The sequence below is a fragment of the Dermacentor silvarum genome, chromosome 2 (genome assembly GCF_013339745.2).
Source record: "Dermacentor silvarum isolate Dsil-2018 chromosome 2, BIME_Dsil_1.4, whole genome shotgun sequence".
NCBI lineage: Eukaryota > Metazoa > Arthropoda > Arachnida > Ixodida > Ixodidae > Dermacentor > Dermacentor silvarum.
Genome location: NC_051155.1, coordinates 213,598,656 through 213,816,736, shown reverse-complemented (window position 1 = coordinate 213,816,736; position 218,081 = coordinate 213,598,656). Strand labels below are relative to the sequence as shown.

At 46.7% G+C, this 218,081-nt stretch overlaps 2 protein-coding genes across 2 annotated transcripts; one reads left to right on the top strand and one right to left on the bottom strand.

Moving 5' to 3' along the window:
* Positions 1-41,310: 41,310 nt before the first annotated feature.
* LOC119442575 (S phase cyclin A-associated protein in the endoplasmic reticulum-like) lies at positions 41,311-209,704 on the bottom strand. Its single transcript, XM_037707499.2, has 28 exons — positions 209,434-209,704; positions 208,239-208,472; positions 206,186-206,286; positions 205,118-205,401; positions 201,655-201,933; positions 199,490-199,876; positions 190,254-190,825; positions 189,704-189,767; positions 188,815-188,944; positions 185,841-185,952; positions 182,064-182,204; positions 178,701-178,802; positions 177,208-177,261; positions 170,855-170,997; positions 161,828-161,909; positions 160,293-160,448; positions 157,792-157,893; positions 150,548-150,678; positions 149,592-149,657; positions 146,670-146,909; positions 140,657-140,780; positions 139,656-139,831; positions 137,747-137,887; positions 133,570-133,807; positions 127,535-127,684; positions 122,157-122,348; positions 63,387-63,423; positions 41,311-43,255 (listed from the first exon to the last, which is right to left on the bottom strand). The coding sequence occupies exons 2-28, from the start codon at positions 208,464-208,466 to the stop codon at positions 43,155-43,157; spliced, it is 4,533 nt and encodes a 1,510-aa protein (XP_037563427.1). The 5' UTR covers positions 208,467-208,472; positions 209,434-209,704; the 3' UTR covers positions 41,311-43,154.
* Positions 109,692-114,010, top strand: LOC125943294 (ena/VASP-like protein). Its single transcript, XM_049662243.1, has 2 exons — positions 109,692-110,668; positions 113,822-114,010. Exons 1-2 carry the CDS (start codon positions 110,026-110,028, stop codon positions 113,905-113,907), a joined length of 729 nt encoding a protein of 242 aa, XP_049518200.1. The 5' UTR covers positions 109,692-110,025; the 3' UTR covers positions 113,908-114,010.
* Positions 209,705-218,081: the final 8,377 nt, after the last annotated feature.

Sequence of the window (218,081 nt, the reverse complement as noted above, 5' to 3'; positions counted from 1 at the left end):
TTCTCGAGCCTTCAAAGCGTCGTAGCGAGACGCAACAGGTATCAAAATGTAGGTCACAACAAGTCTAGAATGAGAATTACTCTCAGAATAGGCAAAACTAATGCTACGTCCGAGCGCCAATGTAGTCCAAAATACACCACATTGCACCATACGCTCCAGCTTCTCCGAGAGTGGCCCATCTGGCCTCTTGGTCAAGAAAAGAAACGGTAAACGAAGCGTCGATGTTAAAGAAGACACAGTCAAGGTAATTACGATACCAATAGGGTACGAAATGAGCGATTAATGACCAAGAAAAAGAGATAGAAAGATACAGAATAGAGAGTTATAGCCAACATTTAATCACCGAAGCATTTGAACCATCATGTACTTCGATCTTGCCTTCTAAAGCAGCGACGCCTGGTTGGTTGTTTGTTTCTTTCTTTTTTTAACAGCGGAGCTGTTTAAGCCGGCCGTTAGTCCGTGATGCGTCGGAAAAAATGTGGGACGATCCTGGCGGTGTGAAGAAAGCATCCAAGCGCAATGGCACATACCCTGTGAACTAGCGAAGCTGAGCCTGGCTCAGTGTAGATAAGCTTGGTTGGGACAACTTAAGCTTAGTCAATCATCAGTAGCTAATCGATAGCCAATCAATAGCTAATCGATAATTTATCAATAATCAATAAATTCCGGGAAATGCTGGGGATGACTTGGTAGTGCTTAGCCTAGCCCAAATACGTGGTCAATAGCTTGCGATAGCCAATCGATAGCCAATCGATAGCTAATCGATCAATAATCAATAAATTACAGAAAATGCTGGGGATAACTTCGCAGTGCTTAGCCTAGCCCAAAAGCCAGGAATAGCTCGGATCCAATCAGCTCCGCTGTCTCTTTAGCATTGCGCCGCCAGTGCAAGCTACTCTATTTTCTTTCTTTCTTTCTTTCTTTTTTTTTTTTTGGGGGGGGGGGGGGGGGGGGGGGGGGGAGCTTCGTGAACTAGGATTTAGTTCCTGCATAGCAAAAATTTTCGCTTTCTTTTGAATTTGTAACATTGCAATTTACAAATTTTGTCCCTGGAGTTCGCAAGGCGGATCCACTTGGAACGAATTCTCAGGATGACGCCAGTTTCGAGATATTAATTCCCGAACTTTGGGGAGAAATGCATTGGCATTCCAGTTACCAAAACGTCGTTTTATGCATTGAAGCACGAAAGTAACTGGAACGCCAATGCATTTCTCCGCAAAGTTCGGGAGTTAATATCTCGAAACTGGTGTCATCCTGAGAATTCGTTCCAAGTGAATCCGCCTTGCGAACTCCTCGGTTAGAATTTGCAGGAAGGAAGGAAAACAAGAGCTGAAAGGCAAAGAGGTTGACCAGGCTAAGTGTCCGGTTGGCTACTCTGCACAGGGGGATGGGGTAAGGGCAGAAAAGAAAGAAAACAAGAAAAGATTTATAAAAAGGGACGCATCAGTTTGCTCATTCTATAGTTTTTCAATGAGTTCTGTTTCTGTTAAAAATCATACCAGCGCTTTTAACGCAGTTCGTGTCGAATTCGGCTGGGACCAGGGACCAAGAATTCTGGCTTCCGTAAGGGGACGGTTGTCAATCATGTCGAGCGTGGTGCTGAGGGCTTTCCTTTGTGCACTAAAACGACGACAATCACACAGAAGAGGTGCCATCGTCTGTTTGCACCCACAAACTTCACAATCTGGACTTGTGGCTATTCCGATAAGGTGGCAGTATATACGCGTTTCTAAAAGCTACTCGAAGCCATAGGCGACAAATGAGAGTTACCTCCCATCGTGGTAAGCTATGTGGAAGGCGGAGCTTCAGATCAGGATCCAGGGAACAAAGGTGCTGGTTTTTAGAGTCTGCGGAATTCCATTGGGCCAACGTAAGCTCGCGAGCAATCGCACGGAGCTTTCGCGCTGCGTCTGTTCTTGATATCGGGATAGCCACGCAATCGGCACTGGTATGTGAAGATCGATCTGCTGCGTCTGCCTGCTCGTTTCCAAGGACACCACAGTGACTTGGCAGCAATTAAAGTACGATGTCATTTGTCCACTGCCCGATGGTAAAATTCTCGTGTGTCCGCAACAAGTCGTTCGTGGGGTCCACGGCATAATGTAGAGAGCAAAATCTGGAGGGCGGCGTTGGAATCGCAGAAAATGGACCATCTCTGGGGCGTTTCCTGATCGATCAATTGAATTGCTGCACGCAGAGCTGCACGTTCGACAGCCGTCGTTGATTTCAAGTGCGATGTTCTGAATTTTATTACTGAAGATTTTGCTGGGACAAATACTGCAGCTGCTGAGCTGGAGTGCATGACCGACCCATCAGTATAAACATGTTAAGTGGTCACTGTGGACCTCATGTAGTAGCAATAATGTTGCCTGATTCAATGTTGCTGATGGCATTTGTGCCTTCTTCTTGATGCTTGGAATGGTAAGGCATACTCGAGGTGAATGCAGAGACCACAGTGGCAACGAAGGCCATGCTGCTGGGACGTAATTCGATGGTAGCGATTCTCCGTGAGTAGTCAGGAGACGGCTAAAACTCGTACGCGGCCTAGTTGTTGGAAGACAAGCAAAGTGATGAAAGGCTATCCTCGCGACATGTCGAATGTGCACTCTTAGAGCGTCGACTGGAATGTAATACGTTGATATAGGGTAGTCACGTGCTATGGCAATTGTGGCTGCTGTGAATGCACACTTAGGGAGGCCGAGGCACGTCCGTAGAACTTGGGCTTGTATACTCTGGAGTGTGCGAACGTTCGTTTTACTGGTGCTTCCCAGCACGGGCAGGCTATATCTTAGGACGCCCATAAATAATGCACGGAACAGCTGTTATAGCATCGATTGCACAGATGCACGCCAAGACTTACCGCCGACAAATTTGAATACATGGGCTATTGCAGTCAACCTCTTTTTCATATATGAAATATGTGGCGTCAAAGACAAATCACGGTCGATGATGACTCCAAGGAAACGGTGCTTTGTTTCGTAAGCAATTACTTGTCCATTTATGCGTATAACATATGCAGTCATTTTTTTGCGTGTAATTGCGACTAATCAGCACTTTCTTGAGGATAGTTCTAGGCATTTCATACGGAGGTAAGAAGAATACGTTTGTGTGACCGCCTTCTGCAGTCTCACTCGTATCTGCGGACGTGTCATGCCGGACACCCAGATGCATATATAATCTGCATAGATGGACACCGGATATCGGCGGCGGACACAATCGCGAACCGAAACGGCTATTGGAATGAGCCCATAACAGCTTATGCTGTAAAAAACAAAATACAAACAAACATAGTGAGCTTTCTTTCCTTTCTCCTCAGCCAGGTGACGTATCAGGTGTGCTGCAGAGCTACTACACCGACTGGAATTCATTTAGCAGAGATAGCTCAGTGACAAAGTGTCACAGACCCCGTGAACGAGGCGCAGACACCGGACCAAATTCCAAAGCCGATTTATCAGCTTCCGAAAATAATCCCACGAAAGCAAGGACAATTAAGAATGGGCCCTCTGGTGCGCCAGCGAACGCCGGTTGCTGTCCGAAGACCGAGTTGTCAAAACACAACAAAATATATTCTTCACACAAGGCAGTTACACACACACTTGCACACTTAGGCTAGACACAACACAATACAATTCAGATGGGTATTAACAAACACAAGAAAATAATTCACGACAAGCACTAAGAGTCCAACACGTAAATTACAAAATGAATAGGAACACTAAATGTCCAATCGTATTCGTCCGTGTTGGTCTTCAAGTCAGACGATCTCGACGTAACTCGGGGCAAATCTCGAAGAAGGAACTTCTTCCGGAAATACAGACGCTCGATGAACTCGTCGACTAGCTTGCCGGGGAATCCCCTTCTTCCGCAGACGCTCGGTCTTCACGTTACATCAATTCATCGGTGCGGACTGAACTCTACTGACGATTCTCGCACGGCGGTTATATAGCTTCCACAGGCGTTCTCGAACTTTCCTGTCGGAGTCGTGATCTCGTAGCATGGCCAAAGCTTGGGAATCTTCTCGTCTTTTCTCGTACCTTCGACCGCCGCCCTCGAAGCATTGTCGAGGGGGGGTGATGACTCATCCCGTTGGCGCACGCTCACGCTGTAGCAATCTCTCTTGACTCGCCGGGTGAGAAGGTGTCTCGGCGCGCGCGTGTGCTCTCTCTCCGGTTGACGTCGCTTCGTCGATGCTCTTCTAGACGTCTAGGCGCCGTTGTTCACGTTGCTGTTTGAGGCGTATGCGCTCTCCCCCTCTGTTGAAGTTGCCGCGGGGCCGGCGCGTTCCTTCGCTGGCTTGCGTGACACGCGGCGCAGGCTTGGATTACGCGCTCTTTTGTGACACAGAGACTTGGCAGGGCTTCTGGTAACAGTTGCTGAAGGTGCCTTAGTGGAGTAGTTATGTTGAAAATTGTGAGTTGTTGAATGAGAGATCGTCAAGAAGACTTTAAAAACGCCATACTTCGTTGGGCTTGTGCAGGCCCTAAAAAGGCTGACATTCATAAAATTCCTTACACGCAGAGCACTCCCGCATTGCTCGGTATCGGGCTCCCGGAACTCATGTGATAGCGATTGACGTGATAATGAGATGACCGCCACACCTTTAGTGGACCATCACTTAAGGAACTTACGGAGAAGAAGTTGTTGCACTCCAGACCCAGTTTACTTGTCATGCACGTCTTCGAGTTCATAATAGCCGGAGTTGAAACAAGAAACAGGTACCTGCAGCAAGCTAATTTTTGGAGTAAATAATACAAGTATGTTTGAGGTAAAATATTAGAGTAGATAATAGTAGAATATATATATATATATATATATATATATATATATATAATGACAAGCTCTACATGGACACGATGTGCTTCTCTCTGGTCTCAACAGCCTCGTAGTAACCTAACTAATGAAGGAGGTAAGCACGAATAGTATACTCCATTCGTAATATTACGTTGTATTGGAGTATTGGAGAAAACACCAAAATTTTCTTCATGCTTCGATATTTGGTCTTCGCTTCTCACTCTCTGTTGAATAAATAAATAAATAAATAAATAAATAAATAAATAAATAAATAAATAAATAAATAAATAAATAAATAAATAAATAAATAAATAAATAAATAAATTGACATTCATTGCTTTTATAGAATTTGCCAACATTTGAAACAAAAGGCGGCCAGGAGACAGCAGCAACAGATGGAAGCCAAAGCTGAATTTATTTTTATCCACGGTGCAACAGTGCTCCGGCGGAAAGAAACCTCCGGATAAGCCACCAGCTTTTGTTCATAAACGGGCTTCTCAGGACCTAGTTAATAAAGTTCTTGGTCTGTCTGTCTCTCAGGGATTAAGATTCGCGGAAAGGCATATGCAAGATGTCGCCGCGGCAGCGGCTGACGTCAGCACCAGAAGAAGAAAATTTTGCCACTGAAAGAAAGGTGATATGTGTAAGGAGCTCTCAGTCTGGGGTTCCACTGGCGGCTTTCACGAGGACGTTATCAGTGTGGGCCGCCACGTACTCTTCAGCATTCAGTATATAGTTTAGCGGTGACCAGCCACTCAGAGGAGGGTATGCCGACGTCAGAGAAACGACGCCAACAAGATAGCGTGCCTGAACGGGAAAAATATCATTAAGCCATCGCTGTCACTTTGTGCGATCTAGGACAAAAAGTAAGAGCAATGTTGTGGCCGGCTTACCTGTCCCATGTGCTTCCTGAATCTAAGCACTTCGAAAGGAAAGGAAGAAGGCGGTTAGCATTTCTTATCGACGAGTAGTGAACATGTAAAGAAATATTGCCTTGCCCTGCTAGTCTGCATTACACTATGCAGACTGAATTATGTAGCTTCCTGGTGAGCAGATGAGAAAGCGAAACAGCGTGGCTATATACGAGCCATTAGACGAGCCTTATACGAGCACATTAAATGACACCGGAGACCACCCGCTTTCCGCTTAGAACGGCTAACTATACTTAGTCGGTGACCTTGTTTACTGGTATCATATGCCTTTGCGCCGAACGACATCGGTTAAGTACAAAGTCTGCCACCCACAAGCAGAATCACGCGTGCACAAACACGCAGATTCCCACCGCCGCATACTCAAGGTATTCGAGTTAGTGTTTGAAAATTTGCTCGACTTTAAGCACGTCAATGTATACATGATCTCGCGTTTACCCGTACGATTACAAAAGAGTGCTTGCAAACGAACAATCATACACGTTGAAGAGCGCAGAAGGGCGCCGCATGCGGGGCATGCGGCGAGAGCGTCCAACGATATGGAAACAAAGCACTGTATGAGCGAAGGTCTGTCTGCGACGGCTGCTGTGAATCGCGCCCACGCTTCACCCACGCGCTGCCTGTCGTGATCTGCCGATTAGCGAGGCAGTCGTGTGACACTTCATTCCGTTTGCAACGTGCCGCACGAGAAAGATTGTCCGCGCCAGCCAATATACCTCGAAATGGAAACACGTATAAAGCTGCGCTTGAATTTCGCATTAAGGAGTATCGTAATCGTCGGTGATTTTTTTTTGTACTCCTTTTGCATTATTTAGTACGCTCGGTGGATTCCGTCCACTAACTTTGGATTTCCTATTTCTAAAACTGCCTATTATGCTCAGATATGGTGGCGTGAGAAAACCCTCCAGTGTCCTCCCCAAAAAGAAATGGCATACCTGGAAAATGCGGCGTGTAATGTTACCGTATATATAAATTTCTATAATTCTGCCCTTTTATAGTCTGATTTCCGTTATTGTTCTTTTTCTTCCCGCGTGTCTTGTAATTGGCGGTCACGTGTTCATTATTATTGTACGTGCATCTGCGAAACGGAAGGTAAACGTTTAGTTGGAAGTCAGCCTTGTGTTTGCCCACTGTTCGCCTTTGGTCGGTTTAAGCGCTATTGTTGCTTAGGGTTAAAAATATCCGAATGATTTCCTAGAGCATGTATATACGCATGCAACTCTAAAGTACGTGACAAAACATGAGCGTTTGTTGCATGTACGTCGCAAAACTTCGCCATTAGATTTTTCAGATATTCTTAACCCTCCGTTGGCGGATGTATAACTAGATTAAGTTCTGGCCCTTTCGGCCTGAAAGACAGGAAGAGAAACACATCGGACTATATTATAAGAGAGCATGTGGCATGAGCATGATGACGGTATATTTCTCCGCCGGGATGCACTGCGCCGCCTTTGCCAAACTTCGACGGGTGGACCGGTTCCCACAAGCAGTGAAATACAAAACAAAAGCAAAATACATCTCTAGTGCATATCTGCCAGCCAGCGCCTTCACAGACGGAAGCCACGTGCCCACTTTTTTGTAGCCGTCGGTAAACAAGGGGTCGGACGGGAGCTCCCGACCACGACGAGGTCCTCGCCTGCAGCTGCGCGCGCTCGCCACGTACACACGTCGATCCGAAGGACACTTCACGGACGCTGATGCTCTCACCCTTCCTTTCCTCTTCTTTCTCTTACTTTTTTTTTCTCTCACGTCTTCCTATACAAGCGTTTAGCGTAGATTGAGGAGTTCGTCCGGTACGGCTCACAGAAACTTTGGCTAGTTTGGCCGCTCAGCTGAAGCTCGCAGGAACTTCAACTTTTCCTGCTGTCCGGCTGGCGAAGCGCTCTTTACACGGCATTTCGCGACTTACACGGCCACGCCGAGGCCCCCCTGCGTGTCTCCGGTGCTGAGAAGACGCCGTCGGAGGAAGGGAAGTAGAGCACTTGAGTGAAGGAGACGCTTTCCAGATGCCGGCACATCCCGCAGAGCCATAAGCGCTTGATGCTGTGGCAGGAGCCGAACGCCATCCCGACTGGCCGCGCAGCGTGAGCCCAACAAACAGCGCACGGCAAGTTCGACGAAATAAGGCAGGGTCGCCAAAGTTCCCTGGGCGATCGAAAGCCTCGAGCATAGTCTCCGAGTCAAGTTTGCGAGCCCCAAAGGGCTGAGTGCGCGCTCTTCAGAAACATCCCTTTTTTTTTCTTTCATTTTTTCTTTTAAATCTTCATGCTACACAGAGAAAGGCAGCTGGTGGCGTGCGGCACTCGCAAGCCAACGTTGCTGTCTCTGCGAGAGTGTGCGGGAGCGTTACCGTCACATTGGTTGTGTGTACTGGAGCAAACACATTGTTCCTTGTTGTATCAAAGCCAGATGATTGCTTTATGAGTCGCAACAGTTCGACTAATGCGCAACTTGGCTTTCTCGCGCAATACGCTCGCGTAAACCAGCAGGAACACGCACGCGTGCCCGCACACATGTACGCACGCGCACAAATGCACATACATACAAACGCGCATGCTCGCGAGAGCGAAGAAAAGTCCTGATGGTAAAACTTGAAGCGAGCGCGTGCACCGGCGCGCCACTTTCAGAGACGTGTCAAGGGGCCGGAACACGGGACAGAGCCGGCTGTCACTCTCGGCGGCTGCCGCTTTGCTCAGCGCAGTGCCCGTCCCCGACGTCTTCGCGGAGAACCCGGCGGGAGACAAAAGGGCGTCCACGCAAGCTCTCTAAGGCGTTCGTCATCTGCTGCTTCTCCAAGAGAGCTCGAAAAAAAAAAAAAAAGAAGTGAACTGTTATATTCTTTCCTTTTACCCGCGGCGCATCAATTGACAGCTTCTGGCGTGCAAGCAGCCTGCCGCGACCAAGGAGCGGCGGCATTCCTGGCGTCAGGAAGAGCGGCGTTGCTGGGGCGACGCGCTTCCTGGAATCAACCGCCGCTGTGAAGCTTCTTCGCATTCGCCCGCGCGCCGAGAGCGTGCGAAAAAGAGCGAGGACAGATTCACCCGGCCGACGGACGTGTGGCACGCGGACGCTTCGCATATCTGCAGAGGCCGCGAGCAAGGTCGCGCGCCGGGCGGGGCATCGGCATATGAAGTAGACTACGAAAGCGCCGGAGAGACAGAAAATAAGCGAAGGAGTAGGACGACTGAAAGACAAGTATTCACGGTGGCGACGAGAAGGCCAAATGATTCGAAGCGTTTCAACGCTGCTTCCGGTACGCGATCTTGGGCACTGTGATAGAACGCCAGGCGTGCGCAAGAGAGGAAAAAAATTAAAGAAAAAACCACAAGAAAGTCCTGCAGTGGTAACAAAAGGATGCTGCGCATGAAACAAACGAGTCAGCAACTGCTAAATGGCACAGAAAGCACTAACTCATTGTTTTTCGTCGTAGTCTGTGTCTTCGTAGTCATCGTCGTTGTTGTTGTCGTTGTTGTTCACGTAAGTACTGCAATCATCGGCACAATACCAAAGCAACAAATATAATTTTTTTTACATCGTTAACGTTTGTACAACAATCTAACACAATTCTATCGTTTGCTAATGAAGCATATGATAGATATAACTCATGCCTAGGTGTTCTGAGCTTTTGCTCACTGGGACATAAGCAACATTTAGCACAATAAATGTAATTCTGTAAACGTCACGATTTCTTACAAGGCCTTTTCTTACAAGCTCTATTTTCTTGTTTTAGGCGGTAACTTTCAGTCTATAACTATACCATACATAGCTCAACAAGTACGTACATGGATGAGGTTCGCTGTTCACTTTCTGAAAGGTTCCTCAGGGTGATCCCCTAATTGTTTGCGAATGAATGAATGAATGAATGAATGAATGAATGAATGAATGAATGGGTGCCGCTCATATTAGAATCGCTTGGTTGGCCCGGTCTATCAAACACAGTCCCATAGGAGCAGTGCTTCACTTCAGCATTGCTGGCAGCGCGCGAGGGCCAGCGCCGCCTCGAATCGAATGCGCTGTACTGCCACTCCGATACAGCACGTAATAGTGCACCATTTCGTTTGGGCGCCGTATGGAACAGAAGAAGGGCGACGTGTTTTCGGGGGAAAAATGAAAGGAATACAGAGGCGGGATCACAAAAGCCGCACGGGAAAGGAAAGAAGCCAAGATCCTGAGCGCGCTGTCCCGGCTGTTCGGGCACCCGTGAGCCGCATCGCTCACCGTTGCTTCGATTGCACCTCAGGGCCTGCCGTCTCCTCCGCCCACGCTACTCGGCGTCACTGTCCGCCCCGCCATCAGCCGAAGCGGGCACGAGCTGCCCTCTGCTCTTCCGTGAAGCCACCGTCTGATGCTTTCCCTCTAGCGGCCTGCCTTTTGATGCCTTCCGTGACGCTGCAGTTCTATTCCCTCCCCTGTGCCGCATCGACTTTGACAGCCTAGCCCCTTTTGACGCTTAGATGATGAAAGCATCCTCCTGCCTGGGTTGTGTGTGTGCACAACTCCTGAGACACACTTTTGATGGCGTATGACTGGACTCGTAACATGCTCTGCTATGTGTCATGCGGCACACATAATGAACGAGAAGAAGGCGAACCGAGCGGTTATAATGAGAAGCATTCTTTGCCTCATTCTTGGCCCGTTGTGGTTGGTAGGGAGTTTCATGTCTCGCCTAACTTTAAGAAAATAAAATAGTGTATGACCAATTTGGGGATCGCGAACACGTCGGTCACAGCAGCCGGGTGCTCTAACCATTAGGCCACGATCACACGCAGGCTTCTAGTTCATTACATAGAGAGGGTCTCGTCTCCGGCAGCCTTCATGCCTATCAGGTAGCATACGGGGTTTATTCGCCAGTTGCCTACTTCTAAGTTCACGTAACACGCGACGCCATGCGGCAGACAGGATATTTTACATCCACCGCAAAGACCGTGAGTGGTGGCGCTGGCTAACACTCCCAGGGCCAACTCTAGCACGCATACCTAGATACCTAAGATAGTGGGCGGAAAAATGTTGCTGCGGTAGCCCAATAAGCAAGAGCATCGCACGCTATTGCAAACACCTAGGCTTGTATCCCACTAAACCAAGAGTGGGTGGGGAGGGGTTCCTCAGGACTCAATAAAGTTATTTCCTCCTCCTTCCCCCTATGCTTTCCGTGCTGTCAGTGTCTGTTGGCTTCATGTGGTTGTACATGGCGCACATAGTGGCCTAAGAGTACATTTCTCTATGGTGTGTCGCTTTCTACGATGAGATAGTATTACAATACAATACCGAAATCGTGCGAACATCACATCACAACCCACCCTACATTTTCACATTCTACAGTGCTACGCGACGCTGTTGCACAACGTAATGCTTTGCGGATGTATACCTGGCTTAGATGAGTAAAAAAAAATGACATCAATAGGCGTAAGACCAGCAACAGGTAAGTAACTATACCGTCAGTATAAATTAAAATACGAACAGAAAACCTTTTAAGCGTAATGGCGTGAAAAGGTAGTACATTTTGAAGCCTGAACCAAGCCACTATCATAAATGTGAGCGAATTCGAAAACGCTACAACGCATATTCTTCGTATTCCACTTGCTCTCGTTTAGATTTATGCCGACAGTACAAGGCAGTACCGACTGCCGAAAAAAAAAGAAAAAAAAGAAGACAATACAACGGAAGGGAAGACGAAGGCTTGCAACGGGCGAATATAGGACGTTTCCTAATTCATATGCCAACACAAGGCTAATGGGATTATTCAGAACCACTGGAGAAAACTCATTATGTTTAAGAATTTTAAGAAGACACGAAAGACTAGGATTCAGTGCCCGAAGAAGTGATCCGATCCTAAGATGCCCTCGATCTCAACTGACAGTCATCAACACACTCGAAACAAGCAGCCAAGGCATTTCGATTGCACACGTGCGGATTGCAAACGCTGCAGTATTACCATCACGAAACGAGCATACTGCAATACGAGCTCCTGTTTGAACGAGATCAGTAAATACGCGAGGCATGTCAGGTGCTGACACCTACAGTACGGAGGAAGCGATCTTAATGCACACCATGCACACTCCATCAAGCGGTCTCAACCAGTGATTTAACCGTGCCATCTTGAACAAAGGAAGCTCCAAGTTTGCTCTCCCGGAAAACTTGGCCGGTGTAGCATCAAGGGAGAGACGTAGCGGAAATTACGACAGCCATGCAGTAGACAGCTATAAAGAACAGAGTATAGACCAATGTGCTGCTCGTCAAGAGTACTCAGCTAGAGAGAGTAAGTTGCGAAGAAAGTTGCGTGGCGCACATTTCCATGCGTGGTGCCCGCTTCCTGGCGCAAACATGGGCCACCACACGGGTGCAGGCCGGAAGCAGCGCACCTCTCCGCTGGAAGCGGCAGCGGGGTACGCTTTGCATGAGAGCACACGGGCTACGGGGATCACGCGCACAAACTCTCCCCTTGTTTCCTGTATCAACAAGGGGTGAGCCGACGATTCGACTCGGTAACAGGAAATCAGAGAACGTGATTGACAGTTGCAGCCTGAGGTCGGATCTGCGGACTCCGGAGAAGATTGACAGGTGGTAGCGGGCTTTCATAAAAACTAAAGCACGCTGGCGATCTAGTTGGCTCGGAGTCGACTTGCTGTTGCTCTTTTTATCTACGCGCCAATATCGCGATGGTCAGCAATTGTCTCAGACCTTTACGCGCGGTCGCACTAACGCGGACTCGATTGCCAGTGGCACATTACGCGCAAAGTACGGAGTGGCAGAAGACCCAACTCTTCATGGCGAAACTCCGCGCAGTGAGTGAGTGAGTGATAGTGAGTGAGTAATAGTGAGTGAGTGATAATGAGTGATAGCGAGTGAGTAATAGTGAGTGAGTGATAGTAAGTGATAGCGAGTGAGTGATAGTGATTGATAGCGAGTGAGTGATAATGAGTGAATGATAACGAGTGAGTGATAGTGAGTGAGTGATAGCGAGTGCTAGCGAGTGAGTGATAGTGAGTGCGTGATAGTGAGTGATAGTGAGTGCGTGATAGTGAGTGAGCGAGTGAATTGAGAGAGTGAATTGAGTGAGTGAGTGAGTGAGTGAGTGAGTGAGCGAGCGACTGAGTGATAGTGAGTGAGTGATAGTGAGCGAGTGAGTGAGTGATAGTGAGTGAGTGAGTGAATTGAGTGAGTGAGCTAGTTAATTGAGTGAGTGAGTTATTCGGCCCTGTTGTGTTCGTTTACCAGCGCAGGATTAACATTGTTATCTGTGTTGCAAAGGAGTTAGGTGCTCACCTTCTGGGCTGAGTCACGCACAGAAGCGAGGAAAGAAAGAGTTGCAACAATCACGCGCAAGCATGCGTTCTCAGGACAATGAGAATTAATTTGCGTATGCTAGGTGCAGTGGTATGACGTCTACATGAAGAAAAACTGAAAGGCAGAAACAAACTCTTATATCGATGACCACCAAACCGAGTAATTAATTAATGTATGCGTACAGTCACAAACCTTACTTGACATGCGTTCCTTGGGAGTGTCGTTCACGGATAACGTTTCCTTAACGTTACCGTATTACGTTGCCGTATACGCACATACGCCATCTAGTATCTAGTACTTCGTCCTCAAGGTCGAACCGCGAGCACAAAGAGCGCCTGCGCTGGATTCTTAACCGCATCAGTAGATGAAGCGTGGGCGGTATACGTTACGCCCGAAACAATGACCTCGGTACGTACAGGCAGTAAGTAATTCCTGAAAATACGCGGGCAAAGGCTTCGCCTAAATACCGCAAGCTGATAGCTTCGGAAAGTGCCCAACATAATAAATGTAAGCACTACAGTGAAAAAAGAAAAAAAAAAATACACTGCAATTTCCGCTGAAGGCAAAAAAAAAAAAAAAATAAGGGAATTGCATATGAAATCAACTACAAAAGATGTAACTGGCAGATTTAAGCCAGCCATGGCGTGAACCCACCAAGGCTTACTTGAGGATTTGTTTTGCGTTTTGACGACACATTCGGGGAAAAAAAAATAAGCGGGGCAGATCTGTCAGGAGCAGCCGAACGGCGCTTGGCCACAGCGCTGGCATCGATGCAGGCACCCATCGAAGTGTCCAAACACCGAACCGGCAACGCGTGCCGCTATTACACGTCTCCAAACGCCGCCTGTCGGTACCAGGCACGCTTTGTCGACAGATCCTCACCACCGCTGCTTCCACCCGCAACGGCGACCCGCTTTCTATGCTCAACGCGCCTGTCACGCACGGAACGGCAAACGCGTGCCGTTCGTGAAATCCGCTAGAAGCCACGAAATCACCGCTTGCGAGCGACTGCATCGTTGGGCTGCGTCGACAAATAGCCGCTTGCGCGCGGACGTCGTTGCCGTCGCAAATGCACAGGCAAGCGCGGCAGGAACATTCGGAGCGCGCGATATTTCTGTTTGCGCCGTTGATGGCGTTGACAGTCGCCGGCTTGGCGTGTTCGCTAGAGAGACCGACGCAAGGCTGGAATAACGCGTGGGCGTTGAGGCACGTGGGGCCAGTTAAGTCGAGAAAGAAAAGAAAAAGGAAAATAGAGAGAGAAATCTTTGACAGCCAATGATTTTGGGAATGAACGCACGCGATCCCCCGGGGGACAAACACGCCGAGAAACAAGGCGGACGAGCCGAATAAACGTTTCGGGAAAAAAATACTGGTCGCGAGCAGCATACTCGTCTAAATCTGACATCGTAATATATAGTGAAATCGTGGAATTATCGTTAAGCCTGCGCCAACCAGGACTGACAGAAACGGTTTCGCACTAAGTTGACTATCATTTACGCGTGAAGCATGAGAAGAAAACGCATATAAGCTTTCGCGGGAGCACAGAGGCATCTTCGACGACTACGTCGGTAACATTGACAGGCCTGTCCCGCTTCGAGCGTATACAGCCAAATTTCAACGCTAGGTGTCCTCTCATCTGACAACGACGTCCCTGACTTCCGTATGATGACACAATACCAAACGTAAAGAACAATATAATTCGGCAATGTCTGCAGAAAAGCGTTCCTTTGTGGTCCTTTTCTTAATCAATATTGTACATTATTGTCTCACCAAACTTATTTGCATGCCTTTGAGCGTGGACCGAAGCAGTATGCAAGGACCACCCGCGCCACGTTGATTGCGAGAGAGAGAGTTTAGATTGAATTATTTAATGTTGTTTCGTAAAAAAATTTATGAGAGAAAACAAACGATTAAATTAAGCTATGAGAATGTGCCTTGCTTGGTGAGTCGGTTCATGATGCCTATAACGTGCCATGCTAACTCATAAATTGACGCCACAAGAACATTACTGTCCAAGCGGCATAGGAGTGGACATTGCAGCAAAAATACCGGGCATCTTTACTTTTGTGCTCCATGAGCTGCGTTGTTTCCTGCACTGGCTTATTTCTCCACGCTTTCGGCAGCGACACAGGCTTACACGTAGCCCACGCCGTCGACGAGGCCCTTTTGTGCGAAAACGGCGTCCTGGAGTGGTGCCGCGACTGTAAGTGGAAGCGGGTGGCGCTGCAGGGACGGTGTCATACGGGGTCATAGCTCACTTTAGGTATATGCATAAGCGAAACTCTTAGGCTTCTCAATGCATCACCAACGGTTGTGGCAGTGTCTCACACCAAGATAAACACAAATGGAACCGAAACTTTCAGTGACTATAGTCTATAGCGTTTGAAAGCTTAGCTTTCATAAACATTGCGTTATTTACCAGAAGTCATTGAAAGGGCTCCGTAACGGCTCTATCCCTCTAGCCTACTTTATTTCAAATGTTCGTTCGACGCAGTTGCGCCGCGGTTGCTGAACTCGAGAAATAAAAACGATGATTCGACGTTGAAGAGCTGCAAATAGCCCTGCGCTACACCAAAAAGGAGCGTCTCTTCGGGCAAACGACACGTCGGCAATGATCGCAAATGTCGCGCTGCGAGGTACTGTGCTGCTAGTTCGCGCTGGCTGCTTCCAAAGAACGCAAGAGGTGGTATACAGTGCGCACAGCGACGTCGAGCAACGGCGTGTCGAAGGGGGGGGGGGGGGGGGGCGATGAGTCAGAAGGGCTCGTCGGTGCGCCCAGTGGGGAGCGGCGTCGCGGCTACAGGAAAAGTGCATCAGTAGCTGCCCTCCCTTGCGGACCGAGCCCACCCACAGCACCGCCCAACTCGGCACAAGACACACAAGCACAAACGCAGTAGTCGAATCGGCAGCGCGGAGCATCCACGCGCTACGCTTGCGCACTTCTCGTTTTCTTCAGTGCAGAGTACACTCTTTTTTTTTCTTTCTTTCTCTTCCTGCTCGCGTCGTATCTTACTATAAATACCGTGCGCAGTCTACACCAGGAAGCCTTGGCTCTCCGAGAACGCCAAGTATCACAAAACATCCCGACACTGAACCGCGATGTTTGGTATAGTTTGATGGGCTAACCCCGATTTTAATATTTCATTCCGGGCGTCACAGAATATTTCTCTCTCTGTGCACACAGCCGCTAGCTCACAAGCACAGTATCGGGAAAACGAGCGAGCTCGCTGGTATAGCAGTTAATCTTATTTAATTTATACGACCAAAGCAATATCATGCCACAAGTAGACCGGCCTAATTCGGCTTAGCTGCAAAGGCTTCGGTCCATTTATTAAATGTACAGCAGCGCCTACTTAAACACTATATGAAGAGCAACCGCGCTGCATGGTCCAGAGTGTACCGTGACCGCCTACAAGCAAAACGCCTTAAGATAGAAAGAAAATGCTCCATGCCCAGTGCTCCCACATACCTTGTCCATCCCTATACTTTTAAGAAGCTTAATTTTGGGTGTCATTTCGGGTGTTAGTTCAAATTGAAGATCCCACTGATTCCGTTAGTATTATTTGCCTTTTTTGTGCCTGTATTGGTCTGCTTGTATGCCTGCGCGAGTATCGTAGTTCATGCTGAAGGCCTGCTCTCTAAAGTGTAACGGTGCCGCAATCAATTTTTTTTTTTTTTTGCTCAACGTTCGCGTAGGATCTGGATCGTATTTCTTCGTCTTCCTGAAAAAAGAAAAAAAAAGAAAAGAGGAGTAAGAAGATAAAATATTTCTTCTGTCTATCTGCCTATCTCCGTCTGTAGTCTACGCGTTCTTTCTGCCTCTATAGTCTTCACGTTCACTAGTTCAAAAGACCCAAGCTGCTGCAAGGAGGCTATATTCGAACCATTCGCTGCGTTGACTGAGGTTAAGATTATGTAACAGGAAAAACGGGAGTAATAAGCCTAAAAGTGCTTCATGTATTTAGAAAAAAAATGTTTCTAGAATATAACCCTTACGGTTGTCTGCAACTATTTCAAACTTGAGAAATCAAGGTCAAATTGTGTTCACGCATTTACGAATATATTCCGCATAAATCACACTCGTTACCGAAAGCTTGCTTCTCTGCAATGTGAAACACGTCGCGGAAAAGCCACCCCTCTTGGAGCGTCGGGCTGTGTTTGCGTGTAGCTAGCTGTTACACTTAGGCAATAAAAAGGTTAATGTTCCACTGAAGAAATGTGGTTCAGACTGAAGCTAGTGAGCAATTAATTCCCAATAAATTATTGGCGTAAAAAAAGACATTATATTAACAAACGACGTCAGCTCACAAATTTCAGTTATCACACGATTTGCCTAAGTGCAACGTAAACTGACATATTGCGCCACATGAAAAAAAAAAAGTTTAAATCAGAAATAACAAACATTACGTGAAATATGCGACATGTTTGCACAAGCCAAAAGAATTTTACGCAATAATCAGAACTTATAAACTGACTTCTTGAGAATAATATAGAAGTGTGCTATTGTATAACACTGGTGCTGCGTTCCCTTAGTAATGTGCAATTTTAACTCTATTCTTTGTCTTTGCTGTATCATATTAAGTGTTGTTCTTTGAACAAAGAGCTGTTTGCTATTTTAGCTTGAATTGATTTCTGCATTCATGTGTATCAAAATAAAAAACGGTTTTATTTAATCCAGTTAGCGCATAAAGGCAAAGTAATAGATTCCTTCAACATCAACTTTCGCACTTGGAGGCTTCCAGGATTGATTGATCACAAGATTTCCCCCCACAGACGGAAATAAAGTCGCATCACGTGCGTAACAGAGGAAAAAGTAAACAAATAAATAAAATAAAGTGCATGTTTAAGTTAGTAGGAAATAGTATTTCTTATACGGCGTCCGATTTCCTTTTGTGTATGTGAATGCGTAGCCGTGCATGCATGCGCACGTGTGTGCGTGTGTGCATACAAGAACTTCAAACGAGTTCAGTTCCCGCACTAAAGTAGGAGCATACTCGCACAAAACAGACTGATAGCTTATAAGACGAATAAAAGTGTGTGGATGTAAACAGCTAAACGTCTCTGCAGAACCTGAACTAATAGCGATGACTGAGACTTAACGCTAAAAATACCGCGACACTTGCTTCCATACCGAAAAAAATGACAAAAACGTCGCCGAAACAACGACGAAACAAGAAGAAGAAAGGGAAGCGTGGCGGATGAAGCAGGAGCCTGGCCCATTCAATCCAGGGTTGCCTTTCGCCTCCGAACATCAGAAGGCACGCATTTCACAGCAAGAAGACGGCTTCCTTGAAACAAAGCAACCCCAGAGCTTGAGTTAAGAGAACGCGGTGAGAGCGAGTGGAGTGGGCGGCACGGCAAGCGCCAGGCGCGCCCTTTGGAGCAGCGTCCCGCTCGATGCCGGCGTCTTTCACAAAGAACTGCGTTCTGGTTACCGCTGCGCCTTCCTCTTTGTTTGCGAATGCGCGCGTTAGCGAGAAACAGAATTCTGGCATCCCGCTTGCGGCCCGCTGCTGCGCCTCTCCGGGGCCAGCGTCACGGGTCTTGATTCGAAACAGGACTGGCGCGACCGGCCCGGAGCCAGACGAGCCTCGTCGGGCGGGTCGCACCCCGAAGCAGCAGATCCCACGCGAGCCACCGCGATGAAACCCAAACTTCCCGGCCGCGGATGTTAAAGAGAGAGAGAGAAAAAAAAGAAAGAAAAAGAAGGAATGAAGGAAGGAGACCCCCAAGGCGGAAGATGAGGCCACAGGGTAAGAGTAAGAGCGAAGAGGGGGCGATTGAGAGTAAGAAAGAAAGAGAAAGAGTTCGCTCATTACTAAAAGGCCCGATGGTATAACAGGAGCAGGAAATAAGGTCGATGGAAAGATAGCTGCAGAAATGAGCGAGCGGAGGCGCTACCCAATGGAAATGGGAAAGAAAGAAAGAAAAAACGTAAGAAAAAAGAAAAGACAAAGGGGGAGAGCCGAATAAGGAAGCTACCGCGAGGCGCGGAGTTGCCCCACGGCGTCGGAGCCACCTCCCTTCGGCCTCCTCGCTTCCCTCCTCGCCCGCAATCAGGCTAATGGGTGCGCGGCGGCAGCGTTCGCCACGACGACGACGACCACGGCCGCGCGGCGCTGGGGGGCGAGAGAGCGGCGACGGAGGCGACGGCGTGCAGTGACGACAGCGAAGAGCTTGAACGGCGGGTGCGCTTCTCTAGCTGCTGCTGCTTCATCCGCTGCGCCGGCTCGTTCTGGATGACTGGCCTCTTGCGCAAACTTTGGCCGAGGAACCGCGGATCGGGTGACAACGCCGGGGGTGGCCTTTCCTTATGATTTGGACGCTGCCTCCTCCTCACATGGCTGCTTCAGCGCTGCCCTTGCTGCGCCACCGCGTACACCCTTCTCCGATTGTCTGGGACACAGTGGCGCGTGTGTGCTCTTACATATACGTAATTTTTCTTTTGCTGCGGAACAAGGAAAGTGGAATTTGTTCAGGCGTGCACTCAGGCGCATTTCGTTTGGTTGGCGAGAACGAGCTGGTGGGCAAGAAACAGCCCGTCGAGTGATGTAGGAAAGTAACGCGAGAAGTTGCCAGGGGCTCAGTGGGAATAGGGTGTTCTCGCTAATTTGCGGAGAAAACGTGAACGTGCTGTTTCGTTCCGCCAGTTTAAACAGGATATCCGAGATAAATGCGAGAGATGAAACGATATACTGAAAAGGATAAACGTAAAATCAATCAACAAACACATACCTGTCATTCGAATTTTGAAGGAGCAAGAGACATGTGCTAACTTAAAGAAGGAAAACAAGAAAACTTCAAAACATGTGCTAACTTTTCAAAAGACATGTGCTAAGTTTGAAAAGGCATTTTCTGAATTTAAAAAGAACACGAACTTCCCCAAACTCACCCAGTCAAAGCCAAAAAAAAAACAAAACAAAAAAAACATTCGTTCTCCTGTTTTTTTTTTTTTTTTTTTTTTTTTGAAAGTATGGATGCATACCAACAGGACCACTTTCCAGTGACTTGTAAACACGCTTTTATTACTTTATTTCGGGCTGATGACATTTTCAGTGCCTCAAGTAATTCAGATCGTCTTAGTTGAGATAGTCATCCGCGATATTTCTACGGCGCATGTAAACCTAGAACTAAATTCACAAACATTGTCGTTCCTGTCGCCTGTATTAACAACAGGTGCATCAACGCGATCAGCTGGCATTTGTCTTACGACCACTTCTAGCGAAAGAAGTTTTTTTGAATACGGGCTAAGACTTTTCACAGCGTGCGTAAGCGTCATAGTATATGGCACTATTTACCTCAGTAAAAATGTGTAGCGTCGAAAGAAAAGAAATGGCGTGCAGTGAACATGAGTGACGCATATGGGCAATCACCAATGAGTCGCGTCTGTCACTTATTATGGCTTCTTTTTTTCCTTGTGCTCTCTGAATACTCATAAGATGCAATTTGCAACAAGTTAAAAAAAATCTTTTATTGCTGTAGGTTTACGCACATGCTTAGGTTTTCTTTTCGCAAACCGATTATTCAGCTCAACTATATTAAAGGGGAAGGTAAATGTGTCTTTCACTTTGCCGATGAAGACTAACTAGCGCTAATGAAAATTCACTTTACAGCACGTGATTTTTACCTACGTGTAGCTTTGGAACGCATTAATCGGGTGCAACCATTACCGAACAATATGTTGCTGTTACGAAATATTTTTGAGGTTCTGGTATGAAACATCGTACTGGGTGAGGTACTCAAACAAACATGTAGAGTTAAGAAGAAAACGAACACCTTATTAATGCCTAAAGCCATATTTGCCGTCCTCGGCTTGAGCCTGCATAGACAAAAGCGGCTATCGCAGTACAACATGCTTGACTAAACAAGTTTTACAAAAAGAACGCGCTATATAATACCGTAAAGAAAACTGATGATGGTTTCGTAAGTACGTGATCATCATATTCTAAATAAAAGAAAAGTGTTGATATGGAAAAAAATTCAGGAGGGAAGTACAAAGTGGGGGACAGCAACAGAGAATGAGAGGGACTTTTGTCTCTTCTGCAAACGGGCGTTTCGGATGATGACATCTCGGCGACAACCATCGAAACGCGAGCGCCTTTAAGACAATGTTACACACATCAACGGCGGCTGCACTTAGGGACACAGTGCGAGCCGGCGTCCGGGACACAGCGTGCGGAATGGAAGCAAAGTATATACGTAAAAAAAAAAAGGAAAGACAAAGCCAGCTCAGAAGCGAGCCTAGCCGAGACAAGTCGACGCTAGGCGAGACCGGCAGCAAGCAGCCCGGCGGCGGCGGCGGCGGCGGCGGCTCGAGCGCTGAGAGCTTGTCCAATCAATACGCGAATGCTTTTAGGGTGAGGGCGGCGGCTGTCCCGGGCTCTCCTCGTCCTCTTCCTCTTGCATCGCTTTCGCCGGTCTCCCGCTAGCGTGCTTTCCATCACAGCAACGGTGCCAGTGGGAGAAGAGCCCGAGCAGGCGGGAGAGAGTGGCCCCAACAGCCCCCGCCGGCTTCTGCTCGGCGCGCGCGCAGGCCCTGGAAGGGAGCGCCGTGCCAGACGCTCTTAAAGAAGCGCTTCCGACGGGGAGCAACTGTGCTTACGCCGATTGGCTGCCTGCCCGTCGCTGCGCCGCTAGCACTGCTGCACTTCGAGAAAGGAAAAAAAAAAAAAAAGAACGAGCGGTACCGTACTCTACTGAGGACCCGGGACGCGTCTACTAACTAACGGTCCCGTGGTAGGACCCTGCATGGAACATCTAGCCGGTCGTGGTCCCGAGGGATGAACGTAGAGAGGTCAAACTGGAAGACACTTAACGAACAACGTCTTGGACCTTGCATCGTTCACTGCAGCCGCAGTAGCTTCGGCTGCGTCGTCATTTTGCTCCATTTGCACCTATAGCAGTTATAGTTATGTCGGGGTCACGTTAGCAGTCTACCAAGTGATGTCGTTTTGCAGAGCCAAAGTATGACATGCAAGGGGAACGCGACACAATTTTTCCGGTACCTGCACGGGCCGGAAGGCGCTCCTTCTTTACTAATGATTGTGTCTTCTGAAACGAAAAACTGTACGGGGCTGACCTGGTCAAAAGCAGCGACCGTTTGTTTAACGACTATACCACCAGCGCCAAAAATATCGCAAAACGATTTCTTTTTAAATTGTAGTCCCCTTACCAGCGCCGCTCGTGTACGTTTGTTTCTCTGTTATTCTGAGGATTGTGTCACGATAACCATGTAAATTATGAATTGTCCGCAGCCTGAGTGTTCAGAGCATTTTAGAACCAGTATTGTTCCGGAACTTGCAGACTGCTCACGGAAGTGTAAGGTGTCGGCACACACAAAGTGTCAGAGCTGTTTATATGTTTATAGGTCGGCCAACTCACTCATGAGTCCATTCACTCGGGCTCAGATTGGCCCATGAGTACGAGCCTGCATGAGTGAGCCAGCTGAGGAGAAATTTGGTGAGTCTGAGTCAAAGTGGACCCGTCTGAGTAGAATTTTGGTGAGTCTAAGTCCAACTGAGCCCAGTTGAAGAGAATTTTGGAGAGCCCGAGTGAGCCCGACGCAGAAAATATATTTTGTGACTGAGTGTGAATCAGTTCCGCTTATTTTGCCGACCTATGGAGCTGTTATCTCATCACAGTTAAATGCATACTCATTCTCGGATTTAATTTTAGCTAGTTCTTTGTGCTTATTTCGCATTCTGGCGCTGCAAGTTATTTTCACTCTGGGATGAGAGAACATTTGCACGCTTCCGCGTGTATAATTGTCTAAGTTTTTAAAAAAATAGTTTCCGATTTGTCTTCAGCAGCAAGTCGCTTGTTTGACATTACCCCCTCCTCCCACCGCTATTTTATTTCTGAAATGTTACTACGCAAGCCCAATTCTTGTCTTCCAAAGACAATAATAAGGCAAGATCTCCGTTCGTACAGCAATATTGTAACCGGAAAATGCGATGTCCTAAGATTTTTCTTCGGCGATGGACCCCTGGCAGCCTAGCCCCGGGCACCAACAGCCATAAACATTGGACAAATAAAATTTATTCCTATCCTATCCTAAGGACGCCTTGAGAAGATGTAGTGATCCCTTGTAGGGCCCGCAGTAATCAGGAAGAGAGTGCTACCACTGTTGCTTGCCTTTCCTCGAGACACAGAATTGGGCAAAATTTGGTGACACACCTTTGCCAAAAACGTACGAGATGCTCAGGCGTAACAATTGCTGGCTAAGCATGCCAGAATAACCCCGCATGTTGCTACACCACCACGACGACCACATTAAACAACATCACACATGCAAAGGAAGTCACTGAATAGTACGCGAGGTTAAATCTAGCAACGCTGTAACCTCCATCAGAACGTGATAGAGTTTCCTTGCACCTTTACTCTCCCTCCGGCCGGTGATCGCACCAATCATAGTCGACGCTATATGCTTCATTCTACAGCAACAGTGTTTGCGGTGCTACTCAGTTTAAGTACATGATAGCGCAGCTACGGTAACGACAACAGCCGCACAAAGTATATCAATTCGCACAGATACCTATAGTGTCTCCTGGAGAACGACCGCTATTAGTAAACACCGTACATTTACAAGCACTTTACGCGTCATAAACAATAAATAACGCTCTAGCAATTGCAATGTACACATGCTCAAGACTCGTGCGATACACATGCACTTTAGTCGAACACCATGACTTGAGACTCGTGTGCAGAGCTTCGACCAAGCGTAAAAGAAAAAGTGAAAGGCAGGAGGCTCGTCCACGTGAGATGTGAGTAGGGATCTGGAAACATCCACTGTACAACGAGAATCGCTACGTTCTGCGCGTAGGGGTCGTGTGTTGCACATTCAGAGCCTGTATACGACGCCGGTATTCTAAACACTGCATGAGCGTGTAATCAAAGCAGGACAAAAAAAAAAAAAGGGGGGGGGGGGGGGGACACTCACATCGGCAGGTCGCTGTATTTGCCTGTCGTACGTCACAGAAATGGGCTGCGCAATTCCTTTTCACAGTCCTTTTGCGTTCTCCCAGGAGCCACCCGAGACAATAACGCATCAAAGCGAAGATGCTAGGTAAGGCAACCCCCGTCATACTCTCCCCTCCTGAAGGACCGAAAGCGTTTTCAAGATGGGCCCCGCGAGATTCCACCGTCCCCGCGGAATATCGTCGTCGCCGAAGCCGAAACAAATCCCCGGGATCCCCTGCGAAGTGCGATGGCTCAGAGGAGGCTGAGCTTTCAATGGGAGAGCCGGATCACAAAAATTGGCCCCGTCGCTGTTCCAAATGATGCCGCATCACCGGCGCGTCCTGAACACCCTCGACGGCCATACGGAGAGCACCAGTGCCGCAGGCTTAGCCCTCCCTATACAAGCTGCGCTAGATGCGCGAAAGTGCGTTTGCCACTGTTGTGTTTCAAGGGTCGCACAAATGTCGACTGTTCGAAAGTTGCAACATTCTTTCTGCCAACGTTTTTTTTTCTTCTTTTTTTTATTGCCAGTTTTGTTTTCAAGCTTGCGTAACTGCCCAACCCATAAAAAAAAAGTGTTTAGAAAGCGTGTTAGTTTTTTTCGGCACACGCATGTATGCCCAAACTGAAGTAAAACCCATTTGCGATGGTTCATGTTGCAAAATAATGCTCGAGTACATGCATATTGTTTTTCTATTTATGTAAGTAAACAGTGAGAATTCGGCACCTATATGAAGCACTTAATTTCCATCGACACGCAGAAAAAAAAAGTAATGCAGAAATGTTTATGAGATCAAATTCTAAGTACACGTAGAACTCATGCAACATGGTTTCCTACCAAAATGTAAAGCTACGCAAAGTGCAAACTACCTATGTCGTAGCCAATATTGCGCACCGCTGCTGCTTTGTGCGCAAGTTTTTTATAGTGAGTGACCGATGACAAGTACGTGCGGTGCCCGTCGAATGCTGAAGTACAGCTCAATTTTCCAGTACAATGTATTTACCATCACGCTAGAAAACATGCGCGTAAAAATTGCACGCGGAAATGTGCATTATTCTCCAACTGAGGATTTTGGACGGATCTTTCTGCCTGAATCTATAGCATTTTTTCGTACTAAAGTACGCATACATGCTTGTCAAATAATTGAATAATAGACTTAATCGCACAGTTCTGAGAGAGAGAAAGAGAGAGAGAGAGAGAGAGAGCAGTTTATTCGCACTGGTTCCTCGACTTAAAATGACTGTTTACGAACCAAATGGCAAATTTGCAAATTTCGAAGCGGAGGCGTCGACGGGCGGTCCGATTCTTCCCACTCTTCCATTGTATTTGTAAATCACTGGTGCTCGGTTTAACAGGCATCAAGTCATGCAAGCATTGTCAACTCCTCCGACACCTTGTATCCTTCTTTCACGGTGAATTTTGCCAAGCACGGAGACCTGCATTCTCCTTCACAACGCCCCGTTATATTTATTTATTTATTTATTTATTTATTTATTTATTTATTTATTTATTTATTTATTTATTTATTTATTTATTTATTTATTCAAAATACCTTACAGGCCCATTGAAGGGCATTGAGTAAGGGGGGCAACAGTAATTACAAGTTAAAAAAAGATAAAAAAAAAAAAAACAGAGGCAACATATACCGCAGTTATTCGAGTTTATCACGTATATTTGGTATTAACGTCTAGGGGAGTTCACTGTATTAGTGCTCTTATTAAAGCTGCGTTGTGAAAAACCAATTCAATTAATAGTAGACCAGTGGTAGCACCAAACAATTACTTCTGCTACGTTGTCATCGTTGCTCCAAAGGCATCGTTGCTAAGATGTTGCGTTTGCTGAACGAGGACATCAATCAGCAAATATATTTGTGAAGTAACTCACTGAGTATAGCTACGCAAGTGGTTTCTATAGTCGAGCGCCTGAGTATGGTAATTGCAAGATGGCTAAAATGCAATCCTTGAATGCGTGCACGTGAACGCCAGTGTACAAAATGAATACCTTAAAGCTGGCTTTTTCACAGAAAGAGCGTCTATGCGGCGGAGCCAATTTTGTGGTTTGATTCGGAAATAGCGCACAGTAAGGACATCTGGTGTTATCTGGTGTTTTACTACATTTAGTATTGTTTGAGTGCTAGATGCTGAAAGATTGTGAGTATTTCAGCGTCAAGTAGTGGCGTAGCGTTGTGAAATCTGTGGTGCACGGAAAAATTCGGCAGTTTCACCTGAAGGGCAATACATTGAGAGTGATAGCAAGATTTAGCTTTATCTTCTCAGTAAAGCACTGCACGGGCCAGTTTTTCTGGCCCGGGCTAGGTCCAAGCCTTAAGTGGTTTCGCTCCTGACCCATGCCCGCCCCGAGCCCCTAAGAATTGGGCCAGGCCCGGTTAGGCCCTGTTGGACCCGTAAGCCCTTGAGCCTAAACGAAGCATGGTCCCGTTCTCGGTTACTGTGAAGACACCAGCCACACAGGGATTATTTGCTAGGGACATATTTGACTGTGTCAGGTTTCCACTGGATTTGTGGGTGACAAATGAACAAGTAAAAAAAAAAAATACGCCCTCTGTTGATTATGCTCGCGCGTTGCTGTGTGATACGCATAGACGCCCATGCTACATTTGCCAGATAGTTGCACAGCAACGCATGGCGAAGGCATAGTTCATTACTCTTGTACACGCCGCATGCCATTTCATCTCGCTCTTGAATCTCGGTGAATTATTGCAACGCACAATGCTATATTGCTAGCAAATGAAATTGGCGGGAATGGAAATTTAAGTACGCCGTTCTAGAGAGCAATATTGCACAAGAGAAAGAGGCAACATGTCGCTATCTCTCTCTTCGTTGTTCTTTCAAGTTGACGCATCCACATGCTTAAAACCAGCTTCCTTACGCTCAGCTCAATCGGCTCTCCAGCGGAGCAAGGGAAAGCGCTCTCCCTTCCGCTGATGACGCGAGCGTTGTGGGAAAAATCACTAGCGTCCCTGCTTTGCGTGGTGCATACAGTGGCGTGTGCGGAATGCCTAACATCTGCCAGGGTGCTGTCTCTTCTGCGCAGCCGAGGTTTCCTCGCGTGCTGTCACGCCAACATAATGCCCTCAGGTATCCTTAGAATTAACACTGTTTGAGAAACTTTTCAAAAAGCACTATACCAAACCAAACCTTGGTATCGCTTTCAATGCCTCGCCCTTCGGTAGAAAGTGCACCCTTCCCCCTCCCCCCTCCCTTTTTTTTTGTGCAGAACAAACAACTACCCAACGACCCTGCTTAAAGCACGTACTCTGCTCCTCAAAAATGTAACCATCGGAACTGAAATTCATTTTACTGCTTTCGTTTGCGGCTGCTATGCGAAGAATGCTGTCGGCAATTGAAGAAAGTTTAGAAAATATTGTTAATTGAGCCTTACACAACTCAAACAGGCGTTTCATCTCTTCGAAGCCATCGCAATGAAACTATCAGCCTAACTCGCCATTTTGTTTCGACCGTGTGACGTCTCGCCACTCTTGGAAGTTCGTCCTTCGCTGCAACTTCCTACCCGACTTACGTCGCATCGGGAGTTGCGATTTTCCTTGTAGTCTGGCGGGGTCGCTGTCAATCGTTTCGCCACCTGCATTGGAACGTCGGTTCGTCTGTCAGGCATCTACGCGCGAAGCTCTGTTGAAGGAATTCGGGGTATTAATATCCTGCGAATAACGCTGTCCAGAGTTTCCCAGTGCCACAAAGACGAAAAATGTGGGGGCGTAGATGTGCGCGCGTGGACACTGGTACCATTTTGCCAGAGACCGAGGGGCGCAGCTAAAGTACACTAATCGGTGGAATGTATCGCTGCTGTGCCGTGGCTTGCCTGTCCCTGGTTCCTCAAAGACCGGTCAGCAGATACCACTTCACCAAAATTCTGTTAATGGCGGCACTTTTTATTGCCGACGCTCCTGCGAAGTTACAAATAGCATAATAGCAGGTCTCAATCCAGTTTTTAAGTATGTGATCTCGATACTTGCACACACACACACACACACACACACACACACACACACACACACACACACACACACACACATATATATATATATATATATATATATATATATATATATATATATATATAGCGTCACGTACTCGTGACACCTGCAGCAGAAATGATGTTGTTCCACATCCGCCACGTAGGTTTGTGAGTGGTGGCGCTGGCTAACACTCCCAGGGTTAGTTACAGTAGCCCAGAAAGTGGATGGGAAAACGGTTCCACCGTAGCTCAATGGTAAGGCATCGCACGCGTAATGCGAAGACGTGGGATAGTTTCCCACCTGCGGCCAGTTGTTTTTTCATATATATTCATTTCCATTAATTTATCATTTCTTTAATTCAATAAGTAAGCACAAGCAATTTCCCATATTTTGTCCTTGGTGTCATTGTTTGTTGGCTTCTTATGATTAATAAAAATCGGGCCCCTCGGTTAGCTTTCTTCTCGTTCACTATATATATATATATATATATATATATATATATATATATTTAACTCCTACCTAATTACTGTCATGAATAAAAGTGATTCCGATAACTGAGCCTAATATATAGGCCCGAGTGAAGACCACGCCTGACCCGAGCCAGAAGCTCATATAGGCAGTAGACCGGTCCAAGCCCGCGTTCAAGTTTGCTTACCTGGCCCAAGCCCGGCGCGCGGGCAGGTCCCGGGCTGATGGGTAATACCGTACACTGCTCTACTCCTCGGACGGTGTTCTAAAGACACGCTAATGCAACATGTTGGCGTGACACAGCAAGCAAGGAAACTACTGCTGGACAGAAATAACAGCGCTCTGGCAGCTTATAGGCGTTTCAGAACTCTGCCGCGGTGAGGAGCGTCGCCAATGGGCGTTGCAGACATCACCGACGGCAAACTGTCGGCGTTAGCCAGCGCCATGTGAAATATTAGATAAGATCAAGGGACGTATTCCGAAACGTTCCACTTCGGCGATATTTCGCTTTACGCCTTCAGGTGCGCGCTGATCGATTGGCTGGTTGAGCCCGACGTCATTCAATTTTGCTCAACCAACCAATCAGCGCGCATCTGAAGGCTAAAAGAGAAATATCGCCGAAGTGGAACGTTTCAGAATACGTCCCTAACTTGACGTTTACTTCCCGTTCCGCTCAGAATAGTGCATAAACACACATCGTATCATCAGGAACGCTATAGTGTGATCATAGTGTGCGTAAGCACAACGCTCACGCCAGCAACGGGAAGGAGAACGTTGCCTTAACTCAGCCACCGAGGCGGCTGAGCCAAGGAGGTTTTAAATAAGATGCTCGGTGGCAGCCCCCGCAGTTTCTTACAAGCAGAGGTGAAGCCACAATTTGCCTATACTTCTACTCTGAAAGAGGGCCGTAACAGCTGAAATCTGCGCACAGCTCACGTACTTTTAGTCTGTTATTGCAAAAGTTAGGCTCATTTGAAATTAAAAGCTCTAAGTTTCCGCTTAAAATGTTACACTTGGCTGCGCATTATTATAATGATATGCCATAAAATTTGAAAAGACATTAAGGCTTTCTTCTGAAACCAGTGGCAGATAGAAAGACGTCGAACGACATCTGCATGACCAAATTAACGATCTTCAAACAGCACGGAGTGGAAAAAAAAAACGCTTCGTGTATTCTGCGCTATTTCCTAACGTTATTGCTTGCCTATGGTAAGATGGAGGCGGTCCAATTTCTCTTTTGATACAGTGGCTAGAATGGCCACTGTACTTTTGAGACAGCAGCTCCACTCAAGAATTTTTTTTTCAAACCTCCTTGGACTGAGCGCAGCGTTGACGGTGCGTCCACGTCGCTCCGTCGTTTTTTGCAGCAAAATGCACTTCGCGTCTCTGGAGACCCTCTAACCCTCCGCGCGCGTGCTACGCATGCGCCGTGAATAGCTGAAAAGCTCGACGACGGCTCCGACGGCATGAATGTTCTTCGAACATCCGTATAATTGGTGTCGCAATAATACACTGCAGGTGGAAGCGAACGCATGTAAGGCAGCGAAGCGGCGAGTGTGAAGCTTACCAGAACGGCAGCAAAGAACCTTAACCGCACTGAACGCAATCTAAGTGGTGTGAGCATGAGACAGTCGGAGGCAAGCAGAAAGTTATACACTAGGTCGGAATGTACGCCGCGCAAGGATGCATAATGTTTTGAAAGGCTCTCTTGACTGTCGTCTCTCTATTCTGCCAATCGCATAATTTTTATTTCGGGCTTCCTGTGGCATAAATAGATACACGGATTTATGCAATGTCTTGATTCACTCATGAAGCCTCCCCCTTCCTATGTCCGCATCACATTTTTTTTCCTTTCAAGAATTCTTTAAATGTTTTGGGATTGTGCAACATCAAATGGCACATAATCAGGTGTGAAGGCGAAAGAGCGCGTCACATTGGTGATCCAAGTAAATTATCACCATTCGCAACAATGCACTTTTCCCGAGTAGTAAGACTCTATGTAATGAAGAACAAGAGTTCTTTTCTTACGTGCCAATTCCATAAAATAGCGGAAGTCCATAGCGTTTAACTTGCCGAGAAATTACAGAAGTTTCGTAGCAACTGGTTCATGCCGTTAGTTTTTCAAACAAGGTTCCCTTGGTTACAGTATCATGCCTGGCTGGTTTTTTAGAAGGTAGATACGTGTGTCACCGGCCGTAATTCAAATCGACAGCACTACACATGCCACACAGCTGGAGTACATTTCCCTAATTTTTTTTTTCGTTGTATTCTGTCTTTCCTGTTCTGTTTTCATCACCTTTAACTGCAAACAGATGTACAGCCATATTTTTTGTTTGATCTCCATTAGGCTTTAAATAAAGCCGCTCGTGGCCGCGTGTCCGTGCCTCAATCCGCTGCCTTTCAAGAACATCTCTCAGTTCCCCTTCGCAAGCTCGAACGCAGTTTCGGAAACAGGCCCGCCGCCGTCTGTTTCGACGACTAAGTACGTGACGGGGGCGAAACAAAGGCCGTCATAGCGCTCCAGAAGCCGTCGTCACGTTCCGATCGACGCCATCAACCGTCAAGAAACGCTGTACCTGCGAGCACTCGGGAATCACGTATGCGAAATGCCGGGCCTAGGGCAGCTAAGGATGATGCTTCAGGCTTCTTAAAGCAGAAGCCCGTCATCACCGGTAACAACACACGTCGACCCCCGGTCGTGCTACGTAGCGCATTCTTTCTCAGTGCCGGAGCTTCCGCAGAGTACCAAGAGCGCACGGCGCCCATTCGTTCGGCCGCGCGGGAAAGGAGAGGTGGCTAAGGCAACGAACATGACCTTTAGGGCCTCACGTCTGGCACCCCGAGCGCCGATTCTTGCTTCGCGGGCGGGAAAGAAAGGAGGCATCCAACAGCTTAGAAAATCGAAGCAAGCAAGCTGTTAAAAAAAAAAAGAAAGAAAAGAGAGAGAGAGGGAAAAAAAGAGACGGCGGAAGAACAAAGGACAGCCTGAAGTTAAGACTACGTGCGCTGCGTGATCCGAAACGAGGACAGAAGGAAAAAAATCGTCGGCCCTCCCACTCCGTGAAGATGGCTGAGAAGCGAAGCTTATCACCATCACAACAAATGGAGGGTATACGTACCCGTTCGCAGTGTTGAACACAGGCAGTTTCACCTTGATTAAAGATTCCTTAAACGTACCGCAAACTCTAAATTAATCAAGGTATTCTCCCCTAGTAGCCTAATGTGCATTCAACACTTCCAAGGCAGTGTGTCACTGTTCGTCGGAGTGGATCACACTGATGAGGTACAAATTGTTGTCGAACCACAAACGCTTGCGTTCGATATCTCGAGTTTGCTCGGTGGCGTGGTAAGCAGCATCCGCCCATCATTGCCGCTTGCGATTCTTCGAAATTAAATTGGTTCAAAATTAAATCTGTCCGTCACGTAAGACATTGAATGGCTCATACCTCATTAAGCAATGGCTCATACCCCCGTAAACGCGGCCTCCCCATTACGACGACAGAAGAGAAGTGGAATTTGAGCACGAGATCGCGGGATCGAATCCCGGCCGCGGCGGCCACATTTCGATGGAGGCGAAATGCAAAAACGCCCGCGTGCTTGCGTTGTAGTGCACGTTAAAGGACCCCAGGTGGTCAAAATTAATCCGGAGCCCTCCACTACGGCGTGTCTCATAATCAGAACACTGGTTTTGGCAAGTAAAACCCCAGAAAGAAAAAGAAGAAGAAGAAGTGAAATTCTACGCTGGAATGATGAGCGGCAACGGAGCCAGCTGTGGCAGACGACGACGACGACGAACGCGGTAGCAATGGCACGAGCGTTCGCGCGGTTGCACCGAGGGGCGCCAGCGTGCCCGCTGTGGACGAAGACGACGACGCTCGAGCCATTGCTGATGATGATAGTTTTCTGCACACAGGCGATTTCGCCTAGCCAGATACGATTTCGCCGAGACATATATTGGCTTGTGCAAAACTGTCACATAATTCACGTAATGTTTGTTATTTCCAGATTAGACTTTTTTAACACGAAAGTGTTTTATGCCGGGGTCCACCAAGACTTCACTGACGTATTTCCGTCACGGAAATACGTCAGCTTACAGTGTACACGAACATAATACAAAGAAACAAACCAGAAGAAAAAGTTCCACAAACATGCAAAATTTGGAAATCGAACCCACGACCTCTCGGTCCGCGACGATAGATCGCCGAGCGTTGAACCCATTGCGCCACAAACGCATTTGCAGAGAGCTACACAGACGCGCCTTATATATCTAACACTCCTCCGTGTACCCGCGCTCTTGCTCGGGGCGGTGCCGCCGCCTACGAGCAGAAAAGAGAAGTACTGCATTATGACACTAACGCGCACCGACAGTGAACGCTTCGGTGGTCTCAGCACTACGACGCCTCGATGCCAGCATTCGAAGGGACGCTGGCATCAAGAAGCACTACCAACGCCACCTAGGTGGCGTTCACCGTACTCAGCACAGCGGAGCGTGGCCTCCGCAATTAGCTCTGAAAATGTTTCTGAAGTTGATCGCGGAGGCTGCAATTACGACGCGCTGTACGCGCTGATTTGACTCGGTGACGATTCAGTTACGTGCGTTGTCTTGCGCGTTGTATTAGTGTGTCAGTTACGTGCTTCGTCTTTCGCGTTGTGCTAGCGTGTGCAGCGTAGTGCAGCTTCCATATGCACGACGGTTGCTCATGGTCATCGACGTTGGTAGTCGTGATGGAGGAGACGTGCCACCAGGCGTCAGCGTGGGTGCATCAACGCCTAAGGGCGCTTTAGCCACAAAACACCAATAGACATTATATATCAATGTGCAATAAACATTACACTACTTCTGTGAAGACACGTTTCACTTTCGTGTTCTATACCGATTCCTATATAAGAGGGATCAACCACATTTTTTGTAGTTAGTTTTCTCTTAATTTTTTATTTAGTTTATGTATAGGCCCTCTCAATATCTGTGTTAGGAGTTAGTTGCCAAAATCTTCATTTTGACTATTCGCCTTTACCCCTTTTGTACTTTGTTGGGTGTATGTTTTATTTTATCCAGTGTGGCCAATCCCCCTCGTGGGTACGAGCCTTGTTTTGAGGCAAGAACAACATCTTATGCTACGATGCATCTGCTCGTTGTCCCAAGCGCCCACGGTCGGCGCCAAACGCGCCTGCAGCCATGTGCTCAATTTCGCGTTTCAATCGCTGAGCGCTGTACGTACTGTACATTTTGAAATGTGCGCGAGCACCAGCGATTACGTTGAAATGTACGATGTGTGATTTGTAAATAGCCATTCGATCCGCAGATCAGATATCAACGACCGACGATTGTGCTCGCCGTTATCAATGTCATCCCGAGACCCGAACGCAACTAAGGAACATAATCACTCGTCAGGGTGGTTTTGAGTGTCTTCTGCTTTGTTACGAACTTGAAAAACAATTTTAACAGCGGAGCTGTTTGGGCTCATGGTTAGGCCGCGTAGTGCGAAAAAAAAAGTTGTCGCAGTTTCACCTGAAACGCGAAGCATCAATTGCGATAGCAAATTTGTAGAGAGCTATACGGAGTAATGATATTAGCTTTATCAGCTGTGTAAACTTTGGACATGCAGCAGCACCGGCAACACGCAGAACTGTTGTCGACGCCGTCGGCGTTTTGCCCGCGTTCGCTCAAAATGCGTGCGGCGTTGGTGACTGTTGCCTGAGCCTCTGATATAAATAGGCACTTGGTACCGCAGCTAAACGTCGACTCCCTTCCCTCCCCCTCCCACTTCCCCTCCCCCACGGCATCTCGCGCGTCGGAAGAAGGCGCGTTTGTTCTCCGCCGTGCGTTCACTCCACGTGAAAGCGCGCGCCCCTCGCGCCCTTTCACTCGCACATACAGCGTTCGGCGCGCGGCGACGATTTCATCTCCATTGACGTTATACGGAACCTCACGGCGACGGCGACGCCGACGGCAGAAATCTACTTTTGAGTGTCCATATAATTGCTATCGCAATAAAAAAAAACTGCGCCTGGCGATGACGTGCCCGCGCGTTGCCTAGCAACCGCCTCGCGGAGCGGCATGTGCTTCGCTTCCTCTCCGTGCGCACATGTTGCCTCGATATGGGACGTTAATGAGAGCGAAGGAAAGCATGCGCGCGGCACGCGCTATGCTCGGAAGAGAGAAAGAGAAAATGAGAGCGAGAGAAAGAAATTGTAGCAGCACCAACAAGGCAACGCGCAGAGCTGCTGCCGACGCCGTCCGCGTTTCCCCGAGTTCGCGGCGAACGCGCGCGGTGTCCGTGACTGCAGCAGGCACCTCGGGCGGCGGCTCAGCACGTTTCGACCAGCCACGCCCCGGCAAGTGTGGAGGCGCAGCTTGGCCATGACGTCAACGGGGAGATAAAACTCGGAGCCGCCGCGACGGCGGCAGAACTCTCGTTGACTCTGTGGCGAGTACATGTGGCCTTGACATGGGATGAAGAAGCCGCTCATCTTGAAGCGCGTTGCGCGGCCAAGCGAGAATCTGCGCGCCGGCGGCGAGCCGATTCAGAATCGGCTCGCGAGCAGCACTTAGCATTTCCTAGCAAAACTTAGCCAAGCCTAGTAAAACCTGGAAGAAAAGGTACGTCGATTATGAGCTCTGCTGTTTACTCCAGTCTTGCACCACTAGTGCAAGCTGCCCACATTTTTTAAAGTTTGTATGCCACGGTTAGATGCCAAAAGATCCGTCTCCATGTACGTGAAAAAAAAATAACTATATCCATCATCTCATCACGTTTGCCATGGTAAAAACTGAGTTTCATTGCTGATGTATCCTACGAGCTATACTTAAAAGTGCGTCTTCCGCTCTGCGCCCAATACCCTCTACCACATGGTATGGGAATGTGGGCAAAACCCATCGACACCACGCATCATCGGACCAACCGTCGAGCAGGGGGAGGCCCAGCTGACAAGCCCGAGCCCCGAAGACCAGCATCGCCTGGTGAGCAGGGCCAAGCTATCGGCTCAGGCCCATGGCATCCTGGACTAGGGACGCCACCCATCTCGGACGATTTAACCATCAGCTCATTTCTGTAAATAAAGTATATTCCTCCACGTCATTGCTTAAACGCAGAGATGAAGATGGAACTACGTGTAGTACATTGCCATGTTGCTGCCACGTCCGGCATGTTCACGCAATCGCAATGATTTCGAAACATACCTCAAGGTTGCTATCGGCCGTCTGGGACGACACAGAGGTCTAGATCAACTGAGTGTCAAAATTTTCGAAGGCGGATGACAAGAATATGACTAAACCACATCTTTACAGTTAAACAAGCACCGTACTTCATGCCCAGAATGAATATATTGCGTAATCAGTTCCGAGTGAATTTCGAAAAAATTCTGAATTTCGAACCGTCTGGTCCCTGGGCTGTGCAGGGACCAGACGGTTCCAACCTGGAAGCTACCCAGGAAGCTGCCCCCTACCCCCTTACTAGTCCAGATCCAGTCCGCTCTCTACGCAGATGACGTTACGATGTGGGCAACCCAGGGACCAGACGGTGCCACCCTGGAAGCTACCCGGGAAGATGCGTGTGTCGTACATAACTATGCAGCCGCACGCAGGTGGACTTACCTGGCAGCCGAAAAGTCATAATTGCTGCTCGTACACAGGCGGCGCCGCAGAACCTGCGAATCCCCTGATCTCTCTCTCTCTTTTTTTTTTACCCGGCAGCCCTTTAGGTCTCTTAGGCCTGATGATCTGAGAACTTCAGGCCTCCACATTCAGTCTGATGGCAAAGCCTCGCACATTACACACCTTCTGGATCAGCAGATAACACAAATTACACATATGATACATCCATCACTAATCGTAGGTGTTCGTGAGAACGACGTCCTCCGCGTAGTACAGACAATTATAGTCAGTCGGCTCACCCCCTTATATCTTCCCCTATCATAATATCAACCTTATTCAGAAGATGGACGTCCTTCTAAGGACGGCGGTGAAGGCGGTTCTCGGGTTGACTCCATGTTTCCGCACAACGCCTTCTTCGGCTAAGTGTCCTCAACACTATAGGCGAGCTTGTCGAGGCCCAGCGCAACGGCCAGCTCCAACGTCTTAGGCGCACCTGTCAGGGCTGCGCATCATCTCTTGTTTCGCCTACCCTGTCTCTGAGACAGCCGCACAGGTCCCACATCATCAGCTTGCTCCTGCTCTACGCGCTAACATTCAAACATGCGCACCGACAGACGACCCACCAGAATCCCTACACTCACCGCGACGCCCGAGTACTACCGACAGGACCACCATTCCTCCTCATCCCTTGCTTCGATGGGGCTGATGCCGTCGCATGGCGGCAACTACAGAACAATTCTTTTCCTGGTCTCTCCATGCTACATATAGCGATATATTTCATCCCACCCAATATCATTCCTACTGTCCCTACTGTGGGGACAAACCTACGGCGTGCCAATCTACGTGGGAATGCCATAATTCTTCGAGTGTTTCTTCTATCCCTAACCTTAGCAATTCCTCTTGGGAGATTGCGCTGCTCAGCTCAAGCCAGCAGGAACAGCAACGGCTGCTCTAGCGGACTCGCGAAGTCGCGCAAGGCAGAGACAGAGCACTGGACTGAGGGTGCCACTCATCAAGGACAAACTTCCTACAAGTTTTGCAATTAAATGTTTATTCTCTCTCTCTCCTACCCAAAGTGGATATTATCACCGATAAATACAAATTTCCACTACAAAGGCGCTTCTTATGCAATTAACTAAGTTAGTACTCACACACTAAGGCCGCTATCCGAGTGGCAAAGGAGGCGCCAAGACGATACATAGCGAGGGATACTTGAGAACTACGTGAACATTCTCGCCAAACCGCGGCACCATCAAGCTTCCAATTAAATTAAACAGGAGGCAGCAGCTAATCATGGTATCATAGTTCTTACTAGTGACAGAAAAAGCGAGAGAGAGAAAAAATGTGGTTGATCCCTCTTATATAGGAATCGGTATAGAACACGAAAGTGAAACGTGTCTTCACAGAAGTAGTGTAATGTTTATTGCACATTGATATATAATGTCTATTGGTGTTTTGTGGCTAAAGCGCCCTTAGGCGTTGATGCACCCACGCTGACGCCTGGTGGCACGTCTCCTCCATCACGACTACCAACGTCGATGACCATGAGCAACCGTCGTGCATATGGAAGCTGCACTACGCTGCACACGCTAGCACAACGCGAAAGACGAAGCACGTAACTGACACACTAATACAACGCGCAAGACAACGCACGTAACTGAATCGTCACCGAGTCAAATCAGCGCGTACAGCGCGTCGTAATTGCAGCCTCCGCGATCAACTTCAGAAACATTTTCAGAGCTAATTGCGGAGGCCACGCTCCGCTGTGCTGAGTACGGTGAACGCCACCTAGGTGGCGTTGGTAGTGCTTCTTGATGCCAGCGTCCCTTCGAATGCTGGCATCGAGGCGTCGTAGTGCTGAGACCACCGAAGCGTTCACTGTCGGTGCGCGTTAGTGTCATAATGCAGTACTTCTCTTTTCTGCTCGTAGGCGGCGGCACCGCCCCGAGCAAGAGCGCGGGTACACGGAGGAGTGTTAGATATATAAGGCGCGTCTGTGTAGCTCTCTGCAAATGCGTTTGTGGCGCAATGGGTTCAACGCTCGGCGATCTATCGTCGCGGACCGAGAGGTCGTGGGTTCGATTTCCAAATTTTGCATGTTTGTGGAACTTTTTCTTCTGGTTTCTTTCTTTGTATTATGTTCGTGTATGTTCGTGTGACGTATTTCCGTGACGGAAATACGTCAGTGAAGTCTTGGTGGACCCCGGCATAAAACACTTTCGTGTTAAAAAAAAGCAAGCCGAATCTTTGTGACATTAGCATCTCAGGAACGGGAGCCCACGGCGTTCGTGAATCAAGGATGACTACACAGAATAGAGCTGTTGTTTCAGAGGCGGAGGCAGCGGCGGCTTTGGACGCACAAAAGCGACGCTGCGGGCAAGGTTTACTCAGCGCCGACGACGTGGGATTAGCCGTTATAGGGTAAGGAGACGGTATCAGCCGCCCTGGGGTACGCTTTGCCTGACGCCGCGGTCCGCACCCCATCGGAACCGCACGCGCCGCGTACGGCAGAACCCTCCTCGGTGCGCACGCGCCCTTTCCTGTTTGCTCCGGCTTTTCGGAGGACTGTGTGCGTATGTGTAAGTGCGCCTATCTATTCTTGTGCTTGATACGTGTATGCACGCGTGTGCGTTGTGTGTGCGCGAGAGGCGATCCTCGGCGCGTTGTCGGGCGCCCCACTTGCGTAACGAGTGTCGCAGAATGTCAATCACAGTCTGCTTACTCTGCGGATCGTCCCGAGCAAACTGAGCCTGCCGGATAGGAGAAGAGGCTGCAGGGTGGAGGGAAGGTGTTTGGAGTGTACGCCAAGCTCGTGCCCGTCCTCTCGAAGCGAGGAGTGTCGCCGCCTTGTTGTTTTAAGACGAGCGCTGGTGGGAAAGAGGGGCAGGCAGTCACCACCCAGGCGCAGTCGCCGCGGCACACAATCTGTGGTTATGCTTTCCCAGTCGCATGACGTGTGTATACGAAGGCGTCAATCAGAACCTGCCGGCGGGCCAGTATATTGCGCCGTGTAGACTATTCTCGCTTCGGCCTTACTGGCACCACCATGGTGGGCTGTTGGAGCGAGCGGCACCTTGTTGCGCACAGCTTGGCCATTTTAACGGGACGTTAAAGAGAATGATTTAAACAGAAAACTAAATACGCATTTTTTTCTTAAAAAGCGCATCTTTCGCGGAAAACAGTAACAGATTCACTAATAGTGCAGGAAACAAAGGTCTAACTTTCATGCCTTTTGAGTCCTGTAGCCACATCTATTCATGAGGTATGTGTGGCGGCTCTGCGGGCTCACTGTACTTTCCCGTTTCTGGGTAATTTTCGCGCCGCAAAAGTTATCAAAATGCACGAAGTGCTTATGTTCGAATGCAATTGCATGCATCTCTATTAATAAGCGAGAAATAGGTAAAAGAAAGCAGTTCTACGTCTTAAGCAAAAAAAGTGGGCAGCTTACACTAGTGGTGCAAGGCTGGAGTAATTAGCGTAGGCGGTGATCGACCTAGCTTTTCTTCCAGGTTTTACTAGGCTTGGCTAAGTTTTGCTAGGAAATGCTGAGTGCTGCTAGGCACGGTATTCCGAATCGGCTCGCCGCCAACGCGCAGATTCTCGCTTGGCCACGCGACGCGCTTCATGATGAGCGGCTTCTTCTTCGGGTGTCCGGATCTTCTTTGATCGTCCCATGTCAAGGCTACATGTACTCGCCACAGAGTCAACGAGAGTTCTGCCGCCGTCGCGGCGGCTCCGAGTTTTATCTCCCCGTTGATGTCACGGCCAAGCTGCGCCTCCACACTTGCCGGGGCTAAAGTCCCTAGATTTTCTGCTTTTTTAAAGAAAGCAAAAAAAAAATATCCAGGGACTTTAGCCGGGGCGTGGCTGGTCGAAACCTGCAGAGCCGCCGCCAGAGGCGCCTGGTGCAGTCACGGACACCGCGTGCGTTCGGCGCGAACGCGGGGAAACGGGGAAACGCGGACGGCGTCGGCAGCACCTCTGCGCGTTGCCTCTTTGGTGCTGCTACAATTTCTTTCTCTCGCTCTCATTTTCTATTTCTCTCTCCCGAGCATAGCGCGCGCCGCGCGCATGCTCTCCTACCATCTCCTTAACGTGCCACATCAAGGCAACATGTGCACGGCACGGAGGGGAGGCGAAGCACACGCCGCTCCGCGAGGGGGTTGCTAGGCAACCCAGGTGACTCTTCGCTCAGCGATGTTTTTTGTTAACACCTTACGGACTGACGGCCGGCTTAAACAGCTCCGCTGTTAAAACAGGGTCGATCATTGTAGGATACGCAAAAAAAGGGTCGTACTGAATTAGTTCGTGTCACGAAAATCGCGCTCTTTATGCTCCTGCGTTTCACTTTCTGCAACAAAGCGACTATGTGTACAGAGATGATATTGATGAGATTAATGAAACTTGGCGAGCACACCCGATAACAGAGAGCTCTCAGAGAGAGTGACGCCAGGTGCAGTTACGTTTATTAAATTACGATGTACCTTGAATCACGCATATTTCTTGATTCACAGCCTCTTGCAAGTGCGCCTTAAACTTTCAGGTTGTTTGCAGTGTCAAAAGAATTTGCAGGCATAAGATGGGGTCAGCTAGCGCAAGAGAGGGATAATTGGAGATGGCTGGGAGAAGTCCTGCAGTGGATAAAAAAAAATGTCGCAGTTTCACCCGAAAGGCGAAGCATCAATTGCGATAGCAAATTAGTAGAGAGCTATACGGAGTAGGGATAGTAGTTTTATTGGATAAACAGGCAGACGATGAATGTCATGAAAGGTGAGACGCCACGCGTATGGTCACTCCGAATGTCAGCAGCCTGGGCCGGTATTTTGTAGCGATGCGTTATGCTTTATTCTATACTAGTCTTATCCACCGCTCACGGCCGGCTGATCCCGTTGATAACGTGAGCGGACCGTCGCTCTGACCACTGACCAAGCGCGAAAAGGCATTAGCATCGGAAAGGCATCGCTACAAAATACCGGCCCTGGCGTACTAACAACGCGGCTCAAAGAGCGCGCAGCTAGAGCTACTACGAGAAAAGGTCGGCAACAGCAGAACATCAGCATTAATGCACATTCGCTCATGCACGCACGCACGCACGCACACACACACACACGCATGCACACAGACACGAGCTCTTTAACCAGTATAGTCTGGCCGCCGAAAACACGTCGAGGTTCTACGAGTGGACAGAATGGGTGAACCCATTTATTGAACATCTAAGAACATGTGCGGTACACAAAACAAAACGCAGAACATCCCAACATAAAGAAAAAGGAACAGACGACGTGGCTAGAGGAATATTCATTTTATTGAATAAAGATAAGTTCACATGTTTTATAGTAATAGCTACCGTATGTGCGTTAAAAGGCAAAGGAGACAAGAGAAAGGAGGACCCATTGCGTGTGAACTGCCAAAAAATCAACTCCTTTCAAACAGTATGCGGTCTCACCACGCCTTCACAAATTTTGCGGGCACTCCCATTCGGCGTTCGGCTATGCCGCATTGCCACTGATACTGCAAGAAAGCCGATGCAAAAATGTGTGCACTTCGGTCCACTGACGCGGCAACAAGTATTTTCTTTTGTGCGTTGTGAGAGTTCATGTTTTCTAAACACGAGAAGCAAGACAACATCGGCTGTTACGCAACACCGCACTGCACACTAATTTATTCGTAACCCCAGCGGAATTTAAATCCTCATCTGTTACAAAAGTGCATAGTGGTGCACAGCCGTGAGCCACGTCAAAAAGGACATCAAACTTATTTTCAAGCAAAGATTAATATGCACCAAGGAGCCTTTAAGTTCAATGTTCAGTCTTGTGAAACGCTAAACCTTCACAGGTTCACGTTCAGCATAAATACAGAGCCACTATGGCCTCTTGAATGAAATTTGGGTGTTCGTTTCGACAACGCTCATAAGGGTACACAGTCAATAAGAAGACACCAGATGTTCAATATAACTTCATTTGAAAAACTACGAGACCGAGTGAAATTTTCAAAGACAGTGAAGTGTGCGCATGTGCAGGTTATTATCGAAAGTGCGCAGTAACAGCACCCAAGCGCAACTGTTCCCACTACAAGCGCCGAACTCCTGGATAGAGCCTCCTCAACCCAGGACCTTTCCAACCTTACTCCTAAAACATGCGCATGTGCAAGCACCAAACCGTTCGACCGGATTTCGTGTTTTCACATGATTTCTTTTCACCGATCATCTTAACCAAAAGACACGTTCACTTAAGATTACCTAGGATCAAAAAGCATAAACAACCAAATAAATAAATTATCTACACATGTGCAAGAACAATGCGATTGTGCTGTTAATATGGTGCGCAATCACGTTTCCCACACACGAAAGTAAACCGATAAAGAATTCAAACAACAACGTTACCAGCACTGCAAGCAATGTAACAATGGTAATTTAAAAACCGCAGTACAGCAATTTTGACAAACATACCACAAATCAATGAGATGAACGGGCCAGATACTTTTTATTTCTTTCGTTCTTTTTTTTTTCGTGTGTGTGCGTGTTCGTTGTCTCGATGCACTCTATAGAAAGCAAATGAAAAACTAGCATGTAGTACTGGCGGCACTTCACACTACGTGTGCAGTGCCATTGTGTCAATACTCCTGGACGACGTCACTATTCATTATGGTAGCAATGACAACAATGCCATTATTCCTGGACGGGACCACAGGGTGCTCTTATATGAGGTAACGAAGACGTCCTAAAACGTAGCCACTGGAATTCAAGCACACAACCAGTGTCCACGCGCAGCTCACGGAATAAACAAGCAGAGAAACGATTCGAGGGTTACAATTACCGGGAAAATTGCTATGTCACTACATTATTAACGAGGCAGAGTGGTGTAGGGCTGCCAATATACTTATTTTCAATATTCAGTGGTAGCCGAGTTTTCTAATCTCGCATTCGATTTTCTCACTGACATCACTTACATACTGCTAAAGAAACACAGACGGGCAATTTTGTCGGCATTCCAGCCGGCTTCTAACAGTACAAACTGTGAGTCTTTTACTTATATTTGTGCCAGAGCAGGGCCTAGACACACTAGCTTACATGCTAGACTGCATCGGTGAATTTTGTCTCCGCCGACAGAAAATTTTCACTCTCCCCACGGACTAAGAATTGGACGACTCCGGTTCCGAGAAGAACGCCTTCGCTGCCGTCCACTTGTTCTTCGGGAAGCGAGTCTCCAGGGACCACCATTCATCGCACTCTTCTGAAAATAGAAACAACAAGCCTCAGTCCATGCACGAATGCAGCGCTCCTGAATTCCGCAACTGCGCACCAAATACGTGCTTGAAATGAACCCCTGCGACAAAGAAAAGAAAAAAAAAATTGGCCGCCATCCCGCCCTGCGAATGTAAATGTCCAGCGAAGCTGTATCAAACACCACACATGGCAGATCACTGTATTCACGCTGTTCTTCTGGTGCCTTTAATTTGCGTGGTCTACCCATGGCAGTCATAGAATGAACTCAATGCGTTGCTAGAATATATATATATATATATATATATATATATATATATATATATATATATATATATGCTGTATGCCTGATTGCAAGGAAAGATGCCGTTTGCCTTCAATTGTTAATCTGGAGTTTTGTGTTTATGCCACAAAATTTTCCGACCAACAAGAGGTATGCAGCTTCGCTGTAATAAATACTCTAGCTTCAAAGAGCTCGAAAATCGCTTTAAATGTAAGCTGTGCTACTGACGGCAACGCTCGCGCCTACGAGCGCTGACGAGGAAGCCGAACTATGTGTCAGCTCAGTCACAAAGCAACTTCCGTCGAAACAGCGGTAGAGCATGCATCATCACTTTTAGCATAAAGTTGTCGGATGTATCTGTGTTAAGCTCTGCATGCACTGAGACGATCGCTGCACGCGAGAGGTAAACAAGTGCAGAGAAAGTAGGCCGCATTTCAGTTGCACGCCTCCGGGGTCTTCCCCAGGAACATGCCTGGCAGAGAAGCGGCTGTTCCAGGCCGCCATCTGCTCCCTAGCCGAATAAAAAACAATAAAAAATACGAAAAAAAAAAAAGAATGGCCGTAGTGATGGCCGGGCGCTCTCTCCGCCTACACCGCGGCTGCGCGATGAAGGGAAAGCAGCCCCGACCACGTGGAGGCAGATAACTCAGAGCGGCGCGGCACGCGGCGCTCATAGAGAGAGACGCAAGAGTACGTAGCGGCGTCCGGCCACAGGATCGGAGGAAGAGAAAAGGGGGAACACGGGAGGCCGGCGCACACGAAGCAGTTTGTGAGGGAGGCAAGCAGACAGAGGGAGAGAGAGGCCCTCAGGAAAAAAAAAAAAAAAAAAGCGTGCGACGACAACACGGAGGGCGCAGCTGGGGGTGTTGTCCGCCGCCAAACCAGAGCCCCGAGCGGCTTGAAGAGCGCGCGCCAGGGCCCGCTAGAGCGACGCGCGACGCCTAATGGCAGCGGCCGGATGAAAGGCGGCGTTAAAAAACCGGAGGTGGCGGTGGCGGTAGTAGTAGTATAGTAGTAGCAGCAGTGCGCGCAGCATACCGCCGCTGCGTTCCTCCCCACGCGTCGCCTAAGCCGGAGGGAGCGGCAGAGCAGAGTGCGTGCGTGTTTCTCGGTCCGCGTGCGAGCGCGGGCGCGCCCTAATTAGATTCATAACTCCACTGGGACGCGTGCGGAGGCGGAAAGCCAAAGTGCATTAGGCGGCGGCGGAGGCTGTGAAGGCCGCGCTCTGCTCTGCCGACCCCCCTTCCCATTCGCCGTGGCTGCCTCTGGCCCGAGTCCCGCGCGCGTAGTGCAAGCTACACAACGAACACGCTGCGCGGAAGAAGAGGGACCGGAGAGTGCACGCGGGAGGGCAGGAAAAAAAAATTGGGGAGAGCGGCCGGCCGCCTTCAATCCGTCACAGAAAACGCGGTGACCCCTGCGTGCGTTATACAGAAGACGACGCAACATGCGCGCGCGCGCGCCGCCGGGAGTAGCCCGCCCTGCCTTCCCACGGCATACGCGTGCGCCCCGTTAAATGCACTCCCGTTCCGCGACCACGGGGGATGCGGAACGCCGCGGGAGAGAACGTAAGCGCGAGACGGCGAGAGAAGAGCCCACGCGGTGTGCGCGTTTGAGCGCAGGCGCGTTCGGCCGAGAGTCGACTGCCACCGAGGTGCTGTGTAAGCGGTGCTACTCCTCCCCCGCTCCCTTTACATTTATGTCTCTGCGAAGTCGGGAGCCATTAGACTCAATCTAATGGAGAGGTGAGCGTTTTTTTTTTTTTTTTGTTTCCCGCAGAGGGACGTGTAAGGTCGCAGCGCGGCATTTGTCGAGAGACGAAACGGTTTACGCGCCGCGTGTTTCACCACATTAAAACGACAATGATGATGACAGTATAGACTGTGCTACGCATGTCTCACGATTTCATACAGCGCGAAGTTAGGCCTTGAAATTGCGAAACACTTCAGCAGCAGCACAAAAGCAAGTTGGAGTCCTACCATACGCGTGACTGAGAAACAGTGTGTCCCATCAGCGGAAGCTCTTATATCGCTGAGGAACGCCGAGATCACTCGCTGTGATTCTAAATGGCGCGTGACTATGGCGGCAATTGAATGAGCGGTGGCCGTGCCTAGAGGACGGGTACGGGGAAACGCGGGAAAATACTAGTACCAAGCACATAAAACTATATATACAGTAATAAAACTTTGACATGGGCGAGTTGGTTCATATTTGGGCAAATACGCAGCGCGACTGAGACAAGGACAAGAATATTTGTGTTTGTAGTGATTTGTGATGTAGCTTCGTGTTTCTTCTTGTCCTTGGCTCAGTCGCGCTGCGCTTATATCGAAATATATACGGAGGCGTGGCTCTGTGGCTGGGTTGTAGCCTCACAGTTACAGTTAAGCTTAACATTTCCTTGCTGGAGAACGTGCGCAAAGCTACAAAAACCACCTAGCAGCAAAGTAGTCCTTTCATTAAAGGTACACAACATAGCAACATGATAAATAAGTTTAAGCTGGTGATCAACGGTGGTTGAACACAAGGGATGGCGCTGGAACCAACGTTTCGAATGTTCTAAATGTTCAAACGTCATCACTACTCCAGTGGTTAAGGAATTCAATGAACACATTCATTTGCAAGGAGGTGACGAACGCTGGTTAGGGCTAACTTCACTTTGGGGACACCACGAACAAACACTGCTGATCACTTGAAGCCTCTATCTCCCTCTGGACTTCCGTCTTGTTTGAATTGTGACTGGTGAACTATTTTCATTCACTCGGCGGGAGAGCTCTGGCTGCTAGCGAGGAAAATGCAAATACAATGCTTCACTTTTTTGAACTTCGCGTCCGAAAGGCAGCGTCATATGGTGGTGTGAAGTCACAGGTTTACAGTTGTTCTCGCGTCTTTTTCCTGGGGAATGGGGAGGGGGGGGGGGGGCGCTTTTGTACAGAAATAGTTTTATAAACCTGTCAGGTTGAATATTTGGCTTCGTTAAGATCCAATTGTTAACCGCTAACCAGGTCCGAGAGAACGCTGTCAAAATCCAATACGTAACGAGAAGCTGGTGCGGGACTTTCAAAGTGGTATTGCCAGCAGTCTTTCGTTCTTGCGTCTTTTTCTGGCTTCCAATTAAGTCTTCCGCACATGGTTAATATAGACGAAAATGCAATAAATTATTGAGCAACACATCAGACAGCGGGGAAAAAAAGAATAAATCGTCACACCTACGTTGGCTATAAAGAGAGAAAGAAAGAAATGAACAGCTTACTGTTCATTACTACAAACAAACAAACGAACAAACAGCAAGCATCTGGAACAAACAAATAACGACGCAGCCGCTGCGCTGTCTCTTCCCTTCCGAGTAATATATGGTGTTTGTGTCGGGCAAACGGGCAAACACCAACTAAGTGACGATGCTGTTTAGGTTCATTTAAAGGTGAGATGTTGCAAGCGCTTGATGTTAATGAAGAAGAAGCTGCAAAACTTTGTAAAAAAATGGAGGACGCTTAAGCTTCGCCTTTAAGAGTGGAACCCGATAGCGTTATCGGGACCCGTTCGCATCGCATTTTTCCTTGAGTAGACTTCACTGCAACCCAGAACGTGGAAAAGCCAGCTTACAAAGACCAAGCTTATACCAATCCCCTTAAAGCCGGCTTCACTTTTAAACAGAAATACATTGCTGGGAAGAGATTTTTCCAGGGGCAATATAAGTCGTCTTAAATTAAAATGTGAAGACCCTAGGACCTTTTTTTATTATTTTATTAATTGTTTGCTTTGCACCGACGCGCGCGCGTGTCCAAAACGCATTAGGCAGGCCAAGTCCCAATTTGACCTGCCGAGGATGCGAGCACCATCTGGATAAGATTTTCGCAAGCAGCCTACCCGAGCGCGCCGCTGTTGGTATGGTATAAATACTGGCAAAATGGGTTTGTGTTGCAGTTTCCTCTTAACAGAATTATGTTTTCTCGTACATTCAAATAACAGTCCGACGCCAGCATGTCTGTAGGTTGTGGTTAGGTCGTACTTTACCATTTTTTCTGACGGATTTCACTGTGAGAAATTCAATTTTTGTTCACTAAAACATTGCACCACGCGGAGGGCCTGCGAGGTGCGTGTGGTTCGGAATGATTTTCTCCTGCACTAACACCTTGCGCCACGCGGAGGGCCCGCGCGGTCGGGGTGGTTCGGGATTATTTTCTCCGCCACGGATGCCGACATCCACGCCGACGCCGGATTTTCTGCGACACGGGGCCCCTCACGCTGTCGCGTTAAAACACATTACAGCAGGCGGCACGAACAGTTCAGACCACTAAATCGGTTGAGTGGATGCCACACAACAAAGGCCGCATGATGCACAACATTCACAGCCGTTCCCTGCCCGCGCGATCGAAGATGTATAGCTAACAAGAAAATATGACTGCGGAAACATTCAGCCCCGGAGAATGATCTCCAAGCCACGAGACAGCACTATAAATGTCGCCCAGGGGTTCGGCGTGCACGACAAAGGCGCCTGAAACGCGAGGGCGAAGCGTAGCTGACAAGAAATCCTCTCACGAGTGCGACCATCAGATACACGTAGGTTTGTTCGACGACCAAGAAGATTTAGACGCGAGACGTTGCGAGTCCGTGTACACATGGGCTTGCGAAACGGATATTATTCGACATGGGTAGGACCGTTCGAGGAAGACCAGCAAAAGTATACGCCAAGGCACGCGATAAAGCCTCAGGCGCGAAGAGAACATAAGCGCAAAACGACGAGTCGAACGTGAGCGCGAGCGCTGCAAGGCGCTCAGCGAGAGACAAGAGAGCGGACAAGCAAAGGTGAAGGGAAAAAAATAAAATTGCTGGAAAACGCAGTTGCAGAAAGAGTGGCTTTAGCAGGGACGCTTGCGGTGCCGCAAGAAAGAGAAGTCTGGGATAACCACGCAGCAGCAGCAGCAGCAACAACAGAACGAAGCAACAGCAACTTCAACCACGGCAGACGGGTGTTGGAGAAAGGGGGATAAGGAAAAAAAGAGGAGAATGGGCGGGCGGGAACCCGACATCGCTCGAGCGCAATCCTGGAGCGGAACCGTCGCGCCGGCGGCTGTGTCCCCCTTAAGGCACTCTCCACGCACCGGCAAGCACTCAGAGTGGTGACGTCATTTTTTGAAAAGGACACACTCGGCGCGGCCCATTAGCGGCGTTTTCTCCCCGACCCAGCGCCGCCGCCCCACACATGCTCGCACGCTTCGCACCACGTTCGCACCTTATGCCGCCACCGCCTTAAACAACGGGCCTCTCAAAAGGCGGTTACGTAGCCCAGAGCAAACCGAACCCACTCGTCCCGAAGAGGAGATACGAAGGCGGTGGGAGGGAGGCTGGGAACGGGGAGCTCTGCCTGCGCCTCCCTTTTCGTCGGGACGGTCGTCGCCGACGCGCCCAGAGTATAGCTGGCTGCTCTTTTTTTCCCTACGGCTCGCGCAAGCCGGTGCGAGTCTTCGAGTGCGGCGCTCTGGCGGGTCCGCCCAACTGTCCTCTCACGCTCGACTGCCTATAAGCTGCACCCGGAGTGCGCGGGATATTCCCCGAGAGCTCATCCGCGAGCGGAGCCCAATGCACTTGTGCTGCAACGTGGAGAGAGCCTTAACGGAGTTTGAATTATTATTTGCTGACAAACCCCTAGAAAGGAAACTTAACTCTCCAGCGACTGGCAATTAACAAGAAGAAACTACCCCCGTTTTATGTTAAGAGTCAAACGGCATGCGCTTTACCAGTTATTAACTTACATAGTACCGCTATAGAGGGAGAAACATTCCCTGTGTATCCTTACGCTTTCGGCGCAGCCTTATCGTTAGAAGAGTGATAACCACTAACAAACTCGTTCGTTTTGAAATAAAAGTTGAGTTTTAACTGTGTTGACGAACAAACATGCAATACAGGTAACGCGTTTAGCTTTAACGAGAAAATCAGCTCGAGCAAGTTTTGAAGCATTGCGGAACAAGGCTACAAAGTAAAATTCGTATATAGAGAGTGCTTACAGTATCCGCGACACGTTTTCTAATTTCTTCGCGGGGAAAAATGATTAAAACCAGCAGTTGGCGGCGGATCAGGGCTTTCGTCCGTGCTGCACCTACCATTTGGCTCCATGGTCAGCGACATGCAAATTCGACCTTTCACTTTATTATAGTGAGAAATGCCGATAAACGCTGTAAATGGATATAGCATGGCACTCTTCGTGTACGAAGCGCGTAGATGATGGCAATATAGGAACTCAGGAGAGGAGCGGACAGAGAGAGAGAGAGCGCAAGGAGAGGAAAGGCAGGGAGGTCAACTAGGCGAGCGTCCTGTTTGCTATCCTACACTGTGGGTAGCGCGCTCCACGCAGCGTTTATAAGTAGCAGGGTGGAACACGGTTCGCCATACCATAACCCGGCGACATGTTAACCGCATGAAAAATAAAAGAGACAATCAGTTTCGAAAGCTCAGAGCTTCAAAAACACCACAAGCTGCCACGGCTCTAACAACGTCCCTGGGGGGCGCCTTCTAAGTACGCGAACTGGTAAGAATGCGCCTGACTTATAAAACGTCACACGAAAACGAGAATTCCCGAAACAATGTCTAAACTATGATCAATGCAAAGCCAGTATAGTAAACATAATAGTTATTGATAATGTCAAGAATATGCGGCTAATTATGGCGACGTATAACAAAATAAGGTTAGAGCGATGTGCACTAAATCTCTGAATGAACACACAGAGAAATGGACGGAGAGGAATCAACCTGGATATGGTTCCAGTCGCGCACTGTTCTCGGCATTGAAAAACAGCTGGAACGAAAAGAAGGAAGCAGGCAGGCAGAAAAATAAAGGGAAAGAGGGGGGGGCGGGGAGACAGACTAAGTCGGGAAAATAGGGAAAAGGAGGAGGGTTTGAGACAGGGAGGAAGTGAAAGGGCGGAAGGAAGGGAAGATGACGCGGACCGCCATCGGAAGTATCGGGATGAACCGGAAGTGGGATAGCTGAAACCAAACCGGAAGGCTGCGGGGGAGGAAAAAATAAGGAGGCCACCCGCGGTGCTCGTGCGTGCATGAATGGGGGAAAAAAGAGGGAAAGAAAGTTTCCGGCCTGGCGGTCACCAAACCGCACAGTTCCTGCGACCATGGGCTGAACAAATTAGCCCAGGGAAATAGAATAAATGCAAAACAAAACAAAAAATAATGTGGGAGGAGGGATAGAGACAGGTCTGCAATGAAGAAGCCTCGTCAAAATGCACGGGGCTCGAGCGCTTTATGCGAACGCGTCTGTATATTAAGTAAAATGTAGGCTCGTCCCACCGGACTGCTCCTTCGAAATCCTAAGAAAAGCAAATAAAACCACCCATATTTCGCTGTTTATTTCTTTTCTCATTCTCCAGTACGGTTGAGCACAAATACATTTTTCGCGCTCTCACTTCTACACTATAGGAACATTAGTTAGAAGCAGGTCCAGGAATGGTGGGTTCCCGAATATTCTGAGAATATTATGAATATTATTCGGCTAAATGTGGCCGCTCAACCAAGGCATTTAAGCATGCGATCCTAGTTGGGGCAAAGGATCGTTGACGCGACGACGTCATTTCGGAATGCGGTACTTCGTAGTACTTCGAGCTGTACGGCAAACTGCTGACGCGAAGGGCGGCTAAACCGGTGCAGTAGTCGCAGGGCCACACTGCGGCTGTCTGACTGAAAGCTGAGCGCATTACTAGGCACTCGACAGGATAATAGGGAAAGGGAAGTTGAAGCGGTCGGCCCGAGTTCTCAGAACAGAGACAGCAGTTATCGACGGAGCGCTGGTGCAGGCAGCCAGAAGGATCGTGGATTGAAGGTCCCCAATATCGCCTCCTTTTACTTATTTCTCGCTCTCTCTGTTTTTAATTGCGAAAAACGTTTCGTATTACTATTACTAACAGACGAGGCTTATCCTGTATCGAATGTGGGCAAACGCAAAGTGATGGAGGAAAGAATAGCCGACGTGCATGGTAGCACGCGGTTATGGTGCGGCTTGCGACCACTATACACCGGGGCTGAGTGACGGGCACGTCAGCTTCTTACGATACCACGTGATCAAGGACACCACCACTACCTCCGAACTTGGGCGATATGTAACGAGGAGTCTTGTTCAACACCCCCTACGCACCTCAGTCGCGCTCCACCTGACAAGCGTTTTGAAAGCCGCATTTACGCCGCCCGGGGTCCGCGGACGTCGCGCGACCAAATTGGTCGCACATAGCCCCTTCGGACCATGTGCCGCAGAACCAAAGCCACTGAACAATTCAGCGACGCGTCGGAGCAGGACGTCGGAATATGCGGACTCTTTATTTTACGCGGCAGTGCGCTTGCCATTGGCGCTTTTTTCTTTCCCCTACACAGAATGGGCCGCACAAGGTTACCAGACGATAACAAAAGATGGCTCAGCGAGCGCGCAGCGAAGAGTGCCAGGCTCCGAATCAAAGTTTATTGAACAGCCTTTTATACGTGATGGAATCTAATTCGTGGTGTGTAACGTCGCAAAGCAACCACGAGCTTATAATAGATGCCGTAGCGGAGGGCTGCGGATTCATTTTGTCCACATTGGCTTCATTAATTAAGGTGGCCCTAAATCCAACTACACGAGCGTTCTTCGTTACACCTCTATCAAAATGCTGCAGCTGCCGCGGAGTGGCGACTGGCAGGTCGCGCTTGCCGGTGTGATCTATAGTCACGAGATGCGCCGTGGTCGTCGATCGCGGTCGGTCGCGCGGCGGCAACCTCTGTGAATTGGTGTGAATACATCTTAACAGGCGATAAAATAAATTTTGTTGAGCGTTCAAGTTACTGCGTGCCCATAACGTGATAAAAGCATCGGCAGCTATATAATAAAGCGAAAAAAAAAGCATGACAAAAATGTTTTCTTAGCACGTCTTAAAGAGACACTAAAGGCAAATATTAAGTCAAGCTAAAGTGACTTTAGTAAGCGAGAAATTGAGCTAAATGTAGGACACGATTTGAGACTATCGGCACATTCAAGTCTACTAACCCGATGGCATCGTTAACGCCTGATTATAATTGTGTCACTGTTACTCATCAAATAACAATAAAAATAGAATTGCAGTGCGCTACATAAGAGGCGGCGGGTCACAAGGTTTCGTTATCGCTTGACCCGGCGCCACCCACTCTCTCAAGTTTTGGTAGTTTCGATATCGCGAAATGCTGCGCTGGTTCTGCTGGATTGTGAAACTCATACTAACTGCAAGCAGAAGAAAATGCCGCGTCGATGTGATATCTTGGGATGCTGTCGGCTCTGTCTTGGCTCAATTTCGAGCCACGCTTACGCAAAAAAAAAAAAAAAAAAACATAGCGCCGGCTCTCAGGCGCCGTTTTGCTAATTTTACTTACCGACGGCAGTAAAAGGCAGCGATGAACTAAGTATGCAGCGTCACATCACCCCGTTAGTGGCGGGCGATATGATCAGCTTCCTATATAAAAGGCAACTTAGCTAATTCTGGCGGAGCTCTAAGCCTGTTTCACGCGCTCTTATACTTTTCCGCTACCTTCTCGCACGTCTTCGTTTCTCACCGGCACGGTGGCATATATTGTCCTAGCTATCATGTATTGCATTTGCAAAAAAAAGAAAAAAAAAATGAAAAAAGAAAAAAAAAAGACGGGTGATTCTACGCGACCTTAACCAAGTTGACCATAACCAAGCCTTACGATATACGTGCCTTATAAACTGCGCCCAACCATTCTTAGGAACACTCATCGACATGTTGGGCATGTCAGCGGGAGGAAGACATCACTCCTGTTACCACAATACTATTGACCGGATATAATAACCAATGTCACAAACTACATTCGACATTGTGACACATGCCATAAATGCAAGAAGATCAAAGCAATGAAGTACGGATCGCTTGAGTGATTGCCTACAGCTGAAGAACCTTTTGATCTCCTTGCAATGGACACCATTGGAGGATTTCCTGGGTAGGGTTCATCAAAAAGATTCATCCATTCGGTTATTGACCATGCCACTCGCTATATGTATGGGCGTTCGCACACAAAAATGAAAACTGCAACGCCTACAATTCATGCTTAAATTTTTTTTTTTACTGCCGCCAGACCACGGAAGTTACTTTCAGATCGTGGCACAGGGTTCTTCACAGCCGGAAAACTTAAGCAGTTCCTAAAGCATAACCGAATACACCAACTATTCACGTCGTCTGATCATCAAAAATGCAACGGTATCAACGAGTGGACAAATCATACCATAGTAACCAGATTTAATGAAAGATCAAATATGACCCACAGAAGTGTTGGACTAAGCTGCTTTCGGATGTCATCATCGAATACAATATAACTCATCACGAAGTTATTGGTTATGCCCCTTCCTACTTAATGTATGAAATTCCATATTTTCCGGCCATATTGAAGTAACGAGATGAAACTGCTGAGGAAGCACGGAAAATTGCGGTTAGGAACTCGCTCGACTACCACAATAAGAACAAACTTCCTATGGTAGGAAGTTTCTTCCGCTTGACCTTTAGGTCTGTGACTCAGTACTTTCCGAGACACCATGGCATCCAAACAACGACAAGTTGAGTTCCGACATGGAAGGCCCTTACAAGATTCTACGCAAGGTCTTGCCAGTGGACTATATATGATATCAACCAGTCGCCTTTAGGCAGAGGCAGCGACAACGTTCATGAAAGCAAATTGCGACGTTATTTTGCACCTTCTGAACTGAGACTTTCCGAGGGGAGGGGTAACGTGTGACGATTAAAGAACTTCGTGGCTGCAGAAACAAGCACCGAAGAAACGCGCGTGCTTTCGAATAAAAGTATACGGCCCGTCTCTTGCTTTTAACACACACACACACACACACACACACACACACACACACACACACACACACACACACACACACACACACACACACACACACACACACACACACACACACACACACACACACACACACACACACACACACACACACACACAAACGCGCGCGCGTATATATATATATATATATATATATATATATATATATATATATATTCGATATTCCGTTACTTCAGATTTCACACGCCACTCCCGTCGCCGAAACTCCCGCTTCTCTACTTTTCCGAAACTCAGCTTTGAAGCTACGTAACTCTTACAGAGCGTTTCTTCCAACTTCTGCGCCGCTTCTACTTCTCAGTCGGCGTCTCAGAATTCCTCGCGCTCCAGTTCTTTACCGCCTTCTCAGCAGAAAACGCAGGGAAGAACGAGGTTATGCGGTTCGCTAAGGTTTGTACGTTTGGGCGTGCGACTCAGCCAGAAGCAGTCCAGTTCATTTTTTTTTTTTAAAGCTCGCATTTCTTTATTTTTTCTTTCTCCCTCGCTTCTGAATACTGTATACCTGTACACGTACGGGCGCGCTTCGTTCTGTTTGTTTCTCAAAAAGTGGCTGGCGGCGGAGACCTCGGATCTACCAGGACACCGCGCCGGAGGGTGAGTTTGCTCGCTGCATATATGCATGACCGTCTCCGTGGTGCCCACGCCACCCACCACCTCCCTAGACTGCGCCGAAGCAGTATACGTATGCACAATGCAGGCGCGTCAGAGAGTAAAAGAAATATGACGCTCACGCTCTTCGGTATAAAGCAAACGAAAACAAGTCCACAACAAAGGGGAACCAAAAAGAAAAAGGAAAATCGGAACGCACACATATACGCCTAGGAGGAAACTTAGCTGGCAACCATCCAAGTTTTTACGTCCTATCCACTGCTTCCTTTTTCCCTTCTCTCGCCCTCTCTCTGTCTATTTAGACGATAAGAAGAGGTGCATAAAAACAGCGAGCATCACGAAATTTAAGTTAAAATAAAGGAGAAAAAAAACTAAGACGAATAACAAGACGCAAGAATGTTAGCGCCACCAAGAATACGCGGCAAAGAAGCGCTTCCTAAGAAACAAATGTCCTCACGGCAAGACCAGAAGCAAATGCAGCGAAAGCAACGATAACGAAGGCGACGACCGGAGAAAGAGGGTTGCGGAACCAGGGAGAGAGTGGGAGAAGGTGAGAGCAGGAAGGCAACGACGATCGCATTTCTAAACAAAGGGAGAGCAGCACAGGCGAGCCCGGTTGGCTGTTGCCAGGCAACGGAGGCGGAACGCCAGCGAGCCAATCGAAAGCGTCGAGCGTTTTTGGAGAGAAGAACGTCGATCGATGCAAGGGCTCGTGAGAAAGGGTACGAGGGAATGTCACTTCTAAGAGAAATGCAGGAATATTAAATAAAAAAAGAAAAGGACACTCGCATCTGCCCCCCCCCCCCTTTTTTTTTTAAGACGCTACGTTGGATGGTGCAAGGACATCACTACTGCCCGGCCGCCTCCCAAAAACGGAAAAAGAAAAAAAAAAAGGCCCAGCGAACTTAATAAAGTGTCTTACACGTAAAACTTTCCGCAGCGATGAAGGAACAACTAAATTTAGATAAAAAAACATGAGGGGAAATATATATATATATATATATATATATATATATATATATATATATAAGTACGACATAAAGAAGACATCATGTTGAAGCCACCTGAACTCATCAACTGAGGGGACAAGCAAACCAAAAATGACGAGAGATCGCCGATAAGTGTTCAAGAACAAGATGCGAACCATAGAAGAAAAGCGTAGTCGGAATAAGAGTTGCAAACTGAGACGACTCGCGTTTAGGGAGAAGAGCAATAAGGGGAGGGCGGGGAGGGGGGGGGGGATAGCAGGTGATTTAGATATCAGTTTATATAATACAGACACGACGCTGTGGCCGTTAACACAGATCTGCTTATGTTCTAACAGTAGTGTAGGCAGTATGCTGTAAATTACAGCTCAAAACATTCTTTACTCACCGAATTAACCTGACAGCAAGGTCTAGCAATTAACCTGACAGCTCCCGCCGCGAATAAGCTTGTCAATCGTAGATATAGAGAATGGAGCTTCCGTGACAGAGGGAGAGTGGACTGTCCATTAAATACAAAAAAAAAAGGAATATGAGGTCCTCAGCAGGTACGCTACAAAGGTTATGGCTACGTTACTGCTCAATTAAGGGAAAAAAAAAGAAAGAAAAGAAACGAGCAGCACAAAAAGCAGATTTGATATGGTTAGTTCTGAACTTCTCATGCAGCGTGAAGCTTTACTTTCACGCTGCATGAACGGTTGCACAAGCAAATGCAGAAGTTTTGTGAGTCAATATACAAACCACAACAATGAAATCCTTGAGGCGGGCGGGGAAAGGGGGGGAGGAAGTCTGACTAAGGGGGTTGCGTTACTGATTTCGTTCCACTTTTTTTTTCTTCCCAAACAACGCTCTTAATGCGTACATTTCTCTTCGATCACATAAACGTGTTAAAAGCTGCTCAGCGCATTCCCTGTAAAGCGTGCTTCTCCACGCTATGATCGACGTGAAGGAGAAGACAACGCTGCGACGAGAGGGCGGAGCAAAACGTTCCAGCGATTTTCGGAGGCCGAAACCTATGCTACTTTCGCATTTGCACTGCCATGGAAATATCACGACTAAGATATGCGAAGTTGATGCTGTATTCCTGATGTAAGTACGAACGTGCCTTCGGTGCGGATGATGCGGTAATATCGTCGAAAGACGAATCACGCTCTTTGGACCGTCTACCCTTATCTAACTTCAGCGAAAAAAAGCAAGAAATAATATAATAAAAACGAAAATAATTAATAAACGATGACGTCCGGAACATGTTTTAGCTAACAGAAACAACATACGTGTTATATTTGTGAAGCAGCTTCACACTTGAAAACAGCGAGGGACCGTGTTCCTGCCTCACAGCGGAAACACAGTCCCTCGCAGTTTAAGTGGCATCAAGCCCGAACGAGCGTTCAAGAAAAGCCATGTTCAGTTGTTCACCACCGAAGGGCGGCTACCGGGAAAAAGCAGCCCACAGAAACTAGTCAACAACGCGTCTTCTAAACACTGTCATCGCTTCTCGGAAATCCTCGGCAGAATAAATGAGATCGCTACCACGCAACCGCTACACGGCTAACATTTAGGGAACATTATCTGCATTTGCATGACGACGCTAACTACAAAGAGTGATGACACAAATGGTAAGCCAGAGTATTGCTATCTTTTGAGCGTGCCTAAGCCAGTAATCGGTTGAATTACCAATTGGTGGTAATTCAACCATCTTACTTACGACGCATTATTTCAAATTCATCTTACTTACGACGCAGTTAGTCTGCCATCGAAAGGACACTCAAGAGAAACGCTAAATCAGATTAGACTGAAAAAGTCTTTGGAAGCTCCATTTTCGTTCATTTCGAGGTAATAGATTGGTTATTAGAATTTAAAAAAATGAAGGTCAGAGTTTCGATTTTTTTTTTTTTTAATTTTGCGCTGAAACCCCAGGGCCTGTACGTCAGTGTGACGTCATGGATTTGCAGTACCTTTAAGCTTTCGAGCCACTGTGGCCCAATAAAAAGTTTGAAATTTGCTAAGTTCATTCTTTGGCTCCTTTAGAATACAATGTAGTCCATCTTTAACAGAAAATAATTAACTATGCCCAATGAAACGTCGCTAAAATTCATGAAGTCACGGTCGATCTGGCGCAAAATTTCAAGGTTTCTTTCATTTGTGACGTTTTTTTCTGACTAAGCGAGCGTCTTCTCACGATAAGTGTATATATATATATATATATATATATATATATATATATATATATATTGGTAGTGTAGAAGGACAATTTACTAGTGCAGCTCAGATAATTATACTCACTAGCGTTTCTCTAAGAGCATGAACTTTTAACAGCGCGCCTCGCGCACGCGATTGCAACGCGAACTTTGTTCTTTGCACTTTGTTCTCAAAGAAAACCAAAACTGCAGGCCACTGATGATGACGACCAAATTACCTGCAACGTTCTCGAGCAGCTGAAGTACAGCGACATTATTATCTGGTGCTGGACAACCACTAATGATCAAACAAATGGCGACCCTTCGAAATAATTGCAAAGACGTGACCGGCAAGAAGCTTCCCTTGTGTCGCAGGCGAGGGACAAACGCAACTCACCTACCGCCTTTTGCATTTTTGAGTTAGAAGTTCGTGATTCCTTCCGAGAGCAACTTCTATATAGACAGATAAAAAAATTATAAGACCCCGGAGATGCAAACCTGGTTGATGTTTAGCCATGCAGCGTAGTTTGTCCCCGAGGAGGTTTCAGTAGATAAGTGAGGATCCCGAGCAGAACCCCATAAAGCAGCTCACAATAGTAGCTCGAAGCAACTTATAACATAGATAAATCACTACAAGGAAGTCTTGGCGCTGCCTCGGACAAACTTGGTATACGCGTAACACGAAGCATTAAAGACTCAGAACAGAGCCCAAGAATTCGGAGAAGACGTCGTCACTACAACGAGCGATCAAAACCACAGCTGCTCAGTGAAAGTGCCCACAGTGCCTTTTCATTAAGGGGTCGTGATACAAGCGATTTGCTAACGCCGTGCAAAGCAGCATCATGACAAGATGCACTACAGATCGCACAGCTTCTCGCGCTATGCAGCACGCACGCCAAGACCGTCATGCACGCACGCACGCCGCCGACACCGTAACAGGGTCGCGGTCATGCAAAGCGCCGGCTCATTGAAAACGCACCCACCGGCACGTCAATCCTCCCGTGGGCAGGAGGGGCGCGGTCACCCTCGATTCGCTACACTCCCTCCCCTATAACCAAAGCTATCGAATTGATCAACACAACGCGGACGACGGAGTCGCTCCGTTCTGCCCACACTTCGCGCTTACGACAACAGCGGCGGACGAAAACAGCGAGGACACGGTGGGGATCAACAGCGTCCCCACGCACCCTCTCCAACTCACCGCTCACCGTGATCGTGTATTTGCCGTCCCGCCCAACCTGAGTCGCCCGCGTGCTCAGTGCGGCTTCAGCCCTCACACCGGCAACCCCCTCCTGTTCCTCCTCCCCCCCCCCCCCCCCCCTCAGTATACTCAGAACCCCAACTTTTTTTCCTTTCCACGCACACGGCGCTGAAAAAGGCCGCTATTAGGGAGAGCCAGCTAGCGCGGTCTCCTTTCCCGCGAAACGGCTAACGCGCAAACAGCGCGCTTCCCGCAAATCCCGCGCTCTAATGAATAAATTAGCCACTGCGTCGGCACGGTGGAGATTATCGCGGCATTTGGGGATTATGTGCCGGACCGCCGGAGCCGGCGATGGGGAGAGTCCGAATAAAACCGGCTAAAGACTACCGGGGAACGCGGCCTGGCAGGGCGAGCTGCCGGTGGAAGGGGGGTGGGTGGTGTGCTGCATAACGCAGACCGGAAAGGAAAGCGCGCAGCATAAAACGACGGGAAACTCCCGTCAGTGTTCGCTGTAGCAACCGGAGCTCTACGTGGGCAGCGCAACAGAGTCGCCACTCTGCGACGCTGACCGCTGGCACCATCCAGTGCGAGCGACAGCATTCGTGCAATAAAATACCCTGCTTTTGTGGTCAGCTTAAGACAATGCGCGCTGAGCAACGAAAATAGGTTCTCTCTCTCCTCCCTTCCCCTTCCCCCACGTTACAGAATTTCATCGATCACGTAAAGAGGGGAACTTGTGAGGGCATACGCAATACGAATCGACCACGGCGTCTAGCACCAGCGGGCGTTGTGGAACAAGAGGCGCAGCAGGTCCATTTGCAACAGCAGGATCCTGCGAAATTTATAGCAACCTCCTGGATGGTTCAAATTACACAGGCCGTCGAGGATCATGTGCTTTCTGCGTGACATATTAGTCTTCCACCCGTTTTCTACGCGAAATCGAACGATTACGTAAATCGGCACCAATGAGCACATAAATTAAGAAAACAAGCAGCAGCAATCGTCGTCGAAGACACAAGGTTTTTGTAGACATGTGTCGTCACGCCTATCCCTGCTCAGTGTCTCACGACGGCCCACAACTTAGAAGGTAACGCGTGCGCGTTTCACAAACACTGCGTCTTTACCATTCGCACAAATATTATTCCGCGTGCGAAAACTTAGAAAACACTTTCATGCACGAGACGTTTCCAAGCAAACACAATCAGCCGCCTGCAAAGATCGCGTAATCGTTCGCGCTATAGAGTAGGCGGACCTGATCGCAGGTATCGCTGTCCGCATCGTCTACGAGCCCTACAGGAACAATTAGACTCCACAAACAGTCACTCGGTCTATGGTGTCTTGGACCTTTCTTCAAGTAGGCAAACCGAAAAAGACACAAAGCACACCACCGCAGCACCCAACGGAACTGCAGAAACACAGCACGCGATTCTCCAATTTAAGCAGCGCAGCCCCTCCGTTTCACGAGCCACGCCGCTTGAATGGTTACCAATTGGCCTGAAAGCCCTCAACGAAGTGTGCGCTTGTCAACCGCCTCAACACGGGATAAACGAGGCTAACCCTCGCTCGCTTGGAAGCAGAGGGGGAGAGGACGAAGGAGAGGGTACGAGGCGCGGAGGCGAGAACAGAAGGCGTGCCGTTTGTCCACGCCCCGTGCTTGGACAAAATTAAACGCTGCTCCGCTCACAACTAATCATCCATCCCCAGCCAGTTCGCTCCCCACCACCGCTCTAGCCTTCCCCGCTCAAGATGCCCGTCCAGGGATTAGGCAAATTTTCTGGCCGCGGCAGAGCTTGCTTCGCGAGGTTCCCGTCTGTCGCGATACAGGCTGGCTTCGCAATCGATTGACTGCGGCGAAAAAAAAGTAATATTAAATAAATGAATACAGTAGACGAGAGAAAATATACAGTGGGCAGAATAAAAAGAAAGAGATAGCGATAGACGCGCTTTTCATAAAGCACGCGTAAAGTAATTCGCATCGAAAACAGGCTCCGCGCTGTAGCTTAGCCGAGTTATCACCCACCCTGCTCATTACATATTGCACCACCTAACTACCAACTTCGTTGAGCGGTTGAGCTCAGAAGATGCTTGCTCAATACAATAGAACTTGTCTTTTGTACACTGCTACGTTACTATGTAGCGCACCTGTAACACTATCTGCAGACACATTCATCACGAAAATATGTGCTCTTAAGGTTAATAAAAAAATAAAGCAGATAAACGTTATATAGCGATAAAGTGAGGAGAGTGAATGAAACAACAGTCTTCTGCTCACCGTAGTAGCCACTGATTGACGAAAAAAAAAAGAAAGACTGAGCCAATATAACCACAAAAATGTAGCGTAGAACAGCGTTATGCCCAGAACCAATAAGCGACACACATTATACGCAAAATTTCAGCGCCATACCGTAATAGCGACGGCTCGTGGATTAAACGCATATGTTGATGCGCCGTGGAGTGAGAACTGCGCAAGAATCTGCAAAAATGTGACCAGCACTACCACGTCCTCTGAACGGTTGACATGGCAAGCCTCAAGCATTCCCCGCAGTGCATCACTTGTAGCTATAAATTGCTAGTTTCGATAACCTGTCACAACCACCGCTAAGAAATAGCTGAACGTACGCTGTACAGAGAGACAATGTCCGCTAAAGTTCGTGGGACTCATTTGGGGTTATCGGTGGACAGAAGTGACGGAAGCAACGGACGTAAATAGCGCATACGACGATGTTCTCTTGTCGTTAAAATTCATATACGACACCTGTTTTCCCTTGGTACCGATCAAGAAGCATAAAAAGCAAGCGTCATACTTCTGGGTCCCAGTTCACAATGATAAATGGTGCGAACTCTGACACTAAAATAGAATATGGAGTTCCTCAAGGGTCGATTTTAAAACCTGTCATAGTTTTATTATACGTAAGCGATATCGTGAATAACGGGTTATTCCAATATTACCTTATAAACCGACAACACTAACATGTTTTTTTTTTGTTTTTTTTTTTCCAGGCGCAAGACTACACTTTCTCTTTGAACAAGCTAACACGCGGTTCAAGAGCTTTGGCTTATGGTTGAACGCAAATACGCTCCAGTTAAATACAAAGAAAACACAGCACTTAATTTTTAAATCGAAAGGAACTAAAACACCTACAAGGCTTGATATAAAATTACGAAATTCCACTACTCAGTAGCCGACATCCGTAAGATTTTGGGGAATTAAATTTGGGGAACAGAGACTAGGAGCGCCGAGGGCTGATGACTTCGTGCGCGCTGTGCGCTCGCCGCTTAGTTCACGTTGAAGCGATAGGCAGCACGAAGGGCTATTCTCGCTCTGCCGCTCTTCCTTCCACCATCATTTTGACAGCGAGTGTCCGCGGTCATAGAGTGACATGTGTTCGTGTTTGCCTGTGCGCGCGTGACACCATGCTCGCTAATTTAGTTAACGAATGTTTACAAGTTTATACGGCCGATAAAACTACTATCTTTACTTCGTTTAGCGGCCCAATAATTTGCTATCGCGATCGATGCTTCGCCTTTCGGCCGAAACTGCGACTTCCTTTTTTTTTTTATAGCTGATGCAACCAGCAAAGGAATATATGGAACAGCCACTCAGTTCTACACAATAGCAACTGTGCTAGCAATACCAGTTCAAAGGGCCCTGAAATAAGGAAATATCTTGAAATGTATTAGTAATTGGCGCTTCTAGCATACCCTAAAAGTCACTCTAACCCTGGTAAGAGTGGCTCACCTCAGTTATTCTCTGGCTTGGCAAGCAAGAAAAGAGGCGAAAACGAGACACGGCTGGCGACGCCACCTTGTAGTTTTTTTCCCCAGCTCTCCATGGCGTCACGGATACACCATTTGCTCGGGACTATGTAATTTTTGCTCGATATGGACGGTATACATGGCATTCCAAGGGAGCCACCAAAGCCTAGAGTTAGCAGCTTTTGATAACTTTTACTGTGGCCCAATCGTGAGCACGAGGAAAGTAATAAGAAAAAGAGAAGGAGAAAAACACTCACTCTGCTTCTTGCCACAGTGGAGGTCCAGAAGGCATTCCTGAAAAGGTAAGATAAAAAAAAAGATACCTTCTTACATAATTTGTTTACGACATATTGCAAAAACAATGCATCGGAAATCACAGAATAGGGAGGCAGTAAGGGGTGCATATCGTGGGCAAAGTGCAGCTCATGAATACAAGCGGCGTGATTTCAAGGCGCAATCAATCAATAAATCAATCAATCTACTTGCATATCGGATAATTTTTAATAACTCGCGGCAGATGACACAATTTTATACAGGGTGATCATTTTTAAGTTTTCGGAATTGTTAAAAATCGTCTGTTTTAGATAACATATATATAGTTCCTGATTTCATTATTCAGAGAAATCACGAGGTTAGATTATTTAGAGATTAAGCACGAAAATCGAAACAGATATTCAACTAATTAACAAAATGCACTAATTACCTTCTTACATAATTTGTTTACGACATATTGCAACTTACAAATTGTGGCCGGTGAGTCTCCAAGGCATGCCCACTTGTAATGAATTTACAGAATGACACCAGTTTCGAGATACGCGCTATCAAATTCGCCGTAAAAATGCACTGTTGTACCACCTACTTTTTTTTTTTTTAAATAACGCTCTGTTATGCATTGAATCACAAAAGTAACTGGAACGCCAACGTATTTCGTCCCGCCTTATGGAAGTGATATCTCGAAACCGGTGTCATCATGGAGATTCATTTCAAGTGGATAAATCTTGAAAACTTACCGGCTACAATTCGTGAATTGCATTATATGTGCCGTAAAGTAATTCTGGCCAGCATCGGAGACAGTCTGCGTCGACAGCTGAGACAGCTTCGAGGCCGAGTAATGGAACGCGTTGGAAGACCACACTGCTCAGCTCGAACCTGACAGTACAACTCTGGGCCGTCCAGCGAGCCGAGGAAGCCGCTTCGAGACAAGGTCTCGGAACCGCGTCCGCGGCGGGTGCCCAGACCCACTACGCCGGACTCAAATCTTATCGATTTGATAATAAAGTTTACGCTCTTCTTCTTGAACGGTCTGAAAGACGATGGAAGACAACGATGATGATGATGGTGAGGAGTTTAATCGTGGTGAGGAGTGTAAACGTCTCACGACCAGAGTCGTGAGACGCTTATATCTGCAAGGCGGCTGTTTCGGTTGCGCACAAGTAGTTGCCTGTGCCTGCTCTCTCGTGCCAACACGTAACCCTCGCCTATTCGATACAGCACCATCTGAAGAAGCTTCGGCACCACACTAAACTTCGCTCGCTTTCAATGCTCCGTCCTTCGCGTACAGCTAGCTTATATATATACGTACCTGACACCTTGCTAATTATTCATTCCCGTCGTCTTTTCCAATTTCTCGTAAACACGCAATTCTTGACAAACACTCAATTGTGGGCATGTGCCACGGACCTTCGTGTTAGCAAAGGCAACAACATCGTTCCATTCCTCTGTCAATCCAAGCGATTTCATCGTTAATTTTACTGAGCATTTGTTGCTTCACTCCTTTTCCTATATGCTCCTCTTTTCCTTCTTTTTTTTTTTTTTTTTCCTTTTTATTGGTCATTCAGACTGACTGCTCAAGCAAACTATATCTATATTCTGCTGGCCTGGGTAGGATCACTTTATTTAAATGCCAACTGCAACGAAATTTCAGTCCGGCTAAATTGGTTATAAATGAATAGTATATACTAATGAAGCAGCAATGCTGCAAGGCTGGTAAGTGCAACATCGTTATTAACAGCCTTTAAACAACACCTAAGCAGACGACTAGTGCACCTGGTAATTAGCCTATATGAGGTACATCGCCTGCGAGATTTATCAGCGCGCCGCGGACACCGCCTAACCTCGGAGATCATGCCGATGAGCTGCACACTGCATGGTTCTTCGCGTTCTGGGTGATATGCTTCACTTCCGGCAAGCGCTAATGACGACGTTTCTTTCTTTTTTTCAGATTCGGTATGAAAAACGTCTACTTTCGCGAGCTTTTCGAGACCCGCACACTCGTATTTAAAACGTAAAATATTGCTCGGAAGCTTCTCACTATTTTCACGGTTTAAAACCGGGCTCTCTATGCAGCCGAAAAACTTCGTTGCAGTTAGCCTTTAAGGGCACCATCATCATCATGATCACTGTACAGCGGACAGGCGATCATCATCGTCACAACCACCACCGTACGTATCCCCTAGGGCACACCACAGCCCATCCGGCGCCGCGCTGCCGCCGGTGAATCACAGCGGTCGCGTCGGCTGTAACCGCGCGGGCGTCCGGCATCGGAAGCAGCGCAATGCACTCCGGCGGATACCCAGCGATACAGCGGGGCAGGCAAGACGAACACGCCGGCGACGCGCCCGTCGATGCCGGCGCCGACGACGCTGCCGCCGCTTCCGAACGCCGCTTCCCTGCGCGCCGAGAAGAGGCGCACCTACATCGCCCTCGGCCTCTGCGCCGGCGTCCTGTTCGTCGCGATCGTGGCGTACGTCTCGTTCATGACGACCGTCGAGCTGGCCGCGCTCTCGCAGTCCAAGCGCGACGTCACCGCGCCCGCGCACCAACGCCACCGGGGAGGAAATCGACGCCCCCACACCAGGAAACACTCGTCGCCGCCGCACGTCGGGAACGAGAACACCACGCAGGCAGCAGCAGACTTCTAGGGCGTTTCATCCACCTACTCCGCACAAACTTCTAATCGCTACATGACAGCAGGATGAGCGATCCTGTCACTTCACAAATCCCTAATCTTAGTCACCCATATACAGGAACTGGTCACGTGGAACTTCGGGGGGGAAGAACCGACCCGGGCTACCAAAGTCGAAAACGGTGCGAAGATTTGTCTGGCCTCGCTGCTACAGTCGTGTGAGCACCGTATCAAGCAACGTTATTAGACTGGGTTCCTAGTCTAGTAAAGCTGGAATCGACAAAAGACTGTGCCGAGGGTGCGCGGGACAACGCGTGAAAATCGCGACGCTACCGGATCCTCTTACCACAGTTCACTCGGCAATACGATTGGTCGAGCCGGATAATGGCGTGGAAAACAAGTGTGGTTTGCATACGCGGCGTTCCTTCTTCGTGCGCTATTTTGATTCAATTCTTCATTCTTTATTGAATGAATGTTCCTGTACCTTTCTTTCTTTTCGCCATTAATGCCTATTTTATTATTATTTCATCATCCGCACGTCAAGCATTTCACATTTCGCAAAGCTAGCATCAACAGCTACCAATAAATTATCTCCCTCTCGCTAGCGGTTTTACCGCGCGTGTCTACAATGCGCTGTAACTACAGACCGGAACTTTAGGTAAAATGCCTATTTTCCCTCACCTCCTTATCGTGCCTGTTTAAGATATATGCGCGACCTGTAGGTCTAGAAACATTTTAGTGACACTTTTATTGAGCCTATAAATGCCTTTTTCGATGGTGGTGCCCACATAGGAACTTTCAGAGCCTAAAATTGCCTTTATGTGTTTTGTCCTAGCCTACATTCTGCGTATAAGGTTATCACTCACTGCAGGGGAACTTGGCTGGAGGCAGCCGATTATTACGAAAAACACTTTACCGGTGTAAAGGCTGTTATGCTGTTACTAACAGCTTTGCCGCAGACCAAGCGATGGCTGATTTTTACCATTTGTTTCTTGATGTCACGAAGGAGAGCAAGCATCGCGGTCGAATTAGGATCCAACCGGGCAGCCTGGGCGCTGCCATCTTGTTGCGCAAACACGCTAAACGGCGGAGCGTTCCCGTGAACTTGCACTTACACAGGAGACAGCTAAACTCCGCGCATGCGCAGTCATGGCATCCACTATACGCTAGCGCTCACGGTATAATGCTCTGCTAAAACAGTCCTAATTTGCTCACAACCACTTAGTAGGAACGATAGTGCGCGCGTGCACAACGCTTATGCCAGCAGCGGAACTGAGCGAAGCGCGAAGCTACGTCCACTTGGCTTCTTGGTCGTTTTGCAACAAAGGGGTATGAGTGGAATTACTGGATTATTAGGCGTGACTCGGAACTACAAAGTACGCACAGTCTTTTATTTATTTTAATGTCTTTATTTATTATTTCTTTTTTTTTTGCCTTTTATAGCGGGAAATGTAAGGCGGCCTTTGGCAGCTGAGAATGGGTGGCAGAAAAATACCAAGCGAAATGTGCCTTGCTTAGTCTGCCCTTGGGTACATTCCTGGTTTAATTTCAATGACAAAGGAAGCAATGCCATATTTTCCCACGCTACCTTTAACGTCAGCAGTTAAAAACATTATGTGAATTAGCAGACCAAGCTTACACTTTTTTTTTCTTCTTTTTTTGGTATGGGAACAGCAGAAAAGGCGGCACTGTTCCTTGGTAGATTGTGTGCTGGGTACTCATCAAACTTACCTTTAATTAGGCGAGAAGGGAGTTCATAATTTGCTATGCTACCTTCAATGTGACACATTAAAAATATCGCGAGCAGAAACGTAAGGTGACGACGCAGCTCTTTCTTGCGAGCGGTGCAATGTGTTTGCATGTAGCAGTAGAGCGCCATGAAGCTCTTGGTTCGAACCCAACAAATGTGGATGGTAGTCCCGTGGTATTTTTCATACTTCACAAGTTTTCTCCACGCCGGTATAATAAACACGCGATGTGTACCTTGCTGTACCTTGCTTTTGACGACTTTTACGATTCTATACAACTACGCAATTTAGATCGTGGCAATTGGAAGAATTAAAACGCTAGCTAATTACTTTTAAATAATTAAATAGATGTCAGGGACTGAACAATCACTGGCGATTCCCCAACAGGATTGCGAACAACATGCAATTGGTCTCGTTCGCGTAAAATGATCCGGTCCTTCGTTAAAGCTTCCTGCACGATAAATAGCTGGGACGCCAAGTATATGCCATTTAGGGAAATCAAGCGAGCCGCCAAATATTATGCGGCATTCCATTAACAGGTGCGTGTGTGCTTTAGAGACCCCTATCAGCCGACATCATATGCACTGGCATTACGTAGTAATTTATTGTTTTGCTACGCAGGACAGAGTTGCGCTAATTCCGCCTGCTACGGGGTTTATTCACCGTTAGTGGCAAGCCCAGTTAGTAAGATCCAGCACGGAGCAGACGTACATGTACGTTACGTCCCAGTCAATCGTCAGCGCGAGCTGCAGCGCCGGGGCTGCAGTGTTTCTTCCTTCTCGGCAGCACCGGTGCTCGGGCTGTCTTCGTCATCGCACGTGCCATATAAGCCGGCCTGCTGCGTCCTTCCTCGGCGAAATTGCACGAAGGGACGCGAAACCCGGCATAGTAGGCAAAGAAAAGTTCTCTTAACCGCTGAACGCGTACTAGTGCAATAGTTTATACAAGACCCACATTCTTTATTTTGATTTGTTCAATGTAGCTATGCGCGTTTCTATTTTTTTCCCCTTTCTCAATTGACTGCAGTTGAAGGTATAATTATGGAATGTGTTGCACGCCAATGCCGGATATTGCCCCTCATGCCCTTTTGTGGCTTTTGCACGCCCGAAAGTGTATTTGTAGTATAACCAAAAAAAGAGAGACTGTAAACATTTATTATCTAGCAAGCGAGGTGTTCTTCGCCCTTGATGGGCAGTTTTCTCATTCCAGGAAAGCATGGGAGATCTATTATTATTATTATTATTATTATTATTATTATTATTATTATTATTATTATTATTATTATTATTATTATAAAACTGCAGTGACAGAACTGCCAGGTCACCGACGACACTCCTGCTGAAGCTGTCCCGTAGCGTCGATGATAGCAGCGACCAATATGCCCAGTCGCCTCGGTTTCAGGTGGGCGCAGCCGTGGACTTGGCGATGCGTGTTAAAGGACCGATGACGCACGAATATCAAACTCAAGACGTTTGCGTAGAAGTGGGCGATCTTTTTAGAACTTTTTCCGAATACGAACAGTAAGTATCGAATACCAAATATCAAAGCGCGGACGCGTAGATTTACTGCAGGAATGTTTATATTATTATAATCAGATACCATGCGTGTACTCGCTAGTGGAAAAAATATATCAGGGACAAAGGATCAGTTTTACACGCAACTTCAATAATTGGCAATAAAAAAAAAAAAACAATTGCCTCTCAACATATTTAGAGCCTGGTTGCAATGATGCTTTCCAAAAATGAATGGCTACTGTACGACTAGCTTTCCAAAAACCTTCAACAAAATGTTGCAGAACAAAGATAAGAAGTTGTGGAACCATTAAAAAAAAAATAATCTGCTGAAGAACATGTGCGCGTAGGCACATATACATATAAGGGCCCACTGCAAGAAAAACATCGTTAGTTGTAGCGTAAAAAATTAAACTGCTGCATGACTAAAATTCCTACATCGTTCAGAGAGGCTTTATATCACAGACACACCAGCAGCGGTGGCTTAGCGGCTATGGTGTTGCGCGGCTAAGCACGAGGCCGCGGGATCGAATCCCGGCCACGGCGGCCGCATTTCGATGGGGGCGACATGCAAGAACACCCGTGTCCCGTGCATTAGGGGTGCGTTACAGATCCCCTGTTGGTCAAAATTATTCCCGAGTCCCCCCACTACGGCGTGGCTCATAATCAAATCGTGGTTTTGGCACGTAAAACCCCAGAATTCAATTCAATATTACAGACATGTATATAGTTGCGGCATACTATAGTCCTATAATCCTAAATAAGAAAAAAAAAAAAAGAACTTACGCATAATTGAAGTACTAACACAGTGGAGATATGGGACTTGAAAAGTACACGTTAAAACCTGACCAAATACACTTTGTACTTCTACAGTATGCATAAAAACCACATTCTCAAACACAATCAACCGCATACGCAATTCGGAAACTTAATCGTAAAATTCCCGCTAATCGCGAATAAATTATGGCCACGAACTCCCGCAATACAGAAAAAGAAAATTGAACATAATGGATACCCACCCGCCGTGGTTGCTTAGTGGCTATAGGGTGTTGGGCTTAGTGCTAAGCACGAGGTCGGGGGTTCAAATCCCGGCCACGGCGGCCGCATTTCGATGGGGGCGAAATGTGAAAACACCAGTGTACTTAGATTTAGGTGCACGTTAAAAAACCCCAGAAGGTCCAAGTTATTCCAGAGTCCTCCACATACGGCGTGCCTCATAATCCGATCGTGTTTTTGGCACGTAAAACCATTTTTTTAACATAATTTATGAAAACGTTTACTCAGAATACTTCTTGTCATTCAAAAGTATATAAATGTAAGGGGCACGTTGCGAAATATATGTCCCCCTCTCGCCCTATTTTTCCCTACTTAAGCCTATGCGTGAATGCCTGTACAACTGACTGAGGGCGCTAGTTTTATTGCGGAGAGTACGACTCGACTGCGATTATTCTCTAAGCTCCGACCTCCAACCAGCCCGTTGGGCTGGTCACTTTGTGTCCACGTCGTCACTGTCTGTGGAACCGGTGACACAGTCTTCGATCTCCGACGCGTCGTTGGATTCTTTCATCGATCTTTGTCAGCGTGGAGTTACCCGTTGGAGGGAGGGTGCCCGGGGTTGGGGGATCCTGGCGGCACAGTGGCGGGGATTTCTTCGGTCAAGTTACTTTCCGGGTTGCCGTTATCGGCAGGGATGCCGACGTTGGCAGGGCTACTGGCGGCGGCTTGTTTACCGGACGCCAGAAACAGTCCCCCTACGACGGCGCTAACAGCCAGAATGAGCAAAGTCCCCACGAACAGGACGGTATGGCTGCCGGGGGCAGGCGCCGCTTCACCGCTGCCTTCGACGTCCTTGGGCGACGCATCATCTTCGGGGCCGGACGACCCGGACTTGGCGGCATCAGCGGCAGGTGCTGCCATCGCTGTCGGCGACTGGGCGTGTGCATGTTTATTATTTTTTTTTCGAAAAGAAAAAAAAAAAAAAAACAAGATGGAGACGCAGTGACTCACTGGTTCCACGTGTGTTGGTGCCAATCGCTTATCCTTATTGCGTTTGCGCTGCCTATACCGGACCATACAAAAACTCTTAAATATGAGCAATTGTAGTCATCTAAGCTGGATTTCTCAAAGAGACGGGCATTACTTGCACGAGAAATCGAAATGCATAATCGACTAATTAACAGATATAGATTAACGTTTTCAATTAATTACTTTATGGCACACACTGAAATTTACGAATCGAAGCCGGCGAGTTCTCAAGGTGTATGACAGTATCCACCATTTGGAAAGAATTTTCAGGGTGACACCAGTTTTAAGTTGTTGATTCTCGAAGTGTGCGATGAAAAACATGGGCGTTCAAGTTGTTCTTGCGCTTCAATTCATAATGCTTGTTAATTTAAATTCTGGAGTTTCCCAGGTCAAACCCACGATATGATGAGGCACGCCGTAGGGACTCCCGGATTATTTTTGACCACCTGGGGTTCTTTAACGAGCAGCCAATGTACTGGAATTTTTGCGTATCGTCCACACCAAAATGCGGCCGCCGCGGCCGGGATTTGATCCCACACCCTCACGCTCAGTTGTGCAACGCCAAAGCCATTCATTCCGTCACAACAGCGGCTGGGCGTTTTCTTAAAGAAGTGACGCAATAGTGAATTTTCACCGCAAGTTTCGCGGCGCATATCTCGAAACTCGTGCGATCCTTAGAATTCGTCCCAAGTGGATATGTCTTACAAACTCACCGGCTACAATTCGTATATTACAATATGCGCCGCAAAGTAATTAGTTAAAATTAATTTAGAATTTTTTTTACTTAGTCCATTATGCATTTTGATTTCTTGCCCGAGTAATCTCTGCCGTTTCGAGTCATCAGCTCGAGGAGTACAGGTGTCGACCTGACCTAATTTTCAAAATTCTGTATCGCCTTAAACGAAAACGCCCCGTACATTGGCAACGCAACTAAAACTAAATGGCGCAACGTTAAGAGGAAGCGCTTTAGCTCGGCCGCTCCTATTCAGATCCACGGGAACGGAGAAATCGTTTTTATCGGCAACCGCTGCACGAATTTTGAAGTTTGTTGCATTTAAGAGAAAAAGACAGAGCATTTTATATTTAGGCCATCAATCTCGTTAAAAAAAAAATGTTGATAATCGCAAAATTTCGAAAGCGAAACTGAACTCTAACTCAGCAACGGAAAACAATATCAGAATTATGTAAACTGCACCTAATAATACTTTCAAGGCTGACAAAACTGACGTCTTTTACACCCCTCAGAACTATATCACTAATTCGTGAGAAGGACTTTTACAAAACCCTCGTAAACAACGTAACCATGTCACGAAATTCATATCTAAATTTTTTCCCGCTTTTGATGTTGCAACGGATGCGGTTTACAGAACGTACTGCGGTTTACAGAAGGAAAAGGATGACGCGAAAGTGCAGATAAGAGCGCAAATGCGTGTAACTGATATAAGGGAGGGCTGCTATATCGAAGTTATAACATGTAGGACACTTTATGAGGTGGAATGACTACACGCGTTTCTTTGGTCAAGTTTTTCAGAGACGCTACCGGACATTCATCTAACAAAAAACAGAAACTACGACTCAACAGCGGTTGACAACGAAGAGAGACAAGGTCTTCCGGGCGCATTTCCGTGCCATGTGGTTTGTTGTTCCATGTTTTTCTGTGTCAAGAGCGCGCGCGTGTGTGTGGGAGGAGGAGCTCCTCCAGAAGACCTCGTCTTTCTTTCTTCCATGTCAACCACTTCATCTACGCCACCTTACCCTCTTTTAGTACCATATATTACGCTTACATAGAACAATTTATTTATCCATTGCATTTCTTTGCCGTTTAACTGCACTACCTTCGGGATCGGGCCACACTTTCTTGTTGAGTAAAACCACACGTCCTGATCCGATTTTAGACGAGCGCATCCAGGCTATATTCCGGGCTTTTTCATTAATTACGCATTATCGCTGGTCTGCAAATAGCTCTACGCCAACTTGGTGCGCCTGATTCGTTCCAAGCTTCATTTTAAAGCCTTTTTCGCTGTCCTACGTGCACTAGAAGGCTTCAAATCGTCGGATTTGATGAAACGAAAGTGGCTAGGTGCCCAGATCCTACAAAATCCAAATCGACTTGAACTCCCCAATGAAGACATTGTCTAAGTTGTCTTTAAAAACTCCGGTGAAGACCCCGAAGGTATTTCAGTACTGTGCAGAAATCTAGAAACCACGTCCTGAGAAGCAGATAAATTAGAATTATTGCAACAAATGGAATTTCTTTTTTTTTTTCTCAGACAAACGAACAAAGCGACAGCCCGCTTTGTTCGTCTGTGTTGCCGACCCAGGCCCAGCAAACATAAACGTGGAGCTTAAGTTGCGGTTTCGATTTTTAAGTTGCGGTTTCGATTTCACAATAGCTACGGTAACACCAATACAGAATCTTCTGGAACCTCTTTTGGAGCAGACATGGTGCAATTTTTGCCAAAATCAGGCTTTTGCAGCAGCATGCAGCAGCAGTCCACCACTGAATCATATTAACAGGTGGTTAATAGACCACTTATGTAACCTGATGGGCGCCAATGCTGGGCAAACGTAGTCGAGCGCGTCGACACGATATCATAAATTTCGCAGCAGAAGCTGGAGTCATGTGGCAGGCGTAACTAGACGCAGTGGGACAGGAAGCTTCTGTCCTCCACTGCGCTCATGGTGGCAACCCCTGTGTAATTACATTTTTATGTGAGACTTCCTTCCGTTATACCTCGTTAATGATTTTTTTTTACTCGAAACGCGAGATAACGTATACAAATGCGAAAGATACTGTAGAATATGCGCCACGGCATACATGTTCATGCACAGCCGATGTGAGGCTATTCTTCTCGAATCATGTCAAACTAGGTGATACCAGTCGAAAAATCACATTTATTTGTTTATGAAATAATTTCTTTTTTATGACTTTGGTCGTAAAATTACGCTCTAGCATTTTGTTTTCATGTGTGAAAAAACCGCGGCGCCTCTCCGTCCAGAAGACTACATGAAGAATAGGCCTGGTAGCTATAGGAGCATCGATCTTTTTTTTTTTTTCATCCATGCTCGACCGATGAGGGTCACGACCACAACTTTTGCCCAGATGGTGAACTTTCCTGGTGTAAAAACAAGCGCGCATTAAATAAGCGAGCATTAACTGAGCAGGCACCAACTCATCCTCCAATTTGCACCATTGCTCAGCCGAATTCAAGCGCTCTAGTGGAGATGGCCACCTTTAAAGCCATACTGTGGTTCAACAAAGGCCCAATAAGCTTCGAGTAAATCCTGCAGCAGCTGGGCGTCCTTCCGACTCGGGAGTCGATTCGCCCTAAGCAACCAGTACAGGCCAGATAAAAGAATCAGAAGAATGCGTGGAAAACACAGCTGAAGCAAAATCTGGTCGTCAGAGTGAAAGCAAACGCCTGCCTGCAGCAAGGAGCTCGCAAGGGTTATGAGATTATCACCACCTAGGCAGCAGAATAATTTTTGAAGTTTCACACTTTTTCTGGTCTGCATTCCGAGCAAATTTCACGCAAACTGACAATTTTTAATGTCCCAGAACTTCCCCTCGCCTTTGTGTAACAGCCGATTTTGTCACCCCACTTTTAAGACTATATATTCCTGCTCATTTCTAACGCGATAGCGTTAAGGGCCCCGTGTCGCAGAAAATCGGTGGCGGCGGCGTTGTTCGTATGATAAAATTAATCCCGAACCACGCAAGCCCTCCGCGGGGCGCATAAGCGTTATTAATCTAATTGAATTTCTCAAAGTAAAATGCGTCAGGAAATTCGTAAACTACGACTTACACACAACCTACAGACGTGATAGCGTTGGATTGTAATTTGAATATACCGAGAAAACATGATTATGTTACGCGGAAACTCAAACACAAACCCTTTTTCCAGCTACCATTTGAGGTCTGTCTTGGTGGCCGCGTTTCTACAAATCACAGAGTGGCGCGCGCCCTGCGCTTTCTACCAATCATAGCGGCGGCGGCGCGCCGAGAGAGAAAGAGAGAAAACAGAACGCTCACCTTCTCGCATAGCGTTCGCCGCCAGCATTTCCCGGTAAACATTACGGCTACATAAGCTGCAGTTGCCGGTAAGCGTGAGAAGCAGTCAGGGATCTTTGAACTCTTAAAGGCAAAGCTTAAGCGTCTCCCAATTTTTCATCTTCCATAAATATTCAGTTGTATGAAAGCGCTCGTGTAGTCTCTCCTTGCTTCGATCCCGCGACCTCGTACTTACCAGCGCAATGACACAACTGCTGAACTACCACGGCGGGTCACTCGTAAGTAGCCGTGTGCACCCGCCTGTGTGCAGTTACCATGCCAGTGTGGCCATGAAAGCAGTAAGTACCACTCCGAATAAAAAAGCTTTCCTTCTACTACGCCAGAGGTCCAGCGTATACGAAGAAGCCAGCACTAGTCACTGTCAAATCGTTAACATTAAGAGAAAGAAACTGCAAATATCGTGCCCACGTGAAGGGGCACGACGAATTATAAAACCTGCCAGCGCTAACGAAAAATCGCGCACTGCGAAGAACATCGGCAACGCAAGAAGGCAGCTCACGACAGTTTACGCTTGGGCACAATGCTTGGTGTGCATGCGCCGAAAGTATACAGCCACGGATTACGCGACAGCATCGCCGGACGTAACACGATACATTGCGACACATTCCATCGAACAAACTCGGCGCACGACGTTACCGAAATGGACGACACCCCGAAACGCACCGAAATAGTTTCACAAGTTTAGAACCGCGTAGGCGACCGTTAAAGTACGCAGACTACATGACGGCAAGATTGCGCACAGACGCCCCTATATAGACCGTTCGCGCCCCAAGTAACGGTCGTAGCTGACAGGAAACCGGAAGGATAAACCCCATTTTACCTAAGGACAAGGTTAAGGCGTCAAACCACACACGCAGCTGTCGGCGTCACCCCGTCGGCAGTTCCTCGGACCCCTGTCCTTAGCCAGGCCAGCGACAGCGCCCGCAGGAAGCCGAGACACGACTGTCCTTTCCACCGTTCCTCGGCCCCTGCAGCTGCCGAGTTCAAGCGCCGACACGCACCCAGTCATGCGAAACTGATGATGATGATGATGCTTATGATGCCTCAATCAATGGCACAACCCACTGTGGGGGATAGGCCACGAACCGGGTGGTATTATGATCGAAACTGGTCAAAAAGCGTACGGAACGAGAGTAAAAAGACGAAAACACGACGGTAGTACTAGTAGTAATTAAGTATTATTAAAAGAAAAAAAATAACTTTAAGGAACGACGTGCGGCGCTTTTCAGCAGTCAGTATAGAGCAATAAAAACAAAGCGAATTCGATTAAATGAAAAAAAAAAGATAAAAACGAAGGGAAAGAAATGGGGGTGTTCGAATAATGAAATTCCCGAATGCGATCAAATAAGAATATTAAAGAAAATGGACCTCGAAATTTCGAATCAAGAATCGAATATTTCCTCATTCGTAAACAAAACGAAGTATGAAGTTCTGCGCTGAGCACGTCTGCGCAATATTTATTTATTTATTTATTTATTTATTTATTTATTTATTTATTTATTTATTTATTTATTTATTTACTTAACATGTGCGTAACACAGTTCGCAGTTGGGCGTCCTGACTACTGAGGAGCCACTGAATGAGTAACAAGTGAACTGTTTTCAGCTACATGGGGCAGCACAACAATGTCAGTAATGAAACAAGCAAACAGCGCGTCAGCAGGCGCACGTACTGCGTAGTGATCATTAAACTAGAGAAGTGTGAGGCTACAGCGACCACCAATTGAAACGTGGCGAGAGTAGCCGAGTATTAAATCGAAACAACAAATTCGTACATCTATAGGCTGCCTGAATGCGAGACGTTCTTATTGAATGACTAGAAATTATTCATCTAAGGTTATCTGCCCCGAGTGTCCGCTCAAGAATCGGTGTCTGCGCACCAACCACGGCTCACCTACAGCAGAATCATTCGGAACAGTAGTAAGTAAGTGGTTCTTGAGGAAAGGGAAAGGTTGACGCTATCTTCTGCAGCCCTTGAGGGAGCACGGCTCAGCGCAGTTCTCAGTTTATTAAAGACGGTAGTCTTTCTTGGGCTACCTAAATGCGAAAAACTTTGTCTGTCTGTCGCTCGATTCAACCGCCCGGCCAAAACCAACCAAGCTACTATCAATGGTGGCATGGGGTGAGTGCGTGAGTGAAATAACTTTATTGAGGTCCAGAGAAGACGCAGGGGAGACCCCGCGCCATTAGGCTAGTCCCACGTGGCATGGGGCCATACAAGTCAACATTATACAGCGCAAAGGAAACCTCAGGCCTATTTGAGGCAAAATATATGTACATAACCATGATCCGCAGCGTTCATTTAATTAAAAATACACATTGGACTGGTTTTTACGTTAGTAAATGAAAAAGCAACACGTTAGAAATGGTGTCGAAGAGCTGTTACGCGTGAGAAACAAGCCGACTGAAGCCGCGGCTCTGTAGCAGGTTTTTGCCAACAGATGGCGCGAGAGCAGGGCGAACGCGGGAAACTTGAATTGAATCAGCAAAACCTCCATTGCATCCATCATGGGAGGAGTGAGAGGGGAGGGGAAGAGCGTGAGGGGTGGGAGGGGGGACAAGAGAGGGTGTTACGTATCATGGGCGGCAGAAGACTATAGTCTTTCGACGTCATTTGCAGCGAAGCAAGCAGATATGCGGCCACTTTTTTAATTTAGAACATGCTGCAGTCCATGGGACTAAGCAGGTGGGCGTACAAGAAAATTCGGGAACATCGTTTTCTCTCCCTCGAGGTCTCTCGAGGCAGCAAAATTCGAAAGAAACGAATATTCGACAATTCTGAATAATGAATTTTCTAATCGAATCGAATAGCAGTGAGTATACAATTCGTATTCGGAATCGCGAATATTTGTTCCCCCATAGAAACATAGTAAAATAGCACAGAAGCGGACGGAACTGAACTTGGAATTTTCCATGACAATTTAAAATAGAGAAATTAAAGGAACAGTGAATTTAGCGCAGCGATTTATTGTACCGCACAGGAAAACACCCCTGCGGCTGAAATTCCGAGACGAGGCTACTAGTCCGAGATGATAATTCCGAACGTTGTCACATACCCAAAACTGCAAGTCGGTGAATAGGCAGGCGTCAGAACGACAGAAAGACGGACAGTCCAAGCTGACGAAACGGAGCTTTAAGTAGTGTTTATTCTCTGGGTGGAAAATCGAAGGCAGTATAGAAGGTAGTGATTAACTGTTTCAAGTTCATTGCGAAATTGTTTTGATTTCAACACTTACGCTATTCTTCCGGTTCTGAATTAATTCACTGCGATGATAGTTACTCCCCAACGTACGCACAGCCCGCATAGTGTGCATAGTAGGCGTCAAGTAAGGAAGCCATGGGAGGGTAAGACCAGACAAAGTTAGGGAGAGAAAACGCCCACACCTGCTTTCTCGTCACGCATCGAATCATCTGTCACTGTTACATAAACGGTAGGTGTTTTCCGTTGTCTTCTAAAAGGCCGCGCAAATATCTCGTCGGCAGTAGCGTGGAAGTGTTGGGAAAGATAGCGCGGAACTTAAAGGCGAGTGCAGCCGAAGAGATTAACCTTATGGTCTATGCTACTATGGATAACGTTATGGTCTTTCCTACTGTGGCCAACCTGCATTGCGCAGAAATCAGCACCAATTCCTGCGACTCCTTCACTGGGACAGCATTTACTCCTGGCTAGCTCCATCACGTTACAAAAGGTCTAGCAATCACACGCAAAAAGCTCTTCCAATTGTACGCAACGACGGCAGCCTGGAACCAACGAAAGCACGACGATGCACGCAGCGGCATCATATTACCTCCCGGAAGCGTCGCTTGACTAGAACACGCAAAGGGAAATAAATTGACGCTGGGCATGCAACGCGCGCAAGAAAACTGCACCAACTGTGCTCCGACAAATACATGTTCGGGGATTTCTTTAAGTCGAATTATACGCTTGTTGTAGCAACACGGGAAAAGTTAAACGTGCCACCGAGATATACAAAACTGGCTCAGGTAATCGAAGCTTGCGCCAGGACCCTAAACAACTACTACAAAAAGAACTAAACAAGCAGCCTAAAAATACCAATTTACCGACCAATGTGGAGAAAAAAAATTGAAGCAATATATATAATAGTCAATGCAAAAGTAAGAAACTAACACAGTACGAGCAACTTGCCATCATCGAACAAGTTAAGAAAAACACAAATAGAAACTACAAGGGACAATTTAAATGTGACCTGAATTACACTGCATTTGGTAAATTATTTCCCTAAATTCGGAAGTCATTTTTTCCATAATTATTCCGCATTCTTGGGAGCAAAAAGAGTTCGGCGGCAAACCAATTGGATATTATTTATCAATGAATTACTATCAATAGATGCGCATGAAAGTTTATTCTTAAGTGTCTTAAAGAAAATGAGTGCTAAATTGTGAGGGCGAGCGAATAGCAGTTTTCGAGACAGAATCTAGTACGAGTCGAGGAGTGCCAGAGAGTACGAAATCGAATATCGAAGATGTTTCGAATACTTTGCGAATAATGTACAGCCTTCTCACTATTAATGTCAAACATTTTTCACGTCCTGGTATTCACGACAACAGATAAGTGACTGTCGTTACACTGTACATTACAAAGCATGCTTTATTCAAACAGAAAGGGAGCATTAGGCACAACAAGGCAGGTAGTTCAGCAACTCAGGGTTCCTAAGAGCATCACGCGGCATTATCATAAAACGTTTGCAAGGGGAACCTAGTGGACCGACTGATATATCTGTGTATACTTTCGCGACCATACCAGAATGCGTGTCGTCTGCGATGAAGGCAGGGTGAAAAAAAGACTTCTTTAGTTCAAATGGACGCGGTAGATGGTGCCACCACTGCATAAAATATGTTTCAATCAAACATATTTAGGAACTCTTTCAGGGGTCCTAGTAAATGATATTCCCTTGAAGCAAGGTCGCGGCCACATTATTCCACATCACGATGCCACATTTATAAGAAAAAAAAAATGTGGGCAGCTTGCACTATAGTGGTGCAAGGCTGGAGTAAACAGCGGATGTGGTGAGTGAGCTAGGTTCTACCAGGTTTTACTAGGCTTGACTAAGTTTTGCTAGGAAATGCTAAGTGCTGCTAGGCACAGTATTCCGAATCGGCTCACCGCCGACGCGCAGATTCTCGCTTGGCCGCGCGACGCGCTTCAAGATGAGCGGCTTCTTCTTCGGGTGTCACTTTGGTGGCCCCATGTCAAGGCTACATGTACTCGCCAAAAAGTCAACGAGAGTACTGCCGCCGTCGCAGTGGCTCCGAGCTTTATCTCCCCGGTGACGTCACGGCCAAGCTGCGCCTCCATACTTGCCGGGGCGTGGCTGGTCGAAACCTGCCGAGTAGCCGCCAGAGGCGCCTAATACAGTCACGGACACCGCGCGCGTTCGGTGCGAACGCGGGAAAGCGGGGAAACGCGGACGGCGTCGGCAGCAGCTCTGCGCGTTGCCTCGTTGGTGCTGCTACAATTTCTTTCACTCTCTCTCTCTCGCTTTCATGTTCTCTTTCTCTCTCCCGAGCACAGCGCGCATGATCTCCTTCCCTCTCCTCAACGTCTCATGTCAACATGTGCACGGCACGGAGAGGAGGTGAAGCCCACGCCGCTCCGCGAGGTCGTTGCTAGGCAACGCGCGGTGACGTCATCGCCAGGAGCAGTTGTTCGCACTACGCGGCGCAACCAAGAGCTTAAACAGCTCCGCTGTTAAAATTACACGTGCTGTGACCTGGAAAAGAAGACGAAAACGCCCGCATGGTATCCAACCACCGGTCTTCATATACAGAAGAAGGTTACCGTTATGCTCCAGTCGAGATGGCTGAGTGGTATTTGGCGGCGCTTACATGAATGAGGGAAAAAATTGAGCTGGGCAGGCCATGTAATGCGTAGGATGGATAACCGGAGGACCATAAGAGTTACAGAATGGATACCAAGGGATGGGAAGCGCAGTCGAGGAAGACCGAAAACTAGGTGAGGTGATGACGTTAAGAAATTTGCAGGCGCAATTTGGAATCAGCTAGCGCAAGGCAGGGGTAATTGGAGATCGCAGGGAGAGGCCTTCGTCCTACACAGTGGACATAAATATAGGCTGATGATGATGATGATACGAATGAGCGGGCAGTGAGTGAGTGAGTGCGAACTTTATTGAGGTCCTGAGGAGAAAGAATTAAAGCGGGGCCGGAGGCCCCGCCAGTCAATCCGGTGGCTCCACCCAGGTCGGGGCCGGTAGACAGAGTCCTTCGGCGACGGCCCGGGCCTTCTGGACTGCCTTGAGCTGTGCGATGAGCTCTGTGCTTCTGAGCGCTGAGCGGGCAGGTGCAAATTGCTTTCGCTGGGAGGCGCTTGTGTTCGGAGTTTTCACCACGTTATGAATTATGCGCCAGTCCGCAATGAAGGGGCCAGGCAACACGCCACAACAACGATCATCATCACCACAATCGTCAGTAAAGTCGCTGGCTGTGGCTTGACTAAAGTCAGGCCAGGTCGAGAGAGCATTGGTAAACACGCTTAGCGGCAACACGCAGGCAGGGACCGTCATGCGACGATGAGGGCGCGATTCGCGCCGAATGTGATAGACAACGAGGATGTCGATACGGACTCTGACTTGTCGACGACCCCATTGCAGCAGCAGCCCGCGTCTGGATTCAACGGTAAATTACTTATTCTGGCGATCGCCCTGTCACTAGTCGTGAGCACCTTCACTACGATGACGCTCACCCTCATCCACCGCTCCAGCGGCACCGCTACAAGGGCAGCAGAAAACGCGTCTAGCAAACCTTCGCACGTGCTACCGCAGCAGGTGAGTAAAACTCGCAGCGAAGACGCCGCAACAGCGCGGCACCGTGCCTGCCGGTCATCTTCGCCATCATTTTGCAAGGTGCGCTTGCAGCTAGCCTTGAAGCCGATGGTATAGTGCGCGTGAAAACCGTAGGATATGACTACGCGTGACACGTCAGGGCCACAGTTTCCCAGAGTACATCCGCTGGCCGTACAGCTAAACTTCCCGACCGCCATGGCGACACTTCTGAAAACACGCCGCGGTTGTCGCCATAGCAACGAATTATGACGAGAAGCTTGAATCTTTACCTATGCGCCTCTGTACTTCAGATGCTCTGCGCATTGTGCGAACACAGCAGTACTGGTTTTTATTCTTTTAACGGCGTTAGCCGTATCGGAGACTTCACACGCGAACAGTGTATGGTAGATATGGCAGCGCACGAAAGCTCAAGCGCGACAGCTGATGGAATTCCAAGAGGCGAAGAAACAAGGCTGAGAGGCGGCGCCGACTGTCAACGAGCAACTAAAGGTACGTTCACAGCATAGAAAAAAGTCGTAGTTTCACCCGAAAGGCGAAGCATCGTTCGCGATGGCAAATTAGTGGCCGTATTAGTTTTATCGGCCGTATAAACTAAAGCCAGTGTTGTCCCAGTAACATGAATGAACAGCGTCTTGGAAAAGAAAGTTGACTTTTTCCAGAAAGTCCAGCACAATACAGCCTCCCTCTGTGCTAGAACTGTGTTCAGCAATTGTAATTACCCGGCTTACACAATATAATTCCTTTCAGCCAAATCTGTGATGGTCATAAAACATTGGCAGTTAAACCGAAGACCACGCGTTGAACGCGACAGCAAGGCCTGGCGCTGCGTTGAAGCTCAGGAAGGTGAAGCGATCAAAAAAGCACCCCCAGCGGCATAAGCAGGCGTCGCTTCTCGCATGAGATGAGCCCGAAGGAAAAAAAAAAAAGAACGCAGCGTTCCACAAAATGAAATCTGTCGAAATAGCGGAACTGTTGTCGGTCTGTTTCTGCGATTGTCGCGTATGTTTCTTTTTTTTTTTTTCGATTACCCAAGATTTCTTAACTATGTTCACATTGAAGTCCCCGACGACGATGAATGAAGTGCTTCTATAGCACTCCGTTTCAAACCACGTTAATGAATCTTTTTTGCGGTTTTTGACCGCTAGACCGGGAGCCAAGCGGACGTCGAGCGGCGTCCATCATGCGAAGATCGTGCAGCGCAAACACCTGCTACTATACCCCAGGGTTTCTCCTCCTCCTCTCCGGCGCGCGCTCCGATTGGTCGGCTTAATTCCTCCCGGCGAGCGGGTCACGCGACCTCTTCGGCTCTGCTCCTCCGTGACAGCGCACGCTCGACTAAGAACAGCTACGCTGCTTAAAACCATCGGCGTTCGTCAGCGCTCAGGGAAAGGATTCAATAAATTTACCTTGACGCTTACCGCCCGTTCCGCTAAGACCAGCGTATGCACCACAGTGTGGTTTGCAATAGCGATGCTTAGCAGGGGCGCTAATGTGCCTGCGAAGAGCGCTCATGCAAGCAGCGGAAGCCAGAACGCTGCCCTGGCTTCGACAGAGCCCACTGAGTGGAGCTTGACGGCGAATATACATTTGGCTTTGCCGCTGTAGGAGCAGCCGCGCATGCGCGTCCGTACCATGACACCACAACAACGCCGACAACAACAACGGCGCTTCGAGCATAATTGATATCTCAATAAAACGTTCATTCATTTGGCATGCAATGACCAGCCATAAGCTACGTGGCCACGCATCGTTCCGTAGCCCCGCGAGGTTACCCTGAAAGCCTTCCCGCGATGATTCCAGTGAGCTGTGTTTTGTTACGTATAAGCAGTCGCCTTAACGATGGCAAACAACGACGCGTTCCGCACTCCACGCCGTTGGATAGTTGTCCCCGAAATTTTGAGCGAATGTGACAAACCCGGCGCTTCGTAAAGCGTGCTCTACCGCAATAAAACCAACGATGCGGCGAAGAACGCTTCGCAGGAACCACTCAGTCCCGTTATATCCGCAGCAGCCACCGCGAAGTGGAGCTGTCCAGGGTTACTCCGAGGCACTTCTTCAACTAACAGGGCCAATTGCTGTCGTGGTGCGATGCTCACACTCTGTAAATTGATGGAAAATCAGTTCTACGGAAATGCGCAAGGTGGAGAACGTTTCGTGAAACGGAAAGATTGGCATCCACTTGGACGGGACAGCACGAAACCAATAAAGAAACCCCGTACGGGTTTCTCATAAGAAAAGCTTCGCTGTTGAAGCCAAATTCGGCCTCGTCTCGGGATCGAACCTGGCACCAACGCCTTTCTGGAGCGGTCGCTATATCATCTGAGCTAACCAGGAGGCAAGGCGGAATTGTAAGGCGAGACGAATTAATCGACAACTCGAAGCGCAAACAAGTCCTACGGAAATCCTCAAGGTGGAGAAAGTTTCACGAAATGGAAAAGCTGCCATCCAACTGACAGTAGCACGAAGCTAGAAGAAACCTCATACGGATTTCCTTTGTGGCTTTGTTCTACTGTCAGGTTGGTGCCAGTTTTCGCCTTTCATCTGTATACTGACCTACAAGTACGTCACCGTTGGTAGTGACTTAAACAGTGCAACGTTTATCTCTCATCGTGCGCCTTAAGAACATTTATCGGCGATGGGTGTCATGACCCAAGCTTAAATGGTCCAATTTCCGATGCAGAGTATAACAACCACCGGCGTCGCGGTCCCAAAGCAGCTTGGAGGTATAAGTATGTACATCATAGAAAGAACACGCTGCTTTAAGCGGTCTTGATCATTAAGCGGCTGGTTCCGGAAGAGCACCTTGCACTACGAATATCCTGAGCTCAAGAGAAAGTGTATTCTCTGACTTTATATCTTGTTCATCTGCTCGCCACGATTACTTACATCAAGGCCACTCGCTACTATTTTTAGAGCGACAAAACCCGGTGAATATGACTTCGGCCAAGGAGCCATCATATCCTTAAAAAGAGAATAAACATGCTGCAACCATATCAACCACAGGTGTATTTTTTTTATAAGGCATTCAACAAAGCTGCGATTCCATTTGTCTCAACATACCGGATTCGAACTATCCTCACGTGACGCAACTTATTGTCTGCTCCAAACTATAAATCATAATTAGCATCATCATCATTTATTCCTAAATGAGGACAATATAGAAGTATATGCAAATATCTAGACCCCTAGCCAACGGCCTATTTGGTATACATTCAATATATACACTACGAAAAAATAGAAACATGGCAAATGAGGCACACTATAACACAAGCGACTTTCACACATATGGCTTCACACACCGCGAGACAAAAAGTATCACTTGACCGCGCGCTTTTAATATAATGAATCATCGCCCCGTATTACGAAACTTACAGAAGCTCTGAGTTAATCAGGTTTGAGGACGTACCTTGTCCGCAAACAATAATCGCCATCTATCTTGCGTGCGTTTACTTTCTTCAACGACACGGTCGCGGCACGCGAATGGCATGCAGCGTGACATAGTGTTCCTGACAAAAAAGGCGGTGAGCGCAGAAGTGTATGCAACACTGATAACGATTATTGTTCGGCGACAAAATATACCCGAAAGTGCGTTTTTTTTTTTTTTTCGAGGTGTGGCCTTGGCCTCAGTGCTGACCTACCAGCAGATTTAACAAGGCTACATAACCACGCTCAAGCGAGCTCTAAAACAAAGAGACACCTGGACCCAGAGAATACTGCTTCCTTGCACGCAGTCGACACGTAGTGATCCATTTTCCCAGTCTGAATCGGCAGAGAAGACACACATTACGACGTCTCCACGGGCAGCAACAAGCCGTCGAGACGTCGATTAATGCTCCTGTAAACTGCAACCGCAGCATGCTCGTGGTTTCTGTCAGCAAACGCTACAAAACCTTCGAAAAGTGACGATGCGTATAGGGGCTCTTCGCCGTAGGCCAGCCCAATGACGCAACCGGGCAAGCTACTTCAGCAGCTTCACACAGAGCAATACCCGTGCAAACAGCGAACGTCAAATGACGCCTTTTTCTGCTCACCGAGTCTGGCGACTGACACCGTTTTCACGACTGCCCGGTGACGAAAACTCGAACAAAGATTGTGAAATTGCAACATCATGCGTATGCACGACCACACTGAGGGATAACCTGACATCAACGACCTGTATACGATCATCGCTGTAGCTCTGCATCCCAGACGCCTGCGCAGCGGCGTCGGAAGAAGTGCGACCTAGTACGACGTTTCTGTCGCCCGCTTACGGCGTGCTCCTACCGCCAAGCAAGACCATCAGTCGAGCTATAAGCCTATGACCACAGCGGCACGATGAATGAGCCAATATCACCGAGGACGTATCAGTGCACGAATCCCGACCAATCGACGAAATCAGAAGTTCAACGCCGCCTTAATGCACGCGCGGCGGACGTCGTCTACAAGTGCGGCGTTACGTGTTGTACTAATCGACTGTACACACGGCATACAGAACGAGTGGGCGCGGCCGAGCCCGTGGTCCACGCCGCGGCTCCATCATCATCAGAGGCGGCAGGAAGCATGGGCATCGCGCAGTTCCTGCGGCCAGCGCGGTGACGAAGAAGAAGAGCGAAGCAGAGCGCGGCCTTCGTCGGCCGCCGTCAGCACCGCTGCTGCAGCAGGCCGGCCGCCAGGATGGCGTTCAGGTTACCCGCGTCGTTGACCGCGAGCCGCATGGGATCGGACGAGGAGGACGCCTCGGACGTGTCGCCGCCGCCGCCGCCGAAGGGCGCCATCGAGCCCAAGCTCATGGTGATCGTGGTGGTGGTGACCATCGTAGTGTCCTTCTTCGTCTCGCTTGTCGTGGGACTCATCCTGAACGCCGTTGGAGGCGGCGGCAGTGCGGAGAACGCCACAACGAACGGCACCACGAAAGCTCCCGGGCAGGTACGGCGAGGACGGATCGCGGAGAAGCGAAGGGCCCCCCTATAGCCGCACACGAAATCGCGGAAGCAGACCTGCCAACTATGAGGTTAAAGAAATACTACAGCGGAAACCCCAAAATACCAAATTCTGGTTCCAAATGCTTAAACTTGCTTTAGTACTTAAGATATGGACCGTTTATTAAAATAATTCACAGCTCCTGTTCTGTAGGAACGCTGTAAACAGGCACACTCCTCTATATTCACAGCCGGAATAGTCTGGATCACCGACGAAAATCTTTTTTTTTTCTTTTCCGGGGTTTTACGTGCCAAAACCAGTTCTGATTATGAGGCACGCCGTAGTGGAGGGCTCCGGATTAATTTTTACCACCTGGGGGTTCTTTAACGTGCACTACAACGCAAGCACACGGGCGTTGTTCTTGCATTTCGCCTCCATCGAAATGCGGCCGCCGCGGCCGGAATTCCATTCCGCGATCTCGTGCTCAGCAGCGCAACGCCTTAGCTAAGTCACCGCAGCGGGTACAGACGAAAATATTCGTGAAGTTTATTCATGACATAATCACGTGCGCACGAAAACATGGTCGCCGTTATACACAGGTTCAGTGGAGTGGGTGGCGCTGCCGCGGGCACGCGTATGAATAATCGAGCGGGCCACTAAAGTCAGGCACTGAAAATCTGCAGACAATTGTATACATATGCATATTTTCAAATAGATTCTGTCCCTAAGATGGCCGCAAATAAACAGAATATCGTAATACTACAAGCGCCTATACCACAATGGTAAACAGCTCCATATCAGGACGTTTTACGATGACAACGTAAATGTTGGCAGCTATGCAGAAGATGTATGCAGCCCACCATGGGTCCCATACAGGACTTCGCGTGGCCGTGGTTGGTATCGCAAACTTATATGGGGAAACACGCCCGCGTCGAGACCATCCGTTGGGTCAGACAACACGCCGGAAAAAGGGCCCATTAGACTATGAAAAACCCAGTTGGAAATTTTCGTCTTGTAAAATCGTTGCGCAGGTCTTACTGGCACGACTCGTCGTGCCACCAACGCAGATATACGCACATCTGCATCGCGCAGTAAACGATTTGCGTATGCCACTCTAAAACGAGTTCAATGCCAACGAAAACCTCACAGCTGTACGGCAAATACACGCAGAGTCGGGTCCTGATTTTTGACGCTATACCGGGAGGAACAATCGTTGCTAGCGAGCCCCTACGCGCGAAATAGAGCACACTTCATCGACGTATTTGTTTGTATTCACACATTTCTTAGATAAGTAACGGTATTATCGATAAATATGGCATCTAGGACTTTTCTCGCCTCGGCTGCCCGCGGTACGGCTCGGTGAAGGCGTGAAAGAGATGCTAGCAAAGTTCACAAGGCTTACGTTTATACCCCCCGCATTGCACGATCTTTTTAAAAAATAATGCTAATACAAAATTTAGAGGCGTTTGATTTCTGAACCAGATAGGCGTCCGGAGAAGCTGAGGCTGCTGAACGTTGCAGCAACAATGTAAGTAGCCTGAAAGTAGCCACTTTTTTTATACATTTTAAATAAAAAAATATATTTGCTTCGTGGACTTTCTTCCAGGCTTGGGAAAAAACTTCCGTGTAGCACGCAAGAGCAACAAAAGGACAGATCACGAATTTTTCATAATGGTCTACAATTTTCTCATTTATACTTTTGGTCTGAATATAATACTTCATGAAGTTGACTAATTATTAATAAATAATTATGTAATTTGGCGAAATAAGCAATTCTTGCCTGACTTGTGCCGAGCGACTACAAACATTACCTTGGTTCTGTCCAACTACGTGGCACTCACATTTTTTTTTTTTTTTTAATTTTGGCACAGGTCACATGAGACATTGCATATCACCATCAGCTTATATTTATGTCCACTCCACGACGAAGCCTCTCCAAGCGATCTCCAATTACCCCTGTCTTGCGCTAGCCGATTCCAACTTGCGCCAGCAAATTTCCTAATTTCATCACCCCACCTAATTTTCTGCCGTCCTCGACTACGCTCCTCTTCCCTTGGCCCCCATTCTCTGTAACTCTAATCGGCCACCGGTTATCTACCCCACGCATTGCGTTCCATCGCTCTTTGTGCGGTCCTTAACTTGTTCTCGAGATTCTTTGTTAACCTCCAAGTTTCTCCCCCATATGTTAGCACCGGTAGAATGCAATGATTGTACACTTCTTTTCAACGGCAGTGGTAAGCTCCCAATCACGATTTAGCAATGACTGCTGTATGCACTCTAACCCATTTTTATTCTTTAAATTTCCTTCTCATGATCAGGGTTCCCTGTGAGTAATTGACCTAGATAAACGTACTCCTGAACAGACTCTAGAGGCTGGCTGGCAATCATGAATTATTGTTCCTTTGAAAGGCTATTGAACATTATCTTTGTCTTCTGCGTATTAATCTTCAACTTTACTCTTAATCTTCTCGGTTAAGGTCCTCAATCATTTGTTGTAATTGATCCCCAGTGTTGTCGAACCAGGAACTGTTTTGTGTGTGGGTGTGTGGTTAGCTCTCTCTCTCACACACACACACACACACACACACACACACACACACACACACACACACACACACACACACATATATATATATATATATATATATATAGACAGGGTGTTTGAGCGAACACTTTTAAAAATTTTGAAAGGTTGCTTGTGGCAGATAGCACAATGCAAGTTCATGAGCTCTACTCAGAGGCGGGCATGACTTGCACAAAAAAATGAAATGCATAATCGACTAACAAATATTCACTAATTAACCGTTTGACTAATCACCTTATGGCCCATGTTGCAATTTACAAATTCTAGCCATGGAGTTCGCAAGGCGGATTCACTTGGAACGAATTCCCAGGATGACACGTTTCGAGATATTAATTCCCGGACTTTGCAGAGAAAAGTGCTTTCCATTCTCTCTGCGCTGATTCGCCAGTCTACGTTCATTAGGTACACGATAATCTTTTTTGAGCAGCAAAACAACAAACTGCTGGAGGAACAGTAATAGAAAGGCTGTTGCTTACATCTAGCTCTACGTCTTAGCTAGTCGCGGTGAGCTTTGTTTGCGGGATGCATTAGCAGCGCAATTTGCACTAGTTTTCTTTTTTATACTACACCCGATATCTTGAATGTGACTTGACTCGTGCAAGCTGCAATTCGTCTCCAGAGTAGACGCACGGAAATGTGTTTTCCAGTTAGTCCGACCTCGGAAACCGCACTGCAATGTCCCTGGAAGTATCATGCGTGCGTCTGCATCACATGTCATTGCTCTAACGGCTGCCATCGGCGGCGCAGTGCTCCGGAGCGCCGCGGGCGCCTTACGATGGCCGTCCGATGCGTATACTGATTTATATACAGCTAAAGGTCCGATTACGACGCCATCACGACCACGAGCGCATATATAATTGCCGAAATGCCATGTCATGCAAGCCATGCATATCCTGATATATATATCCAGTCAAAGAAGCAGCCACGACTGCATCACAATTACGGGCACGTATACCTAGTAGTCCAAGCTAGTACACAAGTTGGATCACTGGATCAACGCAAGAGGCTAGATGGAAAGGCTGTAAGTGGCCTCAAGTAGGCAAAGCATGGTTCGCATTAAAGCACTCCCTTTCTCCCCCCCCTCTGCTGCAGATGTGCCCCGCACAGCCCATGTGCCCCGGAACCCTCTCCCCGTGTGCTCCCGGAAACCCGTGCACGACGTCTCCTGCCGGAATTCCGCCGGCGCCGCCGGGACCACTTCATGGATTGGCGGCCATGTTCCAAACCGGTGACGACCCTCCTGTGGACAATGCACCGTACGCTCAGTATCTACAAGATCCACCGCTGCAGCCGCAGCCGCCACCGCCGCCGCCGCCGCAACCGCCGCAACCCCCACCGCCACCGCCACCACAACCGCCGCAACCGCCGCAACCGTATCCGGCACAGCCACAGTATCCGCCACAGCCACCGTATCCGCCACAGGGGCCAAATCAGCCGCCAGCATATGGGCAGCCGCCGTCGCCGCAGCTGCCCGGCGCCGCATTTCAACCCTGTCCTAACACCGGGATATGTCCAGTCTTCAACGTGCCATGCGCTGCGGGGACGGTGACGGTGAGCGCTGCTAGAGGTAGCAAAGAAAAAGAAAAAAACGTGGGCAGCTTGCACTAGTGGTGCAAGGCTAGAGCAAACGGCGGAGCTGGTGATCGACCTAGCTTTTTCCAGGTTTTACATGCCTTGGCTAAGTTTTGCTAGGAAATGCTAAGTGCTGCTAGGCACGGTATTCCGAATCGCCTCGCCACCGACGCGCAGATTCTCGCTTGGCCGCGCGACGCGCTTCAAGATGATCGGCTTCTTCTTCGGGTGTCTGGATCTTCTTTGGTCGTCCCAAGTCAAGGCTACATGTACTCGCCAAAGAGTCAACGAGAGTTATGACCTGTATCTCCCCGGTGAAGTCATGGCCAAGCTGCGCCTTCACACTGGCTGGTCGAAACCTGCCGAACCGAAGCCAGAGGCGCCTGCTGTAGTCACGGACACCGCGCGCGTTCGGCGCGAACGCGGGGAAACGCGAACGGCGTCGGCAGCAGCTCTGCGCATTGCCTCGTTGGTGCTGCTACAATTTCTTTCTTTCTCTCTCGCGCGCTTTCATTTTCTTTTTCTCTCTGCCGAGTATAGCGCGCACCGCGCGCACGCTCTCCTTCCCTCTCCTTAACGTCCCATTTAACATGTTATTTAGAAGTTATTCTAACCTCCCATGTCAAGGCAACATGTGCACGGCACGGAGGAGGCGAAGCACACGCTGCTCCGCGAGGTGGTTGCTAGGCAACGCAGGGCCCCTAAACCACCTCAGATATTTTTTGAACATTTCAAGTAAACACGCGCAGAGAGTTCAGAATGCCGTCAAGATCAACGATGCCAAACGCTGAAGCGCTACGCGCCGCGGGCGCACCACAAAAAAAGAAAAAAGAAAGAAAAAAAACGCCGTCCTGCTCTCCTGGCTTTTCCGGTATCCCCAGCGGTCGTCACCATAGAGTTTCTCACTATATTATATGTGTTATAGTAGAGTGTACTAGGTCACTCTAGTTATAGTGAGAAACTATATGGTCGTCACGATGTCAGCAGGGTGAATCTGGTTGTTGTCAGAGGGTCGAATGTGTGTTGACAACAACGCAGGGCCCCTAAACCACCTCAGATATTTTTTGAACATTTCAAGTAAACACCCGCAGAGAGTTCAGAATGCCGTCACGATCAACGATGCCAAACGCTGCAGCGCTACGCGATGCGGGCGCACCACAAGGGAAAAAAAAAAAAAAAAAAAAAACGCCGTCCTGCTCTCCTGGCTTTTCCGGTATCCCCAGCGGTCGTCACCATAGTTTCTCACTATATTATATGTGTTATAGTAGAGTGTACTAGGTCACTCTAGTTATAGTGAGAAACTCTATGGTCGTCACGATGTCAGCAGGGTGAATCTGGTGATGTCAGCGGCGATGACGATGCCCACTGGCCGAACAAGAACCTACGACTTCCGGTTTGTCTGCTAGAAGGTACGCGCGCTCTCTGCTCTTCGTCGTGTTGCTCGCTTGTGCGCCCTTGCGAATCGGTAATTACAGCCCGCAACGCAAGTGTCAAATCGCTCGCGTTCCAACACAGTCGTGCTTAGCGGTCTGATTAGCTGCGTAAACAGAGTGTGACAGTGTTGGTATTTCCAGACGTGCGCGCAACACAGGGTCTATAGCGGTACGCTTCGCATAATACGGGCTGGCACCGCAGTAACAGCGCGTAGCCGAGAAGCGCAATTAGTCCACGTTACCGGCCCGGTAACTTATCGCACGCCATTTGCCATTCGCGGGCCGCCGTTCTACAGCGGTTCTTGCTCGCGAAAGGCGAGATTTCCTTGCTGTACGTAGAGAGGATGAGACCGGGACTCATTTGTGCGGCAGCCTCACCGCCGATATCGTCACTAGGCCTTTTCCGGTTCCCTTCAAAGCTAAAGCGGACGGCGCTTCTAAATGAATTACCGTAAAACCCCTATATAAGAAAAGTAGCGCCATCCACTTCCCTCCTCCTCCGTTCCACTATCGCGCTCGGCGCGACCAGCGCGATCGAGGCGCGATATCGACAGTGGCGCCGCCTGCGTCGGGCCTGCCGTGGCTGACGACAGCTAACGCGCTACCAGAGGAAATCCGAGGAAAACTTCGATTGCGCCCTGCGGAGACGTTCTTGAGGCGCGATTTTGCTTCGTCAGTCAGTAACTGGTCTTAATAATGTCGTTTTGGAAGTAGCAACGCGACGATGCGAGACGGCGCAAATATCAAGTGTGCAGCAAGCGTTTGCGCACGCCGGATGGTGAACAAAAAAAGCCTTTTGCCCTCGCCTTGTCGGTTGCGGCAACTTAAGGCGCAGCAGCATGCCATCACAACGAAGTTCTTGTCCCTAACACGTTTGATCCGTTTGTGCGTACAGCACTTTCGTCGCACAGGCCCGAGAATGGCAGTCGGAGCGCGCTGGAAAGAAAAAAATATACAAAAGCGCGACGCGAACTTCCACGTGACACGGATTGGCCAATGGGGGAGCGGAGGAGGCTGGGGCGACAGGAGGCGGCTAAGAGAGGGCGAGGAGGAAGCGCCGGGGTGAGCGCGGTGGCGGCAAGATCTAAGAATGGCGCTACTTTTATAAATATAGGGGCTTTAAATTACCGACGCTCACAAGCAGCAATATTTTCTTATCGTTGTTATCTCTCTTCGCAATAATTGTACACAAAGAAGAAAAATACGCTGATATTGGCGGCGCCGTCGGCTGGGATGCGAGCACAGCCGAGCCGGTCGTCTCCCGTCGGTAGCCGTGCACTGCAGCTGAGCTGCAGCCGATGTTTTCGTTGCCGGTGGCGGAGGCGCGCAGCTTCGCGGTCGTCGATTGGCCCGTTGATCGTGCAGCGGGCGGGCGCCGGCCGAACTGCCGTCTACTTTGGACACCTCTCGCGCGGCAGACGTTCAACGGCACTGGAGCAGTATTGCCAACCATTTTTTAGGAAATACCCTATACGTCACAGTCAAAATTACCCTACTTTACCCTACACAGTTTTTTTATTACCCTACATTTTACCCTACACCTAAAATAGCACAGTGGAATAATAATAAATTACAGACTATACTTCACAATACGACGTGATAGATGTGCGGTGGCGCTAAAGTCGGTCGCGACTGTCATCGAAATAATTAGGGAAAAAAAGCGCATACCAAAAGCGAGCGTACGCGCCTGAGCGCACATCGTCTCCCAGAAGTGGAAGGGAGCGAGAGAGTGATTAAAGTCTTTATTGATCAAAAGATTGTAGTGTGGCTTACTAGTCCGGTGTAGGTCGTTGTGTTGCATATAAGAAAAGGCCATAACAAAACGTAGCAAATCAATGTAAGCAAAACAAGGGACCACAGGATCGGCGCGCCGCGCCGTGCCGTCGCAGACAGCTCCGATTCTAACGGCTCCTAAACTACTCGTATAAAGGAAAATAATTGAAAGGTGGGCGAGGTGGTTTGGTTTCATGATGTAAAAGACAGGCTAAGCAAACCAGGGATAAAGTGAAGAACTACATAATAAAATGCAGTTGCGAGTTCAGCGCGCGTTCTGATTTTTCTGAAAAGTGAGTTAGTGAGTACGAATAACAATGCTAGCACAGAGATATGTGAAGTTCCATCTTCCGGCCCTGCCCTATGTTGGTGAGATTTCAATTAAAACAGCTCCAATTTTATTCAAAGAACGATTTAGTTTTCGGATCCGTGTCGAGAATAGCACCGTCGGAGCTGTCGCATCGATCGGCTGGTTTTTAAAGTCACTTGTCAACGGTTCATTTTTCCCTGACCGTTGACGAGCAAAAAGTTTTTTCTGGGGTTTGACGTGTCATAACCAGTTCTAAATATGAGGCACGCCGTAGTGGAGGGCGCCAGATTAATTTTGACCACCTGGGGTTCTTTAACTGCACACACTACAACGCAAGCACACGGGCGTTCTTGCAAAAAGTGAAAATTACCCTACGCCTGGTAAGAAAATCGCATTACCGCCCTACTACCCTACGCTGCCCGAAAAATTTCGAAAATACCCTACAAGTATGGCAATTACCCTATGGTTGGCAACACTGCATTGGAGGCCAGTTCGCCGTCGGTATGTTTGCGGCTAGCGTGGACGTGCCTTAACCGGAAGTAGGCAGTGTTTCGAGAAGCCCATTGGCGATGACGTATGTCACGTGACATTTCGAGAAGCACTCGGAGAGTGTACACTCTAGCGAGGGCAGACCAGCCGACGAGGAGAGTATAGCGAAGGAAAGAGCGAAACGAGCGAGGGACGTTTTTCGATCATCAAACGCGTGTAACTCCGCTATTATGGCACCATTTCGAAAAATTCTCGCGGCTACATGTTCGTTGTAGACTCGTGCACAACTGCAACACCACAACTAAATTTACACCTCTGGGTGGTTTAGGGGTCTTTTAAGCCGGAACCGCATGGCGGGATTTCAGGCGCGATTGACGAGCGGATGGTGGGACGCGCGCGTCGTTCTGAAGCGCGCGTCCCAGCAGGATCCATCACGAAATCGCGCCGTCGCGTTCTGCTACTCGCAGTAAAAAAAAAAACGCCTCGCGCGTCGCGTCCGCGTGCAGTCACGTGGCATTTTGGCTTTTTGGTTTTGCCACCAGATGGCCCTGCTCTCCGCGCATCGCTCAGGGAATTTACGCATCTCGGCAGAGCCTTTTTGGCGGAACTTTTTTTTTAGATGCGAAGCAGCTTATGGTCGGGGCTATGTCCCTCCTTCCCTCCGCCGTGCGGCGTCCACACCCCTACTGTGCATGCACATCTGCCGGCTTCCGGTAGCCGGAACCGGAAGCCGGCTTCCACTTCCGTTTCCACTTCCGCTTCCGTTTCCAGAAGCCAGCTTCCGGCAACAGTCACTAACGCCGCGCGCGTTCGGACATGCAGCAGCACCAGCAACGCGCAGGACTGTTGTCGACGCCGTCAGCGTTTTACCCGCGTTCGGTGCGAACGCGGGTAAAACGCCGACGGCGTCGACAACAGTTCTGCGCGTTCCTGGTGCTGCTGCATGTGCAAGTTTATAGAGATGACAAAACTACCTTGAGTCGACCCCATGGCTGCTTCGCATACTACTCAGGGTTCCCCTACGGGAAGATGGTGTAATTTTTTTTTTCTCGGCAGAACTGGCGCGCGTGTCGAAGGAAACACGTGTTCGTTCGCGCATCAAGTTCAACCAATATGGACAAAGCAACCTTCAATGAGGCCCTAAATAGTAGCAATCGCCTCCTCTGCTCGGTAGTAAGCTGCCAACACTCCATTTTCTACGTGAAGTTGTAAACAAGCAGCGGCCACTCAGCATGCAGAAGATACATAGTCGCAGTTTAGAACACAATATGCTGTTTGAAATGAAGCTTGATAAATAAACTTTGGAAAAAATGTCGCTGTCTAATTACACGAAGATTATTTTTATTGTAGTGTCCTGTAATTTTAAAGGAATAATATACATGCGGCAAAAAAGACAATTCATGTCGTTGGGAGTTATGTTGTCTGGCCACCCGGAAAACGTGGCGCGAAAGCGCCGCTCCATTTTTTCGTGCGGGTGCTCGCGCGTCGGCGGCAACGCGGGCGTTCGCCGCGCGTCGCGTTTTTCGCGAGCGAAAAACGCGCCATGCGGTTCCAGCTTTAAACAGCTCCGCTGTTTAAAAGCGTGGCCGCGATTCGTCTTGCCAGAGTTGCTGTATATGCCACCTTTGAGCCTGTTTGCTCCGTTCACACTGGCCCAGATGCAAAAGCTGCAAAAGGCGTAACGGGCCCCAGTGGCGTCCTCGTAGACACACTCGCACCATGCAGATCGCATTACGAATGAAATTTTGTAATTTAGCAATTACTTTGTTTTCTCGGTAACGCTAACTGTAATTCAATTACTTTTAGGGGCGAAGCTCCTTAGGGTGTGGGTCGTTCCCTCCTCTGTAGTAGTAGCAGTAGTAGTAGTATGTAGCCACCTGTAGTTTTATGAAGTGTTCACTAGATGGCGTTCCGGTTCCGGTTCCACTTTGCGCGCGTTCGGTGCGAACGCGGGCATAACGCCGACGGCGTCGACAACAGTTCTGCACGTTGCTGGTGCTGCTGCATGTCCAAGTTTATACAGCTGATAAAACTACCTTGAGTCTCTCGTTCCCGACGCGCGCTCTCTTTATCTCTCGTCCGTAGCTGTGGTTTACCCGAATGATCCCCCGGTGCTTCGCCCACTCATCATCATTCACTTCGTGGATATGCTGTGATTTTTTTCTGGAGAGTGTCGCTGCAGCCACGGCACGCGTGTTGCAAAAGTGCATACATGTGTGTGAACAAATAAAACCAAACTAAAACCAAACACAAGCATAACAAGTAAAGCATAAGACAAACTGAGTAATTACACAATATGTAATGTTGTGAAAAAAGCAAACGGTATAATAAGTACAGTCGCACACAAAAATATTACCAAATCATTCCATTTTAGATAATACGTTCATAAATGCGTCGTGTTTCTCAAAGCTACTACGCGGCTGCAGGAAGAGCACTTCACTGCGTTTATATACGTGCCAGATATGAATGTAAGCATGCACTGCTACGCGCAACACTGCAGCTTCGTGGCCGTAGTAATCTTTTTTCAGTATCCGATTATACGTAACCAGGAAACATTTTTGACGAAACGAGCTCTGACAGGCGATGCATTTATGAGCACTTAAATTTGGCGGGAACTACAGAGCCCAAAGGAATGAAAACGTGCACACGGGTTACCTCCTTCCCACAAACCGCGTCCTGCAGCTATGCCTGGATCACCTGAACATGGCAGGCTTGCAGATTTGTTCTTCTCCCATAGAAGCCCAACCTCTGAACTTTCCTTTTATAATAAAATTCTCTCCCACTCTCCTGGAAGTGTACATAGGCGGCCTTTATAGGTAGCAAAAGCTACTGCTCAATTTTTCTTCACTTGGTGTGCAGTCTACGACTTATCTGATATAGACAGAAGTTTTTGTATGTTAAACTTATGTTTCTATCTGTTTGATATATTGCGTGACTCTAATGCACCTTGTTTTAGTGACTGTAACACCTCGACAGTATTTGTAGGGCTGAATAGTATTCAGCATTATATAAAATTACATTACAGATTTGGCCACCTTTTCAAGGAGCGTTTGATTGCATCAATTACAATAAGTCATTTAAGTCTAAATGGCTGAAGAGTGATGGGCATCGAGACGAGGTCCACCAGATGTTGTTAGGCAAATTGAAACAGCGCTTCTGTGGCTCGATAGCGACGGCCACTTTGGACGTTGGTGCCAGGGAATTACCTATGGACAATTTTTCAGTTTTTCAGCCGCCATGTCAGGAGTGCCTTCCCCTAGCCCCTACAGTCAGTCATAAAACTTTAATCTATGTACTGGGAGTGATGGGTTCTGCAACCCCGCCAGATGGCGCTTAGTTGGTGCTGAAGGCGACCTCTGGGGCTCACACTGTGACCCAGACTTTTATTCCGGATCAGAGCTGGCCAGCAAGGTCTCCCACTTTTCCGAGCTTACATGCTTCTGGAGTTCTTTGGGTGGTGGGTCTGTGGGGCAGTTCCAAAAGATGTGTTCCATCGTGGCTCTCTGGCCACATTTGGAGTAATCGGGTTTGAATTCGTGTGGGTTGATGTAGTGCATCCTGACCGGGTTTGGAAGAGTATTGGGTGATTTCCTGGTAACTGATGAGACTGTAGCGCCCACCGAGGCTGCTAAGCGCGAACGCTAAGGTCAGCGTTCTCGGCCGGCGCCTTGGGGCCGGCTGCGACAGACGAGAAAAATAAAGTTGGGCGGCGCGTGCCAGCGGCGCAAGCACGGCACGCGCTAGTCCGTTCTGAAAGCCTGCTGAGCTGGTCCTCTTGTTCTGGCGCTCCGCTGCGACCCCTCGGTTCTCGACAGTGGTGACTCCGGCCTAAGAGATGACCGACCCCAGCAACCTCCCGCCCTCAGGCAACCTCCCGCCTGACGCTACCTCGCGCCCACGGGACGTCGCAGCTCTACAGCTCCGCCTGCCCTCGTTCTGGCGCCACAACCCGCAGGTTTGGTTCGCCCAAGTCGAAGCCACCTTCGATCTGCACAACATCACCTCGGAGACTTCGCGGTTTCGCCACTTGCTTTGCAACCTGTCTCCTGAGGTGGCTCAGGAAGTGGCGGACGTTATCGCTGCACCTTTGAGTGATGCCCCATACCAGCAACTGAAGCAGAGCATTTTAGAACGTACCACGGCGTCTGAGAGCGCGCGCATCCAGCAGCTGCTTACCTCCGAGGACCTTGGAGATCGCCGCCCTTCCCAGCTGCTCAACAGCATGCGACAGCTCCTGGGCACAAGCAACGTCGACTCGAACAGTGCGCTGTTGAGGGAGCTCTTCCTGCAGCGCTTACCACAGTCCACCCGCCTTGTCTTGGCCGCTACAGAGGACTTGACCCTCGACCGCCTCGCCCAGCTCGCTGATCGAATCCACGACGCGACTTCTCCTTCAGTCGCCGCCCTCTCTTCAACGCCACAGTCCTCAACCATGGCCCGCTTAGAGTCCCGGATCGACCAGCTCGCCGCTTCCATCGACGCCCTTGGGACGTCCTCCCATGACGAGCGCGGCTCCACCTCATGTCCCAGCCGCCGTCCTTCTTCCTCGACCAGTCGCCGCTCGCGCAGTCCTCGACGCTCGCCTATCTGCTGGTACCATCGCACTTTCCAGCAACGCGCCCGTCAGTGCAAGTCCCCATGCGAATGGTCGGGAAACGCACCGCGAGATCACTGACGGCGGCATGTGACCTCGCCTTACAACCCGGCCGCCTTTTCATAGTCATGGATCGCATTTCCGGCCTGCGGTTCCTTGTAGACACGGGTGCCGAGGTCAGTGTACTGCCGTCCTCCAAGCGTGACCGCGCTTATAAGTCACCTGGACCTACACTCCGCGCGGCAAACTCTACTTCCATCGCCACGTATGGTCTGCGGTCCCTCACTCTCGACCTAGGCCTGCGGCGCACATTCCGGTGGGTCTTCATCGTAGCCGACGTCCATCAGCCTATCCTCGGTTCCGACTTCCTGACTCATTTCGACCTTGACGTCAGCATGCGCCGCCATCGCCTGATTGACAGCAAGACGCGCCTCTCGATCCCTGGCGTTCTGTCGGCTGTCGCTCCCACCGGCATCCGCACGCTGATCCCAACATGCCCGTATGCTCGTATCCTCGAAGACTTCCCTGAGGTGACAAGGCCCTGCAATTTAAATCAGCCTCCCAAGCACAGCGTCACCCACCACATTGTCACACGTGGTCCACCTGTCGCAGCCCGTCCGCGCCGCCTCTTCGGTGAGCGTCTGGACATTGCTAAACGGGAATTCGAGCACATGCTCCAGCTAGGTATTATTCGCCCGTCGTCCAGCAGTTGGGCCTCCCCGCTTCATCTGGTGCCCAAGAAAGAACCGGGTGACTGGCGTCCGTGCGGTGACTACCGGGCGCTCAACGCTCACACGGTCCACGATAGCTACCCCCTTCCACACATCCAAGATTTTACAGGCCATTTGGAGGGATGCAAAATCTTTAGTAAGGTGGACCTTGTCAAGGCCTATCACCAAATCCCCGTTGAGCCGGCCGATATCCCGAAGACAGCCATTACTACACCCTTCGGCCTGTTTGAGTTTGTGCGCATGCCCTTTGGGTTACGCAACGCAGCTCAAACGTTCCAACGATTCATTGCCGAGGTAACGCGCGGCCTCCCGGCTGTATTTGCCTACATCGACGACATCCTCGTCGCGAGTCCCAATCCACAAGATCATGAGCGTCACCTCCGGGAACTCTTTCAACGCCTTCAACAATTTGGCCTGGTTGTCAACCCCCAGAAATGCGTATTTGGATCTTCCGAGCTCGAGTTTCTGGGCCACCACATCTCGGAGCTGGGAATTCGTCCGTTGCCCTCTCACGTCCAGGCCGTGAAAGACTTCCCAGCACCCACTACCCTACGCCAGCTGCGTGAGTTCCTCGGCCTAGTGAATTTCTCCCGACGTTTCATTCCGCACTGCGCTGAGCTTCTACACCCACTGACTAACCTTCTTCGCACGACCAAGGGCTCCTCATCTGCGATTTCCTGGTCTCCCGAAGCTGACGCTGCTTTCAGGGCTGCTAAACAAGCCGTTGCCGATGCGGTACTTCTCGTACACCCGAGAACTAACGTGCCAACCCGCATCATGGTGGATGCTTCCAGTGTGGCCATTGGCGCTGTTCTCCAGCAGAAAATCAACTCCGAGTGGCGCCCACTGGGTTTCTTCTCTCGGAAGCTCCAACCTGCCGAGACTCGCTACAGCGTTTTTGGCCGCGAGCTGCTCGCCATCTACTCCACCATCCAGCACTTTCGGCACTTCTTGGAGGGCCAGCCATTCTATATTCTAACTGATCATAAGCCTCTGGTGTATGTCTTCCGTACAAACTCTTCCAAGTACGTCGCACGTGAAGTTCGTCAACTGGCCTATATATCGGAGTTCACCACGGATATCCGGCACATCAAAGGCACCGACAACGAGGCAGCTGACGCACTTTCACGCATCACCTCCCTCGGCACTTCTACATCGACTGTGGATTGGGAGGGTCTAGCTCGTGCGCAGATGGAAGACCCCGAGCTGCAAGCGCTGCGTGACCATCCCCGTTCCCTCCGTCTACAACTCGTTCCTCACCCGTTTGTGCCTGGCTCCCTCTGGTGCGACATGTCAGCGGCTACACCTCGCCCCTTCATTCCGACTGCCTTCCGTCGTGCGGTGTTCCAATCACTTCATGACATCTGCCATCCCAGCGTCCGAGCCACGCAGCGCCTCGTTACACAGCGGTATGTCTGGCCAAGCATCAACACCGATGTTCGCCAGTGGGCCCGCTCATGCCTCGCATGCCAGACCGCCAAAGTGACCCGCCACACGAAGACTCCCACACAGTCGTTCTTGCCCCCTGGCTGCCGTTTTGACCACGTCCATCTTGATTTGGTGGGACCACTTCCTCACTCTCACGGCTGTCGCTACATTCTGACAATGATCGACCGCTTCACCCGTTGGCCCGAAGCCGTGCCCATTCCGGACATCACTGCGGAAACGGTCGCCAAAGCCTTCGTTTCAGCATGGGTTTCCCGCTTCGGCTGCCCCAGCATCGTGACAACTGATCGCGGCCGGCAATTTGACTGCACACTTTTCACTTCACTCAACCGCCTGCTTGGCACTAAGCACTGCCGTACCACTGCATATCATCCCTGTGCCAACGGCATGGTTGAGCGGCTCCATCGCCAGCTCAAGGCTGCACTCACTGCGCGCCTGGATCGAGAGCACTGGGTCGACCACCTTCCTATGGTGCTTCTCGGCCTACGTGCCGTCCTTCGTCGCGACCTTGGCTGTTCAGCGGCCGAACTCGTCTACGGTGCACCCCTGCGGCTTCCTGGAGACTTGTTCGTTTCTTCGGCCCCCTCGCCCCAGCCGCTACAGTACCTCCAACGCCTACAGGACTGCATTCAGCACCTGCGCCCCGTACCACCTCGGTCATCGGACCACAGCATCTTTGTCCACCCGGACCTTGAGTCCTCGTCCCACGTCTTCCTCCGACGAGACGCTATCAAGGCGCCTCTTACACCCTCCTACGACGGACCATACCGTGTCCTCCACAAGACGCAGAAGTCCGCCACCATCCTATTGAATGGCCGCGAAGAAGTCGTTTCGCTGGACCGCCTCAAACCAGCCTACGTCGAAACGCCTCCCAAGGAGCTCCCCGCGGATGTCGCTGACGCACCCGTCGATATGCTCGACACCAAGACAGCCCCATCTCTGCCTCGTCGACGAGTACATTTCGCCGTTCCGTCTAGGCGGGGGGCCTTGTAGCGCCCACCGAGGCTGCTAAGCGCGAACGCTAAGGTCAGCGTTCTCGGCCGGCGCCTTGGGGCCGGCTGCGACAGACGAGAAAAATAAAGTTGGGCGGCGCGTGCCAGCGGCGCAAGCACGGCACGCGCTAGTCCGTTCTGAAAGCCTGCTGAGCTGGTCCTCTTGTTCTGGCGCTCCGCTGCGACCCCTCGGTTCTCGACAAGACCTTCCTCTGTGCGTTCCGGACTCGAGTCATTGCTCACGGCTCAGCCGATAAATCCTCGAGGCATATTGTGAGCTGCCTCGTTCCCAGGGTTGTCAGAGTGAGCCGGTACCCAGATTAGTTCCCCGTCCCTCCGGTTTTCAGGGCAGTTTTGGCGGATCTTGAGAGAAATTTTTGAGATTCTTCCTCTCGAGTAATTATTAAGGTTTTGGCATCACTTAAAACTGTTTCAATTTTAGGGTTCGTTAAAGCTAGTGCTATGGCCGAGCTTCCTCCGCAACGTCGGAGTGTTTGACTCTGACTGTAGCTATTGATACTGGTTCTCCGTTTGCCATGGAGACTATCGCAAAGGCATTGATATTGCCGGGGTATGCTGCCGCATCAACATCAACAACATCTCATCAACAACATGTGAATGGCTGCAGAGGAAGCATTAAAGGAGCCAGGCCAGTTCGTTCTATTTATTACTGTATTTGCACAATGTTAATAAATGTAGGGAGGAAGGTAAAAACTAATTGATTACATTTTTAATAATTTCTCAATTACTTTCGTGGAGCAGCAATTAGTAACCATAATTACATTTTTGAAAGAATTGTAATTGCGATCGGTTACTTTTTTTCCGTAACGTGTACAAGTCTGCTCCACACAAGCTTGAATTGATGACAAGTTCACTAAGTGCGCACTATTTGTCAGGTACATTCCATTACCCTAGTGCAGAGCCTTAATTGCAGACCCGTCTTGGTTCGTCTGCAATTAGTAAGGCCTAATACTTGTTAGAAAAGCATCACGTGTGCGTATGAGGCTCAATATCGTGCACTGAACCTCGGATTAGCTAACTGTTTATGCCCGATCAGCAAGCGAATGGTGAGGTTAAGCGCAAACATCGCACAAATGTGACAACAGAAAGGCAACATGTGCAGTGCCAAGAGCCAGGAATGTCGCCTGAAATGGTCGTGGCGAAGAGCCAACCTAATGAGTGCAAAAAGCAGATCTAGAAGCCGCGAGACGTAGGATAAATAGCACAGCCCATCAAGAACAACAAGTGAAGGCCTCGATCAGTCGCAAGCGTGAAGCCCCGTGCTTGAGAAAGCAAGCTGAGGCAAGGGCACTATATGAGACACACGCAGATTCACAGGCAAAATGCTTTGCACAGTGTACACGTAAGAAACACGCCCTGCAACACTTTTTGGACATGCGTAGTAAACGAACTTGCTTAGTCGCTAGACAATATAGTCTCGAACGACACACATAATATGGCGCACATCAAACAACAAAAAGGATGGAACAGCCGCGAGAACGTGGCAGCCGCCAACATTTAGTTGCTGATAACTCTGTGCAAGGCACATGCAAAGAAATTCGTTGAAAAAAAAAAAGTCGTGGGGATCGAGATGTTTTTTGTTTAATATTAAACACATTTGATACATCTCATAAAAAGACTTGCAAGGTATTTTGCTTCCAACAATTAGTTAGGCTGGCAGAACGCATAACTAAACATATTAAAAGGCTGTCGTTATATCGCATTCTTTCGAAAGTTATGCAAGTGATCTAGCTTTTTGTTTTCTTCGTTCGTGCTTAGGATTCACCAGTAGTGACTTGTAATAGATGGAGAACCAAACACTCATACAAAATAATTCGCTTCAAAACACGCATTAAGCATCGTGGCAATCAAGCTACTTATTTAGTCAGCACCATGACCGTAGAAGTGGGCGCGTCGGCAGCCAGGTCACAGAAACTTAAATGTAGCAGGTATTCTGCACCTTCCATCTGCAGAGTTCATCTGCTTAATGTTTCAGTGGCGAACATTTCATTTTCTACCAACATTTTCTTTGTATACCCCTCCCCGACACACGCCGGGAGTGTGGGGCTGATGCAGAGACCTTCGGAGGTGTAGGTAGGTAGGTTTCGTGCTGAATAAATAACTTATATAGCAATAAATGTTGCCTTCATCTTCCTGTTCTAAACACACGCCGGGAGTGTGGGGCTGATGCAGAGACCTTCGGAGGTGTAGGTAGGTAGGTTTCGTGCTGAATAAATAACTTATATACAATAAATGTTGCCTTCATCTTCCTGTTCTAAAGCTGCCTATTTGTTTGCGAGCACCAGCCTGAATTGGTCTGCTTTTGCCCTTACTGCGTCTAGGTTGGCCTGTTTCTTCTCGACTAGTTTTACTCTTTCTCTCTTCAAATTGAGAGAAATCCTAAACCTCACCAACCTATGGTCACTGTACTTTACCCTATCTAACACTTCTACATCCTGCACTTTGCTGGGATCGGCAGAGAGTATGAAATCTATTTCATTCCTTGTTTCTCCATTAGGGCTTTTCCAGGTCCACTTCCTGTTGCTGTGCTTCCTGAAGAAGGTATTCATTATTCAGAGCCTATTCCTTTCCACCAATTCCACCAACATCTGTCCTCTAGCGTTCCTAGAATCGATGCCGTAGTTGCCAATTGCTTGCTCACCAGCCTGCTTTTCCCCCACTTTTGCATTGAAGTCGCCCATGACTACAGTATACTGAGTTTGCACTTAAACTGTTGAAATTCTTCATCATTGTGACTGGAGTATGGGGCGTAGGCTTGTACTACCTTCATTCTATACCTCCTATTCAGCTTTAATACGACGACTGCTACCCTCTCATTAATGCTGTAGAATTCATCAATGTTGCCCGCTATATCCTTATGGACTAGAAATACTACACCGAATTCTTTCTTATCTGGAAGACCTCTGTAGCAGAACATGTTGCCATTAGTCAGCACTGTATCATCATCATCATCATCAGCCTATATTTTATGTCCACTGCAGGACGAAGGCCTCTCCCTGCGATCTCCAATTACCCCTGTATTGCGCTAACGTATTCCAACTTGCGCCTGTAAATTTCCTAACTTCATCATCATCAGCATTGTATAAGCCTCACCAATTCTTCTAACCTCACTAAGGCCAATAATATCCCAGGCAATGCCTGATAATTCCTCAAATAGCCCTGCTATGCTAGCCTCACTTGAGAGGATGCGCATGCTGAACGTTGCCAGGTTCAAATTCCAGTGGCGGCCTGTCCAGACCTAGAGATCCTCAGCACCTGCAGTCAGACCTGCCACGTCGCAGGTCTGACCGCAGCCTTGGTCAGGTGCTCTGCAGCTGCTGGGGACTGAGGGCAAGGTTAATTGTAGGAGTCATGAAGGAGGTAGTGGCCAAATACTGCACCAGGGAGGCCACTTCCTGTTCTGGTGAGGGAGTGACATTGTTGAAGCTTAGTGGGTCTTCCTAATTTGGTTGCACGTGGACTAGTATAGCCCCACTAGCTCTCGGCAATATGTATCTATTTTTTTTGCCAGTGTCAGGCACCACTCCATGCCTGAAAATGTCGTGGACTGGAGGAGGATTCGAATTTACGACCTTCAGATTAGAAGCCGGGTGTTCTACCTCTGCTCCACGCCACCACCACGTTGAAAAAGAAAAGTGTACAATCATTGCAATCTACCGAGGCTAACATATGGGGCAGAAACTTGGAGGTTAACAAAGAATGTCGAGAACAAGTTAAGAACAGCACAAAGAGCGATGGAACGAAAAATGTTAGGCCTAACATTAAGGGACAGGAAAAGAGAAGTGTGGATCAAAGAGAAAACGGGGATACTAGTCGATATTCTAGTTGACATTAAGAGAAACAAATGGAACTGGGCAGGCCGTGTAATGCGTAGAATGGATAACCAGTGGACCATTAGAGTTTCAGAATGGATACCAAGAGAAAGGAAGCGCAGTCAATGACGGCAGAAAACTAGGTGGGGTGATGAAGTTAGGAAATTTGGAGGTGCAAATTGGAAAAAGCTAGCGCAAGACAGGGGTAATTGGAGATCGCAGGAAGAGGCCTTCGTCCTGCAGAGGACATAAATATAGGCTGATGATGATAGCAATGAATGTACATCGACAAAGTAATCTGCTAGTCAATGCGCTTGTGTAGTGCGCAATCAAACAATAAATGACGACATAAAACCTGTACATATAATGTCCACTCATATAGACACCTCTAAAGCACGCAGACTTCTTAATGAAATATCACATGATATTCAACTACGTCTTTGATTTTGAAGACAATAGAATTTAGCATGTCCAGTATTCCGGTAAGTGCAAGCGGCGGTCTAGGCGTTTTGCCGGATGGGCGGAGGTGCGAATGTGAGATGACGGTTTATTGGCATCCCCTTTAAAACAGTCACAAATAGTCAGGTATGCTATACATGCTTTTCATTCTAGTATTTTTGTATTGATCTCTTTCATTTTTTTCTCTTCCTCAAAACTTCTACATCTACCATGTACCGCTACCTTTGCCTGCAACGGATCCGGTCGTATCAATATCTTCCCTGTATTTTTTCCACCAGTACTCTAAACGTCCCCTGCTTATCTCGACTGCTGACCGGTTGATGCTTCCTTCCACTTTAAATCTAAGCGCTTCTGGAAGGTGTACGTTACCAACGGGTCTTTCTTCAAAACTAATTTTGCCCTGCACTTCTCTGACTGCAAACGAGGCCGAACCCATGCTACTGCCTCATTTGAGGTTTTGCCGTGGGCTCCCAAAGCCAACCGGCCATCCGATCCTCCATGTGCTGCAGTACACGTGCATTAGTCTACCGTTTGTCTTCCCGTTTTCTGCGTCTGCTCTATCAGCATAAAGTGCCGAGTTAATCATGATGCCGCATTTAAAAGGAAAGTGATAATGTGTGCGGAAATGGATGGAAATCGGGCCGCATCAAGGGCGTTAATTCGAAACTTGTGTGCGGGACTGGCGCAAACAGGAGGAGAGGTTTTTCGCCAGCAAAGCAACGCTAAAGGGTTTCAGTGGACCGAAGCAGGACGTCTTCTGCAACGATCCACTTCGGCGATACGATCGCCATGGCCCTATTTTGAAAGCAATCTGCGACGGAGAAAGTCCGCCGCGCACTGCGTTTTCGGCGCTTATATGTCGTGTTGAAGCGAGAGGCATGCTAGCACGAAGGTAAATTCACTGGCCGCGCTTCGTCACTCCAGCGTTTTTTGACAGCGAGTTTCCGCGGTCAACAAGCGAGATGTGTTCAGGTTTGCTTGTGTGTGTGCGACACCGTGCTTCTTAATTTATTTAGTAAGTGAATGTTTGCAAGTTTACACGGCCAATAAAACTGCTATCCTTACTTTGTATAGTGATCTACTAATTTGCTATCGCAATCGATGCTTCGCCTTGCGGGCGAAACTGCGAATTCTTTTATTCATCGCAACTTTAGTGCATCGGGAGTAAATCTTTGTTTTACCCGAGAGAAAGTTGTATTTCTGTATGCCTTTTTTTTGGTCACGTTAGAATAACAATATTTTTGGTCACTTTAGAATCGAGTAAATATGGTATGCCACGCGAATGACTTATCATATGACTGATGATGTCACAACAACAACCTATGCGTTTTTTACGTAGTCTGTCATTTAGTGTCTTTGGCAGCCTAGTTATGTAGCATTTATTAAGCGTGAGTGTACATGCCCCCTCTTAAGGTTCGCGATGCGGGTGTATGAAGCTCGGCGATAAAGGCCAAACCCCATATGCGCGAAAATGCATGCGACAGCGACGAGCGACACGACGTAGATCGCCTTCGCGCAAGCTGTTGCTTGCACAACCAAACCCCACTCACGCGACTGCTTCAGCGAGCGATCTCCATTGTTGCTAGCATGAGGGTGTCTACTCGTACCAAATGTGGCGCGTTGTCAGCGGTATGCAGTGAAAAAAATAAGATGTTTTCTTACACAATAATCCATAAAATTTTTTATCGTTGTCCTGCAGTATTTTTTTATGTGCACGTGCATAAACATTACTGTATTTGCTCGCTGTGTGCACGTTGCTGGGAGTCGAAAAGCACGTGGAGATACCGGTAGTACGTCACTGATGTACATCCCGTTCCGGTGTTTTACTATTGGCTGCTTGAGCAGAGCACTTCCGGGCGACGGGCGACAGATTTCAAATGTGAAAAACCGAGCGATCGCGCGATTTCCACCACGCGACACATCGCGCGAACGGCCCGTTTCGTCACTCATACCGTCGCTCGTCGCTGTCGCGTGCATTTTCGCGCATATGAGGTTTGGCCTTAAATGTTGGTACAGCACCAAGAATGAGGTCAGCGGTGCAGCTGTCACGGCAGGTGATGGATGACCCAGATTGTAATAGGCGACCGGCACTGCGGAAGATGTCATCGACAAAACTAGCGTGGTGCCAACTCAGTGCAGGTAGCGTGGTGCAGAGCGGATGGCCTCAGTGCTTGACATAACACAGCGCTCAGAGACACGTAGTCAAATAAGATAAACAATAACAGATTAATTAGATAAACAATTACGGCAGAAATAAGAGAAAGCACACTCACGCAAAATACAGGTTCACTTTGTGCAACAAGAGTCTTTTTTTTTTAATCGTTTATACTACAGCCAGTAATGTTTTCCTTGCAACGGACCCTTTTACATGTGTTTAGGGCACTCAAGTGTTTCAAAACCATTTTTTCGAACACCTTGTGATCATTTTTCGGCAACCATTTGTTTAGCGTTTTTGCAAAGCTCCATTCCATACAGGAGCCACTTATTCTCGGAAAGTTTGTTTGCAACCAGGCTCTAAGAATGTTGAAAGGACGTTCGTGCATTTTTTAAAGAAAGTTAGTGATCTTGTGTTTAAAAGAGATCCTTCGTCCCTGATAGTTGGTTGACTAGAAACCATTGTGACCGTTTCAAAAAAGCAGTGCAGCCTAATTTATCATTTGCTTTTGGCGTGCTTTCGATCAATGAGAGCGTGACCTGTGCATGCAGTGCCCAAGCACGACAACGTGTCCTGCAACACCGTTCTGCCCCAACACCATTACACCATGCACGCCAAACACGCCGTGCACGGCAGCACCCCCACCGCCCGGCGTTCCGCAGCAGCCACCCGGCGTTCCGCAGCAGCCGCCTGGCATTCCACCGCAGCCGCCCGGCTTTCCACAACAGCCGCCGCACCGTCGGCGAAGCGGGCCTAAGCAACACAAGCTGAGGCACCAGAAACACCTACGAAACCAGCACAACCGGCACGGCGAGCAGCTGCGGAACCACAAGACAAGGCAGCCTTCTGAGGACGGGGAAGAAGCGTCGCGTAGCGCAGGCTCAGGGACGCGCCATGATGAGGCCAGCAAACAGGAGAGCCACAGCGCGCAGTCCATCAAAGCGGGCCGGCGTTGCCGCGAGGGCAACCAGTGCGACGACGGCCGGTCCTGCCCGTCGCGCGGAAGGTGCACCGGAGATGGCCGCGAATGCGACGCCGACCACGCCTGCGGCAGTGGCAATGAGGAAGGCAGCGAGTGCGAGCGCCGCTGCCCAGTTAAAGGTCCCAAGGAGGCACGACAACAGCACAAAGGCCAATCCTCGACGACCACATCCTCAAGTCTCCCAGAAGCCTCTCACGGGAAGACAGGTAAGCAGCCCACGTGTAAGGGTAGGGAACATCTCCTCGCGAACATTGTGCACTGCGGAAGCCTTCCAATTCATTATAAATACGACTGGAACTACAAACAAGCAGATCACACAAGTTTCAAAAGAATTCCAACTGGTTCCAATAGCCGGAGCAACCAAGTTTTGGCTTGTGGTATTATACATCAATCGCGTAATTGAGAAATCTCCTGAGTATAATCAACCTCTCTATATGGCTTTCATAGATTATGAAAAGGCAGTTGATTCAGTAGAGATGCCAGCAGTCATGAAGGCACAGCATAATCAAGGAGTACAGGAGGCATACAGGAATATCTTGGGAAATATATAAGAAAATTTCACAGCTACCGTGGTGCTCCACAAGAAAAGTAGAAAATTACCTATCAAGAAAGGGGTCAGACAAGGAGACACAATCTCTCCAATGCTATTCAGTGCATGCTTAGAAGCATTCAAGCTATTATGCTGGGAAGGCTTAGGAGTGAGGATCAACGGTGAATATCTTCACCTTCAGTTCACAGATGACATTGTTGTGTTCAGCAACACATTACAACAAATGATTGAGGACCTTAACCCAGAAAGTGTAAGAGTAGGGCTGAAGATTTATATACAGAAGACAAAGGTAACATTCAATAACCTGACACGGGAACCAGAACTTATGATTGCCAGTCAGCCTCTGGAGTCTGTACAGGAGTACGTTTATCTAGGTCAGTGACTCATAGGGGACCCTGATCATGAGAACTAAATTTACAGAAGAATGGAAATGGGTTGGAGTGCATACGGTAAGCATTACCAAATCCTGACTGACAGCTTACCACTGCCATTGAAAAGGGTACGATCATTGCAGTCTACCAGTGCTAACATATTGGGCAGAAACTTGGAGGTTAACAAAGAAGCTCGAGAACAAATTAAGGACCACGCAAAGAGTGATGGAACGAAAAATTATAGACGCAACGTTAAGAGACAAGAAAAGAGTGGTGTGAATTAGAGATCAAATGGGGATAGGTGATATTCTAGTTGACATTAAGAGAAAAAAAATGGAGCTGGGCAGGCCATGTAAAGCGTAGGGCAGATAACCAGTGAACTATTAGATTTACAGAATGGGCGCTAAGGGAAGGGAAGTGCAGTTGAGGACTGTCAAAAATTAGGCGGGGTGATGAAATTAGGAAATTTGTAGGCGCGAGTTGGAATCAGCTAGTGCAAGGCAGGGGTAATGGAGATTGCTGGGAGAGGCCTTCGTCTTGCAGTGGACATAAAAATAGGCTGATGATGATAGATCAGGTAGTTGTGATGTGCATGCTCTTCCCGCTTAGAAAGCACACACACGGCTGGAGTGAAAGGTAGCTGCTCTAAATGTTGTAACGAGTTGGAACCTGGTGGAACCACTTTAAAAACTTCAACAAGGTTGCTTAGACGACATGTCAGACCACAGGTGGAATAGTATCACGTGTCTATCACTCAAGGCAAACACTGTAGTGTTTCCCAACATATGGGGAGTCATTGGAAATAAGTGTTTCTTAGTGGTCTGCCTCCCAAGGGTCTGAATAAGCATGATGCTGCTTAGCTTCGGTGAGATCATCAGAGCCAAATATATTAACCACAGCATGCCCAATCTTTCTTCAGCAGTAAACCACAGCCATGCAGAGCATATTTACAGCACACTGTTGGTGTGGCGCCACCCATAGTTGCCAACTCCTGTGGGAAGACTGCCAAGACTGGAAGTTAAATTAAAATTAATTTAATTAATTAAATTGTTGGGTTTTACGTGCCAAAACTACGATCTGATTATGAGGCACGCTGTAGTGGGGGACTCGGGAAATTTGGACCACCTGGGGTTCTTTAACGTGCACCTAAATCTAAGTACACCTGTGTTTTCGCATTTCGCCCCCATCGAAATGCGGCCGCCGTGGCCGGGATTCAATCCCGCGACCTCGTGCTCAGCAGCCCAACACCATAGCCTCTGAGCAACTACGGCGGGTCAGGACAGGAAGTTGCAGGCAGCGATGATGTGGCATGGAAAGCACACAAAATGGGCTAGTGAGATTCAATCGTATCCTTATCAGTGCATGTTTTATTTTATTCTTATTTATGTGCTCTTAAAGGAACACTAAAAGCAGATGTATCAAGAAGGATTAGTGCTGAAATGTGTCAGAAGCATCACTTTACTGAGAACAGTGCTTTTGTAAGATAGAAAATAATGTAAGCATAGGAACAGCATTGGTACTGCCATTGTAACAAAATTGTACCAATTTTTATTGTAAAAATATGTCACTAATAGTTGTTTCATCATAATCAATAACAATAAGGGAAGCCAATTCGGTTGCACCTCAACATAAAAAAGTACTGTTTGGCCAATTTTATTGAACCTTCCAACAGAAGGACTTGTTAAATTAAACCTCATCTAACTGCTCTGCCAATGCTATTGTTCCTGTCTAATGGGAGTATAACGGCATATTTTTCAGAGCCACTTAACTATTTTTTCTTGCACTTTAGGCAGAAATTCAAATTGCACATTCTAATTTTATTTCTCTGCAAGGTTTTCACATTTCATGGCAAAGAGCACAGCAGTTTATCTTTGACAAAGGCACGTAGCCGTCCTCTCTTCTCTAGTTCCAGTGCCTGCTTTTTTTTGGTAACAATAATCAATAAAAAATTGTTTCCTGTCTTTTAACCCATTTTTTACTTGCTTTCCAGCATTATGTTAACAAACTTTTAGGTCTCAAACAACATTTTTAATTTTGACAGCTTCTGGATTTTTTCTTTAATCCTTTACATGTGAGGGAACGGATGTACAGTTTAGAAAGTCTACTTTAAAACACAATTCCCAGAAGTGCTCCAAAACATCTCTATGCCCTACAAGACTAAGAAAAACCATATGCACAGGTATTTTGAACTTAGTTACTGCAAATGGCCTAAGCCCCCTCATATTCAAGCAAGTCACATGGCATTACAGTGCTGCTGGAAACCTGAAATTCTTTTACAACTAGCAACTCACACTTTTTACATTACGACAAATTATGAATGTTGCATATTGGTTAACTAACCTATGGCTCTGGCTCAAATGTTCAGCTCGAAGCCCCAATTTTCGAACACCTACTAACAAGTCACCATAAATTGATTTCCCATTGATTCTTCTTTGCAGATACACAGCATGAAGCAGGAAAAACAACCACAACGGCAGAGCCAAGCACACAGCAGAAGACTGCAGAAACAAGCAAAAGTCATTAGTCATTTGTTGACCCAATGGAAAAGACAAACGCAGGCTGTGCAAAAGCTGAACTTGGTGCTTTCCACCTTTCCTGTATCCAGTTTCCCTCACACACACACAGCCTGAAGCGCAGCTGTACACCAGAGCTCAGGCCATGCATCACTGCAAACGGCAGTGGATGCACTGCCATCAATGCAGACACTCATTCTTATTTTCATCATCACACACAAACATTTTCGTCGTCCATCTTAATTTATAACAGCACCAAATAAAGCTCAGCGTCAAGGGCCTGCTTGATATCCTACATTATGAGGTGCGCTCTGGGTGCAGCTAGTGCGGAAGGCAAGCTTGGTACCCAGCCACTCTCAAGTCATTTTGTATATGCCGTCCCCAGTCCATTGTGCAGTGTATTACAATCTAGGTGGGTCCGGGAAAATAAGGCGAAACAACAACAAAACTTTAAGATCATGTGCATTGTTTGGCCAGCAAACAAACTAGCACCAAGTTGGAGGAGTGTCCACTCCATAAACAAAATACATTATGGGGTTCGGCTCTCCTCACGTCCCATGTGACTGGGTAACAAGCTCATTCATAGAAGCAGCGGCAAGAAATGTGCTGAAGGGAACGAGAGCCAGAGGTACACAAAGCCCGAACAGGCAGGCCCCTTGGGGTCTTGCTCTCATGAACTTTTTCAGAACAATTATCCTCTTGAGGGAACCGTTACTGTCCTCTTCCTCACTAACCCTTTGGTGGCGGCACATATAAATAAAAAATATTATTTTCTATCTAAATGTGCAAAACACATCGAAAATAAGCACAATCAACAAAAAGAGAAACCTTTTCAACAACAGGGGGGAAAAACACCAAGCAGAAACTGGAAGTGGGCTTCACCCCAAGCAACCTATGGCTTCGTTTGGAACTTGTACAAGCAGCTCTCACCATATATGAACCATAGATGTATGTTTCATTTGCTTTAAATCACGTATGTGACACCACTGCAGCTCAAGGTCTTGCATCGGTCTGTCTCCTCCGACCATGCTTTGAAAAGAATGCAAAAGGCACTTGCTGCCTGTCATTCAACGTTAGCCGAATACATTTAGCAAGAAACTTTGTACTCAATACTGAAACTCAGTAAGATAAAAAAACGTTTTCTATTATGTTCCCTGTAGGCACCACTCGTCAATAAAGGACTAATATGCTACAACCGCATGCTGCAAAGTCACAGAAAAGGAAGAAAATTGGTGAAAGAACACTGAACTATCATTATCAGCCGTGCGAATATTCAAAACTTCAAATATTTGATTCGAAAGGCACTTTTACTATTCGAAATAGACCTCAAGACCACTTATAATGTAACCGCCTATGGTGCAGTATCAGATATAATATCCAACTCCTGTTTATCTTCCCATAGAACTCAATGTATTCCCATACCCGAGAGAAGAGTGGCGAGGGCGATGTGGAGGAGGAAATGTGCAGGGAGCAAGAAAACAAAAAACATTACAGTGACGTTTCACTTTATGAACATGGGTGATGCGCAAGCATATGGGTGCTGTAGTGCACACGAAGCTATCGGCCCTCTGTGCGCCTAGACACCTTGACCACATCGCAGGTCGCTTTCAAGACAGGGCCCACGCGGCTGTGCCATACGCAGCAGCTGCAAGAGTAGATTGAGCTGCCATCGTCGGCTCACCGTTGCACGCTTTCACTCGCACATACAGCATACGGTGCATGGGGACAATGTTATGAGCGAACCCGGTATGTCCGTACTGCACACCCCCCTCTTCCACGACGCTTCGCCCCTTTAATCCTTCCTCGATGCGCTCAATGCACCTAGACCTTCCTCTAGGTGGTGTTGTGTTGCCACGCGCTGAGCGCACTCTTTTGTACTTTCCCCGGCGCGCAATTCTCTTCTCAAACTCCAGGCGCCTTTTTCCTCCGGTGCTCGCTTTTTTCGGGGCTTGACGCTGACATTTGCCAATTTCATGAGCAGGCCATGTACGCTTGCGTTTACACATGGTGGCAGCGTGCTGGCTCAGTGGGCTCGCGGGGGTTGCCTAGGCGACAAAGTCGTTTGCTCTGGTCACTTGTCAGCGGAGCACGGTCCGCACCCAACGCTTGCGTATTGTCACACTTTAGCTCTTCAGTTTCTGTGCGGAAAGTAAATATAGTAGCAGACTGATAGTAGTAGTAGTATAGTAGTGGACACAGGTGGGATCAGAAAAATGCCGGAATTATCGGGCAGGTCAGATACACAAATTCCGATGGTAAAATCTGTTTTATTGCGATAGCAATTATATGGACACTCAAAAGCAGATTTCTGCCATCGGCGTCGCCGTCGCCGTGAGGTTCCGTATGACGTCATTTGGAGAAGAAATCGTCGCTGCGCGCCGAACGCTGTATGTGCGAGTGAAAGGGCGCGAGGCGCGCGTCTTTCACGGGGAGTGAACGCACGGTGGAGAACAAACGCGCGTTCTGCGCCGTGCTCGCTTAAGGGCTGCAGAAGTAGGAGTCTCTTTTCTCCTTTACAATCACCATATATGTAGAGCAAACGCGCCTTCTTCCGACGCGCGAGAGGCCGTGGGGGAGGGGGAGGGAAGGGAGGCGACGTTTAGCTGCGGCACGAAGTGCCTATTTATATCAGAGGCTCCGGCAACAGTCACCAACGCCGCACGCATTTTGAGCGAACGCGGGCAAAACGCCGATGGCGTCGACAACAGTTCTGCGTGTTGCCGATGCTGCTGCATGTCCAAGTTTATACAGCTGATAAAGCTAATATCATTACTCCGTGTAGCTCTCTACAAGTTTGCTATCGCAATTGATGCTTCGCCTTTCAGGTGAAACTGCGACAACGTTTTTTTATAACCCTGACACAGCCGCAAAATCAGTCGAGGCCGCGAGTGCGTTTCATGTTCACCCATCGCGAAGTGCAGATATGAGGTGCTATGGAAAAGTTCCGGGAACTTGAAAAGCACGGGCAAACCGAGTACACACTTCCGCCTGTAGATGTGGCTAGCTGCATGCCTTGCAGATCAGTGTGCTGAACGACTTGCATCTAAGAAGTATTGCTTTGCGAAATGTTGTTTTGCAACGCAATGTTCCACTGACTTGGCGCATTTCTTAGCAACCAATATGGCAGACTTCAAGGAGCAAAGGATTTGCATCAAGTTTTGTATTAAACTTGGCAAAACTGTGGCAGAAACTCATCGTATGCTAGAGGATGCTTTTGGAGTCGACGCCATGAGCCAAAGTAGGAGGTTTTTATGGCATAAACGCTTCCAAGAGGGTCGAATGAGTGTTGACAACAATGAACGCTCTGGACACCCGTCAACGAGCACAACCCCGGAAATTATAGTGGCAGAAACTTATCGTACGCTAGAGGACGCTTTTGTAGTCGACGCCATGAGCCAAAGTAGGAAGTTTTTATGGCATAAACGCTTCCAAGAGGGTCGAATGTGTGTTGACGATGAACGCTCTGGACGACCATCAATGAGCACCACCCCGGAAACGATAGCGGAAGTTCGTAAGGCTATAAAGGATGTCTGCGACATTGTAGAACAAACATATGGCACAGTTCAGCTAATTTTGTCGGTTGTTTTTAAGAGTCGCATTTCTGCAAAATTCGTGCCAAGACTGCTCAGTGACAAACAGAAGCTGCACCGCGTTTCTGTCTGTACGGAACTGAAGCAACAAGTCAGAGACAATCCCGCATTCCTCTCCAGTGTAATAACCGGGGATGAGACATGGGTTTACGGCTACGATCCTGAAACCAAACAGTAGTCGTCGCAATGGAAGTCGCCAAATTCCCCACAGCTGAAAAAGGCACGTCAAGTTCGTGGCAATGTGAAGTCCATGCTCATACGTTTCTTTTTTTTTTTGACGTACATGAAATTGTCCACACGGAATTCGTACCTCCTGGACAAACCGTGAATGGCCAGCTTTACTGTGATGTTTCGAGGTGCGTAAGAGAGAGCATTCGTTGCCAACGTCTGGAGAAGTGGAAGAACAACACATGGCTTCTTTATCACAATAACACGGCCGCTCACAGATCACTCGTTGTTCCACAGTTCCCGACTTCCAAACAAATCACAGTACTTCCGCACCCACCCTATTCGCCTGACCTCACCCCTTGTGACTTTTTCTTGTTCTCAAAGTTGAAGTTGAGGCTGAAAGGACGTCGGTTTCACATTGTTGAAGGGATCCAGCTGAAACCGCAGGCGGTCCTTAACACACTGTTGCCTGCAGAGTTCCACGAGTGTAAGGAATCATGGCAGAAACACTGGGATCGGTGTATACATGCTCAAGGGGACTACTTTGAAGGAGACAGTACTGATTAGGCATTATGGTCAACACATTTTTTTTACAACTGAATTCCCGGAACTTTTTGGGTAGCATCTCGTATCACGCGTTTGACCGTGACTCCATGATGCTGTCAGTTTAAATTCCGCAAATTCACTGTTTCAGAATGCTGTCCACACGTGAGCTTTCGTCGTTCCTACCAGTACGAGTGAATACAAACTTTTGCTATACACGTTCACAGTAGCTGCCAAGAGATTGCCCGCGAACTCCGCTTCATGTGCTCACCTATCAGTTTGGCCTGTGCGCGTGATTTTTACGCCAGATCTTTGTGTTCATGTATGGGTACAAACATATATCATGGGTAAACTTCCTGTGACAGCATGCTTCCCGACACTCCCGCCAGCTAGGCCTAACCACAGCCATCTCATCAGGAGTCGGCGGCCAAAGTTGCAACTTAGGTGCAACTTCGTACGGATTCCCGGACACATGCAGCCGCTTAGTCTACTTATCTGGCAACGACACAGCCTTTCAAAAAACATTGTTTTGGTTATATTGCAGTACCGCTTATAGTACGGAAATTTGCGACTCTGGCTACTTACGTTATAAGCGATCCATGCTGTATTGGAACCCCCGAGAATTGCTTTTGTGAGTTCTGAAGGTCAGCTTCGCCGCTGTACAGTGTGTTATGCAACGAAGCATACAAACTGTATAGCGGGGAAGCTTATTTGTCATGCAGTGAAGCATATGAAAAGTAAGAAGCAAGCACTGTCATAATGCCTATGACTACTCAGCACTATCGGCTCAAGTACCCACAGTGCCTCTTCATGCATCTGGACAACATCAGCCTCCAGGTGGAAACCTTTGTGTCGGCTACTAATCTTGCCAACTGCCTAAAAACACGAATTACAATCTACAAATATGACCGAGTAGCAAACTTGGCAAACCAAGGACTCAAGATATGTCCTCTACAAGGAAAGCTTCTGAAGAGGCTCTTTCCAAGTTAGCACTGAAGAAAGGTTTTGATAAGCTCATCAAACAGCAGCAATTTTCACTTGCTTGTGGCAGCAACTTTCACTGCCACAAGCACTGGTTGAAAGGTATGTGCATGTTGAAATTTTGGGCCAAAGAAAAGATCCGTGTGTGAGTGCTGGCATAATCACTGTTGGTTTGACTTGAAGAGATACCTGCCGATAACAGACACTAGAGTGCCCAACGAGCAGCGCTTTTTAGTGTCTGAAGGAAGGGACATCAAGGAGGATGTCGCTGCTTCCTGAAGATGTCTACAGTCGCCAACTGATTTCCCGGACCTCACGGGGACCGAAAAATAGTCTGAAAATTTGAACAGTCCGAAAAACTCGTTCACTCCAAAAAGTAAATAAAATTTATTAGGCCTAGAGTGGCATAAAAAAAATCTCTAATAATGCCCTGCCTCATACTATGCTTGGAGGCGATCAGATTTGCTTGGATTTGTGCACGACTCACGTCTCCATATACATTCGACAAGAGCGTCACCGCAACGGAGATCGCCCTGGAGATTGAAGAAATGAGCCCTGTTACTTCGCACCATAGAGTTTCTTACAATAATTACTAAAGGGAACTCTGGCACCGCAATAGTTCAGTCACCATAGGAATGATGGGACGTACGTGGATGTGTCCGATCTTCGTGCTTGTGGATTCAGATGCTCTTGTGGCTTTGTTTATTACACTTCATATGCTTTCATTGCCATAAATTTCAGAGCAATCTATACTTTTCGAAGTGCAGAAGACGCTGCGAACACGCACAATGGCTACTAATTGCAACAGTTCAGCTTGTCGAGGTGGCAAAATCAAAATGTGCCAAGCGTCTCTAGGCACTGGCTTGCCCGCGATAAATCCACAAAGGCGTTTTATGTCGCTTGTCAATGTATGCGTCCGTGGCACAATGGTTTCAATATCGCACTTCTGTGCTAGAGGTCCTGTGTTGAAATGCTGCTGTCGAACAATTTTAATAACATTTAATAACAATAAGATTTGCTGCCTGGCATGCCATCATTCAAACTTCGTCCCACACGTTTTTTTTTGTGTTGCCATCTGACGTGCCACAGGACAGGCTCAGTTTAAATATTGCCTCGACTAAGCTTTGAAATTCGATGATGAATATTGCAAATTAGGTATAAATTTCAAGATTTATAAAAAATGAGTATGCATTAAAATTTGAGTGCCTCCAAATTTACTATTTAGACATATGCCCCCAAGGCACTAATAAAGAATAAATTAATAAATTTTCATTAATTAGTCTTCTGAAGTCCATATTATTAGCAGCAAAGTATGTCCACCTCGCCTAAAAGCTCCCCTGTTAAGATGACACGTACATTGGCTCATAACCTTTTTATAAAAAATCTGTATGGTCTAAAAAAAAAAAAAAGGACAGCTTATGTAAACAGGGTGTCCCAACTATCATGCACCAAGATTTAAAAATATGCAAATGCCACAACTGAACAGAACCAAGGTAATGTTGTTTGCCATCGCTTGGAGATACTCAGATTATGTTTTTTTTTTTCATTCTGCCTAATTACCATAATCAGTCTTAATTGATCAACTTCTCAAATATTATAATTAGATGAAAATTGTCAATGAAAAATTGGAGAGCAACATGAAAAACTCTAGATACAGCTTTCTTTTGCTCAATACGTGTTAGATGAGTTTTTCCGAGCACGAAAGAAGCCTGCAAATACACGTGAAGTGCCTCAAGTGACCATTCATGCGGCAATAATCTGGCAAAAAATGTCTGTTTTATCCGAAGTGCGTAATATCCGAAATGCCTCACTTTCAAAACTTAGGCCGCGATGTTTCACAACGTTATTGCAAACAGTGAGTGAGGAACATCCAAAGTAAAAAACGAACAAAAAATGTAGCAGTTTCACCCGAAAGGCGAAGCATCGATTGCGATATCAAATTAGTACACAGCTATACGAAGTAACGACAGTAGTTTAATCGGCCGTATAAAATTGTAAACATTCACTTACTAACTAAATTAACAAGCACAGTGTCACGCGCGCACAGGTAAACATGAACACATCTCGCTCGATGACCGCGGAAAGTCGGTGTCAGAACACTGCAGTAAGGAAGCATGGCAGCAGCAGCAAACGAATTGATCTTCGTGCTATCTCTTACTTCAACGTGAACTAAGCGTCGAAAGCACAGCGCATACGAAGCTACCGGCACTGGGCGCACTTTGTCCACATCGCATATCACTTTGAAGATGAGGCCCGCGCAGGCGCGCACTTTGTCCAGATTGCAGATCGCTTTCAAGATGCGGCGCTTGTGCGGACCCACTGCAAGCAGCAGCCGCAAAAGCAGAACCCCCCCCCCGTGCCTCGCACATGATAGAAGACAGCGCACTTCTGCCCCACCTTCCTCCCTAGCACACGCAAGACTGAGCCCCCAATCATCAGCTGACCCTCGCAAGTCTGTTGTCAGCCTGGGCCGACACGGTAAAAGTACATTTTACACGCCAGTTATTGAAAAAAATTGCCACTAATTTAATCTGCTGTATTTGATCCCACAGTTCATTGTAACGCGGTCTGTTAAAAAGGAACTTTTGCATTAATAAAATAGGTAGAGCAAACTAAAAGGTTGAAATGTAGTCCGTTATATTCGAAAGTCAGTTGTGCGTGGGCCCGTTGTAACGAGCATAGACTCGACCAGCCACATCTTGCACGACAGTGGTAACATGATAACAATGACAGTTAGGTGAAATCTATCACCATCCAAAAGTGAACTTATGTGTGGCAATGTCATCATCCTTGCAGCCATTCCTACCTGCCCCCACCCACAAAAATCCAACAGGTGCAAGCAGCTCCCAATATGCTTGCAACTCAATACAGCCTTGGCAGATGGTTGGCTTGGGAGAGGGTAATTTATTGAGGAAATGCACAGAGGTCAGCCTGAAGTAACAGTCCTCTCGCCTGCTAGAGGAAGGCATGCAGCTTACCTCAACAAAATTGGCAAGCAGTACAGGACTGAGTTCCTTTTCCAGGACAGTGCGATTGTGTTCATTGCCAAAGCAGCAGCAGACAAGTGTTGGTAAGAGCACCTGTGTGAGCTCTGGATTGCTGAAGTACTCGAATGGCAGTGTGCATAGCAACTGCAGAAGTGTGGGTTGTTCACCTGACTGTATCACAGCCTGCATAGAGAAAACAAACTTCAGCACCATGTGCATTCACTTTTTTGGTACCAACTGCATCAGTAGTGGTGCCATAATTGCCATAATTATCACTGCCATCAGAAGAAATGAATAGCATTACTTTGAAATACACAGCACACATAAAATAGTTTGTTGCAGTGGAACTGCCCCCAACATACGCAGTTGATGACAAAGTACAATGCCACCCCCAATCCTTCCCTTCCCATCCCCTTCCCCCCTCCCCCCCCCCTTCCCTTGTGCCTCACTTCCGCGTTTCCTCCCTGCTTTGCTTTCTTGCATGCGCAGGATTTAGCCACAGTCATCAGCTCCCCTCGCACGCTTTCACTCGCACATATAGCATACGGCGCGCAGCGTCAGCGTCATCGCCCTTGGACTTCATATGGAACATCTATGTGCCAAAACCAATTTTAATGCCCCAACGCGTCATAGACACCATCTTTAGATACCAAATACGGATCTCAAAGGCCATGCTTTTGCTGGCGGAAACTGAAAATGCGTCATAGGTTTCGCCCCCGGCACTTTGGGCAGCCAATCTCATCGTCAAGCCACCAAGCCAAGCAACATGAAAAGTGAACATGGCCGCTCGGGCCAGCACGGGGTGGCAGTTCGCAACGCATGATGTGGGAATGGTCCCACCTCTGCGAAGCAACAGCAGGGTTACTAATGCACTGGGTCCTATGGGAGCTATGCCGGGACTGGCGGAAAACGACGTAACAGCCAGGAAAACACAGCACCCGGGAATGTAGCAGTGGGGTTCTACTGTATTGGCCAATAGCTGATGTCAATCAAAAAGGGTGTTTGAATCAGTGTGCTTCTTCCTACCGTTACTGTGTACAGTCGAATCCACTTACAACGATATCGGTTTTAACAATATATCGGTTATAACAATCAGAAGCTGCTGCACCGTCAACTTTTGTATGTTTTCTATGGTGAAATAACCCGCTTACTACAATGCCCCCATGCCGCATTATCGGTATAACGATGAAGTCTGGCAACTGGGTGTCCGTGCCTAAAGGGAATGGAATACAAACTCCTTTGCACGCCGCCGCGTGCTGTTTTTCATCCTTCTCCGCACCGCAAGCCTCACGCGCCTCTTTCCCGTCACCTTTCCACCCCTCCGAACACGAATTGGCTGTGCCCATAGGTCTACGCTGTGCCACCTTCCGAAACAGAAAAGGACCGCGCCAACTGTGCTGATAGCACTGGGCTGGCGGAACGCCACAAATGTGCGTCGCAATAGAGCTAAAACGGGGTTAGCGCTCACCGAAACGAAGCGACGGAGTTCGCATCACCATACTCATCAGTGAAAATCGTACTGGAATGACAGCAACGCCGGAATGCTCCGTGCCTATTTGTGCCTTTAAAGTCTTTATTCTTGCGTTTACCGCCGCGCATAGCACTGCGTTGGCCACCTACCTTCATGACTGCGTAGTCACCATCCACGATCGCGTCGATAGCGGCCGCCATTTCGTCTGCAACGGTTGCGGCAAACAGGAGTTTCATTTTGACTCGGTACGCACGTCGGCCGCGTGCCTTCATAACTGAGTAGTCACCATATATGATCGCGTCCATAGCGGCCTGTGGTTTCGTCCGCACTTGCAGCAAATGGTAGTTTCAGTTTTTACTCAGTGCGTAGTGCGTGCGTCGGCCGTGCACCTTCAGAACCACACAGTCGCCGTCCATGATCGTGCTGACAGCAGGCCGCGGTTGCGGCAAACAATAGTTTCGTTTTCCCTCAGTGCAAAGCCGTTGAGGATAAAGAGCACCGTCCACATCGCGATGGGCGACGACCTGGCGACACGGGCGCAAAAATAATCGGGATGTGTACGCGGTAGTGAAAAGCGTGTCTCAGATGAAGACGCACGCCGCGGCCGTGCTGTGAAAGAAGTTGCAAGGCCTTCGCCGCTGCGAGCGCCAATCAGTCACGAGCTGACGAGAATTACTGCTACCGCACTGCTTTTGTGACTGTGACAGAAACAGGATTTTGTTGATTCATTCAATAAATAAAACCGTGTTGATGTGGAAAGTATTTATTTATTGTTTTCTTGATACCCTCAATAATTAGACAGTCGGTTAATTTGGACATTTTTTCGGGCCCGTGAAATTCTAATTAACGAGGTTTTATCATTGCAGTGCCATTCCTGAACGCCAACAGCCACGACTTTTTACACGCGATCAGAGCGCGCAGGAAGCAGAGTTAAACAGTTAAACGAGTCAACACAATCGGCAGCCTGATGGAGGAAGGTGGTGGGGAGGGGCAGTGGCCTCCCTGCCATTATAGTTATCTCACAACAGCCATCCCCCTATTTTGATTTTTTTTTCATGCATCCTGGTTATAACAATTATCGGTTATAACAATGGAATTTTCGTGGCACTTGAATATTGTTATAAGTGGGTTCGACTGTATAGTTATTGACGAAGTTCAATAAACCGGCTGAAGTAAGCAAAAATGTGCTTTCAAATTTCAATAATATTTACGTACTTCCGGAAGACGCCGACTATCGTCTGCTCACGCTCGGCTGCGGCCGCCCGCATAGAGAAATAAACTTTGGCCACTCGGCTTATCGGTGTTGTAGCCGTTGGGTCTCGCCAATTTCAACTAGTTCTGAACGCTCAACTAGCCTCAAACCACGCAAAACTTAAGGACGGACCATACTCACGCTTGCCAGCATGTGCTCACACGTGGCCGCTCCAGGTTAGATGTCCTTGGCAGACTAAGTGATAGCACTTAAAAAATGTGCAAGTTGGATGTGGCTAATATCCGTCAGTCAAGCTGGTGACGGACAAAGCTGGTCCACACAATGTAGCATGGTCAGACTGCTGCACATGAGGGCGAGCACGCACTCAAGCCTTGTCGTGCACAAAGGAAACACTGTGCATATGCACAACTGTTGCAGGTAGCTGCGGTCTGCTACGTAGCATAGATACCGTGGCCACCATGGGGTGCCGCGGCAAGTTCACTGGCTAAGCGCACTGCGGTTCGCTGAGGACAACCGTGTATGGCTTACGCTTGGCGCGTCATAGGCACCAAAATCGGAAGTGGTGTCTACGTAAACATCCAAAACCAAATTTGAACTGCATGCCACGGTGACATCTAGAAGGCAGAGCATTGCGAGCACGCCCCACTCAACCATATCCTTCGCAATGAAAGGCATTGAAGAAAGAGTGGAAGCGCCGGGGAGGCCGTATTCGATTGCCAATAACTCCGCATTTGCTGAACTGCATTGAAGTACTTTTTACGGTAAAATATTTCTGAAATCGCCTATTTTTACTTCAAATGCCTTTCTCCAATTCGATAAAAAGTGGTTCAGGGCCCCTTTAAGCTTACAACTAGCACCAGAAATTCAGGAAATTTAACCAGACAGTGGGAATCCAGAGGGTGTTGAAATTATGCTTTCAGGAGTTCTACAGCAATGCATTCGCTTCTGCAGCAAAGCTGCTGTTGAAGGCAAAATTTATGCAAATATGCCTCTCATGGCCGTGAAGCCGCAGCAGCGGATACAGCAGAGGCGACATTAAAAATGCTCTCTGAAGCTTTATTTTGTGCCAAATGTGCCAGGTTGCCTTGATAAAGATCCGAATACTGCTGTATGTGGTCATTTGCAGGAGTCTATACACACTTCTCTCTCTTTTTTTTTTTTTTTGAAATGTCCTAACCACTTTGTCATTCTTTCTTGTGAAGATCGCAGTAAAGCGACATTTAACCTTGAAAGTGAAAAGGGCTTGATAAATATATCCCCCAGGGTCAATTTCTTGTTGTTGCAGATTAAAATTTTTCAGAGTGACTTACTTTGAGAAAAGTAAATTATTCTTTGTACCAATCGATGTCTTATCAACAAGGTTCTACTGTACAGTAGAATGTACAGCAGAACCTCGTTGATACGATCTATTTCATACGATTTCCTGGCATCAACATTTGCGATCGAGTGCACAAAGAATGACTCAATAAAGTTATGCTTTCTTTCTTTACCGGATGATGCGTTCCCAGAAAACATGATCTTCTGGCACCATCATTCAGTACATCACCAAACTGTGATCGCATGATACGCTTTCCAGCCGCCAGATCCATGTAAACAAGACAAGGCGCGAGGCACACTGCAGACCATGGAAAGTGAGTGTCATGTTTTAGTCTGGCTGCGTCGTTTTCGTCGCCCATCACCTCAATTTCGTTTCAGTTTCCCGTTGTTCTCCTAAAACACTACACAAGAGCAAAAGGACAACGTGCATCTTAGGGCGCTCGAGCCTGACCAGCTCGACACACTTAGGCGTCTCATGCCGATTTACACCTAGTTAGCATGTCAAACCTTCCCTCTAGAATGCCCAGCTGGAAGAAACTGCTGACCCAGGCTGAATTTGAGGAGTGCGAACGTAAGTTTGCCAAAACCGCAAAACCAATGCACATCTCGAGCCTCTCGAGCCCATCAACTCAGTGCACCAGCTCAACACATGAGCGTCTCGTGCCGCAACAATTCACAGCCACACTTAGGATTACATAGATGTCAACTACAGTTGAGTCTGCCAAATTCTTTAGTGACTTTAGATCGTATGCTTTCCAGGTTGGTACGTGTTAAAAGCAAAGCTTTTCTTTGCAAACCTCGCCGGGTTTTCATGACCGTGGGTGCTGTGTGGCTGTTCTCTTGCCGAATAGGCCAACCAATTACAGTGGAGGACGCACGTGACATCACTGCCACTGGGTTCCTTGCATCAGCACCAGATGGTGCGCCTCTGCACATCAGTGGCAGTGGCAGCAGCGGCCGTGCGGGGGAAAGCAAAAAAGAACCAGAAAGACACAAACTCGTGTTTCAACTCTTTAAGGCCAAACTACACATACGCTTGCACACTTTGTTATATTGAGGTTCTAAATATATGTTGTTCCATGGACAATAAGTTATAAACAGTTAAATACTTCATTATATTGAGAATTTCATTATATTACAGTTCTTTATATAGAGATTTAACTGTACATAAAAAACTTACAAATACTAACTTTTGAGCAAAAGCGAATATCGAACAGCATCGAATATTTGAAAATTTAGAATATTCGCATAAGACTAACTAATGTTGCGTGATGTTTGCAGTGGTAAATTGTAATCATGACAGATGCAATAAAATAAATGCAATAAAATGCTGTAAAACAAGCAGAGAAACAGCGCAAGTAAGCACACCTGGTTGTCCACAGAGAGCACAGCAAAATGGCCAACAAGTAGCACCACCTGGTGGAGGAGGGCCCACTCCTCCCAGTGGGAGCAGTACCACAGAAGGTAACTGGCAATGTGGCGCAGCTGCAGGGACATGCCTTCTGCGCCCAGCACCGCCTGCACACATTAGGCAGTCATAACATCAGGTTTGCCTATACACCGTCCAAAAATAACTTAAGATGTGTATTTTGACAATTCTTATTGCCTCTTCAAGTGTGCTCCTGCATATTCAAAGCAATACATCTATCAAAAACGAGTCAAACTTCCCCAACTACACTTTTATACTAATTCAGAATTTGTACTAGTTAATTTCTAATCCTCGCAGAGGAAACAAGGGCTGTTCAATTTTTTACAGTGCCAGCAGCACATGATACAGTAGAACCTCGCTGATATTATCCTGTTACGTACGATTGCCCAGCGCCAACGTTCACAATCAAGGAACATAAAAAATGACCCAATACAGTTACGTTTATTTTCTATAGGTTCATACTTTTCTGGAAAACTGTGTACACAATCTTTTGGCACAAATGTTCAATAGATCACAAAACTTCAATCGTATTATGTACATTTTCTAGCTGCTAGATTCCATGTAAAGAAGAAAAGGCATGAGGCGCGCTATCGAAAACAGTAGCCACCCGTCCCAGCAGCTTCCCCACAATACCAGCCTGCCCATCTCACGTGAAAACGCTGCTGCGCACCGAGTTTCTGATTTCGGTACCAGCAGATCTCCTCCCGGGTCATCGCACACCGCGATGACCCGAGAACGCCACCCCCTATCACTCTATAGTGTGCACGGTTTGTTTGTGCTCCATCTCTCCTTCCCTCTCTCTCCCACTTCTGCTCTTTCTCTTTTATATCCCCCTACTCCTTCACCCCGTGCAGGGTAGCTAACCGGAACTACCTCTGGTTAACCTCCCCGCCCTTTTATGTGTCCTTTCTCTCTCTCTCTTATCTGTTTCACAAGGTGAGGATTGTAGTGCCGTTGAAAGCGTACTGCGCACTTTTAATAATTGATAACCCAACCGCGCTGCCATTCCCTGCTGCAGGCGATGCAAAGGGAGCGTCATGTATCACTCTGGCAGCATCGTAGGCATCGTATTCCAATGTCGCCCACCAGCTCGATTTCATTTATATTTCCCACACAATAGGAAAAGAACAATGGTAGGGTCACTTGAGCCCTACCAGCTGGACAGGCATCGGCGTCTGGTGCCCCAATAATTCCCGCTGAAAGGGCACGTGCAAACTTCCTGCCAAAATGCCCTGCTCGAAGAAGCTGCTAACCCAGACCGAATTCGAGGAGCGCAGACGTAAGCGTGTTGAAGCCGTAAAAACAACAATGCGCATCTCGGGCCGCTCGATCCCCACCAACACGGCTCACATCGGCATCTGTGCTGCAACAATTCACCCAACCCTTCACATTATATAGATGTCAACCAATGAGTGTCAATTCTTTTAGTTACTTCTGGTCAAACGTTCTATTAGTAGTACATATTTTATCGTATTTTCAACACCTGTGAAGCCACGCATAAAATAGATCCATAAACATGAACTGGATGACAGCTGGTGTGACAATTTGACGGGCCCCATAAAACCAACATAATCAGTCCTTACAAGCCTCAGCAGTTTTAACACACAATGCGATACACTAGTACAGTCGTGCATTCTCACAAGAGCAAGGCAATAAAGAAGTGGCAAGCGGCATCAAGAATCTAAGCAAAATGCTTTTACCCACACACTGAAATGCGTACAAATTGAACGAAAACATGGGTAGGTCGTGATAAACTTTGTTGCTTACCAATGTAAACATGATTGAGTGCAACAAACACCATGATGACAAAAGATAGCATGATAACAAGCAATTTTGTGCCAAACATGGCCATCCATTGCTACCGTTACTCCCGCTCATGAGGTCTTGCAAGAAATGATTAGAACCGCGTCGCCGGCAAGTTTTTGCAGGTATCTGAGCACCCAGTGCCACGCAGCAATTGTTCATCGACATGCTTTGAAGGTTTAGCCACCATACACATGCAATGGATGTTGCTTATTTCGCTCCTAAAACATGCTTGAAATAGAGAAGCACGAACAACCATGCAGAAAACTATGGCGGATGGCTGCCTTCTTTCCCAAGTGCACTTCACAAGGTCGCCACCAGTGGCACGTCCACTGGCAAGCACTACGTATACATTGGTTCAATAGAGAGAGGGGCATGGCTGCACGTATGTTCTAATAACTAGACAGGTCTGAAAAATCGGCCAGCAACTAATGAATACTACATTTTTGGCTTGTCTTGGCTTTGAGCTGTGCCTATGGAAATGCAGCTTGCCCACTGAACCAAAACTGTTGATCATACACATTTTCAAATGCATATTTGTTCGTTCAAAATACATACTTTGAAAATTCAGTGTACTGAATTTCAAGTTCAAGGAAACTCCCGAATAGCATAGTATTTCATAGAATAATAGAAATTATCGAATACAGTCGAACCTCAATATAATGAAGTTGTACTTCCAGCGAAAAACTTTGTTAAATCACTGAATTCCGTTCATTCGAGGTTTTAAAGTTTCAGCAGTAAAAACTTCACAAGTTCCCAGAGCATTCCTGGTAGATAGTACCTTGTTAGTAAGCACTTATATTATCGCAAGGTCGAGCCACAATAGCTCGGTTATGAGTGCCAGTGCGTGCAGATCACTGCCGAGAGCAAAGCATCGATGCGGCTCACTGCGTAAGAAATTTGCGTGCATCGTGTCGTGCTTAAATAATAAAAACAAAAGTGTAAAAAAGATACTGATATTCGTCCTGCACAGAAAAAAAATAAGTTACAGTGACGTTTAACTTTGTGAACGCGGGTTACGCGCTGTGCATGTACGCCGCCACGCACATGCACAGCGAGCACCTCAGCGTTAAAGCAGAAATGGAAAGGGTGCGAACGTGGCGTTTCTCTTCACCTCCAGGGTGCTTTCCTCCTCCAGCGCTCGCTTCCCTTGTGGCGACAATCTCGCTGATTTGATAGACGGGGCATCAACGCTTGCGCGTAAAAATAATGAGAAATCAGCTTTGCCAGAGGAGGAGCAGTGATGGCAATAGCAGAGAGAAAGAAGTGAGGTTCGTAGGTTCGTAGTTTTCCCGGTGTCACGTGCGCTCAGGCAAACATTAACAGATCGCACTCAATGACCACAAACTCACTGTCGCAACGCAAGCGACCACTTTGCACCATGTCTTGGAAACTTGGGATTACATGACCGCCAACACTAGGTGCAAGGAACCTAATGCGCACCAAGGCACAAACCATTTCAGCTCGACTTTTCCTCTTGCCACGGAGAGATTACCTCACGGTGTGTGGCCCACGCATGGTCGTGCGCGAGGAGGCGATGCTCACAGGCAGATAGGTGTGCATTTCTACCCCTCCCCCTCCCCTAGCACGTGCTTTATATGTTACCGCACATTCACTCCCTCCCCATCTCCCTTGCACAGAAGAAATTGTCAGCTCTCATGTTTCTCCGAGCGCTGTGAGCTGCCGCGCCCCGTCTCCAAAACTTGTCTACCACCGTGACAAATGGCGCAGCAGTGTTTCTCCGCCTGAAGCATCCCAGCCCGGGTGCGCTCTAACAGCGTTTTTGCCGCTCTAACTTTTCATGCAGAAGGACACTTGAAATAACTTTGGCCTCGGCCAACATTTTTATAGTTCTTTGCTAGATTTACTAGCCATACAGGCTCCATGCATGAAATGGTCAAAAGCTTCATTAAATCGAAACTGTGTCCCAAAATTAATTCATTAAATCGCAAAAACAAATACACAGTTTTCAATGGAACCAAGCTCGGGAAATGAAAATAGTTCATTACATAGTGAATTTCGTTAAACAGAGTTTCGTTATATCGAAGTTTGACTGTATTCGCACATGCCTACTTGCACAGCCTCATACAGATGGAACCATTGGCTGAAAAATTCAATACTTGCGCAAAAAATCTGTGCGCACAAGCCTAGCGTATGCAAAACTGAACTTTCTAGGGTCCTATGATGGTGGTGCAAAAGAAACCATGAGGGCAAACATTTTAGTGAACAACACAATGCCAGAAATGCAAGTGAGAGCCTCTAGATTACACATACTACATGTTACACATGCAAATAATTTTTTTTTCTGGCAACAGCAATTATATGGACACTGTAGGCTAATTTTACCCTGCCCTTATTGACACGTGTACACCGTTTGACTGTACGAATGTACGAGGACTAATGTATAAATAGCTGACGTGCTTGACTCGTAGATCAGATTTCGACGATCGACAATAATGCTTGCTGATTCGTTGCGCTTCGAGTGCTAATTCTTTTTTATGGGCCCAAGTTCACCCAACAAAGCATTAACTTTTTAACTCACGCCTTTGACAGCATGCGAGGGTGAGCCGAGAAGGATGGTGGTTTCATGTGTGCCGTCTTCCCCCACACCTGATGTTAGAGGTCAAGTGATCAAGCATGCTCTAAGGGAGGAAAGCGTGCGTCTCCTGCTCCAGCCTGGCCAAGACAGCGAATGACTCTCCGTGTGATTGACTGGATAGGCAGCTCGCACACTGTATATTGAAGGTAATCTATGGCAGGTGAAAAGGTGAAAGGCGAGCCGATATGGCAGGTGGCTTCATACGTGCTGTCCTTCCGTGCACATACCGGTGCATGGGAGGACCGAAATTAAGGTCACGGACCTAAATTCAAGGGCTGTCGGCCTCGGATAGAGCAGCCAGCGAGCTAGGCCTATACCATCTCCTAGCGATTGCGAGCTCGCCTGGCTTGCTCGTTCACTTCCGTCGGCGTCGATAAAATCAAATGCATTGCAATTTAAGTGCAACATAATTGTGTACACGCTGTGCTGACCAACATAGGCACTTTATTACGAGCTGCATGTGGTTGTGTCGCAAGCGCCACCCGTCTCCGATTTGACAGCCTGCCGGCTCCTAGCCATCGGTGGCTGTCAACAAAGCCGACACTATGGACATGGCCTTGCGGAAACACATCTGCGCTGCTTGCATAGTCATGTTTATATCGGCATCGTTTGTTTAAAACGAGAGACCTGTGAAAACAGGTTTGTTTTCACTTTCTTTGCAAAGTTACGCAGTATTCCGAGCGTCCTTGCAGGGGCACTGGTTCTGGGCGGAGCTATGCACTGCTAGCTCATTTGTATTATGTGTCCCAAATCGTCGTATAAAGCAAGTCGGACTCCTACGCGTCGAACGACTGATAGCACGCAAAATCACACTATGTGTCTTGCGCTTAATCCACATGTGACACTTCGCATGTATGATGAAAATGGTGATTGATGAAAGCTATGCCTATGGCTATGCAGGTGCCCGGCTATGGTGAACTATCGGGCCTCGCCAGAAGTGTGGCTAGACAATAAATTTCTTTCTCACTAAATTGCATCAATTAATGTAATTTAATATGCAATTTCGTAAAAAGTTGACAAAAGCTGTAGCCAAGCAGTCCGGTGAAAATGTATGACGCAGTGAACAGGAACGGTGAAAAAAGGGAGGGGGTGCTTGCTCGGTAGTTGGCACCAATTCCAAATGACTAGAAAGCGGAGGGGGGGTGCTTGCTTGGGATTTCACGGCAGTGCTGGAAGCTGCATAATCTCAATTTACAGTGAAGTGGTGAAGTGAAACGCAGCACAAACCATTCACTGCCCGCTGTCAGCACTCTTTATCATGCTAGCATTGTGACAGCAAGTGCTCGTGGTCATCAAATGAGATCTGTTCATGTTTTCCTGTGCACGCATGACACCCTGCTTATTTAATTAGTAAGAGAATGTTTACTACAATTTATACAGCCGATGAGGCTACAATCCCTACTTCATATAGTTGTCTAACACGAACTTTGTTATCACTATCGTCTAACACCAACTTTGTTATCACTATGAATGCTTCGCCTTTCAGGCCAAAACTGCAACTTCTTTTTTTTTTTCCCCACTACTGCTGCTTTTCTACAAAATTTCACAATTGTATACAACACAAGAACTCACTTGGAACATCGCCAAGTCAAGCCGTGCAACCTGGTTAAGCAGGGCTATTGCTGCGCTCGCAATTGCTAATCGTCCAGGAGACAACAAGGCAGGTGTCTGGTTTCCAGCACGCCAACCAGATGGCACCCCCATCTCCAGCAGTGTGCCATACAGCAGGGACACCGAACCAGCTAGCTGTGTGACTCCGATGGTTGCTGCTAGCTGAGTTGAGTCTTCTTCCTTGCGATGTTTCATCCGGCTGCCAGAAAAAAAAAAAAATGTTAAACGTAAGTACCTTTGCAGGACGTTAGTTATGGTGTGCGTCCCTTCAAGACTTTTAGTTTACCGTATGCAGAGTGTGGGAATGGGTCCAACGCGGGCTCCCCACTGAGGCATTTTTTTATTGAAAAGTTGGTGGCACCGCCGTTGCCTTCACCTGAATGAGCAGCCCCGCGCGTCGGCCGGGACTCTATCGCAGCTGCATGGAGCTTTGACAGGTGTTTCACTCTGCTGCATCTAGTTTTGATACTCAGTGGCGGCAAAACTGATATTTATCGCCACCGATCTGCAGTAAATAAAATAGAAAATGAGTGACGGAAAGAATGCAAACGACGCGACAACAATGGTGCGTCGAGCAGACGACAGCTACTCAGCCCGTGAGCTCGCATCAGCCAATGGGTGCTGCCGAAACAGCCAGCGCCAACATTTATTGGCTGGAGCTTCAGGACAAGGTGACGGCAGCGCCACCGCAATTTCAACGTTATTTCCATCACACTCAACGCTTGCCAAGGCGTCCGCTGGACCCACTCCCTCATTCTAGTACACTCTATCGTATGGGAACGCAAACGTAAGGAAGACATTAATTAAAAGACGGGGTGCCATCTGGTGCCTTGTGCCAAATGTATCCAAGCAAAGACAATTCATTAGCAATCATTGTGTTGTTATGCGGACGAGTCTCATTAGGTCTACAGATGCCGAAATTGTCGAACGATCTCAGAAGTTCGACACGCTATGTGCTGGTAACTAGTAACTAAAGTTTCAGGTGAGTTTAGTGGAAGCGAAAGCTCATTTCAATATTTACTGGTGATGTATGCGACTGAGAGCGTAGCCATCACGAGAATTAACATGAAAGCAGGAGCCATGGGTGCCGCCATGCAGAAGCACCGACAATGGCGTGGCTCTAGGGCCTAAGCCCCTTCCGAAGTTTTCCAAAGGAAAAAAAAAAGGAAGGGGGTGGGGTCAAGACTCATTACCAGAGTTCTGTTACACACATCATTTGAGGATTCTTTTGAGTTGCCTCTACTTTTTCAGCTAAAATTTTATTGTGGCTAAAAGCTCACTGCATCATTGTTCGAGTGTACGTTGTAGGATTCTGGGGTCGTGGTCTTGGAGTCTGGCGTCAGACAGAGGGTCTCGCTCTAGTCTACGCTACCGTGATGTCATACGGAGGCTTAGCAGGTCCATGCCATTATCCGAGCATTCTTGACGAGGGTTGCTTCTTTAGTGATGAGTACGAGGTCGAGAGGTAGAGGAAACGTGACAAGGGGTTTATTTAGATATGAAAGGCAAACTTCTTTACCAACAAAGGAATACTCGTACTGGCCGGAGCACAGAGCGCAGTACATCGCTCTCGTAGCATGAGCTACATGATGGAGCTACTACATCTTTCTGGGAGAGCACAATCTACATGTCAGATCAGACTACATCGTTCTTGGAGAGCACTCACTACATCTCTCTGGGATAGCACTCCAAATGAGCCGAAACGTCCGCTCAAATTGCTTTTGTCTTCCCTAAACCTGTTAGCAGGCCAGGGAAACCTGCGGTCCCACCTTCCCCCAACCGAAGCGTGCAAAGTTGCCCAAGGCTCCGCCTTGAGGACGAGAGTGTGCATAAACATTCTGGCACCTTTGTTGATGGAACATGACCTGAGAAGTACGCTCAGGCGTACATGGCTCACTGCTCTAGAGAAAGGAGGGGGCACTCGTTGATAGGAAGGTTCACCCTTATCTCAACTGACGCGTCTCGGCTCATGGAATGGTCCAGCAATTAGCTGGTTCGTCTGACGGTCAGCTTGGGTGGCTAGCAGCAGCCATAACGAAATGGCGTATAACGCACTTTCTGGGCCCTTTCCCGTGATCCTCCAAGGGCAATAGTTGGGTTATCATTTGTGTAGATCACCTTACCCGCTACTGTGAGGCCGTCGCGTCACAATCGGCCACAGCTACAGAAGTTTCTATCTTCCTGCTGGCTCACGTTATACTCCAACGTGGACCTCCTCACATAGTAATCAGTGATCGTGGGCGACAAAATACCGTGGACGTAGTTGAAGAAACCCTTCGTCTGTGTTCATGTAGCTTCCGCCATTCTATGCCCTACGATCCACAAACTAATGGTCTGGTCGAGCGCATGAACAGAACACTTGCCAACATGCTGTCCATGTACGTCGACTGACGGGTCAAGCCTACTCTCAGGCAAACCAGCTAATTGCTGGGATATTCCATGAGCCAAGACGCGTCAATTGAGATAAGCTTGAACCATGTTCCCTGGTCTTAACGTCATGGTCGGCGGCCAGAAGGACATCAACCACGTATTCTGGTGTCAAATGTGTCTCGCTATGGTGTTGCCGCTGGTCTCTTCGGTGAGACGTACTGCTAGCCTCACCAAGCTGAAGCAATTCGTCGCAAGAGATCAGAAGTGACTCGAAGTTTGCCACGTCCACTGGCTGATCGGAACAATGTGCAAGGCTTTTAATTCACACTTTCACTTTATTTCTGAAAATCCTGCCAGTAATAGGACAAGCGCATTAGAAGCACAAGCAGCGGTATTTTTTCACTTCAACATTTGTTTTTAATTTCGACTGTAAACACTATGCACATGCAAAAAAATTTGTTAGGTATATACACAGGACAAAGTTAATTATATTTCTCAAGAGAAGGAGGTAGCCAACTAACAATTATTTTACACAGTATGGATAGCCTATGCCTAGAGAATGAATATGTTGCTGTATGTTCACCTTGCTTCAAATTCCCCCCCCCCCCCCCGCTCCCCTGTAAAACTTAAACCCTGCCTATGCGACATTTTCATCAATGCTATTTCTCACTGTGCTTAAGCATTACGAATGTTAAACGCGAAGTAATGTATGTTACGATTGCGCACGTAAACCACAGAAACCCAATAATGTTCGGAGCATGAGCAGTGAGGACACGATTTCTTTATGTACGTCATGGGTTTACGTTTGGTTGGACACGGTATTCTAAAACTTTCTAATGTCACAGTTACTTTGACTACCAATCAACAAGCTTTGTCGAAAGGTAACACCTTGGGTATAATGAACACTGCAGTGAAGAGCTCCCGATTAATTTTGACTAGGGGTGTGTGAATACTGAATATTACCAAATCGAATAGTGAATGTTCGAATATGTCAATTCGGAAATAAAATATCTACTATTCAATTTCTCAAATATTCGGTGCATAGACCAGCGCGGTGTCACATGCGCCACTGAGCCCCTTGTGCTCGATGCTGCCCAAGCGAGCATTTCACTTCGTTTTCGGCGCAAAAGGAGCGCCGCAGACAGGCCTCCCCAGCTGACGCTGTAGCGGACTTTGTTAACTTTGTCACTGCGAGCGCTCCCTGGCGTCAACTCGGTGCGGAGAACGCACACATGCAGCACTTGAACACTGCAATTAGCACAACGGCATCGCATTGGCCAGGGCCACCTTTATCGGTACAAGGTTATCACCCATGTCGACAGGACCAATCAAAACGATAATGTTACACGGACAGAGGGCACGAAAACATAAGCAGCGCATACTTCGTAAAGTGTGAAGATCGGGCCAATTACCTGCCGTATGCTCTGGAGCCTTCACATGCGGATCTGACTCGAGCTTTTGCAGCCCTTGCATTGGCGTACAGCGACAACACAACACTGGCAGAAATACATGCATACTTGGTTGCACGTAAGCAGAAGTGCGTGCAGCAATGAATCGACCACTTCTTCGTTGTACAGGACCCTTAAAACGTAAATAAAATTATATTTTTTGGATACATTCGTTTTTTTGGACATTCGATAGTTCGAACTTATTTACTTCCCCATGGAGTCCGAATTATCAGTCGTCGACAGTATACGAGAACTCGGCTTAACCTAGTTCGTCTTAATGGGAGTTTTCTGTATTTAAAACAAGCCCAAACGTAACCAACCATTTTGTGATGATGCAGGCCAGGCAGGCAACAAACTCCAATGCCTCCACAAGAAACTCTGTCAATTGAGGAGTCTCGGAGCCACGCACTTTGCCCACGCATTGAGAGAGCTTGTCCACGGTTCCGATGCTAACAGAATAGCTGCAGTGGCAGGCCACAAGACAAAAGTAAGCATCACGTCAGTGAAATGAACCAAGGGCTGAGAAAGCAAAGCGTCTTGAACATGAATGCACATGTTACAATACCATTTGTTTGTAATCACTTGTTTCTGGTATAAGCTACATACAAACACTTACAGCCTTGCTGATCTACATGTCAACTTGTCCATACTGCGAAAAGTGCCACAATGCTACACGATAAACATTATAGAAGAAAGCTCCACAAGAGAGTCAAGCATAAGCAAGCAGGAGTGTTAAAAAATACCAAGTGCCAAGATCTAAAAAAAAAAAAAAAAGATGTGTCTTCACCAACACCTTTTTCGTATGCACAGAGCCTGGCAAGGTTTATCATAGCATTAAGCAGCAAGCAGCAGTCCATACATTATACCTCCACTGGCTTTGAGGCTCTCCAAGCGAACTGCCGGGTCCGCGAGGTATTTGAGGACATATTAAAAATTAAATTAAATTATGGGGTTTTACGTGCCAAAACCAGTTCTGATTATGAGGCACGCCGTAGTGGGGGACTCCGGAAATTTGGACCACCTGGGGTTCTTTAACGTGCACCTAAATCTAAGTACACGGGTGTTTTCGCATTTCGCCCCCATCGAAATGCGGCCGCCGTGGCCAATATGAGGACATATTGGCAACCTCAGAAATAGCATTGATATTTCAGACAAGGTTCTGTATATACTCATTCCAAATATTTTTCTGTGTCTCTTTTGCTGCTTCTTTTAAGACTGTTAAGTAAGACTATCTTCAGCCTCAATTATTGACCGAATTCGGCTTTGATAATCTCTACATACTCGGATCAGATAGTGCGTGTTGATGTTGGGCAATGCTTCCTTAAGAGCTGGCTTTAGAGAGATTTTATCACTGTCTGATTGTCAATTTCCGTCTCAGTGACGCCCGCTATATATACGAGCAGCATAAAGGTCAAGACATTCGTAACTAGGATGTCAAACTGAGGGTGGCACGGCCACAGAAGTTTGCAACCAGACGTTCTTGGGCGGCACGGGCACTGTGGATGCAAGCAAATCCATAACTTATGAGTGTCGCTTACTGAAATCATGCCCAGGAAGCTTGGCTGTTCATTCTGCCACTTGAAGCTGCCCCACAATGGCTATAATTGGTTTTTAAGTGTTGTCACTCCTCATCACCTACACCAGCTGGAGAAATTGAATTGTCTGAATGGCACCTGACCACTGGCAGCACTAATTGTCTGTTGCAGATGATAACTGGCCATGAACTCATTCAGAAAACTAACAATTTTTCAACATCCAAGAAGGTGGCGTTCTCCAAGTTGCTGTACTCGGCGTGTAAGGTAACTACGGGGACATACGGCTTCATCTCCAGCATCACACTGAAAGTTAAAACAAGGATTGATATCCTGGAATAAATGTTCTAGATACTGTGTGACAGAGTGGTTGGTGTGGATTATGTTAAGCGCCTAGACCGAATGAGAATGTTAATGTCATGCTGTTGCACTTTATGTCCAAGTATGTTCTTGCATTTCAACCACATCAGTAGGCAGTCACTAGGGCCAGAAATCAAACCTGCAACTTCACGCTCAGCAGCAGAGCTCTACTCACTGAGCCAAAACAGTAGGTGTACTAAACATTGGCTGTCATTAATGGCTATCGATACGCGAAGTGAAAAGTCCATTCCATCAGCTTAATTTGTCCTTTGTGCCTTCCCTTTGCTTCGTTTAAATTCCGATCCCCCCAAAAATTTATCGATGCTAACCAGCCTACCTGACAACATCGAGCAACCTGTGAACATAGTCTTCGGAGGCCATCAGCTCAGAGTCTGAGCGAGTGACGCCCTTCAGTGCTGCCCGTATCAGCCCCAGCATAGCAGCAACTGTTGCGTCCTGACCAGGCTCCAAGTAACTGCCAGAGCTTGGAGCCCAGTCATCTGGAACGATGAGCTGTGCAGGATGTGCAAGAACATGTTACAGCATGGTTGGAAACACCGGTGAGCCTCCCTCATAAGACAAGAACAATGGCACATCTCTTTGAAACAACAATATCTTGACCATTCACTCTACAGTCTAGTACTATGAGTCGCATAACATTTTTGGAAAACAGCAAGGTGCTGCTGCGATGGCACAAGCATAAACTTGTTTCACTGCCTGCAAGCAACTGCAGAAATCAGCCGGTCATGCTCCTGTGGCACACGGCAACACTCCATGATCGGCTGCTTTCTGCAGATGCTGGTAGGCGGCAACACAAATTTGTGTTTGCGCGAGTGCAGCAGCAGCTTGCATCTCCATAAGCAAAGGCAACTTAGCAATTTTTCTTAGAAACCAGGCAATTGACAATTAACGGTGGCAAGTGTTACACTGAATTATGTATATTTCAAAGTGTAATCTTTCTGCAAAACTTGAGCAATAACAGTGCCGTGATAAGCGCAAAACCCTTTTGAGCACTTCAAGCGAAATAAGCACATCTCTGTAATTAGGACTGAAGCAAACGCGGCACATAATAGCATTCGAAACGAATGTTTAATACATTATAATATTGCCCCCTCATCCTACAAACTAAGCGCACACAGAGCTACACAATCGTGCTAGTAATGTATGCCAAAAGAAAAATGGTGTAGTGTACAGTTGGAATGCAACAGAGATTGTTTTCAGGATTTGCCTTTGTCATTGCCGACTTCTGACAAAACATCTATAGCATCACATCAGCTCATAACAGAATAGTAGTTCAAATCTCACATTAATACAAAAGAATTGATCACTCTGACTCACATTAAGGCGGTGTACGAGAATGTCTAGCAGGAAGCCAACACGATTACTCAGAACCAGGTAGTCACAATTGGCGGGGCTCTTTTCACATGATATCTTCAGCACATTGCACGCCCGCACAAGGCACCTGAAAGCATCCAAGAAAGAACAAATATTCTATTCCCTTCATGGCAAGGCATAACTAACAGTTAACATTCAAGGAAGCATCTCCAATTGAAAGAACCAGCTAAAAAAATTTATTTTCATGCTGTTTTGTGCATTATTTGCAAGTTACTACGGCAAATACAGTCAAGCCCACTTACGAGGTCTGTTAGAAAAGTATCCGACCTTTTTTTTTTTGCGCACACCTGATGGATATGAAACAAACACGCTTGCATCAGCCGACCTTGAACCTTCGTGCGCATGCGCAAATTTTTTCTCGCCTGCCGATACACACAGCGCTTGAGTGAGGTAGGGCGCAGTGCTCTCGTCGGTTTTTTTCATTGCAAGGAAAATGGCGGAGCAACTGGAGCAGCGCTACTGCATCAAATTTTGCCAGAAACTGGGCGACAGCCAAGTGGAAACCATTCGGAAGATTCAGACGGCTTTTGGTGACGATGCTATGAGCAGCCCACAGATTAAGGAGTGGTACAACCGGTTTAAAGACGGCCGCACATCGGTGTATAGTGAGCCACGCTCCAGTCGGCCATCAACATGCCGAAATGACCAGGTCATTGCCGAAGTGAACGCTGTGATGATGTGGGACCGTCGTGTCCGAGAAATTGCGGAAGAGGTGAACATCAGTACTTTTTCTGTACATTCCATTATGACCGAAGATTTGGCCATGAAGAGAGTTGCGGCGAAATTCGTGCCGAAGCTGCTCACGGTGGAGCAAAAGCAACTTCGTGTTGATATCTCACAGGACATGCTGGATGCCATAAACAGTGACCCCGATTTCATCAACACCATAATCACTGGTGACGAGTCTTGGGTGTAAGGTAACGACGCAGAAACCAAATCCCAGTCATCACAGTGGGAGCATTCCACGTCACCAAGACCAAAGAAGGCCTGCCAAGTGCGCAGCAACGTCAAAGTGATGCTGACTGCTTTCTTTGACTCCCGCCGTGTGGTACACCACGAGTACGCACCACAGGGTCAAGCACCAAAGAGTACGACAGGGATGTCCTCTATTGCCTACGTGATGCTGTGCAGAGCAAGAGACCGGAGTTGTGATCAACAGGAAATTGGCGCATCCATCATGATGGTCACTGTACAAGATCCACCTTCTATAAGATGCAGCTATCCGCACTCCTTCCTGCTGAAGTTATGAAATCCAACATACATGCTAGCCTTCAGATCACAAAATGTACTTGGTGTTCCACGATAACACAGCCCGCTATCCCTTGCCTGGCCCTGAGGTGCTGCACGCACATGTGTTGGGAGAGCCACATGTCAACAGGTGAAATCTCGCATCATGCATTATGCAATACTAAAATGCTTTTTTCATTTCGGCTTGATTAAGTAATTATCATTTAATCAAAGCCATCAAAGGCCTTCTCCTCAAACAGCTCACCATGAAGAAGTTCCATCACTTCAGAACGCTTCATGGTGATTTATTTTATTATTATTACAGTGGAACCTCGATGATACGAATCACACGGGATCACGAAAAATATTCGTATTAGCCGAAATTCGTATCATCGAAACACAATTAAAACTAGCTAAATAAAGAGTCAGAGGTGAACTCACTCGGGCACATGCATGTAAAAAGCATTTACAGTATAGATCACTTATAATGTAACCGTTTATAGTGAAGAACTGGCTACAATGCGGCCTTTTACGACTCCCGTTTACCCTCCCATAGAACTCTATGTATACGCATACCGCTTACAGTGCAGCCGCGCGAGACGAAATACCGGTTTTAATGCGGCTTCCGCGGTAAAATCTCGCCGACAAGGGCGGTAGCGAGCACGCTTCGCAACGCGGTGCGCCCACCGATGGGAGAGGATATCAACGAGGGCGATGCGGAGGAGGAGCATGAGACGTGGAGCATGAGTCCAAGGGCAATAAAATCGTCGCAACGCGCCGTATGCGCCAGTAAAAGCGCGCGGGGGATGCGTGCCTTCACGGAGAGCGAACGCACAGCGGAGAGAAAACGCGACTTCCGCGGCGCGAGAGGCCGTGGGGTAAGGGAGGAAGGGGTGGGGGGCGTGGCGACGCTGTGCTACGTCACCAAATGCGTATCTTGCAACCGAGCGCAAGGGTAACTGGCGACGCAATCTCCCACGCGAAAGGAGCTTTGGTAGCGCGGGAGGGAGGGAGTGGGGGGGGGGGGGGGGGCTTTTACACTGCCAACAAATGCGTTCTACTTTGCGCCTGTGCCGGCTGTCGGTGTTGTCGCGCGCACTGTATCTTGAAAGCGATCTCCACGCGGCTCTGACCTTTGTATGCGCCGTGCTTATGCCGCTCAGTTTCCGTTGAAGGGATAGACCGCACGAGCCTTCGCTTGCTGCGGCGGCCGCTCTTCACGCGCAGGCCGCCGCTTCAAACTCTTCGCGCCCAGTCGCGGCTTCCCCGCTGTCCGGCGCCACGTCCGCGCCTCCGCACCAAAAGAGAAAGGGAAAACGCGTGTGACTGCTCGCTGTTCTCTTTCGCGGCCGTCGGTGGGGCGGCGTTTATTCGTATCAACCGACGCGGGTCGAAAATCAATTCGTAACAACCGTTCTCTAGCACGTTGCAATGTAATGGGGCTCGGCCGGGACCTCAGAAAAATTCGTATCATCCGGAAATTCGTATTAGCCGTGATCGTATCATCGAGATTCCACTGTAGTATTATTATTATTATTATTATTATTATTATTATTATTATACAGTCAAACTTCGATATAATAAAATCTGCGTTGTAGCAAACTATTTTCATTTCCACATCTTAGTTCCATAGAAAACCATGTATTTCTTTTGCAATTTAACAACATAATTTTGTGACACAGTTTTGCTTTAAGAAAGCTTTAACAGTTCAAGCATGTGTAGAAGGCTGATTCTTTAGCAGTACCACACGAGCATCGACTGGCCGGCCGCTCAGTGCCTTTAAAAGGCGCGAAGTGACTAGATTAGCAAGATCTAGCTGATCTCGTTGCATTGCACCGTTAGAAGGCGCTGTCGACTCTCGCGCAGTACTCTTCAAGAATTGGTCGACTGTACTTGGCGCCTGTATGGCTGGTAAATCTAGCAAAAAGCTATAAATGTGGCAGCCGAGGCAGAAGTTGTTTGCAAGCATCCTTCCACATAAAAAGTTTGAGTTAAAAACGACCTTGAAAGGCATGTGCTGGAGTGCGGTATGCAGAAAACACCACTGTGCCATCTGTCATATTGGTTAAGAACTTGCGGAAGTCGTGGGATGCACAGCAGCTTGGATTAACACCAGAGCTGACGATTCCTTCAGTGCAAGGAGGATGGGGAGGAGGTTGAGCGCACGGTAACGTGATGAAGCACACGCTAGTTGACAAGGAAGGGTGGGGGATGGGGGGGAGGGGGTTAGATGCGCACCCTATGTGCTCTCTCCCCTAGTGCACGCGCCTCCTGCTCTAGCCCAGCTGCGGCTGCACATGCGGCAGAGCACATATGCGGGCTATGCGCCATATCTTGGAGGTAAGGGTGAACCAAGATGGCGAGTGCCTTGATACATGCTGTGTTGCCACACGTCTAGTGTTGGACGTCGCATAATCTCACGTTTCCGAGACACGGTGTAGCGAGAGGCAGCACAAAGTGTTCGCTTCCCGTTGCCAGCGCCCTTCATCACACCAGCGTTGCGACAGCAAGTGCTTGTGGCCATCAAGTGAGATCTCTTCATGTTTGCCTGTGCATGCCTGACACCGTGCTTGTTAATTTAATTAGCAAATTAATGTTCACTGCAATTTATACGGGTGATAAAACTATGAGCCTTACTTCGTGCAGTTGCCTCTTTGATATCGCCATCAATGCTTCACCTTTCGGGCAAAAGTGCAACTTTTTTTTCTTTTCTGAAGGAAGATGAATGTCCATAAATTTTACGCTTTTGTTTTTATTTCTGGGTGCCATCTGATGACAGCCACGACACTAAGCATGGTCAGCCGTGGCGTCAAATATTCACGGCACCTCGAGACGAAACGCACAAGATCTTGGACACCGTGAGTCACACCAGTGCATTGCGCTCGACACAATCTGCACTGCATACCCTGGCGCTTATTTATACTCATGGAATTATGACTTAACCTTGTTGCAATTTTCTTATAGGTCGCTACTGTCAAGGTACTGTATGTACTCACGTAATGAACGCACTCACATAATGAACACAACCCCAAAATTGCTCTTGAAAATTTTAATTTCAGGTGCAAAGCACCTTATGCGCTCGGGCTGTCAGCGTCTCCTGTCTTCGTCGTAGTCACGGTAAGCAAGCGGTTCGTGCTCATGCACAGCACGCGCTCGTGCCGCTGCTCCCGCGTTCGTCGTCGTCGTCTTACACAGCAGGCTGCGTTAAAGCAAGTGGCTCGGGCTCGCGCTCGGCACACGCCCATGCCCTTGCCCCGCGTTCGTCGTCATCGTCTTCCACAACTGCCTGCATTGCCGCTCATCATTCCCGAGTGGAATTTCGCTTCTCTTCTGTTGTCATAATGGGGAGGCCGCGTTTACAGCGTAATGAGCCATTGCTTAAGGCGGTATGACCCCATTAGCGGTGCATCACCTGCATGCTTCGCACCTCCCCAGGTTTCACGTTAGTGGAGCTGCATTTCGCTCAATGGGTCATTTGACACTTACGCATAAAATTTAATTCACCACTCAAACAGAGCCTACGACTTAACTCGTGCTAACTATACTAATAACTAATAAATGCCCACATCGTGTTTTTTTATTTTTCACCTCATAATAATCGCACCCCAAACTTTGGTCCTGTGCAGTCTCATGATCGAACAGCCATGCTGTGGTGTTTTAGGGAGACCAGGATCTTTTACTCTCACATTTGTGTTTAGAGCACGTGCACTTAATCTTGATGCCCATCACTGTTTGGAAATAATAATGCCACGTGACAAAAGCCGAAATCACAAATGAAATTCTACAGCTACCATATGTAGGCTGCGTATTCACAAGGCAGCACACCGGCAGGGGTGGTGGGTTTGATGACGAAGAAATATCAATGCCATGACGAGAGACCAATGGCATTAAGCATGCAGAAAGAGCAACCGCAATGATGCTCAGCCTGTTCTTAAAGCATGCTTGCCACAAGTGCCTGTGCAAAGGCACATTGCAGGCTGGAGAGAGAAAAAAAACTCGCAACTGTTCTCTGCAACAGCAACTTTACTCTGACTAAATAGGAGATTGCACGATGTGTGCGAAGCACGCAAGTGAAGAAGGGGCAGTCGTTGTTTGGCGGCATAGTTGGTATAGTCGGGCATAATGTCGAATTCGCAAATCAGTTGCTCGCTTTTCTGCCTATCTGATTTCGCTATGTGCGATGGGTCATAATTCAAGTTATACACAGACCTGCTGCGGGACTCTTCACAAAACGAAAAGGCTGATCAGACGATGATAAACTACGACATACTGATGAGCAGGACGTTTGAGGAAAGAGGTTCACACAGCGTGCTTGTCAAAACAACAGTGCCAAAAACAGCACTTCAACATGACACTTCTGATGATGCAGACAACAGGAAGCAGGACGAGCTGTAGTCGAACCATATGTCGATGAAATTAACGTCGTTAACTATAGATCCTCAAAGATCACCATAGATCCTCAAATTAACGACATTTGCAATTTAACTAAATTTTTTGCTATAAGTACAACTATGTTATAGTATGAAGGTTTGATTGTATTACTTTCCTAAGTAGCACCTAGATGCCATGTTCCTGTTCAAGTGCACCTGCAACAGCATATGCGACGTTGAAATCTGTTCATTGAGGAGTGCTATAGCCTGATGCAGAACATTTGCAGCTGACACATATTATCGAGACTGCATGTGCAGTCAAGGGAGACATCCCCTTGAGAATATGCAGGAATTCTCACCTTGGAGGCACAACTGGCTGCAACTCAGCAGTAGACTTGAAGAGGCAGCCAAGCAGTTCAGTGAGGCAGGTAAGGCCGCCCAAAGCACGCAACGTGTCTCCCTCTGGGCCACCTCCCAGCGTCAGGGTGCGTTCCAACTCACCCAAGGCTCGATCTAGGCTGGACACCAAGGCACCATCCCAAGGTCCCTGGCCCTGACTGCTCAAGCATCGTGACACTTCCTTCACTGCTTTGCTTAGCCTGAAACACAAGAACAGCATGTGAAGGAATTCTCAGGCAGCAGCGGTGACGACGAAAGGACGCATCCTAACCTACTGTCTGCACTCTTTGCAGATACCGGCCTATCATCAAGAAAAGCGTAAGAAATCCCGTCCGGTGACGTCTTCCGCTGCATGAGCTGTGTGAGCGTCGCACCATTTGCTCAATTGTTCTGCTGTGGCCTTACCATTACCAGGACCTGGACAGCGTTGCCGAAACTGCCATCTACCCGAGCCTGCTGCAGTTTCAAGCTTGTTATCAAGTCTGTTTTGGCGGTGTCGTCTTTTTGGAACTTGCTTCACTCAGGCAGCAGCGGTGACGACTAAAGGACGCATCCTAACCTACTGTCTGCAGTCTTTGCAAGTTGGTTGACTTTTATATTGAATGTCGTATGCACCACTAAGTCCGTCGCTGCTGCTGCTGCTGCTGAGTTTTTATTGGGCATTGTAGTCAGACCAGTGGTTCTTCTTTAATTTTTTAGCTGTGTGCCTCTTACTTTGAGTACACAAGAGTATTTATGTGGAATTTTATTTCATGTGCCTGAAACCATGGGGGATAAGAACTCTGGTAGCATAGCCAATGTTGCAGAGGCCCTAGCTGAGAAGCAACCTAACAGCATTAAAGAGTAAGTTTTTAGCTAATCTAGTGGGGAGATTCGATGTGTTCTCAACTGAAGTGAAATGTGAAATTGCTAAAGTCACTTCCTCGAATACTAAAATATTTACTGAACTTGGAGGTGTTCGAGATGCTATTAGCTTCATGAATGAGAACTTTGAGCCCTTTAGGACTGATGTAGAGGCTTTTCGCAAAGAGATAGAGGAGGTAAAAGTTGAGAGTGCGCAGTGCCGCAAGGAAAATGCACTGTGGAGAGACCTGAGGGAAGCTAGGAGGGAGATTGTTGAGCTGAAGCAATACAGTAGAAATATGAATATCGAAATCCAAGGTCTTCCGCAAACCAAAAATGAGGACTTGGAGAAGACTGTCGCAAACATTGCTAAACTGCTTAGGAACTGATGTCACAGATAAAGACATTGACATCGCGCACCGTGTATTGTCAAAAAATTAAAAGAAATCGAATGTGATCGTCATATTCCTCACTAGAACTGCGCGAGACAAGCTGTTGTCCGCAGCAAGAAAGGCTTAACTAGACAGCAGTCGTCTTGGCTTTGACAAGAATAACCCTGTATATTTAAACAAGCACCTTTGCATGGAATTGAAAGCAATCTCCACACGGCTCTTACCTTTGTATGCGCTGTGCTTTCGCCGCTCAGTTTGCGTTGAAGCGATAGACTGCACTGAACCTTTGCTCGCTGTTGCTGGCGCGCTTGCTCACGCCAGCGTTTTGACAGTGGTTGTCTGCGGTCATCGAGTGTGATCTATTCATGTTTGCTTGTGCGCGCTGACACTAGGCTTGTTAATTCACTTAGTAAGCGAATGTGTGCAAGTTTACACAGCCAATAAAACTACTATCCTTACTCCGTATAGCTCTCTATTAATTTGCTATCGCGAGTGATGCTTCGCCTTTCGGGCGAAGCTGCGACTTTTTCAAGCATCTGGTGGTCTCGCGTTACTTTAGCAGTTTTCTTCTTTTTTTTTGCTGGACGTGACAAAAAGTCAGCCCTCGTGTTACTTTCGCGGTTTTATTTTTTCTTGATGGACGCAATGAAAAGTCACCCCTCGCGTTACAATCGCGGTCGCGTTACAATCGAGTAAATACGGTAACTTGAGTACAGTAGTTACGATATGTACAAGTCTGGTTACAACAACATAAAGTTAACAGACATTGAAGCCATGGAAAGTATAGGAGAACTAAACTGTTCCTTTAAACGGAATGTAGAAATAATAAAGAAAAGGAAAATGAGCGTGGATTTCATTGTCTATTGGCTTCCTCTGGAAGGGAACGCATGAATGTAATCATGCATTAGTTTAATGCAATGCTTTCTTGAATATCCTACAAATGCAACATCTTCTGAATATGTCTCCTGGCTGAAGTTCTCTAGACAGATAAGAAAATGAACATATAATAAGGTAAAAATACAATAAAGTGGCCCTTCAAGATGAATGCTGGTAACTTTTATCCAAGCAAGAATATTAAATCTTCAGGGTATGCGCTTGCCACAAAAAAAACAGCTGAAACATCTTCCACAACACAACACACTATCACCTGCGCTGAAACTTGACAATGCAGTAAGGCGGCCCTCAGTGCACATTTTACTGACCGGTATTAGAAAACAATGCCAACTGAAATGAGTGAGCAAAGGCAGCCTTTGAAGCTGTTCAGCTGATTGATTGATTCAGCCAGATTCAGCCAGCCTTCCACGGGCTGGATTCTCAATCCCTTTCAGTAATGTCATTAACAGTGCATATTGACTAAGGCAGTGGAAAGTGGATGCGATGAAAGGAATGGCGCACGGTCCATTAGCACCATCTTCCCGCTGCGCCAGTTCTTCGGTGCACTGTGATGACATTGAGTCACTGTAGTGAGCTCCCAAGCAGCACACAAAGTCACACAAAAATGATGTGTCCTCAGAAGTCATGTCTTACATTGATACGGTAACAAATAGTCACAACAGCTCAGGCCTGCACAGAGCAGTCAGGCCAACCTAAGCCTTCTACCAGCCCATTTTATGCAGTCGCATGTCCTACATAAATTAGCCATCTTACCTAAACTTGCTCTTCGGTTCCATGACCTTCAGCTTTTCTGCAAAGGCCTTCTCATACAACTTCCCCCTGCAACATATAACCAACAAATTTTATTCGCAATAAGAAATACATTATAGATCTTGCTAATATATTCATAATCACTAAAGCTAGCCAAAACAGACTGGCTAGAACAATGATTCTTCATAAACAGAAAAAACTAGGTTAGTAGTAAAGGAGCAAAGTACATTGCCTTAGGACAATGCCGCACATATTACCCATCTTTACATCTTTGGCATCAGCTTATCTAACTATACAGAGTGTTGACAGACTAACATCCCTGTTGACCCTGCAATGTCAAAATGACGTCAACCTCCACTCATTAAAAGTTAGTTTATTAGAGTATTGCTTTAATTTGACTGCGTTTCGACAAAAGCAAGAATCCATGCAAGATTAAAACAAGCACACCATACACAACAATACGAAGCCTATTTCACATCTTTCTTTTTTTCAGCATAAGACAATGTCGAACATGTTTCTTTAAAATGAGCATTCCCTCTTATTTTAATGGAGTCACATTGCTACCAAGAGTGGTTTGCTTGTTAATATCAGTTTCTTCACTTCCATTGCCACTGAGTTGTTTACTGGTACCCTGTGGGATAACGTTTTCTGTAATGGTACTGTGTACAATGTTGAACACAAAACCCAGACTCCTGGTAACAACAATATTTAGATTAAATGTAATATGCCAGAATTATTTATTGTTGCTATTAGTGCTATTAGTTACAGGAAGTGAACCAACACTTAGATACCCTCTATGCAGGGATTTAAAACAACTATGGAGGTTGCGTAAGATAGACAGTATTGTGGCACAGCCTCTATGGATGCCAGAAATGTCAATGACTGAAAAAAAAACCATCACAGCTACTGCTGCAAAATTCAGAGCACAGAGACTGTAATGGATAGGAAACATGGCTCACCTGCTGGTCATTTTGTGCCTCAGCTTCTTGCAGCGTTTCCGGTGAGCTTTCTGGCGTTCTCTGTCCAAGGCTATGCTCGGATCGAGTTGGTCAGCTGAGGCATCGACAATGTGCTTCAAGTTGTACGATTCCTAGAAAAAAAAAAGGCCTGTTTTTAACACATTTCTGTTTAACATCAATGAACATTTGCACACACAACATAATGCAAAAAGCAAATAAATTAATGATGATTAATATCGCAAAGGAGCACTGGGGAACGCTGTGGCAGAGGCGGAAAAGTGTTGACCACCTAGGCTAAAATTTTTAACCCTTTATGGATCCAAGGAAATGACAAAATGTCTACCAATTTTACCAGATATTTTCAGAAACGTGATATCATGACTATACAGTACAATCTGGTCAATTCGAACTTCAAGGGAGCTGGAAATTTGTTAGAATAAATCGGAGTTAAAACTAAGGAGATGCCCTTTAAATATAACACCTTATCAATTGTGCTCAATTGTGCGGTACAGCACACAGTCGTCACAGCACTAGCACTGAAAATCTCATTTTTCTTCCATCAGCACGTAACACGTGCCATCCTGCTGCATGCCCAGTGTTGGAGATGACGTCATCCAAGCATGCGGTAATGTGATCAAGTGCGCCCTAGGAGAGAGGCAGGGGAAGAGGGAGAGCATAGGTGACACTGACAGTAACGTGATGAAGTGCACGCTAGCGGCTTGTTCCTGGGAAAGAAGGGTGCACCGGTTCGTTCTCGGCCCCTTCTTGTATGCCACATCCTTGTTCGTCATTTCCACAGCGCACATCGTTACAGTAGCAAGCCTTTGGCTTGGGATTGTCCGAAAAGCGGCCCATGGCAGTGAGAAATTTTGTTGGAAATAACCGTTGCCCGGTTTTTGGAGTTCAAATTTGTGGGAGTTTTTCTCTATTCAAATAAATGGGACTTTGTCGGGACCAGCAGAGCAGTGAGAATTATCCATCAATTTGAATTAAAAGATTTCAAATTATCTTGATTTCACTGTACTTATCATCAGCTGTATTGGCACTGATTCCGGTGATTACTATACCTGTCAGCAGTAGAGAAAGGGCTACCGTGCACCCAAGGCTCAGTACTCAACCATTCACATTCAGCCAGATTCTATGGCCACTACAGATGAGAACTGAACTTTCCACCTGGTACTCACCAACAGAGCACCACTAGTACTAAGCCGATGCAATGGGTTGCAAAAAATACCATGCAACATCGGAATGGCATGCAGTGGTACTTGAGCCTGTTCATGATGGGTGCATAAGAGTGAACAGTGCAAAAACAGAATTCTGAAAAAAATTACATCATGTTACGTCGAATGAAATATCAGCCGAAATGAGACCTGCACAAGCAGCAAAATTAACGAGAGAGGTATACAGTAAAACCCCGGTGATACGATCCCGGCTGGTACGAATTTCGGTGTGACACAAATTCGTAACATTCCCCGGCCGAAATACATTGCTCACAATACGAAAAAAATCGGCTGTTCTGAACGCGTTGCCGCGCCGCTGCGGATCATACGAATGCGTGAGCAACAGTGGCTGGCGGCCGAGCCAGCAGAGCAACCGGCAATGACAATCCGGCACAGCGAGATCTGGGTGGGATCCATAGTCGCCAAGCAACCAGCTACGTCACACGGCTGCGCAATCTCTCATTGGTCCCCACGTCGAGCGGACAGGACCACATCAAAGCCTAGCCGATGCTTAGGGAGAAAGTAGATGAGGACAGCTGCTGCAACGACGACCGCGGCGCAGCCCCGATGGCCAAAACGCTCCCTGCACTCGACGTGCTCAGGCATACAGTGGTGTGCGAAAACATTCGTGAGATCACGTGCACACATTTATACGCCTTTCAGAAGGCGATCGTTGACGATTTGAGCAAGAAGAAAACGTACACGGTTAGTAGAACCCCGTTGATATGTTTTTCAAGGGACCGTGAAAAAAAGAAAAAAGTCGCAGTTTCGCCCGAAAGGTGCAGCAACGATTGCGATAGCAAATTAGTAGACAGCTGTACGAAGTAAGAATAGTAGTAGTACTGGCCGTATAAACTTGTAAACATTAGCTTGCTAACTAAATTAACAAGCACGATGTCACGCACAGGTAAACATTAACACATCTCGCTCGATGACCGCGCACACTCGTTATCGAAACGCTGGCGTGAGGAAGCATAGCAGCAGCAGCAGCGAGCGAATTGACCTTTGCACTGTCTCTAGCTTCAATGCGTACAAAACGTCGAAGGCACAGCGCATACGAAGCTACCGGCACTAGGCGCACTTTGTCAACATCGCAGATAGTTTTGACGATGAGGACCGCGCGGGCGCGCACTTCGCAGATTGCTTTCAAGATACGGCAACCGCGCGGCTGCATCGTATCTGCAACGTGCCGGTCGCTTGTTGCATCGCATCGGGTGCCTTGTTGCAACGTACAAGCTAGCTGCACCGCTAAATTTACGTGACCGCCACATTCAAATGCAACGTAAGATGCAGGAAAATTACAGATTGGCGATGTGTCACGGGGAACTTAATACATTGAAGTCAATGGGATTTAGGTCGGGACCGTGAAAACGCGACGTAGCAGCCGGGAAAATGCAGCAGCGAGGAAGGTATCAATGCGTTCCACTATTAGAAATCTTTTCTGGTAAAAACTCATTTTTTCTTGATATTGTGTATGTTTTGATGACACGAATTTCGGGTGATATCGAATATTTCATGCGACCCCACGAGATTCGTATCACCGAGATTTTACTGTAGTTAAGCACTGAAACGACCTGCGTTATGTTTTACATAATCCGCATTGTGGAATTGCAGCATTCATGTGAGACATTGTTTCACTGCACTTTATTGTATTCGCAATAGGAATCTTGCTTTAAAGTCAAGTGATCTCTTGTTATTGTGTCGTGCAGGTGTATGTGAGTTAAATGTTGATGCTGATGTTCAGCTAAGTCTGCTAATGACTGCAAAGATTGTTGTAATGATCATAATATTAAGGTGAAGTCAGGTGGCACAGGCTTGTGATAAGGAGCACTGCACAGCTTTGTGCATGCATGGGAAATTTGTATGTGAAATTTATGCATGTTTTCAAGTGAAGAAAGGCAGAAGTTGATAGCAAAGAAAGAAAGTATCTTGCTAAAGTGAGCCTCATGTAGGTGGAAATGGACAAAGCTGTGCGTGCGAATTGAGAGGAGCACTCTCCTGGCCAGACTTCAATAAAGGGGTTCTGATGAGTTGAATGAATGCATGAGTAAGTAAGCATGTGAAACGTTCAGTTAGTACAGTGAAACCTCGTTGATACGATTCTGCGTAATACGTTTTTCGGGATGATACGTTTCTTTTTTTCGTTTCCCGGCCAACGCACCATAGGAGCAAATGTATTTTCATGCGGTCGATACGATCGCATTTTCACCTGAAATTGGATGATACACTGCAAACTCGTATTTCTGAAACTCGTAGCTTTATATTCAAGTGTACTAGATTAAACTACATTCCAACGACCCACGAACAACATGTTAAGGGCCGGCGACACTAGCGGAAAACGCGTGCCACAAAAGCTACCGCGAAGTAAGTTTTTCGTTCCGTGGGAGGGATCGGTCCTGGACCGATTTAAATTGCCGCGCGCCCCGCTGGCAAACGAGCCGCGAGCAAAGCAAACCAATGAGAGTTGCCCCCTTCGCTGATCATGCGCGGGCACGGCTAGTCTGGAGGCGCGCGCGCGCTCTTTAAAGAAGGAAGGGAGTGCGCGCGGCGTGCCCCTCCAGACTGGCCGTGGTGCGGGAAACTGGTGTCATGCGGACTCGCCCGACGGCTATTTTCGCAGTCGTAGTATCATCTGCTTGCATCAACTTTCGCTCGCGCTTGTTTTTTTTACTTTTCAGGCGAGATCTTCATGCAGTCAAGTGGCTGAATGAAGCGCCTGCCCTCGTCCGCCAGTCGTATCGCTTGTTATGTCACACTCTCTACGATGTTCCTTTGTTTCAGAATTCTTGGCCTCGTGGTGCCGCGACCTCCGTAGCTATGTCAAGGAACTTGTTATCTTTCAAAATAACTTGTTTACGGACTTTAAAAAAAGAAAGTTGAGCAACTCTTCCCTCCACACTAAATCAGCCTGGTTGATCCTCCGGTCCCTCCTTGGCCCTCAACCTGCTCCTCTCCCCACAATCCAAAAGCATCTCTCCGAGCATGGTGCTACGTCCCTCCTTCAACAGGTCACGGATATGTACATCCCTCCCCCACTTCCTTCCCTGTACCCTGAGTACACAGGGCCTTCCAATAGCGGTTTGGACAGCCCCTTCACCCTGCCAGACCTAGAACGAGCCTTGGCTCAAAACAAGACTGGTACCACTCCGGGTGCGGACCACATCACTTACTCTCTGTTGAAGAACATGCCTGATTCGGATAAAGAATTTCTTTTACACAAAATAAATGAACACTGGACCAACGGCACTCTTCCCGATGAATGGACCTCTTCCATCACTACTCTAATACCAAAGCTCGGCAAGCCCACCACACTCTCCAACCTGCGACCCATTTCACTTACTTCCTGTGTCGGGAAAACCATGGAACGCATGGTACTTGCACAGTCTTACGGATCTTCTCGACGATACTCACTTCCTTCCGCACAATCAGATTGGTTTACGCCCCCACATGTCTACTCAAGACCTCTTTCTCCTTCTCCAGGAAACTTTCTTTCAACCTTCGAGGTGTCAAGTTCACGCACTTGTCACTGTGGACGTGCGCAAGGCCTTCGATACCTTACTTCATGACGCTATCCTCTCCCCCCTCGAAGACACCGGCTGTGGATCCCGACTCTACCATTACGTTTCTTCTTTTCTCCACTCTCGACAAGCTCAGTTCCAACTCGGGACCACGTTGTCCCCGCCCATCGCGCTCACCCACGGAACACCTCAAGGTGCCGTGCTCTTTCCAACCCTCTTTAATCTCGGGCTAGCCCCTCGCAAAAATCCTTGTCGGAGATTCCGCACCTACAGTCAATTCTCTATGCTGATGATATAACCCTTTGGTGTACTCACGGCTCACCGGGGAAGGTGGAATTCACATTACAATCCGGCCTCAACCTCATTTCCGAATTCCTTTCCCGCTCTGGTATGCAAGCGGCTCCAGAGAAATCTGAGCTGCTGCTCCTTTCCGCTACAAAGTACCAGCGGTCTGTAAACCCCCTCCTTAATCTCACTCTCGCCGGTACTCCCATCCCCCACACGTCATCCTGCCGGGTTTTAGGCTTTCCCCTCCAAGACCACTCTTTCACCCGTGCAATACAGTCCACAATCACCACATGCCACCAAGTAACTCACTTAGTCCGACGAGTGGTCAAGCGGCGCGGCGGCCTCGACGAATGCAGAGCCAATCAACTTGTAACAGCCTTTGCCTTGAACAAAATCCTTTATTCCCTCCCATACTGCACACTTATGCAGACGCAAATGCATCGCATTCAATCGGCTTTAAACAGTCTCTATAAAGCTGCCCTACATCTTCCGACACACGCATCCACAGCCAAACTATACGCAACAGGCCTATTTCTTCCCCTTGCAGAGCTCTTGCACTTGGCCAACAACTTGGCCGCCTATCCAGCTCTGCGCAGGGTCATTGCAGCGGGCTGGCATCCGGCCCATTGACTTTCCTCTGTACACCCCTCAACGACCTCTTCCCAGCAATCTCTGCTGTGCCCCTATTCCCTCTAATATGACCCCACATCTTCATGAGGGACGACGACAAGCCCGCACTCACTTCCACGACCCTTTTCCACCGGACACTGTCACATGCTACGTCGACGCAGCGTATTACCAAACTCATGGCTCCACTGCTTGTGTGACAATGCCGACCCCCCTTGGCATTCCCATCACTTCCACCGCTGGCCCCTTCTCACTTCCTACTTCTTCTCTATCCCTTGAATTGGCCGCGATCGTCCACGCGACGCATGAACTAACCCTTCTTCCTCCCTCTCCTCGGTATCGCATTTGCTCGGACTCCATGGCGGCAATCAGGGCTCTTCGCGACAACAGACTTCCCGATAATCTTCATGACGACCTTTCTGACGCTCTCTCCCTTCTCTCCCCTGCTTTGGTCACTGTGGTGTGGGTGCCAGGTCATGCAGGGATTATCGGCAATAAGCTCGCTCATGAGCTTGCCCGCGAGATTAATAGCCGGGCGCCGACAATCCCCTGGCCTTGCCCGCCCATAGCGGACAAGGCACACTTTTATAAGAAAACTCTGAAGCAGCACTACAAACACCTCCGGCATTCATTGCAGACGCTTCCGCCACCACACCCTCGTCTCTCCACTGCCCAAGTACGCACCCTCAGGGCCATCCAGCTCAACACCTTGATCACTCCCGCACGCCTATAGTACCTTTATCGTTACCGCTCAGACCCATCATGTCCCAACTGCCCCTCTACGTACGCAAATGTAGAGCACATCCTTTTCTCTTGCCCCACAGCCCTACAATCCCCTCACTACCCTAACCCCCCACCTCCCCACTGGCGGGTGTGGTTGGCGTCGGCGGCCTTCGCCGACCAGCTGGCCATGGTCCTCCTGGCGGAGGAATATCTATAGGTCTTAGTCTGACCTGGAATAAAGTCTTTTCTCTCTTCTCTCTTCTTACGTTTTGGGGCTTGCTTTGGATGATAAGATTTTTGGATGATATGTTTTGTTTTCTAGTTCCCGCGAAGATCATATCAACGGGGTTCCACTGTATATATGTTCCCATTACCAAGGTAACTTCATTTTAGTTTACTGTATTTTTTTCTAAATTCTTCTTTCTATCTCTAAGATAGATATAAGAATTGCAAGCATTGTGTCAAGCACACATGCCCTGTGTGCATGTGTTGGAAATGGTTCAAACAATAGGTGCCTGCACAATAGAAGAGGTGTATATAAAGAAAAGAAAAAAAATTATTCTGGGGTTTTAAAGTGCCAAAACCACAAACTGATTATGAGGGACGCTGTGCTGGGGGAGACTTCGGTTTAATTTTGATGCCTGGGGTTCTTCCAACGTGCACACAATGCACGAAACAGGGGCGTTTTTGCACTTCACTCTTATCGAAATGCAATCGCTGCAGTCGGGATTTGATCCCGCAAACACATGCTTAGCAGCGCAAGGCCATGAGGTGTACATGACACCATGAGATATTAATAACAGCAACTGCTCTCAAGCACACACGCTGTGTTTATGGATTTTTGCATTAGTTCAGTACGCAAACCCACCAGTTTTTCAGTAGAAGGAGCCACTTCTTGATACTTTTCATGAATGGCTTCCTGATGTTTCTTGCCCCTCAGGTGGCTGAGCAGATACACCTCTGATCCAATCTGCAAAGTAAATTGCACTAACAAATCAACATTGCCAAGACCAGTAGGTACTACATATATTAGAACATAACAATCACAATAAAGCTGCTGAATTGTGGAAGTTATTACAGTGTAGACCACTTATACGTAAGTCGCCAGAGTCGCGAATATCCGCACTATAAGTGGTACCACACTATAACCAAAACAACTATTTTATTGCGATAATAGACACTTCAGGCGCATTTCTGCCGTCGCTGTCACCGTGCTCTAGGTTCCGTATTCGCTTACTAAATAAATTAACAAGCATGGTGTCACGCGCGCACTAGCAAACATGAACACATCTCGCTCGTTGACCGCGGAAACGAACTGTCAAAACGCTCGAGTGACGAAGCGCGGCGAGCGAATTGACCTTCGTGCTATAATGCCTCTCGCTTCAACGCGACCTATAAATCAACAGAATCTAATCGCTCTTTATCTCCCTTAACTCAATCACTATGAACAGGCAATATAAAAAATTGGAAAGTGCGTTTCTCCACACACGTCGCCTGACATAACCAGAATGGCAAGCCTTTGGCTTGAGCGGTAAATAAGGCACCAAAGTGCTCTCTGTTGCCACCATACCCGCTGCCCTATGTTCCTTGCTCCATCAAACCTTCAAAAGAAGTCTCCATGTGAAATGCAGTAAGCAGGCTTTCCCATGCATCTGGCGTGCACTAACCAAGATGGCCAAGCTCCAGCTGGTAGTACTAGTGAGAAATACGCTCGAACCTAACTATAACGAAGTTGAACGGGGAGCCGAAATTACTTCGTTATATCCATTACTTCGTTATATCGATTACTACCATTTACTGCAGTATATGGCCAATGGGGTCACAATTGTAAACATGGAAATAAGAAGACGGCTTAGCGGCCTGCGGCGCCGCTACACAGCCACGAATGCGATGAAATTTGAATAAAACAACAAAAGATCTTCAGCGTGCACAACACGCGACTTAGCAATTGACGCGACAGCCTTTACAGAGCTGCCTTCTGTTTCATTGTGGTGGTCTTTTGCGACCACTTTCCACTTGGCTCTTCGTGGTCGAGCAGCATGTGGCACACAACACAATGATCTGCTGTGTGATCGAGGAGGCATGTGAACGCCGCAAGCTGGCTTTGCACGGGCAATTTGTCTTGTGGCCTCCGAGATTGCACTGATACCACTGCAATCTCAGAGGCCACGTCCAGCTGCCAGCCCGCGCTGCCCACTGCATGGAGAGGCAGAAGCTGATGCACGGCCTGGGCGTGGCCCACGAGATTGCGCCGAGGAGGTCTCCAAGGACAGGCCCAGCTGCACCTGCTTGCGTGGTGCGCCGTAGAGAAAGAAGTTAATGCACTAATCTTTCGTACTGCCGCACGTAGCCGTGCAACAGTGGTGCGACTCGCGCAGGCTTGCGCATGACCCCTCAAGATTGCGCCGGGGAGATCTGGGAGGCCACGCCCAGCTGCAACTGCCTGCGCGGCATGCCATGCAGAAGTGAATACACTAATGTTTAGCACTACCGCGCGTAGCCACGCAGCCTGGCATGGCTCGTACAGCCGAGCACCCGCAAGAGAGAGGTCATTGGAGAAGTGCGATAGTGAGCTGAGGCTCGTGTGCAGGTGCGCAGCTACACGCAGTGGTGAGAAAGACCAGTGTTGCTCGACGACGTATTCGACGCATGGTCGCGGGAGTTTGAACTGCAGCGGCAAATGAGTGCCGAACCCTGCGGAACCCTATGGCGTGCGACAGTCAGGCATTTTTTGCTTTCGGAGATGAATTTAGTTTGTTGTATCCATTGCCAGAACAATTTCACTTCATTAAAACGAGGTCTTAAACACGTAGATTTACTTTGCACATTTCATTTACTTCGTTATATCCTGTTTCGTTATAACGAGGTTCGAGTGCAGTGCTACTAGCTACTAGGCCGAGCTCCCACTAGTAACAGTCTTACTAGTGAGAGCTTGGCCATCTTGGTTAGGGCATGTCAGGTGCAGGGGGACACCTGTTTACTGAATTTCACTTAGTCCTGAATAACATGTTTTGAGAATTCCATCTGATGCCGAGAAGAGGAAACACTAAATATTTGGACAACACAAAGAGGTTCTGAATAAGCATACAGACTGCACACTTTAACAGATGCATGCTCTCTGCAGCCCCATTCATTTTCAAGCAGCAGATGCGAGATTCATGATTAGCGAGCGTTTCACGGGGCACCATTTACCGTGCATCTTCCAACTCATTGCCAATCACCCATAAGGTGTATGGCCCGTTCATGGAAATCACAACATATTCAAACATACTCTGCCTTCATCAACACACAGCTCCTGAACATCACTGAAACTGATCGACCACATGAACAATGTATTGATTCTTTGATCCAATTGAGCGACATACTTACCAGCACATTACAGAGAGAACAAATCTTCTTTGTGTCATAAGGCTGATGATGGGGAGCGTCATCATTGTTCGAAGAGCATTTGCGAACACTGAGCTCGAAAGCTTTCTGTCTGATCTGCTCAATGTTTTCTTCGTGTCTGCGAGCACTTTCTTCTTGCTGTTTAAATAGACAAAAAGTATCCCTTTGAAGTCAACAACACTTGCAAGCTTACTATAAAGATTATATTGAGCAGAATATTGAGGCAGGAAACATCACAATTTATCAAGCTCTCAAAGGTTCACATTATAACACCTTCATTGAAGCGACTGAATTATTTTGTTATATATTAGTCGCTCTAATTTATTATTATAACAAGTTGCAAACTGTTAGCGTTCCACTAAATGGCTCTTAGTGCAGTATATGGCACCATTACCGTGAAGAATATTAGAGGAAAGGAAGGCACTCCTGGGCAAAATGAAAAACATTATATAAAAAAATAAATACACTTTACAGTAAAACCTAGTTAATTCGAAATCCACCGGACTGCAAAAAATGTTCAAATTAAGCAGACTTTCTAATTACACAAAAAAAAAGAAAACACCCAGAAAAAGAGGGGCAAAACTGCACAACACGAGCATGTCACAATTATTTTCTGTGCAGCAGGACTACTTGAAGTGATCACTGATGTGGGATTGCTTGGTACAGGTAGTTCACTGTGCCAAGGGTTACATTCTCTAGCCTGCTAATCATGCGCAGCATCTCACAGTCACCAAAGCTGCGGACAATCTTCAAGGACACGATAAGTGTCCCTAAAGCCGGCGCACAAGTGGGCTCATTACCTACTCTGCCACCGCCTGCCGGCACACTGTCGGTGACTTCGTCATCCACGTTAGCATATGATGTCTTCGCTGCTTCTACGTTCAAATAGTCAGCGAAGCCTAGTCCATCCCTCCTGTCACCGTCTTCATACACGAGCGAAACCAGCAGTGGCGGGCAGGGGCGATGGCACTACTACTACGACTACTACTACTAATGCCTATAATAAAGACATTCCACAACTCATAACTCTTAGTATTGCCATGAGTTGCCTCAATGTTGAGGTTATTTCACGTCACCAGTAACACTGTTTAGTTTACCATGCATACACCCACATTTGCTAAGCAGCTCACTTTGTATACATGACATGACAATTTCTCATTTCAAGAACATCAATGTTGCCCAAATTTCTACTGAATTTTTATACGGTGCCCATTCATTATGCATAAGACAGAGGAGTGAAATATAGAAGAATTTGCACTACTAATACACTGGAAGTGCATTCTAACAACATGTCTTACTTGACAAATTTTCCAGCAACAGGTTATGAAGTTCAAACTACACTTCATTAAATCAAGTTTGCATTTAGGTAACCAACATTTTTTGTAGTCCCATAGATATTTTTCATATAGGGCAACATACTGGCAAAGACATTCTTTCTGAAGAGTCTGCTTTAAACCATAACACAAAATCGGCTTTGTATGTTCAGATTCTTAAAGATGAGCAAACGTCCTGTTTACCTTTAGCTGGATCTTTTTCTGAAGCTCTTCTGTCGCAGCCAGTTGCGCCGCATTGACAGCAGTGAGACGCTGCTCTCTCTCTCTACAGAAATAGAGAGAAAAAACAGATGAAAAACAAAACTGCCACTAATACTGTTGTAACTACGTACATATGAAAAAAGAAAAATATCAGGATGAATAATGGGAAGAGCAAAACACGAATTGGTTGTTTAAAGTGATGCAAGGGAATGTTTCAGCCATCAATACTATGCAAGTTTTGATAACAAGAGATGGTTAGGGGCTGTATTATTGGTTGCTATTATTAAAGTTTGTCGACTGGCTTAAGCATAGGGAGCAGACATGACAGTAGTCCACGAGGCATGTATAATGGGAGAAATGTAGGGATGGGCGAATATTCGAACGAATAATTCTATATTCGTTATTCGCTTCGATTCGAATTCAGGTATTCGATATTTTCGAATTATTCGGCGCTCTCGAATAAGCAGCCAGAAGCCACGGACGGCCGGTACACATCTCGGAGGCTATGCTTCACGTGATGGCTGCCATACATCAACCATAAATCTTGAAGGCTATACGTATTTGCATTAAAGAGCCGGAAACGTGCGACGCATAAGAGAAGAAACAGCGCTAGCGTACAACTGAAACGAAGCGGCGAGGCCACTTCGCCATAGTCATCAGCGAAAATCGTACGTGAATGACAGCAACGACGGAACGCTTCGTGCCTATTTGTGCCTTTATTGCATTTACCACCGCGCATAACAATGCGTTGGCCGTGGGATTTTATGATCGCCATCCATAATCGCGTCGATAGCTGCCGCGGTTTCTTCCGCAGCAGTTGCAGCAAAAAGTAGTTTCGTTTTGACTCAATATGCACGTTGGCCGCGTGCCTAAAAAGCTGCGTAGTGGCCACCCATGATCGCATAGATAGCGACCGCGATTTCGTCTGCAGTTGTTATAGCGAACGGTAGTTTCGTTCTGACTCGGTGCGTGGGTCGGCCGCATGCCTTAAACACCGCAAAGTCACCGTTGATAATCGCGTCGATAGCGGCCGCGGTTGCGACAAACAGTTGTTTCGGTTTGACTCGGTGCAAAGCTGTCGAGCTTGAAGAGCACCGGCTACATCGCGATGGACGTGCGATCTGTAGGCGGTCAGCTCACTGGCGAAAAAATAATCGGGTGTGCGCGCGGTAGTGCAACGCGTATCGCAAATGATGGCCTGCGCTGCGGCAGTGCTGCGAAGGAAGTCGCGAGGCCTCGATCGCCGCTGCGAGATGACGAGAATTGCAGCTTCCGCACTGCTTTTGTGCAAAATAGCAAAAGGACTTGCTCATCCAATACACTAACAAAATCATGCTGACGTAGTAAGCATTTGCTTATTGTTTTCTGGATAGCCTGATAATTTGGCATTCGGTTAGTTCGGACAATTTTTTTTTTTCAGTCCCGTGAAATTCAAATTAACTGGGTTTTACTGTAACATGTGATATATACTATTCGATTCGATATTATTCGACCAAATCACTATTCGCTTCGAATTCGCTTTGAACCGCAAGCTCACTATTCGCCCATCCCTAGAGAAATGCCAAACAAAAGCAATGCCCTAACTCAGGGGTTCTCAGGTACGTTCATCCCAGGGAACCCTGCTAAGCTCCATAAAGTGCCAAGGAACCATAAGAGAAGGTAGAACCCCCCCCCGATTTAACCGAATTATCAAGGGTATCAAGAAAACAAACAAACGCTGCACTACGTCAACACGCTTTTATTTACTCAATGAATCGTCACATCTTGTTTCTATTTAGCACAAGACCAGTGCAGAAGCTGAAATTCTCTTCATCTCATAACTGATTAGCGCTAGCAGCGGCGAAGGCCTCGCGACATCCTTCGCGGCGCGCGTTTTCATCTGAGACGCGCTTTGCACCAACGGGCGCACATCCCGATTATTTTTTCGCCACTCAGCTGCTCGCCAACAAATTGTCCGTCCATCGCGATGTAGCCGGTGCTTTTTATCTTCGACAGCTTTGCACTGAGTAAAAGTGAAACTACTGCTTGCCGCAACCGCTGTCGACGAAACCGCGGCCGCTATCGACGCGATCATGGACGGCGACCTTGCGGTTCAGAAGGCAGGCGGCTGACAGACGCACCAAGTCAAAACGAAACTACCTTTCGCTGCAAGAAGTGTGGACGAAACCGCGGCCGCTATCGACGCGATCATGGACGGCCACTTTACGGTTCAGAAGGCAGGCGGCTGACAGACGCACCAAGTCAAAACGAAACTACCTTTCGCTGCAAGAAGTGTGGACGAAACCGCGGCCGCTATCGACGCGATCATGGACGGCCACTTTACGGTTCAGAAGGCAGGCGGCTGACAGACGCACCAAGTCAAAACGAAACTACCTTTCGCTGCAAGAAGTGCGGACGAAACTGCGGTCGCTATCGACGCTGCCATGGGAGGCGACTACGCATTTGTGAAGGCACGCAGCCGACGCGCGCATCGAGTAAAAACGTAACTACTATTTGCCGCAACCGCTGCGGACGAAACTGCGGTGGTTATCGACGCGATCAGAGATAGCGACTACGCACTTACGGAGGCACGCGGCTAGCCGCCAACGCGGTGTTACGCGCGGCGATAAACGCAAGAATAAAGGCTTTAAAGGCACAATTAGGCAGGGAGCGCTTCGGCGTTGCTGTCAGTCACGTGCCGCGTACGATTGCCGCTGAGGACCACGGTGCAAGCTGAGGACCACGGCGATGCGGACTGCGCCGCTTCGTTTCGGTTGGACGCTACGCCGTTCTTGCTCTTCTGCGGTGCGCATTTGCGGTTCTCCACGTTTTTTTTTTTTTTTTTTTTTTAATTTTCCTCTAACGTATAGGTCAGTGCGCACGCTATCGGCACCTACCCTATCTACAAATAGGAGAAAGGCGCATGGGGGTAAGTTACGGCCTCCGAGATTCAAGTGCGAAAGCTTAGGCGCGCTGCCCGTTCTCAGAGGTTGGGTGGCTACAAGCTGCTTGCGTATTTATTGCGCAGTTCGCGCGTTGCTGTTACGCACTGTGATGTGCTTTTTGACACTCGGGCATGGGTAATGGAGGTTCTAAATTTGGATCAAGCGCACCTCGTGTTCGCCGTTTTAGACACTTGTCGAGAGCGGGACCAGGGAAAATTTATCAGTGGCTCGCGGAACCCTGAGCAGGGGCCTGCGGAACCCGTAAGTTCCGCGGAACCCACTTTGAGAACCCATGCCCTAACTAATCGAAACTTGGTTCTTACATGCAGTACCTGTACTCTACAGGTCAATGCCATTCTCGACCGCCACTTTAACATCATCAAACAGCACAGCTAACTGGCTGCTATTTTCCAGCAGCTACCTCACGTAGTAGAATATACAAAAATTTGAGAGTTTTTTAGGTCAGGGCAAGAACACAGAAGCACAATGTGCCCAAGGGTTGTAAACCATGTGGAAAGCCTCGCTGCAAGGTTTGTCGTCACATAACAGCAACAAACACAGCTGAAGCATCAAATTAGGTCTTTGTATATGCAGTTAAACCTGCTTATAACGAACCTCCATATAACGAATTCCTGGATATAACGAAGTTTTTCTGTTCCCCGCCGTTACTTGGCGCGCTCGAAATCGCGGCGACTGCGAGGCGATAGCGAGCGCACGTGTGCGTGCGTGCAACCGTGCGCAAGGCGGGCCTGCATTCCTCGACCTGCCGAACTTACCGCCGCGGCGTGACCTTTCCCCCCTTCATTCAAACCTGATCCCGCCACTTGCTGCAACTGGCCTAGCCCATTAAGCCGGCACTCTCCTATTCCAGTTGATGTTGCCGAAGAAAAAAAAAAGAAACATTCTTTTTTCAACGCGCTGGCAGCGCCACTCTCTGCGCTTCACTTCACTAACCTGACACTAGGTGAAACTATACGACACTACGACGCCATCTTGTCGCTTGCTCATCGTTTCCGACTCCTCGCGCTAGTGCGAAACGACACACGTCCACGGGACTTTTTTGTTCATCGCAACTTTAGTGTATTGGGAGTAAATCTTGAGCGATAGTTGTATTTCTGTATAAAAGCATGAGGTGCGCGGTACTGTAAAGGATTGTTTTTCCTCTCTTTTGGTCATGGAAAACGGGTGCGCGTTACAATTGAGGGCGCGTTAGAATCGAGTAAATACGGTAAGCGTTTCTTTTTCGAATTTTCCTGCCGAACCTGCATATAACGAAATCCTCTTTATAACAAAGTTTTTCGGGAATTTGTCAATTTCGTTATATCCAGGTTTAACTGTAAAATTAATGACAACCTTGATTGTGATTCCAGTAACGTCGTGTACAAAATTCGATATGAGGTGTGTGTGCAGGAATATATCGGACAAAGAGAGACTAGACTGATTTTGGCCTGTGGTTCAACAACCACTGTGTGCACGTGAAAAGTCTCCCAAGTTTACCCTTCTCCAGAGCCTCGAGTGCCTAAAGCCCCTATATATAAAATGTAGCGACACTCTCCTCCTCCGCCTTCCCTCCTCCTCGTTTCTCCTCTCTTTCGCGCTCCTTTTTCGACCATTGCGCCACCTACACTGCTTGAAACACGTGCACTTGTTTATCTTTCACCGCTGATCAGATTCGACGATCGCCGACTGTGTTCGCCACTATCGTCGTGCTCCTCGTCAGTCGGTAGACGCTTCTCGGGCAAAAATGGCGATGGAGCGTGATCGTAAACAAATGGAGCCAGCGCCCGAGGGCTCGATGGTCCACGTGATACCATTAGGCCAATACCAACGCGGCGTCGGCCTCGGACAGGGTGTGCAAGGAGGCGGTGGCATTCTTCAAAGCGTGACGCTACTTTTTATATATAGGGGCTTTACGAGTGCCTGGTCACTCCTTTGAACATGTAAGCGTCGTGCTCTTGCAATCTGGTTTCCAACACACCCATGCACACGAGCAGAGAGAATCTTTTTCCATCAATAAATTTGGAACCTACACTAAAGGAACTGATGAGAATCCAGGGTGGCTGGCATGCCTACGGGATATGCAGTGAAAGAAGGGAATGCGGATACATGCTCTCTACTTGAAAATTGAGCCGCTGGCCGCCACTTGCTGTTCCTTCCGCGTGCACCTCAGGGGATGAGGGGAAAACTATTAAATCCAGTTTCCTTTGCCCTGCTAGGAATCCGCTGAGCTGACATGATGTCTAGTTGTCCAGTAAACATTCGAAAACGACACTCACACGGAGACACGGAGGCTACCTAACTCAGCTTCCTAAAACTGTAAGCCCAAGGATGTATTCGCTTTGCAACCACAGTACACTCTTTTCTTTTTCGTTCTCCTACACCTCAGTTGGACCAAAAAGACCCTCAGAACAGGCTGTGCCTTTGTATACGTGTATTGTGACATGTGTGTCCCTTTCGACAAGTTGCTGCCTTTCTGTCTCCCTTCCGGGCTCCTTCTCTATTGTGCCCCCTCACCGGCCTATTCAACCTGCCCTCTCTCCTGCTACAATGGCAACACACACGCGACCATTTTTTCCCTCCCTGCGTCATTATAGCGAGAACCTAGCTACCGCTACTCCCCACCCCTCTCACTTTTCTACGAATTATGACTTTTCTCTCCCACTGTCCTCCTTGCCTAACAAACATGGGACACCACCTTCCTCTAGCCCTGCATCGTTGCCGATAAAGCTGCTGTAAAGCTGTTAAAACACCTAGAAAGAGTCAATCGCTGTCACCACTGTTCCTTTTCAGTTTGACGTATCTCTAGTAACTTTTTCTTTATTTCCTTAAGAGCGGCCAAGCACTCCATCTGCTGTCTTCACTATCAGTGCCAAAGTGCCCCTTGTTTATAAACACTGTTAGAGACCAGTCCACCGATTGAAACCGTTGAAATGAAATACTTGTTCTGTTTACTTTGTAGCATCGTTCAATTTCTCTTGCTCTCTCTCTTTATTCATTTATATATATATGATACAATGGACAGTGTTCTGCTCAGGACCACCGTGGGAGCTCCTAAAAAACATCTTGCAATGCGGTGAACATGGTTCAAATCATCGATCCAGGACCTCAAAGAGCTGTGACTGAAAACCAAACAAATTTTAATCGCATTTACCGCTAAATCACCACTGAAATTTTAAAGTAAGAATCTGAAAAAGTTTGAAGATATTTAATATTTAAATGATAACTATAAATTTTGTATGTTACAGAAAGAAAAGTGTGAATTACATAAATAAGTTGTGACTTCATTTTTTTTTGCAGTGCATACAACTTCCTTTCTCTGTGGCATATAGCAATGCATGCTGTGGAGTTTCAAGATACGTGCCTCAATAGAGAGAGATACACTCTCAGACTTCTCATCTCCATGCGGGCTACATTTATTTAGTTGAAATCTATAACTTTATGCAACCTTTCCTTCGCACCTGGTTAGCAAAGGCCTATAATAATTCTTTGTTTTCTTTTGTTCAAGGTGGTTCAACATTTTACTATTTGAATATACTTGATTCAGACAATCTTGCTAAATCATATTTATTTTTTTTTTCTCTTGTGCATAATTGTGGTGAGGTGGTGTTGCGATCAGTAATTAAGTTTCGAGAACTTGTGCAAAACAATCATAATTTCTGTTTCCATAATTCAGTAGCAGGTCCAAGCACCCATCTGGCTGACGTTTCAGCAGCATGACATTTGACATGACCTTTAAATATAAAGTTTCCTTACACGATCTCTTAAACTGTTCATGTAAATCAATCCTGAGGATGAGGAAGTTGCTGTGTTAAAGGTTCCTTGCTTTTCAGGCTCCAAAGAGTCGTTTTGAGGGCCCTGCCTTGGGATTGATGTCGTTTGTATTTAGCATACTTAACACCTAGATACACTTCTAAACAACTCTTTTGTTAAAATAGTGAGCCCTCAGCCACGCTAGCACTGATTGTCGTCAAAGTGTGATTCTACCGCTCGTTTCTGCAGGATTCCACCAAGCCCACTTGATGATGGGAAGGTATGCATGTATATTAAGCAACTCTGTACATATTCCGACTGTTGTGCTCTTAAGGAGGTCATGCCAATCTCGAAGGTCATTTCAAGAAGCCGCACTGGTCCTCAACATTCAGCATTGTGCACATTTCCGGCAAGTACAGTTAAACCTGTTTATAACGAACCTCCATATAACGAATTCCTGGATATAACCAAGTTTTTCGATTCCCCGCCGTTACTCCATAGAAGCACATGTATTTGAGACCTCTACGTAACGAAGTGGCAGCGAGAGACCCCCTCGATATAACGAATTTTCCCCTCCGACCACCTAGAGATTTCGCCCCAAATTTTGTCATTTTTGCGCGAGCAACCGGAAGCACCTTCTCCGCCGCGATGGAATGCGAAGCGAGCGCACGTGTGCGAGGCGGCCCTGCATCCCTCGACCCGGCGATCTTGTCGCCGCGGGCGTGACTTCCCCCCCCTTCATTCAAATCTGATCATTCAAATCTGATTCAAAGCTGGCCTAGCCCGCCAAGCCGGCACTCTCTCCTTTTCCAGCTGATGTTGCCGACGCTCTGGTACACGCTGTGGCACATCAGACTCGATGAGCGCGGACACACGCTGTCAAACGCTGGCGGCGTGTGCTGGAGAAGCGAGCGAAGTGACCTTCGTGCTGTTGTCTATCGCTTCAACGCAAACTGAGCGCCGAGAACACACAGCACGCAGAAAGCAACGAGCCGCCGACGCACCTACACTGCTAGACTCTGCCCCAACGCAGATCGCTTTCAAGATACGGCCTGCGCGACCGCGCGCCGGCCCGCTACCCCTCCCCCCTCGCTCCCTCGCCGGTGCCTCGAGCGCAACGAAAGAAGGCGCGCTTCCTCCCTGCTTTTCTTGCGCGCGCAAGATTTAGACGCGGTCGTCGGCTCCCCTCGCACGTTTTCAATCGCACATACAGCTTACGGCGCGCAGCGACTGCGTTATCGCCCTTGGACTTTAGGGTACGGCCACGCTAGCGGCAAAAACACGCAGCAAAAACGCGCGTTCTACGCGTCATGCCGCGCGCGGCAGAAGCGGCAGGAATCGGGGGTCTTGCGGCGTGCCGCGCGAAATGGGTTCTGCGGCAAATGCCGCGAGATGAAGAACCAATCAAGACCGACGAGGGTGACGTCACGGAGCCATCACAACCGGAACGCCGCCGGTCCACGTCGGGTTTTCAACGACGATCGTCGTCTCTCGCATGAAACAACGAGCACTCGCGGTGTTGCTCGCACGTTCGGAGAGTGCGGGAGATCTTATCGTGCTGCCGCGCGTCTCGCCGCGCGGCAACTTGCCGCTCGCTGCATGACGCGCGCGTTTTTTGCCGCTAGCGTGGCCGTACCCTTATATACGGAATATCTATGAGCCAAAACCAATTTTAGGGCCACAACGCGTCATGGACCTGGTGTGACATTCCGAGGATGAGTGCTTCGACGAAAACGGAAAACGGGTGGGCGTTACAATTGAGGGCGCGTTAGAATCGAGTAAATACGGTAAACGTTTATTTTTCGAATTTTCGTGCCGAACCTGCATATAACGAACTCCTCTTTATAACGAAGTTTTTCGGGAATTTGTCAATTTCGTTATATCCAGGTTTAACTGTAGTAATGGCAGCATATTTTGGGTTTCGTTATCAAAAAGGTTGGTTTCGCTGGCTTTTCATAAGACATCTAATTGTATATTATATGTAAAATTTTGTGCGGAGGCTGCTCTGTATCTTAACTGTCTATAACTAGGTCTTTCTTATGCAGTCCAAAATTTCACCGCAGTTGTCCTTAGAACTTTGGAGGCCAAATATGGCAGGTACCTCTTGGTACATATTGCTAAAACTACGGAAGTGGGTGCAGGTACACATTGTATGATAAAATGCACAGCTTAGAAGGGTTTTTTTTTTTTTTTTTTTTACATTCAGCAACTGAGACATATGAGCCAGGAGCTTGCATGGACAAGGAATGCATAAGTAATGTTCTGTCGCCAAAGAGCTCTTTACAACAATTTCTTGTGGGAAACAAATCACACTTCAAGTGAATACATCTCTCACCTTTCCTTCTGTTTCAAAAGACTCTGACGAAGCTTTTCTTTCTCAAGCTGCTGCAGCTGAACTTTCTCATCCTTCAGTTTCCTCTTCTCTTGTATTTCCAGCAGCTTGGCCTGACGCTCTGCCTCAAGAACCTTGCGTCGCTCCTGCATAGAAATTTTAATGCGATAGCGTTAAGGACCCCGTGTCAAGGAAAATCTGGTGTCGGCGTCAGTGTCCTCGTCCTTTAGAGAAAAATCATCCAGAACCACACAGGCCCACCTCGTGGCGCATAGGCGTTACTGAACTAACTGAATTTCTCAAAGCAAAATGCGTCACCACATTCGTAAAGTACGACTTACACACAACCTACAGGCATGATAGCGTCGTATTGCAATTTGAATATACGAGAAAACATAATTCTGTTATGCAGAAACTCAAACACAGACCCCTTTTCCAGCAGCTATTTGAGGTCTGTCTTAGTGGGAGCGGCGCACCCCGCTCGGTTCCTTGCAACACTATCTAGATGGCGCTTGCCTCTGCACATCCGTGGCAGCTGCACCACGGATGTGCAATTTTTGCACCTTTTGGCAGATTTGGAACGATGGCGTCTGCCGCTGACAGCTCGCACATGAATTGCGCGTGCTAAAGAAAGCCGCTGCTCAACTCTGACAGTGAAAGTGAGAGTGAAAGCGATGCAATAGAATTTTATTCTTCGACTGGTGAGGATGATGATAGTCTACCCTTGTCGCTTCTTCTACCGAAAGTGATGATTCGAAAAGCGAAGACATTGACTTGGCCCGACAGCGGTGCAGCGTGAACGCCGACTGCCCCCTCCATGTCCGAAGGATAAGCTGTCATCCAAGAATGCACGAAAAACTTTCTTCCAAGAAGAATGTCGCTTCGCAAAACAGTTATTTTGAAATGAGGTAAAATAAAGCATTTTTCCTCATTTCTAACTACCATTTGTGGCAAAGGCAAATGCAGTGAAATCTCATTACTACGAACAGCACATTAATGAACTTTTCAGATTAACAAACTTTTCAGAAATCCCCTGCTGACTTCTTATGATTTCAGTGTAAAAATATTTCAGTACTACGAACTTCAGAACACCAAATTTTTCAGAATAACGCTCGTTATTCAGTTTCCATGTCATGTTAACACCTCAGTACTACAGTAAAATCTCGTTACAAGAGACACAGTTACAAGAGACACTCGGTTATAAAAGATATTTGAAAATGGTTTGGTTGGTTTTCCTATGTTCATGATGTTAACAACATTGGATACAAGAGACACGGCTACAAGAGGCACTCGGTTACTAAGGACAACTTCTTTAGGTCCCTAGAGTAACTTCTTCAATATTTAGAAGAGACACAGCCCAGACACGCTCACACAAAGCGGCCGACGTCGTACCAACCGGTACGTGCTACAATTTTCATTCCCTTGGCTTGATGCTGTTCCATTCCGCAGCCAAATGTCATTCCTTACATGGTTGAGAGTAAAAATTGCACAGAACTTTCTGTCATTATGCTTTTATAATCACTGTATCGCTGCCACACCGATTCTGCAACAGAGTACCATTGAGTTGGATTTCTGTGTCAGTTGAGGCTGACGAACATCTAAGAGCACTTCAAAGGTATTTTGAGCAACAGGAAGGCTTGCAAAGTGAAGTGCTTTACCTCCAGAAGTTGGGAAGGAAGCTAATGCAATCTGCAGTCACTAAAAAACAAACTACTATGAATTACTTCTTTAAGCCATCCTGAACAATTTCCTGTAGATGTGTTTAAACTCACTTTGATGCTGATGTATAGTAAAGTGTTCTAGTCTGAGTCCTCAGCGTTTTTAAAATTTTTGGGCCACCGCCCAGGTAAGTGTCGCCTAGCAATGGAGGCACATCTCTTCCTGCTTTTGCCCTTCTTTCTGCGGCCGTACTAGCTACGCGCGTGGAGATACTGTAACCTCCGTACTCGCGGGGCTTCCACACGGTCGCACTTTGCACTTTCCGAACGGCTTCGCTTACACGCACTTGCGCTTTGGAATAGTTCACATGTCTGCCTCAAGTGCGACAGTTGGGGTGTCCACAGCAAGGAATACGAAAAACAAACACACAACAAGAAACATTGTGCTTTGGAGGCGACATGGAGTTCCCTTTTTACAGCGAAGCTGTTAAGGGCTAGGTTCCAGGAGATCAAGTCCGTGTAGTAGACCGACCAGCGTGTACAACAATTATCATCATCAGCATTGGCTTGAGCGCCGTCGTCTTCTTCCGCAGCTGGCTCGTTGGCGCCCCTTGGTTTGCGCTCGTGCTCAGCACGCAGTCGTGCACCTGCTCCCACATTCGTCGTCGTCTGCTTCCACAGCTGGCTGCGTTGCTGCTAATCATTCCAGCACCTTACCACACCGCGCTTTTCACAGGTACTTATGTTTGCTTCTTCATTACGTGACGTAGCTAACCCTGGCGGGCACGTGAGCGCGACACCGCTAGTACGCGCGCTGCGATTGACGTATCTATCTTTAAAAAAAGAACGTCATAGTCTCTCCTATATCGGGTGTAGGTTCTTCGTGCATTAGCGCACATCGCTCCAGAGCGTTGAACCCCCTTGCGGCGCCGACTGAAAGTTGCATCGCTCAAAAGCGAAACGTACATTGCTCCAAAGCGTAGCACCACATTGCGGCGCCCACTGAAGTCTCTGGGGTTTCGTAGAGAAAAGAAAATGGGCATGGCAGCGGCGGAAGGACACCACCGAAGATAGCGGGCAAGGGATGCCAAGCGTAAACGTGCTGCCTGCCAGGACCTCGAGGCGGAAAGAAATGCGAACCGCCCATGTGGCCCCGATCCTGCAAAATTGGAACGTTTCACCGGAGCAATGGTCGATCACCCCATACACAGCTTCGCTAGTCATCCACCTTCACAGAGTGGAATGGCACTGAATTTTTTTGTCAGTAGTCTCAGCATCAGCGTCTGCTTTGCGTACGTCACTCTTATTATACAGTTCTTCAGTGGTACGTGGCAGTGGAATCTATGGAAAATAGCAAGTGTGCAGGCCCAGAGCCAACAGCGACGTTTTCGTGGACAGCTCAAATGGTGACAACTTATGAACTGATGGTTTGATGGGCAGAATGGTTAATTTTGGGGCTTTCTCTATAACGACCTTTCAGAATAACGAACAATTTTTGCCGGTCCCGCGTGATTCGTTATATCGAGATTTGACTGTACACCTACAGTCGAATCTCAATAATTTGAACTCAAAGGGGCCCGAAAATTTGTTTGAATTAAAGAAGTTCGAATTAATAAAGAAGGACGTATTTTTGAAGTATCCGTGCACCATAGCACAATGCACGTGCGGTGCGAGTCGTGAAATATCGTGGCGCGCATGGGCATAGCGAGCGCGGGCCACGAAACTGCCCACGGCAGCAAACGAAACTTCAGGGAGCAGGCGACGCCGACATGGCGACAGGTGCGCGCGGAGACCGTCGAAGGTGAGGGAGAAGGGCGGCAGGGAAGCGGATTTGGCCTCGGCAACTCCGCCGCTTCGGTGGCTCCCCTCGCCCTCCCTCTCAACTCCCTCGTAGCTCCCGGCTGTTGGCTGTCTCCGTGCGTGCCCACCGCCAGCCCGCTCCCTGAAGTTTCGTTTTCTGCCATTATCGGGAAGCAAGCGTTTGCCGGCGTGGGCAGTTTCATTGGCCGGACTGGGCCGCTGCTTCCCTCTGCGCTGCAGCCGCAGCATGTAAGGTCAACAGGTGACTAGAAAATAGAGGAAGCATAAAGAAGAAGGGTTCACTGCCATTTTCTCCACGTGGCTGAGACGTTGGCACTAGAGTATACTAGAATACGGTTGTCTAGTACACTCTAGTCGGCACGTACACGCGTGTTCCGGCGCGACGCAGAAATGGCGACCTTGCCATTTGAGAGGGTGAAATTTCCGCCGCGGGTGTTTTTTTTTTTTCCCCCTTCCTTCGCGCGCGGCATTGAGGGGTCTTTGCTGAGCTTTTGCTCTATGCCGGTGTCGGAGCAATGCCAGTCGGAGGCGCCGGCGCATGGTTTGGCGCGCTGCTAAGAGCATTATCGGTGCACGGTATGTTCGAATTAACCGTCGCAAATGCTTTCGCGTTCGAATTACCGGGCGTTTTCGCCCATTGGAATACACGTAACTTTGACGGGACCACAGCGTCAGTTCTAATAAACAGGCACTTCAAATTAAGCGTGTTCGAATTAACGATATTCGACTGTATTTTGCATAGTGAATAGGTAAAATAATGTTTTTACACTTAAAACTTGAAGAAAATTGGTTGAAAGAGCTTAACAAGGGTTTTTGATGGAAAGAAGTCCAAAAATAAGCCAATAAAGGAAGAAGAAAAATAAGGTCACTTTTGGTAACAATAATAAAAACTTCAGGGTACGGGTGTGGCGATTCGAAATCTACGATTCAAATCGAAATCTACGACTCGGTATTCGCCCACCCCTACTTTGAGGGGCCCTGAACCACCCCTTGGGCTAGGTGAAAAAACAGTCCACGGATAGAATACACTGCTGTGAATACTCAACCAAACTTTGCAGTCGTGCGCAGCGTATGGATCTTGCAAGCGGAGCGTGAAGCCACCTTTCTCTTAATGCTCTCTTTTCAACAGCAGCATGCTCCTCACTGTTTTCTGGACGCTTTATTTCATAATATAGCGGATTCCAATACGTGGCTGCTATTAGCCAATAGCTGACATCAATCAAGAAGGGTGTTTGGATCAGTGCACTTGTTCCTACTGTTACTGTGTACATCTATTGATGCAGTTTAATAAACAGGCTGAAGTAAGCGAAAATCTGCTTTCAAATTCAATAACAATTACGTACTTCCGGAAGAAGCCGACTATCGTCTGCTCATGCTTGGTCGTGGCCGCCCACGTAAGAAGTCTCACTTTGGCCATCCTGCTTACCAATGTCACAGCCGTCTCGGGTCTCACTAATTTCGACTAGCTTCGAACATTCAACTAGCCTCGAACCATGCGAGACTTAAGGTCACACCACATGCACGCTTGCCAGCGTGCGCTTACTCCTGGCCGCTCCTGGTTAGACACCTTGACAGACTTCACTTCGTAATGATTGAGCTATTGATAGTGCTTAAAAATGTGCCAGTTGGATGTGGCTACTATCCGTCGGTCAAGCTGGTGCAGGACAAAGCAGGTACGCACCACGTAGCACAGCCAGACAGGAGCATATGAGCACGAGCGCACACTCCAGCCCTGTCATTGTGGGGATCGAGGTGCCTTCTAGCGCCTCGTCCCCCAGCTCGCACGTAGCGCTTAGCTCGATCTCCGGGAATCGCCGCCGTAACGGCAACATGGCGGACACGCTAGCATGCCGGAGCTACTTTCCCACACAAACCGTGCTTCTCCTCCCCCCACGGGATTAGACTTGCCCCGCGAGAACGTGTCACTGGGACGCACCCTGATTGGCCTTCCGAGCGGCGGCCCCCAGGCACCATCTCCACCCGAGCTCTCGTCCACTGAGCGCTTCTTCGCCACGGCAGATGCTCACAGGCCCGCAACGAGGTGGTTACATGAGACCTTTGTTCTCGCGACTCCTCGTTCTCGCGCTTGGCGGACCGCTACCCGGTTAGCCCTAGCGCAGCGGGCGCGCGTACTCGATCGGTCTTACCGTGAGCCTTAGCCCGTAAGCGCTGTGACTGTCGCACTGTGCTGTACCTTGGGTGAATAAACCTGTGTTTGTTGGCGATCTGACTTCGGAGCCTTCTCTGCGCCGTGTCGGAGAGTCGACGAACACTGCCGTAGCGCCTTCGTGCGTTGCGGAGTGAATGAGCGTCGTGCCCTTTCCTGACCGCCGCTCGTAGCCTTGTAAAAACCCATCTCCACATCGTGCACAAAGCAAAAGCTGCAGTTGCATGTAGCTTGCGGTCTATCTAACAGCATAGATACCGAGGCTGCTCCAAAGTGCTGCGAAGAGTCCACTGGCTGAGCACACTGTAGCTCGCTGAGGACAACCGCCTTTGGCATGTTTGGTGCGTCGTAGGCGCCAAAATCAGAACTAGTGGCACCTACCCAAAATCAAATTTAACTGCGCGCCACGGTGACGTTCAGTAGGCGGAGCGTTGTGGGCACACCCCTCTGCGCCGTAGCCTTCGCAGTGCAAATCATTGAAGAAGGACGGGTAGCACCGCGATTGCTATGTTTGATTGCCAATAACTCCGCTTCTGCTGAACGCATTGAAGAATGTTTTGCAGCAAAGTATTTCTGAAATAGTAATTTACCTTCAAATGCATTTGTCGACTTCGATAAAAAGTGGTTCAGGGCCCCTTTAAGTGGTTGAGTGGACTGTACTGTACAAGCATTTGACAGTTGGTATAGTAAAAAATTTATCTGTGACTGACCTCTGCAGCTGCTTCTTTGGCAGCTTTTTCTTCTTGTTTTCTTTGCCGTTCTTCCTGAAATATGAAGATCAAGGAGAAAGACTGTTGACAATCTAATCACAACACAATTTAAGGACAGCTGGGAAATACTAAGCTGCTGCACAGCATTACATAGTTACGTAACATGACTTAATTAGAATTAGGCACAAGCCAAGGCATGAAGCAGGTTAACAACTAAAGCCCAGATCTCCAACAAGTCCTTAATTTCTCATTGAAGCACACGATAGTTGCAAGCAGTATTTGTAAGCCAAGTTGAAGCCTCATAAGCGCATTGGGCACTGCCTTAACATACAGAGGCATCCACAGCCACTGCTAATGAGATGTCAAACATCTATGGCTATGTTAAACTGTCCGCGTTACCAAAGCCAGTGTCATGATGTCGCAGCAAGCACTGGGAATGAGGTGCAGAATTCATGAATGCGTGAATTAGACTTCCTTCATTGCAGCCTCACAGCCTCACGACACTGCAATTAATATCAGGTTAGAGGATGCACATGTGTTGTGAATTGCAAAATTTTCCTCTTTGTGGTGCTAAATTTTTTTACTGTTTTGCTCTGAAAAGAAGGCCCAGAAGTTGTCAGAACCCTTTCCTGTTGATGCCCCAGGGGCAGGGCACACAGATTCTTGTGCAAGGGTCGCCGCCCCAAGTCTCAAGCTCACAACACAGCTAGTAAAGAAGCTCTTGAAATTATCTGTGTATGGCACGTTTCCAAAGAGTAAACTGCGACCCACAGTGCAGTGGTAGCAATAGCTGTGGAACATTACCAGACCTTTGTGCATTCTTATGTCACTTTGTAGTAATCTTGTGACGTCCTCATCATTAATGTGCAGGAATCATCATAGTTGTGCGCAAACCTGGGTAGCTGATTCTAGTTCAACATCACAGCACACCAGCTCAAGCCAGTGTGTACCAATCTGGACAGCTAGTCTTGATTGTGACTATTGCTCTAAATATGATTTCCGATCAGAAAAGAGCCCACAAATGCTAGTAAAAATTGGTACAGCTATAGCATGCAGCAGCATCTACTCAAAAATGTCTCATTGCACAATCATGTAGAAATGTACTATTTTCTATGACCCCTCACAGCATTGGCTGAGCTTTAGTTCCGGTTGCCTTCATGAATAGAAAAAATATGAACCCCAAAAAAGTACAAAGGCAAAGAGGGTGACAGAAGGAACATACTTTGTCTTCGCACTTTTTTGTGCTCATTTTTTTTTTTTCTTATTTATGAACACGTGCCAACTAACAACATATACTTTGCTACGATGATCTTTATCAGTGTACAGTAAACTCGGCACAAATACTTAGCACCTTAAAAATGCAGCTTCCCTGGCAGATAAAATAGCTGATTCAAGTAACAAAATTGGTTGAAAAACAAAATGTTCAGCCCAGAAATCCAAATTAATGCCAGCCTCATTCAAGGATGCAAATGCAGACATGAGTTTCTAGCCACCTGAATATCCTGCAGGCGAGCCTCATGGTCCTTTTCACGTGACAGAAGGTCAATGCGCTTGTTCTGAGCCTCCAGGCTGTTAATGAAGGCTATTTCATTGACCTGCACAGGGCAAAAGATGTAAATTGCTTTCACTGAATATACAAGCAACGTTTCAACTGTTCTCATGACAGTTTTCATTCATGCAAAGTTTTCAGAACCTTCATGAGACCCATAAGTCACTCATTATTCAAAGCACACAAATCAGTGATGAAAACTGCCATAGGTTGCAGACTGAAACACCACATACTGCTTGTATCAGACGCAAGTGTTTTGAAGTTGAGTTGAGTTTCTAAAAAATACATGTTTCACAACAAAGATTAAGATATTGTATTCTAATCAGCTCTCTTCTGTAGTACAACTTCGTTAATTCAACCCTCGTTAATTCAAAACATCGGTTAATTCGGACACGTCCTTTGGTTCCAGCAGGTGTGTGCATTATTTAATGCAATGAAACGCTCGTTAATTCCGACGTATTTGGCCGCACATCGGTTAATTTGGACAACTCTCGGAGCTTGGCGAGCGTGGAGCGCCGCAAATGTGTGACGCAAACGAGCCATAACGGCGTTAGCGTCCACCGAAACGAAGTGATGAAGTTCGCATCGCCACAGCCATCAGTGGAAATCGCACGGGAATGACAGCAATGCCAGAGCACTTCATGCCCATTTGAGCCTTTAAAGCTTTCATTCTTCGTTTGCGCATAGCACTGCGTTGGCCGCGTGCCTTCGTGACTACGTAGTCGCCATCCATGATCGCGTCGATAGCGGTTGCGGGAAAAAGTAGTTTCGTTTTGACTCAGTACACGCATCGGCCGCGTGCCTTCAAAACTGCGTAGTCGCCATCCATGATCACATTGATGGCAACCGCGGTTTCGTCCGCAGTGGTTGCGGCAAAAAGTAGTTTCGTTTTGGCTCAGTGCGTGCGTCGGCCGTGCGCCTTCAGAACCGCAAGGTCGCCGTGCATGATCGCGTTGACAGCGGCCGCAGTTGCGGCAAACAATAGTTTCGTTTTTACTCAGTGCAAAGCTGTCGAGGATGAAGAGCGCCGTCTAAAATGGGATGTGTGCGCAGTATTGAAAAGTGTATCTCAGATGAAGACACTCGGAGTGGCCGCACTGTGAGGGAAGTCGCGAGACCTTCGCCGCTGCGAGCACTAATCAGTCACGAGATGACGAGAATTGCAGCTTCCGCATTGCGTTTGTGCAAAATAGAAACAGAATTTGCTGATTCAATCAGTAAATAAGAGATTGTTGACGTAGTAAGTATTTGTTTGTTTTCTTAATACCCTCGATAATTCGACATTCGGTTAATTCGGACATTTCTTTCGGTCCCGTGAAATCTGAATTAACAAGGTTTTACTGTACAACAACACTTATCTTAACTTTCAACATTGGCACAAATTTGCAACTTGTCGAGTGTGATCCCTCTGTGATACTACTGTTGTGTGTTCTGAATGTGTTATCCATGTGGTAGCAACATCGACATTTTGAATCCACATGAGAAAAACGTTATGAAAGAAAAATAATCACTGATTGACAGAAAGGGAGGAGCACAGATCAGTCAACGAATGCAAGTTCACTGACTGGCTTTCATGACCCAGGGCTCCATGTAGCCTATAGTGGGCTCTGTAGTAATGGATAAGTTGGCCCTTTAATGAATGGCTCTTTAATGAATGCCAAACTTTCAGCACACATGTGTGAAACTGCTTTGACTGGGCCTGACAAACCAACCTAGTGCTCAGCAACTGAACACTACAGCTGTTGAGCCACCATGAATTATGAATGGGACTTTCCGATATTTTAGCTCAGCTTATAGTAAGCAGTGAATATTGGCAAGGCATGGAAAGCAGCACAAATTGAAGTGATAGTCTATAAGAAACAGAGAGACTATCAAAAAAAGATAGAAAACACATGCAATGGTAACAGAGAATTGCATGCAATGATGAAAGCAAAAAATTGAAAGCATTAGGAGGATGCAGCTGATGCATAACTGGTTAATTGGAAAACAGGAGGATTTATCTGAGAAAAGTTAGTAGACAACCAGTCACAAACACTTGTTTTCAAGGTGAGAATTCATGCTAACTTCTACTCCCCAGCATTCAAGCATCTCTGGCTCACCAGCACTTACTCACATTCACAATCAATCAAAAATCGCACACACTGATGCTCATTGGCTTCCGCTCAATCACACTTATGTCTAATTACACTCAGTGGTGCTCCTGTTCACACCGAAGTCTGCTCACGTTTACCAATGCTTATACCCTCACTCATATCCATACCTCGTTTCACACTTGTCAATGCCGACTCACACTCACCAGCCCTCATTCCCAGTGGCTTGCAATGACAGTCACTTATCTTGACACTTGCCCTTACTAGCATTTATATCTACTTAATAGCAAAAAAAAAAAGAAAAATGAGCGATTGCAAAGACCTTGACATCAGCAATCATGTAACAAACAATTCCCATAAACTGCACCTTTTTTTCAGAGCACATATACAACTACAGCCCCTTTTCCACACCATATACATTGCAAAAATTAGTTTTAGTGTGCTTTAGTGATCAGTGCAGTGGCACAGCAAGAAATCACTTCTGCTATAATGAAGGACAAGGTCTCAGACTTGTCCTCTTATGTAACAGAATGGGGTAGGAGTGATAGAAAAAAAAAAAACTATGCCTTTCATATGATGGTGACTCCACACACGTAGTACAAAAGTGCTTATGGATTCTGTAACTACTAAAATGGGGCCATTGTAGCCACAAGACGACCTCGCGACGTCATGATCAAATATTTGGATGTTTAACAGTAATCATGATTAGTAGCACATGGGCACATATGTGAACTGACACTGTGTGTGAATGAATATTCGCTGGCAATAACTCATGTTCATGCACAAAACCATTCATGCTCGCAAGCACTCACTCATGCTCAGAGGCACTCACTTACACTTGCCATTACTCACTCATTCTCACCTGCAATCACTCACATCCACTAAGATACACTGGCATTCACCCAAGGGCATTCTTTTGTCTGGCATTCTTTCATCCACACGTGCCGACTAGTACATACACTCACTGGCCCTCATTCAGTCACCAGCACTTATTCACAGTCACTCAATGAGTGACTCATTCTAACATCAACTCATGCTCACCAGTGTTTGTTTACACTCACACAAGAACTCACACTTCTGGAAATAAGAGTGATAAGTGTAAGACAGTGCATTCATGGGTGAGTAGCATGACTTATGCTTGTTCTGCAGAGGAACTAGGTTGGCAACAATGATGGCAATGATAAAAGCAGACAAAAATGAGTGTCGTGTGTTCTTACCTTCTCTTCCTCATCATGGGCCCTCTTAACCTTATTTTTCAGCTGAAGCTCCCGCTTCTCGGCAGCTCGCTGCAGCCGCTTCTCTAAAAAAAGTCGGCGTTGAAGCTGGAGTTCCTCCTGCTGGGCTTTTTTCTCCTCCACCTAGTGTGCGGAAAAGAACCCGCCTTGATGAGTGTGAAGCAGTAGAGACGAAGCATGAAGCTACAAACTTCTGTGAGAATGGCAAAATAAAAGTTGAAGCAAGTGAGTAAACCATACTTCTGAACCTCCTTGTTAGGGATGGTTGATGAAATTTTTAATTCGTGTAACGATTAATAATTTATAATTTTAGCCTTTAATCAATTAATCACTTTCGATACAGGTTTTTTCATTGATTAACTGATTAATCGAAATTTTTGCCAGGCACTTTTAAAGAGGATGAAACACAGTTATACACTTTTGTAGGACCCTCTTTTAGTGTTTGAGGGGCGGAACCAAGTTTGAAACACAAGTGTATAAACGTTTCATAAAGGATAATCTTTAACTTGTTAAAGACTAAATATAGTTTGTGCTAGTGGCTTTTCAAAAAATAAACAATATATGTTATAAAATGGCACTTAGTGCAGAATTAAACAAGATATGTGGCACTAGTGAATCCCAGTACAGTACAGTTAAACGAGATATAAGAAAAATAACAAGAGTGAAATGTGAAATCCAACTGAAATATGCAAGAAATTGCATATGCACAGGGGAAAAGAAAATTACTGAGGATTTTAAACCACATGCTCTTTTCTACAGAGCGAGGGAATGTCAACTGGCTGGGACGTTTGGGTGAAACCAACACCTTCTTTGAATGGCCACACAAAAAGCATCCAAGAATAGATGCTCAGACGCTATAGATTTGCTGGAATCGACCTGAACTCCATCACTATGTCAAATACATGCTCCAAATACATGCTTTGCCGCATACTTAGTGGACAGGGAGTGGCACGACGATCAACGACTGGGTTGCTATAGTATGACTTGAATGACTTGAATTGCAAGGGCATTTCAAACCTCCAGCTTCGGGTGGCGTGTTGGCGTGTGCGGTGTGGGGGAAGAGATGGGAAGCGCTCGACTAAGCATCACTCGGGACTCGGAAAAACACTAGACAGTCGCTGCTCAGTGCGCCGCCATTCCAGTACAATTTCAAAATTTTCTCGCCACTCCTGTAAAACGCTCAAAAACGATTAATCGAACAGCTGTAATCAATTAAGTCGATCAAACAAAAGGTGGACATCGATAAAGATTAATCATATTGAGGACTAACTTCATTATATTTATTTACTCCCTTTACTGCAATATTACATCCCTTTACGGCAATATTACATCCCTTTTGTGCAATATATGCCCAATGGGGTGCGCAACTTTAAACATGAAAAGAAGAAGGTGCTTCGAACCTGCCGAACCCCTACATGGCAGCGCGCGTTTAATGAAATCTTAACAAAACAGAAGCATAATAATCTTCAGCATGTCTAACATGCAACTTTTTTACACTTGATGCGACAGCCTTTATGACAGCTGCCTTCTTTTCCATTGAGATGATCCTTTGCTTCAGCGTTCCAGTTGGCTCGTTTCGTGAAATCCACAACACGGCGAAGTGGTCCGAGATACAATATAAGGTACAAAATAAGGCTTGAGATAAATGGATCTCTAGGGGGATTTCAAGGGGAATTACATTTACTTCATTATATACATTTCATTGAATGTGATGGTTTTGTTGGTTACATCCTGTTTTGTAATAACGAGCTTCGAGTGTACTTGGTTTCTGGTACACTGTGAAATTCCCATGATGTGTATTTGTAATCATTATTTTGCAAAAGACAACTGCAGCTAGCAAGAAGAGCCAAAGAGACATGCTATGTATCATGGCTATTTTTTAATGATAACAGAGACATAGTCAATTATTTGGACTTCGCAGTTGCTCCATAAAGAAATGAACAAGGACAGCCAATGTTTCAGACACCTTACAGCATGCTGTTCAACATTTCAGACTCTGCCAGCACAACCGCGTGCTAATTAAGCTATTGAGTAAAGTAGAATGCTTTATGTTTCTTTGGTATGTTGCCAGTACCTTGTCAAAACCAAAAATAGCAAAGCACGCAATCAACAGTGCCCAAGTCAAGCCACTAAGTTGTCAAGGCTGCATTTCCATGTTTATTGTACTGTGCCCCACATGTCCAGCATTTGTTCCTTTGGTGTTAAATACAGTTGAACCTCGATATAATGAACACAGATATAATGAATTATCAGATATAACGAACTGATACAACAAAGTACAGTCGAACCCACTCATAATAACACCGTTTTTACAATCTATCGGATATAATGATGAGCAGCCGATGCACCGTCACCTTTAGTGTTAAATACAGTTGAACCTCGATATAATGGACAAGGATATATTGAATTATCAGATATAACGAAGTGATATAACAAAGTACAGTCGAAACCACTCATAATGACACCATTTTTACAATATATCGGATATAACGATGAGCAGCCAATGCACCGTCAACTTTTATATGCATTCTACTGTAAAATAAACTACGTACTACAATGCTCCCACGCCATGTTATTGGTTATACCAATTTAAATCTGGCTACTGGGTGCGTGTGTCTAAAAAAAGAAAGAATGCAAAATCCTCAACAAAAAAAAAAAAAGCGACCCACTCCACTACACCCACCTTTGTGCCATGCACCCTGCTTGGCACACTATCTTTGCATTGCACCGCTAGTCTCGCCTGCGCCCCTCTCCTATTCCTCCTCCACCCTCTCGCCGACATCAAAGGGGTAGAAGGGAGACCGGAGAGAGGCAACAAAGGCATGCTGTGCGGGTTGTGCAGCACAAAGGTAGGTGTCACCAAACATGGTGACCATAAACAAAGATACCACAATGTCGGCTAGCACGAAACCGCAACTTTGGTTGCCAACTCCCAACAAAGCTGTGCTAGTTAGGCCTAAGCAATGCCAGGCAGCATAAACGAGGTTGTGTGAATAGCACTCAGCAGTACAAATACCACATTTACTAGCTTGTAACGCGACCGCGATTGTAACGCGAGGGGTGACTTTTCATTGTGTCCATCAAGAAAAAATGAAACCACGAAAGTAACGCGAGGGGCGACTTTTTGTTGCGTCCAGCAAAAAATAAAAAATAAAAGAAGGAAACCGCTAAAGTAACGCGAGACCACCGGATGCATCAAAAAGTCGCAGTTTCGCCTGAAAGGCGAAGCATCAATTGCGATACAAATTAGTAGAGAGCTATACGGAGTAAGGATAGTTTTATCCGCTCGTACGCTTGGACACCTGTTTCTCAATTTCTCAACAAACGTTTCTCAATTACCATGCAATGCTGAAAGGCTTTCCATGTTGCAGAATCCATATTACAGCCTTCTTGGCACCACAAAAGGTAAAAGAAATCATCCACATACAATACGAAAGTGTTTTAGTCGCAGAAGACCCCAGGCCACTTATGGACCTAAAAGCAATAGTACCAGAAGGAATGAAACGAAAATCTAACATACGAAAATACCGTAAATGACGCAGTACTAGGCCACAAATTAAATTATGTATTCCTGATGAAGTTTTCTGTTAGCATAATTTTAGAGAAATAGACATTTGCTGCACAACAGGGGCATTGATAAAAACCACACAGAGAACAGTTTCATCAGTCTTCTGTTGTGTGTGTCTTTTCCTTGTGCTGCGACTATTCAGTATGAAATGACGTTTTACTATACAGGGCAGTGCAGAAAGTTCCACAGACCTTTTTAGACTGATCTCTGCATCGCTGCGCTTTCTCTTCCCGAATACGTTCCCTCTGCTCTTGTGCCTTGGCTTGCTTCTCCTTGTGACGCTGTATGGTCTCGGACAGGGATCTATAAATAAAATTACAGTAATTCATATTTATATAAGGTCACTCCACAAAGATTGCTACCACAATGTTCCTTCATATTTCAAGCACAAAATCACCTTAAAGGAAGATTTATGTGTGGAACTTAACTGCTGATTCAGTTCATGGACATAGCGCAATGTGGTTCAGTGACACCAAATCCTGCTGTAAGGCCACCACAGACTAGCTACTGACACGGTGACTTGGTGCCATGTCACACTGTAATAATCATGGTCTACAGACAATGATTCAGTTCACCATGCGATTCAACTGATGATGACGATTGCTTGATCGCATTTCCCCCTCCTATAACTATGTTACTATTACCTCCTTCCTAAAGAGTAGGCAGGCACTGCACCCTTTTTGGTGGCCAGTTGACAGCCTGTTTTTTCCCACCTTTACCTCTCTATTTGTATATATGTTTCCAAACCAAATAACATCACAAACCAACACTTGGGTTATGAGAAACACTGCATTTGAGGGCTCTGGATTAATTTTGATGCCCCGAGTTTCTGTATGCTTCAATCTAAGTATGCATGCGCGTTGCTTTCCACCCCCACGACGATGTGACCATTACAACCAGGAATTAAATCTGTGACTCGCTGTTCAAGACGCAGAGTGTCATAGCCACTTAGTGATTCACAATACCAGGTGTCGTCGTGAAGAGTTTGCTCATTTAGAATTGGTCCGACTTTCATTAAGTTGACCTTGACCAGAGCGATAAAATTGGTCAAATTATCTGGCAAATCACCAAATTACATTGCTGATTCGATTGGCAATATTTGCCCCAAACCTAACATAATCCACATTGTATGGGTTCAAAGTAAAACAAAAATTACATTAGAGCTCGTAAGCAAATTAGAAATTGAACGCGCATGCAATTTTTTAACAAGAAAAACGTAGGGTGCCTCCAATTTGGGCAATAAGAAAAAAGCGAAACCAGCGAGCTTTACCCCTTCGCCGAATCAACATTTATTTACTTAATGTTCCTCATCATCACTCTCAGACAACACTTTATCACTGTCTATGAACAAAGCACTTTCACTGCCTATGATATTCTGCATTTATGAAATGACGTGACAAACAATCGCAAATGGAATCTTGCCTAGACTAACCACTTCACTAGTTCATCCTGAAATGCATGCAATTCTCCGGTACACCAAAAACATGCGACGCGACTTGTTGCCACTAGCTTAACATGTAAAATAACTTATCGTTCGAATGTGCTTTCATAATCAAATTGAAAGCGGCACGTCATCCCCATCATGGAGGAAGGAAAAAATTAGGAGAGAGCATCACGCAACACAATTGAAACCAAACACCAGAGAAGACATAGATCTATACATGTAGTAACCAACCATATTTGGCTTAGCTGCTGGTATAAAGCGTCGGCAGTGACGTAGTCACCAACACGCATTCCTTTATTTATTTCAATTTAATGACATTACCATGCAACACAACAACATTGCTAACACATTATGGTTGCAGAAAGCACCTCAAGATGTGGCTACCAGCATTGCCACTGCTGCGCTGTCACGGCAACCTGGAATTCCATAAAGGTAACATGTACACGGACAAGCTAAAACACTCTATTGTCAATAGTGAGAGACTTCCTCGACACACCACAGCATTCTCTATTTACGAACATCACTGGGAAAGATACTCCAAGCAGCTCATAACGGTGCGACACAACCTGAATATGAAGAAGAAAAAAACAGTCCATGACACACTAAGTATTGTTGAACAAAACAAGTCTGACTTTATGCTTAAAGACAGCCTTTATTTTCCACTGTGTGGAGTTCCTTACAAACGTGAAAGAAACAAAGAGAGGGAGAGACAAATTACAGCAGGAAAAGCACCTATGTTTAATAATTCAAGAAAGAACCAATGCTGGGAGAATACTGTATAGACTCGTGTAAGGGCCGCACCCCAACTTGGCAGCCCAAAATTTGGTAAAAAAATTCCAATGCAGAAGCAATCGCATTTGGTGCCCCAATGCCGCGCATGCGCATAGGCGAATTCTTGAATGCTGTGTACTTCCTTCCGCGTGCCGCTACTAGATGATGAGAGCCAGAGTGTGCACAAGATCTGAGGTGTGCACAAGCCTTGACCAAAAGGTTCGGTCCCGTGTAAGGGCGGGACTTCATCAAAACTTTGAAAAAAAAAAAAAAAGTACGGCCTTTACAGAAGTCTACACAGTATGTCATATGTAAGCACCACTTGAAGTAGTTTTGCCCATCTTTGCAGTTTCCGATTCTCAATTACAAGCACGATTACGAGTTAAGAAACGTCATGCCTTTCAGCTAGATTCAAAAAGTTTTTATAACAGTAGACAATGACATAACCTGTTGCCAAGGCAGAATAGCAATCTCGGCTCATTTCAGTGTCTGAGCAGAAAGACCCCTGCATCTGAACACTGTCCGTGCCTCTGCAGCCTTTGCATGAACAATATTGCAGATTTAACTGCACCAATTTCTGCCTATTTTTATAATGTACAGTAGGTAAGTATATCAAACAAGTTCTTGCTCCCAAAGCTATTTTGTAAAACATAACAAGGTTCAGATGAACTTTTATATTTCAGGAGAACACCCTAATCTAAACTCATTGATTTTGGCAGCCAACAGCACCAAAATCGATATCCCCAAATACCAGCATGTTTCTGTTGGAGGCTGTTCTCACTATAATGTGGCGTGCTATGGGCCATGATTGAAGATCTTGTGCTCAGAAGAAATCTAATAGCTGGTGCCCTGGCTCGCCTGCACCGTATGTAGTGAGGTTGAAGTGCGTGAATATATTCTTCTCAGATTTGTCGCTGGCAAAGCAAGGAGCGTGCAAAAGCAAAACCAACCTCTTTCGCGTTGCACAAGACAGCTTCTCGTGCATCTGAAGTGCACGTCCTGGTGTACGCAGTTCAAGCTCCTCCAAGCAATCCATTTCATCACCCCAGCTCAGTCCCATGTCATGAACCATTTCCTCAGCTGCAATCACGGAAAAATATTCAATACAGTTTAACAGAGACACAGCACTCGTCATTTTTGTCCAGTTTCTTTTTCTTTTCACTGGAAGCTACAATACCTCAGAGGCACGTAACTCGGCAAAGAAACAGGGGCCAATGGCAAAATAAAACCAGAACTGACTGGTTCATGTAACGGGAACAGCAGAATCGACAGTGGTACATTAAGAAAAACAAGAAAATCCTGATTATTAAAAGTATTACTCGACATGGCACTGCAGTGATGTACAAGAATGGCTGTTTAAAGGTTATCAACGGTGACAGAATTGTCTTTATGTGGTCCTGGCTTCACTAGACTGCTTCATTACCAACTGTAGGATATGTGTTGTAAATGTGCAGTCAAGAGCAACCAGTGCTCCTGGCATGTTCATTTAAAATGACCCTTATCACAATTTGAAGATGTCTGTAACCAACATGTGCGGAAAAAAATACATGCATCTTCCATGCAGCGATGTCCCGAAGGCTATTATACATCAGGCTTCTTTCTGGGGTTTTCCGTGCCAAATGCAGTTCTGATTATGAGGCACGTCGTAGTGGAGGGCTCCGGATTAATTGTGACCACCTGGGGTTATTTAACGTGCGCTACAATGCAAGCACACGGGCGTTCTTGCAATATATCAGGCTATATCAATGAGAATCGGAGTATGTGCTAAAAGCATGCGAGTTTCGTGGTGATGAGCTATTTTAGCATAACTCGTGCACATTTTTCTTTTATAAAACATACCTTCAAGTGTCTGCTCTTGGACCTCAACAACATCCTCCTCAAAAGGTGACATGGGTTTTAGTTCCTGTAATAAAACAAAAATGCACCAAGCCATGCTCTTCAAGTTTCACTTTCAGTTAGATATGTAAAACACTTTAGCCCCAACAACCCAGCCATGTCTATAATAAAAAAAAAGTCATGGACAACCTTGAAGCACTGAAATATAGGACGCTGCAATGATTGATTGATTGATTGATTTTTACATCCAAAAACTCTATGCGAGTTTCAAGTTATGGTGTTGCGGCTGTTATGCTGTTAGCGCTCTATATAAATTTCAAACAGTTCAAATTTGTTAATGTGTGGCAAAATTTTTGTATGGAGACATCCTTGCATTGAGCTCCCATTAGAACACAGTCGCCATGCCTGTAAAATTAGCCTGAAGACCAAGTGCTCAGATTACCACCGCCACAAAGCCACTGCAGCAGATACTACACTAATGGAAAGAATGCTATCACAAGAAGATAAAGAATTATCATGGTACCACCAATGAGCAGTGTTCTCACTCACTTACTGGTGAAATTTCTTCTTCCTGAGATGTATCACCTCTTTGTGGGGAAGGTTTGTTTTCTTCAACAGGTTCCGAGACCTGTTTTGTCATATCTGTAGCCTCCACTACAGAAGAAGTTTCAGGTGTGGCATTTTTCCTCGCAAGGTTCTCTGTGTCAGGAACAGCCTTCTCAACTTGCTTACTTTGCTGAGTTGGGCAGAGAGAGCTTTTTGACCTGACACCAAGGCTCGGGGCTGTTGTGCCTTTACATGCAGAGACAGTGTCTCTCTGATTTTTTTGTGGTACTAATGAAGGCATGGATGTAGCGCTTTTAGGGCCGAGCTGCTGTCCTGTAGTACTCCTGCTTGAATTTCTCACTGGTCTCGACGATGGTGGTCCAGTGGAAAGTGGCGCCGAAGAACGCCGAGGCGTTTTAACCCGACAGGGAGCAGGAGCTGAAATTACTGGCGCTGATGGAGATCGCTTGACTCCCATAGCTTGACTGGATGGTGCCTGGTGTGGCAGCATTTTCTTCGGAGGAGAATTGCGTGAGCGTGGCTTGTTGCGGCGCACAGTCTCCCAGCCTTCAGAGTCATCTGTGTGAAGCAAAACCAAGACATTCCTGACTTGCAGCCAAGTTGCATTTGAGCAAATATTCTAACCGTACATAATGGTGGATCTTTTTTTTTTTTACTTATTTATATACCCGTACTGTATTTTATCGGTAAGTACTACAGTAAGAGAGACCGCAACATAGACCACAGTCAGTTACATCAAGAGAAATAGTACACAGAGTGCACTGACATGACACAGATAATCATTCATAAATTTATAAAAGATTCTCCTTAATGACATAATACATGAAATACACTTAAAAGGGTTACAAGAATGAATATGTATGCCATCCTATATGAGACACAGAAAGGAGGGGCTACAAAATTTTATTCTATGATGTAATGACACATAATAAAATGAAAAGAATGGAAAAAAAGTTAGGACAATAACTACAAATGGCAATTCAGTGCATCAGAAGAAACAGTTGCATGTAGTTTGTACTGCTACTGCAGGAAGTCAATTTAATCTATTATTGTATTCGTGCTGCAGTTTTCAGTTTGCTTGTTCTTAATTTTTGCAAGAACCACTTCCTGGCCTTCATAAAGTGTGCTACAAAGTTAGCAGTGTGTGCATTTGTTTTCACATCCCTATCTAAACTCACACTACACCATCAACTCATCAAACAGCCCAAACTTTCTCACTGTTGAGCAAATAAAAATCTCATTATCCAAACATCAAGTTCCATTCAAAGGAATCCTGAACCATCTCTCGGGCTTGCGGATAGCGAGTCAGCGGATAGCGTACACTATTGCGAACACCTCAGCCAAATTTTGCAGTTGTGTGCTCTTTTCCGGCTGCTATATTTCGTCATATAGCAAATTCCCATACCAATAGAATAGAATGATGTCAGCCAATAGCTGACCTCAATCAAGAGGGGTGTTTGGATCAGTGCGCTTCTTCCTACTGTTACTGTGTCTATTTATTGATGCATTCTAAAGGGACCCTGAAACAGTTGGGACAAAGTTTATAGACGCGTAGGGTACAGCTACAGTAAAAGATTTGCGCCACAATTTAAATGAAGCATCTCATATTAATAGACCTACGAACGTTTACAAGTTACCCTCCTCCCTAGCCATGCTTTCTTTCCTCAACTCGTTTACCGAGTGATCCGGGATAAGCTCCGCCTTCACTGACTCTGCGTCATGTTGTCTACTTCCGGTTGTCTTGGAGCCAGCACGCGGAGCTTCTCCAACCTCTCTGCTAGCCACCTAGCCGTCGATCGCGAGTGAGAGCTATCCAAGCAGCGTGTATTGTGAGCGTTCTGTCGCAGCTAGCGTGTCCGGTATTCTGGCAACCGCAGGCGAGCAGGGCGTTTTTACAAATGGGCAGAGGCATAAACTAAGACTCTCCGTACTACGACCACTGGGATGAAGGGGCTTTAGCGTAAATGTGAGCAGTGCAGCCACCCGGTAGTGCAGAACTTAACCAGCCAAACACAGGGCTAATCTTGCTGTAAACAAGTGTAGAACATTTTAAACATTTCGAAGGACAACGTGTTCACGATTACACTCCTGCCGAAAGTTTACACCAGCAGCAAAGTAGAATACACTTGGTTACTACCATAATAGCTGTGTGTTTGTCTGGTCAAACACTCGCCACTAGGTGGCTGCACCGCGCAGGCTGTTCACATTTGCACCTCCACTCATGCAGTAAAACGTCCAGTTTGCTTGTGCTTGTGTTTACCTGAATACCGGACACTCTAAAACCCTTTATTGTGGTAGTAATCCTGAGGCGTGAAGTGACAGCCGCAAACATGTAGATGCTGGTGCTGATTGGATACCAACAGCCCGATGCACTGCAGCCCCTCCGCTCGCCTGTTGCCTTGCTTAAATTATGGGGTTTTACGTGCCAAAACCACGATCTGATTATTAGGCACGACGTAGTGGGGGACTACGTAAATTTGGACCACCTGGGGTTCTTTAACGTGCACCTAAATCCTAAGTACACCGGTGCTTTCGCATTTCGCCCCCATCGAAATGCGGCCGCCGTGGCCGCCTGTTGCCTTGCAAAGGACACGATGTCACAGCTTGACATGTCGCCGTTCGCTAGATTTGCAGCCCGCAACGTAACAAGAGCGATCCATGGTGCTCTCAAAAAGGAAGCTCGAGACTCACACTGACTGCGCAGCTCGTGTCAACACGCGAGAATGTTCTAACACAAGCAGACGACACTTGCTGATAAATTGTCGTGTATTCGTTTCTTTTTTTTTTAATAGAAACAACTTAACCAACATTACAACTATTACAAACATTTGTTTACAATAAAGTCGGAAAAATTATCGATGCCGCAACCTGGGGAGCCATTCAGATAGCTCTCCCAACTGATGTCAATTATGCGTCAACTGTGTCAATCGTAAGGGGGAGGGTGAAAACTCAGGCGAGCAGTGCCGCTGCGATCAGTAGCAATACACATTACAGTATAGACTACTTATAACGTAGCCGTTTATAGTGCAGAACTGGCTACAAGCAGCCTTTACCGACTCCCATTTACCCTCACATAGAACTCCATGTATATGCATACAACTCACAGTGCAGCCGCATAAGACGAAATGCTGTTTATAATGCAGCTTCCGCGGGAAAATCCTACCGACAAGCGTGGTAGCGAGCACGCTTCTCAACGAGGTGTGCTCACCGATGGGAAAGGAGAGCAACGAGGGTGATGCGGAGGAGGAGCATGAGACGCAGAGCGAACAAACGAACAAAAAAAAAAGATACCTTTTGCTCGGCTGCTTATCAGCGGTGCGCTGTGCACAGAACGCAGCTTCAGTTTCTGTGCACCCGTCGCGATGCGCGTCATGAAGTGCAGATATTGTGCATGCAACGCTGTCAGTTTAAGCAGTGTTCCACAAATTTAGTTTGGAGCTATTAAGCTTCATGTGCACTAGTGAGCTTCCACCGTTCGTACTAGTGTGCGCACATACAAACTTGGTAGGCATTCGTAGTAGTTGCCGCGGCTGATCGCCCGAGGAACCAAACTCTGCTTCGTATGCGTTGCTGTCAGTTCTGCCCGTATGCATGATCGCATGCGTAGTTTCTATGTAATCGTCTACGGGTACGAACATATCAAGGGACGAGCTCCTTGCGATGACAGGCCGCCCAACACCCCTGCCGCCTAGGCCTAACCGGCGCGCCTCGTTGGCGACCAAAGTTGTAGTTTGGTGCCAAGTCAAAGAAATGCGTTGCAATGGCTTTACGGCGCATGGAAAGCGGAGAAACCACCTTGATAACGAAAGTGAGGGCTTTCGTGTGAGGGCACGAGCAACACTCGAATGGTGGCAACTTGGTCTGCGGTCACCATGTTTTCGACACTGTGCCTGTGCATACGCTGATCAGTCCGAGAAATTGGATGAGACACTGTACTGCGCTTGAAATTTCGATTGCAGCGTCTTTCTTTCTTTTTCTTTTTTTTAATTGTTACTTTGCCTGCTTCATGCAAAGACCACGGGTACTTGGACATTACTCTTTCAACGTTCGTAAATTTAAATGAATGCAAAACTACCGGTTGCAAGGTTCGACTCTCAGACATGTGCGGCTGCTTGAAAATCGTTGGTTTGGTTATAGTGCGGTACCACTTATAGTGTAGATATTACCTTATAAGCGGTCTACACTGTATAATAAATTGCGCGCTTTTCGTGGAGCACTTAAATGCATCACTTAATGATCAGGAGGACCTACCCTAATGACACAGAATGTTTGTACAAAATTGTCAAAATAATTTCAGGGTTCCTTAAATAAACCAGCTGAAGTAAGCGAAAATCTGTACATTTAGTTTCGATAGGAATTACGCACTTCCGGAAGTACAACTATTGTACTAACTCCGAATATCGTCTGCTAATGCTTGGCCGCACTGCTTATCAGTGTCATAGCCATCGGATCTCGCAAATTTTTATTAGTTTTGAACACTTAACTAGCCTCAAACCACGCGAAACTCAGGTCAGACAAGACGTACGCTTGCCAGCACGTGCTCACTCCTGGCCGCTGCTGGCTAGATGCCTTGGCAGACTTCACTTCATATTGAGCTATTGTACAAAATGCATAATTTTGATGTGGCTACTATCCATCGGTCAAGCTGGTGCAGGACAAGGCTGGTCCGCACCAAATAGCAGGGCCAGACTGGAGCACATGAGCTCGAGCACGCACTCCAGCCCTGTTGTGCACATAGTTAGCCACTACAGTTGCATGTAGGTGTGTTTGCTTCATAGCATAGATACCATGGCCACCACGGGGTGATGCAACGAGTGCATTTGCTGAGCTAGCTGCGGCTCACGGGCTCTGATTGCTAGTTGTGGGTGACATGTCTTAAGGCTTGAGCACCAACATCTGACAAACAGGTCGTCTGCTTCCAGAGTTGCACAGCCTTGAGGTGCGTCGACATCATGGTTGAAGCTCGTTACATTAGGAATTCTTGCAACGTGAGTATGCTGGAGTGTGGCTTCCATCGCTTAGCCTATAAGCACGCTGCCAACATACTCGCACGAGCAAACATGAAATTTGTTCGACCCTCGGAAATTGTGCTACTCATGTCACTCGGTGCAAGAATAGCCGTGCGCAGCTATCTAGTACACTGTAGCGCAGCAAAGATGGGACACCATGAATTCAACCTTAAGTTGGGAGCTAGCCTCCGAGTTTGGCACGTCGTAGGTGCCAAAATCAGAAGTAATAGAGTCCATGTGAACAACCAAAATAAAACTTGAACTGTGCGCCACGGTGACATTTCGTAGGAAGCATTGTAGGCACCACCCCACTACGTCGTTGCCTTCACAGTGCAAGGCACTGAAGAACGACCGGGAACACCGCAAAGGGGATCATCAGGCCCTATCATTGACTGCCAATAACTTCACTTCTGCTGAACGCATTGAATTACTTTTTGCGGCAAAGTATTTCTGAAATAGTATATTTTAACGTCAAATGCATTTCTCGACTTCGATAAACATGGGCTGCCAACTAGCTCTTCTTCTTTGTGGGGTTTTACGTGCCAAAACCAGTTCTGATTATGAGGCACGCCGTAGTAGAGGCCTCCAGATTAATTTTGACCACCTGGGGTTCTTAACGTGCACTACAACGCAAGCACACAGGCATTTTGGCATTTTCGCCTCCATCGAAATGCGGCCGCCGCGGCCAGGATTCGATCCCGCGATCTCATGCTCAGCAGCGCAACGCCTTAGCTGACTGAGCCACCGCGGCTAACTCTCACGGAGCTGCCATGTTATTTTGCCTCAAGCTTTCAATTTATGGAAGGTCCAGTGCTAGACTAAGTGCTGTAGATGCTGTCACTGAAGTTGCATAAGCCAATGAAAAAAGCAAATGAAGAAGAGAAGAAATTATGCAGATTCAACCCACATGTAGGAATCTATGAGAAGCGAAGCCTTCATGAAGTGGTTCATTAAATGTTATACAACTGATTATATTCTGCACACCGTTTTGCTCCATAGCAATTATGTACCTGCCAGGCAAGATGGCAAGTTGCAGGGATAGTGTGTGGTAAGCAAAGTACAAAAAAAAGTCAGAAAGCCACGATTTTTTACTGAATGTTTTCAACAGGAATGTACTTCATCAACTCACCTAACTGACATTTCTAATTAAGCATTTTTAATAATGGTAATATTTACCACTGAAGCACAAAGAAAGCTTTCTGTGGAACAATTCCTACATGATTCAATTACGGATTGTCAAATTGTAGACTTCTCAGCAAGGCAAAATGGCTCATTGAGACAAGAGACGTGCTGCAGATTTCAGTGAAGAACGCGTCCCTCATCCACCATAGTGAACCTTGCAGAGCAAGCACAAGTTTTATTTAGCATTAAAATGTGTTGAATTACAAGGAGGTGGTTATTTGTGGCTCTATGTAGCACTATGTGTCATGGGTGGCACTCCACTTACCACCGTGCCTTACCCACATGTGGAAACCAACCGGTACTTCGATCACCACTTTCTAGAAAACCATTTCACAAACCCATGTGGCATCTGCAATGAAATACTATAAACCAATCATAATCTGCATTGAGTTTTGCACCACAGCAATATTGTGCTTGCCAGGCAAGACATGGCGACCCCCATCACATGAGCGCTCATTATGCTGTATCCGGGATCGGCGTATTTTGCTATGACACTGTTTCCAGGGTTGGCGCGCTGACTACGATGGGGCAATTTTGGAAATAGTGCATTAGTAACTGCGCTTTACTCAGCGAGACACCGACCAATCAGACACGCCAGACTCGGGGAAAGTAGGTACAGGAACTTGTCTAGCTTTAATAAAGGAATTGTCCTCTTGACATATATTTGTTGCAGTGAGGAGATTTAGCTACCCTTTGTTGTATCACTGCATGATTCTGTAGAAAACACGGCCAGCAGCCAGCACATCTGTAGGGGTAGTACAGACAGGAGTGCTCTCCTGTGTGTGAGCTATTCGACAAGATTGCAGTAGCAGCAGCAATAGGAAAGTCGAAGGAAAAGGCAAAGAAATCCTTGCTTTAAAGTAATCAACAGCACCACAATACTAGTGACAGCAACTTTACAGCTCAGATGAGATGCAGAGAACACACAGGTCAGACCAAGCTATCACTAGCACTGTTGCTTTCTCCGTGTGATTGCAGTCATGGCAATCACTGCTATCAGTAGTCTCTGTTTCGAATACGTTCACTTGGAAAACAAAGAGCCAATATTTCACAAAGATAAAGCAGCAACTCACTTCTGCGCTTGCTCCTATGAAAGGTAAGGTCCTTAATACCAGGGTGTCAAACCAAACCCACACTGAAAACCATATTTGAACTTGAACCCCAATTTTGGGCGGAACTGAACCCCAACTTGAACCGATATTTTTGGAATTTGACTGAACCCAAACCGAACCTGAACAAACAAAAATAATAGTTACTGGTTCAGCACGAAAATGTTCAAGAATGTAAGGCGACAACTACTCAATAGTTTGCACGATTCTTCGAATAACTACTACCTCAATCGGTGCCCCGTGCTAGCAGATTGTTACTGCAGGGGGTGTCGTTTGGAGCATGATCAAGCTACCCTGAAATCGCCAGCAAGGCACGACTGCACCGCATTGTTGCTGTGACTCGAGAAACCCATACTTTATTTTCGCTGCGCAATACATATACATTTGAAGGGCACCGAAATCAAGTCATTTGGAGCATGTCTTTTTCGCCCTTTACAGTTAATACAGTTAATATGTTTCCTGACACTCCCAATTCCACCGTTCAGTCAATGTGTTATCAAAAATAAATAAACTAGGTAAACACGGGGAGCAAAGAAGACATTGTCCTCGAGGAGGGATATCAACGAACCTGAACAAGCGTGCTTCCAAGCGTGCTGTGGGCACGCTTGGAAGGCCTTCCAAGCGTGCCCGTGTTACACGGGTATTAGCCAGTGCAAGACTAAACGCATGTGCAGATGCATAAGAAAGACATGGTTCAGCAGAAACCATCCTTGTTCATCATTCAGAAGCATCAATGTCCTCACCTGCTTCTAAAAAAGCAGCAAACTGAGCTAAATGTCAAATGCTGGCTTATTTTTTTGCTACAGACTAGAAGTTTGAAGTTGTAATTTATGTAATACAATGTGAATTAATGCTGTCTTCGACACAATGGATATCAATGGCCACAGCTCGCTCACCACAAGTCCAGTAGTAAAAACCTGAAACACAGCCAAAATTATCTGACTCTGTTGCTGTCAAAGTAGCGAGCGTGCAAGATATGCAGACCTTACGCTTACGCACGGATTCTGCTAATTACCTCCGTCTTTATTATGCACATGAAAATTCCCCTGTAGCTGTGTAATTCATTTGTAAATACTGCCTCCTCCTGATGAAACTTGCCATACACCATGCGAGCAAGTCAATAGTACTACTATGCAGCATATCGCCGTGGGGCAGAAAAAAATGGACTGCGCTAAACCGGTTCGTGAACCCGTTCAGTGTTGCAAGCAGGTAGAGAAACCATTATAAATGTTTATTTCTCCAAACCGGAACTGAACTGGAACGAAATCTGAGCATGTTGAACCCAAATGTTCTGACGCCCTGCTTAATACTGAATATTTTAGTTTTATTACCTTAGATTTCTCTTATGTGGTTAGTGAACAATATTTGGCATCGGTTGTCATTTGTGTTTAGAAAATATAGCCAGCAATATATCACATAAAAACATATACCTCTCAAAAATCACTTAGGAACTTTGCAAAAATGAAATAGTTGGTGTCAATTTCAATGCTCTTTGTCTTATTAGTATTACACACACTACTAGTATTCAGTTTTTTCAGTATATCAACTGTTAACTGCCATCACTTGACTGTATCACTGTGTAGACACTTACAGAGTGTTTCAAATGAGATACAACAGATTTAGAGCAAAATTGTACAGTGTAGATATTTAGTATACAAAATTTCTTTTAAAACGATATCAAGCTACTGCATAGATCTGTGTAAGCCAAGGCAGACAGCACCAGCAAACACCAAACGCACCTGATGCCTGACCAAAGCTATGGCTTTCTGCGAGTGTGACAGGTTTGTTGTTTGCTGACAAATTCTAAAGCATCTTTTTTCGATTTTACAATTTTTTTCCACAGGTGGGGGTTTATCTATTGCAGAAGTGCAACCATTGCATGTTCTGAAGTTTGTTAGTTTTACGGCAGCTACAGCACCTACCAAGCTCCACAGCAATTGGGTCCAAGGAGACGCTCTTCGTCAGACTTCTGTCTTCAGACGCACTTGGTCCTTTCACCTTGTCTGCCCAGCTACGACCACTGGAGCTACTGCTCAGCGACAGGGTGGATCCACTCTTTCTATCTTCCCCCGATTTGACCAGTGTATTTGTGGAACAAACTGAAGTAGGTTTCTGAGAAGTTGGAGTTGGCGCATGTGCAGCAGAGAGCATTGATGACGAGCTACGGCTTGGCACACCCATCCTCTGCGGATTAACACCTGACTTGTTTGCTGAGGCACTGGCTTCTGTGGCACGAGGCTTTGTCACTGCAGAATGTGCCGTTTGCTGCCCACTCTTCAGTGAAGAACTGTATGATATGGCCTTGTGCTCTGTATGATACACAAAATACAATTTCAGGCTCACTTGTTTATAGAGTTTCAGGTTACCCCCACAACAAAAAAAGCTCTACAATCTTCAAAATACTGTCCTCAAATGTTAGGAAACAAGTGCTGTAAGTGCACAAGGATAGAATATAACAAAAGTTTTGGCTTAATATGAACATTACATTGTTACAATATTACCACCAAACAAAGGAATAGTAAGCTATAGCACTGTTGTCGAATGGCAACACTGTTTACAACAAAATTGTGGAGGATTCTTTTTGCACTGTACTACTACATTCTCCTGGCCTGCTGGAATAGAGGTTTCAGCATGGAACAGGAAATGGGTACCCTCCTGAATGTAACCAAGCGGCTACAAGGGAAATGCATACAGCTTCCTGGGAGAGAAAACTGTCTATTAGATAAAAAATCTCTCCCAGTCTGAGGAGCCTGGCACCTTTCTTAGTTAATTGGTCACAAAGTGCAAGGTTCCCTTGGCAGGGTTTAAGGCAGGGTTTACTACAAAGATTCACAATGTTCCCTACAGCTAGCAGGATTTCTTACAAAAAGTTTCATGCAAATGATTTGCTTGCAAGTTTTCATACTTTCCTTTCTATAAATCAAACTCCACCTTGAAGATTTCCACACAACTTAATTTGTTTCCCTGCAGCTTATTCCCGTATTCTGGAATGTTCCTTCCCTCAACACTTCACCTTGATAGTGGATGGCAGTGCCACCAATCGACACTACGCTTCATCGATACTCTACAGCAATTTTTTAGAAGCATAGCATCTTCTTCAGCGAAGAGCAGTGCCGAGTTCCACTTGGTGGAGTGAAGGAAGAGCTTCGAGTCAAGGGTTGTCAGAGAATATCAGGGTTAATTTTACAACAGCCACCTTTGCCCAACTTCTGTTAAGGAAATTCACGCAACGCCACATTTCCAAGATGCTTTGGTTGAGCAAGACCTCATCAGAATCAGACATTGTTATTCACTTGGTAGCTAACAGTTATGGCTCAATATCACAACAATATGTTAAGGGTAATGAACATCAAGCTAAAAATCTTCTATCATTACTGACATTACTATCCACATAAAAGTTGAACCCTTGTCATGACACACACAGGCTTAGCAAGAAAAATGTTGTAAACCTTCTATAGAAATTTTTGCAGTGCACATATTTTTTAAACTAGAGAAGGAACACCTGAAAACAACATAAAAACAAGAAGAAACAACACTTTAGCACAGGACGTTTGTGTCATCTCTTGCCGTGTGCTCAAGAGCTGTTTCTTCTCCCAAATACTAGTACTACAGCTGTTACTAATGCACTACAATATTTCAAGCCAGGGAAGAGCACATAATAGCTACCGTATAGACTCGTGTAAGGACCGCACCCGTGTAAGGACTGCATCCCCAACTTGGCAGCACAAAATTCGGAAAAAAAGTTTCCATTGGAGAAGCAATCGCTTTCGGTGCCCCAATGCCACACACACACATCGGCGAAATTTTCAGGCACTGAGTACTTCTGCGTGCCACTACTAGATGGCGAGAGCTGCACGTTGGCCTCTGATGCAATGGTACATCCAGGGATCCGGGTTGCGCAGTGGTGGCCAGCTGCACTGGCACCATTTTGACTAAAAAGTTCGGTCCTGTGTAAGGGCTGCACATAGTGAAAATTGTGAAAAAAAAAAAAAGTGCGGCCCTTACATGAGTCTATACGGTATCACTGTAAAGGTGCAAAGGAGACTTATGCCGAACTTCATCTTTACAGAAGCAACAAAACGCAAACCTGCTGTAGTTTTGGGTTTCGCTTCCACAGCTGTACGAGTCAGCTTGGTTGCTCTTGCAGCTGCCAGTCTGACACCTGGAGGCACATGACCAGTGGGGGTTGTGGCTGGTGAAATTCTTGAAGGTCTGGTCACATCAGAGCTTGCAGCCACACCAGAAGACCTTGAAGGCTCCTTGGTAGAGCTCTTAGAACTATCAGATGATGCTGGTGCTTTGGCTAGGGACCTAAGACTTGAGTCATCAGGTGTGTTCTGTTCAGGGCCAGCACTCTCAACTGTTTCTAGGTGAGAGGAAATAAAGAAACATTACAAAAATCATCAAGTCAAGAACTGTAAAGTGATAGAGAAGGTGTGTTTCTACATGTGCATCCTGAGCAAGGAAAATGAGTGATAATGGCAACGAGCTTGTCTAAGCCACAAAATGAATGGCGCATCATGACCTGACCAATCTGAACTAATCTGGTAATGAAGTTGTAACACTCTCCAGGCCAAATTATTTTTCAAGAAACCCCACAAATTTCCCTATATTTTTAAAAGACTCATTGAAAACTGCTTTTGTTATTGCAATATCAGCAGTTCATTGCTGTTTCCTGTTGTCGATAAATGTCAATTTTTTCATGTTTTTGAGTTGCTGATAGGCATGGTGACAGAAACATTCTTTATGAAATTAACATTACATTCTTTATGAAGTTAACATTACATTCTTTATGAAGTTAACATTTCTTGGAACAGAAGTCATGCAAGCTTTTGTTGTCCTCCATGCAACACATCATTCTTGGTGCTGCTAAGAAATAAAATCGCATAGGCGCCAGTCGAAAGCCTCATCTATGCAAGGGAGGCCGTCAGAGGCTAGAATTCTTCCTTCCTCACAATCGCAGGCACTGTACTAAAGTTCTGAACACAGCTCACTAGAGCTTGCCAGGTCAAATTGTTTACTTGAGGTGAATAATTGTCCCAAAAATGCTATTACAGCATTGAAAAACGTAGCCATCGTCACTGCAGCCACCTAAGTCTGCACCGCCATTTTTAAAACCCAGAAAAGCCAGACATCTGCTGCATTTCCGCTGCATTTCTGCTGCATTTCCGTCAAATGAGCTCACAAGAAGATGTTTTCTGGGACGCTGGTGCCACCTAGTGGTGTTGCAGTCACACAAAAATAAATAAAACAACTGCCACTTGTCTGCGGCACTCAGTAGACAAAAGGAAATTCCTGGACGAGTGAGCCTTGTCACTGGCATATGCTGAAGAAAACATCTGATTGAGTGAGACTTGTCCTTGACACAGAAAGAGTTAAGCCAAACAGTACAATGTGAAAGGAAAAATTTTTTTTTTTCGTCATGTACTGCATTTGCATGAGCATGACAAAGTAAAAAATGTTTAAATAACATTGTATTTAAACAATATGGTTTAAATTGCGATAAAAATTTTTTAATCACAATACCATTAAATGACCGTAATAATATTACGATAGTAATAAATACAATAGTAATGCAAAGACATGGAGATGCCTTGTATGGAACTAAGTAGAGTTGCTGACAGATTTTTCTTGCATGGAAGAGGGGCGGAGTTTTCGGAATCATCACACAATAAAAAAAAATTCAGCGAGGAAAAAGATTATTTCGTTGAATTTGGGAGTAAGCGGGCGGCCAACGGTACTGTTTCATGCCATGCTGACGATATCTTTACATCGATGGTACAAAACTGAAGCCTGCACAGCTTTCGCGTCCACTCCGCCACTGCAGGCTGGTAGCATCGACCCGTAGTCGGGATGACGCTATCAGCCATCTTGGCCCGCCTAACATCTGCACACGCCGCTGATTACCTCCAATAACATAAGCCGCGAGGGCCACATATGTGCTCAGCCCTCACTCTTCTCCACATTAACGTTCGTTATATTGAGGTTTAACTATAGCTTTATTGCACTAGATACAAAATTTAAAAATTATATTGGAAGTCGTTGCACAAAGTGGAACATCGTGTGCACTCTCGGCAGCTGTGAACTTTTATAAAGTCAAATCCTTATAACAATATTCAAGTGACAAAAAATTCTATTGCTATAATTGATAATTGCTATAACTGAGTCGTACGCAAAAAGCAGAGGGGACAAACATAGAAATATTTCAATTAGAAAGAAGTGCAGTCTAACCCATTTACACCATTATCGTTTTTAAGAATACTTGAATGTAACAATGAGCAGCACTGGCACCGCTTACTACAATGTTCCTATGCCCAATTCTTGTCCATAACGATTACACCTGGCTACTGGGTGTCTGTGCCGAGTGAAAAAAGAAATGAAAAATCACGGAAAAAAAAAAAAGCGAGTCGCTGCACCCACCTTTGTGCCGCACTCTATGTGGCAAGGTCTCACTGCATTGCGCGCCTTTCTCCTGTTTCTCTTCCACCCCTCCAAAACAAGAGTCCAACAGCACCGACGGTGAAGGGGTGGAAGGGAGACGAAAGAGAGGCGCAAGAATGTGTAACTGCAACAAAGGCGTACCATGTGGGGTGTGCGGTACAAAGACAGGTGTGGCGAAGGAGTGTGGCATGCAGGCGAGTCTGAATTCTTCCTCAACACTGCCAAGAAACAATTATTCAAGTCAACACACAGCTCAAGAACTCAAAATTATGTTTAAAATTTTGCTACATTTAAAAAGAAAAGAAAGAATGAGATTAATACGCTGCAGGTAGAGACACTTCTTCTATAAGCTCTAAAGTGTGCATCATTATTAGTATATATATATATATATATATATATATATATATATATATATATATATATATATGTACCATTTTATTTTATTGTGAACAGAATTTTTTTTAATTCCCTGTAGCATGTAGTACAATTCTACTTCCCAAGCTAGATTACTCTCAGAGGTGGACATTATTCGCACATGAAATCAAAATGAATATTCAACTAATTAACTAAGTTTTGCTAATCAACTTTTAAACTTATTACATTACAACACATTGCAATTAACAAATTGTAGCCAGTGACAATTAAGTCATATCCACTTGGAATGAATTCTGAGAAGGATACCTGTTTCGAGGTACGCATTCCCAAAGTTTGTGATGAAATACATTGGTGTTCGAGTAGCCTTTGAGCTTCAATGTTATGCATAAAATGGCATTTTGTAGACAAATGGAACAAACGTGCATTCTTACTGCAAGTTTGACAGCGCACATCTCAAAATTGGTGCTAGTTTCAAAATTAATTTTAAGTGGATGTGCCTTGTGAAATCCCTGGCTTTAATTCGTATACTGTAATATATAACCTAAAGTAATTAGTTAACACGTTGATTAGTAAATTTTTGCTAATTAGTCAATTCTGAATTGTGATTTTTAGTGAAAGTAAGTGCCTCCATAACTTCTGTGCCCTGCATTGTACTATTAACTTGTAGCTACCACACTATATCTCTGCTCAGCTCTGGTTTAGTCCCCAATGCTTCAATGAAGAAGTCGGCCTACCGAGCACAACATCACAAGTTGGCACCATGGCAGTCCTGGGAGCTGGAACAGAAGTTATGTTGGGAATGTCCCTCTTAGCCGGCATTTCCATGACTGGAACTGGGTGCTTCTCCACTGCGTCTGGACACACTTGGCCAGAGTCACTAGGGCCGCACTGAATGGCAACTGAAACTAAGCATGGGGAGCGCTGTCCAGTGTTGCCTGAACGAAGCCCCCAGAAGCTCCTTGGAGTTACTCCTCTTCCCAATGATGACTTGCGCACTTCCCAGGCTAGACAGGCTGGTCTGAAAGTTAAAATTATTAATTTAACGTTCTGTGAAAGTGAACAGTTAGCAAACTTTTAAACATGCTTTTTTTTTTTATTTAAACCTTAAAACGAGCATCACTGCCACAAAATGGTACAAAGTCTTAAATGAGCATAATGTTTTAGAACACCCAACAGTGGTAAACATAGACTATAAATTGACTGATAAAATTTAATATCCCAAAGCAAAACAGAAGCAATAAGATATGCCACAGCAGAGGACTACGAATGAGTTTTGGCTAACTGGAGATATTTAACACGCACCCAAAGGTCAGTGTGCGAGTGTTTCTGCATTATGCCCCCCTCAGAATGTGCCACTGAGGTTGGGAATCGAAACCTCAACCTCGTGATCAGTAGCCATACCATTGAGAATGCATCCCCCAATATGCATTAGGTTAGATTCTGGGGTTTCACGTGCCAAAGCCACAATATGATTATGAGGCAAGACATAATGGGGGACTCCAGTTTAATTATGACCCTCTGGGGGTCTTTAATGAGCACCCAAAGCAAGGTACACGGGCATTTTTGGAAATGCGGTCGCCGCTGCTGGGATCAAACCCACGACCTTGAGTTCAGCTACCACAGCGGGTTGCATCTCCCAAAATAAAAGCTATCAATTGGTACACTGTTTGGATAACACAGGCACAATGCACACATTCCTGTTAAGCATGAAACAGAACACTTTAGTAAAACATTCATGAGGCTTGCATTTTATAAACAATGAGATGAGCAAGTCAAAGTGGGTAATAAAGGGAACAGGTCACCTGTCTGGGGGTGGTGTATTTTCAAGTTGCTTACTCAGTTGTATCCAATTAATCAAGGCAGTAAACTCTTTCCTATAGTTCTCCAGGATCAAAATAGCCTCCTAGAACAAATGAAAGTACCATTTAGGTATACCAATTCTCCCCCCCCCCTACTCCAGACTCTCAGATTCCCCCAAAGACTGCCAATTGCCAACAGCAATTGTGAGTTGCCAAATTCTCAATGTGCTTAGAAACTCGTACATGATAGAAACTCCCGTGTTTGCTGGAGAAATACTGGACAATTCTAAGAGGCTCCCCTGACATTTGAAGAAGCATGTGGATTGCATGCAGCAGCACTATCATGAAAGACACACTTGGTTACGGAGCCATCTGTAAGGTCTTTTACATTGTGCTCATTTTGACACTCCTGGTGCTTCTATTTATTAGTTTTTTTTATTAAAAAATATTTTCTGCCTTTCCTTTACAAATTGTCAAAAATGGTCAAACTTCAATGTGAAAAAGACATATAATAATGAATCATTGAATATAACAAAGTGTGTCAAAGTATTCTTGCCAATATTAATGGGTATGAACATACGCTTATACTGAATATTGCGTATACCATAGGTATTTTCATGTTAGATGCGACTTTTATACACGTGTGCAATCATTGGTTCAAAGGAAGATATGCCTGCAGAAATATTGTTACCACAGAAACGCTTTTTCTCAAGGTCTCTTGCAGACTTCTGGTCCACGAATACAAGAGAAATCATGTCATCTCCTGACATCAAGCCTGCCCACTTCAGGCTTAATGGGTGGCCATTTCTAAACAATTTGCTGCTTTCACAGGAAGTTAAGCGTGTAGCAAAGTTCTGGCACTATCTCGGCATTGTTCTTGAGATTGGTGCTACACGTCAAGCGATGAATGCCTAGTTTACGGAAGCACACAGGCATCTCGCAAAGTCACTCAAACAGAACAATGGCGCCATCTCTTACCACTACAGCAAAACATGATAAAAGACACCGTGCAGTAACTGATGGCACCATCGTTCCATTGCACAGAAATAAACACCTTTTGAGCCATGTGGACACATACTTGTCATTGCCCTGGATTGGCGTTGCTTCAGGCAGCATACGCCAGCTTATATGCTACCCTCAGTCATTGCACCAACACTCAGACACATCAAATCGGTTTCACGAAATATTCATGACTCCTTAACGCACAATACATGCATAACCTTCTCATTGTTAAACTTCACTTAATGCTTCAGCGACACATGTGACAACTCTGCATGCCTCCATCAGGAGCGACAGCTGCATTGACAGCAAAGAATTCAATGGAGCTCACAGCTTCTGCGGTAACCTACCTTGGCTTCTCAGGTGTCAAATATTCCTAATTTAAAAAAATATATATGTTGTGTTCGAGCCAAGTCTGCTAAACAAACATGATCAGCCCACTGCCTCACTCAGAATTGCTGTTTACAGCAAATACCATGTCTATATTACCTGCAGGATAAACAGGCCTGGTGCCTACATGTTGCTTATGATTGTGTCAATTCTAGCAACGATAATTAGATATCCAGATGCCATCCATTACTATTAAGCAACAATAACTGTAAATCACCAAAAGGATGAAAAATGCCACAATTCAGCAAAAAGATCTACTTGGGCACCAACTCCCAAACCCATTGGCAATGGGCAATCCAATCAGCCGTCAAAAAGTGCTTACAAATAATATTCTTCCCCCACGGTACATGTGAAATAAAGAGTACAGTTCTTCCATAAATGGCCACACTCAAAATGTTTCACAGGTCTTGTTAAACTAAAAGCAGAACAGACACGACAGTACGAGGGCAGTACAAGCAAGTGATCAGTGAAGTTGCAGCAGCAATGAAGAGGCAATACAGGGAGGGCACCATGCATCGATTCGTAAGTTCACAATTAAAACAATTCTGGTTAACTTACAAGGCTCCCAGAGAAACTGGGAGCCAACCACACTGAACAAAATTCAGTTGTAAGTGCCAGAAACTTTACAAGCTAGAAGAAATGCAGCAAAACGCATCACATTACTTGCCTTGCATTCCAAAGTGCTTTCATCTGTCTCACATGTGTGGTAGATCTCATCTACAGCTCTCTGGAGGTTTTCGAACAAGTACGCCCAGTAACGAGCCCGAAGACCCTTATCAGGACCCCGTCCTGCTGATGAAGAACGAGCTCGCAGTTTCGAGCTTCCACGCACTGAGTTTGGCGAAGCCCCCATTGTCTGTGGAATCGGAGGCTTTAACACCGATGGAGAAGTCATAGATTTCTAGAAAGAAAGTCACATGATTTGCCAGAATGGTGTAGGAACAACTTTTACAGAAAAAGCACCGACAAGAGAATAAATACAGTGGCATCAGTAATGTGTGGCAGGTTGCCTTTAGCATAATCGTAGATTGCTATAAAATTGCTATAGAAAGAAAGCAACATGATTTGCCAGACTGACGATGGGCTAACTTTTACAGAAAAAGCACCTACAGGAGAATACAGTGGCATCGGTGGTGTGTGACGGGTTCCCTCTAGCGCACACAAAAATCACGAAATGAGTGTTCCCAGATTCTCTACGAGAGGCAGCATAAAATCACAATGATGTTAATATGCCAAGGATGGTATTTTATGTACTTTAGTCAAGATAGATGCAATACGTTATTGCAGATTCCGCGCACGCATCACTATAAACGCCTGCAAAGCGAAACAGCACAAAATGTTGCGTTCTGTGGGTTTTTCACGCATATATATATATATATATATATATATATATATGGGCGTGTGTGTGTGTGTAAACGTTTTTATAAGAAAACGTAAAGCAAGAAGTGCAGCGCATTATGAAACAATGCATCTAAATGCACAGCATCATTTGCTCAAGTCAACTTTAACTTTACCACGCGAAACTGAAACTGGTGGAAGCGTTATTTCACGAGTCGTTTAACTCTGTTTCCCGCGATATATACGAGGCACATTCGATTTCAAGTTCAGACATTTTCAACGGTACGTTACAAATTTGAATGCATGCGAATTAGTGGGAAAGTACGCAGAAGCGAACGAAATGTGTGGCTGACTTCGGAAGACATCGCACGTCCAACCTTTTAAGGGTAGCTCTACCCACGCGCTCTAAAGTGGCGGTTGAAGCCCAGCATGCTCCAGCTGAAAGTTTGTAAAGCTGTCTACGCCATTCAACAGCACTGCCGCGAATCGAGCACGAAAAAGCACTGTTTATCGGACATACTTACAAACTTAGCGCAGTCTGCAGGCTCGGCGCCTGTTCGCACCTGTGCCTGGACGTTAACACTTTGTCAAAGGGGCCAATTGTTCCAGTCCTTCAAAAATATTAAAATGGCCCCGACCGGTTCCGACTAACAAGTTAGGCACCTGAAGAACATATCTATCAACGCGTAGTAACTTTGTAAGGCCCACCCAAGTAACCCAAACAAATCGTCAACAGGCAGTCATTTTCAGCTGTAGGGAACGCTGGAGCGGCCGGATACGGATAGGGATGCGGCTTCGCGTTTTCGAACAGCCGCCGTATTTTCCAAAGCAGCTGGCCTTCGGACTGTGGCCCCGCCGCACGGGAGAACGTGAACCACGGTGACGCCTCGGATCTGTTTCTGCCCTGGTGGCTGTTTAGGTGGCCGCGGTGCCGGGGCACAAACATAGAGTTAATATAACCAGGGTCCTTCATATAACTGATTGAGTATATTAACTCTATGGGCACAAAAGTTGGTTCTTTATTCTATGTCCGAGGCGCCGCCGTGGTTCACGTTCTCCCGTGCGGCGGCGCCACAGTCCGAAGGCCCAGCTGCCCGCACGGGCTAAACATCCTAATTCAACCACGCAGGTGTTCTGTCAACCTTGTAGGTGTTCTGTGGTTCGACGTCGCCAAATTCACACGCTCCGTAAGCCATGAAGTTTGTTTACCTTGCTTCGTTGAGACCATGAAGGGAGCTTGCTTTTCACTCATGGGCTGTACCTGGTTCCACGCGCGCATTTACAGGGCGCATACGCATACGCATACGCATCTATATGGATTGATGTGTGCTTGTGTCTAACGACGACCGCGCCTAATCTAAGGCATGTGAATTGGTTAGCGAACTAACGCGTTTGTGTATTTTGTTCAATGCAGTACAATGGAAAAGTACCCGCGCTGGCTGCCGCCTAGAGGGCTGTTGGAATTTTTTCCCTAGTTCATAGTTTCTTTTGACTGTAAGGTCCCACTCGCTGTAGCTTCTGTAAAAAGCACTGATCGGCGCACCTCGCAGCGGCATGCTGCCTCCTACTCGCCCTGGAACTCAAAACCAATAGGTCATGCAAGATTGATTCGGATCATCCAATTTTCGTATAAAGGAAATAGCGATCCACGATTGTTAATGGGCGCCTTATACGATACTTCTAACGGCTTAAATAACACTCCAGTCAATTTATTGGATTTTGAATAACGAAATCTACAGTATGTTGCGCATTCCTGATGGCAATCTAGTCCTGCTTAAGTGCACTGGCTTGCCTTAGCAATGGATGGCATCACGAATGACTACGCTGAATTTTATTAATTTAAAGTGAAGCATTTTTTGCCTACTTTCCCGGGTTTGGCGTGGCTGCTTGGCTGCTGTTGGGTCGGTTGCTATTGGTTGCTATCATATGGCAGATATAAAAGTTGACTCTGGATAAATGAACTCGCTTAAATGGAAATACTGGATAAACGGAACAATGGTATCACTTTCGGTTGGCCACCCATAGGCACAATGTAAACAAGCATGGATTAAATGGAACCCATATCTTTTTGTGAATTTCGGGTGAACGTAACTTTAACCGAAACTACCATTCACCGCATCAGCATATGGAACAGGAAAAGTCTGACAAACAATGTCAAATACTGAGGCTATATAAATGGCGAAAAAGATGCAATTCTTCAAGAAGCTGCAGGAAGTTAATGCAAATTAATGATGTTGAAGTTGAAACGGTGTTTCCATCATAATTGAGCACATTGATAGGCAAGGAATGATCCCCGAGAAGAGAGCACTATGGAATATAGGTAGGATTTTTCAGTCAGGTTGATACCATTGATTCAGAAAGACACAGATATTAGTGTTTCAGTGCGCGTTACTGTATCGGACCAGATGGCAAGGGATGCAGTTGAAAGTCTGCAGTGCTATTTTGAACACAAGGACTATGCAGGAGAACTTGGAGTCTTTTTTTCACATTAACACAACATTGCATAAAGGAAGCTACAATGTTAGAATCAGAGCACAGTACAGTGTCTCTTCCTTTTTTTTTTTTTTTTTTTCCACCACAGTAACATCACAGAAACCCTCAGACACTTTTAAAATAAAATGATTGTTTTCATCTTCTAAAGGAAACTTCGGATAAACAGAAGACATTTTTCTGTCCCTGTGAGTTGTGTTTAAGTGATGTCTACTGTATTTTCGGATATATTTACAGCGGTTATATGAAAGTACCAGCGAAGTGGCTTATATTATAACCTGTGTATTCTGAACAAGCATGTGCACCTCTGTTCTGCATAACAAAAAAATAACTTCCTACATAAAACCTGAACATATAATGTCAGCTCACAGGCATCTATAAAGCAGCCCAATTAGTAAATGAAATGGTGAATTATGATTTAACGGATCCTTTGATTTAGCCACTCAGTATGTGGAACTGGGTGTGCCCGTTCTTAGCTAACCCTACAAAATGGGCATGTCCCACTGCAATTACTACATAAAACCTGAAGATATGATGTTGGCTTACAGGTATCTCTGAAGCACACTGACTTGTTAGAATTGTGAATTATATATATTTCACAGATTCTTTGATTTAATTTATTTCCTTTGATTTAGCCATTTGGTATCTGCCACTGGAATGTGCCCATTATCGGCCAATCCTCCAGAATGAGTATGTCCCACTGTGACGCAAGAGGTACAGAATCCCTAAATGTTGCTTGATGTGTGTCGCACCTTTCTGTGCATACACCAATTTTCCTTCAGAAAGCATCGTACATTACCTTTGTCCTTGTGACAGTCGTGCGTATACGTCTCAAACTGTGCATCCACCCAATTTGTAGTTTGAATTTCAGCATGGCTTGTGAACCCGGCATGTAAACCTCAAATTAAATTGCATGACAATGAAGTTGTGACTTTTGTGGTGAATAAACCTAAACAATCCATGACAATACATGTTGCATCGTACGAAAGTAAACAGAATTGCATGCATCAGTACAGCATTTAATTAAACTTTACGTAGGCTTCAAGTCACATAGATCCTAACATGTGCGTTTGTTGTACATTTTTTTTTTTTTTTGCAACAAACAATGCTAGTGTCAACACCAAACATAAACCTGCACAAGCCAGCAGGGAGAGGAGCATGCAAGTCATCATCAGCAATGGCATCATTCAGCACAATCGACAACACTTGTTTTCAACATTAAAAATTTCTATTCCTCATCAATGTGAAATTAGTAGGATTCGACTTTGCACTGTAGTAAAAGCTGGAAATGCAGCCAACAATCTGATAATATCAAAGCCATGCCTCCCAGTTCATCTTACCTACATACCTGCCTAGAAAGGTTTTACATTATTGAGGATTCATCATACCCAGATATCTGTACTGGAGGACTTGAAGCACATCCCATCCTGTACTGCTCCTCTACTAGATGTAGACATCTGGCACATGATAAACATATGCGGGTTTCCAATCAGTGTATGCCATCGTTGACCTTCGGGCTTCCACCCATACCGAGTGCTACCCGCCAGGGTGGCTCAGTCAGCTAAGGCGTTGCGCTGCTGAGCACGAGATCGCAGGATCGAATCCCGGCCACGGCGGCCGCATTTCAATGGAGGCGAAATGCAAAAACACCTGTGTGCTTGCGTTGTAGTGCACGTTAAGGAACCCCAGGTGGTCAAAATTAATCTGGAGCCCTCCACTACGGTGTGCCTCATAATCAGAACTGGTTTTGGCACGTAAAACCCCAGAAAGAGACATACCGAGTGCCATATTTTCACAGCTGTCATCCTGGACTTCTAGTAGCACGGTAAGCTTTAACTGCATCTTTAATTCTCTCCGACCCTTCAGCGCAGTACAGCAAACTGATAATACAAACTAGAATAAATATTTTAGAAATTCTTGAAGTAGCTTCAGTTTGTATGGTAGTTAACAGCTTAGCATTATCAAGCATCTGAGAGCATTTCAATTTTCAATAGCACAATATCCACATGCACTGCTTGATTCACAGCAGTAGCCACAGTCAAAGCTTCTCCAGCTGCTCATGTATCCCTTCTATCCATTTAATATATTTCACAATATCAACATAAAACTGATTGCAATCACGTAACTTGTTTTCATTAAGAGGCAGCACACAGAGCTGTCATACTAATCTGACTAATTAAGATCACTGCAAAGCAAAGGCCTCTTATGAAGAGCTGCAATTATACCCTTGTTCACAGTCAGGCTGAGTCAGCATCATCATCATCAGCCTATATTTATGTCCAGTGCAGGACGAAGGCCTCTCCCTGTGATCTCCAATTACCCCTGTCTTGCGCTAGCCGATTCCAACTTGCGCCTGCAAATTTCCTAACTTCATCACTCCACATAGTTTTCTGCCGTTCTCGACTGCTCTTCCCTTCTCTTGGTATCCGTTCTGTAACTCTAATGGTCCACCGGTTATCTATCCTATGCATTACATGGCCTGCCCAGCTCCATTTTTTCCTTTTAATGTCAACTAGAATATCAGCTATTCCTGTTTGCTCTCCGATCCACACTGCTCTCCTCCAGTCTCTTAACGTTAGGCCTAACATTTTTCGTTCCATCGCTCTTTGTGCCCTATACCTGCAAATTTTCTAATCTGATTACTCCACTCTATTCTCTACCACTTGCGACTACATCTCCTTCACTTCACCTGCTATTCATTCTGTTAAACAAGTCATACAGCCTACACAGCTCAACATCTTTTTTTTTTTTTACTAGAACGTACTAGAAAGCTGTAAAGTACAGTACCTAATAGCTAAACTTTCATTGCTTCCTAAACAGCCTCACTCACACTCTGCCTAGCATACACATTACCAGAAAGGCACAAATGTGTTTTTACGCAAATTGACGTGCAAACAGCAACACAAAATGTATTTCTACTCTGCCAAGAAGACACATTACTGGAAAGACAGAAATGTGTTTTTATTTAAGCAAATCGATGTTCAAACAGCAACACAAGATGTATTTCTTTTGTACTTAAAAGATATTAAAATGAGGCTTAAAATGTGACCTGTGCCACAGCACAGACCATGCTGCAGAAATAGTTTCCAGGGGTAAAAGTAAGCATGCATGCTTTGCAGTTGCCTAGTCCAGGTCTTCAAAAATATTGTTGGGATCACGGTTGCAGTACGTTTCCTCAAAGAAATCATCCATGCTCTTGGCAGCTTCAATTTCCATTGTCCTTTCTTCGTGGGCCACTGGATCAAAATGCAATACCTCTTCAGAACGTTCACAGACTGAAAACATAAAAATGAAAAAACATAGCTTAGGATGCGGTCTTACCAATGGCTATTGTCCTACGTACTACCCATGATACAACATATGTATCCTTGGTAAACGTTTCAGAAGAGCTTTCTCTCTCTCCATGGTGAATTCTGTATGGGATTCCAATAATAATAATAATAATAAAAGCTGTCTCATGAAACCACGCATACACTCTCAGGAGAATTCCATTACATGTGACATCACTATCTCCACTGTCCCTAAAAATGCGTGACTTAACTGCCTAATGTGGCTGTAAAATGCTTAACGTTGTGTTATTTTAATTCAAAACAATAATAGTGTACCTAAAGAAAGGCATTTTGGGCTAAAAACAAATCAAAATTTGGCAGCCAGCAAGTCCCGATGCATTTATTTCAATAAGCAGGTCATTATCACCATATGCATGTCCTAATGAGATCTGAAGATCTTTTCAACTCTGCAAGTATAATATTTTCCGGACTGTAAGTCACACCTTTGTGTAAGTTGCATCCCCCCACTTCTTGCGAGTTTGGAAGAAAAAATTGGTATATAAGACACACCTATTTTAATTCAGTCATTGTGATCAAACGCAATTATGCACGCTTGTACGCTTATCGCAAACTGCCATACTTATCCATTTCAGGGTGCCAAATATCCGTAAACAAAATTTTCACGAGCTGCAAACTCTAGCAGAAAAAAACTTCAATAAACACTCCTCTTAGGTGCAGAAAACCAACATTTATTGCACATTTATCGCCAGCACGTGTGGTTTTAGGCATATATAAGTCACACTGTTGTATAACACGCACCGCCAAAAATTTCTAGGGGAAAAAAAAACACTAATTATAGTTCGGAAATTACGGTACTTGAAGTGGTTGGACTTAAACCTCCGTGGCACTGACCCATACCCATGCAACACGAGTTACAGGTTAAGCATTTATTTATGTGATGTGGCAATTCAGTCATGTGGCAATTTAGTCAGAGATTTAGTTAAAAGGCCTTGGCGTGCGCAAACACGTTGACATGCAGACGAGTAGCGGGGCTCCTGAAGCAATTTTGACACTCTGAAGCTGTGAATGGTGCGAAAGATTGTCCCTTTCCCTCTTCCATGCCTTGGAACTCTTAGAAGCGGATGCAAGCACTGCTGCAGGACACGAAGTCAATCTGTTTTCGCATGCTGTGGCCTGGGAACATTTGGCTAAGATTGTACCTGTAGCTTTCAGAACAACAGCTTATACAGAAGAGAAAAGACAAAAAAATATCTGTTAGCTGCTTTTTTAGAGGTACTGGTCATAGCACGAAAGTGAACATGCATTCTGCAGAGCAGCAGCTCATGTATGTCTCTCAGTCACAGATACAAGTCCACAGCAATGCACAAACTATAGCCACCTGTTAAATGCACAATCAAGCAGTCATTTTTTCTGAAAGTTGGTGGAGGATGAATTAAGTCTTCCACATGGACAATGAAGTGATGCAACCAGTGTTGCCAAATATTTTTGTAGCATGTCGCTAAATTTTGCTGCAATGTTGCTAAAGTTGTTGCTAAACTGTTGATTTAAGTTTAAGTAATGCAGACACTTGTGGCGCTCTATAATATAAGCTAACATGGCGTAAATCATCTACGAAGCATTCCTGAGTTTGTCTAGCTTCCTTGCAGGTGAGGAACAAACAGTGAATTTAACAACCAGGTGTAAAGGGCTTTTACTTTGCCAATACATTTACATAATAGATAATTACAGCTTAGATTCTGTGTTTACCTTCAGATTGTAAAGCTTCAAATACAGACCAATACAGAGGGACACGAGTAACCTGATTTTCCAGCACAAAAAGGCACTTGGTCTACGTAATAATGTGGCAAACTTTTTAGTTATTGGCGCTGGTATAATGAGAACTAAATTCTGCAACACACACTTGGCTGCATGTTCTTCACACGGGGATGACAATTATGGGACCTTTGTACAGGTCCATCAATCAAACGAATTTAGTGAAACTGCACAACCTGCAACACTAAGACCTTTTAAAATCAATTTTGTAAAATACATTTAAAAAAAATCCAGTTTATGAGCACATTTTGTGAGCCCGTGCTTTGACCACCATGCTGTGACCACCGTGCTGTGAAGCACAAGCACGATATGAAACTGCCAATGTGAAGGCAACTGCTGCTTTATTATAGTCAAGAAGCCCACGTGTTATACAGCTAATTTCAGCCACTCGCATGTAGCTTTTTCATAATATAAGTCCGTTCCAGAAAGCCATTTTTGAAGCAACATTCCTAGCTTCCAAGTCGCTAACATGTCACAAAATTTTCTCTCATTTCGCTAAAAAAAGTACTTGGTCGCTAAAGAGAAAGGTTTGCTGCTAAGCTAACAAGAAGGACACTAAATATAGCAACAAAACTGCTAAAATGGCAACACTGGATGCAACTAGGCAGCTGTTTGAACTAAGGTAAAAACATGTTTCCTGAGCACAGTGTGAAAAGGCAAGAAGGTGAGTTAACTGTTCACCTCAGGCTCATTTGTAATTGCAAAAAAAAAAAAAAAAAAAATTTACCTGATATTGCTTCAAATTCGGTATAGTGGAAATAATTTCTCACCTGGTTGGATAACAGAGCAATGCAGCGATTTTCTCTCATTTGCTTGGTGTAATGAGACGCAATGGGTACAGTGCCAGCCACATAATCACAAGGTACCCCATTTGGTTTCTACCAGCATCAAGGCAGACATGCTTTCCGCGTCATCACAAACATGTTCAAAATACAGCATGCAAAGACAAACCTGTGAATGATGGGTCTTTGCAAGCTTTGGTTGCCATAATAATCTCGTCATCACTGTCACTCATTCCAACATGGTCCAAATCATAGCGAATATGCGGCATCTGCAACCAGGATCACATGCAATTATTGCCCCACAAATTGAGCTCTGCTCAAACTGAGCAAAGGACAGCACATACGCGGTTTCAGTTTATACCCCCCAAAATTAAGCAAAAAATTATAAATTAAATTTGCACCAAATGTTGCAATTTCTTTCTCCGGTTAACCGGGTTATTCCTTTGTACACTGAAGTAGCATTCGCAGATTATAATTAAATGAAAACTAAAAATGCAGGAATATTTGAAATTTTAAATATGAATAAAATAGTCCTTGTTACTATATTTGATTCGTATTCGGTTCAAGCAGTCACTATTGGGAATCTCCGAATATTAAAGGGCAATTCCGGCGATTTTTTGACCATGTCGAGCTAATAAAATATTTGGCTTCCCGAGACCCTTCTGTGACGCACCTGATAGGAGAATTGTTCCGTAAATTCGAAAATAATTTTAAATAAGCAGAAAAGCGCAAAAACGAAACCGAAACCTGAGCAAGCAGCCGAGCGAACTTCCCCATGTGACGTCACGAATGTATCCC

Coding starts and splice junctions, on each gene's coding strand:
- LOC125943294 (XM_049662243.1), top strand. CDS start 110,026: ATGCAGTGCCCAAGCACGACAACGTGTCCTGCAACACCGTTCTGCCCC. Junction 110,669..113,821: donor AGCCTCTCACGGGAAGACAG/GTAAGCAGCCCA, acceptor TCTTCTTTGCAG/ATACACAGCATGAAGCAGGA.
- LOC119442575 (XM_037707499.2), bottom strand. CDS start 208,466: ATGACTTCTCCATCGGTGTTAAAGCCTCCGATTCCACAGACAATGGGG. Junction 140,781..146,669: donor CAGCCAGTTGTGCCTCCAAG/GTGAGAATTCCT, acceptor GGATGCTTTCAG/GTGCCTTGTGCGGGCGTGCA. Junction 133,808..137,746: donor GCCTGCATCATCACAAAATG/GTTGGTTACGTT, acceptor TTTTTCTGGCAG/CCGGATGAAACATCGCAAGG.